The sequence below is a fragment of the Lagenorhynchus albirostris genome, chromosome 15 (assembly GCF_949774975.1).
Source record: "Lagenorhynchus albirostris chromosome 15, mLagAlb1.1, whole genome shotgun sequence".
NCBI lineage: Eukaryota > Metazoa > Chordata > Mammalia > Artiodactyla > Delphinidae > Lagenorhynchus > Lagenorhynchus albirostris.
In genome coordinates, this window is record NC_083109.1 from 37,584,264 (window position 1) to 37,872,621 (window position 288,358).

The window sequence follows — 288,358 nt, forward strand, 5'->3', positions numbered from 1 at the left end:
GTCTGAGATGAGTCTGAGATACCGGCAGTGGCCAGGAGATTGGTTTTCAAGGCCAGAGTATTTCAAACTTCATTGTGCATTGGAATCACGTGGAGGGCTTGTTAAACGCAGCCCCACCCTCAGATCCTGATTTTGTAAGTCTAGTGTGGACCTGAAATCCTGCACATTCCTCCCAGGTGATGCTGCTGATGCAGGGCCACACTTTACGTTTAAAAAATCAATTAAATAAAACAGACATGTTATTCTTTTGAATTTGTTGTTAACGTCTGAATATTTTCAAATTGAAGTAAGCTTCTAGATATACTGTTGAATAAAAATCTCCCTGTGAGCTTTATGTGCTAAATTTCTATCACTCAGTTGAAATTTGTATTTATTACTGAAAGAATAAAATGCTATTATAATTAACCATTGTGGTGTTAATTTTATGTAAAATAGTAATGATTAAAAACTTTCCAATAGTTAAATCATTAAAGAAAAAAATCAGCTTAATAGGAATATTAAGCAAGAATGCCTCTGCTAGATAACTTTAGGAAGAACACATTATCCTTCTTGAGCCAATAAATATTTGTACAATTTTAAATAAGAATGGAAAGCAGAATAATAGAGACTATATATAAATCATATTTGTAGTCTTTGCATAATTATTAGGTTATTATCATTCATGGCATTAAACAAAATACCCTTCAAAACCTATATTTATTTTTATTTTGCTATTTAATTCCATTTAGGCTTCGAGTTTTTAAAGAAAACAACCTGCCATAGAACTTCATCGTAAGTTGACAATATTTGGCGTCAGCCTATTATTTATTTTAACACTAGGCCATTTGGCATTCAGCCAAATTGAGGGTTTGGTACACTTCCAACATGAATCTTAGGAGCTGAATCAAGGGAGCTCCCAAGATCCTGGATCAGACACTGTCCAGAGGGCTTCTATTCCTGATGAACTGGATCATCTCACATCTCCCCACGCAGCTCCCCTTGCTGAGAATCTTGTGGAAAGTCAAAGCCAGTCCATTGATCTCCCTTCTTTCAAAGATTAGGTGAGGTTAGGGTTGCAAGATTATATTCAGGATGCCCAGTTAAATTTGAATTTCTGATAAATTTTTTAGTGGAAGATGTCCAATGCAATGTTTGAGACATTCTTGTATTGTTTTTTGCTATGTCTCACATCATTAGGTAAGATCCCAGCTGCAAGAAACTTGTCCTAAGAGAGTGTCTCTGAAACTCATTACTTCTTCCCTTTTAACATCAAATGAGAGCCATCTAGAGGTGAATGATAGTTTCCTTAAATTTATGTGGTATGGCATAAAAGTAATCTGGGAAAGGCTCCATTTTCTAGTGGAAATGTTACTAGCCATTAAAACATTACTTTAAATCTGAGGAAACCTTAGTTCCAATCCCAGTCCCACCATGGATGGGGTGTGAGATTCTGAGCTAATCATTTATCTTATTTCGTAGCTCTATGATACAAATGCTTGTAAAATACACCAATAAAAAATGACATCAGGAAAGAAAAAATGCTGCCAATTAAACTACGATGCAATGTGAAAACACCACTGATTATAAGACACATCTTTGTTTCAGAAATATTAAAATGTGGGGGAAAATGAGTATCTTAGAATTGATAAAATATGATATTTTGACTTACCTCATTTATATAATAAGAATAATTATCATTTTTCCTACTGAATAAACATAAAGATCAGACCGAGAGATTCATAATCAGCTCTTATTTCTCAATCTAGTTTTGAACTGCGCAGCAGGAAACTTTAGCTTCCAAGGTATTGATAGAATGTTTTCCAATGACTGCTCCTTTCAAAGTAGCATAAGAGGAGGTTTAAATTTCTCATGGTCTTTTTAGGACAAATACTGTATAATTCCACTCATATGAATTATCTAAATTAGTCAAAATTATAGAAACAGAAAGTACAAAGGTGACCTGGTAGAGGGAGGGAGGTGGGGTAATTACTATTTAGTGGGTATAGAGTTTGAGTGTTACAAGATGAAAATGTTTTAGAGATCTATTGCTCAGAAAACTGAATATCTTTAACACTACTTAACCACTTACAAATGGTTAAGATGGTAAATTTAATGTGTATGTTTTAGTACACTGAAAAAATTCATATAGTCTTTTTTAAAAGGTTCTTTCCTGTGTAGGTCAAAACTAAGTCAGTTTTTGAGCCCCTAGGTGAAGAATTATCTTTATGGTTATAACGCGTCAGAATCCAATGTCATTTAAACAGAAGGTATCTAGATCCATGAGTCTGTATCACCTATGCACTCATCCATCCTTTGATCCGTTCATCCATCCATCCATCCATCCACTCATCTAATAATCCACCTGACATTTATTGAATTTCTGTTCTATGCCAGGTACTGGGATAACCTATGAAGGAAACAGATATGGAAAATGTCCTTGTGTTCAAGGAAAGGCCCGAAAATGTACTGCAATGCCCTACTTATTAAGAGATACTCATACTTTTTGCATCTCAAATCTCTGGAAAATAGTTCATGTCTTCTTTCACATGGAATTCTCAAATCTCTCGAAAATGGTTCATGTCTTCTTTCACATGGAATTCTCATCCTTTCTCCTTACTGCCTATTTAAATCCCACCCATTTCTTCAAAGGCATCTCAAATCCTCCTATTCTATGAAGTCTTTCCTGGCTATTACAAATCTCAGCTTTTCTCAGACTCCTAAGTTGATTAAAGTACTTAACTTGGCTGCTAATTGGGCATTGCATGAGTAAAATATATAGTGTGTTAGACAGTTCTATGAGCTAAGAAGAAAAATCAAGTGGGAAGGGGGGATATGAATATCTGGGGAGGAGTTGGGCTGAAATATTAAATAAAATGGCCAGTGAAAGTCTTACACAAAAGCAGAATTCTGAGTAGTGACCTGAATGAAGTGAGGGGTGAGCCATGTGGGTATTTGGGAGAATATCACTCCAAGCAAAGAGAATAATTAGTGCAACTGCCCTGAGGTGGGAGTGTGCCTAGTATGTTGGAGGAACAAGAAGGAGACCATTGTGGTTGCAATGAGGTCGAGAAGGGGGTGAGATTGGGAAATGAAGTCAGAGAGGACATGGAACCAGGTTATGCAGGGCCTGTAGGTTTTGCTAAGAACTTTGGCTTTTACTCTGACTGGGATGGGGTGCCATTGGAGGGCATGAGATGAGAAGTGACATGATCTAACTTATTTACTTTTTCTTAAGTTTTTTTTTTTTTTTTTTTTTTTTTTGCTGTACGCGGGCCTCTCACTCTTGTGGCCTCTCCCATTGCGGAGCACAGGCTCTGGACGTGCAGGCTTAGCGGCCATGGCTCATGGGCCCAGCCGCTCCGCGGCATGTGGGATCTTCCCGGACCGGGGCACGAACCCGCGTCCCCTGCATCGGCAGGCAGACTCTCAACCACTGCACCACCAGGGAAGCCCTCTTAACTTATTTTTAACAGAATCTCTTTACCCTCTGAGTTGAGAATAGAATGTGAAGGTGGGAGGGGAAGAGTAGATGCAAGGAGACCAATTAGGAGGCTATTGTAATAATTTAATCAAGAAATAATTATGGTAGGACCCAGTGGTGGCAGCGAGGTAGAGAAAAGTAGTTGAATTTGGAATATAGCTAGAAAGAGCTGTTAGGATTTGCTGATGGATCAGATGTGGGATGTGAAAGAAAGAGAATAAAGGATCACACTTGGGCAACTAGAAGGTGAAGCTGCCATTAACTGAGATTGGGAAGATTGTGGGAGGTGCAGGATTTGGGGACAATATTGTGAACTCAGTTTTGTACATGTTAAATTTGAGAAGAGGATTAGACATGTAAATGGAGATGTTGACTGGGAAATTGAATGTAGAAACCTGAGGTTCAGAGGAGACATCCAGTTTGGAGTATATTGATGGTATTTAAAGTCATGCTACTGGATGAAAACAACTAAGGAGAGAATGTAAGTAGAAAAGAGAAAAGATCCAGGGGCTGAGCTCTGGAGATGTTGCTATAATTATCTCCATCAGAGCAGAACACTCTGACCTATCAGAAAGGAGTGCTGCCCAAGCCTTCATGATCCTTAAATCTTAAGACAGTATAGGAAATCCTCTGGAGTGGAAATTACAAAGGTTCACTGGGTATCTTTGGCATTAAGGAGAAAACGGAAAAGAGTGAACTTTGGAGATAAAAATAGAGAGCTCTGTGCGCATTCTGTGATACCTGTAAGCTATCTACAGTATTTGGAGTAGGTACCACATGTATTAAATTCCCCCTTAAGATAAGTGAGAATAAGACAAATATAAAAAACAATTTGGTAACTGAAGAAGAATCAATGTCACAAGGTATGTCTGTCTGACACCAATTCTGTGACACCAACTGGGTGTCCAACAATTAAATTCTGATACTAGCTACCCAGCATTAGTGCAGACCCCACAGAATAGTCCTCTACAAGACTGACCCCGCTTCAGACACCAGCCACAAGTGGGGTACCTCGGACATCTGCACTTCTAAACAGTTGGTTACAAATTCAGGAGTCCCGTGAACCTCTCAGGTTTTATAATTTGCAGAACTCAGGAAAGTACTATACTTAATAATCACAGTTGTCTATTAAGAGTACAGATCTGGGGCTTCCCTGGTGGCGCAGTGGTTGAGAGTCCGCCTGCCGATGCAGGGGACACGGGTTCGTGCCCCGGTCCGGGAAGATCCCACATGCCGTGGAGCGGCTGGGCCTGTGAGCCCTGGCCGCTGAGCCTGCATGTCTAGAGCCTGTGCTCCGCAACGGGAGAGGCCACAACAGTGAGAGGCCCGCATACAGCAAAAAAAAAAAAAAAAAAAAGAGTACAGATCTGACAAATGGAGAGAGGCATAGGGCAAGCTCAGAAGATAAGGCAGAATTTATTGCCATCTCCTCATGGAATTCAGGCATGTCACCCTCCCAGCACATCAATGTAACTCACTCACCAACTGGGAAGCTCCAGTGAGCCTCTATGCAATAGTTAATTTTATGTGTCAACTTGACTAGGCCACTAGCTGTCTAGAAATTTGGATAAACGTTATTTCTGGGTGTGTGTGTGTGAGGTGTTTCTGAATGAGATTAACATTTGAATCAGTAGACTGAGTAAAGCAGATTATCCCCGCACCAGTGTGGTGGGCCTCACCTAATCCATTGAAGGCCTGAAAAAGGCTGCATAAGAAAGAATTCCTTTTCTCTGCCTGACTGTCTTTGAGCTGGAGCATTGGTCTTCTCCTTCCCTTGGACTAGGGTTCGGACTGGAGCTATATTATTGACTCTCCCAGGTCCCCAGCTTGCCAACTGCAGATCTTGGACTTCTCAGCCTCCATAATAATGTGAGCCAATTCCTCATAGAAAAATCTATGTATATATAGAAACAGGAGATCTCTCTCTCTGTGTCTCTCTCCCTCTCTCACTCTCAGTTGACCCTTGAACAACATGGGTTTGAACTGTACAGTCCACTTACATGTGGATTTTTTCAGTAAATACTACAATACTACACGATCTGCAGTTGGTTGAATCTGCAGATGCAAAACAGCGGATATGATGGATTGACTATACAGTTATACACAGATTTTCTACCGCACAGTGGGTCAGCACCCCTAACTCCCACGTTGTTCAAGGGTCAACTGTATATCCTGTTAGTTCTGGAGGACCCAGACTAATACGCTCAGTGTCCAGAGTTTTCGTGGTTTCACTACTTGAGCATGATTAAATTATTGGCATGTGATTGAACTCAATCTCCAGCCCCTTCTCCTTCCAGAAGGTTAGGCTGGTGCAAGGTTCCAACTTTCAAATCATGTGGTTGGTCTTTCTGGTGACCAGCCTCCATCCTAAAGCTAAGTAGGGTCTCACTAAAAGTCACCTCATTGGCATAACAAAGACATTCTTATTATAGGAAATTCTAAGGGTTTTTGAGGCTCTGTGTGAGGAACTGAGGAAAAGATGAGGTATATTCTCCATTATACCACAGTGTGGACCATTGTATTTTCCAAAATGGCTGCAATGCTATCTCCCATCTCACACGCTCTTCTTACTCTCCTCCCAATGGGACATGAAAACTATTTTCCCTCCCTGTGAGGGAAACACATGTGAGGGAGACATGTGAGTAAGGAAGAGTTCAAGAGGACTCTGGCCCTAGCTGCCATCTGCCTGCAACTGCATGAGAGACTCCTGACTGAGAACTGTGTGGCTGCACCCAGTGAACCCCCAAACCACAAGAAATAATAACAACAATAAAAAATGACTGTTGCTGTTTTACACCACAAGTATGTGGTGGTTGGTCTTGTAGCAATAGGTGATTGATACACAGAGATTTCCCATGAATGAAATTTTGCTGCCTGATATCAGCAATTCGCTATTTTTTTGTCTTTGGAATAAAACCTAGATAAAGGTACGCAACAAAATGAACATGTCAAAGGAGAATTGCAGGCCTGGACGCCATTTCTAATGGAGCTCTCTCATTAGCTCCCTGCAGGACCTTGGACAAGCCCCGACATGTCTTTGGCCTCTGGTTTTTCATCTGTTAAAGCATGGGGCTGATGTGGACAACTAGAGGGTACTGTCCAGCCAAGTTTCTTGGTCTCTCTTTTCTCATATATTAAACTTCCATGGTTATATTCCGCTTCCACAATAGATAACAATGAGAGATTTGTTCATTTTGACATTTTATACTGCAGTTATAGGAAGAAAAAGGTCTCAGCCCACAGGGTGATTAATCATTATACATTTTGATAAGAAAGTACAAATTCTCAGCAATTAAATTCCAAGCTAAGATTTAAGCAAATTGGTTTGAAATATTCTAAACTGATCAGGAAGCACCTTTCACTCAGAAAGCGCGTTGTCAATCCTTTTTTAAATGTTCTGCTTTGGACAATTACCTGTCACTAACAATTTCCCCTCTACCTTTCTGAGGCTGAGGATGATTTAAATCAAGCTCTGTAGTTTCTAAGCCTAAGCTTTCAAAGTTACGAAGCTAAATAAATTTCTGTACTTTTGGCTTTTTATACTCCTCTATATGTAATTTGACCCCTACACACCTTACACAAAAATCAGTTCCAAACGGACTGTAGATCTAAGTATGAAAAGTAAATTAATAAAGCTCTAAAAAAAACATAGAACATCTTCATGACTTTGGGTAGGCAAATTAAAAAAAAAAATAAAAGACAACAGAATACAAAATACCATAATGGAAAGAAGTGATTAAATTGGACTATATTAAAATCACAAACTTCTGTTCATCAAAAGCCACCAAAAAGGGAATTAAAACACAACTCACAGAAAGAACATTTGCAATACATATATCCAACAAAAGACTTTTATCCAGAATATGTAAAGAACTCCTACAAATCAACAAGAAAAAGAACGGCAATGTGATAGAAATAGGCAAAAGACTTGAACAGATATCTTACAAAAGAGAATATCTAAAGGGCCAATACACATTTGAAAAGGTGCTCAACTTTATTATTCATTAGTGAAATGCAAATTAAAACCACACACAAATTAAAATCCACCAGAATAGCTAATTAAAAAGCAGAAAATATCAAATGTTGGGTAGGATGTGGAATAAAACTGGAACTTTCACATGGTTAGTTGTGAGTCGCCCTGGCTTTATCTGCTAATGCTGACTATGAGCATACATGTTTCAGCAGTTCCACTCCTAGGTATATACCCCAAGGAAATTCATACATATGTTCACCAAATGACATGTACAAGAATGTTCTTAGCAGCACTATTCATAACAGCCAAAACCTGGAAACAACTCAAATGTCCATCAACAGACGAATGGATAATAAATAAATTGTGATCTATGTAGACAACGCAATACAAAAATAGCGACAAAAATGAAATATCTATAAATTCACAAAACAACATGGATGAATCTCACAAACACAATGGTGGGTGAAAGAGGATAGGCATGAATACTGCTTACTGACAGTATGCTGTCCATTGAAGCAAATTTAGAGATAACCACTAAGGTATTTACCTATTACCCATGAAGGGAATCAGAACATGCCAACCCAAAATATACCGCTATGGCATACTGATTATTTTGAGCTAAAGGCATCTGAGAAACAGGTGCAGGAAGGGCTCTCTGAATTCTCTTTCTACTTAAACACGCTTCATAACATTTCCCACGAGAAAGGTTCCCTCCCTGTACCAGGAAGAGAAGAACATTCTTATCACTGGAGACAGATTTGATGCCAAAATGGATCTGTATAAGACAACCCTACTAAAATAACCCTTATCTCCCATTAGTTTCCCCCATATATTTCCTTGCTTTCCATCCTGGGATACTCAGGCAAATCACTTATCCTCTGTGCTTCAGTTTTCTTATCCATATTATTATTTGGGGGGAGTGGGAGCGTGGAACGCAGCCTGTGGGATCTCGGTTCCCTTACCGGTGATTGAACCCTGGGCCACGGCAGTGAAAGCCTGGAATTCTAACCATTAGGCACCCAGGGAACTTCCCCCCATATATTTCCTAGTCCCTTTCCCATAATTTACTGCCCCAGCCCAACCCCCTTTGTCTTGTTACTTCTCCAAAAATTTATCATTTCTTTGTTTTAAAAAAGTATTTAAGCTCTTGGTCCTAACTGCTTCTTTGTGTCTTCATTCTTCTTCTGACGATTCCTGTGTGCACATTAAATTATTAAATGAAATTTGTACGCTTTTCTCCTATTAAAAAAGTATGATCCCTGGGGGCTTCCCTGGTGGCGCAGTGGTTAAGAATCCGCCTGCCAATGTAAGGGACATGGTGTTCGTGCCCTGGCCTGGGAAGATCCCACGTGCTGTGGAGCAACTAAGCCCGTGCACCACAACTACTGAGCCTGAGCTCTAGAGCCCGCAAGCCACAACTACTGAAGCCTGCGCGCCTAGAGCCCGTGCTCTGCAACAAGAGAAGCCAAGACAATGAGAAGCCCGCGCACCGCCATGAAGAGTAGACCCTGCTCACCGCAACTAGAGAAAGCCCGCGCACAGCAAAGAAGACCCAACAAAACCAAAAATAAATAAATAATAAAATAAATAAATTTATTAAAAAAAAAAGTATGATCCCGTTTATGTAAAGTACAAACAACAGGTGAAACTAGTCTATGTGTTAGAAGTCAGGATAGTGGTTTCTCTTGGGAGGAGGTAGTGACTGAAGGGGACGTAAAGGAGGAGTGTCCTGTTTCTTGATCTGGGTGCTGGTGACATATGGATGTTCAGCTTGCGAATGCTCATCATTCCACCCCTCCTACCTGTCTTGTTGTGGCTCCTTCTTTATATCTTTGGTTGTAGAAGACCTTTTCTGCTGGTTTTCAGGTCATTCTCATCAGTAGTTGCTCTGTAAATAGTTGTAATTTTGGCGTGTCCATGGGAAGAGGTGAGCTCGGGGTCTTTCTTCTCTGCCATCTTGGCCACTCGCCCTAATATTTGTCATTATCTATAGAGTGGGCATGTGAAAATCATCATAGTTTTATTCATTTTGATATTAAATGTCTATAAAAGTTACGCAGTTGGGGGCTTCCCTGGTGGCACAGTGGTTGAAAGTCTGCCTGTCGATGCAGGGCACACGGGTTCTTGCCCCGGTCCGGGAAGATCCCACATGCTGCGGAGCGGCTGGGCCCGTGAGCCATGGCCACTCGGCCTGCGCGTCCGGAGCCTGTGCTCCGCAACGGGAGAGGCCGCAGCAGTGGGAGGCCCGTGTACCGCAAAAAAAAAAAAAAAGAATTACGGAGTTTTGCAGACATGTCTGACAATGCTAGGTCAATCAGCTGTTTTGCAGATTAATAATGATTTATATGCTCTTCATTGATCAGCCTGGTTGACTATATCCTGAATTCATAGCTGCACAATGGCTGTTTAATGTACCTTATGTAGATTTATTTTTGTAGCAACTGGAAATACAAAAGAAAGACAAAGGCAGTGCTTTCCACTTCACTGTAAATAAAAGCAATATTTATTTTAAGAATAGTGCTCATTAAACTTTACATTATTCTATTTAGATGGCAAGCTGTTGTTAACAGGAAGCAAAATGCTCTTCACAACACATGCTACAGGGTCATCATTAACTGTGCAAGACTATCATTTTTGTAGCCTTTTAGACATACATACACTTTAGTTTGGCTTGGCTGTCCCTATTGTTTTCTATATTTTCTTGATATATTTTAGGATGTAGATCTCCAACAGGAAAACCAAAAAGATCTTGTTTGGAATTTCCGTGTCCATGTTATTTCAATAGATTTTTTGAAAATCAATTTAAACAGTAAAACTTAATCTTTTGAGATAGAATAATAATGATGATAAAGCCTATAAATTAAATTATTTTTATATATTACTCATTTTCAATGTTAATTCAAGCATTTGGGGACTATGTTGAATGATATAACCTTCCCTGTTTCAGTATCCCAAAAGATATATTTCTCATTGACTAGGGAAGGGTATAAACTTGTAAAACTTGGAACATCACAAAAGAAAAGTTCTTTAACTTTAAAAAGTTCTAACTATCCCTCTTACTATTCAAATAGTACTGACAGTCCAAGCCAATGCAATGAGACCAGAAAGGAAAAAAAAAGGGATAAAACTGTTATTGTTTGCTGGTAATATAACTGTTTATCTCCAAAGACCAAGAGGGTCAACTAACTTTTTAGAACTGGTAAGGAAGTTCAGTAAGGAAATTGAGTTAAAGTGTAACATACAAAAACCAATGCCCTTCCTGCAGGTTTGTTTTAACCAATTGAGAAATGTGACGTACAGATTTCATTCCCTGTAATAAAAAACTTATAAAATATCTAAGAAAAATGAAAGACATATAATGAAACAAAAAACTATAAAAGTATGAAAGAACTAAATCAAAGTTAAGTTGGGAGATATACCATTTTTCAGGATAACCAAACTAAATATTACATAGGTGTCAATTACATGCAAATAATGAAATCCCAGTTAAAATCCCAAAGAATTGTCATGGGCCTTGTCAAGCTGATTCTAGAATTTATCTGAATCCCCAGAATCTAGAACAGTACCTGGCATATAGTGGTAGTGTGACAAATGTGTGGTGATTGAATAATCAGTGAATGAACAGCTTTTATAACTACCTATATGCAAATTACTCACATATTTAGATTTCTACCCCAGATTCATCCTCTGAGCTTCAGACTTGTACATCTGCCTTTTAAATCTCTTCACTTGATTAGCAAGAAAGCAATTTAGCCTCATTATGTTCAAAACAAAACTACTGTCTCTTGCAAACCCTCTCTTATACCAGTCATCAAGATGAGTAAACTAAAAGCAGGGAGTTATATTTAACCATCCAAGTTTCCGTTTGTGATTATCCAAATCATCACAATTCTGTTGAGTTTATGTGCTGAATATTTCTTGAATCCTTCTGTGTCTCTCACCTATACTGCCACCATCACCTGCCATAATTTCTTCCCTATTCTAGTGAATGACTTCCTAACTAATTTCCCCTCCTTGAACTCACTACTTCTCCCTCCCACCTCAACTTAAAGCAGTGTCAGAAGTTGCATTGCTTTTAGGATTAATTCCAAACTCTTTGTAATGACTTAAAAAGTTTGGCCTGGTCCAGCCTCCACCTATGTCTTCTGAGTCATCTTCCATGACATTTGCCCTCACTCTATAAGCTTTGGTCACGATGACCTTTCAATTCTTCAAATATGTTTTGTTCCCTCCTGCCACAGGGCCTTTGTTTATGTTAGTCTTTCCGCCTGGAATCATCTCATTCTTCCTTATCCAAATTAACTTTAATCCTCCTTCAAATCTCATTTCAATCATCTTGTCCTTAGGTAAGAACCTCCGAATTCCCACTATACTCTCTTATATCTCCCTTCTTCAGAGGCAAATTAAGTTTACTCTTATGTGAATGATTTTCAGACTTTAAGCTTAATCAGAACAGAGACAATGTCTTTTCATATTTATTATGGTATCCCTAGCTATGGTGCTAGGTAATGAATAAATGGGTGGAAAAATGAAGCTAGATAGGAAAAACGTGTGACTTGATATGGTCAGACAATCAGTAGGTCTTCATTGAATAAATGAAGAGAAACTTAATTTGGTTTTAAGAAAGTAAGAATCATGGGTCAAAAAACAAACTGCAAATGCTCTATATTTAATTTCATATTTTGAAGTTGTTCCCACAGCAGAGTCCCAATATTTACATCAATTCATTCATTAAGATGAAAATAAAACCAGAAAGGACCCAAATATGAGAGGAGAGATTCATCCATGCAGATAATCAGGATTTAATTTATGATAGAAAATGATGACAATATTTCTTGTAATCTCAATAAAAAAAGGAAAAATTGTATTTAAACAAGAACTCGAAATCATCTGTTTTTGGGGGGTTATTTTTGTTTTGTTTTGTTTTTGTTTTGTGGTACGTGGGCCTCCCACTGTTGTGGCCTCTCCCGTTGCGGAGCACAGGCTCTGGACGCGCAGGCTCAGCGGCCGTGGCTCAGGGGCCCAGCCGCTCCATGGCATGTGGGATCTTCCTGGACTGGGGTACGAACCCGTGTCCCCTGAATCGTCAGGCAGACTCTCAACCACTGCGCCACCAGGGAAGCCCTCATCTGTGTTTTAAAGACCTTGGTTCCATGTGCCATAAAGATAAAAATTTCTGTTATACTTCATCAAGTGTAACCTAATATGATAAAATATTCATGTATAGGAAATTCATAAGTGAAATAAATAAGAATAGTTGATACTTTCCCTTGAGAAGTTGATAAAAATTTCTGTTTTAGTTTTAATAGTTCCTTTAATTTTCATGAGTAATCTAAGAATTTTCAAGTTGCTTATATAATTGTAAAATAGATTCAAACATACTTCATATATATTTATTCATTTCTTACAGTCAAAACGTATATAAATAAAAGTAAAGAGATGCAGAATAGTAGTTTTGAAAATATCTTAAGCACCATTGATAACAAATGTTAGTAATTTGTTGACAAAAATTCAATCCATTTTTCTTAAACTCAGGGAATATTAAATTCTTTTGCAATAAAACCACCTAGTCAATATTCATAGATGTGTCTGAGGTACTGATAAAAATAATATGTAGCACATTTATCTATGTTTTTAGTGAACCAAGACTGTCAGAGTGATTTAATAAATATGCCCATTGTGTGTAGTCCCTGACATAACCTAAGAGAATTAAAAATTATACAAAGTTACTAAGTCTACAGGAGTACTTGAAAATTAAGCAGATGATTGAATAGCCTTGTGACCACTTCACCAAACTTTATAAATTTGTAGTTTTGCTTTATCACAATTAAATTAAAAAATTTTTTTTCGAGCTTTTAAAATAATGTGGAATTATCAGCCTGTTGGAATCTATTGGAAGATTTTTCCTAGCTCCTGTTTTTTTGGTTTGTTTGTTTTCTGGTTTTTTTTTGTGGTACACAGGCCTCTCACTGTTGTGGCCTCTCCCGTTGCGGAGCACAGGCTCCTGACGCGCAGGTTTAGCGGCCACGGCTCACGGGCGCAGCCGCTCCGCGGCATGTGGGATCTTCCCAGACCGGGGCATGAACCCGTGTCCCCTGCATTGGCAGACAGACTCTCAACCACTGCGCCACCAGGGAAGCCTGCTCCTGTTTATTGAGTGCTGCTTATATGCCAGTTTCTGTGCTCTTAATTATTTAATTTACTCTTCACAACAATCACATAAGGTTAAAAAGCTCACAAAAAGTAAGAATTTACTCAAGTATTTAAGCCAATGTCTCCCTTTCAAAACACCAGAATTCTCAAAAGCCTATGCCATGCCTCCTTCCATCTATACAGATTGCATAGATATATTTATTTCCTCAAATACGTGAAAGTCTATAAAGCACATCATCAACTTAATAGTAACTATTTTGTGGGGGGGAAAAAGACACCCAAATAATGTATACTTTGATTTTAAGACACATTCCAATTTTAGAAAAGTTATATGTGAAAAAGAAAAAACCATAGATCGAAAAAGTATCTATGATTTATTAGCAGTGAACAGTATTCATGGTATTCCAAAAATACAGAAATAAAATATTGGGCATTTAGTAATGGAAAATCATTCTATTCAAACTAGCAACAGAACAGTGAAATACTTAAAAATCCATATAAATCCCATCCCCCGACCTCCAAGGAGAGCAAAAGAGCTGGAGGTCCAATCAGTTGCCAATGGCCAATGATTTAATCAATCATGCCGATGTAGCAAAGCCTCCATAAAAACCCAAATGGCCAGGATTCTAAGAGCTTCCTGGTTGGTGAACATGTGGCATTTGGGGAGAATAGCCCTCTCCGAGAGAGCATGAAACCCCTGTGTCCTGTCCCCATGACTTGTCATATGTATCTCTTCCGTCTGGCTGTTGCGGAGTTACATGCTTTTGTAATAAACTGGTGATTTAGTAAGCAACATGTTTCACTGAGTTCTGTGAGTCACACTAGCAAATTAATCAAACCCAGGGATGGGGTCGTTGGGACCTCCAATCTATAGGATTTATAGCCAGTTGGTCAAAAGTACAGGTGATATCCTGGGCTTGTGATAGGCGTCTGAAGTTATTTTATTTTAAAGTTTGATTACTAGTGAATTTGAGCATTTAAAATATATATTGTGCGGCTTCCCTGGTGGCACAGTGGTTGAGAGTCCGTCTGCCGATGCAGGGGACACGGGTTCGTGCCCCGGTCCAGGAAGATCCCACATGCCGCGGAGCGGCTGGGCCCGTGAGCCATGGCCGCTGAGCCTGCGTGTCAGGAGCCTGTGCTCCGCAACGGGAGAGGCCACAACAGTGAGAGGCCCGCGTACCCACCCCCCCCAAAAAAAAAAAAAAAAATATATATATAGTGACTTCTAGTTTCTCATCCAGTATGTAAGGAACTTAGGAGTCACCGCTACATCCAAACAAGTAAAAAGCTGAACAAACTCCTCTTAGATCTGTGATAGGTCACTCTGATCACCAAATTTGTGTGAGCGTGTGTGTGTGTGTGTGTGTGTGTGTGTATGTGTGTGTGTGTGTGTGTTGGGGGTGGGAGAGGTAGCTTTCCCCACACCCACAAGCAGTTCTCCACATATCAGCAGGGTCCTACGATTCAACTCAATTCTTACACTTTTTACCTGGAGAGACAGCGTCTGATTCCACAGGTTCAAGGCTTAATCCTACAAGGTTGCTTCTCGTTCTAGCCGTCGTTTCACCTAAGGGGAGAAAACCCTGAGAAGCACTGGTGAAGTTCACAGTCCAGGAGCAGAGGCTCACCAAAAGACCAAGACCTAATCATAGGACTATAAAATGCCACCTTTCTCCCCAGAACTTACCACTGCATCACTAAAGACCTATTTATCACGGTCCCTTTTACACAGTACATCATGCCAACCTTTCGACACCTGATGGGTAGTTTATCTGTGACACCTGGGGCAGGAGAGGAAGCATGATGATGGAGCAGATAGAGAAGGGGGGTAACAGAGAATGTCAGGTGTAGGGTGATTTAAGGGGACAAAGGGGGACAAGGAAATAGTACCCTACAAAAAAGATGATTGTTAATTAAAGGACAATAGTAAAAGGAGAAACGATTTGAAATGCTTGGTGGTAAAACCTGGCATTGATGCTCTCTGTCCAAGGTGGACAGACTTCACTCTCTGTGCCGCTGTAGCCCTGGGGAAGAAGGATTTACATCTTGGCATCTTTTTACTGTCTGTAGTGAGTTGTATGGTGTACCCCCCAAAGCATATGTCTAAGTCCTCTGCCCCATCCTGTGAATACGATCTTATTTGGAAATAGGGTCTTGGCAGATGTAATTAAGGATGTTGAGATGAGATCATCCTGAATTTAGGGTGGGCCCTGAATCCAAAGACTGGTGTCCTTATGAGAGAAAGCAGAGGGAGATTTGAGAGACAGAGGTGGGAAGGCCCTGTGAAGATAGAGGCAGAGATGGGAATGATGTGTCTACAAGCCAAGGAATGCCAAGGATTGCTGACAGCTACCAGAAACTAGGAGAGCAAGGAATGACTGTTCCCTAGAGCCTCTGTAGGCAGTATAGCCCTGCCAGCACCTTGATTTCAGACTTCTAGCTTCCAAAACTGTGAGAAAATAAATTTCTGTGAAGCCACCAAGTTTGCGGTATTTGTTATGACAGCCCTAGGAAACTACTACACCATCCCATTTCATAGATGTTCAAAGAGTTAGATGATAGTAAAAAGTCAGAGGCTACTATTTAAAATTCATCATACTACATAGATGTTTAGTGGCTGCTTGTAAGTGACAAATCAAAAGAAATGTACAAAGCTGGGCCATTAAGAAATCACCATGTTTAGCTTGGGCAAGTGAAACTGTTTAGAAAATTGAGACCCTAAGAGAGGCTATGCATTTGCTTTAAAATTTTCTCTCTCTACTACATAGATATCTTTAATAATCCATATGAGAAAACAAATATAAAAATAAAAATGTGTAAGAGAAAGGTAAACTTACTGATAGAAAGTAAGGCTTGGAAGGCCTGTTTTAACATTTGACTAAAAAAAGGAAGACATGGCCAATGATGTATGAAACAGTATCTTCCTTATTAATAATTTTGAAAATGCAGATTAAAAAAAGGATTTTATTTTCAGCTATTAGATTGGCAAAGATAATAACTAGTGTTGACCAAAGTTCAGAAAAATGAGAGCTTTCACACAGTGTAGTTGAAGTTTATTGATGCTACATTTCTAGAAGACAATTAGACAATATGTATTAATAGCCTTTCCATTTCAAATACAGCTGGACCCAGGAATCTTAATTCTATTTATTCACTCTGAGAAAATAATCAGGGATCTGGGAAAAGGATATATGCAAGATGTTTGCTGCGTTGTCGCTTATATTAACACAAAAATTGAAAACAGTCTAAAGGTATATTAATAAAAGCTCATTGACTGAATTATGATACACAGGTATGGTATACCTCAAATATAGTGAGGGTTTGATTCCAGACCACCACAATAAAACAAGAACTGCAATAAAGTAAATTACAGTTTTTTTTGGTTTCCCAGTATGTATGAAAATTATGTTTACAGTATACTGTAGTCTATTAAGGGTGCAATAGCATTATGTCTAAAGAAACATTGCATATACCTTAATTAAAAAATACTTTATTGCTAAAATATGCCAGCCATTATCTAAGCCTTCAGTGAGTTGTAATCTTTATGCAATAGTGACATCAAAGATCACTGATCACAGATCAACACAGCAAATATAATAATAATGAAAAAGCTAGAAATACTGCGAGAATTACCAAAATGTGACACATACAAAGTGAGCAGATGTGGTTGGAAAAGTGGGGCCAATAGAATTGCTCGATACAGAGTTGCCACAAACTTTCAATTTATGAAAAAACATAATATCTGTGAAGTGCACTAAAGTGAAGGACAATCAAACAAGGCATGCCTGTAATCTCTACAACTGAAATTTCTTCAGGTATTAAAACTGATGTAGTAGAAGAATGTGTAATTATTATACATGATTATGATGTTCATGACATATTAAGTAAAAAGAATAGATTATAAAACAACATCCTATATGATCACATTTTTGGAAAACTGTACACAGAGGACAAACCAAAAAGATGCACATAAAATGTAAACAGTGGTCATCTCTGGGTAGTAGGACTACTCTTGACTTTGTTTTTGTTTTGTGTGTGTATGTCAGATTCATATTTTCCAAAATTTCTACTGTTACAAAATGTTATGAAAGAAGAAAGGAAAATAATACTTAAAAAATATGTCTTGCCGGCCAGATGATCAACTCCTTGAAGTCAGGGATTGTGAACAAATCTTTTTTTTTAAATCTTCAACATCATTGACTTTTGTGTCTGGCAAACAGAAAGAAATCAATTGACATTTCTCAAAATGAAGTCACAATGCTTCAAACAAAAGCTACAGGGCTAAATAAAATAGGATGTTTATTATAAAGGTTTCCCCAATGTGAATTCTTAATAGAACATTGTCAGGTTGCTTCATTTCCCTCTTAAGTCACAATTTATTACAGATAATGGTATTCTACTGCTTTTAATACATCTAGTCTATTAATTCTCTCTCCAACAAACGGGTTGATCTACATATACAAATAGTTTTCAGAGATTGCATTCTCTTTTATATGAGTATTACTATATTCTTAATAAAGAAACATATAAATCTACTTGTAATCCAAAAATACAGGCTAACATTGTATTTTGTAGGTGAATGGCAAACATTTCCAAGGATTATGGGACACTATAGTTACTAAGTGGAAACACTTAACTAATGAAAAAAAATTATAAAGGTATCAGATGTTCAAACTTGCCTTTTCCTTCAGATTAAGAGATAGATTTATTTATACAATACAGCTGAAACAGGGACCTATAAGACATGTTTAGTCTCCTTGACTATTCCCCAAAGATCACCAGAAATGAATAACCTAATTGGATGTTTTGACAGGCCCTGCATTGATTATGAGAGTGATTTTTATACATGATACTCTTAAATAGTAACCTATATAATTTATATGATTATAAACAATATTGTTTTATTTTAAAGTTATCCAAAAAACTGTTCAACAATGTAAGAATACAGAATATGATGGGTCTTATGAGGGTACTTAAAAGTCCTCTTCTATCACGTGAATGCCCCCAAAGTTTTGATTATACAAACTGGGTTCAAGAATATCTATGATAATAAAAAAGAACTAATAATAATAATTTAAATATCCTGTGGAAAATACTCCACTCTAACAGTTGATTTAAATGTCTAACATATAAAGATTCTCTGATACAAGTATAAATGGAAGAATTAAGGAATTGGGTATTTATAAGATTAAATGAGTATTTTGACTTAAAATGTCTTTTAATTTGTGTTAGTTCTCCAATTTTTTTTCTATGCTGCCAAAATCCTAACCTCTTTTGATTAAAAAGATGCTAATCCTATGGTTCAAAAAACTTTACTAATTAATAATAATAAAACATGAGACGTGTCCTCTGAGTCCCACAAAAGTATCGAGCAGTGCTGACTTCATTCTTTTCTGCATGATTCTCCTTTTCCTTTTTTTGCAGCTATCAGGGCTTCCTGTTCTGTTGCCCGAGGAAACATAATGCAATATTCAGACTTCAATCTTACTTTGTCAGCAAACAATGCCCAAGGCTTAACTTAGCTGCTAGTTTGTTGTTGTTGATTTCTGTCAAAATGAGCTCCTCTGAAATTATTTTCATCAAGAATTTTCATCTCGTATTTTACCATCTGAGTTTGAATGATGATTTTCTTGAACTATTAAGACAGTTTTTTTTTTTAATTTCCAGTGTTTTCTACTAAGGATTGTATACAATTTCAGGAAACATGAATTTATAAAAATATTTCAACAAATTTATGACATACTCAAAATGAGAGCACTGGTATTTCACCAAGGAATATAATTGAATTTTAAGGCAAAGTTAAAAATGACAGAGCTAAAAATGGCTATCCTGAGAACCCAGGATAATTCCCATATTTCTATGTGACACCCTTTCTTAAGTGAATATAAAAACCCCATTGTAAACATGTGTGATGAACCCTGCCTTTATGTTTGGAGTGATGGTGAAAATGCAAAGGCATGGCATCAAGAATGCTTTTTTCCACTTGTGTGATCAAATTTTCAGTATGTAATTATAAATAAGCTTTACTCTTGCCTTTATTAGGTGTTAATTGCTGCATAACAAATAACACCCCAAACTTGACTTAAAGTTTATTATCTCACAGATTTCGTGGGTCAGGAAATCAATCAAGGAGTGGTTTATCTAGATCCACTGTTTTAGGGTGTCTCATGAGGCTGCAATGATATAGAGGCTAAACTCATCTTGATGCCCATTAGGGAGGAACTGCTTCCTAATTCACTCTTGTGTTTGTTGGTAGGATTCAGTTCCTTGTGGGCTGGGGGCTGGAGCCTCCCTCAGTCCCTTGCCACGTGGGCCTCTCCTGAGGGTAGCTCCCAACCTGGCAGCTTGTTTCCGTCACAGTGAGCGAGTGACAGATAAGGAGAGAAGCCTGTTTTGACAACCCACTATTGGAAGTGACAGCCCATCACTTCTGCTGTATTCTACTCATTAAGAGCTAGTCATTTGGTCCCAGCCACACCCGAAGTGTGTACGCCAAGAGGCAGGACCATCTTGGAGGCTGCCCATCCCATGCAAGATACATTCACACCCTTCCCAGATCCCCCAAATTCTCATGGCGTTACAACATCAGCTCAAAGTCCAGAGTCTCATTACTGAAGTCAGGTCAGGGTGGGTGAGGCTCCCTCTGTGTGATTCTTTAGGTGCAGCTCCTGGAGCACAGTTCCTCTCCACCTGTAGACCCACAAAGACAAGTTATGTCCCAATATACAGTGATAGATCAGGCACAGGATTAACTGCCCTAAGACACTCCTGTTCACCAACTGAGAACTGGAAAACTCAAAGGAGTCACTACATCCAGCCCACACTCAACGGAGGGGATTAGACAAGGGCCTGAAAACTAGGAGGCAGTGGGTAACTGGGGGCCATCTCAGAGGCTGCCTACCACTCTGCCAGACTGACCCTAATAATAAGACATGAAATTTTAGAGAAATATTTTATGAAGCTTGTAGTGTAGCTGATTTTTCAATATATATTGCACTGCTGTGTTTGTACTGCAATTTCTTCTTTGGCTCAGGATAAAAATTCTTTTAGATTACAAGAATACTGGAGGAAATTGCTTAAACATTCTATCTCCCTCTATCACGGCTATAGATCTGATCATTGACTCTTAGGTTGTTTAATTTTCCCAAACTGTTCAAGATGTTTTCCTAAAGTTTAATATAACATGTTACAGCTCCATACTGATTCTTCTAGCTACATTCTGTATTTCTTCTTCAATTTATCAATACATCTTGCATTTGCATAAAATTCAAATTATATTCCTTGATATGACATGTCTTTACTTTGAATATGAGAGCTGTGACAGTTTCTTTTTGGCACTCTTGACTAAATTAGAGAAATAGTTATTCCACTTCTTTTCTCTATGCTGCTTAGTTACTATATAAATCTATATTTTTCCTTGATTACACATTTCATCAAAATAACAAAAATGAAGAACCGTGATACAAACTAGCAATTGTAGGTAGACCAGCTCCTACATCAATTACCCAACCAGTGAATGATATAGTCTCAGTTGAAGAACCCAGAAATTTTACTGAATGCGTAGTTTGAATACTTCTTTTGAATGAGCAGTATGTACTAGATGCTTTGTGATACTTTGGAATCTAGTTTTAAACATATGTAATTACTACGAACTAAAAAATATCTGTAATAAGTATATCCGAACAAGAACATAGGATTTAAAAAAGAATTCTGTTATGCTCTCAGAATGACGTCAAAATAATGAGAACAGAAATTTAGAACAATGTACAGTGGTATCTGTGGAAACTGCTAGATAAATTACCATATCTTTAACAATGCTTCATATTTTTATTATTCTGTGGTATAATAATGTGGTATTCAAGAATCAATTCTTTTTTTCTTAAATAAGTGAATCTATAAATTTATGAATCATCAATCCCAATATGCAGAACAGGTCTTTGAGAGACAACACATGCACTCAATATTTTTCCTTATTGACATGTCACTAGTTTTTCTTTTTGTAATATAAACATGCTATTCTCTTACATCAGTTTTTATCTTCAATGACATATGAAAGATCCAAAATCAAATTGGCAGTCTCCACAGCCACCTGCAGGCCACTAAGCTTTGCAGTAAAACAGTCCAAGGTCAGGTTGCCAGCTGAGTCCGTGGCTTCACACGGAAGGCAGGTTTGAGGCACAAAAGGAAGACGAGCACTCCTTAAGAAGGACCAGCTAAGTTCTTCCTGGCTGCTGTAGAGTCCACAGCCACATCTTGAAAGCAAATCTGGCCAGTTCACAACAGAGGGAGAATCAGCCTGAACTGACCAAAAGTGTCCATACTTCCCGTCAGTGAGAATTTCACCTCCGTCGTGTTCTAAAGAGCCAGCGAGAGATTCGAGTGCGCTGCAGAATGCTTCAGCGATCAGCTGGAGTTCTGTCTGGGTACATCCGTCATCTCTAAGAATGCCTTCTGGCTTGCTACGCGTCTAAAGAGCAACAAAACCATTGAAAACACAGAACAGAGCAATTAATATGCAAAAATGTTTCTGAAAAATACTTGATCAGACCCTTATTCATAGGGGTTTGGCACAAGGCTAAAGGGCATGGATGGGCCAGCTGGTCAGGCTAATCCCTTAACCTGGTTGTTGTAGTAAAAATGCTCGCTACCAGTCATGTTATCAGAATGAATGACTCAGAATAAACCCCACCATCAACTTATTCTGAAGGACTGCCCAGTACTGCCTCCTTAATACATGAAGGACAAGGTGTAATATGTGAATCACAGGCTTCTGTACATCCGGGAGGAACTTCTGGAAGACTAATGTCCCAGATGAAGTACTTATTTATGCTTGGCAAATGTTTGAGATTTGTTTAAAATGCGAATATATGTATTATTATTAAGACAAAAACCATTTAAGCACGTGTCATTTTCACATTAATGTTTAAAAAATAACTATTCTTCTTTTTAAATTAATGACAAGGTTATACAACTTTGCTTCTTTTCCACCATTCTAAAAAGTTTATCCTAGAAATTTCATGATAGAAAAAGTAATACATTAGCAAACTCATACTTGAATGATAGTTAAAAACCCATATCCTAACTACTTAAAAACAGTGACCACTTTTTTCTTTTTCCCAGGAGGTTGGAACCAGATGAGATCATCTCTATGGCATATTCTTTCCCCATATTTTCAGTGCTATACTGTTTCTTTAAAATCCTACTCAAAACACCTTCCTTCTCCAAAAGACTTATTCTAGTTTACTCAGTCCCATTTGCAGACCATGTTATTGCCCATTCAGCATCAATAGATTGGCAATGGTTTTGTTTTTCATAATGTAAATTCTAATAACTTTTCATGAATGGGCTTTATCCTCAAACAGATTTTAAATTATTTGGGGAAGCAGGGCAAGGCATGTCTATGAAAAGCGTTTACACCCAATTCCAGGCATCCCAGGGAGCTCTGCACTCCTGACTAACCAAAGAGCCAACTGCAAATACCTGGAAAACACATACATTTTTGTATCCATTTTCAAATAGAGTAGGTCAGTGTTAATGAAATAATTAATAAGAACTACAATGCACTAAATTTGCTGTCAGGAAATGGAGTTTCATAGATTAATAAAACAATTCTAGTTAATAGAATCAATATATCATAAATGAAAAACAATTTAAAAATTATAATAGAGTCTAATAATTAGCACGCTTTAATAAATGAAATTAAGTTTTTTCTTGAAGATGCAGAAGGTACTGAAGTATTCTATAGAATCTCAACACTTTCATAATGAATATCAATTATTACTGTACCACAGCACTTGAGATCTCTAAGATGACAGCTCCCATTAACAGAATGCTCATTTCAAGAGGCAGTAGAGACAATACTCAAAGAATGCGATCACCTGCTAAAAGGTTGGATTAATAATCATTGTGATAAAGATATTACCTTATATTTGCAAGTGTTATTTTCCTCGAGTGTTTTCAAATACAATATTTGATTTTAAGACTACTGAGAAATTAAGCATTAGAGGCTCCAGAGTGTTAAGATTTAGCTTATTATTTCATAAAATGAATGTTGCTGAGAATTCAGATAATTTAAGAAGGACTATCTAACCTACCTTGTGTCTGATATATGCCGCCAAATGAGTTTCAGTACAGCCACCTCCTAATAAAACGCATGGTTCCTTGATTGTTAACTGCAAAGCATGCAGTGCTGTTTGACACGTGAGCTAAAAAAGAAACGAATCACCAGTATCTGACATTGACATCAGAAACACAAAGAAATATAACCACGTTTTCAAGGCAACTTAGAGAGTGGTCTCAAAGAGCCTGATTTTAATTGCAGAAGAACAAAACTGGTGTCACTAAGGTTGTCATGTGATGAATACATTTTGGAATAATAAAGATGAAATAATAAAGAGATGAAAGAAAATACTTTAGCCAGATGTTTGTTTTCATGGTCTGGATTAATATCCTCTTTCATATATATTTAGCTCTTCAAATTGAGATTCACAAACACAATAACTGGCTCAGCAAGGTATGCAAATATTTCTACCAAAAAATATTTCAGTCTAAATAACTTAGCTGTATAAATGCTACAGAATTTATTTCAAGTTGCTATGGAAATGATCCAACCAAGCAGTAATAAAAACACACAGACCTTGAATATTCACCAAGGATAGATCCTTGAGCATGCATTCTTCAAGTCTGTGACCAATGCCATAGGGCATCGCTTCCATTGTATAAAAGCTGCATGTGTTATTGCTGTTCGTGGACAACATGCTGTTAAGAGGTGGATGATGGGTATAACTGGGGAACCTATTGCTAAGTGAATTATTCATACACATTAGCATCAACAAGTACACAATTCAAGTTAATTTCTTAAGAAAAGTCCCCATCAAGGACTTTCAGATTGCTTGTAAAATACTAGAAATAATAAGAGGCAACATGCCAAGCTTCTGTAGTATCACAGGCAATTCAATCAGTTTACTTGTAATTTTAATTCTCACATTTTTGTTGTTTTTGCTTTCTATACAACCTAGGGAAGTTATGAAGAAAAAAAAAAAGCATAGCTCACCGATGTGAAAAAAAATTATAGCACTTGTCTGAGTGATTATTTAATCCCTGCCTCAGTCCCTAGACGTGGAATTCAGTTTATTACTTACCTTCAGTTCATCCCAGGCTGTGTCATTTCTGTTGCAGAGAAGCAAGCTGCAGACAGTTACTTCATTAGGAATAAGATGAAAAAAATGTTTGAAGCCAAATTTTGCAGTGCACAAATCTTTCACACTTCCATAACTACTGGGAGAGATTGAGTCCAAGGAACCAATAGGCCTTGTTCCTATTTTTTAAAAAAAGTTTAGAAAACACAAAATGGATGAGTGAAGATGGAGCATACAATCATTTACAATATTTATTCCCAGCCAATATAAAAGCCCCACAAGCATATCATTTAGGATATGAAATATAGGATAAAGAAATAAGATGCATCTTCTTAAACCTATGAAATAAGTAGTATTCTGTCATTAAAATCATATGCAAATAAAGCAGAGGTTCTTTTGGTTTACAGACGTCTTTGAACATGTTTAGCTATTTTGTACTCTCCAAAAAAAGACACACACAATTTTGCGTACATTTTCAGGAAGTCCAGGAACCCTGGAAGCCTGTGCAGGGATCAGAGACCCCAAATTAACAACCCCACTAATCTGGAATGAGGATGAAGTGAGGAGACAGGTCATTTTCTAAAGGTGTTATGATTTTTACCTTAGAACACACAAAGTAAGCTATGCAAATAGATGTGTAGTTGAATTCTTTTGGGGCTCCATTTAGTGAACATATAGGAATTTTTTTTTTCTTTTTGCCTAACAATTGTTTGCATGTAAACAACTACCTAAATTATGCCAAAATAAAGTATGTGACATTCTTATTTCATTTTCTTATTCTTTGATTATATTTTGCCCTCCTTCCTGTACAGGTAAAATAGTAAAATTTTACAAAACATAAATTAATAAAAATATGAATGAGAAGTTAGTATGACTTGAAGGTTTCTAAAAATCTCTAAATGTAGTAGTTATGTAAGAAATGGCACAAACCTATAAGGAGTAACAATACTAGTTTAAAGTCTTAAGATTAAAACTGTAACTCTTAGCAATGTACCTTCTTGGGCCAGTTTCCTCTTTGAAACTAATGGGATTAAAATAATTATGTCTAAAAATATGTGCAGCTCCAAAATTTTGTAAAAAACCAGAAAATAATCATGAACAATTTCACTTCTTTGAATACCCTTTCCTCATTACTTCTGAATTCTCAAAGAATAAGGAATACTTGAGGGATCTAAAATTTAAGGAAAAAAAACACAAAACTCTACATCTTGTATAATTTCAAGGGTGGAACCAACAGAGAATTTGTAAGGAGAGGATCCCCTTTCCCGCTGATTATCCTCTGATGTGCAGCAAGTCATTTAACTCTTCTGGGTGGGCTTTCCCAGAATGGGGATAATCACGTCTATTTCACAAATAAATCAAACCAAATGTTAAAAATGCTCTGTAAGCTATGACAAGCTTCATACCCACAAGTCAACCAAGCACAATAACCCCATTACTTAACCTAGATCATCAGTAAAGAGGAATTTTGTTTGAAGGGGGAGAAAGGAGGTAATGTTAACCTAGATACACCAGAGAAGATGCATTAGGTCCCAAACATACTTCACCTGTTATTAGTTTACCGGAACCATCGGCCTGGTATAGTTTTTTCCCCCCGTTTCCCTTGTGTCTCAAAAAGTTTCTGCTCCCGAGATCCAAGACTGCAGCTGTGGCTTTGCATAACATTACACATACATAATTTGGGGAAGCAGGGCAGGGCATGTCTATAAAAAACATTGACACTCTCCCCAGTCTCACTGTCAGCTTTGCGATCTCTTGATAACACTCCTAGATAACATCTGATAACACTCCAAAGAATCAACTGCAAATACTTGGAAAACACATAACTTTTCATATCCATTTTCAAATAAAATAGGTCAGTTCATGTTCTACCATGTTCTAGTTACAAATGGGATAAAATATCAATTGTGGGCTGGTGTGGAAACCCAGTGCCCACTTATATTGTTTCTATGGAAAAATGCTTCAGTTTAAAAACTGACTACATAATCTATAATACTCAATATTCACAACTGGAAATCATCTGACTCATGAAAAGCCAGTAAATATTTAAGGATATGGGTCTGACCCACAATATTACCAATGAGTTCCAAAGAATGATTTTCTGTTATTTCTTAACAATTTCCACTAACGATCATTTGACAGTCTTACAGAGGCAGGGCAATAGCCCAGAGATCTTAGGGATTCAGTACTGGCACTCATCCTTCTCCTTTTCGATGATTTATAATAAGACTAAAAATAGTCAACTTTAACAGTTTTAACAAAATTTATTAGACTTAAACTTTTAAGTCTAATAACTTACGAATTGAAATTGATCTGAATGAAATGATTGTCTTTCTGATGGGTTGTCAATGCAGTTAAAGAGATACTGAAAAGTGACTCAAATCAGGAACTTTTCAGCCTGTCATTTCTCTTTGGCTCTAGCAGGTGACTACCAAACTTCTATTTGCTTCTTTTTGCTGAGTTTGTGAAATACGGTGAATTTCTTGCCTGTTATAATTCTGTATGTTAATAAACATATTATTGTTAATTCAACAAACATTTTAGAACCCCTTCTGTGGACCAGGCTTGTTGTAAGCACTGAAAGTAAAAGATGATCCCAACTCTCAGTCTCAAGGAGCCTAGCTGGAAATATTTGGGATATTGAAAGCTAGCCTGCGGGCACACACACACACACACACACACACACACACACACACACACACCCCTAATTAGGAACCACCATTTAGGCAGAAGTACAGTTGTTTGTTGGAGTTAGATAAAAGTGAATATTCTAGTTGCAAAACTACCTTCTGAATACAATAAGAGCTTTGTAAAACTCAAGTAGAAGAATTTTGTTTCAAGTATGAAAGACTTTATGTGATTATGAAAATGTTAGATTTCTCAATAATCTGTAAAATGTTTGGGGGTTAATAGTTTTAGATTATGACAGACTCTGCAGTACATTTTGGGGCTGGAAAATACCTAGAAAATAGTCCTCATCACTCAATTTTTAATAAGTGAACAATGCAGGATCTTTTCCAGAAACCACCAGAAATGATACATACACACTGTGAGGTTGGCAGCTTCTCAAATTGTTCAAGATGTTAACAGTTGACACACACCAAGACTATCTTTGCTCAAAAGAAGTGTGATTTATTAACCATAAGGGGCAAAAGCTGAGAGTGCTTTTTACCTGTCACTTTACTCAGGGGTTCCATCACAGCCACTCCAACTCTGTCTACAGCAATAACATGATGCGTTCTGAGAAACTGCTTCAAAGATGGGTGTATAACTTTTTGGCACAAGACAAGATCTACGTGATCACTAACTAGCTGCCTTCCTAGGTTAAGCAACTGGTCCAGGACTGCATTTTCAAGAGAAACTCCGTAACTCACCACCACATTTCCTTCTCCAGTATCAGAAAGGTCTCCGGATAAAGACACACAAAAGAGTGCCACCTTGAAGGAATCTGATTTTTTGATAGGTAATATCTTCATCAATTGAACTTCTGATATTTCAATAAGTATTCCAGGTAACACAGTAGAATCTATAACTCTTTGATGTTTTAAAGGGACAATTATACTCTTTCCTAAAATGATGTGGTCTTGGGCATTTTCTGGAATTATAAGCAGAAAGGCTCTCAGAATCAAAGTACTGATATGGTCGACTTCCTTTGTGGTGAGCATACAGGCAGGTTTACTTGTTAATATACTACGCACCAAACAGAGGAGGATCTGAGTGCTACTAAAGTTGACTGGGATTCGACAACCACAGGCCTCAGATTTTAGGTAACTGATGCAGAGGCTCAAAAGCTGCTTATTTAACTTAATGACAGTGGTCGGTGTCAAACCTATTCTCTGAACATTTTCAACTAAGTTGCAGCAAAGAATGGCTGTGAATAAGCCGCCGTCACTGAAGCAGGACACGTGATTCTGCACAGAACTTGTCAGTATCTTTAAAATGGGATGGGTGACTGGCAGGTTGGCGAGGAGGGCTGCCGACTGGGAGGTTGTGCGCACAGAGCCCCCCAGGCCGTTGTGCAGCTGCTTCAGCCTGCCTGCCGGGCCATAGCAGGATGTGACGATGCCTTTCAAGACAGAGAGGGTGGCCTTCACTCGTTCGCTTGTCAGTGGCTCACTTCTACAGAATGAGGGCTTTTTAGCTTCTAAACGAGTCATCTTACTTCAGGTGGTAATTTGTGAAGACAGCTTTTATTTAGTTAACCAGAGTTTTCTATTTATTGTATTGTGGTGGGTTTCAACATTTAACAAGATTATCCTTCAGGAATGAAAGTCCGAATATACAGCGTTGTGGCTATAAAATTAAATACTTAGCTCCATGCTTACGATACTAATCGGCACGTAATGGTGTAATGACATATTAGTAATTCCAAATATTTATTTTAGTTCATTATTCAAACTCTTTTGTTTGAGTTCAGGCTGAGACTTTACAGATTGTTTTGCAGCTCTCTGTATAAAATATGTTCCGAGATGGATGCCTGTGAAGAAAATCCCAGCTACAAGAAGCCAGTTCTTTCTGATCCATTTGCTATTTTTCATTTCTTCTTTCAAACTCAAGCTCAGACTCAAAGCTGCTTCTTTCTATAAGAAATAAAAATAAAACATTTTAGAGAAATAATTCCAAAACATTTAATAGACTGTAGTTTAGTAATTCCTTTTAATGCTCTGCTCCTTCTTTAGAAAAAGGAACTATCCACTGGCACAAACCTCCCAAAATGAGAAATGTAAATCAACTTAGACTGAACATTCATTTCTTTATTCTTCAATGAATCCCTGCATGAAAAAGTATTGATATTTTAATAATTTTGGAATGCACAGTAACACAGCTAGAAAGCTTACAGTACAGTTATTCAAGTATGATATATGCTTCTAGAAGACAAATGCCATGTGAAACGCATAGAGTTTGGTCTCTGGGTCCCAAATGTTTTTATTCTCTTACATCAAGATCTGGTGTTGTTTCTTCTCTAAGTTTCGTTTGCTTGGAAACCTTAGGTGTGAATACAAGTGCATTTATATCAAATCCTGCTTATAAATAATTATGAAAATGAGATAACTGTTGGGATTCCTAATACAGACACTCTCTAATGTTCAGTCGACATCCAGCTAGACAAATCTACACAACACATTTACCAAAGAATAAACCATGTTTTAATTTTAAATATTTGGCTAAATTCAGAGCAGTTTCCTGTAGTTTTACCCGATCAATCAATGATTTTCAGTTTCGATGTCCTATATCTAACCGTCCCCCAAATTTTGGCTAATGACAATAAATACAAAAGCCAGGGAATGTGCTGGATGACAAGGAGAAAAATAGGATCTGATTTGCAATGTGATCTCAAAGAGGGTAAATAATATAAAATGCTATCATTTACCAAGTGTGCTAGCGCTTGTACTAGTTTCCTTAACGAGGTTGGAAGAAGCGTGCCTGAGGCATAAAATACTGATACTATAATAATATGTGGAAAGGATAAAAATCTCAGGTCATAGACCTTATCTGTTGAGGCTTGGTGCTTTGAAGGTAAAGGTTCAGCCAATTATTAGTTATTTTCAGGAATATGCTAACCATTGGACAGTGTTTAGCACAAATAAAACTAATTGAACTACTCAGACTACAGTACTACCCAGAGCTGTCTATGGCACAATATGATACAGACCAAAAAGGTGATTTGAAGATGTGCAAAGAAGATGTGAAGAGAACAAGGTGTATCACTTTGCTATGCAAAGTGTTCTTTTGGTTACCACTCCTCCCAATTTAGTTAAAGGGCTGTAACCATGGCAACTGGGCCCAAATAAAGTGAAAGCAATGATGGCCAGCTTTCTCCCTGCAATGATAAAGCTATAGTCATCTCTTTTTATAGCACGAGGAGGAAAAAAAGTTCCTGTTCATCTTATGCAAGGAACAACAAAGGTACTTAAATATTATTTCAAAGGTTATTTTAGATTTGGCAAAATCTGTGAAATACATTTAAATGAAAGCTTAGTGAAGTGACTTCCATACATAAATTTGCACGTTACAACACACACACACACACAAACCACAAATCATAACAGAGACTGTGATTAATAAAGTGATTTCTCTAGTTACTTTTCAATACATAATAGTGACATACGACTTTTCAAAAGCAGAATGCCAAATTGGCACCTCTAACAGTCTTGTGGTAGTGAGACCAGTAACCACATCTTTTGGCTAATATCTCTATAAAATGAGAAAGGAAGAGAGTGTTGGTGACTCCCAAATCATTTTTAGGATGTCAAAACTTGCTGACTTCTGGTCCTATGTCTAGATCTAGACAAAATAAGGTACAATTGAAAAAAAAAAGAAACGAAACACAGGGCTGGCTTATAGCATAGGTTTGGAAGTGTCAGTTCAGCTATTTCTTTCTTCCTAACAATGTGACCCATTATTCCAAAAGTTACCATCACATGAATGGCCCTGACTATTCCTGGATGCACTGGCCTGGCAGATGGGCTTTTTGCAGTGATGGATAACAATTAAATAATACTAAAACCTACATGACTATATTCTAAATTCAGAGCTTTAAAATATGATTTAAAGAAACATAAACACGTAAAATATTTTCCTAAAAGGAATCAGGGCTCTTTGGAGAAGTGGCTGATTCTAGGTCTGAGGCAAGAAATAAACTAGATGAGCTGGGGACATTTTTCTGCCAAAAAGTAATAATGTTATTAAAGATCACTTGGATCATATCAAAGGGCACAGGAAAAGAAAAAAAAAAAACGACACAGGAGTCAACTTGGAGGGAATCTAAGATGGGACAATTTAAGCATTAAAAAGAATACTGACAGTAATAGACTGAGATAATTCAAATTTATTATAAAAACTGATAAAGGGAAATAAACCATATATCTTGCTTTTCCTGTATATATGCATTTTGAGGGGTAACTGAATAGTTGAGGCAAAGTTGGTCCAGCTACTAAACAGAGAAGAAACAATAGCATTTCAGCAGCATAATTTTGCAACACCTAATGAAGTAATGGACTACACCATCATAGTGGTTGGCAAATTATAGCCCATGGACCATATCCAGCCCACTGCCTATTTTGTAAATAGTTTATTGGCTCACCCTCATGTACTGTGTATGAATGCTTTTGTGCTAGAACTTAAAGTTAAATAGTAAGAGTTACCATTAACTTTTTCAGTGTGATAATATACTTGTGGTTGTATGTGTTTATCCTCACCGTTAAAGATACATACCAAAACCTGAGACTTGCTTAAAAGTATTCCAGCAATAAAAAAAAAAGGGAGGGGATAGATAAAAAGAGATTGGTAAAATGTTGATAATTGTTAAAGTTGGGGGATGGATACTAGAGAGTTGAATATACTATTCCTCTCTATTTGGGGTTTGTTTGCAACTTTCCATAATAAAAGTAAAAATTTTTTTAAATAACAGGCAGATACAGCACATTCTTTTGACGTACTTCAACCGCTAGGACATTATTACTCACCTGAAGGTCAAAATCGTATATTAAAATAGAAAATGTTCCACAATTATAGGGTTACAGTTCTCCATCTGGGGCCAAATGAGTTTCATAATTCATTATTTCTTGGATTTTAGAAATACAATATAGTGTATAACACCCATAATCAAAATAATATGGTGTTTAACACCCAGAATCAATATAATCATAATACAGTATAACACTCATGATCAAATACAATATTTCTGCAGTGAAACTAAATATTCATATTAAGTGGAATAAAGATTAAATTGCCTCATGTCAGTTAAGATCAACTAGCTACGGAGTTATGACAAAACCTTTTAGATTTTAGAACTTTCTGGATTTGGGAATTATTGATAGGGGTCTATAGACCTGAATTATATTACTATATGCTCTTATTTCAGTGACTCTGAAAAGTAACAAATTACTTTGAAGCTAAAATATTAGTCATTCTTTGGTAGCCATGGGGGATTCGTTACAGGACCCCCCCACTCAGATACCAAAATCTGCAGATGCTCAAGTCCCTTATATAAAATGGGGAAGTATTTGCATATAACATAGGCATATCCTCCCAGATACTTTAAATCATCTCTAAATTACTTATAATACCAATACAATGGAAATGCTATGTAAGTAGTTGCTTTTTGGAACTTTCTGGAATTATTTTTAAAAATATTTTTGGTCCGTGGTTCACTGAATCTGTGGATTTGGAACCTATGGGTACGGAGGGCTGACTGTAGATATTAAGGAATCAATACAATTAGTTTTATTTATCTTGGAAAAATCAGAGAACAGTAATAAAGAAAAGAACCTTTTGCAAGTTACAGATCTGTGTGACATGGATTTATGGCAAGGGAAAAACTGCTCCTTTGGATACAATTATGATCCTGGTGACACTGCTAGTGAAAAGGGCAGGACAAATAATGGACTGACTGTCCTTTCAGGCAAGTGTCAAAGCTTTCTGTGGAACCAACTTTTCTAGAAGCAACTGTAGGATAATATTTTGCCAGTGGTTCATAATAAAAACAACAGGTTAACTCACCAACTTAGGCTTTTATTGCCAGAGCCCTATACTTTCTTAAAGATTATGTTTCCCATTGTTGGAACATGCCATTTGGTTGACCACATTAAATCAAACTCACCTGAAGCTCTCAAGTCTACTATTTCCCTGGGAGGTGGTTCTTCTCAGGACTTGTGACTGCCACTCTGCCTGGCTCAGGAAGGTCATCCTTATTAGGAATTTGAAAGACAGGGCTGCTTTTGATCCTGTGCCACCCCAAATGTATGAGCCCAACTAGAGGTACCATAACAATCAGAACTTTGTAGTCTCTCCAGAATTTCTGAAAGCTCATAGTGCTTCAGCATTAGTGCACCTAAGAAAAGGCCAACAGTTAAAAGAAACAAAATAAAAAAAATCCCTCAAATTACATCTATATATACCACCACAAGCAGAATATTGCACTCTAATAAAAGCTGCCTGTTAAAAGTTTTTGGTTACAATACATTGCAATGTTAATTAACAAAAAGAGACGTTGTAGACTTAAAGGGATGGCAGGAAATCAGGCTTGGTAAGCTTATAGAGTAATACTAAACGTTTAGCCAGAAACTGTAAAGGAGCAATATTACCTGCTCGGAAAGCCACTGGAATCTTTGGAAACACTCATGCATCAAAATCGTTTTCTGGGCTTCCCTGGTGGCGCAGTGGTTGAGAGTCCGCCTGCCGATGCAGGGGACACGGGTCCGTGCCCCGGTCTGGGAAGATCCCACATGCCGCGGAGCGGCTAGGCCCGTGAGCCATGGCCGCTGGGCCTGCGCGTCCGGAGCCTGTGCTCCGCAACGGGAGAGGCCATAGCAGTGAGAGGCCCGCGTACCGCCAAAAAAAAAAAAAAAAAATCGTTTTCTTCATTGGTCCCCACCTTTTTGGCACCAGGGACCGGTTTCATGGAAGACAATTTTTCCACGGACAGGGGTGGGGGGTGTGGGGTAGATGGTTCAGGAGGTAGTGCGAGCGGTGGGGAGCGGCAGATAAAGCTTTGCTGGCTGGCCACCGCTCACCTCCTGCTGTGCGGTCCGGTTCCTAATAGGCCTGGACCAGTACTGGTCCACGGCCTGGGGGGTGGGGATCCTTGGTTTTCTTTATATAATTAAGTATACTTTCTCTGAGCCATAATGAAGTTAGATTTTTTAAAAAAATATATTTAGTCACAATTTTCACAGAAGAATCAAATGGCAATCTTAAATATGCAGTAAGAATTCAGATTCTGCATTCTGACAGGATGTGAGTGATGATGCTTCAACTGAGATTGAGTCATGCATGCATTCCAACTGTAGCAAAAGACTTTTGGTTTGGACTCTATGAATTAATGCCATTTCCACATTTATGTGCTGAACCACTGGATTTTAGAGTGTTTACCCTTATCTCTAATAACTATACCCTGCAGGGGTTACTGTCAATCCAGTTTACATGAAGAAATTGGGGCCAGTAACTTGCCTGGAGTTTCAAAGCTCAGTAGTATTGAGAACAGTCTTTCTGCTCTATCTTTGATTTGGAAGGCATGGAGTGTAGCCCAGGAAGTCTGTTTCTGATGATCCGCTGGGTTTGGGAACTTGAGTCCGTACAACTGGACTCCTTATACTTTTTCACTTAAGGGCACTCACTAGGCTTTAGTGATTAGCTTATAGACTTGTGATGCTATGAATGGACCTGCTCTCCAAGTTCCTTTCTGGGCACAGGACAGTAAGGACTGCTTCTTCATCTACAGGATAAACTAAGAATTAGGTTCAATTGCATGTATATGAGTTTCAGTATCGTAAAATTTCTTACAGTAATTTTGTGTGAATGCCTTTAGAAAAATGCCTGAACAGAATTTTCACTTATTCCTTCCCTTTTAAATCAAGATTAATATACAGGACTAGTGAGCTAAATACCTAAATTGTCTCTGTGTTCCGTATATACATATTAGAAAAAACAGAAGGCTTAGAGTTATGCCTATGTACATATATTACTCCCAGCATTAGAAACCATTTCTCGTTGAGGTCCAAATTCACATTTAATAAGGACTTTGTTGCTAAGCTTAAACAAGTTAATAGATGGAAAAAACATGGCCTACTTTGTAACTCCAAGTATTTTATGCCTTTTTCTTTTCTAAAGTGCTTTGGCATCCTATACACTTCTTGCAGCCTTTAGAGACCACACCTTTTATTGACATGCTCATGTTCTATCTTTGGAAAAAGTCAATCACAAATAACTGTATCATGATTACATTTCCTTGCAAAGTCCACTGTGCAAAAGCCTTTGGGACATTTGAGATTTGAGGAAACAATAAAACCACTGGGGGAGGCACCGGGTGACTCGGAGTAAGTAATGAGGGAAGAACTACAGTAAGGGTTACTTCCTAGATGGAAGGAGGGACTGAGGGTGCACCAAAGTCAACCGGCTTGTGTTGACTGATAGGTGGTATTTTTGTCCACAAAATACCTTGAATTAAAGGGTTAGAAGATACTGTCCTTCACATCCAGTCTCAGTACCTAAGGTGACTTTAACACCTCCAACTCTGTCCCTCTCAACACGAGCTTATCAAGTCACAGTACTTTTCATAGATGGCATCTCTGCTCTTCACTGTTTACTTCTCATGATCACTAACATAACTAACATATGATATGTTAGTTTTGTTTTGTTTGTTTGTTACTTTTTCCTGAGTTGCAAACTTTTAGGAAAACAGCTTACAGCAAAGAGTCATTTGGATAAAAGGATATAATAATAAAGTTGACATAAATAACTCAATAATTAAAATTCAGAACAAATTAAAGTACAAGCTATAACAGCAATCTCTGGAAAGTGTGGTACTATTCTCTCCATGTAGGTCACAGGATGAAATGTGATGTATTGAGAATTAGGATCAGATTAGGATCAAGTTAGCTCCCTGTACTCAATACATCTTTGGGTCATCACTGTGTTAAGGACAAAGGAGGGTGCTCCATTTTATTTATGTTGTGCTTAACTACTATTTTTTTTTTTTTTTTTTTTTTTTTGTGGTACGCGGGCCTCTCACTGTTGTGGCCTCTCCTGTTGCGGAGCACAGGCTCCGGACGCGCAGGCTCAGCGGCCATGGCTCACGGGCCCAGCCGCTCCGCAGCATGTGGGATCTTCCCGGACCAGGGCACGAACCCGTGTCCCCTGCATCGGCAGGTGGACTCTCAACCACTGCGCCACCAGGGAAGCCCCAGACTACTATTCTTTTCCACTAGAATAACTTAAGGATCTATGCATCTTTTTGTAGATATAGGTTTAGTTAAACCTGGGAATTAGTACCTATTCAGGCTGAAAACTCTTATTTGCCAAATTACCACTGAGGCCCAGTAACAGCACTTCCTGGTTAGTAACTGATGTGGACTGATTTAATGATTAATTGCTGTAATATTTGCTCAACACCTACATGTCCCCATTTCCTCAAATTCTCCATATCTCACACATTGATTTGGCTAATGGGGGTGAGAGAGCAGGTAACTATTTTCTGATGATTATCCTGTTGTCCTTTGAGAGGCTTGGAAAATTATTAGGATCAGGATGACAGGGCTTTTTACTTTACAAAGTACTTTCACAGTCTTCACATTTAAATCCACATAAAAACACTTGAGTATCACACCATCTGCATGATAGTCCATCTCCACCAAGCAAAATGGACTATTTTTAAATGGCACAGTAACCTTCACCTACTTCATTTCGCTTAATAGCTTTCCAGCATTTTACATGTATTCTGTTGCTTAAATAACCCATATTCTACAGCCAGACAAGTTAGACTTCACTAAATAAGGCTCATTGTTAGTTGTAAGAAGAAGACAACAAACTAGTCAGTGAAATGATGCATTCCTTATTTTCTTCATATCTTCTTGTGGAGCTTTTAAATACAGTCCATATATTTTGGGGATAAAATTTTGATTTAACCCATTTTTTTCTCCTAAAGTCTTTTCGTGGGTTTTTTTTTCCAAAATGAAAATCAGCATTACTGTCGTTTTCTAAAAAATATAAAATTCTCTTACTTTTTTAAGTTAGAAAATACAGATGTAAGAAAAAGAAAGCTAAAATATCTGTAGTCATTTTGGTTTTCACAAAAATGTGATTAGAATATACATGCTGTTTTGTAATCGTTTCTTCCCCCAAGAATACAAATCTTCATTATGATTTTCAGTGGCTGTATAGCTTTTGATTTATGGCAATGCCCTAATTTGACAGATCGCTGATTGATAGAAATTTGAGATTTTTTTCAGTGCTTTATTGCTAAATATGCTAAGAATAATAAGTATTTTTGTAAATTCTCCAGAGCCCATGCTCATAGCTGCTACATGCTGCTTCTCAGGATGATACAAAGTCTTACTAGAATACCTAACAATTAACTCATTTTTCTTTTTTTTTTTTTTGCGGTACGCGGGCCTCTCACTGTTGTGGCCTCTCCCGTTGCGGACCACATGCTCCGGACGCGCAGGCTCAGCGGCCATGGCTCACGGGCCCAGCTGCTCCGCGGCATGTGGGATCTTCCCAGACCGGGGCACGAACCCGTGTCCCCTGCATCGGCAGTCGGACTCTCAACCACTGCGCCACCAGGGAAACCCTAACTCATTTTTCAAATGAACTTACGAGATGGTTTTTAAAACCGTGACTTTTACAAAGGTTCTCGGTGCTGGGCAGCAGGGAGACAGGGAGCTCCAACTTGGGGGATGAAAAATGAAGCTAGATACAGCTTATCTTAAAATGGTCCTTCCCCCCAAACATTTGGCAACAAGTTATTCCAGGTGGTATGGAACTATTTTATGGACTCGAGAGATTCCTGCGTCTGAAACAAAAATTTCTCAAGAATATGCTCAACATGATCAGATTTGTTGGGCAATAAGAGGATGGTTTCTAAAATAAGTTAGTGCTTGCTGTTCATTCACTGAGCCTTTCAAGTTTGCTTGGAGTAAAGCAGCAACAGAAATAACAGCAGGAAGACTTCTTTCCTCTCCTTACCCTCCTTTAGTCTACCTGCCACTGCCCTTATCTTTCCTGAATCTTATTTAAACACACTCCTAAAAAAAAACCAAATAAACAAAACCAGAAGGTATGGAACGCTTTTGTTGGAGGAAACCAAGAGAAAGGAAATGAGATTAGTAAATTTTACATTAAGTAAAACAGAAAGTAGATGTTTATGGCTTTATCCATTGAAATGCCTTTTGTTTAGAAAATGTTTAGAGGCCATCAACACAGATTATGCTTTCTTATACTCTTCTTTCAAAAATGTATACTTTGCATTATTCAACAGGTTTCATATTTTTTCTCATTTTGTTTTCATAGCAATTTTATGAGACCACTTTATACATGAGGAAATTCTAAATGATTGATTCCAAAATTACTGTCAGCTAATTGTGGCACTCATCTTAGATTCTGGAGTCCTAAAAGTCTTGGTTGGTATTCTTAACAGCAATTTTCAAAAGTCAAGAATTAGTATCCCAGCTTTGGCAATAAGAGTCAATCAGAATTTCCGGTGCATGACGACGGACGAGAACATTCTGGGTGCATGGTGCACACTTGTGAGGGTCACTGAAGAAGGCAAGTATCCTGGTGCATTACACCTGGCATGTTTTTCTTCTCATGTCAGGTACACTGGAAGTTAACAAGTCTTGTGCCACTTGGTCCAAAATGAGAGGGTAAAAAAGCCCATCTCCTCCAAAAACACACCCATGATCTACTAATGGTTGAGATCAGTGGGGCTAATTTTAGTTCAGTTTTTTTAGCTTAGTTCTTAGTATGGAATGAATAGAGAGAAATTAATGAACAGAATGGAGAAAAGCTTGCTGTATCTCTGCCTCATTAAAATATCGTCATCTTTTTGAGTGCATATAAAGGCCAAGAAAGGAAAACACTGAGAGATATGCTTCAGACCACAAATACTCTTTACATTTAAGGCACTAATGTGTCTAGAACAGCAACTTTCCCTCCCCTCAATTTGTATTACAGAGATTACCAGCTCTTCAATTTCTACCATTAAGGCCTCTGACAGGCTTACTGAAACTTGTTACATTCCAAGCCAAAGGAGGGTTTCTTGGTGCTAGAACTGGTCAGTAAGGTGAGGGGCAGAGAAGGGCAAAAAAAGCAGTTAAGCTCCCTAGGAAATCCTAAACAACCTGGCTCTGGCTATCAGATTACTCTTTCTATGGAGCATCAGGTCAATTAAAACCACCACGCTTAGCTACTGATTGGCCTACAACAACCTGGATGCAGGAAATACTCTGTGGAAGGTTCTCATTTTGCCTACTGGGCTTGCTGGACGCCACCTGCTGGTCTTTTGGACACAGTGTAAGGTAAATTCTTTATGTCTTCATTGCTGCTCTGCTTAAAGTATTTGGGAAAAAACAGTAATGTTTAACAATTTTTAAAAAACTACTGAATGTAACTTAAACATGGAGAACGCTAAACAGAATGTTGAACAATTAATTAACCCAGCTCTTGTGACTGCAATATTCGATGAAGTTTATTGGAATTGTACAATGCCTTTTCTTTTAGCATGGCAATGTTGGTTTTTAAGGATCTGTGAATTCTTCATTCCTGAGTTCCAATGACTAACCCTGAAAATAGTTCTTTTTATCCTCAATTGTTAATACAGCAGTTCACATTTTGGCAGTTTTTGTGTACACATTAGAAAGGACTGCGTGTTGTCTTCAGGCCTATTCAACTGACTGGCGTGCTAAAGAGAACAATAGCTTCCTTTTTTCTTTTTCTTTTCTAACTACATCACCTAAAATAACAGCTTTGCTGAGCTTTTCCAGTCTTGGAAAAACACAGGTACCAAAAACGTTACTGTCAATTCTCGATGAACGGAATGGACTACACCTGAGTTCTAAAGTTTCCATTCTGCAAAATCCTACCCCTACCTTGACCTACAGGCAGTAGCTGGGCTGCTGACAGCACAGCCTCATCAGGAGCGGGTCAGGAGTACGCACAGAGTACGGTGAAGGTCAAGTTATGTGTAAGCATTTCATGATCTCGGTTATCCCCCACTGTTACAGTGAATTCAATGTATTTATAAATAAATAATATACTGAAAGCATCACAAATTTTATAGGGGAGATTTACTAACTGTCAACAGCCTAAGATGTGACAAGTGAGTGACTGATTAGCGACTAATGAGGAAGAGACAGTCTTACTGGCAGGCTGTGGTTTATCAGAAAGGTTTGGAGCGTTGTTATAAAGTTTACAGAGTTGTCTGAGAATCTTTCCATCCCCTTTCACTGTCTTTACATCTGGCTGCCATCTGATGCCCAGATTGGTGGAGGAAGGGGACTGGGTACCATGCAGACAGCAGACTGTTCCAGATTAAGTGTGCAGCTGATTGGGTCCTTAGTACTGCAGCAATGACTTTATGTTCCCCTGGTCAGCTCTGAATCCCAAATGGGTTGGTTTCTGTCTTCATCATTTCTGAGACTTCTATTTTACTCTCTACCTTCGTTTCTGCAGGTAACCTACTGGCCAGAGGAAACCGTGGCTACTGGGTAGGAGCCCCTCCACTTCCTGCTCCCACATGCCCACCTCAGCTCCCATCTTCACCTCCTTCCTCAGTGTCTCAGAGGAAGGCCTGGCACTTCTGTTATCTGTGCTCCAGCCGGTCCCACGTGCTGCTTTGTCTTCACGGTTCCACCTCCATTAACCCCCCTCTTCTACCTTCCACCTCCCACTTGGAATTGGTCTTCCTCCTATGCAAAACCTGACCATTTTTCTCCATTGAAAAGAACTAAAAACAAATTCCCCAATGTAGCTGCCCTTTACCAGCCTTCCTTCCAGTACTACACTCTGATTCCTTTCAAATAACGCATGTTTCTAGAGCCACTGCCCACTTCCATCTTCAAACCCAAGTAATTTGCTTTTGCCCCACTCTCCATGGAAACTGCCCTGACTATAAAGATCGCCCATCTCTCCCTTTCTCCGTGATCTCTCTGCACCACTTCTGATGAGTTCTTAAAACTCTTTACGTACCTGAGACTAGTCTGATCCTTCTCAGTCTCCTTTAATGACCCCTTGGTTTCCATCCACCTACTCCCCCTTCTCAAAGCTCTGTCTTGGGCCGTCTTCCCCCCATGTTCGTTTCCTGGGTGGCCTCATGCACATCCAAAGCTGTTTTAACACATCCACCAATGACTCCCACATCTACATCTTCAGCTTAAACCCACTTATCCCACTGTTATTCCCCACAAGTGTCTAAACTCATCTCATATAACGACGAATCCTCTTTCCTTCCCAAACTGCTGTTCCTCCTCTGCTTCCTGTTTTGTTTCTTAAAAAAAGGCATTATCAAAAAAATAATAATAAATAAAAATAAAAAAGGCATTATCTACCATGCCATTCAGTTAGAAAATCTGGATATAGTGGACTCTGCCCTGTTCCTTATATTCCTCATCAAGTCAGTCACTCAATCCTCCATTTGACATGACATTTCTTTTATGTAATTTCTCCCCACAGCTACAGTCCAGACCCTCATTACCTCATGATCTCCTCGCTTCTAGTCCAATGGTTCTCAAAGTGTGGTCCCCTCACCACAGGCAGTAGCATCATCTGGGAATTTATCAGAAATGCAAAATCTTGGGCTGCTCCTGACCTACTGAATCAGAACCCTAGGTTGGGATCCAGCTATCTGTGTTTTAACAAATTCTTTAGGTAATTCTGAAGCTTAAGTCTGAGAACCACTGTTCGAGTCTATTGCCCACTAATCCATTCTCTACCCTCTTAACAGCCATCTTGGGGAAAACAACAACAAATACATTCATGTTTCTGCTTTGCTTAGAAGCCTTCAGTGACATTTTTGACTAGAAGGTGAAACCTACATTTCTCAGTACAGAACAAAAAGCCCACCAGGATCTAGTTCCAGAAGGGAAAGCACAGCAAATTATTTTAGTAAGGATGTATTGTTGTGTAGTGATTAAGGGGATGAGTTGTGGAATCCTACTGCCTGGGCTTTCCATCTCTGCCTTACCACTTTGCAACTGGCTGTGACCTTGGATGAGTCACTTAACCTCACAATGCCTCAGTCCCATCACCCATAAAATGAGAATAATATTGACATCCATCACAAGGCTGTTGTGCAGTTATCACAATACCTGGTACTCAGACTGGACCCTGTGACTGTTAGCTATTATTTTGATTATTTCAAAAGGTAAAAAAAAAACATTACTGGTGTCAACCTTGAGTGTAGAAAGAGAGGTCTGGAATGACTAAGGCAAGTGGGTCCATAAACTATAGGCAGTTTCAGTTAGTCCAGATGTGAATACAACCCCCAGATTCTCAAGAAAGAGGTTCTGACGTCTTCGGGGCTATTTTGATTACAGTAGGGTAGATCTGTAATCAGATTCCAGGATGTTATAGAAAAGATAACACTCAGGCTCCTAAAGTGAGGGCCAGGAAAGCTAATCATGAAGGAAACCGGAAAACTCAAGGACAGAGCAAAATAGCAAAGACAGGGTGAGAGTTTCATATTTATTTCTCTGATAACAGTTAATGAAGTTAAAGTTGCCAGTGATTAAACATGAGAGTCCTAGTGTGATGAAGCTCTGAGTAACGATGGAAATCAAATTCTAACCTCCCGCACAAGTTACGATCTTAGGCAAATTACTTCTTTCCTGCCTCAATTTCATAGTCTGTAACATGGGGCTATATAATGAGGATTCCTAAGTATATATCTATGTATTTATTGCTTAGTTCAGTGTCTAATACGTGAGAAGTATTCAAGGCATGGTAGTGATTATTATTACTGTATGTACAGTATCTTCAATACACATCATATATAAAGACAGGCACTTCTGGAGATTCCTGTTTGACTAAAGCTCCTGGTAGTGCTGAGACAGGACTGACTGGATGAAGAGAGTTGAAGTTATGCTCTCCTTCCAGGGCAATGGGTATCCAATGACTGGTCACTGCAGTGGTACAAAGGCCTGGCGGTTCACCCAACTTGGGCCAACTATGAAGGCCCAACCCAGCACCGGATTTCCTGTGAGACTGGTGGAGACCCTCCTTGGGACTACACTACAGCTCAACTTTTTCTATCCACCCAATCCTGCTTCCTTTCTTCCTTGGTAAGATCCAAAAAGTCCTCCCTAATAAATGTCCTGCCCACAAATCTCCTTAGAGTCTGCTCCCCAGGGAACCCAATCTAGGACAATCTGGAAACATCTTGTTCATTTATCAATGTGCTTGTTTATTGTTTCCCCTTCCATCATTGAATATAAGCTCCATGTGATCAGGGACCATGCCTGTCTTGGTCACTGCTGTATCTGCTAACTCAGCACAGTGTGACAAATACGAATATAAACTGATGACGTTAATGAAGGAAAAACTGCAGGTACAGAGAGCCTCTGAAACAGCAACAGGATTTGTGGATGGTCCAATTTGGGAGGAAGATGTATATGACTTCAGGAGTTCTCCCTCTCAAAAAGATTTCAAAGCCCCGAATCCTGCTTCTGCTTTCAGAGTTGGTACTACCACGCTGTACAGAGTTCTGACATCCAGTTCCACGTCAGAGGGTGGCTCTCACCTCCCAGACAGACACAGGTGGCAGCGCAGGCGCAACTGGTGCTTTCACTGGGACACCTTTTCCTTCTACTTTACGGTGCCGCGCAGATGGGAGAGGAAGAAGGGTCTATACCTGGAACTCTACCTACACCACTGGAACACCTCCTCGCCATCTACATTCCTTCCTGCAGCAAGGATTCACTGCCAACAGCTGTTTTAAAGGTAGATATTCAGCTTTCTAAGGAACCAGCCTCCTCCTATTCCCCGCCCCCAAATATCCTTCAGTGACACTAGTGACCTTTCCGAGCGGGGAGGAGGCGCCCACAAGCCCCCCACCCCTCTCTTCGGCCGGGTAGAGTGCCGGCTTTTCCACCTGCGACCCCGTCACTCTCACCTGCGCACCCGCCGCTGCGCCGCCCCGTCAGCCGCCGCCCGCAGGCCCCTGAAACCGAGCACCACGCAGCCGCAGCCACCAGTCCTGGCAACTCGCGCCCCGAGCTTGGAGACGGAGCACGCGCAGCTCTGTGTTTGGCGCCGGTCCCACTCGGATTCCTCTTCTCCGAGTTTTCGTGATGTTCTCAGCCGAGAACGCGGTGGCTGAGACCGGAAAGAACAGGGGGGTGGAGCTTATTCAGTGTCAATCTCAGCAAGTTATTGAAACTGGAAAACTTAAATAACAGATCAAATGGACTTGTTAAGGCACAGTATCTTCCTTCTGGCGCGCACCTGAGAGGCACTTATTGAACGAAAAAGTGATCAACCGTTCTTGGCGGCTCTCGGGCCTCCTTCATTTGACCAATCACAGAGCGCCGGATTCCGTTGTTCATCGCCAACTCCCCGCCCTCCTTTATGGCTGCCTGGAAAACCTGGAGAAAAGGATTCAACAGCGACCATTTCTGTGGGTCGTGTTGGAGAGCGGTCATGCGCAGTGCGAGCTGGTGGCGCTCAATTAACAGCTTTTGCCCTTAGTCCGCCGTCTGGGGGCCTACGGGGAGTTCAGAAGTTCTCTGTTTCTGTGCCCTTCACCAATTAGATAATTTGCGCACTACGTCCCCATCCTGCTTTTTCGTTCGAGGACAAAAATTGTATTCCCCTGTACTATTCAAAAGAATTGTGGGAGAAATTATGTTCCTGGCTATTTTAAAATTTATCCGGCATTGTGAAAGTCACCTTTACTTTCTAACCTGTGTTTTCTATAATCTTCCTGTTCAAAGATTGGGGAGACTTTTTCCATCCTTGTGCTAGTAATTTTACGGGGTCAAGAAGCACTCTGTGAATGGACTTGAGAACACGGGGAGGGGGAAGGGTAAGCTGGGGCGAAGTGAGAGAGTGGCGTGGACTTATATATACTACCAAATGTAAAATAGATAGCTAGTGGGAAGCAGCCGCATAGCACAGGGAGATCAGCTTGGTGCTTTGTGACCACCTAGAGGGGTGGGATAGGGAGGGTAGGAGGGAGACGCAAGACGGAGGAGATAAGGGGATATATGTATAACTGATTCACTTTGTTATAAAGCAGAAACTAACACACCATTGTAAAACAATTATACTCCAATAAAGATGTTTAAAAAAAAAAAGAAGCACTCTGTACGACAGGAACACTGCGTTTTATTTTTCTCTCGATCACCCCCGCTGTCTAGCACAGTGGGTAACTGATTCTTCACGGACCAATCATGTTCACCTCGTTCTCGGCCCCTACGTAGTCGTCTTTTGCCGCCATTTTTGTTTTGGGCTCTCGTTGAAAACCGCGAGATCCTGCTCGGAGGCCATTTTTCTTTTGGGCAGATTTCACGCGCTTCCCGGGCCGCTCGCTTAGTATTTCGCCGCCATCTTCAATCCTGGTTGTGGCTTCAAATCCATAGTGAAGCAGCTCAGGTCATCTTGTGTTTGGGCGGTGGCAGAGTTCCTCTACGCGCCGGGAGCCCGGGGAAGCGGGAAGTAAGCAGGAAACGCGAATTCCCAAGCTTCTAAAGGTTGGCTTGAGAGCCTGCCGCACAGCCAGGTACTACTTCACCAGTTACTCTGGACAGTAACAAAACAAATAAAAGCCCGAACCCAAACCCTCTCACCATCATAGGTAAGAACTTGAAAATGCTGACAGCCTAATATATTCCTTCCCTTGAACTAAACTGTGTGCCCATCTCCTCTCCCACTCTGTTTTTTTCCTTTGATTAGTGAACCTTTTCTGAATCCTTCTCCCTGTGCTTCCACCTCTCTCCATTGTTTTAAACATAAGGGTAATTAAATAAATAAATTTTAAAACAAAACATTAGGGTGCGGGAAGCCTGGGCTTGACAGTGGAAGTGTTGGTTTGGAAAATTCTTTTTTTTTGGAGGGGGGGACAAAATGGAGTACAGTGAGTGGGCCAGGTATTTGTATTAAACACCCATATGTACTGATAGATTCCCCTTCCCAGACATTTTTTGGGTTGTGACATAAATATAGATTGTGTTTGTATATACTTATTCATTCATTTATTCAATACATTTGTTGAGTACCTAGTGTGTACTAGGCCGTGATGATTTTGTGTAAATTAAAATAAAACCCCTTTATCTCACGGGGCTTACATTCTGTCACCTTGACAGCTACTGGGTCGGGGCAAGTAACAGTATTCTATGGTTCTTAGTCCTGCTACGCTATACAAACAAATAACAAGTATTCGCTTGCTCCTTCCTCTATTCCCCTCCTCCTTTTATTTTCCCCCGGACTAGGAATAAGTCGTAATGACAGTTATTTCTTGGATCCTAGATATAACTACATTTGTAGGCCAACTGCCTTATTTTACAGCCAATATTCAAGTTACTTAAGGCCTTGTTGCTCCAGGTGTGGTCTATCTATCAGCCGCATCCGCATCACCTGGCAGCTTGTTAGAAACACATTCTGACTCCATCCCCAGGCCCACTGAGTCAGAATCTTCCCTACAAAGTGCACCTTAAGTTCAGAGACCATTGATTCCTGCATGGACTAAAGACAAAGACTCTTTTCAACTTGTGCTTCTGAAACAATATATGGTCAGTTTATTCCATGCTTTAAATGCAGTGGACATATGGCACGTTTTTTCTGTGCTTTTATCCATCAGCTTGATGTCAAGATGCCAATTTAGCATTCTAAAAGGTTGAGAATGTCAGTCCCATGTATTGTTATGTAACTTTTGCTGTGATAATATCTCATGTACTTTGTGCATATTTTTAATTTATTTAAAGTTGAACTCAAAATCCTACAGCTATTCAGTAGTTCAATATCAACTTGGAAAACTTTGGGCCGTAGTTTACCAAAGCTGCTTTGGCCTCTTGCTTTCATCTGTCTTTTTAAAATGAGAACTCTAAATCTAATATGTCTTGGGGTTTCTCAACTTTGGCCGCTCATGAAAATCATGTGGGGCGCTTTAAAAAAAGACTCCAGGCCAGTATCAGTCAGAGGTTGTGATCCTGTGGATGGAATTCAGAAACTAGTAAGGTATTTGAGAAATAGCAAATGACTTTTACATTTTCCACGTTGCTGTATGTTCAGTTTTTATCCTTTACAGATTTACTTAAAATAATTAGGAATCTGAAGACAGTGAAGAGAGTTGGACTGGGAATGTGGTAAACCAACTTCCTAGTTGGTTTGACCAACCAATCAACTTGCCATTTATTCTGTGTCCTAAGCAAGTTGTCCAGCTTTTCTGTCTCTCCTTCCTCCATCTATTAATTGGGAAAAGAAGAATGAAGGTCCTGTTGTGTTTTATTTAGTCTTGTGTATGCTACAAAATGTAGTGGATATTTATATTCTGTGAATGTGAGGAAGAAAAGTATTTTGCAAGTGCAATATTCATTGCTTCTGATTTTCCTATACTGTTTCTTATATTGTATATGCCAGTAAGCACAGTGGGTACAGAAAAGAACTCTAGAGCCAGACTCTCTGGGTTCAAATCCTAGTTCCTCCAGCTACCAGCTGTGTGACCTTGAGCTGATTACTTAACCCTTCTGTGCCTCAGTTTCCTCATCTCTAAAATAGTGCTGGTATGAAGGTCAGATAAGTTAATGTAAGAAAAGTGCTTAAAATAGTGCGTGGCACATAGTCACAGCTATGTAAATATTAATTAGCTATTGTTATATTTAAGTCTTTGGATTATTAAGGTTTTGTTCATGCATGCAGATCACTTAAGGGGAAAGGTATTGTAGTTTCATGACTTTTCAGGACATATACCTGTTTGGAAAAGAGGGTGGTTTAAAGACAATATACCAAGCCAGGAAGATGTGTTAGTTTTTCTTTAAAATGGTCTTTTTCCCTTTTTCAAACAGCTTTATTGAGGTATGGTTGTCATACAGTAAATTGCACATGTTTAAAGTGTATAATTTGGTGTGTTTTACGTGTATACAGCCATGAAACCAACACGCCAGTCAAGATAATGAACATACCCATCATGCCCAGAAATTTCCTCTTGCCCTTTTGTAATCCCTCTGGCCTCTTTCTTCCAGGCAACCACCTATCTGTTTTCTGTCACTCTAGATAAGTTTGCATTTCCTAGGACTTTATCTAAATGGAATCTTAGCGTATGTGCTATCTTGGGGGGTGGGGTAGTGTCTGGATTCTTTCACTCGTCAGAATGGAGAGTCATCTTCGTTGTTGTAGGTGTCAGTGGTTCATTCGTTTGTAGTTGCTGAGTAGTATTCCATTGCATGGATAGACTAATTTGTTTGCACATTTGCCAACTGAAGGGCATTTGGGTGGTTTTTATTTTCATGGTGCTCGTTTTCACATTGGAAAAAAAAGTCTAATCGTTTGGTGGCCAGGCCTTCCACATACAGAGAAAGCAAGAGGTGCCAGTGGTAAAACGTGTTTGTTTGGGACTTTGTCTTTGCCATTGTAGAGTTTATGAATTCATGTTTTCTGAATGAAACATGTAATAGCTTCTTAAAGATGCAGAACACATGCATTGAGTTTTTAGTGGATTGCATCTCTTTTTTATTGAGATATAATTTATATATAACATTATATTAGTTTCAGATGTACAACATAATCGTTGGATATATGTATATATAGTTAGACAACTTGGGCATTAGGGGTGCCGACCCTTTGTGCCGTTGAAAATCTGCATATAACTTTACAGTGCACCCTCCCCTTCCCATATCTGAGGTTCCACATCCTTGGATTCAACCAACTGTGGATCTGTAATACTGTAGTATGTATTTATTGGGAAAAAAATCCAAGTGAAGTGGACTCTCACAGTTCAAACCCATGTTGTTCAAGGGTCATCTGTATACAATACTGTATATTATTGTTAGTGGTCACCATACAGTACATTACGTTCCCAGGACTTATTTATTTCATAACTGGAAGTTTATACCTTTTGACTCCCTTCACCCATTTCACCACCCCCTACCCCCTAACAATCACCAGTATGTTCTCTGCATTTGAGTTTGGTGTTTTGTTTTGTTTTGTTTTAGATTTCACATATAAGTGAGATCATATAGTATTTGTCTTTCTCTGTCTTAATGCCCATTCATGTTGTCGCAAATGGCAGGGTTTCCTTCTTTTTTCATTACTGAATAATATTCCATTTTGTGTGTGTGTGTGTGTGTGTGTGTGTGTGTGTGTGTATGTGTATGTGTGTACACACACACCACATTTTCTTTACCCATTCATCTATCATGGACACTTAGGATGTTTCCCTGTCTTGGTTATTGTAATTAATGCTGCAGTGAACATGGAGGTGCAGATACCTTTTCAAGTTAGTGTTTTCCTTTTTTTCAGATAAATACCCAGAAGTGGAATTGCTGGATCATATGATAGTTGTACTTTTAATTTTTTGAGGAACCTCCATACTGTTTTCCACAATGGCTGCACCAGTTTACACTCCCATCTACAGTGCACGAGGACTCCCTCTTCCCCACATCCTCACCAACACTTGTCTTTTTGATGATAGCCATTCTGACAAGTGTGAGATGACATCTTGCTGTGGTTTTGATTTTCGTTTCTCTGATGATCAGTGATTAGTCCATTTCATACATAAGGGAACCTGACATTTAGAGGTGCTGAGTACGCTGTCTGAAGTCACATGAAAAGGTAGGCTTTGAATGCATGTCTGTTTTACTAGAACCTGAGACCATGACTGCCTCATGGGTCAGTGCCTATGTCTGTTTCTGACAAAGTATTAAATAAAAATTAGATGTTGTTTATTAGTGAAGCATCCCACACAGGGCCAGGTGGGGATTTTCTGTGGGCCCAGCAGGAATGGGAGGCCCAGATCTTGGGTCAACTGACCAGGTTAAGGATATAGAGTGACTAAAAGGTAGGACTGTTCTGTGGACTTAATCTTTTTGTTTTTGAGCCCATTTTGGCATTCAAAGTTACCATATGAATAATAGGAAAAGATGATTCTTTTTTTTTTTTTTTAACACTGCAGTTACCTTTTCAAATTTTATCTAAGTTGTTGCCAGCAACAACTTTGCTCATTTGTCATTTTTCCTTGGTATTTTGTTAAAGTTTGTGATTCCTTCCTTGATACTGTCCTTTTGCATGTGTGTGATAAAATTAGATTGGGGGAGTAGGGGCAGCAGGTTATGAAATGATTTCTCATTCTTGAATTACAGTTTTTCCTTCAGAAGTTCTAGGGCCTTTGTTGTTTCTGCTCCCATAGGTAATGAAAGTTTTTTAAGACGATAGAAGGAAGTATAATAATTTTCTTGATAAAAATTGAAATCTGAAGATTAGGAGCCTAAAGTTAATTTCTGATCTTTTTAATCTGGAGTAGTTGCTTTGGCTTGTGACACAGACCAGCAATGCTAGAAGGAAGACAAATGTGAATTTCAGAGTGCCTTGGATTTTCCCACAGAATAATCTAGAAGGTCACTGACTTTCTTTATTAGAGTTTATCTCTGCTTTGTATTTAAATGACAGGACAATCATGTGATATTGTTTAATCTACTTCCATTCCCTCCCAAAATTAATTTTCTTAAGGATTTTAGGATCTTTCCTCTTCAGTAAAGACACACGTGCACACTTATTTTTGGTGGGGTCAGACGCTATCAACGTCTCCTCTTTGTGAAAGAATGCCTGTTTTCAGGTCAGAAAGTGGGCTCAAGAATGCAGGATATAGGATGAGATGTTATTTGTAAGACCTACATACTTCAGCTTCTCAGTATGCTTATGTAAATTATATGCTTTTAGATATTTGGAAACTTGATCTTTTTGGAGATTGTCCTGAACGTCTTAAAAACAGGGTATAAAGTAAAAATTCCACTGAATGTAGACTCAAATTGGCAGCTCTGATAGGAAGGCTTTTTAACATTTATGCTTTAAACGCCAGGCACTGAGCTTGCTGTTCCCTCCTGAACGTAACTCTAAGAGCCTAGGAAAGTAATTTTTTAAGGTGCGTGTTTGCTTTCTAAATGTGTGTGTGCACATCTATCTTTTAATGATCAGAGAACAAGTCCAGAAAAACCTGAAGATGTTTCCAGGGTAAAACTTAATGAATACAGAGGCTAATAATATCTTTTCCATTCAAATGAATGTTAGGATGTCAGTATTTTAAAGACAAAAACAAAAAGCACTGAAAACCTCACATTTATGGCCTTCAACCATGTGTCTGTTGCCTATTATATTCAATGTAAAACGCTTCCATCTTCTGTTTACGTTTATACGCATATAAGGTCTCTCAACTTTGGCTGCATGGTATGTGTAACTTAAGTGTTATTTATGTATTGAAATAGGACCAGAGTGCTTTGACCTCCTTTTTAGAGGGCTTAATGTGGAATTTGGGATTTGGAGACAGTAAAGATGCATTAGATTATTAGGTATAAATATAAAAAAATAATAACACAGTCCGTAGCCACTGATTTAAGTAACATCAACAGACTCAAGTTAGCAAACTTGATGGATACCTGTGCCGTGCTCCAGGTATCAGAGAGAATGAGAATGGATCCTGTCCTCAGGAAGCTTACGGTCAGACTGAGGTGAGAGAGAGGCTGAGGACCAGACTTAGGTGTGAGAGGAGAGGGGGTGTAAGAACACTGCATGTTCAAGGGCACGTGCTGGCGTTGGCCGTGTGGAGGCCTTGAAGCTGTGAAGGTGCCTGAGCTGAGAGGTGGAGGTGTGGGCAGGTGTGGTGCTGTGGGAGACCTTGGTGAAGAGCTTTGAAGAGGGGACACCTGCTCAGATACCTCTAGTGATGGTTCGGGGAATGGAGAGCTGCAGGGATGGAGACAGCAGGTACTTGAAGAGGCTCTGGTTGCGGGGAACCTTCAGGATAACCAGCTCTTTGGGATCTGGGACTTCCTGGCATCAGCAAGTCATGATTTTTTCTTCCTGTGAGAGGCAGACAGGACCATCTGTGACTGTCATCTGTGCTGTCCCAGACAACAGGCACTGAGAGAAGAGAGCAGTGTGTGCTGTCCCCAGATTCCCTGGCAAATGGTCTTTCTGTATTTAGACTTTAGCTTTCTCAAGTTTTATAAAAGGATAGTGAAGGACATGGCCCTCACCTCCCCAGGGTGGTTGTCAAGGCAGAGATAATACAAGGGATCAGGAGACTCCCACCTCCACCCCCACCGCCTTGCCAGACCTGTGGAGACTTGGCTGGGAGACAGGGGAGAGACAGGGGAGCCTAGCTCTGGGCACCTCCTTTGCCCATTTTTCTATTGGATTGTTTTATTTTGACTACTCATCTTTTGCTTGTTATACGTCTTGCAAATATATTCTAGTTTGTGACTCTGCCGCATACCCCACCCCCATTTCTTTGTGATGTTTTTTTTTTTAATAAATAAATTTATTTATTTATGGCTGGGTTGGGTCTTCGTTGCTGCACGTGAGCTTTCTTTAGTTGCGGTGAGCAGGGGCTACTCTTTGTTGTGGTGCGTGGGCTTCTCATTGTGGTGGCTTCTCTTATTGCAGAGCATGTCCTCTGAATCCTCACCAACATTTGGTATTATCCCTATTTTTTTTTAGCCATTCTGGTAAGTATGTAGTGTTGTGTCATTGTGGTTTATTTTGTATTTCCCTGTTGGCTAATGATATTGAATATCTTATTTTAATTGAAATATAGTTGGTATACAATGTTATGTTAGTTTCAGGTTAGTTTCATAATTGTTCGACAGTTGCATACAGTATGAAATAATTTGAATATCTTTTCACATGCTTATTTACTATCTGTTTCTGCTCTTTGGTGAGACACCTGTTCATGTTTTTTGCCCACTTTTCGACTGGATTGTTTTATATTTTACCATTGAGTTTTGAGAGTTCTTTATATGTTCTAGTTTATAAGACATTTACTGGATGTGTGGATCACAAATATTTTATTCCAGTCTGCAGAGAAGTTTTAATATTAATATGGTCAAATCTACCATTCTTTTTCTTTATGTATTGTAATTTTTGTGTCTAGTTTAAGAACTCCTTCCTTCCTCTGAGTTCATGAAAACATTTTCTAAAAGATTCTAATTTTATTTCAAGTATAAATTTTATTTTTTTAATTAATTTTTACTGGAGTATGGTTGCTTTATACATTTGAGCTTTTAGCTCATCTGTAATTGATTTTCAGGTGTTGTGTGAAGTATCTGTCCAGTTTTTTTTTTTTCCAAATAGATAAACAGTTGTTGGACCACAATTTATTGAATGAATAGTCTTCTTTATTTCCCACCGATCTGCAGTGCTTCTTCCATCATTCATTTGCATGAACCTGTGGGTTTGTTTCTGGTCTGTGAAGTCTGTTTCTTTGGCCTGTTTGTTTACCCCTTTGCCAGCACATTATTTGATTTACTATAGCATGGTGGTAGTTCTGCTAGAACTGGTAATACAAACTCCCTCCTTTGTTTTCCTGTCGTCTTTTTTTCTCTCTCTCATGTATCTTAGTCCTTTTTGCACTTCCTCAGATTCCCTGTTCAAGATTGTGACTGGGATTGCATTAAGTTTGAAGATCAATGTGGCAGGGTCTGGCACATGCCTTACTAAGTTCATTCCTAGGTATTTTATATTTGTGGAATGCTAGTTTAAATGATATTTTCAGAAATCTACATTTTCTGCTTGTTTCAAAGAAATTGCTTTTAAGATTCATCAGTAAGCACGTTTGCTACATTTTTTTGTAGATGCTTTTTTCACGTTAAGAAATTTCTATTCTTAGATTTCTAATGTTTTTCTTTATTTTTTTCTATTTTCATTAAAATGATCACGTGCCTTTATTCTACTTCAGTTTTTAAGTATGGTAATTTTTCTAGTATTAAACCAACCTTTCACTCTTCAGAGACACCTCACTTGGTTCTGGAGTATTTTTATATATTGCTTGCTTCAGATTGCTTCTGTTGGTTTAGGATTCTCGCTTCTCTGTTCAGGTATAGAATTGGCTGTGATTTCCCTTCCTTTTTTTTGTTTTTGTATTTGCGGTACACGGGCCTCTCACTGTTGTGGCCTCTCCCGTTGCGGAGCAACAGGCTCCAGACGCGCAGGCTCAGCGGCCATGGCTCACGGGCCCAGCCGCTCCGCGGCATGTGGGATCTTCCCAGACCAGGGCACGACCCCATGTCCCCTGCATCGGCAGGCGGACTCTCAACCACTGCGCCACCAGGGAAGCCCTGATTTCCTTTTCTTAATCTGCCCTTGTCTGGTTTCGCTCTCAGGGCTTCATAAAATGAGTTGTGTGGTGGGAGGGGGCTCCCTCTCACGCTCTTCTCCGGAATCATTTGTACATTGGCATTATTTGTTCCTGGAACAGCTGTTGGATTTTGGATCACAGAGGTTTAGAAATGGAAGAGACCGTAGAGGTCAGCCTGTCCAACAGCATTGTTCTACTGAGGCAGAAAGAATTAAATGCTGAGGCTCAAGTCCAGAAGTCATGGTCCACTGTAGAAAACCTAATCCTGAAGTAAAGGTAACAGCCATTTTATTACCTAAGACAGAGGGCTTGAAGCCTTCACACCAAAGTCCATGCAAGTCCGTGGAGAGACTTGGAAAATGTCCCACCACCCTGACAAACTGGTCCCCGAGGTTTCTGGGGTCACTGGATTAAGCTGAAGAACCCAGAGGGGAAAGGGAGCCTTGGGAGGCAGGCCCTCTGACAGCTCATGGAAAGCCGTGGCAAACAGGCAGAGGCCTCCCTGGCTCCACCGTGAGCAGCTCTGTGTAGGCACAGCTCAGCAGGGCATTAACATATATATCGCCCATTGTGACGACAGGTGAAAATTTTCATCTGGAATATCAAAGGAATATTCATTATGTGGTATTTTTTATGAAAGTTGGGAAAGATTCAGTACATTTTTTGGAAAATTTCCCTATAAACAGCCGAAATAAAATAGTCTCAGTTCCTGTTATCTGGAATATTTCTTCATCCAACAGACTTTCTTGATCACCTTCTATTGTTAAGCAGTGCTCTGAGGGCTGGTCACCTTTGATAACTTGCTCCTTCCAGGATGGGTAAGCCTGCTTTTACCATATTTGGAAATTAGCAAATTGGTTTGGTTCATTTCAGATTTCAGTTCGTCATGTAGTTCATTTCCAGCACCTGTGCCCAGTGCTGTAATGAAGCCAAGGAAGTATGCCTTCTTTATCTAATATGACTTTAGCAAGTATGCAGGCTCAAGGTCTATGCAACTGCTGTCCAGATGTGTTATGGGCTTTATCTCAGTAGGCTTTATTTTTTATTTATGAAGAAGTGTGCCATGTCACATAGCATAATAGCGAATTAAATGAATTCCAACCATTTACCTTAGCTGTGGAGCCCCTCCCTCCCTCTTTTCCTTCCTCCCCCCTCCCAGCCTTTCTGTCTCTGTCTTTTCCTCTCTTTCTTTCTTTGGTTAGCAGGAGAGACCCACCACTCACTTAGCTTTATTCGAAGTCGTGCCCTATGTTAGGAACATGTGACTTGGCCAGGGGCTCTGGGAGGGAGGGCACACCTACCTTGACAGCCCAGTTAGCGTTTGACCTTAGCAGTTGTACAGGAGACAGATGGTGCTGGTTTGCCTTCAGAGAGCTGACCCGACTCTTCTCCTGCCCTTGGCCTTCAGCTGTGAGACCCTGGCCTGGTCCCCCAAGTTCTTGTTAGGGAAATAGATCTCAGGCCTGGGAATAGATGGTCTGTAGGGTGCCTTTTATCATAAAACTGTTACTTTTTTGAGACTGCAAACACTGTAGGAACAAGTGAAAAAATTTTACATTGAGAGGCAGAATGCCACATGGTATTAAAAATGGGTTAAAAGTATGCAAAATGTATTTTACAGTTCCTTTTTTCATGCAGCCTGTTTTACACTAGAGACCATTTTATTTCATCTAAAAATATGCTATTTAGTTCTAGATTCTTACAGATCATATTTTTGAGACTGGGCTTTGATGATACTTTTTGAAGAATCCAGTCCTTAAAAACAAAATGTAGGGACTTCCCTGCAGTGGTTAAGAATCCGCCTGCCAATGCAGGGGACACGGGTTCAAGCCCTGGTCCAGGAAGATCCCACATGCCACGGAGCAACTAAGCCTGTGCGCCACAACTACTGAAGCCCGCGTGCCTAGAGCCCGTGCTCCACAACAAGAGAAGCCACTGCAATGAGAAGCCCGTGCACCTCAATGAAGAGTAGCCCTTGCTTGCCGCAACTAGAGGAAGCCCGTGCGCAGCAACGAAGACCCAATGCAGCCAAAAATAAAATAAATAAATTTATAAAAACAAAATAAAACGAAATGCAGCTGCTCTTGCTTTACTGATTAAAGAAAAAAAATGAGCATTTTAGAAGAGTCAACTGGGGCTTCCCTGGTGACGCAGTGGTTGAGAGTCTGCCTGCCGATGCAGGGGACACGGGTTCGTGCCCTGGTCCGGGAAGATCCCACATGCCATGGAGCGGTTGGGCCCGTGAGCCATGGCCGCTGGGCCTGCGCGTCCGGAGCCTGTGCTCCGCGGCGGGAGAGGCCACAGCGGTGAGAGGCCCGCGTACCAAAAACAAACAAACAAACGAAGAGTCAACTGCAACCTTACTGTGAGTTGAAAATATAACCTTCACTGTAATATGGCTCATAATCTATCTAACAGCAGATATGGTCCTAAAGCCTCACCACAGCCTTCTGTGTGGTCCGCCTGTCCTTTGGGAAAGGAAGGACATATGAGAAGACCAGTGTATGATTAAAAATAATTAGATCACACATGCTTCAGCTTTGGTTGGGTACTTGCTGGAAAACTCTCTCCCCTGTTTTTCTATCTACCTGAACCACTTAGTACCCTCTAAGTGTCCCCAGAGAGGGACTCTCTAATTCTTAGCAGAGTTAGTCAAGCCTGATTTAATATATTTAAGGGGACCGACTGTTTATCAGGTTCAAATAATATAATTTTTAAGATCTAGCTAAAGTTTTCAGAACAAACTTTATGAATGTTGTTTTCAAGTACACATTCTTGACTTTCTAGAAACTTGTTTATTCCATTTACACCTCTGTCTAAATGGGCCTGCTAAGATGAACATCATTAAAAATGTTCTAGGGCTTCCCTGGTGGCGCAGTGGTTGAGAGTGCGCCTGCCGATGCAGGGGACACGGGTTCGTGCCCCGGTCCGGGAAGATCCCACATGCCGCGGAGCGCCTGGGCCCGTGAGCCATGGCCGCTGAGCCTGCGCGTCCGGAGCCTGTGCTCCGCAATGGGAGAGGCCACAGCAGTGAGAGGCCCGCATACCAAAAAAAAAAAAAAAAAAAAAGTTCTAAATCATGTGCATTACATTGTTAAGAGAATAGAGATGAATAAATTAAAATTAAGTTAAAATGACAGGGTTTGGATAAAGATATTTTTGTCTATTAGAAAAATAGAATCAAAGGTTATCAAATTTCTTTAAAAAATCGTCTTTGACTAAGTAATAATAACTCTTAACACTCATCCAGGGCCTACTTTTTATAAATGATGATACTGAAGGTTTTCACATGCTTAGTCCTTTGAATAATTTTGAGTTAGGTGTTACTGTCCCTGTTTTATAAATAAGGAATCTGGGGTTCAGAAATAAGTGCTTTTCTTTTTTTTCTTTTCCATTATGGTTTATTACAGGATATTTAATATAGTTCTCTGTGCTATACGGTAGGATCTTGTTGTTTCTCCATTCTATGTATACCAGTTTGCATCTGCTAATCCCAAACTCCCAATCCATCCCTCCTCTACTCTCTCCTGCTTGGCAACCACAGGTCTGTTCTCTATGTCTGTGAGTCTGTTTCTGTTTTGTAGATAAGTTCATTTGTGTCATATTTTAGATTCCATATATAAGTGATATATATATATATATATATACCACATCTTCTTTAATCATTCATCTGTCAGTGGACATTTAGGTTGCTTCCGTGTCTTGGCTATAGTAAATAGTGCTGCTGTGAACATAGAGGTGCATGTGTCTTTTTGAATTATAGTCCAGATATATACCCAGAAGTGGGATTGCTGGATCATATGGTAGTTCTATTTTTAAATTTTTGAGGAGCCTCCATACTGTTTTCCATAGTGGCTGCACTGATTTACATTCCCACCAGTAGAGTAGGAGGGTTCCCTTCTTTCCACACCCTCTCCAGCTTTGTTACTTGTAGACTTTTTAATGATGGCCGTTCTGACCGGTGTGAGGTGGTACCTCATTGTAGTTTTGATTTGCATTTCTCTAGTAATTAGCGATGTTGAGCATCTTTTCATGTGCCTGTTGGCCATCTGTATGTCTTCTTTGGAGAAATGTCTGTTTAGGTCTTCTGCCCATTTTTTGTTTGGGTTGTTTGTTTTTTTGATATTGAGCTGCATGAGCTGTTTGTATAATAAGTGCTTTTCTTATAATAAAACTAAAATCCCTTAAACTGCACTGTCCGTTACGGTTGCCACTAACTGCAAGTGACTGTTGAGCACTTGGCATGTGGCCAGTCCAAATTGAGGTGCTAGAAACATAAAATACATACCTGACTTGAAAACTTAGGTAAAACACCAAGAGTGTAAATATTTTTATATTGATTGCATGCTGAAATGATAACATGATGGATTTATTGGGTTAAATAAGACATATTAGTAAAATTAATTTCACCTGTTTCTGTTTACCTTTTTATTAGATGCAGCTACTAGAAATTTTAAAATTACATATGTGCTTTGCATTGTATTTCTGTTGGACCGTGCTGCTCTAAAAGTGTCCGTACGCATGATCTAAACGGCAGATAGTTCCACGCACGAGGCTTGAGAGTTATGGCATCCTTCCCATCCTATTCCTTCCTCAACAGCAGCTCTCTCCAGCTTGCTCTTCAGGTTGGAGCAGAGTTTAGCACTTAAGAATTGGGTCCTTATCAATGGAGAACAGACTTGTGGTTGCCAAAGGGAGGTGGGAGGTGGGGAAGGGATGGAGGGGGAATTTGGGGTTAGCATATGCAAACTATTACATATAGAATGGATAAATAAAAAGGTCCTACTATATAGCACAGGGAACTATGTTCAATACCCTGTGATGAACCATAATGGAAAAGGATATGAAAAAGAATGTATATATATGTATAACTGAATCACTTTGCTGTCCCGCAGAAATTAACACAACATTGTAAATCAACTACAATTAAAAAAAAAAAAGAATTGGGTCCTTATCACTAAATTTCTTGCTATATTTCTGCTTTTTTATTAGTTGTGGTTGTGTAGGTTGTTGTTGTTGTTATTATTGGTTTTAGGCTTTGCTTCTAAAACATTCAGTTAGCATTAAAGGGAGCTCCCTTTAACCCCTTTGTCCCTACTACATACATACACACACATTTCCCATCCTCTTAATATTGTTGAAAACACAATATTGTTTAGGTCAATATTTAGTGTTTGTTATCATGACTATAAACGCTGAGCTGTCTATGAAATACTTTTTAATTTTTATTTTCTGCATAATTTTTGTTTATCCTGGAATCAGTAATTGCCTTGTATTATTCAGTTGCTTAGCTTTCCGCGCAGCTGTCCTAATTCAATCTCATATTCTGCACTGGTTGTCTAAAATTCATCTGCATGCATGTAGGCACTTCCAGAAGAGGCCTCTCCTGGAGCCTCACAACCGGCTCTGTCCTGGACTGATGGTACTCTGCTTGTCTAGCCCATGAGTCTCATGCAGGGATCTGCTTTCACCAGATCCTGGGGTTTCCTTTGCCTTTTGCCTATCTCAGCCTTCCTTTTTCCTATATCTTCCCTTTTTTTGGGTCAATTTCCTCCTTTTGGTGAAGCACATCTTTAGTAGCTTCCTGAGAAAGAATGCACAGGACAGACATTTTTAAAGACCTTGCATGCCTAAAAATGCTTTTACCCCTGCCTCGTGTTTAAATGCATTTGGTGTTTGAAAATAATTTTCTTCAGGTTTTTTAGGCTGTTTTTCCATTGCCTTTTAGATTCCAGAGTTGTTTTGGGTAGTTTGGAGCCAGATATTCTCTTACCACCGATTCTTTTTGTCATCAGTGCCTGAAATGTTACTGTGATATACACCCTTATATGGATCTGCTTCTATCCTGATTTTTACATGTTGGTTCTCCTATACTGGTCCTTCAATTTTTAATTTATTCTCTCTTATTTTTCATCCTCTTTATTTTTGCTGAAGTTTCTGGATGACTTACTCAATATGATCCTCTGGACCTTCTATTTAGTTTTTTAATTTTAGCTATCATAGCTTTAATTTGTTGTTTTCTACAAGTTTCTTTTTTTAAAAAAATTATTGCCTTATAGATGTAGTATCTCCTATCCCACTGATATTAGTGATAGTTTCTTTAAAAATATTTCTTTCTCCTTGCATAGTCTAGGTTTCAGCCAAGTAGTTTTTTTTCTGTTTGTTTTGTTTCCTTTCATGATAGAGTCTTTCCTTACATGCTAGGTGATTCCTGATTGCTTAAGTGTATTTGAGAGTGGAACACTAAAGAGATGGGAGTTAGTTCTCCACACAGATGTGGGGCTTGTGGGTGTGGCCTTCACTTTAGAGCCATCTGTCTTGGCTGTTTGCCTGGGGAACCCCTGATGTCAGTACTTTTAGATCCAGTTCCCTGCATGAGGAGGTTTCAGTCTCCTATTTGGAGACTAAGGCAGGATAGAGGGGTGTGTTAGTCAAGCTTCTCCAGAGAAACAGAAACGATAGAAGATACACACACACACACACACACACACGTATATGTGTATATATATGTGTATTTATGAAAAGAGTTGGCTCATGAGATTTTGGAGGCCTTGAAGTCCCATGATATACTGTTTGCAAGCTGGAGACCCAGAAAAACCAGTGGTGTGATTCAGTCCAAGTCCAGGAGTGCCAGTATCCAAGGGCAGGAAAGAAGATGGATGTCCCAAATCAGAGAGATCTTGGATTCACCCTTCCTCTACCTTTTTGTTCTATTTGGGCCCTCAGTGGATTGAATGATGCTCACCCATTATTGGGGAGGGCCATCTGCTTTACTCAGTTCACGAATTCAAATGCTAATCTCTTCCAGAAGCATCCTCACAAACGCACCTGAAATAATGTTTACTAATTATCTGGGCATCCCTTAGCCCAGACAAGTCAACACATAAAATTAACCATCACAGGGGGCATGTGGGATGCCCCTTAATTTCTCTTTTTTTCAGTAGGGTACCCCCCACTTTATGCTGCCTGGTGTTCTCCAGACCAGAGATCCTCTGTTTTACCCTCTCCAGAACATAGTTCTCTAGGCTCTGCAAGGTGGGAGAGGGCAGTTGCCTGGCGGAGCTCAGTAAAAGGGAGTAGAAGAACTTGATTCCTTTTTATTGCCAAATAGTATTCCATTGTGTGTATATATCACATTTTGTTAAGTATATAGTGATACAAGCTTACCTCAGGAAACAAGAAAAATCTCAAATATCACATTTTGTTTACCCATTCATCATTTGATGGACATTTGGGTTGTCTCCACTTTTTTGGTTATTATGTATAATGCTGCTATGAAGATTCCTGTATAAATGTTTGTGTGAACATATGTTTTTATTTTCCTTGGGTACATACCTAGGAGTGGAAATGCTGAATCATATGGCAACTCTGTGTTTACCTTTTTGAAGAGCTGCTACACTGTTTTCCAAAGTGGCTGCAACATTTTATATTCTCACCAACCGTGTATGAGAGTTCTCATCTATCCATATCTTTGTCAACACTTGTTATTGTTTGTCTTTTGTATTTTGCCATCCTAGTGGGTGTAAAGTGGTATATCATTGTGGTTTTGATTTGTATTTCCTTGATGACTAGTAATTTTGAGCATCTCTTTATGTGCTTATTAGCCATTTGTATGTCTTCTTTGGAGAAATGTCTATTCAAATCCTTTGTTCATTTTTAAATTGGGTTATTCATCTTTTTATTGTTGTTTTAAGGTGTTCTTTATGTTTTCTGGACATGAGTCCCTTATTTGTTGTATGATTTGCAGATATTTTCTCCCATTCTGTGGGTTGTCTTTCAGGTTCTTGATAGTGTCCTTTAAAGCACTGAAGTTTTAAATTTTGATGAAATCTGATTTACCAATTTTTTCTTTTGTGACTTGTGCCTTTGGTATTGTGTCTAAGAAATTATTGCCTTATGCAAGGTCACAAAAATTTATGCCTATGGTTTCTTCTAAGAGTTTATAGTTTTAGCTCTTACATTTAGGTCTTTGATCCATTTTGAGTTAATTTTTGTATATAATGTGATGTAGTGTTCTAGCTTTATTCTTTTGAGTGTGGATACCCAGTTGTAACAGCACCATTTGTAGAAAGGACTGTTTCCCAATTAAATTGTCACAGCACATTGGTTAAAAATCAATTGAACATAACTGTAAGGGTCTGTTTTGGGACTCTCAGTTTTATCCCATTGATCTATGTGTCTGTCTTTTATGCCAGTACCACACTGTCTTGATTACTCTAACTTTGTAGTAAGTGTTCAAATGGGGAAGTATGAACTCTTCAATTTTGTTCTCCTTTTTCAAGATTATTTCGGCTACTATAGATGTATTTTCATATGCATTTTAGGATAAGATTGTTAATTTCTATAAAGTCAGCTGGGGTTTTGATAGAGATTGTGTTATAGATCAATTTGGGGAGTATGGCTATCCTAACAAAATTAAGTGTTAATTTAATCCATGAATATGGGATAACTGTCCATTTACTTAAGTTTTTAATTTCTTTCAATAATAATGTATGGTTTTTGGTGTATAAATCTTGTGGGGTTTTTAAAAAAAAAATTTCCTAAGTATTCTTTCTGATGTTCTTGTAAACAGAATTGTTTTCTTAAATTCATTTCAGGATTACTCATTGCCAGAATGTAGAAATATAATTGACTTTTTAATATATTTACATCTTACAACCTTACTTCGTATACTTTGTAATTCTATTAGTTTTTTTTTTTTTTTTTAACTCTTCAGGATTTTCTGCATATAAGAACATGTTATTTGTGATAGGGACAGTTTTATCGCTTCCTTCCCAATCTGGATGCCATTTATTTCTTTTTCTTGCCTAATTGCCCTGGCTAGCACCTCAGTGCAGCACATACAGTGCTGTGTGGAGGTGACAGAGCAGATATCTCTGTTTTTTCCTCTTTGAGGAGGAGGCATTCAGTCGTTCACCATTTAGTATGGTTTTAGCTGTGGGTTTTTCTTAGTGGATTTTATTTTGGTTTTTTTTGGCTGCGTTGTGCGGCTTGTGGGATCTTAGTTCCCCGACCAGGGATTGAACCCAGGCCCTTGGCAGTGAAAGTGCCGAGTCCTTACCACTGAACTGCCAGGGAATTCCCTAGCTGTGGGTTCTTCACAGATGCTCTTTATCAGGTTGAGGATGCTTCCTTCTATTCCTAGTGTGTTGGATTTTTTTTTTTAATTAAAAAAAGTGTTGGATTTTGTCAATTTTTTTCTAAATTTGAGATAATCATGTGTTTTCTCTTTTATTCTATTAATATAGTGTATTATACTGATTTTCAGATGTTAAACCAATCTTATATTCCTGAGATAAATCTAATGTCATGGTGTATAATCCTTTTTATATGTTGCTAGCTTTGGTTTGTAGTATTTTGTTGAATACTAGTGTGTAGTTTTCCTTTCTTGTGATGTTTCTGTTTGGTATTGGTATCAGGATGTAACTGGCCTCTTAGAATGATTTGAGTTTTTCTTATGCTTCTTTTAAAGAGTCTGTGAAAGATTGGTATTAATTGTTCTTTAAACATTTGGTAGAATACATCTGGGCCTGTGCTTTTCTTTGTGGGCAGTTCGTAAACTGTTAATTCAATATAATATTTCTGTTAAGACCAGTTATAAGTGAACATTCATCTTGTAAGAATACCTGTTGATATTTGATTATTCAGCCAACCTTTCTCTTATATAATATACAAATCGAAAGAAATTTTGATATACCTACTTTTTAACTTTCTTTTTTCTTCTGTTAAAGGTCTGTAATTACTCTGGAATCAGTAAGCCATGGCGTCAAAGAAATTTGCTGTTAAGGTAAGTAATGCTTAATAGCTTTCTTTAAAATGATTAATCACTTTCTAATATAACTGAGTCCTGTGTTAATTGAAAACAGTAGCCCTGAACTTTCCTTCTACTCTTCAGATTTGGGACACTACTGAAAATTTGAAGTAGGTGATTGAAAATTTGCATGTTAAGAATGAGATGGGGGAGAAAATGAATAGTTCATATGGTCATGGGAGTTTCTTGCTTAAAGTCTTTTGTAAGATGCCTTTGGGACATAACTTGGTCCTTAATGTTAAAAAGTATTATTCACATTGTGTGTCCATGGCGTCATTTTTGATTATGACAAAGCATGTAAAAGTAAAGAAGCAGGCAGCAAATGCTGCGCCTGGGTGAATGCCAGGAGTGAGTTCTCCTGCCTGGCTGCCCTCTTTTGCTTTTCTCTTGTAAGCATCTCTTCTCTATCCCTTGATGGCTGGGTCCCAGACCTTCTCAGTTGTGGAGGAATGGGAGGGTCACCTGTGAGGGGTGGTGGGGAAGGAGAGGGGAAGAATTGGTAGTGAGTACAGTCGACCCTTCAGGTTCTGCATCCAAGAGTCCTGCATCCAACTAGCTGCAGATCCAGTCTCGAGAGGAACCATTGTATGAAGGATGCTTCACATATGCCTGTTCTTTAGGGCATTTTCCCTGCGCTAGTGTTTAATTAAGCAGAAATTCAAAACACCGAAACAGAGAAATCATAGTGGTTAACCAGATCAGATACTGTTTAGTGTTGTAGTCGTATCTTATCTTTACCAAGTCAGTGCTTTAGATTTACAACATATTTATAAATTTCATTATTCACAGTTATTTCTAGTATCTGTATATTCTATATGTAGTATTCCTCTCTGTGAGAGATTATAAGTGGTGAATTTTCACAATCTGTCTGTCTAAAAATGTCTTTTGGTTTTCCTCTAGAAAGTAAAGTTTGTTTTAGAATTTTAGGTTGCACATCAGTTCCTCTCAGCACTTTAAAGGTATTTTTCCATTGTCTTTTGAAATCTCTTATTGCAACTGAGAAATGTTTTAATTATCAGTTGATGCTTTAAAACCACCTTAAAACGTAGTGACTTAAAACAGAAGCCATTTTATTCTCTCTCAGGATTCTGTAGGTCGCCTGGTATCAGTTGGGCGGTTTCTTCTCTTGATGTTGGCTGGGGCTGCAGTCATCTGGGGACTGAGTTCAGCCTGCACATCAAAGCTGGCCGCGCATGTGGCTGGCCGTTGATCCTGGCTGTGCTTGGAATCTCACCTGGGGCTGTTAATTGTTGTCCTCAGTTCTCATTCAGGTGGCTACTCTGTGTGACTTGGGCTCCTCTCCTGGCTTGGTGGCTGAGTTTTGAGGGATGGTGTCCCAGAGCAAAAGTTGCGAGAAGAAAAAAATGTAATTTGTCCGTGCCTTGAAGGCCTGAGCTCAGAATCCCACGTGCGTTTCCTCTGCATTCTGTTGGTCAGAGCACTCAGAGGGTCAGCTCCAGGGAAGCTGCAACTCTCCGTGGGAGAAGCAGCTTGTGCTTACAGGGAGGGGGAGAATCTGGGGTGCATCTGTGGAGACTAGTCAGCAAAGAAGTCTACTGTCAGCCCATCGTGATTTCTTTCTTTGTTATCTTGCTTATCAAGATATCTTGGTTCTCTTTGGTTGCTCTTAAGATTTTGTGTCTTTGATATTCTGTAGTTTCACTGTGAAATCTTGAGATACAGACTTTTTATTTATCTGGCTTGGGATGCAATGTACATCTTCATTTGGAAGAGTCAAGTCTTTCATCAATTTTGGAAAATTTCGACCTTTTTCTCTTCAAGTACTGCTCCTCTCTGTTCTCTCTGATCTCTTCTTCTGGAACTCTTATACGAAGTTTGTTGAATAGTCCCACGTAACTGTTTATTATGTGCTAGAGGGTGATGTTAACTCATCCAGGACTGAGCGCCTGCAGGCTGTCTGCTCAGAAAAGGACTGGGCCTCTAGCAAAACTTCGCCCAAACTGGCTGTGGTCCATTCGGATAGACAATCCTCGTCAGCCGCAAAGCTTAGACCCTAGGCCCCTAATTATGCCAGAGCTGGGTCAATTGATTTCCAAGACATACATACTGATGTGGTAAATTCTGCTACGAGATTGCCTGATCTCACAGCTGCACCAGCAAGACTTGGAACCTAACTCCCAGGTCATGCCAGGTGGGGGAGTGACCCCAACCATGGGTGTCAAGCCAGCAGGTTAGGGATAGTCAGAGTTCTGACACATTATATGGAAGATTCTACACATCATGTTGTGTTGGTGTCCCTGCTTCTGTCTGATCACACAGGCAAGGAACAAGTGCTTTCCTAATCATGCAGTTTAAAAGGCCCACAACCCAAGCAGTGGGATCCCATTCTGAAGGTCTGACATCCCGCCCAGCCAGATTGCTGTGCACTGCCCTAGGGTGTCATGGGCAACAGGGGACATGCACACCTGCTCTTGCTGCAGTCACCGCGTGCCCGCTCTGATGAACTCTGCTTGGCCATTTTCCGTTTCCTTTTTCTCTTCTCTTTATGTCTGTATGTTGCATTCAGAGTGCTTTTTATCAGATATCTTCCAGTTTACTAAAAACTTGTCATCAGTATTTATTCTCCTTTTTAATCTGTATTTATTCTATTCTTTGTTTATTTTTAGTGACTGTATTTTTCATTTGAGAATTTATGTTTGTTTTATTTTAATTCAAATTCTACCAGTTCTTTTTTTATATATATACTTGTCCCTTTTTCAATATGTTTCCATATCCTTCTTTTATCTCCTTTATAATCTTAAAGTAGTTTATTTTATAGCCTCTTTTAGATTGTTCTGTTATTTCCACTGTTATTTACTAAGTGTGAAATACACGGGTGGAAAGACCTATGAGCTCAGCCCTGCAGAGCAGTGGAGCGGTTTCAAGTTTACTTCTGCTGGAGCCATTGGCATTTTGGTGGTTTTGGACCAGGTTTATATTCATTTCAGGGCTTGGGATTCCACCACCTTGTGGGTAGTCTGACTTTGCAACCCACAACTGAGTATGGCACAAGCTTAGTGTTTTTAGTATTTTCCAGTATTTTCCTTGCTGTTCTCCCTCCCCTGCCCCCCACCCCCTGCCCCTGCCAAAGCCCTGGGTGGATGGCAGGCTTCCATGCTGCTTCCCTTGGTCAGCGAGCAGAGATTTTTTTTGCATTTTCATGAAACCCACAGTTTCTCAAGAGGATGAAGGAAAAGCTCTCTTGAATAGCTCCTGTTCCAAGAGATTGTGGACAAACTTACCCATACAAACCCAAAGAGTATTATATGAGGATATCTACAAATTGAGTACTTATTTCTGTGTCAAGCTTTGTCTTATGTGCTAAGCTGATACAAAGAACTGAAAGTTGAAGTTCTTCACAACTCCGGACTTAACTGGAATGAGTTTATTCCCAACTCCTCTCTCTCTCCTACCCTTTTTAGGCATTAGGATGCCATCTCTCAGCTATCCTGGCTTCCAAATATTCTGACAACTAGGCTTGAACCTTCCAAATGGGTGATTATATTTTTTCCAGCTTGATTGAAATATCATTGACATATAACATTGTGTAAGTCTAAGGTGTACAATATGTTGATTTGATAAATGTATAAATTGCAAAATGTTTACCACAGTAATTTTAGTTAACACGTCCTTCACTTCACATAATTACCATTTTGTTGTTGTCATGGTGAAAACATTAGAGCTTTACTCCCAAGTATACAGTATAGTGTTGCTAACTCTAGTCACCATGCTGTACATTACATCCCCGGAACTTACTCATCTTATAACTAAAAGTTTGTACCCTTCAACCAACATCACCCCATTTACCCCATCCCTCAGCCCCTGGCAACTACCATTCTACTCTGTTTCTATGAATTTGATGTTTTAAGATTCCACATATAAGTGAAATCATACAGTATTTATTTGTCTTTCTCTGTCTGAGTTACTACACTTAGTATAATGTCCTCAAGGTCTATCTGTGTTGCTGCAAATGGCAGAATTTCCTTTTTATGGCTGAATAATATTCCATTGCATGTGTATACCATATTTTCTTTATTCATTCATCTGTCAGTAGACACTTAGGTTGTTTCCATGTCTTGGCTATTGTGAATAATGCTGCAGTGAACACGGAGTGCAGATATCTCTTCAAGATAGTGATTTCATATCCTTCAGATATATACCCAGAAGTGGGATTGCTGGATCATGTGGCAGTTCTACTTTAAAATTTTTGATTAACCTCCATAATGTTTTCTATAGTGGCTGCACCAATTTACATTCCCACCAACCATGCACCAGAGTTCCCTTTTCTCTACAGTCTCACCAGTATTTATCTCTTGTCTTTTTCATAATAGCTATTCTAACAGGTGTGAGGTGATATCTCATTGTGGTTTTGATTTGCCTTTCCAAAGGAATGATATTGATTAGTGCTGATAGGGATTTGTTATTTTTAGTAGTCTTTTCAGAGAACCAAATTCAGGTTTCATTTTATTTTCCTGTAGCATACTTGTTTTCTATTTTATTGATTTCTTTATTATTTCCTTCCTTCTACATTCTTTGAGCAAATTTGTCCTTTTTTCAGCTTCTTAAGGGGGAAGGTTAAATCATTGATTTTGGAACCGTTCTTCTTTTCTAGTATATGCACTTAAAGCTATGAATTTCTCTCTAAGTACCTACTTGACTTGTATCCTCTTGTTTTGATAGAGATGCTGTTAAAGTGGGAATTTTGCTTCCATTCAAATCAAAATATTTTCTAATTTTCATTGTGTTTCATTTTTGTTTATGGCTTATTCAGATGTATATTGTATAGTTTCTAAGTTTTTGGAAATTTTCTAATAATCATTTTGTTATTAGCATAATCATTTTGTTTAGCGTAATTCCTCTATTGATATTTTGGTTAATGTTCTATAAACACTTGAAAAAAGTGTTGCTTGTCAGGTGCATTGAACTGTGTATCCGACTCAAGTCAGGTTTGTTGATTCTGTTGTAAAAAATCTGCTTTGTGTTTGCTCATATTTTGTCCACTTGTTTGATCAGTTGAGAGAGGCGTGTTAAAAATCTCCAACTATGGTTTTAGATTTGTATATTTGTCCTTTTATTGATCTTGGCTTTGTATATCTTAAGGCTATATTAGCACATATATACAAATTTATGATTGTTCTTTCTGTTGAATAGAATCTTTAATTATTATGAAATATCTCTTTTTATTTCTAGTCATACTTAACCTAAAGTCTACTTGTCTGATATAAGTAGGGCCTGCATCTGGCATCCCCCAACCAGATATCTAAGTCCCCCACTGGATTCCTGAAGCCCAGCAGTCAGTAAGTTCCACCCATGTACAGAAACTTTCCAGTCAGAGATTTATTGTCTGTTCTTAATTATGAATGGACAAAAGATACCACCAGAGATTTAAGGAAAACTTGAGAAACAGAAAACCAGAGAACTGAAAAAGAGAGAGAAAAGCAAATGAGCAAAACTGGAGGATCAGAGAGATTCTAGTAAGCAAGAAAAGACTTTTAAAAACATTATAATGAGTATCCTCAAAGCAAAAAAGGAAACTATTATAACCATGTGACACGTTCAGGATTTTATGAATAAGGGAAATTCCTGAAAATAGGTAAGAGCTCTTGTAAATTAAAAATATGATAGAAATAAAAATTTAGTAAAGTATGGGAAGATGGATAAGGAATACTGCCCAGAAAGTAGAGCAAAAAGATAATAGTTAAAAAAGTGGGAAGATAATACAAGAAAATTTGAGGTGTACAGTATTGATATGAAAAATTGATTTTGAAAAACAAATTGATATGAAATTGATATGAAAAAGTTCTAGAAAGGAAAACAAAGAAGATGGTGGAGAGGAAAATTATGAAAGAAGTAATACGATAAAATTACTAGAAATGATGGCACAAAGTTACTATTTGAAAGTTTCTGTGAGAGTGCACCTAAAAAAGGCAAGGAAAATAAGTTGTACTAAGGTGCATCATCCTAAAATTTCATAACACCGGAAATTCAGAGAAGATCCTAGAAGAAAATCAGATCACATACAGAGGATCAGATTCAGAACCGCCTTTTCAGCAGCTATAGTTGTGGACAGGGGAACAATTCCTTAGATATTCTGAGGATAATAGTTTCTGATCTTGGGTGGCCTCGGCCTGCAGCAGCTTGAAGCAGGGTTTTGGTTCCCCGGCCAGAGATTGAGGTCGGGTTGCGGCAGTGAAGCACAGAAACCTAGCCACTAGACCAGTGGTCAGTGACAAGGCCCTGGCCCTTTGGCTTTGCAGAAGAGTTCCCACAAAGACGGAAAGTAGTGAAACAAGTAAAGTGTTTATTAGGAGACAAAAAAAAGGAGTAGAGGATGTGTGGATAGACACACGGGCGGACTCAGAGAGAGTCGCGCCCTCGTGGTAGTTTGAATCACTTTTATGGGGCATTTCTTCCGGGTTTCCTTTGGTCTATCACTTTGCTTTGCCTGGTTCTGAGTCCGTATTTGGAACATCTCAGGATCCTCCCATGTGTGCGCGCGCATCTCTCAGCCAAGATGGATTCCACCGAAGAGGCCTATGGGTAGTTGGCCTCTTACTGTGGGGTGGCTCCCCCCTCCTTTTTTGACCTCCAAGGAGCTTTCTAGTCGAGCAAGTTTCCTTGACTTGGAGAATGAGAAATATGTGGTCTCTTATCTTCTATCTGGGCAGGGCCCAGCCTCTTCTCTCAATTGTCCTGCTATTCTCATCTTGGAGTATCGGTTCACAGGGAACAAATCTCCAATTGCTTACCCTGGGGGGCGGGGGGAGGGGCTTGTGGCCCATCTACCTCCTGCCTCAGTTTCCAGCCCTGAATGCTTTTCACAGCTCAACTTTCAATCACATGTTAAGGTGGAATAGAGGCATTTTCAGACTTGCAAAGGCTAAAAGAAATTTTCTTCTAATGTACCCTATTTTAGGAAGGATATGATTTTTCCCAGATGGGACGGTGAGCAGAGGAAGGGTGAGATTGGGATCCAGGAAATAGGGAATCCAGCAGGTGAGGGCCTAAGCAAATCCCATGATGATCAGTTGTGTATAATGCTTAGAGAGTAACCAGTCCAATTGGAACAGGACAGATGGTTCTATGAAAGATGTCTCCAACAAAAAAGGAAATGAATAAAATACCACATGTACTTAAATGTATTGAGAGGAGTTTCTGTAGGTCAGAGTGTGGGAATGATTTAGTGGTAGGAATATGGGAAACTATTCCTTAATTCTAAGCAAACAAAAGATTATGCAAGATAGAAAAGTAAGCATGGTATAACTACATGGCTCAGCTTTGAACACTTCATATGTTGAGATCTTCAAATTTTGGAAGCCTGGGGAAGGAGATGTGTGAGCGGGTGGGTTGCAAACATTATGTTTTCATTTTCCATGGATAGTGTTTAAATCTGAAATAAAAGATTACAGTATAAACAAAATATTTAGAACGATTTAGTAAATACCAGATGACATAGATGAAGTTCTGTGTGGTGTCTCCTGGTGAGTGAAAGTTGGGTTGAGGGTGGAACCAGGATGGGGAAGAAGAGGACTGTTTTTGATAGGTCATTTTAATCTGTGTATATGGATTACTATGATAAAAAAAATCACATGAATAAAAGTTAAAAGGAATTAACTGCAAATTTTCATATAGATGCATTTACTTTTGACCATCTGGGTTGAAAAATACTTGGATAGAGCACGGTTTCCAAGCTAACAGAAAAGCAGGTGAATACCAACAATTTGCCACTTGCATCTCAGTTGTTTATTCTGAGACTTTCCTTGGAATGGTATTAATTATCCCTGCAAACAAGTTATTCTTATTCAAATGAAGAAAGGTCTTCTGACCTTCCTGCATAGAAGAGGGCTTTTTAAAAACAAAGCGAAACAAAACAAAACAAAACAAAACACTGCTGTGACCCTGGCCTTCACCTCTTTCTTATAACTGCCTCCTAGGCCAGAATTTCAGGAAATGGTAGTGGTGTATGAGATAAGTCCTTGGAACCCCAGCTTTCAGGGTCTCTTGACTTCTGGGCCACTGCAGCCCAGGGCAGGAGGATGTGTCCTAAACTCCAGTGAAGGCTTTCTCAGCTTAAAGTAGTAGTGGCAGCAGGCTCCTCCGTGATCCTAATTCTAGCTCTGCACCCACCCCAGTGTTTTAGAACTTCCATAATTATAAGTTCTTTAGGGAACAAGGGGTCAGAAAGTTACACCCCACAGATGAGCTGCTTGTTTCTGTAAATAAAGTTTTATTGGAACACAGACACTCCCATTTGTTTATATATTGTGCCTGGCTGCTTTTACGCTACAATGGCAGAGTTGAATAGTTGCAACAAAGACCTTATTGTGTGCAAAGTCTGAAATATTTATATATTACATAAGCAGATTTAAGTATATAAATATATCTCTTAAAGCACATCTCAATTCCTACTGGCCATGTTTCAACTGCTTAGAGGCACACATAGGTAGTAGTAGTAGTAGCAGCTGAATTGGACAGCATGGGTCTGAATCAGTGCATCCTTCTGTACTCTTGCTTCCTTGCACCTTGTCAGAGTAAGCTTTCAATGAAGTTTACCTTGGGTTAAACCGGCTGCAAGGGCACGGTAAATTAGGAAGGTCAAGGCAACTCCATTTCCTTTGCAAGTAGAAGCAAGAAATAGACATGGATATATAATGTATTAAAGTTTAGTAAGAAGAAAATAAATTTAAATAATAAATTATTGTTGAAGCTATCAAATCAGTATTCATGGTATCTACTTCTGAAAAGTTTATGGATCCATTCCCCGCTTCACAGGTGTTTTAAAAGTGTTGCCAGGTCTCACTCCCATGCAATTATAGTTACAATCTTATGATTTAAAATTTTCGACTTGGGTTCCAGCAGAGCAGTACTGTGTTCCTACTTCATTGTCTGTCTTTGTTTGTAGATCATTTCCTCTGCTTCCTGCATCTGTTTTCTTGGATTAGTTAGGTATTACATCAAAGTCTAGAATTCTTTTGGCTACAAAGCTTGCTCTGCTGCTTTCCCTTCCCACAGCCCACTTTATTGTGGGTGGGAAAATTTTTGTTGGGAGGGCTTGATTAATTAGAAGGGATTCATGGCTTCCCTAGCAGGAAGATTACAGAGCCTGGCTTAGTGACAGGCCAATCGGTACTTAAGGAAAAACTCAGACCAGCCAGATTTCCCTGGAATGTGGATCTGGCTTTGTCTTCTTCCACAGGGAGTGTGTAATGACCTTCTCCTCCTCCTTCCCACCCACTCCAGGAGACTTGAAGCTTTTACTTTAGCTGTTGATAGTTGTCCACTTTTTATTCTGGGGTTGGGGGGAGTGTGGTGTGCTGGACTTTTGGGGTATGATGACTGAGTTATTCCCTAAATCTGAAGTAACAGATTTAAGATTTTATTAATGTTAACAAAGAGAGGAGAGATTTTACATTAAAAAAAAATCTCCCCGCATCTCTACTATCTGTTTTTCGTTCCATTCCTTTGTAGCAATTATAGTTTTATCTTCTCTGAATTTCAGTTAACCTTAGTCTCAGCATTCCTTAGAACAACCGCAAAAAGAAATATGCCCAAGAATTGACAGTAATTTCCCCTTTATAAAAAGTGAAGAGCAACTCTTTGAACTTCTAGAGAGAGAAAGTTGAATAGCAAATGGGCTTTTGTCTTGCTGGTTTGCCTCAGTGAATAACTTAAATTCTGTGCCCTAGGTTTTTCATTTACCTAAAGGGGAATGTAGCAGTTTGTCATCAGCACTCATTTGGAAATAGATGCACTGATTTTGTGTATTGAAAAAAAGATTTATGCAAATATTTTCATATCAGTCGAGTTCTAGTTAATGACTCTATTAAATTTTGAGAAAGACTAAAACTGAAGTGTCCTAACGCAATAAATCACAAAAGTTTTAAATGGTTACATTCTTTAGTAGAAATAAATCTGAAGGACGGGTGTGCAACCTTTAACCCTGAGAATGTTTTTACAAAGGCATTTGTCTTTGTGAAACTTTCCACGGTGAAAGAAGTAGCTCTGTATTTCTTCCCCCAGAACTTAAACTCTTCATCTTCCAGTTGCTTCTTAATTTTGTCTATTTGTTGGGCGAGCTTGAAGTTTTAAAATCACACAGGATCCCTACGAGTTTTCCCAGTGGTGATGACACGCACACCAACTACAGTCGGCTGCTCTTCCTTCCCTACTGCACAGTATCTGTTCTGTTACGTTGCTCACGCTGGGAACTCTTCAACTAAATGTGTATTGAGTACTTGATAGATTTGGAATACAATTCATAAAAGTGTACCGGCCGTCACCCAATTAAATGCTGCATCAGGCTTAAAGTTTTCAGGGACCTTCTCACTCCAGTGAGAGCATTTGTTCTGAGTGTTGATGACTTTGAAACAACGTTCTTGTTGGACTTGAAATGAAACTTCCTTTTCCAAGTGTTCTCTCTGCTTCCCTGGCCAGACACCCAGTTTTCTGGGCTTCTTCCCCAGTCCTTCCCCATGTGTATTAGCACATCTATTCTTTTTGGGAACGATTAGAAAGTGTTTAAATACAGCCCTGGCTTCTCACCCTCTTTTCAGTTTCAACTCTCCACCTGCCTCCCTGAAGTCTCTGCCTAAACTGATCCCTAAAACTTTGCACTAAGAATTCAGTTTATCACATTTTCTTCTAAATTGGCTTTTGCTTTGAATGTCCCTGGCTCTACCCTCACATCCTGGGCTCGCCAAATTATGCTGTTTCCCTGTCTTTCCTGCATCCATTCTCAACACAGTGTACTGGACTTGCATCTTCTCTCTCCTTTTCTTATAAATTCAAGCCTTTATTATCCTTGTCGTTAACGTTTCTGCACTGATCTCTGGATGATCTCTATGCCTTTCTTGTCCTGCCATTCCAGTGCATCCAGACAAGTGCCAGGATAATGTTTTCTTAACACCGTTTGCACCCTGTCACTTCCTTGCTTAAGCGATCAGAGTAATTCCTTTTGTTTAATCAGACCTAATCTAAACTCTCCAGCTCAATTCAAGGCACTCTGATAACTATTCTCCCCCTTCCTCTTTAACTTTGACCCATATTTTCATCTTGGAACTTGGGAACATGGCCCACCTATTCCTATGAAACCGATGCATTTGCATTTTCTGCAGTGATCTGGCCTGTGGTTTTCTTTCTTCCTTTTCCCTCTCACCTTTTCTTCTGTAGTCTATGCTCATCAGCTTTTTCCAGGCTTGATCAAAGGCGCTCTTTTATTTTCACACAACATCTAAACTTTTCCTGCATCGATACCCTCTCACTTTGTTCCTTTGACTGCTATGCACAGCTTCTGTTGTCCGTGTTATATATATTCTCCAATTATTTATATCTATATCTACCCATGCTCTTACAACATACTGTTCCCAGCCACATTTCCCAAGAAGAAGGACCTGTGGTCTGCTTGTTATGTATCTACCTTGAGTAATCCGGAGTATTTCCGAGGTGCCTGGTATCCCTCACTTTCCCTATTAGAAAGATGAGAAATGTCTTTCCTCGTGGCTTATGGGAAACAGGAAAGTCACTCAAGCTTAGAGTTATTTCTTACTGGTCTTTTTTCAGTCCCAGACAGAGAATGTTGTAATCTTCAATTTGTGGTTTATTTCTTTTGTTAAAAAAAAATTGCATCTCAACCTGTTTCTCCTTTAAGGAGTCCACAGTTTCGCTTTGAAAATATTTTAAGTAATTCTTTTGAAAATTGCCAAAATGACAATGTATAGAGTTTGCTTCTATTTGGCCTTCAGGAAAGTAAATTATTCCAGTACAATGATGTTAATTCTTTGGACATCATCATATTTTAAGTAACACCTTAGTGTTAGACCATGATATGCTAATTTTTTCCAACATACATACAAAGCACATGTGTATGTTATTAACTTCTGGTGTCAAAAATAATTCTTCGTAGGAAAGTAGATTCAGGCTTTTTCACAGATACAAGAACTCAGTACGTTCCTTGGATTCTCTTTGAGGGCTGTAGAGGGCATAATTGTTCTGTGTTTTGTAAAGTACCTCTCTGCAGATGTCGTGATCCAAGGAAGCACAGCAGCCAGAGTGCTTTTAAAATCGCTGGCTCATTCCTAGGTCATCGTGACGTGCTAAATGCCGGTGTTTGCTTGCCTGGGAGTTGTGTGTATGCCCTCACCCATAGCCTGTTAGCCTGTGGATGTTTAGATTGCTCTGCCTTATAGTTCTCCTCGCCGGGAAACACCACCGTTAACCACAGCGGTAGAAAACAGAACAGCCCAAACTATCCGCAGTGGCCTCAGAGAAAGCATTGTCAGTGACACAAGATTGCCTCTGGCGTGCTTCACTTCCAGATTCCAGAAGCGGAAGCGAGGGGCTGAGAGTGAGGGTCCCTTTGGTCCTTGCACGGCTTTGGGGCCCCAGCCCAGCCATGGTCCTAGCAGTAAAGGCTGGAGGGTTCGACTGGGACAAAGTCCTTGAAGTCACAGTGTTTTTAACGGTTACTGTACTTCCTACTCACCTTTCCTAACTGTTATTGTTACTGTGAGTTTTGGGGATATGCGGTTGAGGAAGTGAGATGTAGGGTGGTGATTAACAGAGGGTCCTTGCATCCCAGAATCCCTGGGAATGGAAATGATATTTCACTGAACAGCCCACACGTGCAACAGTCCAGTCATTAGCCAAATGTTGTAAGGATGCACAGTGTTCATTTATTCTTTTTTTTTTGTTTTTTGCGGTACACGGGCCTCTCACTGTTGCAGCCTCTCCCATTGCGGAGCACAGGCTCCGGACGCGCAGGCCCAGCGGCCATGGCTCACGGGCCCGGCCGCTCCGCGGCACGTGGGATCTTCCCGGACCGGGGCACGAACCTGTGTCCCCTGCATCGGCAGGCGGACTCTCAACCACTGCGCCACCAGGAAAGCCCAGTGTTCATTTATTCTTGTTGGCCTTTTCGATGTGTCTCTGGTAGTAACCTCTTGTAATACCCAGGATTAAGTAATATAGGAAACAAGGCCATTGCATAGGTCACTTTGATGCATGTGCGTAGCATGTGACAATAACATTCTGATTTTAAGACTACCAGAAACACCAAGTAAAGAATGAGTTTGCAGTAGTGACCATACACAGCAGACAGGCACATGCTGTGTTTTGCAAGTGTGAGCTGAGATGAGGAAGAATGTTATGCTGTTTGTTTCACAAAGATGTAGCGTCGTATAGATTCTGGCAAGGCATGCGCCAGGTCTGGCATCCCACTTTTCATGACCTGAAAAATTCACTGTCTCTTATGGATCAGTACTGAGATCATGTCTTATCCTAAGTTTCTGTGATTCTCGATATTCTATTCATATGACTCTAGGTTCTTTTATAGTACTTCTTGAAATTTAGATCCTCAGGTTTTTGAGGAAGGGATTGTAGAAGATGAAATTAGCATCAGACTTTTGATCAGCGTTCCTGATACCATGTTGTGGCTTCACTTGTGAAATGTGGATGACTGGGTGAATTGTGTTACCCCTCTGAGCATCCATTTCTTCAGCTGTGGGGTAGTGCTATTATTCCTATCTGTTTGACAGAGTTTCTTGTGGGTATCAGAGTAATAATAAAAGACAGTGCTGTCAAAGTGTTTGGGAAAAGACCACTTTATGCATGTCATGGGCCGTCAGTAATTATTTAATATTTTACAGTGACATTCTGTATAGTGTTAGAGGGACTTGGCCTGAGTGTCTTGTTTGTTCTTTGTCTCATAATTCTTTGGCATGAGGACTAGTCTAATTCTTTTCATATGTGAGGTGTCAGCAAATCTTCGTTTATCCCTGGCGTGCAAGGCCCTGGGTTAGGCACTAGAGACACAGACAAGGGTGATGATTGCCTGTCTCTATCCTCAGGGGGTTTGTAATGAGAAATTAATGTGTCAAAATGTAAGCAGCCATAGGTGAGGGGAACACAGACGGTCCTGCAGAGCTGAGGTGTGAACAAATGAGTACAGTCATTTTGTTCAGATCTGTTTCTTTATGGGATATTGTGGCAAAGCCCAAAGGTCACTCGGTCTTTGGGGTGCTCCGTTCGTGTGTCAGTTTACCTGGTGGGCTACAGTGGCAGGTGGCCAGGGCTAGAATTCCGGGGGCTTAGATTTCAGTCCTTAGTATTGATTCTTGACTATGGGCAGGTCAGTTAACCTCATGTTTCAGTTAGCTATGTAACCAGCAGTTAGCTGTGTAACCAGCTAGCCCGAAACTTTTCATAATTCCATGGGTCAGAAAATCTTAGTGGCAGTTTTTCTGCTTTACATGGCGTTGACTGGGTCACTCATTTGGATGCATTCAGATACCCACTGGGCTGGTAAGCTCAAGAGGGTTTCACTCCCATCCATGTTCAGTCCTCCTCCACGATGCATCTCTCTCTTCACAAGGCATCTTTCATTTAGTTGTCTAGCTTGAGCTCCCTTACAGCATGGTGCTGGCTTCCCAGAGAGCATGACACTGGAAGATGCTAGGCTTCCTAAGGGCTGAATCTGGAGCTGGCAGACTCCGACACCATATTCTATTGGTCAGCAAATCACAAGGTCAGGAGAGAAGAAATAGATTCCTCTTCTTTCTTTCTTTTTTTTAAAAAATAAATTTATTTATTTATTTTTTGGCCGCGTTGGGTCTTCACTGCTGCATGCGGGCTTCCTCTAGTTGCGGTGAGCAGGGGTTACTTTTCGTTGCAGTGCACGGCCTTCTCATTGTGGTGGCTTCTCTTGTTGCAGAGCACGGACTCTAGGCGCACGGGCTTCAGTAGTTGCAGCTCACGGGCTCTAGAGCGCAGGCTCTGTAGTTGTGGCGCATGGGCTTAGTTACTCCGCAGTATGTGAGGTCTTCCCGGACCAGGGCTTGAACCCGTGCCCCTGCATTGGCAGGCAGGTTTTTAACCACTGCGCCACCAGGGAAGCCCAGCTCCTCATCTTGATGGGATGAGCAGTGTGCTTATGTGAAGGAGGGGAGGAATTGTTGGTGGCCATCTCTGGGGATTGTTTACCACATATGTTCCTATCTCTTAAATCTTATCTATTAGTATCTATTAAATGAGGTGTTGAATTAGCACATCTCTAATGAACTGTCTAGTCCTACATTTTGATAATTCCCTAAACATTTATTGGAGGAATTTTTTGTGTATGATATAGTGGAAAGAATTTGGGCGTTGGAGGCAGAAAGGCCTGTGTTTGAACCAGGGCATCACCATTGACCTGCACTCTGGAAAGTGATTTAAGTACCCACTTGTTAAATAGGAAATAGGGTTAATTAAGTGGTGTTAATATAAACTCCTTTCTGGGATAATCGTCCGTCTCAGCAGAGTCACCACTTAGAAAGTGTTAGCATTTTTCCCTTTTCACTGCCTTGTTACCTGATATGGGCCTTTTCAAAGCCAGTAGTAGTTGAAGACATTAATTGCCATTCATTTTGCTTAATTCTGATAAGGTTGATGAAGTATTTAATCACGTTTTGCCAGTGCAAGGATATTTTTCTAGTTCAAATAAGACTGTTCATTTTGTTTATCCATTTTGGTATTATAAATTATTCCTAGAACATTGTTGCTCCTTAAAAATAAGTATTTTGAAAATGTATTTTGGTCTGTGAACAGCTGACTTATTTGGCATTTCTGGTATCTTTTGTTTGGAAGAAAGAAAAAGCCATGTGGGGTGGCCAGCATTCAGTCTGGCTGTTTGGACTGTGGTGGTGCCTGGCCTGTGGACCAGCACACTGGTGTGTGAGACTGGGACACGTGCTTCTACTACTGTCCTACCTGGGTCCAAGATGAAGCTCAGAGACAAAGGGGAGGAAGAGAAAAGACAGACCCTGTAGTCTGTAAAGCACTGGCTCTCAAAGTGTGTTCTCTGGACCAGCAGCATAAGCATAGCCTGTGCTAATTGCACTATTTTTATATTAGTGTTATTGTGAGGGTTAAATGCATATTAAGTGCTTAACAAAGGTAGCCATTTTAATAAACATTAGGCATTATCTCAATCATCATCATCATAACAAATATTAATTATTGTGATTAACTTTTTTTTTAACTTTTTTCCTCCAGCGTATTTCATGAAGTAGCTTATTTTGCAATTTTTTTTTAAAGCTACTAGAGTTCTTATTTCATCCTTGTAAAAATTTTGTGAATGATCTGTTGGTCTAACAACACTTCGTGTCGTCAAGTAAATGAAGACTTGTTTAAGCAATGTCTGAAGGTACTTCATAATTCTGAAGAAGATAGTCTTCAGTCTAAAGGGATGTTGAGAGATCATGTGTTTGTGGGAGTCATTAATGCCACTGAATGAGTTCCCGGGCAATGTCTCAACTCTGGAATTTGCTTTTAAAAGCTGTTCTCTCTCTAGACCCCCTTTCTTTCTTCATTTAGGTATGTGTCCTTAAAAGTCTCTATGTGGAGTTTTTTTCCTTTTCTTTTTTTTTTTTCTTTCATTTGTGGTCAGATAAGGATCATGGTTAACCCCAAACGGAAGGCCAACAGGACCGAGTGGGTCCTGGGTTGAGGGGTCTTGAGTGGTGGAGACCCTGATCCTCTACAGCTCAGCCTGCTGCCTTGGTCACTTCCTCTTTCTCCCCTTAATCACTGTGTATAAGCCAGATCCCAAAGTGAAAAGCAGTTTATTGGTCTTTGCAGCCTGCTGATTAGAGGCATGGGTGCTCTCTGGGGTGTCACTGTCTGACCACTGAGCTGTGGACTGCAGCTTACCTCAGCCTCCCTCTGGCACCTGCATCCAGGAGTTTGCTCTCCCAGAGGAAGCCTTGGGTTCAGGTCATGGCCATTGCTCGACGGCTGGTCTTGCCCGCGCTTCCTGGTCTCGGCTTAAGTGTCGGTCCTCACCCTCTCGTCTCTCTCCTCCTTTGGGCCAGCATGTGGGGCGGCTCATGTGAAGCTGCTCTTCCCTGGAGGATGAGATCCCAGGCAGAGCCAGGGGCCCCAGAGAACATTGCGCTCAGGGTTTCCGACAGTGTTCCTGGGAGCGCTGCCTTCCACGGGGCCTGAGCCAGATTCCTGTCCCTCCTCCAGCCCGAGTGGCTCAGCTGCCATGGGTCTGATGTATTGGGTCCTGCATAGAATTTAACTGGGGGCGGGGGGGAAGGAGGGGGAGATGACATAAAACACATTGAAAAACACAGATGTAGTCCAGCTCCTTCATAGACAAGATGAGAATCCTTGGGGGGCACAAGGTGAGGATCTGAAAAATTGCCCAAGAGAACTTAGTGCCTTATTTAGAGAGTAAGGACTGTATCAGGCTGGTGGTAATCAAGGCTCTTTGGAGGAAGAAACAGACCTGTGGAAACTATGGGAACTGAAAAGGGTACCTCATGATAGGGGAGCAGAGTGTCTCAGAGAACCCCGGCTTCGGACTTTGTGGCTGAGCTTTGGGAAGGTCTGGAGACGGCTTCAGACCACCCAGGGCAGCTCCCTGTGGGCCTCTCTCTGAGAAGTGGGACCTTGTTCTCTGCTTCTCCTTGTTACTCTCCCTCTGCTCTCCTGTGCATGTTACAGATCATGATGGTGCCTCACCTGCCAAGTGACATCTTTTATAAGACTCCTGTGCATTCCACCCCAGTAAGCAACCTTCTGGAGCTGAATTTGCGTAGGCATCCACCTTTGCTCCAATGACTGTGGCGCAGGGGCAGGGTCACTTAGTGCATGCATGGCTGTCCGTGCTCCTGCCTATTCTTGGGCGTGGCAGTTGTCAGGATTAAAGGCACAGACTACCCCCAAAGTTATATGGCAGCATTTTAAGGTTTAGAGACTTTACTATAAAGTTTCTCCTTGCACTTCCATAGAAGGCCTTCTTACAGAACATAATGAGTACTCAAAGTGTGTAGAGAGGTCTCTGGGGCATTCAGGAGGTAGCTGGAATAATCTGACCCTTGAGAAGTTTCTCTTGGTTACCGGGGATGAGGACGATCATAATTACTGCTTTACTTCATTTTGCAACTTGCTTTATTGCTGGTGCGCGTGTTGAGGCATTTTGAGGTCGTTCACATCCTCAGTGTACATTATGACAATTAAATAGAAATATTGCAACAATCAAGAAAAGTATCAAAGAGGATATCATTCTGCTAAAATTTTTGCATATCTACTCTACAGATGACATTCTGAGTCGGGACCCTCAGTAGTATGCATCTGGCCTTAAATCTTGAGTTCTGAAGCTCTGAAGCACTGAATGCATTCCACGGAACCCCTAGTCAGCTATGAGTCTGTACATTTGCTTCTGACTCAGCATTCCATTGTACTTCCCCCAGTGTGCAAGACTACAGAAACTGCATTGTAGCTTTAGTTTTTTTTTGTTTTTTTTTTTTTTGCAGTACGCGGGCCTTTCACTGTTGTGGCCTCTGCCACTGCGGAGTACAGGCTCCGGACGTGCAGGCTCAGCGGCCATGGCTCACGGGCCCAGCCGCTCCGCGGCATGTGGGATCTTCCCGGACAGGGGCACGAACCCGTGTCCCCTGCATCGGCAGGCGGACTCCCAACCACTGCACCACCAGGGAAGCCCTAGCTTTAGTATTTTTAATTGTCACCAAGTAGTGCTGCTACCACTGTGCAGTCTCCCAACAGCTGATGAAATGCTTCCTGTTTTAAAGACGGCCTGGTGGAATCAAATGGCGCTGCATCAGTTCCAGTGCTTCTTGGGTCTGTTTCACTTCCCACAATGACTGATCCCCCATCTGCCATGACAGTGCATTCCTGGGCTGCTGCCCCCTTACTGGGTTGGTGATTAGACTGTTTATTTTTAGAAAAAGTTAAAATTATCCAGAGAAGGGTATCTTCTGTAAGATTTACATGAATCAGCCTCTCCCTGCAGGGATTTTGGGAGGGGTGTGTATATCTCTAGACTCTAAAAACTTCTTCTGGAAAATTTTAAAACTATTAAAAGGGAAGGAGTATAATGAACATTGAACCCATCTTCAACATCGCAGACCGTTTTAAATTAAGTAATATTTAAGCTGAAGGCTGATTTAAGAAAAGCAAGTGGTACCATGTGACTCCAACACTCATGTGTTTAAGCTGAATTTTCCAAATTTCAGCACTGTTAGTAATTCTCCTCCGCAAAACCAAAAGAGCATTAGCTCTACCTTCAGTCTTCTGTTTAAATGCTAAGAAATAGTATGAGAAGTATAATAAGAGATCTTACTGGGGCATTAGCATGGGTTTTCCCATGACCAAAGCAGCCACCAAAACTGCTGATTTCAGTGACCTCAGTTCTGAAGATACCAGTATTCCTTAGATTTCTGAGTTTACTGTGAAGGGAATTCTTGTTGGGGTGTCATTGCACAATAGTCAGATGGACCCCACTGCTTTTCCTACCAGTGGGATCCTGATTCTTCCTGTCCAGTGTGGGAATAATAAACGTCAGCCTTCATAGCGTTGTCACAGAGAAAGTGTCTGATCCAGTGCCTGGCAATTAGTAAACATTCACTAAATTTAGCTCTTAGCAATCAGATTAAAGATGCCAGCTGGGAAGCAGACCAGTTGAAAGATTATGTAGGCTCCCCCTTATCCTCTTCAAGTATTTCATTTCAAGCCACTTAGGATGTACAGTTCAAGTGGGTTGTGGTGTTTCTTGTAACAGGCTCTCTCTGGAAGACTTTTGTGACAGCAAAGGAAGGGAGCTAACATTTACAGACAGCCTACTGAACAGGGTATTTTTCACATATTATCCTATTTAATGCTCACAACACCATCAATGACACCTTACTGTTGACGGGTCACAGATGTGAGGGAAGCGAGGTCGAGTAATTTGCACAGGTCAGAGCTGGAAAATGGTCAAGGTAGGTTTCAAGCTTGGGGTCGCTTAGTGGAAGTCATATGCTTTGAAGAAGAAGGTGGAAACTGTTAGCTACAGTCTTGTAAAAACTTTGGCTTAGACTCCCCCTTGTCTGGTAATAATACAACTACCTACGTTATAGTGGTTTATAATTTTTAAAGTTTTCTTAAGACATTACTTTTACTAACCATATTAAAATACGTTGTCTTGGGAAGTCGGCAGGGCAGGTGTAATTATTAAATAGGGGACCTTGGAGCCCCCGATTCTGTTTCTTTATTGCTTCTCCCTCTCAAAAAAAAAGTCTTTTAGGGAAAAAGATGCGTTGAAGACTGTTGGTCAAAGGTCAGTTTTGGGCCCTTTTCTCATTTGTAGACCTTAATAAATCAGGCCACCTTTGCCAAGCCCTCCTGGGGGTAGGTGGCCCTCTCATGGGAGAGAATCTTGAACCCCTTTGGCTTACGAAGTAGGTGGAGTGAGAGAGTGTTCAAAGTGGAAAAGAGAGAAGGAGAGGGCCAGACCTCAAGAAAAAGGCATGTTACCTCCATGGTCAAGTAGAAGCAAGAGAAAACTGCCCAAAAGCTGGAATTCAGGGACAGGTTGGCCAGTCCTCCCCCGACTAAGGCCTCTGCCCAGGTCGTGGCCTGGTTTTGGGGAAGAAGTTAGGGAGACCTTGAGAAGTGGGTGGGATCATTGGTTTCCATCTGGAGGCCAGCAGTGACTGTGGCTACATCCCAGATGGCGAACCTGCCTCTAGGAAAGTTGAAGACAATCTGGGTAGTTAGTGTATATAGCTGCAGAATGAGGATCGATGCCATATAACTTCTAGACTCTTTGTATACTTCTTCTTTTCCTTTGAGAAATTAAAAAAAAATCTGAAATGTATGAAGAGGAAAAATTTCCATATTCCTGCCACTCAAATTCCATGTTTCTATTGCTGTTAACATCTTGCAGTATTAGCTCCTAGGCTCTTATTTAAAAACAGGCAAATAGACTTGTAGAAAAACTTGTTCTATTAAAAATGATCTATTTGCATTCTGAAGAATTCAAAGGTAGAAAAAAATCACTCTAAATCTCTTATGAAAACACCTCTTGTTAGCATTTAGGTGAACATCATTCCAGATGGACACCGTGGGATATATATGTACAGATAGAATGATTACAGCAAAAGATAGAAGCACTTTTGTTAAATATTGGATATTATAGCTGTTATTTTCATTAAAAACATAAAATGTAATTTTACTTTAGTAATAGAAAAGGAATCTGAATTGAAACTTAAGGAATTGTTGAACCTCAGTTCTTTTTCCTTATGTAGATTTTATTTCCTGAAAGATTTAAGAATAAAATAGCTTCAAAATGAAAGAGGTTGAAGTAAGGGTTTTTTGTTTTTGGTTTGTTTCAGTTTTAGACAGAATTGATTGACCCCTGGCTGTGAGAGAGGGGACAGCAGCTCCTCCTTCTTCCTCTCTCCTGTCTTCTCACCTCCCAAGTTTTGTTGTGTTGTTAATGTGTGTTCCCATTTTATATTATTCACATTCTTGTCCTGTGCAGTTCATGTTCAGTATGGGGACCACTAGCTGCATGTGGCTATTTAAACTTACAGAAAATTAAAAATTTCATTTTTCAGTCTCAATAGCTACATTTTCAGTGCTCAGTAACCAGAGGTGGCTAGGGGGATAGTGCAGGTACCACAGAAGGTTCTATTGGACAAGACTGACTTTCAAGAAGCAGTTATTGGTGTTTTACTTCCTGGATTCTTTCACGTTTGAGAATGTCTCTTCTTTGCCTTTGTATTTGAGTGATAGCTTGGCTTATACTTTCCCTCAGCATTTTGTAACAAAAATTTCACCAGTGTCTTCTGACGTTCAATATTGCTTTCGAGAAATGTAAAGCCAGCCCAGCATTTCCCCTGCTATGTAGATGACTTGGTTTTTGTTCTTGGGTACCTGAAAGATTTTATAAATCTCTCTCAGTGTGGAGTATTCTTGCAGCATTTTTTTTTTCTTTTTCTGGAACATGTGCTTTTTTGATTTGCAAAGTTTGTTCATTCTTCATTCCAGAGAGATCCTTACATTGTCTCATATCTTGTGATCCCTCATCTATTCCAGTTCTTAAGTTGTCTTCTTCAAGGATATGTCTTCCTATTAAGTTATTTTTATTTGCTTTCCATTTTTATTAGCTTTTCTCTAATTGTTTTAATTTCCTTGTTTCTTTTATTTTTCATTCTGACTATCCAAACCGTGTCACCATAAACAACAAGGTCTTAACTGTATAGCACAGGGAACTATATTCAATGTCTTGTAATAAGCTGTAATGGAAAGGAATGTGAAAAATAATATATATATTTAGCTGAATCACTTTGCCGTATACTGGAAACTAACACAACATTGTAAATTAACTACACTTAAATAAAAAAATAATAATAACAAACCATATCACCATGATTATCCAAACCTTTTTACTGTCAGTAAATCAATTTTCAGGGTTGTCAATTTCTTGATGATATTACTTTTACTTATTTATTAATTCCATAATGATACTGATTTTTATTCTCAATTTGTTTTCTTACTTTCCCCATGTTAATTATCTATTAATGTTCACCAAATTACCCCCAAATTTAGAGATTAAAACAACAGCAAACATTTGCTGGCTCATGGTTTCTGTGGAACAGGAATATAGGCATAGCTTAGCTGGGTGACTCTTCCTCAGGATCTCTCACAAGGATTCAGTCAAGATGTCAGCTGGGGCAACAGTGTTCTCAAGGCTCAATTGGTGGAGGATTTACTTCTAGGTTCCCTCATGTGATATTGGCAGGGGGTCTCTGGTACTTACTGGCTGTTGATTAGAGACATCTGTTTCTCAACACATGGGCTTCTCCATAAGGCCACTCACAACATGGCAGCTGGCTTTCCTCAGAGAGAGCAAGAGAGGGTGCCCAAGATGGAAGCCACAGACTTTGAGACCTTACCTCAAAGTGACATCACATCATCACCTCTGCCACATTCTGTTTGCTAGAAGCAAATCGTTAAGCCTAGCCCACACTCCAGGGGAGGGGATCATATTGTACAGGAGCATGAAAACCAAGAGGTGAGGATCATAGGAGGTCATCTTAGATGCGGCCTACCATACCCTCTTTTTCATTTTTTATTATATTGTATCTGTCTTTGGGCTCTTGAGTTAATGAGTTTAACTCCTAACTCCTATTTCTCACATTGTGGTTTTTTTTTTTCAATTTTTATTGGAGTATAATTGATTTACAATATTGTGTTAGTTTCAGGTATACAGCAAAGTGATTCAATTATATACATATATCCATTGTTTTTTAGATTCTTTGCTTTTTTTTTTTTTACATCTTTATTGGAGTATAATTGCTTTACAATGGTGTGTTAGTTTCTGCTCCATAACAAAGCGAATCAGCCATACATATACACATGTTCCCATATCTCTTCCCTCTTGCGTCTCCCTCCCTCCCACCCTCCCTATCCCACCCCTCCAGGCTGTCACAAAGCACTGAGCTGATCTCCCTGTGCTATGCGGCTGCTTCCCACTAGCTATCTACCTTACGTTTGGTAGTGTATATATGTCCATGCCTCTCTCTCCCTTTGTCACAGCTTACCCTTCCCCCTCCGCATATCCTCAAGTCCATTCTCTCTTTGCTCTTAGTCATTATAGAGTATTGAGTAGAGTTCCCTGTGCTATACAGTAGGTCCTTATTAGTTATCTGTTTTATATATAGTAGTGTGTATATGTCAATCCCAATCTCCCAGTTTATCCCTCCCTCCCTCTTTTCCCCCTGGTAACCATGAGATTGTTTTCTACATCTGTGACTCTATTTCTGTTTTGTAGATAAGTTCGTTTGTACCATTTTTTTAGATTCCACATATAAGTGATATCATACGATATTTGTCGTTCTCTTTCTGACTTACTTCACCCAGTATGACAATCTCTAGGTCCCTCCATGTTGCTGCAATCACATTGTGTTTTCTTTTAGGTTGGCCATGTACCTTTTGTTCTCCTTTTATATTGTGTTTTTGATGGAAACACACTTAAAGCCATGCCATTTATTTCAACCTTGGACTTGGGTGGCTGTGCTCAGACATTCTGTTTGCTTCATTGTGGTGTGAGTGACTATTTTGTATTCTCCCCTTTGTAACTGAAGCCACTTTGATTTCCCTTCAAGCTATAGTTTGAGAACTAGGTATTTTGGCCAGTCTGCTTTCATGTAGCTCATAAGAATGGTCTCCGGAGGAAGGAAACAGTTGAGGTGAGGAGTTTAAACACCAGAATACCTGGATTCCTACTCTTTTCTGAGGTTGTGTTAATGATCCTGTGTTAGAGTTCACCCTTGGATGGGGAGGGGTTGGGCAGGGCTGGATCCTCGTCTCCTGGGATGTCCTGTTAACTTTTGCTTCCCAAATGGTCATTTCCCATACTTCATAGAAGGAAAGAAAAGTATATTTGCTGGAGTAAGTAAATGAGCTGGGGAACTTTGGCAGGGTGATAGAATTACTCTAAATTATGATGACAGTTGCACAACTCTATAAATTCAGTGAAACTCATCAAAGGGGAAACTTAAAACAGGTAAATTTTAAGATATGCAAATTAAACATGCTATTGCTACTATTGATTGGATGATATGTAAATGAAGAAGTCCTACCTGAAAATGCAAATTAGATTTTAATTGCTTTCTGACTGTGAAAGAAACCACTAGGGAAAAGGAAAAAAGAAAAGTAATGCTTTCCTAAAAGGATTCTGAGATGAGATAGCCTTTTATTTATTTAATTCTAATAGTAAAACATAGAGTCTAGTAGAGCCAAATCTTTTTTTTTTTATTTTTTGCGGTACACGGGCCTCTCACTGTTGTGGCCTCTCCTGTTGCGGAGCACGGGCTCCGCATGCACAGGCTCAGCAGCCATGGCTCACGGGCCTAGCCGCTCCGCGGCATGTGGGATCCTCCCGGACCGGGGCACGAACCCGCATCCCCTGCATCGGCAGGCGGACTCTCAACTACTGCGCCACCAGGGAAGCCCTAGAGCCAAATCTTGATGGTCTTTAGATTACAAAGATAGATATAGTGTGGCTGAAGGAATTAAAAGATAACCCCCACTTCCTTCAGCAGGAGCATCATTAACATAGCTAAGGAGTATTTACTGGGGGCTCCTTACTCTGGTGATCAATTAGGAAGATACACAAGGAAATATGGCAAGCTTCCCATCAGTCAGCCTTCCAGTAAACAGATGGGCAAAGACTCCTGTGTGCGTGTTACTTTGAGATGTACTGAAATTGTGAGTTTCTTAGGGGAAGGGCTGTGTCTTACGAATTCCTTTTTATATCTGCGACTCTTTGTATATTACAGGTGCTCCGTGAATATTGAATGCATTAGTAAATGAAAGAGTAACTAGGATGTAGTCCTTATCCTCCAGAAAAGTATATTCTAGTTAGGAGACTAAGCCAAGCACGTATGAAACGGCCCCATATCATTCCCAAGTATCCACATAGGGCCTGAGGAAGAGGAGGATGATGGTAGGACTGCTCAGAAAAGCCTGTGCAGTTAGTGGTACCCAGGTGTGTACACCTGACAAAGAATATATTTGAATGCTGCACACAGACAGGCTCCAGGGTAGAAATGAAGATGACTTTTGTGGGAGACCTTGAAAAGAAAGAATTGACTCTGGTTGTAGAGGGAAGAACTGGAAAATTGAGTTGGATGGACAGAGTGGCTGTGACTGCCCAGGGGCTTTAAAACCCTGAAGAGAGATTGGGTTTGTTTTGTTGGGCGTAAGGGAATTGCTGGGTTCTTAAGCCAAGAAGTGTTTAGATTAAAACTTAGAAACTCACTGTTAACAGTTATTGATTGACCAACCGGGTAATTTGGCTGGTTTTAATATCTCTTATATGCAACATGCTTATATATTTAAGAAGGTTTGTGTACTTGGTTGTTGCATTTTCTTCCCCCCCCCCCCCCCCCCCGCCGCAGCTTGAGCAAAATAATCAACTCTTCACTTTTGTTTTTTTAATTTTATCAGATAGGAATTCTAACACTGTCTTGCAAATAAGAATAAAAATGTCTTATCTGAAACATTTCGGCAGAAATTCACTGAGGGTGTGCCATATGCAGGACGCCAGGTGCTCCGTGGAGGGTTCACATGGAGTGATTGCATGCACAGGTGGTTTAGCCCATTAGAAAGGCAGCAGTGTGGTGCTGCTGGGGTTGGAGAGGGGGCGGGTGCTGCTTTCTGCTTGGGAGCCAGGAAGGAGAGAGGTGTGGCCCTTGTGTGAGCCAGATGCCTTCCCAAGTCTTCTTTTAATCCTTACAACGTCCTGGTAACATTTTTGATCCCTACATGCAGAGGAGAAATGAGACCGAGGGCTGATGTTTATGGACATGAGCATTTCAGGTATAGACTTGGATGAATTTGCTGATAGAATGTTGGTAGGAAAGGGCAATCAGGTGTTATAAAATAACTCAGTATTGTAACATCTTTCCTGGGGTAAATGATCAGGCAGACAATGTAACCAGGGCAGCTCTATGTCCCTATTTACAAAATGTTAAACTCTAACATAATAGTCCTTTAAGTATTGCTTAGAATCAAGTTAGTTACACTAAGCATTCAAACCTAGCATTTCTTGGAAGGTTTAAAAATTGCCCTTTGAAAAGATCCTAGTCTGAAAAATATTTCTCCTATTGGAACAAAGTAATGCCTGAATCTCTATACTCAAACCTTGTTTCTTTTGAATTATCAAATGAAGGGTACAATTAAGTGTTGATTTAGTTCACTTGATCATTGATTTTGATCCACTTAGCCTGGGCCTTAGTTCCTACTTAGTAAACAGAATTTTTAGATTAGAGCAGTGCCCTTCCAGCTCTGGGACTCTCTGTCCTGTACTGTAGAAAACTATTTATTCCTCAAGGCAGTAGCTCTTTGTGGGTTAAAAACAGAAACAACAGCAAGAAGGAAACCCGGCATCCAGTCTAATCCTGCTCTGCTCTTATTTACTCAGACATTTTTGGGAACTGTAATAACTTGTTAGATCTTGTGCAGTAAAACATAATTCCAAATTTTCCAAGGCCAGCTGTAGATCAGGATTCTAAAGGCCTTAATGGAGAAGGGCGGGTGTGTGTTTGTCAGGAGACCACTTAGGGAAATCAGTTCCATGCAATTTTTAATACAGTTCTTTGGATAGACTTTTTTATGACTCAGTGTTACAGATGTCATTAATTTATAATGGAAAATAGTGAGACAATATGACAGTTATCTTCAGACTCAAGAATACTTAGGCAGCAGGGTGAGTGATGATTGAATAGTTTGAACAGAGGCTGCTATGAAATGCCACCACCAGGCACCAGGCTGAAGGGTGAGCCTGGCCTCCTGGCCTCTGACCCTACTGGGTTAGCCAGTCACTCATCACTGGATAACTTGGGTGGCAGAAAGAAACTGAGTCCTATTGGAAATCCAAGGCTCTCAAGGTTTCTTCTCACCAAAGGAGGTCTACACGACTTTCCTGCTCTGGGCAGGCTGAGATGTGTGAGAAGGGTGGTCTTGGACAAAATGGGAGAGTGGATTTAGCTTGTCTTCTTGCGTAGGCATGTTGTACACACTCATCTCCTCTGAGCAGAAGACATTTTAGAGATGAGAGCCAGCCAGCTGCAGAAATATTTCAGGCATCTTTGTGAGGGAGGAAGTTAAAATATATGGTGAACATTGAGTGACCAAATGGGAAGATGTTTTCTCTTTGCTGGTTTTGAAGGTTTCATAGGGTTTTGCAAAATATCAGCATATTGTGGGTGACCCTGTAAGTAGCGCCTGTCATCTTTGGACCCCACAGCCTGTGCTAGTAGCAGAGAGAATCTTGTGAATAAGGAAGTAAGAAAGGCTGCTGGCCTGGAATTGGAAGACTGGGGTTCAGCTCAACTTGTGAGCTGAGTTCCCTCTTAGTCCTTGTTATGAGTTGAATTGTGTCCCCCCCAAAAAAGATATGTTGAAGTTTTAAGCCCTGGAAACAGGGTCAGTAAAGAGGTAATCAAGTTTAAATGATGTCAGGAGGGTGGGCCCTAATCCTGTATATTACTGGTGCTTTTATAAGAAGGGGAAATTTGGACGCAGTCACATGCAGAGGGAAGGCCATGTGAAGACACTGGGAGAACACCGTCTGCAAGCCCAGGAAAGCCTGCAGCCACCAGAAGCCTGGAGTGAGGCCTGGAACAGCTTCTCATCACAGCCCCCACAGAGGAACCCACCCTACGACACCTTCATTTCAGACTTCTAGGCCAAGAACTGTGAGACAATACTTTCCTGTTGTTTTAAGCCACCCAGTTTTTGGTGCTTTGCTACGGCAGCCCCAGGAAACGAATACAGCCCTGATCCCCTAGAAGGCACAGAACTGTGAGTAAGCCTCTCAATGTCCTGGACTTCTGCTTCCTCATTTATGAAATAACAGCCCAGGAGTACATGATCTCAGGACCTTCCTGCTCTGACACTTGGTGATTAGTTCTTCAAAAAGTGCACTCAATTTCTGTTGTTGTGTTTCCTAATGTAGCTAAAATATGCAAAGAATATGTAGTTTTTTCAGTTCCCAGTTTTGTTCTTTTCATTCAGGAGTCATTGGTGATACTTCCCTTTAAGCGAGATATTGGGTAAGGCTGTCCCTTCCAAGTTAACACGCTAGACAAATGACAGCATGTCTAGTCTGTATAGAATATATAACCAAAGAACATACCACTTAAAAGCATTTAACTATTGTTGACTGGCTGGGGGTTAGCATATGTTGAATGTCAGTTCATTAACTTTTCTTCCTTAGATTTGAGGATTGACTTCTTTTAGACACCCACAGGCTTATTCTAGTTTTCCCAAAGGAACCTACCACATAGATGCTGGCCACTCCTTTATTTGCTAAATGCCTCACCTCAGTAAACAGTAGTGCAAGCAGTACCGTCTGCACTGCGGGGTGTTCTTCACACCAAACTTTGCTGTAAGTGAAGGTCTTCTTTCTTGACTTGTCAATAGGTTGCAGTTGGGTCCACTGATGCAGCAAAATCAAGACATTGTATTTGGTGCTGTCCTAGAGGGAAACTGTGAGGAAACAGTCACCCGCCTCTTCACCAATAAATATCTTTCCTGATATAGTCGGCAGCCAAAACCTACAAGATATGTTTGAAATAATGTTAGCTTTGGACCTTCTCCTTAGATTTTTTTTTTCTCTTTCTTTTCCTTAGTCCCTATATTACAGTGGATAATTTTTTAAAAATGTACCTTAAACTTTTTAAGGAAAGATAAGTAATATAAAATTATCTTCCTATTCTAAAAAAAAAAAAAGATCATTGTGTATTAGGTTCAAAGTATAGAAAGGACACGATAAATGAAATAAATGGTTGATACCACTTGCCCTCCTGTCTGAGGCTCTCTCATGGTCTTCCTATTTTCCTCAGAACCCTTTTATATCTTCTTCCTCTGCTAGAATATTCCCTGTCCTCAGTCTGCCGGGACAGAAAGACCAAGGGGTCAGGTTAGGCCTAGGGAGAGAGTTTTAAAAGAGAATGGGAGTAGTCCTGGTGAGGTATGGCTGGATGGGCCTTGATGGCTCTATTTTCTTTGTACTCCTTAGTGAAAGGGATAGAGACGTGGTTAATAAGGACAGTTTCACTATATTCAGCAAATTAAAGGTAATGATTTTATTCACATGTTTAATGAAGCTTATCTGGTTCTTCAAGAATTACTGTGCTGTCTTCTGAAGTATTTTAACACATGCATGCAGTGTTTTTCATGCATTATGTCTCACTCTTGGAAATCCAGTCTGATTTAAATTTTCTTCTTCATTTAATTCTACTCCACCTATTTATCTTTCATAGGTTAAAACACAGGGAAGGGCCTAAAAATGTCCTTAGTGTTAGTATATATTCTAAAGAGGCTCCAATGAATCACCTGTATGGGTTATAAAGAATGACACACCTTAGAAAAATATTATCACCTGAGAGGCCTCAGGAAACAACTCTGCCATGTGAACCTAAAAACTTGTGTTTTAAAATGAGTTATTTTTAATATTTAAAGTAATGAAACTTTCTTTTTTAAAAGATTAAAACTATTTGTAAAGTTCTATGCACAAATTATTTATGACTATTTATAATTTCATTTTGATACTGAATAAAATATAATAATTAAAATATTCCACTTCTGAATCTGTGCCTGACTCTCTCTTCAGCTTTCTCTTCATGCTGATTCTAAGCCTCTGCTCTGGCTTCAACAGAGCAGTGGTAGCAAAGGAGATGTTCAGCTAAGTTGTCCATGTGGTTTCCTGTAACATTTTCTTCTTATGGTGTCAAATGTGGATTAAAAATAAATAAACCTGCCGTTTTTAGGTTAAGATTCACATTCTCAAAGATTCTTCTGACATCACATTGTTGTGACCAGTCACTCATTTTGTGAATTTTTCAGCTCTTTATTTCCAGTGCCTTTTTTCCTGGCAACCTAGTGTTTTGGCATTTTATTTCTTCCTTTGTGCCTTTTCCAAAGGACCCAGAAAAAAAGAAAGGACTTGAGACCCCAACCGATCAGTGTTGCTACTAGTTAACGGAGGTTGAAAAGATTTGATGGGTTTTCTGCAGTTTAACATTATTGACCAAGTAGTGACTTAGATTATTTTTTTTCATTGCTGTTCGGTCGTTTATTTTAAAGTGTCTCTGTCAATTTCCCTTCTCCCTGTGAACATAGCTTCTCCTGGTAAGAGTCCAGTTTGCATTCATTATTTGATTTGAATGCTCTGATTCAGTGGTTCTCAACTTGTTGCTTTCTGCTGCCACACAGATGGCTTTCACATGCCTCACACACTCAGAGGGGTGTACCCAGGGTTGTGCAGAATTCCAAGCAAGCTACTTGTAATTCCACCCCTCTCTTTCCCATGCAGGATGGTGCAGTGGGAAGCGAGTGAAAGAGAACGGTTTCGTCACATGGCTCTCAGTTGGCTCCACTTCTTAATAAAGCAAACTGTTACAAACTCTGGTACTTGATTACTGTCTTCTTGCCTTAGTCATTTGTAGATTTAATGGCTTCTTAAAAACAGTTTATTTGTATTTGAAACATTTAATAAAATGAACAATGACAGAAGGGACACCTTTGTCCTCATTCTCCAATTCAAATATTTCATAACATTTTGCCAAACATAGACAGTATCTGCCACCTTCTTTTTCAGATAATGAAGGAATTAATACTTTTTCATTTCCCCCTATTTCTCCCTCAGCTTCCCTATTTTTATATTATTACTTTATGCAGCTAAGATTGTTCATGTTTATCCCCGTAATCCTTACGACATTGTTCTTGGTGCTTTGTGTAAAGGGGTTTCATGCTTAACACTAGTGCCTTCTCCTCAGTTTACCTCGCAGTGGGCTAGGGTTCTTAATGCTAAAGAGTCTTCAAGTAGGGTTCCTGGACACTGTCTTCCCCGAGGGTTTTTGTTTTTTTTCTTTTTGACATATGCCTTCCTGTTGGGTGCATTCTGGCCCAGCGACTTAGATGGGTGTATGTTCTTGTGTTTAACTTTCTTTCCCTCAGAGCTTTTGGACTTCGTACCATTGTCTTCTCCAATAACTGATGATGTGGAGAAACCCTTGGGACTGAATTTTTCTGAGTGTACCGCTGAAGAATTCCTGAGTTCTGTAACCTAAACAGCTTTTAAGCAGTGATGCTGTATCAGTTTTCCCCAAAACTTGATGTATCTTTTAGATCTGAAGGTTTATTTTTTTCTCAGTTTCATTCATAGGTAGTTTCTTCTATTGAATCTTTAAACTTTTGTATTATGTGATCATTTGATACACACAAAAGAATACAGCCATACTTTATTTTATTGCACTTTGCAGATACTACGTTTTTTACAAATTGAAGGTTTGTGGCAATCATGTGTTGGGCAAGTCTGTAGGTGCCCTTTTTCTAACAGCGTTTGCTCACTTCATATTTCTGTGTCACATTTTGGTAATTTTCACAGTATTTCAAACTTTTCATTATTATTATATTTGTTATGGTGATCAGTGATCTTTGATGCTACTGCTGCAAAAAGATTACAACTTACTGAAGACTCGGATGATGGTTAGTGTTTTTCAATTAAGGTATGTACATTGTTTTTTAGACAATGCTATTGCACACTTTATTGACTACAGTATAGTGTAAACATACCTTTTACATGCTCTGGGAAACCAAAAAATTCATGTGACTCATTTTATTGAGGTCGTCTGGAACCAAACCCACAAGATCTCCAAGGTATGCCTGTATGTGTAAATGATGAAGCACTAATTTAACAAAAATCCGTAAACTTGTCATCCAGTGTAATAGCTAGTACAGTGTGAGTATCATCAGGTAAAAAATAACTTAGACACTTTTGAATCCCCCTGTGTACCTCTTCTTAACCTGTAACTTTTCACTCACACAGAAATAATAACATTCTGGAATTGGTATTTATTTCTATATATGTTTTTATGCCTTTTTTACAAGTGAATGTGTCCATAAACAACATATAGTATGATGGATTTGCACGTTTTCAGACTTAATATCAATGGTGTCCTGCTGTGTGTAGCTTCATGCAGTTGGTTCTACCATTCGTTCTTATTTTGGTGATCCAGCCATGTTGGGACATGACCTGTAGCGTTGGATCTACTCTGTATTTTTCTGTTTCTTAACTATATGCCATTTACTTACTCATTTCTCCATTGAACATTTCAGTTTTTCCCAATTTTGTGCTATTCCTAAGAGTTTGCGATAAACATCCTTGTGTGTTTGGTGGGGATGGGGGGACTGTACACAGGTGCTAATTGCTCTAAGAAGTGCACCCAGGGGCGGAATTGCTGGGCTGCAGAGGAATGCTCATCCTTCACTAGACTCTGCAAATTGCTCTCCACACCCAAGTGTGAGTTTTCCCTCCCATCAGCAGTGGGATTCTTGGTATTTCCAGAAATTTTACTTTTACGAATCTTACGGGTGTGAAGTAATATCTCACGGTTTGTTTTTATTTCTTGTGTAGATAGCTAGTTTATATCCTTTACTCATTTTTCTGCAGGATTGTTTGTATTTATCTTTTAATATAATCTTTATATACTGATCTTTTGTCATTTATATGTGTTATAGATACTAATCTGTGACTTGGCTTTTTGTCTCTGGTGTCTGGTTGAACAGACCTTTTTAATTCTAATACAGCCAGATTTATGGTTTGTGCAATTGTTTGGTTTGTGCAATTTTTTAGACTGATTTTTCTTTTTATGGTTTTCTTTTTCTTTTTATGGTTTGTGCAAATTTTTAGACTGATTTTTCCACCCCTGGGTGCATTTCTTAGAGCAATATCTTTCTTTCCAACTGTTGGCCTGCAAGGCCTGTACTTACCCAGCTTCAAGACCAAAGAAAGAGCCCAGAGGCAGCAACAGAGACATCAGTGGTTTAATGGATAGGGGGGAGCTTACGTGTCTGAAGCAGAGTCCTAGAGTGACACCCCACCGTGTGCGTGCAGATGGTTGACAGGACATGGTGGCAGTCTTCATGGGTGTGTGGCGGGATGTTGGATCACCAGGGAAACTAGCAGAGGGGCTCACCCGTCACGGCCCCTTTGATAAGAACGCTCACTAGTTGGGGCCTGGGGCAAGTATGTAGGAAGGTTAGTATAGTGAGCAGGGTTTAGGTGTAGCTGGCACTGGTTGAGCAGGGGGGCTGTACAGAGAGCAAGGGAACAGCCACTTAGAGTCGCCTGACCAGACACCAACCCAAATGTGTTTTTCAAAAATTTCAGGGTTTTGGTTTTTGTATTTATGTCTTTAATCCACCTGGTATTTAGTGGCATCTGGTAGGTATCTACTTTTATATTATTCCTAGTGGATAACCAGTCATCCCAGACCAACTTATCCTTTTCTCACAAATCTGTAATGCTCTTTTGTCATATAGTATGATTCCAAATAAACACAGATGTATTTTTGACCTATGTCTTTATCGTTTGTCTCTTCCTTTGCCAATGCCAACTGTTTTGATTGCTGTAGTATTGTAAGTCTTCTGGCAGAACACATCCTTCTACCTTTTTCATTTTCAAAATTGTCTTGGCTACTCTGGGACCTTTGATCTTCCTTAAAATTTTGGGATTTTGATTCAAGTGATGTTGAGTTTATAAATCAGTTGGAGAGCAGTTATGAGTTATCTTTATAATTCTCAGTCTTTGAACAAAGCCCTTAAAGGCCTTAAGCAGGATCTTTATTAGGTTTATTTCTAGGCATTTTGTTTTTGTTGCTACTGTAAATAGAATCTTTTATTCTCTTATGTTTTGAAATAGATTATCACAGGGTTTAGGAGAATTATTTACTTTTATAGATTGATGTTGAAACCACCAAATGTACTGAACTCTCTTATTTTAGTAGTTTAAGATAGTTTTATATTTAATAGTGTCTGTAAGATTCTTGTAATATTTTCATGTAAACAGTCATTATCCACAAATAAGGTCAGTTTTGTCTTTTTTTTTTTTTTTTTTTCGGTATGTGGGCCACTCACTGTTGTGGCCTCTCCCGTTGCGGACCACAGGCTCCAGACGCGCAGGCCCAGCAGCCATGGCTCACGGGCCCAGCCGCTCCGCGGCATGTGGGATCCTCCTGGACCGGGGCACGAACCCGCGTCCCCTGCACCGGCAGGCAGACTCCCAACCACTGCGCCACCAGGGAAGCCCTCATTCACTTCTTATATGTCCCTTTTCTATTTCTTAAATCATTGCATTGGGTAGGGCCCCGAGTACAGTGAAAATGTAGTGTATACTTGTCTTGTGCCTGATTTTAATGGAAAGAATTTTAAAGTCTCACTATTAAGAACAGTGCTTGCTTTAGGCTTAGATAGATACTGCTTTTCTTATAAAACAAGTTTCCTACGGGTTTGGTTTGTGACCACATTGTGTCAGGAATCAGTGTTAGAATTTTATTGAACATTTTAAAAAAAGCATTTATTGAATATTTTTTCCTTGAATCTTTTTATATGGTATATTATATTAGTATATGTATATAGGTATATAGTATACAGTATAGTATATGTATATAGCATATATGTTCTGATTTTGTCAATATTATTATTCCTGGGACAAACTCTGGTTTGATTTGCCAGTATTATACTTTAGGATCACTGAAACTATTTTAATAAATGAGCTTTATCTTTAATTTTCTTTTTCTTTTTTTTGACTTTTTTTTTACTAATCTCACTAAGTGAATTGAGTAGATCACGTTTTAGAAAAATATTTATTATAATTTGCATAAAATTGAGATTATCTATTTCTTGAAGACTTGGTAAAACTCTCTTCTGAAACTGCCTGGACCTGAGTTTTTGGGGTGGAGAATGGGAATATAGCCTTTTTATAATTGGTTCATTTTCTTTAATACTTACTGATTTGTACACATTTTAATATTTCTTTTAGGTTTGTTTTAGTAATTAATATTTGTTAGAGAAACAGCCATTTCATCCATGTTTTCAGATATATTGATACAGAGCTGTTATAGTTTTCTCTTTTTATTTTTTAAAAAACCCTACTCTTAAGATTATGTCATCCTTTTTATCCAATATTATTTATTTGTGCAAGAAGTTTGCCTGCTTAGTTTTACTAGTGAACCAGAATTTGGTTTTGTTAATATTTGCTATTTTTTATTTAATTATTTTTTCTTTTAAATTTATTTGTTTATTTTTTGGCTGCATTGGGTCTTTGTTGCTGTGCGCGGGCTTTCTCTAATTGCGGCGAGCAGGGCTACTCTTCATTGTTGTGCGTGGCCTTCTCATTGCGGTGGCTGCTCTTGTTGCAGAGCATGGGCTCTAGGCGCACGGGCTTCAGTAGTTGCAGCATGCGGGCTCAGTGGTTGTGGCTCACGGGTTATAGAGCGCAGGCTCAATAGTTGTGGTGCATGGGCTTAGTTGCTCCGTGGCATGTGTATCTTCCCAGACCAGGGCTCAAACCCCTGTCCCCTGCATTGTCAGGTGGATTCTCAACCACTGCGCCACCAGGGAAGCCACTTCTGTTTAATTTCTACTTTATCTCTTTCTCACTTTTTCCCCCATCTCCTGTTGCCCCCTTTCTTAGGTTTGTTCTGTTTTAAATTGAATTTAATTCCTTCTTGTGTTTTAGAAAATTCAAAAACGGCTGTAAAATTACATCTCTGTATCACTTTAACTGCCTGTTATACATTTTGATATGTAGTACTTTCATTGTTGTTAATTTCTAAATATTTTGTGATTTTCATTGTTATTTCTTTTTAAATTCCTGGTTTATTTAGGATTACATCTTAAATTTTGCAAATAACTACTTTTAAAGAACATTTTCTGTTGTCATTTTCTAATTTGCCTACATTATGGGTTAGAGGATATAGTCTGAACGATAGAAATTTGTTGGAAATTTGAGATTTCCTTTTTGACCTGGCACTTGGTCAGTTTTTGTAAATGTTCCATGTGTAATTGAAAAGAATTCACATTCTGCATTTATTAAATGCAGGATTCTATTTAAACAGCAGATCAAGTTTATTAATTTTATTGCTCAAGTATTCTGCCTGATTCCTCAGCTTCTGATAGTATCTCTCACTGTGGTTAATAGACTTGTCATTTTCTCCTTATAATTTTGTCAATTTTTGTTTTATACATTTTGAAACTGTGCTGTTAAGTATAAACAAATTCATGATTTTCTATTATCCTCACATATTTTTTCAGTTTTTATTATCAAGTATTCATCTTTAGTGATATTGATGGTTTTTTCCTAAGATAATATTTTATTTGGTATTTTTTTTTAACCAGTTTTTATTTGGGTTAAATGCCAGACATTTGCTTTTCCAGCTCTTTCTTTGCATCTTCTTTTTTGTAAGCATCAATGTCTGGTTGGTTTGTTTTGTTTGCTCAGTGTAATAATCTGTACCTCTGCATTGGTTACATTTATTGAAAATATTGATATATTTAGATGTATTTCAACTACAGTATATTTTGCTTACCATTTATTTTCTGTGTATCTTCCCCTTTCCTGCCTTCTGCTGAATTAATCAAAACTTTTTATGTTTCCTTCCCACTTGAAGTCTCTCTTGTGGTTTGGAATAAATATACAGTAATTCCGTTCTTATAGAACTTATTCTAAATTCTTTTCATTATCTAGTTAAAATAATATCCAGCTACAAGTAAGAGAAAATCAATTATATAAGCACAAACAAGCAGGCGTTATTTTTCTTACACAGCGAACAACTTGGAGGTGGACTTGCCATCAGGGACCCAGCTCTGGTCCATCATCCATAACTCTGGTCTATCATCATCAGCACATCCCACTCATGGGCTTTTCCTCATTCTTGCTGCTTCATGGCTGTGAGCTGCCTGCTGCACTTTGGGCATCAGCCTCTGGTGTGCCATGAGCCTCCCATAACTGGAAGGAGGCTAGAGAGAAACTGAGAATGGGGTTTGAGGTCAGACCATCTATAGTGTCTTCCACACATATTTCATTCTCAAATTTTCTAACAAATTCTATGGTCATTCAATATTTCTGTCCTTTCTGCATATTCCACCATAACTTAGTACATTTTATTGAAACATTGAGGAACTTCCACAATGTTTTCTTAATACAAAATAAATTGGTTATCGATATTTATTTTTTTCAATCAGAGGTTAAGTTTTTGTGGAAATGTATGTGGGTGTTTCCTTTATAAAAATCAGTATCTAGGGGCTTCCCTGGTGGCGCAGTGGTTGAGAGTCTGCCTGCCGATGCAGGGGACACGGGTTCGTGCCCTGGTCCAGGAAGATCCCACATGCCGCGGAGCGGCTGGGCCCGTGAGCCATGGCCGCTGAGCCTGCGCGTCTGGAGCCTGTGCTCTGCAACGGGAGAGGCCACAACAGTGAGAGGGCCCCCGCATACCGCAAAAAAAAAAAAAAAAAATCAGTTATCTAGACTGATTGATTATTGCTTCCGGTATCCCATGCCTTTCCTTAAGTTGATGGACATCCTTTTATGAGAGATTGTGGGGGTCTGTGGGCGATACATTGTGTTAGTTGTTTGATGTCAAAAATGTCTTTACTTTGCATTGAATCTTGGATGGTAGTTTACATGGGTGTAAATTTTTAGGTCAACAGTGTTTTTCCCTGAGCATTTTGAAGGTATTACTCTTCCGTTGCCTGCTGATTAGAAATCTTCTGTAAGACTTTATGGTAACTTTTAAGCTTCACAACTTTCTTTTACTCTCTAGTGTTTGTGATTTCACTATAGTGTGTCTAGGTGTGGACTCATTTTTTGCTTTGTGCCCAAAGGTGTTTTCATCTGAGGAATCACATCCTCAATTGTGGAACATTCTTCACCATACTCTCTTTAAATATTGTTTTTCACCATTACCTCCACTTTCCTTGCCTGGAACCCTTATTCTAGCCTTAGTGCAGACTTTCAATTTGTCTTTCGTGACATGTGTGTTCTCTCATATACATGTATTCCTCTGTTTCTCTTTCTCTTTGTTCTAGGGAAGTTCCCCACCACTATTTACCAGCTTACTAAAAAAAAAAATTTTTCTCAACTTACTTTAGTCTAGACTTGATGCTGTCTAAAAATTTTTCAAAAGATGTTCCAGAATTTCTTACTTGTTCTTTTGGTATTTTTCATATCAGTTTTCCTTTTTTTTTTGTCTCTTTCTGTATTATAATTTGTTCATAGTTTTTTTTAAATTTGTTCATATTTTAAATGAAAACTATTTTCCTGTATCTCTTTAAAGCTCTCAAACATACATATTTCTAAGTCTACTAGAATTTTCCAGAAAATTATTTTACTTATTGATTTTGTTGCTCACCTTTCTAAACATTAAAATTCTGTATATATTTTGGGATTTTTGATTTGTAGGCTCACTTTTTTTTTTTTTTTTTTTTTTTGCGCTACATGGGCCTCTTACTGTTGTGGCCTGTTCCGTTGCGGAGCACAGGCTCCGGACGCGCAGGCTCAGCGGCCATGGCTCACGGGCCTAGCCGCTCCGTGGCATGTGGGATCCTCCCAGACCGGGGCACGAACCCGCGTCCCCTGCATCGGCAGGCAGACTCTCAACCACTGCGCCACCAGGGAAGCCCTGTAGGCTCACTTTGAGTAGGCGGTGGCAATGGCTGCTGCTACTGCTGTTTCCTCTCTTCCCCCTCTTCCCCCTCCCCCTCCTCCTCTTTCTTCATTGTTTTATTTTCCTCTGTTGCCCTTTGTATGAAACCCTTATACCTAACCTTGCATTTTCTAAAAAGTTGTCTCTTCTCACTGAGGACCAGCCCTCTCTTCTTGGCTCCTCCAGCATGAGGTCTAGAACCCAGTCATAGAGTATATTTCATTAGTTTCAAAGCTTACATTGTTTTCACGTTTTAAAATCTTTCAGATTGGGATGCATCTATAATTCATGGTGAATCATGATTTAGTTGGCAGCATTTTTTTCTTAGTAGTATGTAAAATAATATTATGCCTTACAATTGATGTCATCGTAGATTTGAAGAAATAGGTAATATAACTTCAGATCATCTGTCCTGCAGTGGAATAGATGTTAAGCTGAGCCAGTGGGTAGCTCTGTTGAGCTGCCAAGGCTGTGTTTGTTTTCTCCTGCCTCCCTGTCATGGCAGCATCCAGTTATGCTGTTGTCTTAGGTCATCCGTTAGCAGTTTTCTTCTGGGTAGTCCTTCCTCAAGCCACAGTTCCAGCCTCGGGGGTTCTCTTTCCCATTACTCTGCAGGAGTGAAACTCCCCTTGCTTCTGCCTCAGGTCTCTGGCTTCTACCCTGCCCCTAGCTTATTTCACAGTCATTTCTTTCTTTTTTTTTATTTATTTTTTTAATTGAAGTATAGTTGACTTACAATGTTGTGTTAGTTTCAGGTGTACAGCAGAATGATTCAGTTATACATATATATATTCTTTTGCAGATTCTTTCCCCATATAGGTTATTACAAAATATTGAGTATAGTTCTCTGTGCTATACAGTAGGTCCTTGTTTATCTATTTTATATATAATAGTCTGTATCTTTTAACCCCAAATTGCTAATTTATCACTCCACCCTTCCCCTTTGGTAACCATAATTTTGTTTTCTATGTCTGTGAGTCTGTTTCTGTTTTGTAAATAAGTTCATTTGTATCATTTTTATAGATTTCATATGTAAGTGATATCATATGATATTTGGCTTTCTGTGTTTGATTTACTTCACTTAGTATGATAATCTCTAGGTCCATCCATGTTGCTGCCAATGGCATTATTTCATTCTTTTTTATGACTAAGTAATATTCCATTGTATATATATATATATATATATACACACACATATGCATATACATATGCATATACATATGCATATACATATATATACACACCACATCTTCTTTATCCATTCATCTTCATGGTCATTTCTTGCCCGTGACATGGTTATCTGAGTTTTGAACTTGGCTTTCTATCTATCATTTTGATAGTTTGTGGATGGTTTAAAAAAATTGATCATTGCCACAGGGATGCCTCAAGGTGAGAACTTACTGTGTAGTCTTGATAAGAGGTTCTTTGGAACTTGTAGCAATTTTTTTTAATTTTTTTTTATTTTGGACAGATTCACAATTGGATCTCACACCTTGGTGTGATTGAGTTTTGGCCCTTATTCTCAGGATTTACATTTTTAAATATCCATATTAAAATTCCTTTTAAAAATCATCTAACTTTTAAAACTTCCTGCAAATTTATTTTGTGATCATATCATTCTACCCTTAAATAGGTTACAATGATTATAGCAATTATAGTCTATGATAATAGATTATAACAATGACAATTCTTATTAGCCTCTTTTCCTCTAAGTAGGAAAAAAGAACTTAAATTGGACAGTATTGCTGAGGGTTTAACTGGATCTAAGAGTAAATATAGCTAATTGTGATGATGACTGCTATCAAAGATACAGATAAGCTCAGTAACTGAATCGAAGGAAATGGTACATGTCAAAGATGAAAAAAGAAAAGCTGTGGTTATTGTATGATTCTTAGGTGATTAATTTAAGAAACATGCACCCCTTCCTTGTTCAGGAGACCAGAAGATTATTTATAAATCCTGTCCCTATATTAGATATTATTATCTGAGCTCTGGGGATAGGAGAGGGTCTTACATTTATGATATTCTGTGTCAAGATTCTACATGTGTTTTTTTTCATGTGGAGGAAAAGGTAGACTTTTCTGAGGGTCTGCCATTATATTCCTTGCCCCTCCCTATGCCCTAGGTACTCATTTTGGGATTCTGTTTTGTAGCCAACTTTGGTTTATGGGGTAATGTTCTTGGTAAAGATGCTTCCAAACCCAGGCATCAGATTCAGGATATGTGGTGTGAACACAGGTTAATGCCATGTCTGTGGGGGGACAGTGCATCAGAGCTCTCTAGAGCCAGTTAGTCTTTTCATGAGTTTATTTGGCCTGTGCTTCCTTCTCCACTGGCCTGATGATGTTTGATGAGATCAGTTGGTGGTTTTCCTTGTATGAATTATGCCTGTGTAAATCAAGAACGTTCCCATAGGAAGTACTAATTTAGCCGTGTGTACTTGCATTGATGGTGGCTAAAATAGGTGAAACTATTGCAGTTACTATGTAGTAGAAACACTACTGCTGGTGGCAGTAGGCATAATGGTAATGGTAACTAGCATGTATATATATATGAGCCCTTTCAATTATCATCCTCCAGTGAGCGAATTAGCATTTTACAGGGAGTATCTTATGTAAGAGCCACAACCAGAGCTGTCTTGTGACCTTTCACTTTTTTTTTTTCTCAGATGAGAAACTGGGAGTGATAGTTCATTTTCTGTGTCATCTTGGCTAGCCCATAGTACCCAGTTTCTGGTCAAACACCAGTCTAACTGTTGCTGTGAAGGTATTTTTTTTTTAAGATGAGATCAACATGTAAATCTATAGATTTTGAGTAATGTGATTATCCTCCATAATGTGGGTGGGTTGCATCCAGTCAGTTGAAGGCTTACAGAAAAGACTGAGGTTCCCTGAGGAAGAAAGAATTCTACTTCCGGACTGCCTTGCAGATTCAAGTTTGCCACACAAACTCCTCCCTGGGTCTCCAGACTGCCGGCCACCCCAATCACATCTTTATTGAAGTATAATTGCTTTACAATTGTGTGTTAGTTTCTGCTTTATAACATAGTGAATGAGCTATACATATACATATATCCCCATATCTCCTCCCTCTTTCGTCTCCCTCCCATCCTCCCTATCCCACCCCTCTAGGTGGTTAGAAAGCACCAAGCTGATCTCCCTGTGCTATGCAGCTGCTTCCCACTAGGTATCTGTTTTACATTTGGTAGTGTATATAAGTCCATGCCACTCTCTCACTTCGTCCCAGCTTACCCTTCTCCCTCCCCGTGTCCTCAAGTCCATTCTCTATGTCTGCGTCTTTAATCCTGTCCTGCCCTTATGTTCTTCAGAACCTTTTTGTATGTTTGTTTTAGATTCCATATATATGTGTTAGCATATGGTATTTGTTTTTCTCTTTCTGACTTACTTCACTCTGAATGACAGACTCTAGGCCCAACCCCCTCACTACAAATAACTCAGTTTTGTTTCTTGTTGTGGCTGAGTAATATTCCATTGTATATATGTGCCACATCTTCTTTATCCATTCATCCGATGATGGACACTTAGGTTGCTTCCAGGTCCTGTCTACTGTAAATAGAGCTACAGTGAACGTTGTGGTACATGACTCTTTTTGAATTATGGTTTTCTCAGGGTATATGCCCAGTAGTGGGATTGCTGGGTCATAGGGTAGTTCTATTTTTAGTTTTTTAAGGAACCTCCATACTGTTCTTCATAGTGGCTGTATCAATTTACATTCCCACCAGCAGCGCAAGAGTGTTCCCTTTTCTCCACACCCTCTCCAGCATTTATTGTTTGTAGATTTTTTGATGATGGCCATTCTGACTGGTGTGAAGTGATACCTCATTGTAGTTTTGTTTTGCATTTCTCTAATGATTAGTGATGTTGAGCATCCTTTCATGTGTTTGTTGGCAATCTGTATATCTTCTTTGGAGAAATGTCTATTTAGGTCTTCTGCCCATTTTTGGATTGGGTTGTTTGTTTTTTGATATTGAGCTGCATGAGCTGCTTATAAATTTTGGAGATTAATCCTTTGTCCGTTGCTTCATTTGCAAATATTTTCTCCCATTCTGAGGGTTGTCTTTTCGTCTTGTTTATGGTTCCCTTTGCTGTGCAAAAGCTTTGAAGTTTCATTAGGTCCCATTTGTTTATTTTTGTTTTTATTTACATTTCTCTAGGAGGTGAGTGAAAAAGGATCTTGCTGTGATTTATGTCATAGAGTGTTCTGCCTATGTTTTCCTCTAAGAGTTTGATAGTGTCTGGCCTTACATTTAGGTCTTTAATCCATTTTGAGTTTATTTTTGTGTATGGTGTTAGGGAGTGTTCTAATTTCATTCTTTTACATGTAGCTGTCCAGTTTTCCCAGCACCACTTATTGAAGAGGCTGTCTTTTCTCCATTGTATATTCTTGCCTCCTTTATCAAAAATAAGGTGACCATGTGTGCGTGGGTTTATCTCTGGGCTTTCTATCGTGTTCCATTGATCTATATTTCTGTTTTTGTGCCAGTACCATACTGTCTTGATTACTGTAGCTTTGTAGTATAGTCTGAAGTCAGGAAGCCTAATTCCTCCAGCTCCGTTTTTCTTTCTCAAGATTGCTTTGACTATTCGGGGTCTTTTGTGTTTCCATACAAATTGTGAAATTTTTTGTTCTAGTTCTGTGAAAAATGCCATTGGTAGTTTGATAGGGATTGCATTGAATCTGTAGATTGCTTTGGGTAGTATATTCATTTTCACAGTGTTGATTCTTCCAATCCAAGAACATGGTATATCTCTCCATCTGTTTGTATCATCTTTAATTTCTTTCATCAGTGTCTTATAGTTTTTTGCATACAGGTCTTTTGTCCCCTTAGGTAGGTTTATTCCTAGATATGTTATTCTTTTTGTTGTAGTGGTAAATGGGAGTGTTTCCTTAATTTCTCTTTCAGATTTTTCATCATTAGTGTATAGGAATGCAAGAGATATCTGTGCATTAATTTTGTATCCTGCTACTTTACCAAATTCACTGATTAGCTCTAGTAGTTTTCTGGTAGCATCTTCAGGATTCTCTGTGTATAGTATCATGTCATCTGCAAACAGTGACAGCTTTACTTCTTTTCTGATTTGGATTCCTTTTATTTCTTTTTCTTCTTTGATTTCTGTGTGAGCCAATTTCTTAAAATAAATCTATCCATCCATCCATCTCTGTCTCTCTCTCTCTCTCTTCCCCTCCCCTACACACACACACACACACACACACACACACACACACACACACACACACACACACACACACACACACACACACACACACACACACATTGTTTCTGTTTCTCTGAAGAACCCTAACTAACATACCGAGACAGCTCCTTTGACATCCCAAGTTGTCTAACTCCAGAACCTGTGCTCTGAGCCAGTACAGAAAAATTTCCAGCATACGCTAATGACTCAATTTAAATTTGAATTTTATTTATTCCCCTCTCCCCCATCATTTATCCTCTCAAAAAAGATGCTAATAAGTAGAAGGGACTTGGCCTTAAAAAGAGAGCTGTCTTCATCCATAAATCAAGTCCACCTTCAGTGAAGAGTTACGTTCACTGACTGCTGTTGCCAGAAGGCTGGTAGACCCTCTCTGGGGTCCTGGAGATGATGTGCTTGTGTACACAGCAGATACCCTTCCTTCAGGGGGGTCACTCTAATGATAAATGCTGCTCCCTCCACAGAAGGCTCCTTGCTTTACCACCTTTCCGCTGTTACCAATCCACTTGGTCCTTGAGTCTCGTGGGCAGGGTTGCCAAAGACCTCCCCTGTCAGAGAGCTCTAGACTTATCGCATAGCCGCAAAGAGATGGCAGTCGTGCCAGGTGGCAAGTTATACTTGCTTCCACTTACCCAGGCAGACAGAGTTAAGAAGGTCTGTTGATAAAATGAGAATTTTTGTCACCATCAAGAAAAATTGATGTCTTAATGTATTAATTACCTCTCATTTTCTTCTGAGACACAGACAATTTATACAACACTTTAACAGTGTTTTGTTACTTTAGAAAATGTACTTCTGCTTTGGAATGTTTTAACTGCCCATTACATTTTATAAAATGTGCTTACAGAGTTATGATGAATAGGGTAGACCATTTCTCCTTAAATAAATATAGATGTGATCTCTGATTTGCATGTAATTTCGCTTAGCAAAGAATGGGCAGGTTTTTCACTGGGTGGAGCTGAGATGACAGCTTACTATTTTTCCTTTAGGGTAGATACTCTAAGGGGAGTTAACCGCTGCACCACATTGGCCGGGGTTTATAAGCCTCAGTGCTAGCACAGGTGTGGCAGTTATGGCAGGAGCCTCCTCCCTGCCCCCGCGCCCCAGCCTGCCCTCCATGGAGCAGCCTGGGTGATCTGGTTAAAGCAGCAGTCAGATTGTGTCAGAGTCGAAGCCCTCTATGACCAGGCTGTTCTCTGCATGCACGGCCACGTGTCCGCTTGGCTCTCACTGACAGGCAGCCTTATTCTTTGAAGGCTCTTGCCCTCATGGCCTTCGCTCTGCTATCCCCCTACCTACAATGCTCTGCCCCCAGTTATCACCTTCTCTTTGAGCTCTTTCTTGATCACCCCATTTAATCTGATAATCAGCCCCATCCCCACATTTCCTGTTCTCGTCTCTGCTTTATCCTTCTCTGCTACTCAAATCGTTAATGCTGTATACTTTACTTTTTTTTTTTTTTTAATTTTTGGCCACACCATTTAGCATGTGGGATCCTAGTTTCCCAATTAGGGATTGAACCCGTGCCCCCTACATTGGGAGCACAGTCTCAACCACTGGACTACCAAGGAAGTCCTTCACTGCTGTATTCTTAACACCTAAAATAATGCCTGGTCTACAGTAGGTGCTCAGTAAATATTTGGTGAATTTGTAGTACTGCTGTACTAGTCGCCCTTCAGAACGTACCTCTACATCTTTAGACTTGATGGTTAGTACTACCTTTCTTGCTATTTGACCTTGGCATTAGTGGCCATCAGTCTGGTTCTCCTTCTATCTAGTTATAGTGCCTTGGGCTGCTGTAGGCACCCTTCCAGCATTGATACAACCAGGGGCCGTCACCGTTATGGCCTCCCCTACTATCTTTCCCCCACATTCCCTTAACTCATTTATTTAATCCATATCCCCTTAATCCATTCCCTCTGGGTATGAACGGGCCCCTCCATGTGCCAAGGTTTAGGTGGGACCTAAGGCTACCTATGTTGCAGGCCTCTTGGCAGCTCCTAGGTCTGCAGGCCCACTGTCTTCAGAGCTCCGCAGGGGTGAAGTGGCTACTGAGTCTCCTGAACAGCTGGCAGGTGACTGATGGGTGGAAGTATAGGTGGCCTAGAGGCATGGCTGGGATGGATGGACCATGGAAACAACCTAGAAAGTGTAGAGCCAAACATTGCCAGATGCTGAGCTGCTCCCTGAAACATAGCCATTCATGCAGTTTTGTATAAAACGACACTTTAGGCCACCTTGCTGCCACCGTGCCGCAGGAGGGGCTGATGTGTACGCCCTGTGCTTTCACATGCAGCTTTGCTTTCATCTGAAGGACAGTTGCATACACAAATGCCAGACGACTTTTTTTAGCTCAAGACAAATTGCTCTTTGTATTAGTTTCCTTGGGGCTGCTATAACAAAGCACCACAAACTCGGTGGCTTAAAAACAACAATTTATTGTCTTGCAGTTCTAGAGGCTTGAAGTCCAAAATCAAAGCGTTGGCAGGGCCATGCTGTCTCTCTGAAGGCTCTGGGGAGGATCCTTCTTGCCTCTTCTAGTTTCTGGTGTTTGCTGGCAGTCCTTGGAGCTCCTTCCCTCTAATCTTTCCCTCTATCATCACATAGCGGCCTTCTCACTCTGTGTTTCTATCTTTTCTTGTTCTTATAAGGACCTACTAACCTCATCTTAACTTGATTACATCTGCAAAGACCCTATTTCCAAATATGGTCACATTCACAGGTACAGGGAATTAGGACTTTAATATATCTTTTTTTTTTTTTTTTTTGGTGGGGAGGGACACAGTTCAACCGGCAACACTCTTTCTGAGGCAGAAGCAGCAACCAGGGAGAAAGCCTGGACATTTTCTAAGGATAGAGAGCAGAGTTGACTTCTTCTGGACAGCCTCGAGATTCCCTAAATTTTTTGTCTTTATTGATTGGTTTATCCTAGGACCTTGGTCTTTCCTTTTCAGACCCTGGAGTGTGTGTGCTTCAGTTAAGTGAGTCCCATGTACCTTCTTTCTTTCTCTGGAGTCCAGGAGCCTTGGGAGAACAGATGAATTGTGAATGGCAAATTCACCATCCTCCTGCAGGTGTAGGCTGGTCCCCTGTGGGGGCTTTCGGACCTCCAGTGGGGCAGTTGTGGAAGGCTGCAGCAGGATGGCGGGGTGGTGGAAAAGTGGTTGGAGCTTCTTTCATGTAAAGAGCCCCCTTCTCAAGGGCTCTCCCATACCCTTTATCCTCCAAAGGTATCCTTAGGGCTCCTTCTCTTCATCGTTGCTCGTTGCTCTGTGTCGTTGTTGTGTGCCAAGTGAGAGGTGCCACAGATGCTTGGCAGAGTTGGAGAGGCAGACATCATCATGCTCCTCTCATCTGAGGCTCTGCATTTGGAGAAGTAGAACACTGGACTCATATTCCTCTCCTGGTAGTGCAGGAACTCAGTACTGACCAGATCTGTGTGGAGGAGGCCCAGCAGTCAGAGAGGGACCTCTGAGAGGCTTGTGGGATTTTCCTGGCCAGAAAGGTGGTGGCCACAATGGAGGGAGGCCAGTTAAATGGTCGTGATCCTCTGTCTGCGGGGAGGAGTGTGCAACATCACACACCCAGCAGGGCTTAGGTAGCCAGAAACGTGGCAGCTCCATACCCCCAAAGTGAATTTTAAAGTTGACTTATTTACACCATTGTCATAGCAACAGGAAAACTTTTCTGACCTATAGCCGTGGAATACTCCGTAAAAGAAACCATAGAAGGAAAAAAAATAATGCCAGGAAAAAAAAAAACAACCCTGTAATAACGTACCATTCCTTCACTTATTCAGTCAACTGAGAATAACAGTTTGTGCATTTGGCAGTGAAATGGGAAACGGCATTGCATGTTATAACATGAACCTGCTTATACTAAGTGATTTTTGTTTGTTTGTTTAGACACAGTGTACAAGAATCTTCAAGTGGAAAGCTGTAAAAAATGTGAGAACCGGCAGTGCTCACTAACCTACAGGAATGATAAATTCAAACAGCCCAGAATCCAGAAACCGTCTTGAGCATCTAAACTCTAGACTCTGGGAATGAGTGTGTGTCTTCAGTCCATCAGCTGTAGGTCATTTTTCTTTCTGTGAGGTCTTTTTTCACTTATATATTGTCTGGACAGGGTGGAGCCCCTGCTTAAAGTCTATTTCTAGCTTGCCGAAAGACTGAATTATTGTAGACCAAAGCCAGTACTACTTGGAAAATAGGATAGGCGGAGGAGATGGGGCATGTTCTTCTCATCTGGCCGGGCCGGGCCATGAACTTGGCTGGGACCCCTCCTTGGGTGGGTGTTCCTGGGAGGTTGCACAAGGCCTGGGTGAAGCTCCTGGGCCAAGCCTATTAACGCCTGTCATCTTGTGTGAAGGCCGGTGCTTGGGAACTCTTTCTTAAACCTTTCTGCCACTTGACTCTGGGCTCAGCATATTTGTATGTGATCTTGACTAGAAATCTGTAGGCCAAAGACCTTGTGTGCTGTTTCTGTCCTCTCTCTCGCCTGTTCTTTCTTTCTCTCTTTCTATTTAATATATGTATTTTCTATATTATATGTGTGCACAGATAACACAGTTATATCAAATTATTCTTTATCTTCAAAACTATATTAAAATGAGGTTTTTAAAGCCCCCCCCCTTCCCCGCCCCTTTTAACCAGCCCATTTCTCCCTTAGTCCTTGCATGGTAACATCTCAATTCCCAGTTTGGCGGGAGAACCACATCCACTAGTCGGTTGCATGCTGCTCCACTCTGTATTCGTGGTTATGATATTGAAACTTCAGGACCACACACAGATAGCAAAGTCTCTGGCCACTTAAGCATGTAAACAGTCTGGCTTTTTATAAAGTGGAAAAATATTTCTTGTGCACTATTTTAACATGATCAGCATGTTGAAACTTGGTGAGCAACTGTGTCAACATTTCTTTGGCTGGAAAGAGCAAACCTGGAGAGCCTTGTGGTAACATATAAAAAGCGAAGTTGCTTTGTGTACTACTGGGATTTAGGCAGCAATTACAGCCTGCAGTTGACTTTCAAACTTAGGACACAGAACGAGTGAAATCATTATTTTTGCATGATGATTAGGCTAGTTGAAATAATGATTCCTTTTCAGGCGGCTAAGATTCTTTCAGGGAATCGGAGGAAAATGAGTAGCTGAATTCCCATGAAGTCCTTTTATAGAAAAACTCACATCAGACCCAGCCTGCCAGTGTCTTCTTTGGTTTCAAATATTTACCGAACACCTCAAACGTGTCAGGTTCTCTTTTACGCACTGGACATGTGGATTAAGCAGGATAGATAGGCTGTTGGCTTGTGGTGCTTGCTCTGGCTGTCTCAGGGGAAACAGTAAATAAGAAATCAGGTAAACAAGAAAGACGATATTTGTGATTGCTCTGAAATGGGTTTGCTCAGCGTCAGATGTTTACTGAGGGCACTTTTGAGACTCTTAGGATACATGAGCATGATCCTGGAAAGCCTCACCGAGAAGGCTTGAAGAGGTGAGGGGGTCAGCTCAGCAGTGTCTGGGGGAAGAATGTTCTAGGCCTGTGGGGACCAGAGTGTTTGGGAACAACAGGGGGCAAGCGTGGCTGGAGTGGAGTGAGTAGGGGGGCGGGGGAAGGACATCCAGATACCGAGGGTGTAAGTGTGAGAGCAGGGTGCGCAGCTGACGGAGTGGTGGGGCTGCTCTTTTAGACATGAGAGGTCAGGGAAGGCCTTTGGATGAGGTTTTGAGGCTTGAGTCGAAACCTGAAGGATTTGATGAGCCTGTCATGCACGGGAAGAGTTAGGCGAGAATGGTCCAGGCATGGGAATGGGGGAACGGCAAGGACCAAGGGCCCAAGACAGGAAAGAGCCTCCATCCCCCCGACCCCTTGCCCCTGCTGTCCTGTGAAAGTGGGGAAGGGGAAGATGGGAGAGGAGGGAGGAGATGGCTCAGTATGCACTGTGTGGTCGGGGTGAGGGGTACGGGTTTTACTCTGAGTGAAACGAGAGGTAGAATGAGGTGAGATGCTCCCTTCTACTTCTAAGGTTTGAGAGAAGGAAGGAGAAGGTGGCATAAACCACGTGCAAGGAGGGAAAGCTGCATGAGGGCCGGACTTGATCCTCTTCCTTCATCGCCGGCCCTCGAAGCGCAGCCCGTGCCTGGCAGGTTAATGAGGCGCACAAAGCAGGACATGTTTGAATGGATGGACACATGGATGAAGGATTTAGTGACATACCTCCTGGGGGGACAGAGGCCTGTTGTCTTTTATGTTTTGAGTTATTTGGAGAACACAGACACAAAAATCCTAGAATAATACACCAGCCACCCAGAATTTATAGCACTTAACATTTTGGCATATTTGCTTCCAGCCTTTGTAAAATGAGTGAGTGTGTGTGTGTGTGTGTGTGTGTGTGTGTGTGTGTTTAAGTTCCTTTCAATTCCCATCCTCAGTGGCTTTCCCCACCCTATAGGCAGCCATGTCATGAGTTGGCTTAATAGTTTTTTCAGCAGATCCTCTGTTTCTGGTTTGCATCTGGGGAAAAGGAAGGCAGAGAGGAGAGCCGGTGTTTCCGAAGAGGCTGTGTGGCAGGTCTTGTGGTCCAGCATTCCCCTGGCTGGAGTTGGGGGAGTGTCTGTGCACAGACCATGCTCTTGGGTATCAGGCCTGCTCAGTGAGCTTCCCACAGTGCTGGGCACCATGCCAATGTGGGCAGAGCCTCTGACAGCCCAGCCCTGAAAACCCCTCCCTTGTCGCTGGCATCCCTTTAGCATGATGTGTCCCGGATCAGCTTGTCCCGGCTCCTGACACCGTCAGCACATGCGGCGCTCAGTGTGGGCAACTTTTCCAGATAGCCAAAGCTTATCCCTTTTTTCTTTGAGACATGGTGGAAATGAGCCTAAAATGTCTTGCAGATTTAGATTTTCTGAGCTTCTTAAATGAGGTCTGTTGATCTTTAGTGTGAATTGATCAGGGTCATTCTTTTGAGCATCAGTCGCTATATCCACTGGTGCTCCCGGGGCCATGCGCAGCTTCCTGCAACAGTGCATGACCCAAAACTGCTCTGCTAAAGCTCTGCTGCCTGCTTTCGCTAACTTGCAGCCCTCCCTCTTGCTGTTGTCAATCGGCCTGCCTCCAACTCTCCCCAAGTCCCACTTCTCACTCCTTACCCAGGAGTTCCTGTCTGCTTTGGCCTGAGAAGCAGATAGTCAAAGGAAGAAAATTCCAGGTAAAGCCAAAGAAGGCTCCAAGTGAGTGCTCTCCACCGAGGCTTCTCTAAGTCAGGGTGTCCGTTAGACTGCGCAGCCTGCCATCATGAGACTGGCCAGCAGACATGGTTGGACACATGGTCTCTTCCAGATGCCCAATACTGAGAGCAGTGCCGCCATCTGAGGCCCAGTGGCTCCATTTCTCCCTTACATGACAAGCCAGGGTCTCACTCACTTCGCCTTCCCTGAGATTCTTCCCTACCTTCCCTGACCAAGAGCTCGGGGCCCAGGGCCTCTCACGAGCTGCCGTGGTGGCTGCCCTCAAGCTGTAATTTAGCATTAGAGAAATCTGACTGTAAAATTGTTGAGGAAAGTCACTGCTGGGTCTGTAAAGCTTCTTTTTTCTAGAACCAGTTGTTCAGTTATAAAGGCAGCAGGGAACATTGAGATCATCTCATTCTAGCTCCTAGTTTTACAGCTGAAGAAAGCAAAGCCCCATATGAAAAATGACATGATGGAGACCACTAAGTCCCTAGTTGCTAACTGAGCAGCGCTTCCATCTTGGAACAGTCTGGCCACCGTGGTCAGAGGTGCCCTGCTGTTGGATGTCAGGAATCTGAGCACAGAGGCTGGTAAGTGCTTTGACAGGGGGGGAAGTGCCTCATTCCCGAGCTTGGTGGGATGTCATCTCAGTGCAGACCAGATTTTCTAGTGGTTAAAAAAAGTGGTTGAGAACTTACTTACTGTGTGGACAAAGGCTTATCCAGAAAGATGTTCATTGCAACATTATTTGCAGTAGTGAAAAATTGGAGACAGCTGGTCCACCATGGGGCTGATGAATAAATTTTGAAATAGCTACGTAGTTGAATATTATGCAGTTATTAAAACTACATGTACAGAGTTATTAATAATAAGGGTATTGACAAAGTCACTGGTTGTTTTTGAGCGTACTAAGTCAAACAGGCAAAATTAAGTAATAAGGAAAATAGTATAAAAATTATGTACCGTATCGCCTTAACTGTATAAAAACTTTAAAGAGAAAAAAGACTGGTGAGGAAATATTCCAAAATGAGACTGCCTTTTTTTGTGAAAGTCTTTTTTCTTTAATTATTTTTTTCCTGTACTTTACAGAGTTTCTAGAATACCCGTCTACTATTTTTATAAATTAAAAATATTCCTTAATGATGTAATGTGCAGAGTGGGGTACAGAAACAGCTCTGGTTAGGGAGACAAGGTGAGAAACCATATTTAAACATCCCTGGACACAGTAGGAGAAGCTGCATGGCCCACCTTCGTGGCATCGCACCTCGCCACGCCGAGTGTGGTGCCACCAAACAGTTACACGGGGCGGACTTTTCTTGCCGTGTCATCCCTAAATGTAATTGTCTGGTACTTAACCAGAGAAACAGAGAGTTGTCCCAACACTGGAGGGGAGAAAGGAAAAACTGGGCACATTGGACTGATTTATACACAGATAGTCCCACACAGTGTTTTATTTATTTTTGTGTTTAAGATGTTTTCAGGAGTAATTTTTAATACAGTCATTTCTTGGTGAATTTTAGAACCCAGTTGTCATATAAGCTCTGATTCCACTCTGTGTGCCTGATAACAGATGTCATTGTTAGTGATGTGCCCCGTAAGCCTGTGAGGCCTTGCCACACGGTCTCTGACCTTGTGTGTTGTGTTGATCAACCTCTGAACTGGGACCTGAGAAGGAAAGAGAAAAGGAGTGACAGGGTGGAGAGGCAGGGGGAGGAGAGCGGTGTTACCTGTGTGCCCCTCATCCTGCCAGGCCAGCCCACCTCCTCAGTATTGGCTGGAGAGGGAGGAAATAAAGAGAGCTAATGTTTATTCACTAGCTGCCATGTGGTAGACGGAAAGTACCAGATTCTAGCAGATGCAACCTTTTGAGATAAGAATCATCACCCCTATTTTTCAGATAAGGCAACTGAGACTCAGCTAGCACTTGGTAGAGTCGGAATTTGTACCCAGGTCTGCAGAGGTCAAAGCCCAGATCGTTCCTCTGCCTACAGCACATTCACGCAGCTCTCGCTCCAGGAAAGTCAGGAGAGAGCCCCTGGCCGAGGACCGTGCCAAGGTGGCCGTTTGTCGCCATGACTGACGTCAGTGTGGCCATAGGAGCTGCCAGGTTCATTGTGACCCACCCTGCTGTCCTCACTGCCCTTGTTGTCTGCCTGGGAAGGCAGACGTGGAACTGGGCTTCAAAAATCTCCAACAGGGGCTTCCCTGGTGGCGCAGTGGTTGAGAATCCGCCTGCCAATGTAGGGGACATGGGTTCGATCCCTGGTCTGGGAAGATCCCACAAGCTGTGGAGCAACTAAGCCCGGGCGCCACAACTACTGAGCCTGCACTCTAGAGCCCGCGAGCCACAGCCACTGAAGTCCGTGAGCCACAACTACTGAGCCTGCGCTCTAGAGCCCACGAGCCACAGCCAATGAAGTCCGTGAGCCACAACTACTGAGCCTGCGCCCTAGAGCCCACGAGCCACAGCCAATGAAGTCCGTGAGCCACAACTACCAAGCCTGCGCTCGAGAGCCCGCGAGCCACAGCCACTGAAGTCTGTGAGCCACAACTACTGAGCCTGCACGCCAAAACTACTGAAGCCCGTGCGCCTAGAGCCCGTGCTCCACGACAAGAGAAGCTACCGCGACAAGAAGCCCACATGCGGCAACGAAGACCTAACACAGCCAAAAATAAATAAATAAAATAAATGAATTAAAAAAAAAACAAACTCCAATAGACGTTCAAACCCTGATCCTTTCCTCTTGCCCATTTTCTGGAAATATCTGCAAAGAACAAGGCCACAGGTCTCTGAGGGGTCAGGACAGCTCTCAAGGTGGCAGTGGGTGGATGGGCGGGGCATAGAGGTGGAGAGGAGGCAGCTGAAGCTTCAGCAGCTAGTAAGTTGCTTTTGCTTCCTTAGGGTTGAATGTCTTCCTCTTTCCACCCAATCAAAGACCAACCTGCAAAGCACCATGTCCTTTCAGGCTGGCTCTCTAGCCCACTTGCTGAAGTAGGGGAGCACGCGCCTGAGGTCATGGAGGAGACCCGGTGCCAGGTCCTCCCGGCCCGCTCAGCCCTCCACTCTCCTCCTGCCCCCACCCTCACCCCCTTTCCTTCTTCCTCGAGACTTCTTGGCCCCCTGGCCAGCTCTCACTGTGTCCCCCTGCTTTTCCGGCCTGGGCTCTGGCACCACATCCCCTGAGGCTGGTGAGCACCTCATCCTCGTGCAGACATGCCACTGCCAGTGCCATCCCCAGTGTTTCTCCTGCCCTGATGTCTCCACACCTGCTCTCCAGGCAGCCTTGAGGTGGGGAAACGGCCTGGAGTTAGTACTGTCAGCTGGTCCTGGTGTGATCTTCAACTTGAGCCCTCTGGGTTCACTTGCCACGTTGAGGAAACTCATCCACACCCAGCAGGGTTGGCGTGAGGATGGCGTGAAGAGCTAACATGTGAGAAAGGACCTCGCCGTCCTCCTTCCCTCTGTCCCCACTTCATTTTCCTCCCACCCAGTCTGCGGATCCTTGCTCTGAAAAGCTGTTTAATTGACAAAAGGGCTTTGGATTGGCAGACTGAAGTCTTCTTTAGCTGTGGGATATTGGCCAAGTCACTTGCCTTTTTGAGCCTGTTTCCTCATCTGCAAGAATGAGTGTAGAACTACCCACCATACTATTTTCTTCATGTGGATGTGCTTTATAAACTGTAAAGTACCATGTGAAGGAGGGGCATTTGTTACGCATTCCATGCCTCTCCGACCTGAGAGGACTTGAGATGGATGGCACCGAAGATTCAACCACCTTATGAAAAGGCATTTCATGCTAATAATTCATGAGGCAAACGTGGACTGTGTGTGTTCCAGTAGTATGCTTGCCTTCATCCATTTATCCACCCCCGGACGCAGTGGCCTTATTCTCAGTGTCTCACCTGTAATGTCCTATAGCACACCCATGCTTTCCCCTCCTCCTTCGTCTCCTCTATACTTTTTAAACTCTTGATTTGTATTCAGGTTATGAACGAATGACCCTTAAGCCCCTAGGGCGTTAAGGAGTGCTTGAGTCTGTGCTCTGTGGCCATACTTGCGTCCTGGGTAATGGGCACCTGGGGCTGCAGACCCATTATGCAATCGGCTGTCCTCTCAGGTGCCGTGATCAGTGGGTCAGGGCTTGTCCACTAAAGATAAGGTGGCTACAGTGAGAGGGAGCCTGGGCTTAGCCTCAGGCACCTGGCAAATGAATTGGGCACAGTGCCTTTGCAGGAAGATCCTGCCAGCCAAAACCACTGGGTCTGTTGTTGGGGACCGGCCACTTCCTGGGTTAATCCATCAGCTTCGTGCGTTCATTGGTGCCCTGGTCTTGCCCCTCCATTCACCTTTCTGGCAAAATGGAGCCAGCTTGTTTTCTTATCCGGTTTTGAGTCCTTTAAAACTTAAAAGTTTGCGATACACTGTCCTCATAATCCGCCGACATCTACTTAACCTTTGGTGTGTCATACTTCCCTATCAAGAAGATGATATGTACTCGTTTTTTCAGGGATGATATGTACTCGTTTTTTCAGGGACACATAAAACTTTCTTAAACATAATCACAGAGGAAAAAAAAACATTGAAGTCATTCAGTACAAATCATCACCCTTCTGCAGTCCCCACTGCATCCGCCCTGCCGCCTCCTGGGGCAGTGTCAGGGGTTTTGAACATCTGTGAATGGTCTGTTCATCTGACTGTCCGCAGGCAGTAAGGTGATAGTCTCTCCTTGTGTTGAGCTGAAATCTGCCTACTTGAAACTCAGTATAACAATTATTGTTATAATTTGGTCAACAGAATATGTCTACCAGCCTTTCAACAATAATAACAATAATACAAACGATTAATTTAATAAAAGCAACAACAGCAATGGCACTTTCCATTCCACTTGATGGTCACCATCTTTCTGTGAGGAAGGTATTGTTACTGCCCCAGCTTCACAGATGAGGCTCAGAGAAGGTGAGGACCCCAGGTAGGACGCCACTCAGGAACAGAGCACTGAGTGCCCACAGCACTCTGGCTCCACCTTGCCTGTGTGCCAAGACCAGGTCCTATCCTTCCCATCCCAGATCTTTTCTTCTTCTTCCATATTAAGTAGTTGATGCTTTTTGAGCATATAGAATGATGTTCTCAGACCTGACATATAGAATGAGGTTCTCAGACCTGACACCCAGATATTCCTACTTCTTTTTATCCTTTCTAGTTTGACAGAATCCTCTGAAAATTTGGTGCCCATCAGGAAGCTGTACTTTGATAAATTTTAGTTTCATTTGAAATCTAGAATTGCCATGAACTTAACTCTGCCATCGTTGACAAAAGCAGACAAAGGCAATGTGTAAACAAAGGAGCACGGCTGTGTTCTAGTAAAACTTTATTTACAGGAACAGGCAGCAGCTGGCTTTGGACTTTGGCTTAGTCTGCATTAACGGGATTTTCCTTGATGGTGAGGAAGGGTTTACAAGTGGGTGTGAAGTAGGACAGTCATAGTTATTTTGCACTAATTATTAATAGCACCCCCTTTTAGTTTCAAAAGTATCTTGATCGATAAATAATATACTGTCACCCTAGTATTATGTCACTTTAAGGGTATTAATGAGACTACAATGAAGTAGAAACTCTGCTTTCTGTGCTCACTAGTCAGGACCTTTCTGTATCAGGTGACCTTTCCGTAGATTCCTATGCTTTTCCAGTCCAAGAAGAGGGCCTGGCGATGGAGGGAAGCACTTGGAGGGAGGGATACAGAGACTTTCCAGAGGAGTAGCCATAGCTCAGCTTTGTGCAGAACTTCCTGTGTGCAGGGCATGGTACTAAGGGCTTCATGTGGACGGTGTCAGGAAATACACACTAATCCCATGAGTTAAGTATGATTATTACCCCCATTTTACTGATGAGGAAACTGAGGCACAGAAGGTTAAGAACTTTGCCCAGGTTCACAGAGCTAGTGGTTGGATTTGGATTCGAACCTGGACTATCTGACCTCAGAACCCAAGCTCTAAGGCTGAGCAAGCACAGAATAATTAAATCAAATAAATCAGTCAGATGGAAGCAGGACAAGATTGGGATGAGGTGGAACCATGCTCTTTTCCCAGGTAGAAGAGGTGGCAGTTGTCACCTCCCACCTTACCCATCTTAGGTATAAACATCACCGAGGTCAGCGAGTGTTAGGTGGGACCTTTCACGGGGAGTAAAGGAAGTACAGAATCCTTAGGGCTTCTGGTTGGAAGAAGCCTCAAGCGCACTGGAGGGCCTTGAGGTCAGAAGCTGCCCCATGGCCTGAGGGCATCCTTGGATTTCGAGGGAGAGGACTTGAGGAGGGCCTGGGGGCTGCTTTTTGCATCAGAGCTGCCTCTGGCCTACTCAGGGCTTTGTCTGGCTGGGCCCAAGGGCAAGAGGGATGGGGGAGTCCTGGCTGTGCTTCTCACCGCTCACTGCCCTGAGCAGAGTGAAAAGTCCTCGTGCAGCACAGCACCTGCCTGGCATTCCGATGTGCATCTCCCTGGGATGCATGTGGCTTCTAGCTGGGACAGTGGAGAGAGCATGGCCCCCACCCGTTTCTGGACTCTTACAGGTTAGACCCCTGTATTTCTAGCTCAGTGACTTAAAGGGAGCATCAAGTTGAATATAATTTTCAAGGGGAGTTGCCTTCTTTAGATAAACCTGTGCCAAAAGGAAATCTTTAAAAATAATTCCTATCAATTCTTACAATTTCTGGGTGGTATTTTTTGGTACCAAGTTTCCAAAGCAGTGACCCTAACCACAATGAGGACAGTCCTTTGGAGCTTTTCCAAACTACTCAGAGAAAAGCGCAAAACAGGGTGCCTGTAAGTTTGGTTAGAAACCTCCTCTCAGGGGTGGGAGGTGAGAGGAGAACAAGGGGTTCTGCCTCCTGGCCCCCGCTTTTCAGCGTGTATTCTTTGAGGTGTACTATACTTGGTGTACTTCCCCAGACGTTCAGTGTTGCCCCAGGAAAATTGTCTAAGTTCATTTTGGCATCAGGACAAATAAGAGGATGTTTCCTGTTTGCCTGACTCTTGCCCCAACTTCCTTCTCTGTTCTGTTAAGCTGTTGGCTAAGTCCTTTCCTCTTGTATTCCACATTTTAACTGATGTTAGGGCACCAAGCACAAAAATCTGAAAACAGTTAGCTTTCAAGTTTGAGCATTCTGGTTGGAGTATACCAAAGTTAAAGTTCACATAGCACGGAAAGATCACCCTCTGTATAATGCATTAAACATTTAATAACTGTACAATAATCCCGGACACTTAATGGGCCACATGGGAGCCTTAATGTGGTAAAAATGTATTTCTTCACTGTCAAGTTAACTTGCATCAAGTTGAGAGAAATTCTTCGAAGCAACTTTGAGCCTAGAAACAAATAGCATGTTCTGAAAGTAATTTTTATGTAAAAAGAGATAATAGAAATAGAGTATTAGCCCAGAGCTTTGTGCATTTCTTTGCAGTTCAGTACTTTTTAGGTTGGAGAGAAGTGTCCCTCCGCGATGGTGCAGAGAGATGATGAATAGGGATGACAGCTAGACCAGCATTGGAACACAGGTCTCTCTGGCCCCAAGACCTTGCTCTTCGATTGGGAATGTGGACTGTTTGAATTTGGCCCCTCTTGATGTATTTTTTAAAATACTACACTTTTGGAGGAAAAAAGTCAAAGGTCAATGTGTGTTGTTATTAAATTGAATTCCTATTTATTTCTAAGTTGAAGCGTTTTTTAAGAAATTTTTCTCTGGTGAAACAGGTGTGCATTTGAAATGATACAGTTTTCAGAGGCTCAGAAAGGACTGACTGAAACAAGGATCAAGTCCAATAATGTAATTACCAGTTTTCCTTTGTTTTGGTATATTTAACATAGTCTTGGCTCCTTACTCCAAATGAAATCCAGTCAAAACACTTACAATTATAATGTGCATAAATTAAGGACTTAGGAAACTGATATTTCTCAGCTATTTGGGAGGAAATGATGTCTTCTGAATAAAATTCATGACATAAGCCTAGCTCATCGCTTCATTTGCCTGAATACTATACTTGAATGCTATTTTTTTTTTTTAATTTGAAAACTTTGTTGCCTTTTGGTTGAAAATGTAAGATGTTGGCATATGTTACTGTCATTTTAGGTCTATTTGTATGGTTGGTATCAGAATATCAATTAGTTCGTTCTTTAAAGCCGATGCTATTTTAAGAGCAGTAATATCTTTATACCTGATTTTGCTGTGTAGTTACCTGCAGTCTCTCTCTTGCTTCTTGAGGCTATTTTTATCCACACCGTGGTACCTGGCCTAGTGCCTTCTCTTCCATGGTTAGTACACACGCACGTGCGTGCGCGCACACACACACACACACACACACACACACACACACACACACACACACACACACACACACACACACACACACACACACACACACACACACACACACACACACACAATGTAGATCCTGGCAAGTCTTTAATCCTTGAGGGGAGATTTCGATTTTCAATTCAGAGAAAATGACAGGCTCTTGACTGTAAGTAGATAAGGTGGTTATTGAGCAAACCTGAGGTATGGCCGTGAGGCTTGCAAATTGACTTGGGGGACTGTTTCAGAAGAAAACTTCCCGGTGTTGGCAGCGCTCAGGAATGAACATTATGCTTCTAGGATGTGTGTTTGTTTGCATGTGTCAGTACTGGGATGTTTTATAACAAGTCAGATTCTTGCTTAATGGCCCTTCTCCATCAAGATGGGTCTAACAAGGAGAAACTCCCAAGCTCACCCCACAAAAGACAGCCATGAAACAAACATCAAGTAGTAAGTCGGCTGCTGTGTTTTTAAGAAGGAATTTGCTGGCATTAGCCAAGAAAACCCCAAAGTGGCTCAGGTCGTCTCCATTGGCTTTTAGTCGTCTTCCCTTTTAACAGAGTGAAGAATGTCTGGGCAGTTACAGCTTTGTTCTAAAGTGGCCCATAATTTTGTCTATGGTTTACATCCCAGTGGATTCCTAAGACCAAATATGGTATTGCTTCTCAGAGAGGTCTCCTATTCTTTCTCTTCAATCTATACAATATTTAATAGATTTATTTTGAGGTCAAGATTATCTTTTAGGTAAGCCTGCAACTTAAAACCTGATAGACTAAAGTGGTTAGTAACACAGTAACTCAGAGCGACCACTGGAGGAACTGTGTGTGTCCATTCTGATCACTTTAAATCAAAAGCCATCACGTTTGAGAAAGCATTTGTAAGAACGTATGAAATTGTTCAAACCAGTCTTTTCTCTCCACTACATGCCATCAGCTCTTACTGGTTTTTTGTTTCTGTATATACCACACACAAAAAGACTGTGCTTCAGGGCTTCCCTGGTGGCGCAGTGGTTGAGAGTCCGCCTGCCGATGCAGGGGACACGGGTTCGTGCCCCGGTCCAGGAAGATCCCACATGGCGCGGAGCGGCTAGGCCCGTGAGCCATGGCCGCTGGGCCTGCGCGTCCAGAGCCTGTGCTCCGCAGCGGGAGAGGCCACGACAGTGAGAGGCCCGCGTGCCACAAAAAAAAAGAAACAAAAAAAAACAAACAAGGAATTCCCTGGCAGTCTAGTGGTTAGGACTCAGCACTTCCACTGCAGGGGGCCTGGGTTCAATCCCTGGTCGGAGAACTAAGATCTCTGTGTGGTGTACCCAAAACAAACAAACAAACAAAAATCCCACAAACAAAAACAAACGAAAAAATGAATTCCAGGATGGCAGTTCATACACATAAAACATTACAGAAAATATAATCAAGTGCTTGATCTAATTCTCCTTTACTTTTATTAAAGTGGTTCAATGTTTCTCTACCATTAGCTACTCCAAAATAACACTAGAAAAGCATCTACCATTAGCTACTCCAAAATAACACAAGAGGGGGCTTCCCTGGTGGCGCAGCGGTTGAGAGTCCGCCTGCCGACGCAGGGGACACGGGTTCGTTTCCCGGTCCGGGAAGATCCCACATGCCGCGGAGCGGCTGGGCCCGTGAGCCATGGCCGCTGAGCCTGCGCGTCTGGAGCCTGTGCTCCGCAACAGGAGAGGCCACAACAGTGAGAGGCCTGCGTACCGCAAAAAAAAAAAAAAAAAAAAAAAAGACTGTGCTTCTGTTATATCCACCGTCATGTGGTCGATGCCACGCTGGGTTTTGTTGCACTGCGGAAGGTCAGGGGTACTGCCATGCCCCTGAGTCTGGCTTGACAAGGGGCAAACCAAAGAGGAGAGAGGGAGGGAGGGACTAGATTTGAGGCAAAAGATAGACATAGGCCAGAACTCTGTGTGAGGTAGAGATAAACAGTGTTCTGACAGCAATGATGTCAGTGAGTATCTTCCCACATATAGGAAATGAAAAATGCTAACATTTATGAAAAGAAATGAACATGGTAAAATGTGTACTTTAGGGAAGTGGGCATATCTTATTGGCTAGAAGTTCAGGTTCTGGGGACATAACGGCCGATGTGGGACTCCCGGCTCTGTTCTTACAGCTCCGTGACTGTAGTTTTCGGACTAAGCGCTTGGTGCCTAATTTCTCATCAGTAAACTGGGGGGTGGCAGAGGGTCCCCGCCTCACAGGGTCAATCTGAGGAGTGAGTGAGGAGAGCATTCATTCCCCGTGCTAGCTCGGCGTCTGGCACTCAGCAAGCCCTGCGTGCCCGCTGACCTGGGACCGCTATCCCTGGGGTGCTGGGAAGTGACCTGTGCTGGGGCCCATCCACAGGGAGGCTGGGTGCAGCTGTGTCAGTTCACAACCCTGTGATCCTGAGCAAATTTTTTAACTTCTCTAGGCCTCAGTCCATTGCCAGGTCTGCAAATAAGGGATTCGCTCTCTAACATACTTCCAGAATGAAAATTTTTTTTTTTTTAAACTGAGAATAAATAGTACTTTAATATTTAAGAGTTCTGTTTTTAAAAAAACAAATAGTTCTGCTAGGAAGGCACACTCGCTAACTTCAGGAAAATGTTGATTAAAACGACATTGTTGCTTTCCTGCTGGGAATTGAATCTTGTCACTCTGACAGATGGCCGCTCTCCGAGCAGCACTACAGACCTTTCTAAGGAAGCCAGAGCAGAGGAGGGTTAATGCTGGCCATAGAAAGGTAGTAATGAGTTTGATATTTTTTCCTGCTCGGGGTTCTGAAAGTAACATTTGTATAAATTCACTGTACTAAAGCCATTGCATTAGACACATTTTTTTAAAGTCCACTTTTTTGAGATATAATTTATGTGCAATAAAATGTACCCATTAATGTGTACAGTTGGATGAGTTTTGACAAATGTTTACATCTGTGTAATAACCACTGTCCTATAGACATTTAAAAACAGCTTTATTGAGATATAACTCACATACCCTAAAACTCCCTCATGAGAAGGGTATTTTAAACCCAGTGGGTTTTAGTATATTCACAGAGCTGTGCAGCCTTACCACACTCTAATTTTAGAGCATTGTCATCCCACTAAAAAGAAACGCCATACCATTAGCAGTCACTGCCAGTTCCCCCCCCCATTCCCCAGTCCTAGCCCTAGGCAACTGTCAGTCTACTTCCTATCTTTATAAATTTGCCTGTTTTGGACATTTCAAGTAAGTAGAACTATTCATACAATATGTGGTCTTTTGTGACTGGCTGTTTTCCCTTTGCAAATTGTTTTCAAGGTTCATCCATGTTGTAGCATATACCAGTACTTCATTCCTTTTTATGATGAATACTCCATTGTATTAATATACTGTCTTTTGTTTATTTATCAGTTAATGAATATCTGGGTTGTTTCCACTTTTTGGGTATTATGAAGAATGCTGTTATAAACATTTATATAGAAGTTTTTGTGTACGCTTGTATGTTTTCATTTCTCTTGAGTATACACCTAGGAGTGGAATTGCTAAATCGTATGGTAACTGTTATGTTTAACTTTTTGAGGAACTGTTTTCCAGAGTGGCTCTATCATTTTACAATGTCACCAGCAATGTAGAAGGGTTCCAACTTACCCCACATCCTCATTAACACTTGCTGTTGTCTGTCTTCTTGACTGTAGCCATCCTAGTGGTGTGAAGTGGCATCTCACTGTGATTTTAATTTGCAATTTCTTGATGGCTAATGATGTTGAATGTCTTCTCATGTGCTTATTGGACATTTGTTTATCTTCTTTGGAGAAATGTCTATTGAAATCTTGTGCGTTTTTAAGTTTGGTCATGTGTCTTTTTGTTATTGTAAGAATTCTTTATATATTCCGATCAGATATATGATTTGCAAATATTATCTCCCATTTTGGGAATTGTCTCTTTGCTTTCTTGATGGTGTACTTTGAAGCACAAGTTTTAATTTTGGTAAAGACTACCTTATTTTTTCTTTTGTCGCTTGTGTTTTTCATATCATGTCTAAGAAATCTTTGCCAAACCAAGGTCATGGAGGTTTATACCTATGTTTTCTTCTAAGAGTTTCATAGTTTTAGCTCTAACATTTGGGTCTGTGATCCATTTTGAGGTAATTTCGGATATGGTTTGAGGAATAGATCCAACTTTATTCTTTCGCATGTGGTATCCAATTGTCCCAACACCATCTGTGTTACATGTGTGAACGTGTATTTTCTTTTCTTTCCTTTTTTAATTCTTTCCCCTGTTTAATTATCTTGGCATCACATTATAGACTTTGAAAGAAAAGCAATAGTTCCCTGCTATACCCCCCTCCATCCTCTGTTCTCACTCCTCAGAAGTGATCACTCTAAATGCTTTTAGCTGTTTTTTTCTGATTTTTACCTCCATATTTCTAAATACCATGCTTACATGGCAATTTCTTGAGTATTATGATAAAACTCAATATATTTAAATTTGAACCATTTTGACATAAATCCATCTTGTGTTTCATTATTATGATGATATTTTATATTATTATGACAGTGTTTACTGCTGAGCCAAGTAGTGTACTCTGAGTACATTTCTTTTTTTTTCTGTATTATCTTTGTTTTCCTTTGCGTTAATTCCCCACCTCCCCCCACTCCAACCCCCATTTTGTTTGCATTTGCTTGCTGTCTCCTGCAGTCTGGCGATCTGTCCCCCCCCACCCCCCAGCAGGTCTTTAAATAAAGTGCCTGCCAGTCCAGTTCTCCACATGATCAGACCCCAGGGGTAATCTTTCTATTCTGTTTCTCGCCTTTGTCTTTCTGTCTTCTTTGTTCTGGGGTTCATCCTTCCTGGAGTCATCTCTTGCTTTGTTCATTCCAAGCTGGCTGTTCTGTGGATTGCTATCTTCCAGAGACTCCTATTGCTCTTCTTTTAGGAGTTCCCTTCACTTCTCCTCTATTCTCTGCCTGGGATCCCTGCTTCCTGGATTAGCCAGGGATCCTTTACATACAACTGAGGAACCTGATGTCCAGATTAATGAAATTCCTTACTAATATCCTGTTTCTTTTACTGCTCATGGCTACTGAAAATGAATTAAAAGCAGTTAAGAATCCTGAGTCAAGAACACCTTCCTTACCCAGAACAAAAGTCTTATCCATCAGAACCATAATTCTAGGAACCAGGAGGTTACCTGGATATACAGAAGTGGTGCTGCTTCCCCAGACATGGCCACTGAAGTCACTTTCCTCACCATGCCTGTCCTCATCGAATCTGCTTCTCTTTTATATACAGTTCTGAGGTGCTTGGCTGTTCGGCTTTCTAGGGCACATCAGAGAAGAAGTTGAAAAAACTTTCAATTAGGAGCAAAGGGAAGGCTAGAAACAGGCACACAGTGAGCTGTAAGAAGTGCCAGTTAGCTAAGGGACGGAAGGCGGAATTGCTTTTAAAATCAGCATATAATTGGTAGAGACCTGAATTATACATCATTTAATACATAATTTAATGTTATTACAGAAAGTCCTGTAAGAGTCAGGCTCACATAGAGGCGTTGCTTCATTATGGCGCTCCTCAGTGGCTGGCCTCCTCCCTCCCCAGCCCCCTCCCTCCCCCTTTTCTTTAAAGGAATACGTTTTAATTTTCTGGAAAGTAATTTTATGTAGAACAATCCATTTGTCACAATTACAAATAAAAAATTATTACCGTATATCCTTATGAGAATAGAGTACCTGCTTGGACTTAACTCCCTTTCTCTGCTTTTAAAAGCACAGCCTAATGACTGTCCTTATAAATGGCATTTCTATCACTAAAACTATTTGTGTTCAATCAGTTAAAAAGAAGTATGTTTGTACATATATGTGTATATATCAGTGATATTTAAAAAAATCTCATCTCTCTCTCCCTTCCCCCCTCTCCTTTTCTCCTTGTATCTTATTGTAACATCATCTTACTTAACCAGGAAATCTATCATTAGAGCATGTCAAGATTCTAAAAAAGAAAGTTTTGCACAACATGTTGAAATAAAAGCATACTGAATGTGTCCTTTGGGGTACTATCTTTAAGTCTGGCCACTTCTTAGAACCAAAAGTCTGGAAGTGGTTTTAGCCAGTAGCAGGACCGACCCCTTCGATTGTCCAAAGGTGGAGATTGAGGTTAAGATTTTTCGAGAGAATACAGGATGGAAGTGGAACCAGAACCTCCCTGACTAGCCAGCTCTCTGTGACATCAAGAGGGCGCAGCCTCCTTCTGGGGGCTGATCAAGTCCCTGAAAAGTAAATGGAACTGATTAGCGCTTCCATTAGCCACATTCACAAACATGGAGAAGCCACTGTGGCAAGTGACAGAGATCGTGAGGTAGAGTGAGCAGCAGCCACAGGCTTGGGAGAGGTGTGCTTGTACTGCAGAGACGCGGAGTAGCTGTTTGATTCAGTGTGTGGTGACTTGCAAGCCTTAGAAATGATTATTAGTAAGAAAAAAAAACTGGAAAATGTTTTGATCTTTTGCTGAATAGAAAATGCAGGTTGTGTTGCAGTCAATGGGAAAGGATTATTACCTCTCCCTTAGTGTTGCATTTCTCTTGGCATCTTAGATCTTTTGTAAAGGCTTATTAAAGCCCCCTCCCCCAAAGCTCAGTGATCCAAATTGATGTTTTTCATACCTCTTCTCTGTGTCCCCGCCCCCCAGTAGAGTGGAGGTGCCCTGTGGGTGGGAGCTTGTCCTCTCTTCCCTGCCCTCCCCCAGGCACCTCAACAGGGGGCAAAGGGGAGTATGAAGGAGGGAGGGAGGGACAAGGCTCCTGGCCTCCTGGGCCTGTGGGTGAAACCACATGATAGTGTGTGAAACTAAAACCTGGATTTTGCTGATCCATTGGTCCTCACCCACATGCCTCCCCCCATTAAAATGTCCTTCCCTCACCCGCTCCGGGTGTTCCAGGGGAGGCAGGGTCGTCTCACATGTGCTGTGTATCAGCCCAGGCGGCTGTTACTGATCTTCCCCATAGAGCATCCTCCTTGTTCTTGTTCGCTGCCACTGATGCTCTTAACCCACCTGTGCCACCTCAGCCCAGGTGCAGTGATGCAGGGAGCATCTCTCCTGCTCCGTGGCCCCACCCGTTGGTGGGGAACAGGTCCCACAGCAGGGTTGCTTGGGTCTTTTGTGAACACAGTTTGCTAGAATGGCAGGTCCCAGCCACCAGACTGAGCACATAACCCGCTTCCCTTCCGCTGCAAACTCTCACCCAGCCCTGCAGTCTTTCTTTACCATTTGGCCTCTAAGTCTACAGCCCTCTGTCCCTCCCTAATTTTTCTAGAAGTTCCTGTGTGTGTTTAAACCCCAAGTGCAAGCACAGCTCAGATCTTTCCTCTGCATCAGACCTCTCGGCAGGACCTCTTGGGATAGTCAGTGGGTACAAGCATATGGAGAAGGTGGCAGTCATTGCCTTCCTGGCCAGGTGGATCTCAGCTCAGTTCTACCTGGAAGGGACACTGCCACAAGATGCTGTGAGAGTCACTGAGAGGTGGAAATGGTTGGTAGCTTTCTCCTCATGGTAGCAGTTTATATTAGATTTGTTTCTAATGATGAAGTTGAACTTAAGCCAGTTTATGGGGAAGTTGAATTCATTCAAGTCACGTTTAACTGGTTTTTATGATACTTGTTAGATTATCTTTTAACCCCCTCTTTTAACTGACCTCTGTATGTGGACATGGTGAAATGCTTTTGTATTTATCTCTCCAAACCTATAGAGGTATGGTTATGTGGAGAGAGATTAATTAATTGTAGGATAAATAAAGTAATAGCCCCTTCACCTTTTTAAATGTTACATTAAACTCTAAAAACTGTTCCTAAAATTTGACTCTAAGCATCAGGGAAGTCGGGGACCACAACTGCCTATCCCGTCATCCTCCCCAGCACCTGGCACGATGCCTGGCACCATGCCTGGCACCAAGGACCCAGTGCTGCCTTAGCGAACGAATGAAGAATTTACTGCAGGAGATGCTACATTGGAGCCGTCTGCTAGAGGATGTATTTTGTGAGAAGCTCATGTGAAGCTTTAAAGTCATGAGCAGATTAAGTAGGTGAAGTATTTTTTAAAAAGTGAATCAGTAGGAGGAGGCTGTGATGTTGGGTGGTTTGTTTCTGTTCCTGCCTGACACAGGCCCAGGAGGGCCGGCTGGCTGGTCTAAGGTAGAGACCCAGCAGGCGCACAACCCACAGCAGGCCCATGGGTTGGGAGGTCGGAGGAAGCCCAGTGGCAGCAGGCCGAGGCTAGTCCCAGGGCTGTGCGAGGGAAGAGGGCTGCAGGCCTTGTGGGTGTGGTAAAGTGGACTGGCCAAGTCCATTTGGCATTGATTACACAGTTACAGGGCTGGTTCACAGAACTCTGGGCGGGGGGTGGAGGGACCCTCTGCATCATTTCTCATGTCTGCTTCTCTGTGGGCATCAGCTTGGTCCTTCCCAGACTCTGATGCAGCCCCAACGGTTCCCAGGTTTACATGTTACAGGCGTGGCCATGGTGGGAGATGCTCTTGACCACCCTCCTTGCCCTAGTTCCACGTTGCTGAGCAACATGAAATGATTGTTCCATCCGCTACGGCCAGGCCTGGGGCTGAAGTCAAAAACACACAGGGCTCCCAGGGGCCCACTCAGTGGTGATGAGTAAATAGTCATAGGGAAGAGATTTAATTGGAAATTCAGTTAACTATATACATACAAATGTCTTTGATGTCTAAAATAATATTTTTGCGAGTTGCTTTCAAGTTTTTATTTGACCCATGGAGGCACAGGATGGTAGTGGAGCTACAAAAGTGTTAGGAAAGATACGTACGCTCAGAAGGCAACAAAACACAGTGTCAAGAAGGAAAAGTGGAGATCCACCAATTACTCACCATTTGATCTTTTCAAAGCCTCCGTATTGTAAGATTCTGGTGAAGATTAAGTGGACGTTTTGCCTCAAACTCTCATCGTCTCTCATTCTGTATCCTGTCCCTAGATGTCTTATGTTACTAGCTTCTGTCATTACCTACACACGGATGACCTCAAGTGAGTTCATCAAGCCTAAATTCTCAGGTGAAACCTTTCCATCAAACATCTGAAGCTCAGTGTGTCGAGAAATCTGATCTCCTGCCTTGTTGCACTTGCTTGTTTCTTGGACATTTCTCCCTTCCCCTCTCTTTATTTCTGCTATCATTGTCTTAGTTCAGGCCATCATCTTCTGTTTCCAGTCTCTTATAGCCACTTAACTAGTTTCATGCCTTCAGTTTCTCCCTTTGGCACCAATTCTCACCTTTGGAGTCAGGGTGATCTTTGTTATTTATCTGTGTGTGTGTGCACGTTTATCCTGTGTGATAAAAAGTCCTTAGCACGTTATTTAAAATAAAAGGAAAGAAAGAAAATGAGAAAATCTTTACAGTCTTGTCCACTCTACCTTGTTTTTTTTCTTTCAAATGTGGTTTCTTTATTGTTGATATTTTTATCATTTCATATATGTATATAGTTTCAAATATCAAATAGCAGTACTACGATTTTATTGAAAAGTAGCAGGTCCCTGTTCCCCCATTTCTATCCATCCCCAAATCCTGTACCCCAGAAGATACTTCTTTTTGGTTGTTTATATTGTAATTTCTTGATTTTCAAGATTTTGACATTATCTATTCACCTCTGTAGATGGGAATTAGAACTGTTATACCTCTCGCTTCCCACTTACCCACATGGAAACTTCCCCTCTTGGTGTCCTCCATAGTTGTATCAAAATGTTTAGTTAAATCTGTCTTTAATGTTTATATTATTATAACTATACAAGTATTTTCATTGCTGTGCTAAACTGTGTTCCATGAATATTTTCTTATTGTTACAATGTTTTGTTTTTCCTGGAGTTTAGAGTTGCTTCTTTTTTTTTGGTTGTTGTTGGTATAGTTTTCTTTGTCTCTATCACTGTTTATATCCACAGTTATCCAAACGAACTATAAAGTCCTTCCAAAGAGTATTTTCCCACAGTCCACTGGGCCAGGTAGTGTGTCAGGGCATTTCTTTGTCTGTTCCTGTGGTTGTCACTCTGCTGCTTTCTCTGGACTGGTGGCATGTAAGGCTCAACACACAGGCATCATCCTCGATTTATCTTTACCCCTCTCCTATGTTAGATTCTCTCTTTCTTACATTACTCTTTTCCACTTTCTTGGTTTATTGTTTGTTTGATGCAACACATTTCTAATAACTTCCTGAGGAAGAACTGTGGATGTAGGGGTTAAGGACTCAGGGGTCTTGTGGTAAATGCCTCACTGCCAGGATTCCTGGAGCTGAGCATCCAAAGGGTCTCACTGTTCACTGAAGTCCTCTCCCTGACTCTTTGCCAGACCCACTGGCTTGTCCTGTTTGTTCTTGCTTACATTTAGAGCCTCATCTTTCCCACCGTACCTTCCTGCATGGTTCCACATCACTGTGTACATTCACACCTTTGCATTTGTTGGTGCTATTCCCTTAGCCTGGAGGGCTCTTCTCCAATTTTCTACCTGGTAAAAAAGTATAGTCATCAAACCAGCTATCTATTCAGATGATATCGATAAAATTGTAGTTAAGAAAGAACATTTCTACTTCTGTTTGGCAAAGCATGAAACGACAGGTTTATAGCAAGTGCATGGCAATTGTTGGGTTTGGGTTTATCAACTACCTTGATCCTTTTTGGAATGAACTAGGGTATAATTCACTAACAAACACAGTTAATAATGTTTCCTCAAATAAGATAATTTCAATGTAGCAGGTAAGTTCGGAGACAGTAAGCAGCAGACTAACAAATGCTGACTGTTTGTCTGAAATGTATCTTCAAGATTGCTATTCAGGGGTTGTTTCCATCAAATTATTTTTGATCTTCTGAGATGTTTTTAGTAGACCTCTGTTTATTCTCTCTCAGTTCTGGAAGCCAAAAGTCTGAAATCAAGCCTGAAGTTGGTAGGGCCATGCTCCCTCTGGAGGCTTTGAGGGAGAATCCTTCCTTTGCCTCTACCAGCTTCTGGTGGGGGCCAGCTTCCTTGTCTTGTGGCCACATCTTTCTGCTTTGTCTCTTTGTCACCTTCTCATCTGTGTGTCTGTATACTCTTCTATGTTTCTTCTTTTTTTTTTTTTTTGCGCTTTGTGGGCCTCTCACTGTTGTGGCCTCTCCCGCTGCGGAGCACAGGCTCCAGACGCGCAGGCCCAGCGGCCATGGCTTACGGGCCCAGCCTCTCCGCGGCATGTGGGATCCTCCCGGACCGGGGCACGAACCCGCATCCCCTGCATCGGCAGGCGGACTCTCAACCACTGCGCCGCCAGGGAAGGCCTAAAAGGACACTTATGTTTGGATTAGGGCCTGTTTGGATAATGCAGGATGATCTCGTCATCTCAAGATCCTCGACTTACTAACATCTGCAGAGACCGTTTTTCTAAAATAGGGTAACGGTCACAGGTTCTGGCAATTAGTCCGTGCACAAGGGGGGGCCACCATTCAACCCACGATAGCCTCTGAGGCGAGGTGCCCTTTGAGATATGTGGTGTCCTACGATAATCAAAAGATACATTGTTCTTTGGTCATAATGACCACACCTCAATCAAAATGTTGCAGATTCATTAACAGATAAACAGTACCACGAACCAGGCCCTATGCCAGGTCCTGGCTTTATAAACACCAACACAGACAGAACCCTGCCCTTCGATGGCACACAGTGTTGTGGGAAAGGACAGCTTTCCCCAAGGATCCTCGTCTATTATTTGGATACATTTCTGAATAATAAGAGAAATAAGGAGTTAGAAATACAAAGAGAAACTCTGGCAAGTATATTATTTATTTATTTATTTAATAAATGTATTTGTTTGTTTGTTTATGGCTGCTTTGGGTCTTTGTTGCTGCACGCGGGCTTTCTCTAGTCACGGCGAGCGGGGGCTACTCTTTGTCGCGGTGCGCAGGCTTCTCATTGCAGTGGCTTCTCTTGTTGTGGAGCACGGGCTCTAGGCACGTGGGTTTCAGTAGTTGTGGCTCGCGGGCTCTAGAGCGCAGGCTCAGTAGTTGTGGCGCACAGGCTTAGTTGCTTCTCTGCATGCAGGGATCGAACCTGTGTCCCCTGCATTGGCAGGCAGATTCTTAACCACTGCACCACCAGGGAAGTCCTCTGGCAAGTATTTTAGACACATGGAGAAGGTGCAAGAGGGGACTAGTCAAAGGACTAATTTCATGCTTTACCAACCACAGATTTCCTGAGCAGAACTCTAGTGTGCAAAGTGGCTTTGTGATAGAAACACAAACCCTTTGGTAAACCCAGATGATGAACTCTCTATAGAATCCTCTCAGTTTATTTAACATGAGCCCCTTGACTTCTTGCCCTTAAATTTTACTCCATTCTGTTCCCAAGGAAGATGTTTTTATAAGGTGCAAAGGAAATGGAAGTTAGTCTTCAGCCTTTGGAAATGCTTTATTGCTTTCATTTGTTTTAGGATACTTGATTGCACTCAAAGTGATTTCTTTCAGTGATTCTTATAACGCTCTCTCGGACTCAGGTAATAAGGAAGAATAACTTACAAATCCAAAATTATCACTTCTATTAGAGGTTCTAATCCAAGGTTTCTTTACAGTGCAATGTGTTTTAGACAAGTTGTTATCACAAATAAAGGACCTAAGTTTTTCAGTGATTTCTTTACTAGGGAAAAAAAGATTGATACACATTTAAGGTTATCCATTAATATAATTACTTATTTTCATTTACTCTCCATCCTGCATTTCATTTGGGAAAGAAAAGGGTGGAGGGACAGCTGGTGCCTCTGTAATTGAACATAACCCCCAGCCTGCCTATCTGTGCACTCCCGGGAGTAGGGGTCACAAATGTCACCCTCTGCCTTGCATGTTCCAATAAAACAAAAAGGCTGACAGACCTGGTGGTTCTACCTTCCCTGAGTAATTGATCATTATGGGTTCTGTAGCCATTTATCAGGTAAGAGTAGAACTGATTTTATATTTACCTTTTGAAGCTAATTAAAAACTAGTGTTGGGCTTCCCTGGTGGCGCAGTGGTTGAGAATCTGCCTGCTAATGCAGGGTACACGGGTTCAAGCCCTGGTCTGGGAGGATCCCACATGTCGCGGAGCAACTAGGCCCGTGAGCCACAACTACTGAGCCTGCGCGTCTGGAGCCTGTGCTCCGCAACAAGAGAGGCCGCGTTAGTGAGAGGCCTGCGCACCGCGATGAAGAGTGGCCCCCGCTTGCCACAACTAGAGAAAGCCCTCGCACAGAAACGAAGACCCAACACAGCAAATATAAATAAATAAATAAATAAACTCCTACCACCAACATCTTCTTTAAAAAATATATATATATAGTGTTAAGTTCTTAGAAGATAATTTTAAATGTGCTATTAGGAAATTTTCCAACTTTGTACTGTTCTCACAACTTTTCTAAAATTTGAAATGATTTCAAAACAAAAGCGCATCAAAGCAATTTGTAGAATCTTTGTGCATATTGCAAGAGCTGGACCCTTCATGGTTATATGACATTAGTCTCATAAACATCATCATTTTTGAAATGGAATTGATTTTCATGGTGAGAGTCATTCAAGTATGATTTGTACCTTCCATTGTCACTCATCCTCTTGCCCCTCTTCTTCCCTCTCCTTCATCTGATACTCATGAGTAATAACAAAAGCACCAATTACATTTAGGAAGTGGGAAATAATTTTACTAGGTCACCTGGGAGGGTTAAGAGGCTTGTGGACTTAAGCCTCATTGGCCTTGCTCTATTTGTGGATTTTTCTTTTCTTTTTTTTTTTTAAACTCCTGGGAACTTGCATTATTGTACCAGACTAGGTCTTTAGAGTGAGCCCTCCTTACATCTCAGAACAAAGGAGTAGGGCCCAGACTCCTCAGCCTCAGTCTGAAGACCCAGAAGAGAGAACCCTTGAATCCAGGTTATGACCCACACCGGCTATAGTGGCTGGCCAGTATTTGCCCTACTGGTCCTGTTGCCCTGGCCTGGACATGTTTGCCTGGTCATGTTAGATGTTCTTGCAATTTGGGATTTTCCTTTTTTTTTTTTTTTTTTTTTTTTTTGGCTGTACGCGGGCCTCTCACTGTTGTGGCCTCTCCCGTTGCGGAGCACAGGCTCAGCGGCCGTGGCTCATGGGCCCAGCCGCTCCATGGCATGTGGGATCTTCCCGGACCGGGGCACGTACCCGTGTCCCCTGCATCGGCAGGCAGACTCTCAACCACTGCGCCACCAGGGAAGCCCGGGGTTTTCCTTTTAAACATAGATGTAAACATCTCGATACCCTTAAACTATGTGGCCAAATGCAGCCCAGCTCAAAGTTGAAGCTGCTGGAGATGCCTGGAGCTTTCTGTTATGTTGTGTGACTTACAAACATGGTGCTCTTTATTATTTCCTTTTGAGCTGTGCAAAGAAGATACCTGGTGATACATTTGTGATTTGCTTGGATGGATTTCTGAGTCTCTTTGCTTTGAAGTAATAAGTTTAGGATGGTGTCTAACCAAAAGTAGATTCAGATTTTGTTCACTGCTTTAACTTTATTAAAAAAGTACAGCTTTGGGAGGAGTAGGTGAATCTAATTTTCCTATCATGCTAATAAGAGATATTTAATTTTTATGTTTAGATCATATATTTTGCTCTTTAGCCTTGTGGAAGAAGAAGATAAAATAAATGGCTCGTTGTTGAAAAGTGATCCCGATTGTTTTTTTTTAATCCTAGCTTTGTTAGAATTCCATATCACTATGAAAGGAGGAACCAAAGCCTTTGAAAATTCAAAGACCCTTTCCCACAATTGCCGTCATGTAAAATGTTCTTTTCAGTTCTAGTCCACCGGGATATAAATTAACTTAAGCCAGCATTAGCAATATTCTTGATGCCAGGAGAATTTCATGAGTTCGGGAAGCCTTTTTGAGTCTCTGCCCTCGGAACAGCCTCATTTTGGCAGGTGTTTTATTTCTCCACTCATGGAAAGCCCAAGACCGCGTGAAGTCCACAGAGCTTTCACCTATGGGACGGGAGTTGGGAGTCAACCAGCAGAGCAGGCGTGTGAAGATGCTGCGTCTCTCTGTCACAGTTTCGGCTGCCTTGGCAGTGCTCAGCCACAGAGCATGGTGGTTCTCAGAAGTTTTGGGAATCCCTACTGGGGATCCAGTTATGAACAGGCTGACCCTCTTGTCTACTTAATATTTAATTTAAGTGAAGCCACTTTGTAAAGACCAAAAAAAAAAGGGGGGGAGGAGTCAAGAAGCTTTGCAGGGGGGTGAATAAAGACTGTTTTTGGAAACAAAAATAACATAGAAAGACTTTCCTGTGTTACCTGCCCCAGAGTAAGGCAACGAATACAGTCCTGGAGGTACGACTTTGGAGATTTGAAGCACAATACTCCACTGGTTGGTACTTCGTTTTATTATGTCTTTATGTTTCTGGTATGAGTTTGTGTGTTTAGATGATTCAGTGAATCTTTGAGCTTTTTTCTTCGTGAGGTCTGTTTAAACATTTGGAACTATCAGTGAACATAGTACCCTTGGTGTTTTGTGGCTTTGAGCGTTTGATTTTTTTTCTGAGGCTGCCGCCATGACGTTAACCTTTGATGAAGTCAAGAGCATCAGAGGGTAGAAGAAAATGATTACCAGTGGTTAATAACATCCCGGGGTTTTAGGAGTTTGGGAAGAGTGCCCATTTCCATGAAGGAATCTGAGAGCTCACATGGTGAGAAGCTCCCTGACCACATGTAAATTGAGAAATAGATTTCAAAATCAGTTTTGATTAAAATGGGAATTTGAGCCTGCCGCTGAGAAGCAACCCTCTTGCTATAAATTATTTATGGCATGAGCATAAGGGTTTGGTATAGAGGCTGTAAGCCTTTTTTCCATCTTGCTTCAGAAACTGGTTTGATTATAAAAAGAAAATAATTAATTTTGGTATTGAAACAAATTTTTTAAAGGGGGATTCTGTTCCTACAGTGACTCTAAGGTCAAAAAATAAAGAACAATTACTAATACTTTTCAAAAGAACCAGTGTTGGCAGCTGCCTTCTACCTGAAAATGTAAATGGCAGGGTCCTGATTAACACAGTTTACCATGTTAGATACTTGATGAGATGTTTCTTAAAGTGGGCACACCAGTGGCTTAAGGAGCATATGTTTGCAGAGTCCTCGGCTTTAAACACATCTTTAGGTTGATTCCTGGCTAACTAGGTTCTAGCATGTCTGTCTCCCTGTTTAGACTGTATGTGGAGAGTCTGCTGAGCAACATGACACTAGGGTGGAGGGGCCTAGTAGACGGGTATCGGGCAGCGGCCCAGCCTTTGGCATTGACCCCCTTTCTGGGATCAGACCCCCCACCTCTGGCTGCTGTATCTTGCTATGAGATCAGACCCTCGCCCTCACCTCCTGCCTACAGGGAAGTTCAGATATTTTTTGAAAACTGGAAACTGACAGATCCAGAGACCATTTCGTGAATGTTTCAAAAGATGATGTATTCTCTGCTTTCATTGTGTAGGGTTTGATAGATATATATATATCAGATATGTGTGTGTGTGTGTGTATATATATATATATATATATATATATATATATTTCAGATCAACATTATGTTTATAAGTCCTTTTTGGTCGTATTTATGTTTGCTTCCTTGATCCGGTGTGGGCTGAAAGAAGTGGATTCAATCTCTTACAACTCTGGGGTTTCTCTTGTTTTTAAACATTTTATTTATTCATTAAATATTTATCGCTTGCCTCTCATGTACCAGGAATGGTTCTCAGCCGTGGGGACACAGTTTTGAGTAAGACCGACAAGGTCCCTGGTCTCATGGAGGTGACCTTGCAGTCGGGGGAAGACAGACGCCACACAAGGAAAGAAGCAAGATAATTTCAGATACTGAGAAGAGTGATGAAGTTTGGTAGTTTGGTGGCAAGGGACTAGAGGTGGTTCCAGTTTAAGTAGGCAGGTCAGAGAGCCTCTCCCAGGGAGTAGCATTTGAGTAGAAGTCTGAGTAGAAAGAGGGAGGCACCTCCCCAGGGAGTTGTAGCCAAGAGACCTGAGGTGCAAAGGTATCAAGACAGAAGCAAACGTGGCGTTTTAGATGAGCAGGTTTTGTGGGGGTTTCCATCTGCATTTGTGTGCTGTGTGTGACACTGGATTCTCAGGAGAGCTTTCATTTCCTTGTAGCCTTTATCCACTGTCAGTGTCCTCCCCGGGCTCATTTCATCCTCCTGCTACGATTTAGCGGTTGCACAGGCATTGCTGGGTTTGCCCCTGCCGGCGGGGCTGTGCCCGTACTGACTCCCCGGGCCCCTCCGAGTCATCCAGTTGTTTCTCCAGTTGACTGCAGCGGTCTCCAGAGTTACGTGTGCGCGCGCCAAGGTGGGACACGGAGGGAGGTAAATGGTCCACCTTGCTATAGGGAAAATATTAGAACTCTTCTCTACATTTAGCATGATAAAAAATTAATCAAAAGATTACCACGAGCACCCTCACTAGGCGGGTGCAGCCGAGGCTCCTCTGTCTGGGAAGGTGGTGTGACGGAGGAAGGGGGCCCCTGTGGAGGGTGTGCCTGCGGGGCCCTCACCTGCTGTCACTCTCCTGGCTGGACACCGTGCGGCATGGGCTTCGGGTGCTGTCGGTGTGGTTGTTTCATAAAACACAACCAGTCCCCTCCTCACCCCACCTGCCTTGGTGGGATATTGTGGTGAAAATAACCAGTATGTTGCTTTCGCTTTGAATAGAGCTTCACACTGTTTAAGTGACACCCCCTCCCCCGCCCTCCCCTGCAGATGGGTGGGTGTACCAAGCTGAAATTTGCACTCAGATTTTAATCTATAATGGGTAGAAATGGAAGGAAAAAAATGGACTTTTATAAGCCACAAGCAATGTCTTTCTGTCAAGAGAGGGAAACTTCAATATTTCTCTTTGTGAAAACTGCTCAGATGAGCCTCATATTTGTGCAAATAAAGCAGAGATCTACTTTGAAATGGAGAGAAGTTTGAGATCACTCTGGTAGGGAGAAGAACACTGTTCGGTGCATGAAGCTTGTGACTCGTGGCTTCTGGATGGATTGATCGTTGTAAATGAAACATCTCTCAGTTTCTTTGAATGATTTTCGCCTTTAATGCTACCTTGTCTGATTTTCATCTTGCTGTCCCTTTTTCCTTTGGCTACTGTTTGCCAGGCAGCCCTCTGCTGGGCATGAGAGTCTGTGCAGAGCACAGAGTGCATCTCAGCTGAGGAGGGGTGACGGTGATGGAGGGGGTGGGGGGCTTCTGCTCCCTTCCCCCACCCCCAAATAGATGCAGACTTCATCATCTCTTGGAAGAATCTGGCAGTCAGATGAATCACACAGAAGCAGGAAAAATTGCAGCCTTGGACCATTGTTTCAAATAGAGGCAAGGTGAAGGGTGGGATGCCCTGGGCCTCAGAAGGTTTCCGCGACGAAGAGGCTGAAGGACACCCCTGTGTGAGCCCAGGGGCAGGTGGGTGCAGGCTGGCTGGGGCCGAGGTCCTGCCTCTTCTGTTCCCTGCCCTGTGTTCAGCTCCTGGCACAGGGCTGGCGTCTGGTGTACGATCAACAAATAAGAATTAGTGAATAAACGAAGGCCAGCAGGGAGTGCAGGGGGCAGTGGAGTGACATGGGGCTGGAGACACTGGCAGGGGCCAGGCCTCACAGAGGCTTGTTGCTAAAGAGATCATCTGGGTTGCTGTGAAAATTGGGACAGCTTTTAGATGAAAAGAGGGTACTATTACTAATTATGTTTGAACAGTAGGACGTAAAATGAGACTGACCTGGGAAAACTAGGATGTGTGGTCAGCCTCTTACAGGCCACCATAGGGAGTTCAGTCTTCTTTCAGAGAACAGTGAAAGGCCTCTTGAAGGGGTTTTAGCTTGGGTGCAAGTGTGGAGAAAAGGCAAGACTCGATCGCTCTGGCCACGGGCTGTAGGGCTCTAACAGATGGAAAGTGACTAGACTTAGGAGATCATGGGACTGTTGCATTTAAGGGCCAGGCAGGGGAGGGTGGTGGCCTGGACTGGAGGCCGGGATGGCGAGGAGGATGGACCACAGGACGTGGTGATGGGTTGCCCATGGCTGCTGAGCAAAGAGCGGTGTCAAGGTTTCAGAACTGGACAGGTTTTGGTGCCTCTGGTGGAGCTAGAACAGGGAGGAGGAACAGGTCTGGGGAGAATGTGTAGTTTGGGACAGGTGGGGAAGTCAAAGTATGAACTTGAGGTTTCATCCTTAGGCTTGTGAATTCCCAAACGAGGAGAAAATAACCTAACTCCACACGTGCTGCTGGTCTCATGTCCCACCTCTGTTAAAACTACCGCAGCCCCCCCTACCCATCCACTACTCGCTTATGCCTAAAATTTTATTAACCAAAAACAAATCCTTTGCTTCATAAAAAGCAAATATTGAGTAAGCCCGCACAACAGAGTGAATAGTTTATCAGGGAGAGGAGGTTGGAGAATGCTCTTTCCTGAAAAGATAAAAGACGCTGAGCTGGAAAAGCACCGTTTCGGAAGATGAACTCGGAAACATGGTGAGGGAAAGCAGGTAGCAGAACTGAGAGTCCAGCAAAGAGGGTCTAAAAAGCCAGGGTACTGCAAGTAAATTAGAGTCTGTATTTAGAACGGCTCTTATGGTCTCTCTAATTTACAGACTTCTAATGTATTATTTACATAATATTCATCTTCATTCAAAGATCTTTAAAGCACCCTCTTGTTTTTAGAATGTGAAGTTTTATGGTTGGTATGACCAGAAAGAGATGGTAACTTTAAAATGCTTTGGTTGGGTTGCAGTGAACGGTACTTCCGCATCATCAGTTGGAAATACTGGAATGGTTTGGTCTTGCAGCTGCCTGTTAATTCATCCCAGGAAAAGGAAAGGCAACAAGCCTGAATCTTTGCACGCGTGATACGTAGAAGCCTGTGCTTCTGCAGGCTGTTTCCTGAGGTCTGATTCCCTTGGCTAGTTATTACCTTGACTGCAGGTAACTGCCAGGGCTTTGTGTAATGCCAGCTGGGCCGCCATTGCCCTCTTCTGGTAAGGGGCTAACGCTACAAATGTCCTGAGTTTTACAAGGAGGGAGAACTCAAGCTCATTTTTCACTTTTGGTCAACTACACTTTGCCAGCTGGCAGGAATCCCTATAATGAAATGAATGTTTGGTTTAAAATGTTGTAACATATACTCAGACCATGGAACCATGCGAGGGTCTAACCTTATTTACAGTTTTGGCTTGCGGGGTCTACCTTAGACATCCATATCATTTTCCACAGTTGGGCCACTTTCTATTTGGCAAAAAAAGAATTCTTTCAGCCTTTTCTCTGCCTGTGAAACCCTGTCTGACTGCTTCATTAGCTCACACACGTGTGAATTAGGATACTGATAATGGCAGCAAATGCAAGGAATATGGTTTTAATAAAATTTTAGTATCTAATATCTCTGGAGCATTAGGGCACAGAACATTATAGGCCTGGGATAAACAATTCATATGCAGTAGGGGCATTTTAGCATTTCTTGGTGACATATTTACACAGTTTATAATTTAGAGATGAGTTTAAGTTACATGGGAAAACTTAAGAATATATTAAAATAACTAACTCTATTGGGAAGGGGCAATGAGAATATGGGGTTACCGTGTATGGTGGTTTAGGTCGTAACTAAAAGACAGTTCCTGTTGTCCTACTGGTGCTTGTTCTTTTCTGATCAATCTTTGATTGGCAACCTGTCTTTCCCTCCCCAACTGGGAAGGAGGTAAGCCCTTGAGTGAGCCACGTGGGCTTTGCTGTTTAAAGGAACTCTGTCATGAGTACCTGGAATGGAAATACTATTTTGTGAGGCATTTAAGTACTTCCTTACTATAACACCATTTAATAGATTTTTAAATGACCCATTAAGTAGCTATTTGCCATTTAAAACCTGAAGAGTGTTCCAAATCAAATCTAGCTACCATACTTGTTTTGGTTGTTGACCAGTGTAATTTTTCTAGGAAGTTAATGGTGACAGGACATACATCTAATAGTCATGATCTCAGTATGATATTAATGATGCATGAGAAAACTCCTTCACCGTTACCCCATCTACCCCTATGCTGAGACCCTCTGTAAATTGCCCCAAATAAAAATGTCTCTCCAGAGAATGGGCAGTACTGCCATTTAGATTTTTACAAAAGTAGTGATATAGTCGATTTCTAAAATGATACCTGTTCAGAATTCCTGCATTTTTTCATTCATTCATTCCTTAGTTTAGGCCTTTTTCAAAGTTAGGAATGATACAGAATGCTGTATAGAGTGGAGGTAGTCTGTCAGTTGGCCATATGATGAATCACAGAACAGAATTGTTACCAAACTAAATCTTTAACCTCATTGAAAAAAGCCCTCATTGACCACGTCTGGCAAGGTCAAGGCTGAGAAGACCATTTCTGTGTTGTTCTGGGCAGTTGGGAGGATGAGCAGTGGCTCCAACCCTCTCCTCGACTGGGCATTTTGTAGGACTTCTTCAGCTCTGGACCCTCAGGCCCTCTCTCTGTTCCTCCTCCCGGCTGGCCTGAGATCCCTGCCAGTTCTCCAGTGGCTGAGAAGTCAGCTGACTTCACGTAGCGGTTTCCAGAGCAGGGTTTCTCTACTTAGGCACTAATGACAGCATGAACCAGATGATTCTTTGTTGTGGGCTCTCCTGCATATTGTAGAATGTTTAGCAGCTTTCCTGGACTCTACCCCACTAGATGCCAGTCGTGACAACCCTAAATGTTTCCAGACGTTGCACGTTGAGGGGGTGGAGGGGAAGACGGGGGTGGTTTGGCCTCAGAACCACAGTTCTAGATTATGAATTGTATATTCCTTCATCTTTAGCTTTATTACTTGGAGGTAAATTGCACTTCTACACTTTCTCAGTAGGTGCTGATGTATGGCACATGTTATTTTAGCCTGAAGATTCATTAATTGGAATTCAGGATGGGGAATAGGTTTTCTGTTGCGTACTAATGCTCAAGGCAGAGTTAATCAGGGGGTACATACCAAAAATAATTCAATTTAGCTTTGTTATTCTCACCAAAAAAAAATATTTAGTTCCCCAGTTTGTTAAAGGAGGAACAGGCATCATAAAACATTATTTCACAGGAATAACTAACTGTAAACTTCATCCTTGCCATATTAAGCCAGAGATGAGGAGGGAAGGGTAGAAGCAGCCAGATGATACGTAGAGATGAGGAAAGAGGAGAATCTGATTTGGAAAGAAGGGAAAGGAATTCGAAGAGAATAGAAAAGAGATTTGAGGAAGAAATGTTACATGATTTTGAATGTCTTAAAAATCATTACCTGGGCTTCCCTGGTGGTGCAGTGGTTGAGAGTCCACCTGCCGATGCAGGGGACACAGGTTCGTGCCCCGGTCTGGGAAGATCCCACGTGCCGCAGAGCGGCTGGGCCTGTGAGCCATGGCTGCTGAGCCTGCGGGTCCGGAGCCTGTGCTCCGCAACGGGAGAGGCCACAACGTGAGAGGCCCGTGTACTACAAAATAAATAAATAAATAAATAAAAATCATTACCTGCTGCTCATCTAGCTGTAGGGTTCTTATTTCAAAATTTATTACTTGTTACCTACTCTGTTTTCAAATGATTAGTAGATTTATCAGTGTTCATAGATCTTCAGTTGCTCTCATTAGTAAATCTTCAGAGAATTCTTGGAGAGAGAGAGAGAGAGAGTGTGTGTGTGTGTGTTTTGCTAGTACCATGAAGATCATTATATTTTGGTTTGTAGAAAAAAAATAAATGAACAGTGAAATATCACCTCCAAGAGTTGGTGGGATCAAGCAGATGCCAAGATCTGCCTCCCTGTCTCTAGTTTGTAAGGGTGGATGTAGTCTCCAAATTTAAATGGTTTGAGGTTGATCTTTTCTGCATTGGTTCTCAACCCAGCCAGCATTATTACAATCAGGTAGGGAGATTTTAAAAGAATACTGATATCTAGACCCCATCCCGCTCTCTCCCGGGTCTGATTTAATTGGTCTGGGGTAGAATTAGAACATAGGCTTTCAATATTCTCCAGGTGATTCTGATGTGCTGCCAGGGTTGCAAACCCCTATTCTTAGGCTGATGGTCCTCAAAGTGTGATCTCCAGCAGCAGAAGCAGCAGCAGCATCACCTGGCAGTGGTAGAAATGCACATTCTCTGCCCCACCTCCAGCCTGTGAAATAAGAAACTCTGGGGCTGAGCCTTGGCCATCTGCATCTGTAACCTGCTCCCCTGGGGAATCTGATGCACGCTCAAGTTCGAGAAACACTGTTTCAGGCAGTGGGTGGTGGTGCTTGGAAGACATTGAATCCTGAGAATCAAGGATATGGAATAGTGGCTGGTGGAGATACTACCCTACAGTCGATGAGACCATCTTCAGAGTTCAGTCACCTAAGGAGACTCTTCACTTATCCAAGGAGGACCACCTGGAAGCTGTAACTTTCCACCGAGCCTTCATAAGGCTTAATTGCTAACGTGTAGGTAGCAGCTGATACCGAGTTCTCCCCGTCCCCGCACCTCATTTCTGCGAAGTTTTCAACCTTGCTCTCAATATTCTTATTAAATGATCTTTAGTTTCTGAAGCCATTTCATCAGTGGTCTCCTGTCCCAGCACGTTGCCTTTTGAGCAGTCCTTGAAGACTGTGTTATTCCCGGCAGTCAATTAGAAAAAGAAAGTCGAGGTGGCTCTGAACAAGTCCTGTGACCAATTAACTGCCTCCCTTCATTGCCCTTTGTAGTTCTCGAAAAACGGATCGGGAAAGAAAAACTCGGGCTCCCCCCAGCAGACCTCGCCTGTGTTTGTCTAACATCCTTCTGTCCCATTTGCTGTTTCAATTTCCTGCCTTAGCCATGAATTGGTTGAAAATTCCCTTTGAACTCGTGTTCATTTTGTAGAAACCTGATGAAGCAGTGATGAAAGTAGTTAGAGGATTGTTTCCTGAGTCCTGAGATGCAGGGCAGAGTTGGAAGGGAAATTCAAGCACCAAATTTTAAGGTTCATTCTCAGTGAAAGCCAAGGGATTAGGAGCGATTATAGTGGCTGCAATAATAACTTTAAGAATTCTCCTTGAATTTTGTTTTCTGATTTGATAAAGCAGGGTCACGGTGAAAGGGGTGAAAGGTGAAGGGAAACTTAAACTTCTTAATCCTCTAATTGGCAGTAACAGCTTTTATGGCTTCATTTTCTCTTTACAAGGAAAACACCTTGAACTAAAACAGTTCTATTGGATCAGTACCGTCCTTGGTAAAGTTCAGAGAAATTTCCCAGGTTAGTCCCTGTCATACCCTCACATGCCATCCTGAGGAGCCTTCTGGAGTTCCCTGTGGGATGGGAATCCCCTCGCATCACCGGGCACTTCCTATTATGGGTTTCCTGATGTTGTTTGCTCTTTAAAATTATAGAACCAGGACTTCCCTGGTGGTCCAGTGGTTAAGACTCTGTGCTTCCACTGCTGGGGGCACAGGTTCGATCCCTGGTCAGGGAAGTTCCACAGGCCACGGGGTGTGGCCAAAAAAAAAAAAATTATAGAACCAGGATTTCTGAACCAGGAGTCACTTTAGGGAAGTATCTACACTGTTCAGTAGAGTAGCCACTAGCTACATGTAGCAATTCAAGTTAATTAATAAATTAATTGCTAATAAACCAACTTAATTAGAATTAAATCAAACTCCAAAGTCACACAAGCCTCAATGCAGGTGCTCAGTAGCCACACGTGGCTTGTGGCCAAGGTGTTGGACAGCGAAGATAGAGAACATTTCCATCATCACAGGAAGATATCAGGCAGCACTGGTCAATCTCATCACCCCCATTATAGTTGGAGTACTGGGACTGCAAATGATGTCATTATTTGTTAACTACTCCCAATTTGTTAGTTAACTACTCTTTGTTAACTACTATTGTACTCTATTTTTCCTCTTTGAATTTAATCCTAAGGACATCTAAGGACATAAGGCCCGAGGCCTTATGGCCAGTAAAAGGTACAGCCAGTGATTGGACGCACACCTGCTTGATTCCAAAAGCCCATGCTTTGTATGTTAAATTGTTTCCGAAGGTAACTTCTCAGATTCTTGAGGTCAGTAAGCCCACATCCTTAGGGATAAACTAAAAAACCAAAAAACAGTAACGAGTGTTGCACTGTATGATTGCAGTGGCCAATTAATAAAATGCAGCAAGTCAGTAGCATACCCTTTCCTGTGTCATTTTCATAACTCCTCACAACTAGACCAGTGCCCTGTGATAAGAAGGCAATATTTATACCGTTGTCCATTTTCATGTGTTTTATGTCAATACAGTGTGATCTCCTGGCTTGGCTGGTGAACATACCACCTCCCATGGCAGATCATTTCCTGGTTGGAAAGCCTGCCGGCCAGGAAGTCTTCCTTATGTGGAGGCAATACCTGTCTCCTTGGGGTTTCTCTGCTCTGTATCCCTTAAGGCCCTGAAGAACTGAAAAGGATCATTCTTCCACCTTTAAATGTCCTGGTAACATTATTTTATCCTGGTGGTTTTCTTTTTTAGGTAAATCATTCCACTTTTTTCACCTGATCCTCATTACATGATTTGAAGTGTTGGTCTTACCCTGGTTACTCGTATTCTAATACACACTTGTTTGTCTCTGTTTGTATGTTGAGACTAATTGAGTACTAAATGCCTAAAGAGCATAGCCAGCATAATGCTTATTCTGGCTGCTGCTGCTGAGGCAGCCTAAAATGACGTTGCCATCATCCACCACAGCATTTCGCTGCCCACTCACAGAGCTTTCTCTTGACCAAGACAACCTCTGTGCTCAGGCTGTTAGTTGTTTTGGAGTCAGATGTTGACCTTTACATATATTCTTATTAAATTCCATCTTCTTAGGTTGATCTCATCTTTCTGAGTCACAGAGATCCAGATTTTTTGTTTGTTTCCTGTATTTGTGCCAGATTCTGTTTTTGCTATTCCAGATATTCACTCTCCCCTCCTGTGCAACTTCATCCATCTATTTTGTGGCATGACCTTCATCATGTCACTGCTAAGAGTGTGGACCAAGATCAGGGTCAAGGGAAGAGCTCTTCACCATCTCCCTCCATGCTGTGGTTTGGCCGTGAATGACTCTGGGGGTTGTGGTTGTTGAACTAGTTATGAATCCATCTGATTGTCATTTTCACCCATGATGAAATTTTTCTGTTTGTTTTATGATGATACTTTTCTGTTTTTTTCTTTACTGGGATTCATTTGTGCATTCATAGATCCATCCAGTTAATATTTACTGAGCTCCTGCTGTGTACCAGGCGGGCTGTCTTGAAGGTAGAACTGTTAGGGTTTGTTAACAGAAAAGCTGTAGAATATGAGAGAAGGAGAGGCATCGAAGGCGACTCCAAGGTTTTGACCTGAACAGCTGGAAGAGTGTGGAGTTGTCATTTACCAAGCCAGTTCATCTAAACCTGCTGGGAGCACATTTGAGGGTAAAACAGTAGTAGTTTGGGTTTTGAACTTGTGAAATCGTAAATGTCTATTTCACATCTACGTGGAGATGTAGAGTAGGCAGTTGGATATGCGCATCTGGAGCTGGGAGGAGGTCCAGGCTGGAGCAGAAACACTGGGCACGATCAGGATCTGAAACCTTGAGACTAACGGGAGTGTAGGTGGAGACGAAGAGGTCAAGGCTTGAGCTCCGTTTGGATGTTGGTGCAGTGGGGACGAGCCTGCACAGGAGACTGAGGAAGAGTGGCCAGTGAGGAGGGAGGAGAACCAGGAAAGCACAGTGGCCCAGAAGCGAGGGTTTCAGGGATCAAGTGAATGAACCACTTTGTTAAGATGGTGCCGAGAGGTCATGTCATGTGAGGACTGAGACCTGTTCATTGGATTGGCTACATGAAGGTCATAGGTAACCTTGACAAAAGCTGCTGTGGTGCAGTGGTTTGGACAAAAGGTTGTCATGGGAGAGTCTGCCTGATTCCTGGCTGAGGTTCATGTCTTCTTTGTCAATCACATTTCACCAATTGTCACAGTCAGGAACCTCAGCAAAGAAGAAAATGAGATTAGTTTTTCATAATTTTAGTTTTTTTCTGGATCTTATCTAATAATCTATCAGGGATTAAATTGACCGTTGCAAACTCTATCTTCCTCCCCCTTTTGCAAAGAGCAATGTCGTCTGCCCCTCTCAAGGATCTCATTGCAACTCATCATCCCCGTGGCCAAGCCACGTGCAGAGCCCATCCTCTTTATGCTTTGGGGTGGGTTCCCCTGAGCCCAGTGATCTGAGCTCATTTCAAGGACTTAAGTGCAGTTGTGTGACCTCCCTGTCTGTTTTGGGCTTACAACTTCTTTCCTTTCCATTTCCTCCTAAGGCTCTACCTTGATCCAGTAGGTAGATTTCCTTTTCCCTTTGGATTGCCATCATCCTAATCCAGAGGGCAGTTTTTAAGATGCTTAGGGAGGCATTATTATATCTGTGGTTCTCAACCCTGGCTGCACATCACATTTACCTTTGGAGAGTGTAGGTTTTTTCTTTTTAAAGAAAATCATACTTTGAGTTTCTTACAACTCTAAGAGAATTATTTTCTTATCATCATGGTAAAATTGTGATGTGTTTTCCTAATGGGTTTTAGAATTGTAATATATTTTGGTGAGCTGTCGCCTTCTCTTGTGGTATATTATGAAACCTAATCAGATTTTCCCCCCTTCCTTTTCTAAAATTTCCTGTATTGTACGGAGCATGCCAGAGGAGTCCTCAAAGAGATATAGTAGCCTACAGCAGTGGTTCTTAGACTTGAACCCGCACCAAAATCATCTGGAGGGCTTGTTAAAACACAGGATACCAAACTCCACACCTAAAATTTCTGATTGGGTAGGTCTGAATTTGCATATCAAACAAGCTCCAGGAGATACTGATGCTGCCGATACTTTAAGAGCTAGATCTCCAGGCTCTAGTGGACAAATATCCTTAAGGTTGTACACACAGAGAGCTTTCCTGAACTGGCAGAACCAGGATGATAACCACGGCCAAGCGCAGAGAGAGGGCTGGTACTTGACTTGGTTGGGCCTCTCTGAGACGTTGGTAACCCTGAGCCCTGCAGAAGTGGAAACTCTTCAGGTGCAGTAGGCCTCAGGAGGTCCTCACTCTGAGGTGACGTTTTGGTTGCAGCCATATACTTGGATTCTCTTTGCCTTCCTGAAAAAGGTTACATGTAGCCTTGTCTTTGGCCTGTCAAAGTTGGCTTGGAAAACACTACTCTTACACGGTTTAGAAGAGCAAATGTAAACCCCCTTTATCAATAGTACCTACACAATATCAGTACTCCAGAGAAAATTAAATGACAACTGGATTGAACAGAGGGTGTCTGTCACAGCTCTGTTGGGCAAGCCCTTTGTTATACTTGAACATAGACGGGAGGATTCCAGAGGAAAAAATACTGATCGTGGGGGATTTCCTTAAATTATTTTACATTAACCATACGAACAGAATTCCTCTAAGTCATCCAGAATCTCCAAAGTACTCATCAAAGATTCTTTGGTTCCCTACCCCCTGCTCCCCAGAGAGGTAGGAAAATTGTGCCCCCTGTCTTTTATCTCCCTTCCTCTTTCAAGAAATCTCCCTCCAGGACCCACCACCCTTTAGAATGATCCACAGATTCTAAGCATTGATCACTAAGGGAATATTTACAGGGTTTTTGTTTTTATTTGTGTTTGATTTATTTATAATTTGTCATAAATTTCTTTAACTCATAGGCTGCACTGCTTTTCTTTTGTTCTTGACCGTGAAGAATGTCAAGATTCTTTGGGAATATAAAAGAAGATTTTTTTTCAACGTGTTAATTTTTACAATTTAAATTGAAACCCACATTCCAAAGCTTCTTGATGACACATGCTGGGTAAAATTGTGAGCAGAATTTGTAGGGACCAACACCCCTGGTGTCCACCAGATTCCATTTTCAGATTCCTAGATGGTTGGCCGTAATTGTTCCTTAACTTGCTCCTGAGCAGCCGAAATGTTTCTAAACTGTGAATGTTGCTTGTTTTTCTAGCCACTTAAGACCCTCTCAAGACAAGTTCCCTATAGACAAGTACAGAATAATTTCTGTCAGATTATCTTTTCCTTTCATGTTCTCTGTTGCAGAAATGTGTGGCAGGAGGGCTCCTTGTAATCTGGTGTGATTACAAGCCATCTGCTGTTCTTCTGAGAAGCAGCGTGTGGCCAGAGTAAAACAGCGGAAAAGAATTAGGAGGCATTTATTAGCTCTTAGGAGAAACAAGGGGAAACCTGCGCCCGACCTATTTGTCAACCTTAATGGAACTGACAGTTCAGAGTTCATTGAAAATTCTCTGGAATTTGAAACAAATTCTACCTTTGGAGAGAAACAAAACAAAACGACCCATATTTCTTTCTTAAGCCCTGTCGGATGTGCTGAAGTTTTGTACCTGAATTCTCTCATGTAATCCTCAAAACGACTCCGTGAAGCATCTTGCATTATTGTCCCATTTTGCACTGCGGGGACTTACCCAGGGCCTGAGGGTCTGAGGCGCAGGGAGGGGGCTGCGCCAGGTCTGTCCTGCCCCCTCGTCATCCCCACTCCTCGCTGCTCACATGCTCTGGACGTGCCACAGGCCAGTCTCCTAGGGATAGTGGCCTGGGGGTTACATTTAAAAGGACAATTTTTGGAAAAATCACTGGGGTTAGTATCTAAAGAAATGAAGGCCGTTCTTATCTTTCAAAGGGAGTGACTGAGAGTCTGTTCCTAACTGCACTCTTCATGCAGTGATGGATTGTAGAGGCTGTGGTTTGGCCTCGAATACGACTTAAAGGTTCCAGGGGGCATGTGGGAAACTTAAGCGTCGCTTTGTAATACCGCTTTGTTGGCCTTCGCTTCATTCCCAGCAGCACTTTGCTTCCCTTCTCAGATCCTATCCATAGCTTATGTGAAGCACTGTGTGAGCATTTTAGGCAAAAAAAAAACAAACCCAGAACTCTTTCTGAGCAGGAGACCAGAGACAGCTTACTGAAGGACACCAGCCCTTGTGACTCTATTTGTTTCTCCTTTTAGAAGTTGTCATCACACTCAGCAATTCTGCTTGTCTGACATCTTTTTCTCTCATTCCTTTGCTCCCTGCCCGTGTAGAACCTTTTCCCAACCATAGCAATAAATCTGTTAAGAAAAACAAACAAATGACTGAAAAGGTGTACATCCCTGACCTGTAGTCAAATGTCCCAGAGCAGAAACCAAACAGAGAGAAACTCCCTCCCCTCCTGATTCCTTTCCACTTGAGAAAAGTCACACCCTTTCCTGCTTCCCTTTCAACCAGAAAAACTTGACCTCAAAGCACTAGCCATCCATTTGCAACCAAGGAAGCCCTATGTAGGTTCCTTCTAATGGGTCTGGATTCATATAGTCAGCCAGGGTTTGACTGCAAGATCAGACGCTAACCATCTAGCGTGCAGCAGTGGCCACCTCTGCCCGTTTTCCCGGGTGATAGTGTTCTGTGCATGTATGAGGCAACCTTAGTTGTAAACCATGAGCTTGATTCTATTCTGAGGACAAGGTGCAGGTGAGAGGGTGGTAATCCCTCCTAGAGAGAGAACAGGGCTGACACTTAAGTAATTTTCATCACTGATGTATTATTTTCATTTATTGAACAAACACTCTTCCCGGCCATCTCTGTGCCAGGCCCAGTACTAGGCATTGATAAGCCAAAGGTAACGGAAAGCAGCCCCTTCTCGCAAGCAGCCCTCGGGAGCCAGGAAGCATGCAGTCCTGTGCGGACAGCCTATAAGGGAGTCCCACAACAGGAGCGTAAATAAAATGCTGTGGCGGCAGAGAAGAGCGCAGTCTCGCCTGCATCTGGTCGGAGAGTGCTCTGGGGGGAAGAGCTCGTTGGTTGCTAAGATTTTTCCCTCAGCCAACTCCACTGAGCTTCTCCATTTCCTGTGGTTTATACCGTGATTTCTAGCCATGAGACTGGTATTTTCTGTCATTGGTTGCCAAGACTAAATCCTGCCCACAGAGGTCAGCCCAGCAGGACATGTGCTCTCCTGTTGTCTATTCCAAAACGACGGTGGACTTGCCTGCTGTGCTTGCAGGGCCCATTGTGAACCAATGGAGGATGGTACCAGGTGCCAGACTCAGGGTGGCTCTTTCAGAAGCTTTACAGGAGGGCAGACGTGACATTGGCCAATGGAGTCCAGGCAAATGGTTGCAAATCAAAACCCTAAGAGATGGGATCTTAGAGCATAAGGCACCTTGAAGGAGACCTAGTTGTGTCATTTTACAAAGAGGGAGACTGACACCCAGAGAGGGGAGGTGGGAAACCCCTCCTAAACTGGGGTGTCACCGGAAGAGATCACGGCCTTGGACTCCCTTTGCTAGGCCATTCTCCTGTTGGTCAGCAGAAGGCTTTCTCCAGGCCCTCTCTGTGTGCTGTGCTCTCGACTTCAGGCTGTGTCCCGTTCTGTGACTAAGAATATAGAGTGTTCCTCCTACCTGTTCTGACGAGTATTGCCAGGTTGGCAGGCACCACTCCAAACAAAACCCAGCCATGATCACCAGGGATCTTTGATGAGAGAGAGGGAGAGCTCTTGGGCTTCTCAGTGTCTCCAGATGCTGAGTGGTAATTGTTTCTGCCTCTCCGGGGCACAATAAATACAGTAATGCACTGAGAGGGCTTGATGCAGGGCCTGGCACACAGTAAGTGCTCAGCAAATCTTAACTGTTGTGATCGCCAACTTATTTCCCCTTTGGAAGTTTTTGCAATTAGATGAAGGGTGTCGTGTATTCCGATAGTACAACTAACTGTTTATTCTCCTGTCCCCTGACCCAACTGTCTGCGTGTTTATGGCATATGCCACCCTGAAGGTATGCTGGTTTCTTTTCTCGAATGTAAACTCCAAGCTTGGATTTCTTGGGCAAGTATTTTAAGGAAGAACAGGGGTGAAATTGACAAACTATTTGCGTTGACTTTTCTTCAGCCTGAGCTCCCTGGATGGGGCTGTTCATGTCAGGAGACCTCTTTTCCTGCCCTGCCACCCGACCCCACCTTTGGCGTGACGTGTCACCCTTCTCCTCCTTCCTTCTCCCCACAGCCCTCTCGCCCCACTCTCTCTGCAGTGGGGCTTTCACCTCCATGCTGCACTCTTCTCCAGCAGCGTACCTACCCCAGTGGCAGCTTTAGGATCTGAGCCCTCAGGGCCTCGCTTCAGCCCAGGGAAGGGAGCTGCGGGACCCCGTTCAGAATCCTTGGTTCCATCACCAGGCACCGATGGGGTGGGCCCGCGCAGCTGCCATCACTCACCTTAGAGGGGACAGGAGGCCAGTTCCCAAGTAGAGTGGAGGGGGTTCCAGGCCAGGCAGCCTTAAACGTGCCTCCACGTGGGGTCAGGAAATGAGTCCCGAGGGGCCTTCCACGGGGGTGGATATCTCTTCCAAGTAGTGCACACAAGTCGGCTTTGAGGGGTAAAAGATTAGGATTTGATTCCTGGGTTTGTCCTTCACTGCCTGTGTAATCTTGGACTTGGCCTTTACCGTCTCTGACTCCATTTCCTTACCTATAAAATGCGAGTAATAGTCGTGCTCCTTCACAGCTTAGTGACGAGGATTAAATTGAATACTGTCAGTATTTTAAACTGTGCTCTTTCTTGCAAAATCATGGGACTTTTAAATTTTGTGCTATAACCTATATGCGGTTCGTTTGGATATGAAAATATTTAATATTTTGCTAGAGGCTTTGAGTCAAGTTGATGCTCCAGGAGGATAATTGCCATGTTTTTTCATGAAGATATTCAGGAGAAATGTCTTTCTAGATTGAGTATCGGGATTGATTGAATTATCCTCAGCACCGATTTGTTCTCATCTGACGGCCTCTGGCCTCTTGTTTTTCACGTTGGTAACTAGCAAACTGAGAGCAGACTGTTGCAGAGACTTAGGACATGGTGGGGCTTTTGTGCAAACCTATGAGACCTAGCACTGGCTTCATTTTATCTTTTTACCCTTGTTTTTCTTACTTATTCCCCCATTTTAAATCTTTGCCTTGTTAATCCAGGCTGCCTTAAATCTTTAATAATAGGTGGGTGTACAATGCCAGTGACAATGCGACAGACCCATATGGGGGAAACTGCCTGTGGGCAGCCCCGGGGCATGGGGGAAACTGCCCGTGGGCCCTGGGGTCACCCTTGCCCCTCCCCCTCTGCACCCAACCACATGCTCTTGACTCTGTCTTCTGAGTATCCCTCAAATCTGCTCCTTCCCCCCACCTCAGGATCACCTTCTACTACCTCGTTTGGGCTCTTGTGGTGGCTTTAAACCTGGATGCCTGGCTCAGGTCATTCCACCCTCCAGCCTGCAGTCTTCTTGGCCCCTCAGCCCGTCCGGGGCTCCTCTGTGCTCTGAGCCCTCCTGCCCTGTTTCCATGTCGTCAGACTCCACCATCCTCAGAGCATATACCGAGCTCCTTCCTTGGGCCTCTCTCTCGACCACTTGTCACCCTGTTCCTCAGGACTCAGCTGCAACATCACACCCTCCTCCCTGGCCTCCCTCAGGGGGAGTTGACACTCAGCTCCCTTAGGTGTGCACTGTAGTCACACTGCCTGCAGTGCTCTGATACGCCTCCCCCCCCCCGCACCAGCTCTGCCCCAGGGCTCCTGTGAAACTCAGTGGGGAATGAATAAATGAATGAACGAACGAATGAGAGAATGTGGAGAACCTTCCACATAACTCAGAGTTTTGAACCTGCATCTGAGAGAGCTACACGTATGAGAAATAGTAGCAGTTTCACCTTTATTTTACACTTAATGTACAATTAGAGGACAAGATCTCCCACCCCTGAAGACTTGGTAACAGTTAAGTTTCGACTTTGGAATTCTTAGGAAAGAAATAGGAAAAATCACCAACATGCTTGGTTGGCAGTGAGTTTGGGGTGAGGTAATCCTAGGATCCTTGAATTCCCTTTTTCCAAAATATGGAAAATGAGTGGTTGTCACTGGTGATGGCATAGTTGTCGCCGCTCCAGAATAAGGAGGGAGAAAGTTGTTCTATGACACATCAGTGTCCTGGGCTCAGTCAGAGTGACCTTGTCCCCAGAGTGGTGTCAGAGCCCCCAGTTTGCAGATAAGGCTGTGATTGCCCCCCCACTTCCTTCCTTCCTTCCTTCCTTCCTTCCCTCCTTCCTTCCTTCCTTCCTTCCTTCCTCCCTCCCTCCCTCCCTCCCTCCCTCCCTCCCTCCCTCCCTTCGTCCCTCCCTTCCTTCCACTAAATATTAAGCATTTACTGTGAGCTGGCACTGTGCTGATCCCTGGGATGCAGCGGGACTGAGGTGTGGACCCTGTCTCCACTGAGGAGCTGACAGTCTGGCAGGGGAGGCCCCTACATGGACCAGCCACTGAATGCAGAAATAAGCACGGGAAGCATTGCTGATCCGGAGGAGGGAGTGGCAAACTGTTCAGAAAAGCTCCATGGGGATGGCCGCACTCCTGCGAGGGTTTGAGGATGTGTGAGAGCCCACTGAGCACGGGAGCATCGAGGTGCTCTGGAAGCAAAGGGCAGAGAGCATGTGCCCAGGAGCAGTGGGAGACAGTGGGAAGCGGGCCTCATCAGAGCCTTGGAGCCTCGGCATCCCCTCTGCGGCAGGCGTGGCTCTGGTGGAGGCTGGGGAGTTCATCCAGGACTCCGAGAAGTGGCCCTGATGTTCCAAGTGGGAGATGACGTGAGCTGGAGAGCCAGAGAGGAGGGGTGTGTTTAGCTCTTGAAGAAGCCAAATCTACCAGGCGTGGTGACTGAGGGTGAGGGAAGGGAGGAGTTAGGGGTGACTCCCAGGTTTTTGGCCGAAACCTCTGGGTGGAGGGGGAGGAAGCCGGACTGGCCCCCAGCCGGTTGGTTCCCAGCCCAAGCGTGGGATGCAGAGCTTCCTCTCGTAGCTGCTGGGCTGTGAGGGAGGTAACGCGGCCTGTGTAGCATGAGCAGCTCTGGCCTGAGAGCCCAGTGATGCTGACTGTGCTGCTCTGCCTGGAAGAGTAGAGAAGAAATGGCCCCTAATTAAGGGGCAGGAGGGGCGGGGGCTGTGCTGCCAGCAGCAGTCAGGGGTGGTGTTCTTTTTCTTTCTTTCTTTTTTTTTTTTTTTTTACTTCTGTTTACTCATGGGAGAAAAGAAGCAAAGCTTTGAGAGCAGGGAACTTCAGAAAGGCAAAATATCTCTTATTACTGTGGGAGCTGGAGAGAGCTCTTGCTGGAAAACTCAGAAGGCTGGCTGCAGAGGGAGAGCCCCACTGGGGAGTGGGGATTCTGGCAGGAAGCCCGGGAAGGTTTGAGCACCAGAGTGAGATTCAATGATTTATTTAAAAAAAGACATTTTAATCAGTCTTCTTATAATCAAACAGACTAGCTTCTTTGTGATCAGAGCTAAAATGATGAAAAAATACCAAATTGGACCTTATCATTCAATTTTTTAGGATACTATTACATAGTATCAGTTCAGGTTGTTCAAACGTCACTATTTTTTTTTTAATTTAAAAAATCATCTTTGCTAATGACAAAGGGGTAGCAGAGAACTTGGTTTGACTGAACAGTCAGGGTGGAACACCCACAGGAAACCCAGTAGAATGTGTATGAGGCATGTCTCACCTCTTTGGAGGGGCTCTTGTTCTAGGATCCCTGGAGCCTCAACAGGCCTGTGAGAGAATTCAGAGGGTCAGTGAACTTGGATGGGAAAAAAGTTGCATCTTTACTTTGACCAAGTTCTAATAAATTTTGTTTTTATTATGAATGAAATATTCAGAACACAATAGTATTAGCAATGTTTGTTACCATTAGAAATCACAGCTCTTTTTATATTGCATTATAATTGTGGCAGACATCTGAAAATGTCATTTATGCTTATCACTACTTTGGATTTATAGTAGTTTTTAGATCCACCACTGTGTGACAAGATCCAATGCCTTATTGAACAAGTACATCCATTACTATATTACAATATTTTTTTAATATGGGTAACTGTACTTCAGTATAATTGGCTTTCTTTTTACTCCTATGCATTGTGTCTCCATGCATTTAAAAACATTATTATACACAGGTTTCATCAGCTTCACAACTGATGCACAGGTTTCATCAGCTTCACAACAAAGAGATCCGTGGCACATGAAAGGTTAATAATCCCTGGCTAAGATCCTGTAGTTGTGACATGAGACCTCCACCTGGTGGCAGCATACTCCTTAAAGGTTAAATCGATAATCAACATGGAAGAAACTTTTAAAATAACAGTGTATTTGAATATGGTTTTCAAACATTTTTGACCACAACCCACAGTGAGAAATAGGCTTTATATCATAACTCAGTACACTCATACCTAAGTTTCACAAAACAAGACTTAACTTTACCGTGTGACACATTGATTTTTTTTTTAATCCCATTTCTCTTTCATTAAAATAAAATGCTGGTTGCAGCTCACTAAACTGTAGTTCTGTGGGTGACATTGCACTGTTGGACATTGTAGGAGACCCTTTTTCATTATACTTTATGATTTATTACCCAGGGAAGTTCACTTTGTTCTCCCCCAAAATACCCACACATTTTCAAGGACATAATACTTACATTTTAAATATATGTCAACAAATATGAGTATATTTTTACACAGTACTTTAAAAATCATTTATTATTGATATGTAACATATATACAGGGAAACGAACTGATCTTAATTGTATAACAAGACATAGAACATTCCCCAGTCAATTTCTCCCTGAGCAATCACTGTGCTGATTTCTTTGACCATAGATTTAATTTTGCTTTTCTAGAACTTTATATAAATGGAATCATGCAGTATGTATTTTAGCCTGGCTTTGCTCAGTGCAATGATATTGATATTAGTCCGTGTTGAGCGGATCAGTAGTTTGGTGAGGAGGGTTCCATTGCATGAATATACCACAATTTGTTTGTTCTCCTGGTGAGAGACTTTCGGGTTGTCTTCCATTTCGATTCTTGCAAATAAAACATCCACACACATTTGTGTACATTTCTTTGTGTGCACATATGTTTCATCTCTCGCAGGTAAATACCTGAGGTGGAATTGCTGGCTCAGATGGTAAAATAAATATGTGTTTAACTGTAGGAAACTGACAAACATTTGCCAGGGTGGTTGAACCATTTTCCATTGCCACGAGCAGTGTGTGAGTTTGGGTCACTCCCCATCCTTACCAACATTTGGTGTGCATCAGTCTTTTTCACTGCAGTCATTGTGGTAGGTGTGTAGTTGTATCTCTTGGCAGTGTTAATTTGTATTTGCTTGATAAGCGATGATGTTGTACACTTTTTTTTTATGTGCCTATTCACCAGTTGTTTTTCTTAATTGTGAAGTGTCTGTTCAAGCTTGTGTTTTGTTTTCTTAACGTCAATTTGTAGAAGTATTTTTTACATATTTTGGACACCAGTCCTTTTGTCCGACACGTGCATTTATGAATATTTTCTCCCAGTCTATGGCATTTAAAATATCCATTTTATTAATGGTGTCTTTTGATGAGCAGAAGTTTTAAATTTTGATCAAGTCCAGCGTGCTGATATTTTCTTTTATAATTAGTGCTTTCTGGATCCTGTCTAAGAAATCTTTTTCTACCCCAAGTTTGGGAAGATAGATTTGATTTTTTACATTTAGTTCTGTGATTCATCTCAAATCAGTTTCTGTGTATGGTGTGAGGTAGGTGTCGAGTTTCATTTTGTTTCCATATTATATCTGGTATTCTCACACCGTTTGTTGAAAAAAAAATTTTTTTTCACCACTGAATTATAGCACAGAATTTAAAAAAAAAAAATGTTTAGCCAAAGAGGTACAAAAATGACTTTCCCTGCTGGCCATAAAGCAACCCACGGTGCTTTTCTAAGTTAGTTCATCCACAGTTATCTTGAGATTCTCAGATTACTTTACTCATACGGTATGAGGGTTTATGAAGCTACACATTTTTACAAGGTCTGTAGCCATGCCGCAGAGCTTCTAGCTACATGTGGCTGTTTAAATTAGCTTGAAATTAAATAAAATTAAAAGTTCAGCTTCTCAGTCACAATAGCCACATTTCAAGTGCACAGTAACCACATAAGGCTATTGGCTTCCCTATTGAACAGTGCAGATAGAGAAGATTTCCATTTTTTCCAAAATGCTAGACAGCACTAGCTTATCAAATAAGAAAGGAGACAGGCTTTGTAGCATATTTTAATAAAACTCATGTAGTTTTCATAACTGTCATTCAGCATCTGCCTTCTGCTCTTTGGTTCTTTTTCGTTTGTCCGTGCTTCTAGTTCTAGTCCAAGATGTACGGTTCCAGCCAATCCTTTTGTCTGTCTAAAAATGCAGTAACTTCTGTCTGTTCTCGCCTATCTGGAAGAAAGAATTCCCCTGGCCGTCCACGACTCATTCTTTTCTGGAGCCTACCTCGTACTGACCTATTTAACTTTTCTCGGTGTTTAATAGCCTTCCAACTGCTGCCAGATTTCTGGGCATCCTCCTTGAAGGTGCGGCCCAGAGATAGATATTTTGTCTTTCCTATCCTGATTGAAATTAAATCTCTCCCTAGCATTTCTAGCATAAATTATAAACTTGCAAAAAACATCGGGTTATGAGTTTTACCCCGCCCCATATTAACGTTTCTGTCCAGTAGTGAACTTTGTTGCCGTTTCATCATGAGCAACCACATAGGAATTTGTGAGATTTTCTCTCATTGTTTGCTGGGCGTAAGCTAACTCTGCCATTAATGTCTTTCAGTGTGGGAATTTTGCTGTCCTGGTGGATCTTCATATATCTCCGCAAGGTTCAAACAAAGATACCAGCTGGTTTTCTGAACAGAAGAAAGAGGTACCAGAAAACTTTTCACTATTTTTTAAAATTGAAGTATAGTTGATTTACGGTGTTTCAGTTGTACAGCAAAGTGATTCAGTTATACATACAAACACACACACACACACACGTATTCTTTTTCAGATTCTTTTCCGTTATAGGTTATTACGTGATATTTTTTAAATAAATTCTTTCAGGAGTTGTTTATTTCATTAGTAGTGGAATTAGTTCTTTTTTTTTTTTTTCTTTTTGGCTGCATTGGGTCTTTGTTGCTGTGTGCAGGCTTTCTCTAGTTGCGGCAAGCGGGGGCTACTCTTCATTGCGGTGCATGGGCTTCTCATTGCAGTGGCTTCTCTTGTTGCAGAGCACAGGCTCTAGGAGCATGGGCTTCAGTAGTTGTGGCACTCGGGCTTCAGTAGTTGCAGCACGCGGGCTCTAAAGCGCAGGCTCAGTAGTTGTGGTGCACGGGCTTGGCTGCTCCGCGGCATGTGGGATCTTCTTGGACCAGGGATCGAACCCATGTCCCCTGCTTGGCAGGCGGAGTCTTAACCACTGCTCCACCAGGGAAGTCCTATTACATGATACTGAATATAGTTCCCTGTGCTCTCCTTAAAACTTTTCACTATTTTAAATGCAAGGAGCTTTTAAAAGAATATTAGCTCTTCTTCCAGCTTTCATTTTCATTAGTGGACAATAAATCTTGAGTGCTATTTAATCCTTGAAAAACAGTTGTGTTCCCCACAACAGACATACACCTGCTTTTTTGTTGTTGCTGTTTCTTTGGAAACTGACACATCTATTTCCTTTGCTATTCTAGTATTTAAACCAGAAATTTCCTACCTCTTTGTTTGGGGGAAAGGGTTCTTTGTATTAAAAAAAGAAGAGGTTGGGGCTTCCCTGGTGGTGCAGTGGTTGAGAGTCTGCCTGCCGATGCAGGGGACACGGGTTCGTGCCCCGGTCCAGGAAGATCCCACATGCCGCAGAGTGGCTGGGCCCGTAAGCCATGGCCACTGAGCCTGCGCGTCCGGAGCCTGTGCTCCGCAGCGGGAGAGGCCACAACAGTGAGAGGCCCGCGTACCGCAAAAGAAAAAAAATAATAAAAAAAAAAGAAGTTAAAGTGACTTTTCCAGGTAAGCAGGGACTGTAATCCTGACTGGCCGTAAAGGATGGACTGAGCACCTGGAGCAGGTGTGGTGTTGACACAAAGCTGGTCTTTCTCACTGGTCTGAAATCCTCTTCTGCACCGTGTGATCCTTTGACAAAGTGTAGAGATCGTTCATCACGGCCCGCCTCTCGCCGTGGCCAGTCACTAAGCTGATGCTCAGTCAGTAAAGGAAGTGGTCATGTGACAGGGTGGTGATGTTGGAACTCCTGGGGCCCCAGCCTCCTCCTCTGCAGATGAAGGGGTTCTCCCAGACCCTGGCTGAGTCACTCCCAGCTCTCAGTTTCCGAGGTCCCACCCAAGTGCCGCTGTGGCAGAGGCACATGCTTGGCTCCCTTCTCCAGATCCCTGCTTACAGGAGAGCAGGACAGCGAGCCTGTGGCTTTCACATAACTTTCCAAATGTTAGAGCCCTTGGTGTCTTCCATGATATTTGTTGGTCACAATAGCTTTTTAGAGCTAGAAATAAAAATACATTTTATTAAAAGGTAGTATATGGAGAAGAAACTAGTGATAGTGGTACTTTTTTATACCACTTTTTTACGCCTTTACTGTGATAACTGTTTTCAGTCAGCTTTTGGAGATAACTAGAAAAGAAAACACCCAAAAGAAAATTTATAAGTGATACATTTTCGGTCAGGAGATAATAGTATTATCAGGACTCTGTTGTCCTCATTTTGCGAAGGATACCCAATGGCCTGAAGCTGGAGCGAGAAGGCGCAAGATTCTGTATGATGGGATCTTCGTTCAGGTAAATAGCCGTGAACCCTACTCTTCAGGGCTTAACGTTTGACGGGCCAGCATCTCCTTCTACAACTCACCTTCATGTCATTCCAAGATTTGGCTTCTCAACACCTGTCCCTATGATTCAAAACAGTTAATTCGTTTCCCCAAAGTGACTAATATGCACCCCAGGGGACCCCACCCAAAAAGTTTGACTTACATAAACAGCATCCTAGAATCCACCATTCCATTTTCCTCTATTCTCTCCCAGCTCTGCCACCGCGGCCTTAGACACTTTTTGTTGATATTTAGTCAATTTTGCCAAGATTCAGTTGATTTGGAAGGCTTTACAATAAATCTGTGGGTATGTGACTCACTTCCTAGCCAAAGCATAAGGCTAGAATTTTCCAGGGTGCCACAAGCAACTGTGCTGCTCCACCTCGTACCTATGTCCGGGCAGCAGGGCGTGACTTAGCAAGATGCTCAGAGCACGATTAGACCTGCAGAGCTCCGATGCAGTGCCAGCAAGCTGAGTTTTCCTCTCAAAGCAAAGTAGATAGTTTGTGGCTTTTACTGAAGTTATTCCTTCGAAGTGTGTTCACTGACATTAAAATCGCTCTGGGATAATTTGTGTGTGTGTGTGTGTATGAGAAAGGAGAAAAGCTAGTTGAGGATATGACTTTAGCCTATGTTCAGTGTCCCAGTGCTTTCATCTTTTCTTAATCATTAGATTATCTCAAGACTGGGATTTCATGAGCTATCAGTTTGATTGCATTTTAACAGTCGCTTTGCGTAGTGAAAGTCTTAAGAATATCCAGTTCCTTTTCAGGAAAAGGAACTAATTACATGTATTAAACATGTGTTTATTTTGAGTCCAGCATGAGTAGTCTTTGTACCCAAACAGTTGAACTCAAACTGTTCCGTTTGTAAACCTGGGGAAGCACACATGAACCCCTGTTAGCCTGGAGATGTTGGGCGCATCTCTCTCTTGCTCCTTGACTGGGACTTGGTCTGGGAATTTGTTTTTTAGCTGGGAATTTGTCTTTTCTTGCCTTGCTCTGGTTCTGAAGAGAACACTTCGCCAAGTGCAGTGTGGTCACTTACTAGGGTATCTCGACCACAGCACACACTATCTACCTTCCATTTGTCAAACCTGACTCATGGAAGGAAAGCCCCGTAACTCTAGGGAGAGAGTTTGTGTGTATGGGCCTTGGCTTTATTTTTGTCATACTATTTTTAGTTCTGGCCTTATAGGGCATTTATGGCCAAATTTTAACAATCCTTGTTTCCATGTATGTCTTTCACATATTTTCTAGCTCAGTCATCGTTGAACCCTGCATGTGAAGCAAAATTCTTTAATTGTTAAAACAACAGTATGAGACAAGGCTGCCTTTCTGTTGCGTGAACAATGCCAAAACCCTAACTGTAAACGAATACGGCTGTATTCCACAAGGCACTGCATCTCTGGGCTGCAAAATGAGAGCAGGAGAGAGGAGACCAGTGTTTGTATTTTATCAAGAAACTCATGTTTGTCAATTAAGTCAAGGGTTCTCTGTACTGTTTGAGGAGTACACGTATCTGCAACAAAAGAAAAGTTTGGCTCTCGTTGCCCTTTGAAGCAGCTTACAACTCTGTCCTCATTTTAATTTATGAAGATTCTAAGAGATCAACCTGAGATGGCATTGCCAGAAACCAGTGAAACAGGTTTGAGGTGACCTGGAAACTCTGAGCCTTCTGCAGAGTCCTTGGGAACTGAACCAGAATTACCCATCCTTACGCATCAGTTCTTAATCTCAGTTAAGACATTTAGATTTGTGGGCAATTTTTTCCTTTCCCTACATCAGGTAACATTTTTCTGGTAGTGTAGCTGGAATGGGCAGTGTCATCCCATTATGTGGTTGGACTTTTAAAGTTTTGTTTTTCTTTTTATCAATAACACCGATACGTAAAATGGTAGCTCCAGAAATTTGCTAGTCATATGGGATGCCCTGTGTTTCTGTTGCCTAATAAATATTAGTCTACTTTTGAGCAATATAAGAAGTTAAATTATTTTTACCATGAATAGGTGAACAAAGTACAGTTTTCACAAAAGCATATACAGTATCATCAACAAGTATGAGAAGAAAATCAGACTCCTGATTTCCAGTTCGCTATTCAACCCACCACTCGGTGCTATTCCTTTTTAGTAGATTTGTAAATCCCAGAAACTAATGAATTATGGTGGTTAGGTATTAAAAGTTTTTTGAACCAAGTTTGAAAAGTGGGAAATTTTTGTATAAAAATCACTGTCTCTAGTTTCTCTTAAACAAATTGGAAGATCTGGTATCACTGTGCCTTGTGTCCCCATATGAAAGCACGAGGGGCTGCCCCCTGTTGACTGCTTAGGGGTCAGGGTTCCCTCTGACTGTGCCTTGGCTCCCAGCTTCTCCCGGTCCACAGTCCCCACCCAGTGGGCCTGGCTCTGGGGCTACCATCTCCAGCCAGAGTTGGCTCTGTTTGACTTCTCTCTTCTGTTTGTCACAATCCCACGGGTTGATATTTATACGAAAACAGTCTTTACCTCTCTGATTTTGTCACCTGATCGCCCTGATTTTTACATTGAAGTGTTTTTATCTTCCTTTTAGAAATGTGAAACTGAGGCAGAGAGAAATGAAATGTATTTCTTATATCACAGAGTAAGCCAACATCATGGTTTCAAGCAAAGCTCAGTGGCAAATTTAAATCTGCAGCATTATCCATGAGCACATATAAGATTCCTTTATTCATTCATAGCTAATTTAAAGAGCAAACAAAATGAAATGTTCGATTTTGGTGTTTAAATATGCATGATATTGACTTTTTTTGCATTGCATTAAATTAAGTTATATCTAATTTTCTGATTTACTTTAGAAAGTCTGTTTACTGTTAAAAGAAACCATTGATTCAAGAGTGAAGGAATACTTAGGAGTTCGTAAACAGCACAGGCCGTCAAATACAGAATTCACAAGATCCAATCCCTTGTCCTTAAAAGGTAGGAATGGAGTACTTTGATTTTGGATAAAATTTCTGCTTTGTAGAGATGGCAGTTATGTTTGACTCTGACTGTCACATTAGTACAGTGATACATTTTTAAAAAATATGTTCTATTGAAGATGTATTCATTAGGTAAAGCAAATTTAACCAGAAAGCCCTGAAGGGCTTTTAATGGTAGGCAAAGTACATAAAAATAGAAAATAAACATTCCTAAGTAAGCTATAAATTCTTTAAAGGATTTTTTTTTTTTTTTGACAAGTCTTACAGCTGGGTTTACGTTAACACTGACTTGATTTGGGGCTTTATGCTTTTCTAAGTGCTTTCATTTATGTCACCCTATTTCAGAAGTTCTCACCTGGGGGTGCTTTTGCCACAGGGGACATTTGGAAATGTCTGTGACAGTCTGGGTTGTCATAGCCATGGAGGGGAGCTACTGGCATCTGGTGGGTAGAGGCCAGGGACGCCACTAAATATCCTACAGTGGCCAGGGCAGCTCCCCACAGCAAGACACTATCCCCCCAAATGTCAAGGGCACTGAGGTTGAAATATCCCACCCTGTTATCCTAATAACACTTGGAGAATGGTCATATCCTTGAGTTATGGGTGAAGAAGCTGAGGTTGCGAGATTAAGGGGGTTGCCCAAATAAAAGATCATCTTCTCGAGGACAAAGATTATGTCGTGTATCTGGCATCTTCCCTTCTCCTCTCCCTGCCCCCAGCACTTAGCTCAGTGCCTGATGCACAGATTCATATTCAGCATATTCGGGGATACGTTGAATATGGAGGAGGACTTGGGTCACAAGCAGCAGAACCTGACCCCCCAGACCAGTGTTCTCTCCACTCTGTCATTGTGGTGTTTTTAATTTTAAGTTAGCATTTCATGGCACTCTTTGTAGTACACTTAACAGTCAGCCCATGTTAATCCTCAGAGGACAGCACTGTAGTGCTGTGAACTAGATTATGCTAATACAGCACCGCTTTAGGGAAAGAATGGTGTCACGTCCTCCCCTTTGAAGGCATACTTAATCTGCACTGTTTACTTGGGCATGACTGATAAGTGGGCAGATAGGTTAAATTTATTCAAACCGAAAGCCTCAGACAAATAGAATTTTCAGTCCAAACAATATTGTATTAGATGACGCTTGCCGGCATTTTGCTTAGTAATACTGTAAGTCTTCTTGAGAAAAGCCGTAGGAGCTTGCATCCTTTGTACTCCAGCAGACCTGGCTAGTGTCACTTTCTAACTGGTACGGAAGGAAAAGGAGCAGAGAAAGTTCCAAGACCTCTGTCTCCACTGTGGTAGTGGCTTAGTCAGTCCCCATCCTCAACTGGCCCCTCCCCTGGCCTCCACTCCTACTGAGGGAAGAGCTAAATACTCACTTTCCCAGCCTCTCTCACAGGCAGGGAACACATGGTATTCTGGTCCCAAGATGAAACCCAAAGCCTTTCTTGGGCTCATGTGAGCAAGAAGTTTGTTTTTAAACAGAAAAGTGATCTTACTGTACATACAATTTTGTAATCTATTTTCTTCCCACCTAACATAATATAAAAGTCCTTTGAAACACATACATCACCATTTTTAAAATTTAATAGATGTGAAGTGGTATCACATTGTGGTTTGGGTTTGCATTTCTTTAATGATTAGTGATGTTGACCATCTTTTCATGTGCTTATTAACTATTTGTGTATCTTTGGAGAAATGTCTGTTTATGTTCTTGGCCCATTTTTTAATTAGGTTGTTTATTTGTTTGAGTTGTAGGAATTCTTTATATATTCTGGATATTAATCTTTTATCAGATATGATTTGCAGATATTTTCTCCCTCCTGAGAGAAATGGAGAAAACAAAGCCTTTGACAATGTCCTTTGACCCAAACGTTTTTAATTTTGATGTAGCCAGTTGATGTCATATCCAACAAATCATTGCTGGATTCAGTGTCACAAAGCTTTTCCCTATTTTTTTCTTCTAAGAGTTTTATAGACATTTAGGTCTTTGATTCATTTTGAGTTAATCTTTTATATGGTTTAAGTTAAGGGTCCAACTTTGTTCTTTCACATGTGGATATCCAGTTTTCCCAGTGCTATTTGTTGAAAAGCCTGTCCTTTGACCCATTGAGTGGCCTTGGCACCATTATAAAAAATCATTTGACCATAAATATGAGAGTTTATTTCTGGGCTCTCTCTTCTATTCTATTGGTCTATATGTCTGTCTTTATGCCAATACCACACTGTATTGATTACCATAGCTTTGTAGTAGGTTTTGAAATTAGGAAGTGTGACTCTTCCAACTTTGTTCTTGTTTTTCAAGATTGTTTTGGCCATTCGGGGTCCACATCACTGTTTTTAATGACTGCATAGAATTCCATTGTGTCCATAGTTTGATTTATCAGTGGGACATTTAGGTCGCATCTAATATTTTCACTGTTGTAAACAGTGGTATGGTGGACACCTTGATGATCTAGATATTTGCACACTTCAATTTCTTTATAATATTTCTCTCTATTGTTCATACATTGTAAGAGCTCCTTAAGGATATTCAAGCTCTGTGTGTTATGTATGTTGCAAGAGATTTTTCTCAGTTTGTCATTTGCCTCTGACTTGGTTTATTTAACATACAACCACAAACAAGAAGCCTTTTTTGCCCCTGGAGCCTCCAATGCCCCCTAGTGGGGGCAAAAGCCGGGCTTCTCTGTCAGAGATAAGCAGCGCGGTTGATTGCCCAAGAAAGCAGGAGGGTGCTGATGCAACGGTGTGCCGCTCACTCCTCTCCCTCTTCGAAAGCCAGCTCGGTGTGAAAGCAGCATCTCCCTTCTTTCTGCTTCTGAGAACAGTTAACCTTTGACTGAGCATGTCTTTCGATGTCCCCACCTGAGCTAGTCCTCTGCTGCCACCAAGCAGTCCAGGGTCCCGCCTCAGCTGGACACTCGAACACCTGCAGCAGCACGTTCGCTGGCGCCCTTGCGCTCACTCTGGCTGATGCCCCACCTGTTGTCAACACTTGAGTTAGTGTAATCCCTTCACGTCACAGGTCTGATCTTTGTGCAGAAAGCCCTTCAGGATTTCCCCAGGGCTCCTGGGTGAAGGCCAAGATCTCTGGGGTAGCTGCCTCTCCAGCCTCATCTTGTGGCCCTTGTTCCTTCTTTCATGCTTAAGCCACAGCAGCTTCAGTTCCTCTCTTTCAAAGCCCCATTCTTCCACTCATCCTGGGGCTTCTGCCCGTGTTGGAGCGCTGGTCCTCCCCTGCCCCTCTTCCACTTTCAGCCCTCCGCTCAAAGTCCACACCCCAGGGAAGCGTATCCTGTCCACAGGTCCCCTGTTTCCAGGCCCAGGAGCATCCTGCACTTTGGTTCACACCATTTGATTAATGTTGATCTCTCCACAAGTGTGCCGGTCGCCTGAAGACAGGTTCTGCTTCTTTTATGATCCATGGTATCCCCGGCATGGAGCATATTTTCCGGTTTGCAGTAAGTTCTTAATAAATGTTTGTACAAGTGATTAATTACACACATGGATACATCTTTCCTCTTCCTAGTAAGGTCAAGGCCTGCTGTAACTTACCTTGCCTGCCTTGTCCCTTCCTGCTACTCACTTTTCTATTTCCTGCAAACCTGCATTCTTTATACCTCTGTGTTTTTACGTTTTCAGGTTTCTCTTTTGTCTGGAAATCTCCTAATATTCAGCTTTTAAGACCTAACTCACATATTACTTCTACAAAGTCTTCCTCAATTTCCTGTCTTCCTTGCTCATAGCACTTTTATAACATTGGTCACATTGTATTATAATTGTTTTATAATCAGTTTACCTGCCTTTCTCTCTTTCTTTGTTGGTAAAGATTGAGGGGTTGCCACCCCAGAGCCTCTTTTTTTTTTTTTTTTTTTTCCTCCAAATGACCGAGCTGCTTAATTCAAGAGCAGAAACCGGTAACTCTGCTTCACCTCATACTAAACTGTTAATTTCCTAAAGGTCAGAGCGCTGTTCACCCATCTCTACCCCAGGGCTGCCTTCCATAGAGGGCCGAGATGCATCATCTTCTAGGACATGCACACCCGCAGGGATGAAGCAGACATACATAGTGATGCCGCCCATCCCAGACTGTTTATTATCAGCATCACTAAAAATGGAAACTGCCTCTTCTCGGCTGCTCCCATAGTCTTACTTTAAATGCCTTTTTCTTCAAAAGGAATTTCAGAGCCATGAACTGTAAGGAAGGCCTTGCCTATTTCCTCCTCACTGTTTAGTTCTGTGTCTCATGTTCCCTGAAAATAGAGTTGCTCTTACTGTCTTGGTGACTAGGGTGAATGTGTATGGTTTTCGCTTTTGTGTAAATTGGGTATCTTCCTTATTTGTGTGAGTTTCTTACCTTTCCCGTTTCCAGATCTGAGTAACGATAACGTACTTCATCATGGGATAGACACTTAACACACGATGCTTGGTGAGCTGAAGTCACCAGGCTGGTAACTTTGCTGATTGCTTTAATAAAATTAATATATTTCATCCTCTGAGTTATCTTTATTAAAAAAAATAACATAAATGGCTTTTAAGCCATTTCCTTAATCATGTAATATTGAGGAATACAAAGAGTACTGGCAAAAACTCCGTCAGCGAACAGCATAGCACAGACATTTGCCAGTAGCCTCAGCCTTCTTAAGTCACCTGGAATTGTTATTTCAATGGATTTAGTAAAAATTAATGTTGTAAGAAAGTTTCTATTTTAAAGACTTAGCTCAGATTCTGTCAACTCTACCTCATTAATATTTTTCCCCTTAGCCTTGCCAATATTGAGTGTTACTGGTATTTTTAATTTTTGCCAGTCTGACAGGCCAAAAATCAAAAAAGGAGATGTCATGCCCTTTGATTTTTATCTTTCTGTTTTTATGTGTTTATTGACTGAACTGCATATTTACAACTATTGCTTACCTTTGTATTGGGTCGTTTGCCTTTTTCGTCTTAAATTTTTGTTTTTCCCTGTGTCACTCGCTTGGTCAGGACCCTTCTTATTAATCAGCTCTTGAATCACTGCCACGGCCTCCTGATATCCCTTCCAATTCATCCATGCCTCTGCTGCCAGAGTGGCCTTTTGAAAACAAAAATGTGATCATCTCCAGCTTAAAACCTTTTGTGGTCAGGAACCTTAGTTACCTAATATCCTTTGTTTAATTTCATTTCTGCTTGAGACTAGCTGGAATTGGTCTGGCTCTGCAGCAGAGAAGAAGTTGATTAAAGATATTAGGTAGTTCAACAGAATCTACCTGTAGGAGGGCCAGGCAGTCCGATTCTAAGTCTACACAGACAGCACAGCCTCAGCCTCAAGACGGGGGGACGGCTTTGGTTCATGAGCCCTTTCAGCTGCCGTCTGCAAAGCCCAGCACTGAGCCTACAGGAGCCTGACGGCCTGGCCTGTGGCCATGGCGCCGTGCTCCTCCCATGGAGAGGATCCCGTGGCTGTATCCTGGTTGCAGGTGAGCCAGGGAGTGCAAAATGTTTGGCTTTTACCTTGGGAAAGTGGGACTTAAAAAATGTGGGAAGTTACCAAAACGCAGGGAGGATGGGCAGAAGTTTTGGGTGGGTGGATACGAGTTACAAATATCCACTGAAATTTTCCTGTTGGCTTCCTTCTTCCATAAACTTCCAAACAATAACAACAAACTTTTGCCTGACAATACAACTCTCCCAAATACAGACAAAATATGCTCAGCACCTCCTCCAAGAGAGAGAACCCCAAGTCTCACATCCCAGCTCCAAGCCCGAGATTTCTGAGCGATGTGTATTCCTCCTTTGGTTTATTCACAGCCCATATTGTTTTCCTTATTGACTAAATGACGAAGCTAACTATTGCCAACATACCCTGAATAAAAAAACAAAAAACTTAGTTAATATATAAATACATATGTGGTACAGCAAGGAAGACAATTTAGGAAGATGCTATCATTCTAACTTCTGTAGTCGGTTACATGAAATAAATAGTTGGTGTTTGTATATTCCCTCCTCTAATATTTATTTCATATTCCCTTTGTCTTTAGCCAGTAACTCAGCTGATCAGGTTTCTTGACCTGGCGAGGTGACCAAACTTTCCTTCCTAAGGGATTTGAGCCCTCAGTGGTCCTGCCTTTCTGAGGTTGCCATAGTTTGCGTTAAGTTTTAGCACTGGATGTGCTCTGCTAGGTCGAACGCATTATATTCCTTCTGTGTTACCCGTCTACCTTGTTGCTCTTCTTGTACCATCGTGAGCCAACATTTCAACCGCCCTTTGGTCTATTTGTCTAGCGGCGTGAAGAGCCGGAAACAGTTACACGGTGCTTTGAACTTTCAGCCTGACTCATGTTTTCCTCTCTGTTCTAGTCTTTTTTTTTTTTTTTTTTTTTTTTTTTTTGCGGTACACGGGCCTCTCACTGCCGTGGCCTCTCGCATTGCGGAGCACAGGCTCTGGACACGCAGGCCTAGCGGCCATGGCTCACAGGCCCAGCCGCTCCGCGGCATGTGGGATCTTCCCGGACCGGGGCACGAACCCGTGTCCCCTGCATCAGCAGGCGGACTCCCAACCACTGCACCACCAGGGAAGCCCCTCTAGTCTTTTCTTGAGTACTAAAGCAGCAGAGTCATGGGGATGGAAGGCAAACTGTTTGCTGAGGTGGTCACTTCCCACTTCCACTCCACATATTCTGGCCAAGGGGATGCGTTGTTCTGCTGGTCAGAGCACATATACATCTTTCGGGCTTCACCCCAGCTCCACAAGCCCTTCTGCCTTGCAGTTTGTGTCATAGCTGAATTTTCAGTAGACCTCTTCACCATTGTCTAAGGCCAGCTGCATTTGAGCCTGGCTTGACTGCTTGGTAAGACCACTGAATTTTATGCACCCACTGTCTTATTTTGAAAAATGAGTTTTCTTGGTCAGAATCACTGCACTGGTGATGGTGAATGAGGCCTTCAGGAAGTGCATGGGTGATGTGGCTGGCGGAAACATGGCAGACATAGAGGGTACATCCAAATCCTGAATAAGGGTCTATTCCAATGGAGGTAAGCTGTCGCCGCCTCTGTGATGAAAGAGGTCTAATATAATCCACCCTCCACGGCTAGCCCGTCTCCCTGCGATATGAGAGTTGGTGGGGAGGCTCAGATTAATTGGGCATTTGGCAGGGCTCAGCCTTGATGCGGTTAAGTCTGTGTTGTTGAGCCCAAGCACAATGTTCATCCTTGCCCCCGTGGCCACATCACTCCTGAGTCCTTGAGCAGGTACTTGGGCAACTGGGGAAAGAGGCTGGCCAGCACGCATGGGGGCAGGTCATCTGGTCCAGCTTATTGTAAGCACCTCTTAATGGGGCCTTTCAGAGAACATTCATATCAGATGCAGATATTCTCACACTCCATAACTTTTCCCCAAATGTCCTTGTCCCAGTCCTTCTGTCATTTGCCGAGTAAATCTATTTCAGTCATATACTCAACAGCTGAGAAGACAACTACAGATTTTCACAGACCTGCTGGGCCCTTTGTCAGATGAATTGAAGCCAGGTTTCTATTTATCCCCCTCTGGTGGGTCACAGTGGCAACCAGAAACCCCAAGGCATAGCACAGTCTGAGAGCTAGCATCCAGTCATCCTCAAAAGTTCTGGGTATTTCCCTTTTCTCACTGTGCAGGCACCCTAGTAAACAATTGCAGATCCCAAGGGGAAAATTTAGAGAATGTACTTGTAATATTTTTGAGGGGGCCTTGCTTGGGTGCCTGGCTCTCTGAGAAGCTGTGGCTGTCTTTCAAGGTAGCCCAAGTCAGACCCCTATTTACCAGACCTAGATTCTTTTCTATTATACAGTGTACTAGCTTGCTAGGGCTGTCATAACAAAATAACACAGACTGCTAAACAACAGAAATTTATTTTCTCACACTTCTGGGGGTTGGAAGTTCGAGATCAAGGTGTCAGCAGGGTTGGTTCTGAGGCCTCTCTCCTCGGCTCGCAGATGGCCTTTTTCTCCATGTCTTCACGTGGTTTTCCCTGTACATGTCTGTGTCCTAAATTCCCCCTCGTATAAAGTCCACCTCTTATACAGTCATATTGGATTAGGGCCCACCCTAATGACCTCATTTTAATGATCTCTTTAAAGATGCTATTTCCAAATATAGTCACATTTTGAGTACCTCTAGGGTGAGGACTTCAACATAAGAATTTTGGAGAGACACGATTCAGCCCATAACATACAGTTTAAGTAGGGCCCAAGTATGTTCTCCATTTTATTTGGAGTCATGTACGTATCAGTTAACCAATAAGCCAAAGATGTCTGTCGGTCAAGCCACTGACAGCGTTCCTACCAAGGCTACCACTGGCTCATGGCCCTCTAGTGGACCAAGTGACTCACCCAGCCACAGGCTTTAGTGGACGACAAATTTCTGGCCACCTCATCACCAGGTGACCCATCCACTCTCTTCGACTGTGGTGGTCTACAGATGCCATGTCTCTCCTGGTCATTAGTCCTCCCAGCAACTAGCTCTCAGTCCCTGAAGGGTGTCCCTCAACCCCAGGGTCCACGAGCCGTGGTGGCAGTGTCCTTTCCATGTTGGGCCCCCACCTGTGCAGAGGGTTCTAGGGAATGCAGGGCATCACTTGGCACAGGCTGACAGTCTCACACAGGATCCTCTGCTCTCTTGCCGTTCTGTAGCTGTGTGTGCTTCGCTGGGGTACAGCTTTATGTACCTTGTAACTGCATTCCAGCAGAGGGACCCCAGTTCTCCCATGATCAACCTTTTTATTAAGCAAGCATGAAAATGACCTTGTGGGGGTGGCGGGGAGAGGGGCGGGACATTTTAGTCCCAGTTTCAGGCACTGAGCAGTCAGGCTGTTCAGGAGAACGCTGGGTAAGCCAACCGCCCGGTACCCAGAGACTTGGGCGGCCCTTCATCCAGACCTGTGGGAAGCTGGGTTCCGGAGGAGCCTCTCTCCTCTAGGGGCAGGGGAGTCATTGGTCCCAGATGGCTTTGGCCAGGGGGGGATAAATGATAAACCCTCATTTATCAGCTTGGCACCATAGCCTAACTGACAGGCCCCCAGAACATCATGTTTTCTCGCCTCTGGGCCTTTGCACATGCTGCTTCCTCTCCCCACAACTCTCTTCTCCTTGTTCGCCGCTGGGCCAGCTCTGCATCACCCTGCAGGCCTGTGCTCCCGCGTCATTTCCCTTAAGGAACCTTATCATTTCCCTTAAGGAACCTTATCTGTTGCGTCTTCCCCCTCAGGGAGCTGCTCCTCCCTTTTCCAGCGGCCTGGACAGTGGCACAGTCATCGTTTCCTCCTCCTGGAGGGCAAGGGTCCTGTCCTGGGCAGCACCCAGTGCAGAGCCTGTCACTCAGGAGGAGCACACGCATTGGAAGAAGTAAAGGAACGAACTGTAGCTGTGCCCACTGGTCACATTTTGTTTGCCTAGGCTTTGTGGCTCTGCTTCCATCGTAGCATCTCTTTCCCCTTTAACAAAAGGCAGAGGCAAAAGTGGTCTGTGAGTTACAAATTATTAGATAGTTTTCCTCATCTGGTTTTGAGAAAGTCAAAACCACATCCTACCCCAGTGTAAGGTGAGCTGCAGTATTTTCTGCCTCTTCTGCAGATGCCTGCCCTCCAGCCCCGCCCATCACAAGTGCCCTCCAGTCCCACCACCACCATAAGTGCCCTCCAACGTTACCACTCCTACTAGTTACCGTTACCAAGATTCAGCCTGATGGGTGCCAGCACTGTGCTGGGGCTTCCGTGTACCCACGGTGGATCCTTGGGGCAGCCCTTTCTAGCAGCATCCTTAACCCCGGTTTTAAGGATGAGAACCAAGCTCAGAGTTCAGGCAACTTGCCCGAGGTCACATAACTGGGAAGTGTCAGAGGCATCATGAAAACATGGCTGTCAGGATGCCTGGCTTCTCTTCACTGCTTTAGCCTCCCTATTAAGGGGGGAGAGAGAGAGAGAGAGAGAGGGAGGGAGAGAGAGTGGGGGAGAGAGTGTGTGTGTGTGATTTCTTTTTTAATAAAATTTCCCTCTAATCATGAAAACAGAGCTCATCTTCCAGCTCCAAGCACTTCCCACAATACACTGTCTAAATATTAGGGCTTTAAGACATCTTTGTGTTTGTAGAGCAGTAATCTTTCTTTTTTCCTTTTTTTTTTTTTTTTTTTTACTGCCCATTATTCCATTCTGTGTAACCTTTTTCTTGCAGTTAACATGTAAGAAACCCAGTCCTTTGGAAAATGCCGTAAAATAGATTAAATTTTCCTGGGCACTGTGGTTTCTGTCTGCCTTGGCTTTCTATTTGGCTTTTCTTCTAAGCCGAACGCTCCTATAAAATCTTAGCTTAAATCTCCAGCCAGCGTGCAGCTCGTTCTCTTGTGGCATCTGAGGCATCTTCTGTGAATGTTCGGGGCCAGATGAACAGACCTCCTATCTGTCCATCGACACCCACTCAGCATCCTGGGGAGGGCGGGGGGCACTTTACCACCATGTTAGGAAATCAGCGGGTGTGCACACAACAGGAGGAGCACAAGAAAAAGATGAGAATTGCCAAAACAAGCAAGTTCTTCCTATTCTTCCCTCCGTCTGAGAAACGTTCCTCTCCTTTCCCCATCGCCCGATGCGCCATACCTGCCAAAAAAAGCTTTCTCTCTGCTCTCCAGACACAGGCCCGATTGTGAGCCCTGCTCCCCAGGGGCCCCAGGAGCGCACATTCGCATATTGTGCTGTTTGTTTTGCTTTGTATTTATTTTCCCAGCCGACTGAAAAAAGGGCCTTTTCCTATTTAAAAGAAATTTTGGAAGTGAAAACCTTTTCCGTTTGAGCCCAGCCCTTCCTCCATGTAAACCATCGGGCGTTTGCAGAGAGAACAGTGAAAGCTTGCTCCGAAACACCGTCCTTACGCAGTCACGTGACCATCCTTTCCTTAGACATTAGGGACAATGAAAGTTACCGTCTCTCCAACAGCTGTCAGCCCTGATGAAACATAGGCCCTTGGCAGAGAGTCCCAGCTTCGGAGTCACCTTGGCTGTGTGTCAGCACCCGCCCCTGCCCTCCCCGGCCGTTGAGGTGGAGCCGTGGGCAGCCGCCGACGCTGCCATGGAAGGGCTTCTCGGCCTGAAACGGGAGGAGCTGGGAGCTCCTGCACTTTGATACACAGTAAAAAGCACAGCACATTTAAAACAATCTGCCATGCTGCTAAATATTCTTAATATGGAGACATTGTTTTTTTCTATTCACAGCCCTTTACAAAGAGAAATGGATTTCCCTAGATGTGTCCTAGGGCACCATGGAAACATGTGTTTTCTCTTTACACATGTGTTTAAATAGCTTTGGTTATTATTTACATTTCTTCCCATAATGTACTCCATCAAAACATTTGCTCGGCTTTCATCCGCACGAGAAGCTTACAAGGGCAATAATGGAAGCAAGTGCCCACAAGGCCTCTGGTGAACGTGCCGCAATTTCAGCAAAGATGATTTTTCCAGGAATTGGAAATTTGTAAAACTTTAAGTTTTATACTTTTTACCGTAACTGTGCTAAAGCAGCAATGACAACACGAGAGACTTTGCATCCTCAGAAACTGGGGAGACTTGTCTAATCATTTATTGCAATAAATGGAAAGAAAAGCAAAAACTGTAAACTTTTATGCATCATGTTTCCACTTGTTATAGTTACCTGTTATGGACATTGCTGAAGTGGCAATAACTGATCTTTTGTTTATTTTTTTAATTTTATAAGGAATTAAAACACACAAAAAAACCTGATTGCAAAGCTTCAAAAAAAAGGTTAGGATTCTTTTCACCACACCAAGAGGTTGTCGAGCGCCAGTTTGAACCACCTAAGGCCTTTTCGTTGTTAGTATAAACCTTATTAAATCGACCCTGCTGGCTGGTGAGTCAGCTGCTTCCTCTCCCACCCTGGCCTTCTCCCGAAAGCCCCTGCCCGGCACATAACAAACAATGATTTTTCCTCATAAAACGAAGTCTGCGTTGCCATTGCTGAGGTTCAAATTACAATGCCAATTCTCTTGGGGCTTTTATGGTGATGCAACTCCATTTATACTTTAGAGTCGGCTTGGGCTGGTTCACATTTACATCCAGACTCTCTGCTCCCAAATTTCTGCATATTCAGGAACTGGGAAGTTCAAAACAACTTTACCAAATCCCCTGGGACTCTTGGATTCTAGAAAGGTCTTTGTCATCAGATGGTGGTTGCAAGACTTTTCTAAAAGGAGTTGTCCCAATTGGCTGAGAGCCCTGCCCATTTACCAGCTCTGTGAAGACTGACTGTTTATTACTAGATCTTCCAAAGACAAGTCCTGCTTGGTGGCAGGTGGGACTGGCTGGCACTCCTGCCCTGCTGGCAGAGAAAGTCACTGCCTTACATTGATAATCAGCGTGAGATAACACCATTCTGTTAGTGATCTGTGTGTTTTGTCACAGTGTTTCTAATGGTGACAACTGGATGGGGGACCTATAATTCTCATGGTTTACCCAGTGAAAACAGTGGCTTATTCTAGCATGTAGGGAATGTGGCCCTTGGGACACTGGCCTTAATATTGTTCAAATGGTTTGGCTGCCACATAGCGTGTGTGTGTGTGTGTGTGTGTGTGTGTGTGTGTGTGTGTGTGTGTGTGTGTGTGTTGGGAGGGGTGGGGGGCAGAAGGAGATAGTGAGACCCTCCCCCCACCCCGACAAAGCTGTACTTTCCTTTGGCAAATCCCAGATGAAGTCTTAAAGAGTGGCACCTCTCCTGTGTTTGACAGATACTAACGAGGAAAGCAAACACACACATATCCCCTACCTCCCCCCACCCCCGTTTCTCAGAAAGCAGTGGCCTTTTCTCACAGGAGTTGCATATAATTTTTTAATGTGTGAGATGACAAGGTATAGTGGAAACTATTTACCTTGGCGTGTACTGTACATTTCTTGGGAGTTTTATGTCCGTTGCCCTATAGTAATAGCCTTTCCTATGTATGGGAAGCGCTTATGGCTTTTACCAGCCTGTCTGTCCCCTTTAAATTCTTTTCCTTTGGCCAGGCCCTCTGATCACAATGCCAAGATTTAAAAATTCATAGTAATTGAGTTTCACATCACTAACATTATAGCCATTGGGAAGCTCGAGAGAGAAAATAGATAGTAGTTATCTCACTGATTAAATGTCTAAGAATTCTTTGACTTTGAAGGGTACGGAGGACGTGTGAAGAGGCTCTGTCTAGTGGAGGGTAACATGCTGAGGTTTAATGCTTTGGGACTGGGATTTGCTAATTAGGTATTTTGGGAATTTGGGGACCAGTAGCCTAAGTGATGATTAAAAACCGGAGCTCTTTCGTTTTCAAATTCCCTAACATGACACCCTTTTATTTAGAATAAAAGTGGAGAATCTAAAATTACGGTTGTTGTAGTTAGTATTTTCAGCTTACCACTGCAATTGTCTATAATGAAAACAATTTTATATTCACTGTAATAACGTCTATAAACTGGGCAGGGACTACCTGCTCCCTTTGCTACAGTGGCCATTTATATCACCTCTAAATGAATCCACCACCGTTTTCTGAAGGAGGTGTGCATTTGTGAAGCATTGCAAACCCCTGGGCTATTTCCAGGGAGTTGAGAAGAGGCGTGTTTAATACCTGCTCATCTGCACTTAATTGTGGAGCTGGTTTGTATTTGTTGTTGTAGCACAGTGCCGTTACTACTTAGAGCCTCAACTCCAGTCAGCTTCAAATGGGTCTCAGATATTTGATCATGAACTATTTCACTAATGGGAAACTTGGCTTAACCTATTGTGTGGAATGTCTTGAGAAAATCATCCATGTCTACGTTAAGCAAAACCCAGACTAGGTCCACACGATCTCAAACCTAAAAAAAATGAATGCCTGGGAAGAGATGCTAGTTTTAACTTTGAGGCCAAGATCGAATCGCAATTCTGGGGTCATAGGTTGGTGCATATGTGCCTGTAATTGTGTATGTTTGTGTGTTTCTGAGTGTCTTTAATGAATAATATAGATACATAAGTTGCTGCTAAGAAAAATTAAAAAAGTTACAAGGCCAGAAAGGAGACACCAAAAATATGATTTCCTTCCAAATATTTGCAGGAATTTTACTTAATTGCAACCAGAAGTCTGACCTGGAAGTGTAGTGTTTTGACCTCCTAGCTGTCTGGTTTCCTATTTGCGGTGTTTTGCTCTCCCCCAACTGTGAGAAAATCTATTTTACACGGTTTTAACCCTGTGTATTCTTAGAAACACTGAAGTAGGAATTATTCCCCTGGGGGAAAAGAAATGCTCATTATTTACAAGAATGACTCGTAAAGGTTTCTTTTAAATAGAAAACATTTTTGAAACACTTAACAAATCTTTCTGTATAAGATATGTTTGAAAATAAAACAGCTTCTAGATTTCCTTTCAAGGTAATGTGAAGTTTTGGAAGACTGTAAGGTTGTTGCATTGTGTAAGTTTATCCTTATTTTAGTAAAACACTAGTTAATAACAAAAGTGTACACTTTAGAAGTAGTCCTCTTGTGAAGAGGCTTTTTCATACTTTTTTTTTTCCTTTTTCCAGCTCTAACTTATTAAATCTTTATTCTCTAGCCTTTTAGAAAAGTGAAAATTAGGCTGAATAAACTTTGGGGGCCTGTAGTAATATATGGTACTCTGATGGGCCAGAATACACCAATGACATTTAATTAGGATAACTGTAGGTCTAGGAGGCCTACTGTTGAAAAACTATAGAATTCACACATCCGATGCTTATCGATGCATTCGCTGAATCTAGTAAAATGATGGACTATTGTTTCTGTGTAGCCTTTTAGAATTGGCCATCATGTCAGCCAGTCATTATTTCCCATTTGGAAAGTCTCAGACATTTTCAGCCAGAGGAAAGCATCATTCTTCCTACTTGATTTAGGGATTTAAGAATGAGAAACACTGACAGTTCCCATCCATTTAGCTGAAGAACATTTCATCCCGTTCTCCATTTTTTTTTTTAATAATAACTTTCTTGAGATGTAATTCACATACCATATGATTCACTCATTTAACACATACGATTCAGTGGTTTTTATATATTCACAAAGCTGTGCAACCATCACCAGAATAAATTTGAGAACATTTTTTTCACTCTATAAAGAAGCCCTGTACCCACTAGCCTTTAAAATACCTACAAGGTATTGGGGGAACCACTTTCCCCCAATACCTTTCTTACCCTCAGCCTAGGGAACCACCAATTTATGTGTTGTTTCTATCAGTTTGCCTATTCTGGACATTTCACATAAACTGAGTCACACAATATGTTGTTTTTGTAACTTTAAATTTAGCATAATGTTTTCAAGGTTCATCCATGTTGTAGCATTTAACAGTAGTGTTTTGTTTCTTATTTACTGTCAAATAATACTCTGTTGTATGGATATGTCACATTTCATTTATCCATTCATCAGTTGATAGACATTTGGACTGTTTCCCCTATGTGGCTATTATGAATAATGCTGCTATGAACATTTGTATAGGTTTTTGAGTGGATATTTATTTAAATTTCTTATGAGTATATACCTAAGAAAGGAGTTTCTGGATAATTTTATACCTCTATGTTTAGTATATTGAGGAACTTGCAGCCTGTTTTCCAAAGTGGCTGCACATTTTGTATTCCCACCAGAAGTGTATGAGGGTTCCTTTTTCTCCACATCCTGTCAACACTTGTTATTATCTGTCATTTTGATTATAGCCATCCTGCTGAGTATGAAGTGATATCTCATTGTGGTTTTGATTTTTCCATTTCCCTGATGGCTAATGATGTTTTCCATCTATTCAAATACTTATTAGCCATTTGTGTATCTTCTCTGGAGAAATGTCTTCAAATCCTTTGTCCATTTTTTAAATTGAGTTGCCTTTTTATTAGTGAGTTGTTGTAAGAGTTCCTTACATATTTCAGATACTAATCCCTTATCAGATACATGGTTTGCAAACTTTTTCTTCTCTTCTAAGGATTGTCTTTTCACTTTCTTAATGGTGTCCTTTGAAACACTAAAGTTTTAAATTTTGATGATGTCCAATTTATCTATTTTTTTTTCTTTTCATTGCTTGTGCCTTTGGTGTCACATCTAAGAAATAATTACATAATCAAAATCCACAAAGATTTACAAATATCTGTGTTTTTTTCTAAGACTTTCATAGTTTTAGCTTTTACATTTAGGTCATTGATCCATTTTGAATTAATTTTGTATCTGATGTGAGGTAAGGGTTCAGCTTCTTCTTTTACATGTGGATATCCAGTTATCCCAGTACCATTTGTCAAAAAGACTATTCTATCCCTATTTAATTGTCTTGGCACCCTTGGCGGAGGGTTCATTTCTAGACTCTCAATTCTATTTCTACACGTCTGTCCTTATGCCAGTGTCACACTATTTTAATTACTGTAGCTTTGTAGTAAATTTTAAATCATCATCCCATTCTTTTAACAGAACTGTTTTCTCATTTTCCCAGCAGGGTTAATGCTGGCATTTACTAGTCAGGATCAAGAGTCTGTTTTATACCAACTTGGCTGGTATAAACTTCACTTTAAATTGTTATAAACACCTGCCTTTTAATGAATTAATTAAATACTATTGAATCTGCCAAAGGATTTCTAGGGTTTTAGATTAAATCTTTTACAGATGTATCAACTCTAATTATTCCATTTTAACTAAATCGATGTAGAGAAAAATGATTCTTGTCATAGTCAAGTCTTCATATTAATGGAAAAGCCTTAGTGAGTTCACAGTATTTGTAAGATATGACTGGGGACACTCATGGGTCTCAATAACTCATTAAAATCTTTTACTTTAGGTTGTAAAGTTGACTGTGGGTTAAAGTCTGACCTTTGCTTATCCGTCCAACCTCATCCTTCATCTCTCCCTTTCCTTCTGTGCATTCTGAACCCTGAGTCTCTAGAGGTCTACTCTACCGGGGTTCCCAGGAGCCAACAGGAGTCGCCTGTGGTTTTACACGAACATGGGTGTGATGCCCTCCCATTCTCAATCCTCTTAGCAGAATCCTCCTGACGCTTCCAGACTCTGCTTGGATATTTATTTCCCTTCCTTGGGAATCTCTCTCCTCCCAGTTGAGTTTGTTACTCTCCCTTGTTTAATTAGACACACCCTTTCTTGGCATCCCCAGTTCCTGCACATGTCTTTGTTGTAGCACTTGCATTGTACCTGTCCTCCTTTAACTCTTCTGTCTCTTCTCTGTCATAGGTGCACGAGCAGCATGAGTTGGATGCCTCTGGTTTGGCTATTACTATTAGAGGAACATCCAGCTTTTGACAGAATGAAAGAATGTATATTTTCTGTTCACACTGGTCCCTATAACTCCTCTCCTGAGATCATTTTCAGGGTCAGAAAGAGTAAGATCACACTCAGTAGAATGCCTCACTAATATGGGAAAACTCCAGTGTGCTGCCAGCCTGCCCACTCTGTGACAGCTCATCATCAGTGTGACATGTACTGTCATGTTTAACTTCTGTTATATAACTAACATAGAATTCCCAAGCTTGTTTAACCCTGTTGGCCTTACTGCCATTTCTAAGGAATTTTTTATTTTTCCTGAGCTCAGTAAAGTTTTTTGTTTTTGTTTTTTAAGAAAAGCTGTGTTTTGAGAAGAGAGCAGAGAAAAAAATTGTCTTGCTCCTATGCCCTGGGAAGGGGTTTTAATGATGGAAATGAGCAGAGTGGAGGGTGCAGACACAGGTGGATAGGGAAGAGCTGGCCCTCAGAGCATAAGCTTGGAACCGCAGGGCAAGACCAGGGGTGAGGGGTGATGACAACAGGCATGGGTGGGGCTGGCATGTCAAGGAAAACCCTGAGCGGGGCTAGAGCTTCTTGAAGAACCTGGGCGCTGTAGAGCTGGTGGGAGAGGTGTGCCACTGAGAAAGGACGAAGACAACGTAGTAAACCAGCGAGAAGCGCAAGGCCAGGGAGGGGCATGGGAGGGACGGCGCATGGCTTGAGGCAGAAGGAAACACATGTGTTCATGCCCTTGCTTGGGTGGCCATTGCTTTGAGACTCACACCTACCCCAGGATACCGCTGGGATCCCCAGGACTCCCTGTCTGAGACTCCAAAGCCCTGCAGAGTGTCTAGTACCTTCAAATACCAGGGGGGAAGGCCTCTTATCATGTATACCTTCTAATAAAACCAATTAAAGGTAGAGAGAAAGTTGCTATGAAAAGAGCTGAGAACTGTGTCTGGAAACATCTCAGATCTCAGTCAAGTGAGTGCAAGCGTGACCTTGAAAATGTGTGCATTTGGAAGGTGGCGATAGAGAAAGGGCAGGGCAGGAAAGTGGTTCTGTGGGAGGGTTAGGCAGGAAGCTGGGAGGTTTGGGATAATGAAATGTTATGGGAGGCTTTGTGGAGCCTCAGGGGATGGTAAGTTCTCAGCATTCAACAAAAGAAAAATATACAAGTCAGGCGAGAGTGGGGTTTTCATGGAATGATGGAGCAGTGTCTCCTCCCAGGGCTGGGTGGCGACCGGGATATGGCCAGGGTACAGCTTTAGTCCTCGCCTGGGTTCGTCTGACCTTCTCCAGAGGCCCTTAGGGTGTCTGCCCATTGGTTTTCTACTCTTGCCTTCTCCATTCCTGGTATTTCCTTGATATTTCCATTTTTCTCGAGCTCAGCTATGTATCAATATTTAAACACGTTTTTTTCTTTTACCTGGATTCTATGTTTTTAGTGGGAAGGTCTCCTTTATCTCAGACTGCCAGATTCCTCAGATTCAGTTTTTAGCAATGTGCTCTTTTTACTGCAAAGCTGTATTTTTTAATACTGGTGCACTTTTTACTCCATACTTAACAGGTTGGTAATGTGGCTTGAGTTTGCAAAAGGTATGTATCTGTGTCTATAGCTATCCCTGTAACTATATCTGTAATCAGTTATGTTTTCAACTTGGACTGCTAATTCTTAAAGAATCTTGAGGTGAAGTTACGATTCCTGTTGTAAGTATAGTAGTGTGCTTATTGAGGCTTCAGGAAGATAAGAGCTTTACAATCACCTGTTGGACCATTTTTGCTTAGGTTGCCTTGTAATCGTTATCTCCTCAGAAAAGATGATTCTAAAGATTATGACTAAATTTCACAACATAATAAAGAATACTTTTGCATTCTTTATAAAATCTTATTTCCAAAGTTAGCAAATTACCTAGAAAATCAAGCTTTAATCAAGATTTATATTCTGGAGACTTTGGAAGAAGGACTTTCTTTTAAACACAAATATTTAAAAGAAGAAAAGTGCATCCTTTTTTAAGATTCTTGAATATTTTCATCAAATGATGGTGTTTTCTTTTTAAAAATTAAGCCTTCTTTAAAAGAATCTTCACTTTCATTTTGTAACTTAGAAATTTCAAATAAGCACAACAATAGAATCATACAACGAACCCCCACTTATCCATCAGCCAGTATCACATTTTTAACATATAGCCAATGTTATTTCATTTATGCTTTTTCCTGCCCCCTCCCCCCGATTTTTTTAAAGTAAATGCTGAATATCGTATTATTTTACACACAAATGATTCAATATACACAGCTCTAAAAGATGAGGTTATTTGTTTGTTTGTTTTTGTGTTTATTTTTTTAATTAATTTATTTTTGGCTGCGTTGGGTCTTCGTTGCTGTGCGTGGGGTTTCTTTTTAGTTGAGGTGAGCAGGGTCTACTCTTTATTGCTGTGCATGGGCCTCTCATTGCGGTGGCCTCTCTTGTCTTGGAGCACCAGCTCTAGGTGCTCGGGCTCTAGAGCGCAGGCTCAGTAGTTGTGGCGTGCGGCCCAGCTGCTCTGCAGCATGTGGGATCCTCCTGAACCAGGGCTCGAACCCGTGTCCCCTGCATTGGCAGGCAGATTCCTAACCACTGCGCCACCAGGGAAGCCCCTGTTTGCTTTCTGAAATGATCAAAGTGCCGTTAAGGAAAAAAAAAATTCTTGATGCCATCAGATATATAGTCTGTCTTCAGAGTTCTCTGAATATCTCTTCAATTCTTTTATAGTTGGATTGTTCAAATCAGGGTCCAGACAAGGTTGGTCCACACCCTGATTGCATTTGGATGATTCTCTTTACCTTAGATAAATATCTCTTTGAACCTATGGGAAAACCTCTCCCAGTTTTTTTTTTTTTTCTTGCTGTTTACTTGTTGAAGAAACTGGGTCAAGTGTCCTCTGGAATTTCCCACAGTTTGGGTTTGGCTGTATCTGCATGGTGGTGTTAACATGCTCTTCCAGCCCTGTATTTCCTGTAACCTGGTAGTGAGGGCTTGATGAGGTCTGGTCCCCTGTTGTTTCTTGTGCAAGAATCCTTTGTGGTGGAGGGGGTGTACTTCCCACTGCATTTCACTGGGCAGCACGTGATGCCTGGTTTTATCTCTCATAATCTCATGTTAACAATGTTTATATGGTGAAAATGGAGTTTCTTATATTTTTATCAATCAGTATTTTTGATTGGTTTATTTGATATTTATATTATCAGTAAATATTGTGTCAGCAAAACAAAATTTAAAAGACCCCTTTACATATTCTTCCGGACTTTGCCGATAGCATCCGTAGCTTGTTCTTTTTTTAACCTGAGCCTATATGAGATCTGATTTAATGTCTTAATTAAGATCATAAGTCATTGCATACCTATCACTTTAATTTTTTACACATCAAAATGATGTACATTTTATGTGAACTCTAAGGACTTGTGGAAGATAAGAAAAGGAAAAGCATGTGGTGTTTTTTTGTTTTTCTGTGAAAAAGTTTATCAGCAGGCAGTTAAAAAAGAGAGAGAAGAAAACAAAGAAGGCATGAGAGCTGTTCTTTGAAATCCTCCAGAGGTGCGATAATAATAGAGCTAATATGCATTGGCTTCTCATCAATTGCCTTGGTAGTTTGAGCCTTGAGTGCCTTAGAAATTAGCTTTCTCCCCATGCCTCTTCACTGTTGCTATAGTATTCTTGCCAAAGGCCTATCTGTTTGTGTTTAAGGAACTCGTGTAATTTCTCTCTTACATTCACTTACAGAACTCGAATTTTGTTTTTGTCTTCCAACAACTCTGTAAAGTACCACCATTACTCTAGCGAGACTCTTGCTACTAATTTCATTATAACAGCCCAGTAAATCAACAAAATAAGATTTAGAGCAGTGACTTCCAAACCTCAGCTGTGCATTAGAATCCCCTGGAGCATTTTTAAAAGAATACAGTTCTCTGGCACCCACCTCAGATCTACATCGGGCTCTCGGATGCGGGGGATACAGGAATCCTATGCATTTGTAAAAGACCCTAGCGGTGGAGATTCAAATTCCTCGAGTGATTTAGATATGGGCAGGGAGCTCATGCTTGGGAGTTGGAAAGACTCTAGACCAGTAGGTGGTCACTTGAACTTCACAGTGGTTTATTTAATAACTGGAAGAAACAGTAGGATTGATGATAAACTTTGGGCATATTTGGTGTTTTCATCCATGGCTTGAGTGAATGCATCAAAAATGGCAAAAGGACCTAGCACCTTGTAAAATGGGATACAAATCCCAAATGACGGTGACAATCCTGAGAGGAATGTTTGTTACAGACAAATGATGACTAGCAAACATAGAACAGAAAACAGACTACGTCAACACAGAGGAGAAAGCAGTGACCGCATGTCACGAAGGACAGAGCCACGGTAAGGTCCTAACAGAACTCAGTGAGACAGTGTCTGTCGAGAAAGCCAGCACGAGCCTGGGGAACGGGAACAGGAGTGTGGTCCCAGAGGGACAAACGACGGTTTGCCTTTACTTCAGTAGTTTCCCCTGACACTCCTGTGCTGCCTCCTGTTTGCAGAGTTCCTGGAGCAGATGTTTGTCTCTTTGTGCCCTCTTTCTCACCCTCATTTACTCTTCTACCGTGAAGCCACCTCAGAAGTGCTGTCGACCACCTCTTAATTGTCAACTCCTAGTGTTTTCTACTTCTACCTTTACTAATGCATTTGACCTTGAAACTCTCTTTATCCTTAACTTCCAAAACCTCACTCCCATGGTTATCCCTTTTCCCGTCTGACCACTCCTGTGGGTGCCTCTTTCTCTGCTGACCCTCATCCTCTTCATTTCTCGGTTGGCATGCTCCACCATGGACCTCTTTTCCCTTTGGTCAGAGTTGCCTCAGTATATATCTCCAGACATCACTTCTGCTCTGAAGTCCACACCTTATTTCCATTTGCTTCCCAGACAGCCGTTCCCAGACATCTCATAGGTCCTTCTGTCTAAAGCTTGGTTCATTGTCTTACCAATTCTCCCCACCCTCCCTGTTCCTTAGCAAGCCCCCATTCACCAAGTCAACAAAGCTGGAAACACTGTCATTGGAATTCACCCTCTCTGCGCATGTTGTTTGTGGACCACCAAACCTGTCTCTGCTTCTGTCTCTGAAGTGTCCCTTGAATGTGTCCCTTTCTCATTAGTTCTATCACGACCGATAATCCTCACCTTCCCCCACTTGGCTTGCTGTGGCTTCTACCAATTTTAGACACTCTGTGCCATTGTGGAAATGTAGGCCCATGTGCTACATATTCTGATTTTTCAAGTGAAGCTGAAAATACATATTTTCATGTAAACTTGCCCAATCCTTAAAATGTTTGTAACTAATTAAAAAACTTTTATAACACCACGTGCACCTTCGTAGGCCACTAGTTTGTGATTTTTTTTTTTTTTTTTTTTTTTTTTTTGCGGTACACGGGCCTCTCGCTGTTGTGGCCTCTCCCATTGCGGAGCACAGGCTCCGGACGCACAGGCTCAGTGGCCATGGCTCACGGGCCCAGCCGCTCCGCGGCATGTGGGATCTTCCCGGACCGGGGCACGAACCCGTGTACCCTGCATCGGCAGGTGGACTCTCAACCACTGCACCACCAGGGAAGCCCTAGTTTGTGATTTTTGACTTAAACATAAGATAAAAATATTATAAGAAAATGATAATGTAAGTGATTTAGTTGTCTTTTGGCATGGGCAAAAGCTTTATGTCAGAATTTCAAAACAATATATGTGTTTTACTAAATAAAAGTGGAAAATACTTTGGCAAAATAAAAAACACTATAAACAAAGTTAAAATATAAATGATAATATGGGAAGAAAACATTTTCAGATAAAAGATTAATGTAATTACTGTAAAATTATGCTTACAAATCAGTGAAAAAAAAAACTAAAAAAAGCTCTGCACCCTAATAGAAATGAACAAAGGACATGTAGAAATACAAATGTATCTGAAATAAAGTTTGTCCTTACTTGCAGTTAAAGAACTGGAAATTAAAAAGCCATGAGCCGTGAGCATTAACCTATTAGGCAGGTAAAGGCTGATTGCTCAATGTTGGTATGAATATGGGGAAATGGACATGATGTTATACTCTTGGTGGGAATGTGAATTAGAATTTTTTTTTTCTGGAATGGAATGTGGCAGTATCACATCAGTCAGAGTTTCAGCAGGATCCCGGCAAATTAGGAAAAGAGAAAATGGATTCATCATAAGAAAAATCAAAGTTCCAGGAGAACAGTGAAAAAGGCATTGGAGGCGGGAATTAAAGTGAAAAAGACTGACAAATTTCTAAAAGGAGTGAAGGATGTATTCTCTGATTTAAGAAATCTCAGCAGATCCCAGCAGGATAAATTTTTCAAAAGATCTTAGATATATTGCAGTAAATTCCCAAATGCCAAAGACTTAAAAGAGGTCTTAAAAGCTGCCAGAAGGAAAAGACAGATCATATTTTTAAAATCAATCAGTTAACAGCAAAAATATAATCCAAGGTACTGGAATGATTTTTTTCAGAGTTCTGAGAAAAAAATAATTGTCGACCTAGGATTCTTTATTCTGTGAAGTTGTTTTTCAAGACTGAAGGTGAAATAAAGGCATTTCAAACATAGAGACAACTGAAAAAGCTTGCTATTCACAAAATGTCATTATAAGGACTTCCAAAGGCTCTTCTTTAGGAAGCAAGGCATGATCCCAGGAAAGAGGCCGGAGGAGCAGTCAGATGTGAACAAAGAAAATGATAACTATGTGGGTGCAGCGAAGCAACAGAAGTGAATAATTTATAGGATTTATAAAAATCAAGATAAAGCTAAAATCCTGGAAAGCATTGGCAGATACGTAGTGGAAGAGGGGCATGGGTGATTAGTAGGTCTTGACTTTTTGGAGTGGGGTAAAAAGGTAGACTAGCTTTAGCCCTGTTAGGTTAAATATTCATTTGAAAAATTAATAGTGTGACACTGCAAGAAGGAAGAAGGGAAATGGAAAGAAGGGAGGAAAACAAATAAATCAATCCAAGATGGCAATGAAAGAGCTTTAAAAGCAAACAGAAAAAGTGAAGCAAATAAAAAAACAATAGCTATTAATCCATGTCTATTGATAATTGTGGTCAAATATTTTAAAGACTAGATTGTTAAAGATTTTATTCATGTGCTATTTATAAGAGATATTCCTAAAACATAAGACTTCAGAAAAGTCAAAAGTAAGAGGAAGGAAAAGGGTATACTAGACAAATACCACTGAAAAGCAAGCTGGAGCAGGTATATTAGTATCAAATCAAAAATGTTTAAGGCAGAGAACATTACTAAAGTTAAAGAAGACCACTGATTATTGAGTAAAGGTTCAGTTTATGTTGAACGTATAAAAATTCTAAACCTCTGTGTACATAATACAGTTCCCAAAAATATCATGCAAAATGGACAGAACTGAAAAGAAATTGATAAATCCACCATCATAAAGAGAGATCTTAACCCACCATTTTCATTAATAAATTGATCAAAAGGATGAAAAGATAAGAAGGATAGGAAAGATTTGACCAAAACAAATAACAAGCTTGAACCAGCAGACATATTTTGTAGCCAGAGAATGCTCATATTTATCAAAACATACAGAGAACATTTACGAAACTAGATCACATTAGATTGTTAAGCAAGCCTCAAAATATTTCACAGAATATGATCATGCAAGATAAATCACATTCTGGGGACTTCCCTGCTGGCACAGTGACTTAAGAATCTGCCTGCTAATGCAGGGGACACGGGTTCGTGCCCTGGTCTGGGAAAATCCCACATGCCACAGAGCAACTAAGCCTGTGTGCCACAACTACTGAGCCTGTGCTCTAGAGCCCGCATGCCACGACTACTGAAACGCACGCACCTAGAGCCTGTGCTCCACAACAAGAGAAGCCACCACAATGAGAAGCCCGTGCACCGCAACGAAGAGTAGCCCCCGCTCACCACAACTAGGGATAGCCCACATGCAGCAACGAAGACTCAATGCAGCCAAAAATAAATAAATAAAAATTTTAAAAAAAGATAAATCACATTCTCTAATTTAGAAATTAGTAACAAAGAGATACTTTTGGAAATTAAAAAGCATAGTTGTACATAATATGTGGGACAGAAAGGAAATCTGAATTGAAATCAGAAAATATTTAAAGTGTGATAATTAAAAGACTACTTTCCAGAAGTTGTAGGGCACACCTACATAGAGCAATTTGTAGCTTATATTAGAAAAGGAGAAAGGCTGAAAATGAATAAGTTAAGCATCTAGCTTAAGAAGTTAGTTAAAGAACAAATTAATAAACTCAAGGAAAATAGAGGAGAGAAATAAAAGAATATAAAGAAATTATACAGGAAATGTATAATAGAAAGGATTTTTAAAATAGCTCAAATTAAGTATTTTTAAATAAATTTTCAAGAATAAAAGTGGTCAAAATCAAGGGCGAAAAAGGCAAAGAGAATTCCTAGAAGTAGAAATAGTAGTAATGAAAAAAGATGTAATTAGATGTCAGTGGAAATTAAAAGACTAATTAAAGACTATTAAGAACAACTTCATGCTAATAAATTTGAAAACTTAGATGAAAGGAAAAAAAATCATAGAAAAAAATGAACTGCAAAGTTGAGCTAAGAAGAAAGAGAAAACCTGAATAGATTCAATTAAACAATTTAGACCACTACTTCAGAAAGTACCAGGTCCGGATATTTTACCAAGGAATTCCCTCAAAATTTAAGAAATAGGTAATTCCAGTTTTATATAATCGAATAAGAGTTAACATTTCCAACTCATTTTATGAGGTTAGTATGATTTGACACTAAAACCAGATAAGGACAATAAAAGAGAGGAAAATTACAAGTCAATTTCATTCAAATGTAAAAGCAGAAATCCTAAACTAAATGTCAGCAAACCAAATTTGTCAATGTAGAAAAAAATCATGACATCATGCCAAGTTGGTTCATCATTAGAAAGCCTGTTAGTAGTTGTACAATGTTAATACATTAGAGGAGAACAATGCATATGATAACTAGATGCAGGAAAAGCAGCTGTCATTCATGATAAAAACTCTTGGAAAGATTAGGATTGTGTCTATAAAAAGTCTACAGCAAATATTGTTCTCAGTGGTGAAACATTAAAAGCATTCCTTTTATAACTGAGAGCACCACAAAGATGCTTACTACAATATTCAATAATTACTGGAGGTTCCAGCCCTAGCAATAAGACACGGAAGATAATATAGATGAAATATTGGAAATAAAGAACAAAAGGGTCATTTTGGGGGTAAATGAATACATAGAAAAGTCTAAAGGATATATGCAGACTAATTATTAGAATTAATAAGAGAATTTCATAGGTTTTTCAGCTGCAGGTCCATACACAGAAATCAATTACAATTGCAGACAGTTGGAAAATATTATTTTTAGGAGCTAACATGTACAATGGCAACATAAAAAAAATAGGAAGTACCTCATAATAAACCTAGCAAAGTATGCAGTAAATTTATATAGAAAAATGTTAAACTTTATTGAAAGACATTTTGAGAGTCCTTAAAAATAATTGGGAGATTTACCGTGTTAAATGCATAGGAAGTCTCATTATCATCAAGATGTTAGTTTTCTTCACCTTGATCTGTAGATTCAAGGCCTTTCTAATCAGACTCCCAACAGGGTTTTTTTATGCAGCTTGACAAGCGAATAATACTAAAAGTTGTATGAACAGCATGGAGGGCCAAGAATAACTCCACGTAATCCTGATGAAGACTAGAAACAGTGTTGGGGATCAGGAGAGGAACGTGCACTCCTGGATATTAAGATTTATTATAAATAAAGCTCAGGTAATTAATACAGTGTGCATTGACTGATAAGTCAATGGAGTAAAATAACTCAGACAGGTCTATGTATGACAGAGCTGGCATTTCAGATCAGTGGGGACTTTCTGTTGACTATTCTATTGGTTATGCATTGGGGTAAGAATGAAAGTGGATTCCTCACAGATACCATACACAAAGTCAATGCACACAACACTGAGATTTTTTTAAAAATCAGATTATAAAGCAGCATTAAAAAATCATGTCTCCATCTTTGTAAAAAGAGAGAAGAATATATGTGTGATTATATATCTTGAGAAAAATCTGGAGGGTATCAAAGTCAAGGTGACAGGGGCTTCCCTGGTGGCGCAGTGGTTGAGAGTCCACCTGCTGATGCAGGGGACACGGGTTCGTGCCCCGGTCTGGGAAGATCCCACATGCCGCGGAGCGGCTGGGCCCATGAGCCATGGCCGCTGAGCCTGCGCGTCCGGAGCCTGTGCTCCGCAACGGGAGAGGCCACAACACTGAGAGGCACACGTACCGCAAAAAAAAAAAGTCAAGGTGACAAAGTGACTATCTCTGGGTGGTTGGATTGTTGATGATTTAACCTTCTCTTTATGCCTCCTTTTTGTTTCTGTTCAGTTTTGGGGTTTTTTTAATACATTAAGTATACATTACCTTTAATTTGAAAAAAAATTTTCATTTTCAGTTTGTTCCCCTATTTTTACTAGTTTAGTCTTCTTTTAGATTATTTTTTAGAATTCTTTTTGGCAACTTCCAAACTGCCTCTTCCCTTCACACACAAAAATAACATTTTCATTGTGAGTTTGGTTGGAATTGTCTGGTGCATAATAGGCACTCAGTATGTTTGTTAAATAAATAAATACGGGAACAATTCACATCTTTATACCGGTTAGCCCTTCCAACCAAGAACATGGTATGTTACTCAGATCTTTTCAAGTCCTTTTTTTTTTTTCTTTTAATTAATATAAGCTTTGTGATTTTTTGAAATACAGATCTCACACATTCATACAATTATCGTTTTCTAAAATAGTATAGTCTTTCAGTTTTTCCCCCACCTTGAGTCAAATCCTTAACTGTATATCTTTACCATCAGGACTTAGAAGCGTCAGAAAGATGATTTAAACGTAGATAAATACATCCTGTGTAGTGAGATTAAGGACCAGGGTTTATTTAGCTTAGAATAAATGACTGTATTGCAACTGAATACCTATCTCCAAGCACGTGGTAGTGGCCAGCTTTCCTTCAGCTCTGCCAAAGACAGGACACAAAATGAACTTCAACTGAAGTGTGAGCAGTTCAGATTAGAGATTGCAAACTGGCAGTGCGAAGCTGAAGTGGCCCTCAGAAACATTATTTTGGACTGCACGGCATAGTTTAAAATTTTGAATTCATTGCTAATTTAAAATTTGGGACATCTCACATAAAAATTTAGATTTCCAGGTTTTCTGGCAAGGCTTAAAATCTGGTACGCTGCACCCGAGTTTCCAGCAGCAGCTGACGGCTGGAGTTCAGTAGCAGCTGCCCCCTTTAAACCAGGTGTGTACTTTCTCCAGTTCACCTCTGTCAGAACCCAGCCCTTTCCTGTTACCTGTCTTGCCCCTTAAGCATTTAAGTGTGCAACCTCAATTCAAGTGGTAAAGGAAGAACTGAGTTGTACACGTATAGGCATGGCATTTTTCATTCAGCCTTTCAGTATTGTTTTTTAAATATGGTTTAAACGAAATTGAGTTATTTGTAGCGAGGTGGATGGACCTATAGTCTGTCATACAGAGTGAAGTAAGTCAGAAAGAGAAAAACAAACACCATATGCTAACACATATATATGGAATCTAAAAAAAAAAAAAAGGTTCTGATGAACCTAGGGGCAGGACAGAAATAGACACAGATGTAGAGAATGGACTTCAGGACACGGGGAGGGAGAAGGGTAAGCTGGGACGAAGTGAGAGAGGCATGGACATATATACACTACCAAATGTAAAATAGATAGCTAGTGGGAAGCAGCTGCATAGCACAGGGAGATCAGCTCTGTGCTTTGTGACCACCTAGAGGGATGGGATAGGGAGGGTGGGAGGGAGACGCAAGAAGGAGGGGATATGGGGATATATGTATACATATAGCTGATTCACTTTGTTATACAGCAGAAACTAACACAACATTGTAAAGCAATCATACTCCAATAAAGATGTTAAATAAATAAATATGGTCCTAATAAGCAGGAAGTAGAGTAGGTGACTTCTCAAAGATCTTTCTTGTCCTGTGAGTCTGCGATCCTGTTGGAATAAATCCCATGGTTCAAGAACACTTTTTCTCAATGTACATGGTTGTCGAAGCTGCAGTGGGCCCTGTGCAAGACAAGGAGCCCACAGAGGTCGTGCTTCATCTGGCATCCTCGTCTTGGGCACAGGAAGTTTGACAGCTATTGCAGAGGGACCTGCTTCAACAACCAGCAGTTCAAACAACTAGCTACCTCATTTAGAAGGTTTCTTAAAATTCTGTGTTGCTTTTTATGCCTAGTTATATAAATGTGAGTGAAGGATTTTATAGGTAACTTTGAGTTTTATAAGTACTCAGTATCACATCATTCCCATGAGTACCATGGAGACCATCGTTTTGAATATCATTTCATCTGTGCTTGAATGTTATCTAATCACGGTTTTCATATTTAACGTTAAGGGCATATTTTTATAAACAAAATAGTGGGAAAGTGGTATGCGAACGAAATCTAAAGTGATAGTTTCTCAGTATGTTTTATTCTAATTTTTGTCTGCCCTGAGAAGCTTTCTCATTCAGTGTTAACAATCTCTGATAGATCCTGTAGATAATAAAATTAATAGCACATGTGGCCCGTGGTATTACATACAAAGTCAGTGAGGTTACAGGTAGAAAATTTGTTTTTTTCCAAGTAAATTTGGCCTCAAGTAATTATTTTGTTCACAGGTTTTGTTTGTTTTTTTTTTTTTAATGGAACTAACCAGTTTGCCCATTTGTTTTGGCATCAAATAGACATAGCTTCATTGTGACTCAGAGTCCAGTTCTGTCCTTATTTAAAGACATGAAATGTTATCTCAAGGGAACTTTTTTGGAGTCTCTAAATGTCTTGGGTAATAAGTGAAACTTTTAGCCCAGAATCAAATATTCCACTTACCCACCCAAATTGTTTCCCAGTTGTGGTCTTAGACTAGGATCCTGTGTGTGTCTTCTTAAACTTAGGACAGGACACTTGTTTTTTGGTTCCCACAGAACAGTTTTTTTCTACAACCCCACCGACATCAGCAATGGTGAAGGTCGCACTTAGACCTACAAAATGTTTCAAAGGGCTCCATAAAGGCTTTTCAAAGATGGTGTCTCATACTTAGTTTTTCCTTTATGTTTCAAGAGATGGCCTCAAGCTTATGATTTCTCTACGGTTGACGGTCTGATAAGGACTGGTATGACTTTCTGAATAGGCACAGTTTCAGAAGTCATGAGTTATAACTTCATTTCTCCTGAACTAAATAGCTTTAAAACACACACGTTACCCATCTTTTAAATTTATTATGTGTTCCTGGCCTAGTCTAGCACCAAGACATTGTCAGTACTTGATAGGTATGAGACCCTTCCTTCCTACTGTCTTATTAAATCTCACCCAAGTCTTCAGCTAGTGAATGAGCACTGACTCAAGACCTCAGACTGGAAAGAGTCACAAGTCTGAACTGGTGCACAGTATGGAGCTGCTTCTAGTTCAGCCCACAGTCATCTGATTGCCACCAAGTCCCCTTTCTTAAAACAAATGTAGACCAATATGAGACCACTATCACACCTGCTTAGGTAAGCTTACTTTTGCTGAAAATTGAAGTATCTATAAATTTAAGATTTGGTTTCTTCAAAATCAACTTTAGGACTGAATCTTCAAGTCGTGTGTGTTTCAGACTTGGAATTGTAATTATAGCTTTAGTCTGAACCTGCAATTTCCTGCAGCAGCTAAAGAAACCATCAAAATTAATAAATGACTGGCATTCTAAAATAGCATGCAGGGGCTTCCCTGGTGGCGCAGTGGTTGAGAGTCCACCTGCCAATGCAGGGGACACGGGTTTGTGCCCGGGTCCGGGAGGATCCCACATGCCTTGGAGCGGCTGGGCCCGTGGGCCATGGCCGCTGGGCCTGTGCGTCCGGAGCCTGTGCTCCGCAACGGGAGGGGCCGCGGTGGTGAGAGGCCCGCATACCGCAAAATAAATAAATAAATAAATAAAATAGCATGCAGTTTGAAAATTTGTATTTAGGCAACTGAGATTTTTTCTTTAAAGTTCAAATCCTGAATGGGGGTCATTCTCCAGAAAAACTAGCCTGATCTCTTTAAAAGGTCGGAGTTATGGAAAAATGGAAGAGGTTATTTTATTATTCTAGGTGTACGAAACATAACCAGATGCAATGCATGACCTTTGGTTGGATTCTAGTTCAGGAGGAAAGTCAGTGATATACATTTTGGGGGCATTTTGAGAATTTGAACATGGACTGTCTATTTGAGCAATAATGTCATGTCAGTTCTGATCATAGTATTTTGTGATATAGGAGAATGTCATTGTCTGGGAGTCTGTGCTTGCATATTTAGGAGTAAAACGTCATGATGTCTACTCTGAAATGGTATAGCAAGTGGGTATATGAAATATGATACCATATTAACCATTACTGAGTATAGATGGCGGGCTTTTGGGTGTTCATGGCACTGTTTTTCCTCTTTTCTGGGTGTTGGAAATTTTTCATGCTTGTGCGTGAGGATACTAAGGAAGCCGTCACCTCTGGGAGAGAAGTGTTGTGGGACACAGTATGTCTTGCTGAGGCTGCCCTGTGGTTTGGGAGAAGGCTTCGCTGGAGGGGAGCCATGAAGTGGTGGGCGGAGCCCACTGTGAAGGGTGCTTACCTGCCCGGCTGTCCAGGGGCTCAGCAGGCTGACCCAAGGCAGTTTCCCAGGCTCCCCATGAATTGGTCTCCTAGTCGCTGTGGGAGAGGGCTTCCCACCATGGTGCACTGGACCACAGCTTCCCCTTGGCAGTCTTGGGGAAGCTCAAGTCATGTTGGCCAGGAATCCCCTGGAAAACAAGAGAAGCTGGATAGTTTTACAGTAAAAACTCCATGTTGGATATTTGCTCTTAGTGTCTTGGGACTATGAAATGTAGCAACCCAAATAAACGACCACTCCCTTCAAAAGTATTACTCATTGGAGCACAGTACTACTTAAAACTAATCTATTGCCTGGCTAAGCCAGGATGGAATTTGTTCAACTCATACTTGCTTTTTTTTTTTTCCCTTTCTATTCATGAAATCTCTGAATTTCTAATAAAGCCATTTGGAACAGTTTATTTTAGGCAGAATGTTAAATGAAATAGTAGCAGAACTCTGTCCTTAAAACATGGACCACCTTTCTTTCTCTCACAAATATTACTGACCCCTGCCTCCTTTTTTTCTTGGATACTTAATGTTCTTTGGTGAAGAACAGAAGGAAGTACATGTGGTAATAAGTCATCATCTGGGGCTTCATTGCAAGGTTGTCTGTAGAAAGGTAGCCGGAAGTGCAGCAGCTCTTTATAAAGTACGGAGTGCGGGAGGCACAGGGATGGGAGACTTTTGGGGCTGCTTGGGGGCCATGGGAGACGATGGCCTCCTGCTGGTACTGGATGTCTCATGACATTAAGCAACGCAGAAATATATTATTTCTAGAAGTAGACATACCTGAAGACTCCTGGTGGAAAGGTGCTTCCACTACAAAGCAGTCCTCTCTCTAACCCCAATCTCTTTCTGTGGCTACAGACAGTTTTTTCAAATTAAGGAGGCCCACAGTAAGTAGCTCAAAGAAAACAGGCATCCTTAAGTGTGATTTATAAGTGCCTCTGGATCTTGGAATACCATTGTCATGTAGTTTTCAGATTAATATCACTTTATGATTTCCATTTTGCTTCTTCCCCCGCTGGCCCTGACCCTGGTTCCGGGCATTTAGAACATCAGCGTTGCAAGCTGGTGCCCAAGAAGGGGAAACAGAAGGCCTCCTGGATTCTTTGCCAAGCTGCTATTTAGCTTTCGAGAGTAGTGGAGCTTTACATTAACCCTGGATAATACAGTATCTCAGTAGCCTGCTCAAGTCTGTGAAGCCAGTTTCATTAAAGAGCAAAGATAATGTACTCTTTATCACTGCCTATTATCTATGGATAAATGAAGTACAGCTCCCTAAGCATTTCAGTTCAGTATATTTCAACAGCAGTGAGTTTCTTCGTTTACATATCAAAATTAGTTTGCCGTAAGAACTGACACAAATACTTCTTGTGTTTTCTCTCTCTTCAAGTTTCTCTTTAAACAATAAGGTTTCCTACAGCCAGTAGAATTTGAACTAAGCAGGTGCAAATCTCTTTTCCATGGTAAACTTACCATTTCTCTTATAGGTGCCATTCGACAGGGTTTTCCACTAAAACCATAACAAGACGCCAGCTGAGGAATGATTGCCTTTAACATAATCCTGTCCAGGAGGGTGGGGGACAGAAGAGGAAGGATTTCAATAAACTCATTTCTCCTAGTAATGTCAGTAGTAAAACAGTCAGAATTTGACTTACACTGCTTTATTTTTCTATAGGGGAAGGTGTCCTACTGAGACAGCTGACCAAGCAGGATTTAGTTATTACTCAAGTGGTATCTCCAGATACCAGGCTTCCTGAGCTCAAGCTTTCCTAGTCAACTTCAGATTTAGTGCCTTCCTACTAATAACACTTTATCGCTGGAGATTTTGTACAGGGAAAAGAGTTTTGAAAATTAGAGCGTGCCATCTGACTCTTGATCACCTGGAACTATAAGCATTAAGTGTGATCCACCAGCAAAGGCAGAATGACTTCGATATTGCATTTTTGTTGTTGTTGTCAGTCCTTTGGAAGACTCACATGATAAATCATTACTTTGAAAATCACCTTTCTTTGTGTGTTTGTAAATCCCAAATTGTTAAGGACTCCTCTCTTACCATTCCCCTCCCCCAGCAGTAGGACAAATAAACAGATGTGGATGTCACTTCCACTCTCTCGGTGACCTAAGGGCTGAAGTATTTGTTTTAAAGCACTCAGAATAATGCCAGTGGTGTGCATATTTTGTTTGACACTTTAAGCAGAAGAAAGCCACATGACCAAAGTGCAATCCACTTCAAGTATGTTAGGAAAAAATATATTTCATCTCAGTAAATCTGGAGATTATCCCATCATAGATGTCACTGTTATTTCAAAATCCCCGTGACTGAAGCAGTTGTGCTGTCAGAGCCATAGCTTGTGTAGACAGAACATCAAGTCTGTGGTCACTGATGTTCTGGATCTTTCTACGAGGGTGACAGAAGGATACTTGAATGTAAAACTGGAAACTTTAATTGTGTTCTTTATGTACAAGTTATGTCAAAACAATCATAATGATAGTCTTTGGAGAATCCAGTGGGCCTGGAGACCACCTCTTTTTAACTCCTGGACCTTCCAATTTCATAAATAAAATACTGTCTTTAAGAGTTAGCAATTTTCTGAGGTTGTTTTAGAACCTGGGAACCCTCACCAATCTTTGGTGGGCCTTTCACTTCTGATTCTTCCACCAAGTACTGGACTGTGTTAACCGGACGTTTTTACTTGATTTCAGGAGAGTCATCAAGAGAGTAGTCTATACCTGGAGGGGGGCTGGAAGGAAGGAAGGAACTATGCTGGTACTTCCCGTGAGCCACCTGCAATTCCATTGCCACCCTGTAAGGTGAATGGTAATGTCTCCATCATCACAGATGGAATGCACTCCTTTGGACCAGGCTTCTTTCATTTAACATCATGTTTGATATTGCCTCTAGTTGTAGCTTATTCACTTTTAGGGGCAGAGTAGGATTGCACTGTGTGACTATTACCTCCTCCCTTTTTTTCAATTAAAAATTCTACTTTTGGGCTTCCCTGGTGGCGCAGTGGTTGAGAGTCCGCCTGCCGATGCAGGGGACACGGGTTTGTGCCCCGGACTGGGAGGATCCCACATGCCGCGGAGCGGCTGGGCCCGTGAGCCATGGCCGCTGGGCCTGTGCTCCACAGCGGGAGAGGACACACCAGTGAGAGGCCCGCGTACCTCAAAAAAAAAAAAAATTCTACTTTTGATGGGTATTTGCATTGCTTCCAGTTTGGGACTATTGTGAAAAGTACTATTAACATTCTGTGTGTTTATGCTTAAGTTCAACTTTAGATGCTGAAAGAAGCTGTACCATTTCATACTTCCACCAGCAGTGCATGAGAATTCCCATTTGCCCACTTTATTGCCAACACTTGGCGCTCTTGGCCTTTTTCAGTTTGGCCATTCTGGTGGATTGGAGAGTTTTCTTTCTGCCTCTTCTCTTTTCGTGGGTTGGGGGGGAGGTTCATGTCATATTTCTTTTCATCTCATCCTATATAAAGGCTTTACTGTACTTGAATTAGAATAACTTATTTACAGGCGAAATACACCCTTCTTCAAATAGGTATTAAACTCTTCTTTCTGTGAGCTGATAAGTAATGAGCATCAGAAGGTGGCCAAGATTGGTGCACCAGCTCAGCCTGAATTAATCCTCCAACCTGGAGGGACTGGTTGTTAGGCCTGTTTGGTCAGACCTCATTTATTCCAATTTACAGATAAAATAACTGAGCTGCTTCAGGGACTGGAGGCTATTCCAGGTGCCGTGGCCGGGCCTCCTGGAAGAGCTAAGCGTACACTGTTCACCCCTTCCTCTAAGCGAGGCCCTCTACGGATTCTCTTCATCTTTTGCTCACTAGGTAATCACTGAATGCTCACTGGATGGCAGGCACTGGGCTAGGCCCGTGGGATTCAGTCACAAACAAGCTTATTATCTAATGCTGTCTTCTTTCACTTTACAGGTTTTTGTTTGTTTGTTTGTTTTAATGGGGTATACTTGATTTACAAAGTTGTTTTAGTTTCAGGTGTACAGCAAAGTGATTCAGTTACACATATACACATATTCATTCTTTTTCAAATTCTTTCCCCATACAGGTCATTAAAGAGTATTGAGTAGAGTTCCCTGTGCTGTATAGTAGGTCCTTGTTGGTTATCTATTTTATGTATAGTAGTGTGTGTATGTTAATCCCAAGCTCCTAATTTATCCCTCCCCCTCCACATTTCCCCTTTGGTAACCATGGGTTTGTTTTAGAAATCTGTGAGTCTGTTTCTGTTTTGTAAATACGTTCATTTGTATCATTTTTTAAATTAGATTCCACATATGAGTGATATCATATGATATTCACTTTACAGGTTATGGCTTTCAAATCACAGCCTATTTCCTCAAGAGAGGGATACGTCTCCGCTGCCTCGGGGGCTCACAGAATGCAGGTGAGAAGCCAATTTCTTGGGTCGTCAGGCATTGTGCACAATTAACGTGTCCTTAGAGAAGGGGTGAAAACTAAGGAATGAAGATTCCTAGTTGCCTCATAGCCTTCATGAAACTTAGTATTTGCAAGCACTTGTGATTATTTATGTTTCATCTTGCACTGTTTACTGCCTGCCTGAGCGCAGTGAGTGGTGCCACACTCTACTTTCCTTTCCTGCTGCATCTCAGCACTTTCCTTGAGCTTCCAGAGTGACTGGACAGGCAGTTAAACTGTGACTCACTTCACCATTGTCCGTGCACACCAAGGCCCAGGAGTACAGAGCAAGCACGTGCACAAGAAAATGCTTTCCTAGGTGTGTGATGAGGCCTGCTTTCCCCCCACCCTGGCCCCCATTTCCCCAAGTCAAGACGTCCACTGAGGAAATGATTTCAGACGTGTCCAGCCAACAACAACAGAGTCAGATGTTAACGACCGGAAAGAAAATCTAGCTCAGCTTCCTTGGATGATTTTAGTACATAAGACATGAAACAGGGACTTTAAAAAGTAACTGTGTGGAGGTTTGCTCTTGGAATCTGCAGTTACGGGCACTTTCTTTTTTTTTTTTAAATGCATCTTTATTGGAGTATAATTGCTTCACAGCACTGTGTTAGTTTCTTTTGTACAACAAAGTGAATCAGCCATATGCGTACATATGTCCCCATATTCCCTCGTTCTTGAGCCTCCCTCCCACCCTCCCTATCCCACCCCTCTAGGTCATCGCAAAGCACTGAGCTGATCTCCCTGTGCTGTGCTGCTGCTTCCCACTAGCTGACTATTTTACATTTGGTAGTGTATATATGTCGATGTTACTCTCGCTTTGCCCCAGCTTCCCCCTCTACCCATCCCCCTCCATGTCCTCAGGTCCATTCTCCATGTCTGCATCATCTTTATTCCTGCCCTGCCACTAGCTTCATCAGTGCCTTTTTTTTTTTTTTTTAGATCCCATATATATGCGTTAGCATACAGTATTTGTTTTTCTCTTTCTGACTTAACTTCACTCCGTATGACAGACTGTAGGTCCATCCACCTCACTACAAATAACTCAATTTCATTTCTTTTTAATGGTAATATTCCATTGTATATATGTGCCACATCTTCTTTATCCATTCATCTGTCGATGGACATTTAGGTTGCTTCCATGTCCTGGCTATTGTAAGTAGTGCTGCAGTGACCACTGTGGTACATGTCTCTTTTTTTGAATTATGGTTTTCTCAGGGTATATGCCCAGTAGTGGGATTCCTGGGTCATATGATAGTTCTATTTTTAGTTTTTTAAGGAACCTCCATACTGTTCTCCATAGTGGTTGTATCAATTTACATTTCCACCAACAGTGCAGGAGGGTTCACTTTTCACCTCAAACTGTACTACAAAGCTACAGTAATCAAGACAGTATGGTACTGGCACAAAAATAGAAATATAGATCAATGGTACAGGATAGAAAGCCCAGAGATAAACCCACGCACCCATGCACATATCATCACCTAATTTACGACAAAGGAAGCAAGAATATACAATGGAGAAAAGTCAGCCTCTTCAATAAGTGGTGCTGGGAAAACTGGACAGGTACATGTAAAAGAATGAAATTAGGACACTGCATAACACCATACACAAAAATAAACTCCAAGTGGATTAAAGACCTAAATGTAAGACCAGACACTATAAAACTCTTAGGAGAAAACATAGGAAAAACACTCTTTGACATAAACCACAGCAAGATCTTTTTTGACCCACCTCCTAGAGTAATGAAAATGAAAACAAAAATAAACAAATGGGACCTACTGAAACTTCAAAGCTTTTGCACAGCAAAGGAAACCATAAACAAGACAAAAAGACAACCCTCAGAATGGGAGAAAATATTTGCAAACAAAACAACAGACAATGGATTAATCTCCAAAAAAATGCAAACAGCTCATGGAGCTCAATATCAAAAAAACAAACAATGCAATTAAAAAATGGGATGAAGACCTAAATAGACATTTCACCAAAGAAGACATACAGATGGCCAAGAGGCACATGAAAAGATGTTCAACATCACTAATTATTAGAGAAATGCAAATCAAAACTACAATAAGGTATCACCTCACACCAGTCAGAATGGCCATTATCAAAAAATCTAGAAATAGTAAATTCTGGAAAGGGTATGGTGAAAAGGGAACCCTCCTGCACTTTCTTAACTTTAAGTGTCAGTTGACTATGTTACTCTCACAGTGGGGCCTTCCACTCTGTTCAGTTCTCTTAGTAAAATAAACCAGTTAACTTTGTATCTGTTAAAATACAGCCTAGCTACCCTTCCTGGTAGGGACTGCCATTGCTTAAATCTTTACTTTATTTAAATATTGACATAATATAAATCTCAGTTATAACCTAAGCAGAGTGAAAGGGTACATAAGTGGCCTTCTATTTATATAATACCTGGCACCAAATTGTTTAAAATCTGCCATTCTAGCATTCTTCTTTTCTTTTCTTTTTTTAAAATTTATTTATTTTTGGCTGCATTGGGTCTTTGTTGCTGTGCGTGGGCTTTCTCTAGTTGTGGCGAGTGGGGTCTACTCTTCATTGTGGTGCGCCGGCTTCTCATTGCAGTGGTCTCTCTTGTTGCAGAGCACGGGCTCTAGGAGCACGGGCTTCAGTGGCTGTGGCTCATGGGCTCTAGAGTGCAGTCTCAGTAGTTGTGGCTCACGGGCTTAGTTGCTCCTCAGCATGTGGGATCTTCCCGGGCCGGGGCTCGAACCCGTGTCCCCTGCATTGGCAGGCGGATTCTTAACCACTGCGCCACCAGGGAAGCCCTAGCGTTCTTATTTTCGAGAGGAATCATTTGATAGAACTGATCATTTTGAATTCTAGTTCAGATCCACTAATGAACTATGTTTCAAGATTGTGATATTGGGGGGCAGGGGTGCAAATAATGAATTCTGAGTCTCAGTTTCCCCTCATAAAGCAGGAAGTGGACTGTTTACCTTTTATCTCAATAAGATATTGGAAGAATTAGTGAATAAATACTAACTGCTATGTTAACTTTGTTTTTCTGCCTTTTCAATGTCCACCCTAGCCACCTAGCCAGATATAGCACCCATGTGGGTCAAAGTTTAAACACACTGGACCCCCTGAAATGTGGGTTTCTGCATGAGAAGGACCAGAGGGAGTCAGATCAGAATAGCAGGTTAGGCCCCAGTCGAGGAGACTGAATGTTTGCAGGTCGCATGGTGAGGAGCCAGGGTGGGGTTCTGAGCAGGGTAAGCGGAGCTCTTGTTGGAACTGCTACCCCACTTGCCCTGAGTAGAATGAATTGGAATAGAGAAGAGTGACCCCCACAAGGAGACAACAGAGGTCCCGGTGAGCAGAGAGCAGATCCCGGAACATCAGTTCGCTAGGCCTTTTGGTATCATTTAACCTTCCCGAGTGGTGTGAGGCGTTAACTGTACAGAAGTTGTGTGTCTGTGTAACTGACACCTTCATGCTTGGCTTGCGTCACTACCTCAGTGCTCTCCGTTGCCATCCGTTGTTGGAAATGTGCAATGTATGTAAAAGGCTTCACTTTCATGACTCATAATAAAAATTGGTCACATCTAAGAGGAAGGTTTTCTCTTTTAGAAAAAGATGGCTTTATTTCTGTTATAAATATGATACGTATTATAAAAAATATTCAGGCAATACAACCAAGTAAAAGAAGGGGAGAGAAGACCCTCCCACCCCCACCCCCCAGAATGTACACTGTTAACATCAGCTAAGCATCCCTCCAAAGATAGGTGGAGGCTGCATGAATGAATGGAGAGACGGATAGACAGATGGAGAAGGAGGCACACAGGTAGTAGCATTTACCACTTTATAGTCCTTTCGTTGAGTGTTGAGAAGTCTGGTTCTGTGATTCGTTCAGTCTTCCCCACCCAGAAGTCAGTGGTTTTGCTTTAAGAAGTTGTAATAATAGATCACTGCAACTGTGGTATTGTTGTATCAACTCTACTGTTGCACATTTAACCATTTCCTTAAGTTTGATCATTAATTCCTGATCAGTGACACTGCTGTTTTCATAGCCTGGTTCAGATCAGTTGTAGGAGAACCTCTCCAAGACCAGGTGACCGAGGAGAGGATAAGTAAACTAGTAAGAACATTGTCGAGTCACGTTTTCAGATTTTTGTCATCTTCCCGTGTACGTCAGAACACTCATTAGTTAATGTTGACCCTATTTCCTAAATGTGAGTTCTGAACAGAAAACAGCAAACTGACACAGAGGGAAAGCTGCAAAGGCCCTGCCTGGGGGTTTCATGTGATATGATGGCCCAGGGGCTCAGGTGGACCAATCTGCAGCCTCCTTGGCCATCCCTAGAACTTTGTGCTTGTCCCGCGGTATTGATGACAAACACTGAAATGAGGGGAGGGGAGAAGACACGTGTCTGATACATACACGCTTATTGCTGTAACTCAGAAGTCTGGGACCAAGCATTTCTGTGTTTAGTCTTTTGATACCTTCAGTAATGTGATTTCCTTCATTTTGTACAGAACTCCGGGTATTTCCCGACAGATTTGTGGTCTGCGTAAGTCAGCTTGCATTCAGTCACGATCTTTTGGCAAGTCAGAGTGAAGAGTTGGTACGTATGAAAAAAATTCTGTAAGCAAATAAATCTGCTTAAATGATGAGTTATTATGAAAAATAGAAAAGAGATTGTCGTCTATTCTCATTCAGCTCTTGAGCCCTCAGTGCATGTTTTAAGGGACCAAAAAGTCTTACCTGCTTTGCATGATAATATTGATTAATTGATGTGCTGCTTCTTTTCTTGAAGACGCCTTGAAAATTTAGCATGATCAGTAGTATCTCTTCCTTAGCAATACAAAAATGAGAAAACATATCACAAAAACTGTGAAAATGCTTATGATAGTATTTAAATGAAATATAAAGCATTCTTTAAATGAAATGAAGCAAAATCCACGTTTCCACTAGAAGCTTTCATTGGGGTCAGTGGCTTTTGAATTTTATTCCATGGTGAATCACTGACATTTTCATGAGAACCAGTACTTTTCCCCAGTGTGTTATTTCTTAGCTGATAGGGTTTGTTTTCTCTCTCTTTTCTCGTGCTAAGTTTTGAGCTCCATCAGTCCTATTTCTGTTTCGCTGGAGTTCTCTATGCAGACAAATGGATACTGAAAATTCACTCCTAATGTTATAGTTTACAGCTTTGTCTTTTAAGCTTAGCATATACGTTTGAGAGTCTCCTTGGTGTGTGTGTGCATGCGTGTGTGTGTGTGCGTGTGTGTATCTTGCTGCAGTCACAGCTCAATCTATCAGAACTTACCTCTGTACCAATTTTTTTTTCATATTTTTGGACTTGGACTTGTGACTTGAAACTTTAACAAAGAGGGAAAAAAATCTAGTAGACGTTAAACGTGGGCATGAAGTATGACATGATTATTATGCTTCTAAAATAATTTATAGGGATATTAGATTATCCCTTATGTTTATTATTTTTTAATCCATTTGAAATTTGGCCCACATGGTCTAAAACCAGCTTCTTATCTTATCTTAAATAAATACATAGGAAAAGTGTTTTAGAGACTAAAAGGGTGAACAGAGACCCAGCAAAAGTAAAGAGCAGAGAATGCAGATTTAAATTTAGATACCTTCATCTGTAGCAGATGAGCCCTTCAGAAAAGCCAGTGGGACCCGTATTTCATCTATCAATTAAACGCTAAGTATACACATTAAGTGAAATAAATGGGGCAAATCTGGTGAAAAGTATTGAAAGTTTATTTGTGAAGTATTTGTAGGATGTTGAGTTATCTTAGTAAATTAATAAATACTAAAGTCGTAATGCTGTTAGCAAACAGCTATAATGTAATATAGCTTAACTGATTCTCAGACCAATGAAGAAATTGATTTGTGGTTTGAGAAAACAACAATTAATTGTACCACAAAGTACTACTGTTTTCACATGGAATACAGAAGAAATTAGATATTGTATGGTATGTTATATTAATATGTAATATTTTAAATTATTAAGGGTAAGTTAAAATATCTCCATACAAATGAAATATTATCCTCCTTAGGGGCACTGGTATTTATACAGATGTAAGTTTCCTATAGCTGCTGTCATATAAATCTTATAATCTGGAGGACATCCTAAATATTAAGAATTGTCATTCTGAAAAGTTGACTGGTCTGAGCCTTTTGCGTGAGCCAGTTCCGTGTTCTCATATTCAAAATGTTCTGATATCCAGGAATAACAGTGTCAGACTTAACCACGTTAGCTTATGAGAAAAGTGCCATTTACATCATGAGGATCTTTCACTGTTTGGAGTGCTTCTCTTTAGATGTAGTCAGTCTCTGTCTCTTGAGCTTCCTTTTTCCCCACCTCTGACCATCCTTCACATACACGCTTTCCCAGCCACACGTATACAAGTCAGCTAACGCCTGGCACTGCCAGATGGCTCCATCCCAGGCACAGGCTCCATGCACCCCTCTGCGTGGCCAGCCTGCCTGTACAGCGCCCCTCCTCACAGGCCTGTCCACCGCTTCCTCAAGCTCCTTCCCCCAGAACCGATAACATACCCAGGTCAAGCAGAGGGCCCTCTCTCCCACAAATGGCCCATCCAGCCAAGGCCACAGTCCTTCCATTACAAGTGCCTTGGACTCTGTCCTCATTGATATTTGATGTCTGCAGATCCCTTCAGTCTCAGCTACTTAAGGATCAATAAACAATCCTTCCCTCCCAGAATTGCCTTCTGCCAAAGAGAAGGCAAAGTTACTCCCGTTATTCTTACTCTCTCTCAGATGCTCAAAGCCAGTGAGGTCTGGCTCTCCTCTGAGTATCCCTTGAACTTCCTTACATTTCTTAAAGCTTCGAATTCTTTTATCAGTTTACACTGATACTCACCACAGGGCCGGATCCGTCTCATTTTCTCTTGGTAGTTACTCTCCAGGAATGTCTGACTGAGCGAGGCCTGGGGAATGGGCTTCCTGAGCAGCTGTATCAGAGGTACTTCTTTGGTATAAATGTCAATTATTTTTCCTATAACTGTTTACTGAACTCCCTCTTCCCCAGCCACGGAAGTGATGGCGGTGAGTCAGTACCTGGGCAGCAGCCAGGGCGCCTTTAACTCGTGCTGTTGCCTTGAGTAGAGATGCCTTTTCTCCTGCCTTTTTCCCTTTCCTTTCCTTTCCTTTCCTTTCCTCGATCCTCAGTGTCTAAATAATAGTCAGGTAGGAAATCTGCGAGTGCCTCTTCAGAGCTGCTCCTCCTGGACACAGGGAAGCCAGATGCACTCAGCTCCCAGGTTCCTAAAGGTGGCAGCACAAAAGAACCACTGTTCCTGATCAGGCGGCCCAGAGGGAGTAATCCCCCTCCTTTGGGGGCAGAACGAGTGCAGTCAGTGCTGCCCCCCAGCACCACGGAGGTCTGTCACACGCACACGCCCGTGCACGAGGGACTCCCCGCATGGAGTCCCTCGTGCACGGAGGTCTGTCACACGCACACCCCCGTGCACGAGGGACTCCATGTGGGGAGGTGCTCCGTGTTGTTGCAATAGCTCTGCCCTGAGTGCCCACGTGCCAGGGATGTGGGAATCATGATGTGTACTTTGGGAAGAAAGGGCATTATTACGAGATGAGTCATTGTATTTTTCTTACTACAGTTTCTCATAAGAAATCTTGAAGCCCTTATAGCCTAAGTTTGGGACCTATTGCTAGAAATGGAGCTGGGAAACCTTTTTGCAAGATTTTACCTTTAGTTTCATAGTTTTGTTTTTCCCTTCACCTTCTTTTCCCTAGAAATACTAAGAGCAGAAAGTAAATTTGTATGGTGCTCAGTGTATCCCATTCCAGCAAATGTTTTCTTTCGTGTTTACAAACCCAGGTCCCCATGTAAAGACTGCTTTCTTCTTTAGATGTAAAGCCCAGGGGGGCTTTGGGAAATTTAAAATTGTTTATCATTTTATCATTCCTTTATTAAAGAAATAACGAACATAACCAAAGTCATAGCTTTACTTTCCAAAGTAATAACTTTATTGTGTAAATAATCACAGAACTCTGTATATATCTGGGACATTTCAGAGTCAGCACAAAGCTGCTGTTTCATAGAACACTGGTTACAGCGGCTCCTAGTCTCTGGAGACCTTCCCATCTGCTCTCACCATCACATTTTAACATAGTTTCCTGAGTACTGGCTGTGTGCCAGGAGCTCTGGTAGGCACTGGGGAAACAAAGAAAAAGAAAAACAGTGCTCTTGCCCTCAAGGAGCTTACAGTCTGGCAGATCAAGGGTACTGAAGGTGACCCAGGTGACCTAAAAGTTGTAATTCTAATAGAGCCTCCTTTTTTCTTAAAGACGTACCCGTTCTGCACTTTAATGGTTCAGTCAGCTGCTCTCTACAGTTCGGGAAGGGAAGTCCAAAATTCTAAGTTACTTTCTTTTAAACCTAAGCTGTAAAAGTCTGTGATTGTTTGGGAAATTAAAAATGGCATTTAGCACTAGAGCTGCAGAAAAGTGGATGTGTACGTTAAGATATTCAGAAGCTCTGCCTCACCTTCATTTGATTTGTGGCCAAGCTGTGAAAACAGCTGTTAAGATTCTTCAGAAAGCGCCAGGCCCTCGCCTAGAGTGGAAGGATTGCTGGCACGCCCTGACAAGAGACAATATTTCAGCACTAAACTGAACACTTCTCTTAAGTCAAGCTACTGTTTAATGTTAGAGAATCCTCCTTCTAGTTTATGAGTATAAAACTGAAATGCAAATGAGTCTAAAGAAGCAATAAACTGCCCTAGCCTCGGTTATTTTTAGCTCGGCTGTCATATTTCTCAGCTGTGCGTAACTGAACCTCTGTGGGCCTTATTAGCCCTCCTCTCAGTCAAGGGGGAGGGTATCAGATTATCTCAAAAATACTTTCTCACACTGAATTTCTATCAGAGAAAGCAGATGAAAATATAGCTAAATAAAAACCACAAAATGATTTTGCACAAAAGAGCATTTTACTCACAGCTTTAAAAATTGTGATTGAAAAAAAAAATTTCAGGGGAGAGTTATAGTTTAATCTTAGGAAAGATAAATAGAAATTATAAGGAAACATTTCAGTCCTTAAGTTTTTAGACTAGAAGAAATAAACAACAATTTGACTGTGCACTAACTTCTGTACCCTGATGACAGAATTATTTAGCTTCCTTGAGGAAACTTCTGTGTAAGTTTAAAACAGATCATTCAAGAGAGGAACTCTTTTTTTTGTACCAAAAAAATTAAATAAGTAGTGGATGATTTTTCTAGGTTTTTCTTACTGTATCGTAGACTTTAAGAATCCATTCTTCTTATCTTATTGTATTTCCTAAACAATGCTAGTGATAAATTACATGGAAGCCATTAACAAGAGATTCCTGTAGCACTAGGCAAATTTCCTTGAGTGGGAAGAGGTCATTTCCATATTTTGCATTTCCCACAGTGTTCTGAACTTAGTTTTTTACTTAATAACTGCTTACCAAAATTGTACATGTTCATTGTAGAAAAGATTTTAGAAACTAAAAATTACCCACAACTCCCAACCCAAAGATAACCTCTGTTAATGATCTAGTCTGTACTCCTCTGTAGTTCATACTTGATAACTAAGTTTGGTCTGTATTTATTTTAACTAGGACCCACTCATTTGTGAATTGTCTGTTTATGTCAGTTTTTTTATTGGTATTTTTGTATTTCACAAACTCCTTACTATATAAAAACTTCTTACGTAGTAAGGAAAATAACTTTCAGTGAGTTTATCATTTACTTTTCAATTATGTGACGTTTTTGCTGTGTGGTAGGTGTCTGTGTCCTCAGCCAGGCCTGTAGTTGGGCTGGATAAGGATGGGAACTATAGCGGCATCCATCACCTGCCTGCCCTTCCCTTGTGTGGACTGGCAGGTGGATGATGCTAACGAAAATACTTCAGGGCAGGAGCCTCGGGCGATGAAGATGCTCTTGGTTGGTCTGGCCTGTCTAGAATAGTTTTTCTAGACAATGACAGAGATCATAAGAAAATTTTTTCTCAGGGGCAATCATTTTCTTTTAAGATCAACTATCCTTTGCTTGTATGTTACAGTAAACTGAGGTTTTGTTCTCCCTTCCTAATAATAAAATTCTCCCAAACGATTAGCCAGCAGTACTTGTGAACAAGATGTCTCCTGGCCCCCATCTCCAGCCCTCCAAAGGAACCTGCCCTTTGCTGAGTTAGAACAGGTAGAATAGATAAGTTAGGGTAGGGCGTATCTCAGTTAGAATAGTTAGATAGGGTAAGTTAGAATAGGATGTATCTGGGGCCTCTAATCCTTTGTGCCTTTTCCCCATAATGTACCTTTCCTGTGAGAGGCCTATAATCTCCCTTTGATGACTACTTAGATAATTGATTGAATTAAGCAAAACATGGCAGGGAATAGAAAAGTGAAAAAGGAATCAAGTGAAATTATAAGACTTGACTTTGACCACTTTCTCTCCCCTCACTCACTTGATGACCTTGGACAAGTCATTTGGCTTCTTGGAGCATCCATCCCCAGACTTATTAAGCAGAAGTAAAAGTGATGCCTGCCATGCAAGCCTTCCCAAGGATCAAGTGAGATGATCAATACAAAAATGTAAACTCTAAAGGGCCAATGCAATATTAATTGTTATTATCACCATCATTCCCATTCTTCCCCAAAGAGGAGTTAATTTAAATGCCATTAACACCAGAGTAGCAGATAGCTAAACACCTTACCCCCGTGCCAGAAATGAGAAAAATACTTGCACATGTGATTTTCTCAAGAAGCTCAGCACTCTCATTTTTCATCTCCATTTGCCAACCCAGCTTCATTTTGCAACTATGAAAACTGAAGTACCAAAGAGTTAAGTGACAAAGCCCCATTTTGGCAGCAAGTCGGTGACGGACAAAGGGGTACAACAAGAGCGTAAACTCAAGACCTCCTGCGGGAGCTCTGTTAACCACCATCCAGGGGAGGAGGAGGTAGAGTAGAGACCACCGGTTAAAACGCCTTTCATTTCCAGTAGCTGCCGGTATACTCCCAGTGAGACATTGCTTTGGAGGAAGGACCCAGTCACTGCTCTGAGGTACAGAGGAGCTGGGAACCAGCAGATCTCTCAGGCCAACTTCCTAAAAGCCACACGGCCATGAGAACACCCACGGCGATAGCACAGACGGAGTCGACGTGCAAGGGGATTATGTTGGGAAAGTTCACTAGTACACAGATGATTTAGAATTCGGTGCTCATTTTCCCAAGGAAGCAATGCCATAAATGGGGCGAGGTTCCCAGACGAGTCCACAGAAGTCTGTCACTATCATGAGATTGGAGACTTGGAAAGGGGGTCTCCCTGTCTGTGTCTGAGGGAGATGGGAAGAGCTGTTCCTTCTGCATCCCTGGGCAGAGGGCCAGTTCTGAGCAGAATTGTGAAATCAGACAGTCATCTGTGGTGTCTTTGCTCTGACTCTCACGCCTCTTCCCACCGGCAACCAGGGCCACAGTGGGCCCTCCCTGGCCAGTCCTGCCACCTGCCTGGCTGCCCTGCACATTTACCCACCTCTCTCCTCTCCCATCCTGTCCAGACCCACAAGCTCGGCCATGGGAGATGTCAGGGAAAAGATCACCACCACGAACGATGGGCTGGCAACCTTCCTGTGGGTGTTGGCGTTTTTCAACCACAGGCCTCTGAGGGAAGGTATTTTTGAATAAGGAGACCTCCAAGGGTTGGGGTAGTTCTGCCTGGGGTAATTGCCATTAAGTTTCTCTCTCTTTTTCACAGCTATTTCCCTTCAACTTTTAAACTGGGCATTATTAACCTATGATTCATGAATTATCTGAAATTTTTTTAAAGAGTGGTATGTATTTTTATGTTTTTCTGGCCAGAGTGAATTAGCTCTCTTCAATTCTCAGAGTGGTCAGTGAGTGCTCTCCCTTCTTAAGAAGCACTGGTCCCAAACCTACAAATTCTTTCAAGCACCCAAGTTTTCTCACAGTTGTGTGGCACCAGCGACTCAACTGTGGGGCCCAAGGCTGTTTAGGATTTATTTTTAGGTTCTCGAGGGTTAGGTAAGTGTACACTGGAAAATCCCTATGAAATGTGTACTTCCTGCAAGATCACTTCCTTGATTTTTTTTTTTTCACTGATTTCATTTTCAGGTTAACATTCTTTTCAACTATTTTATTGGTACTTCCCTAGATCTGCACAAGATAGTTTCACAGTCATCAATTCAGAAGGAATGAAAACTTAAAAAAAAATTATTTTTAAAAAACACACTAGGGGGGCTTCCGTGGTGGCGCAGTGGTTGAGAGTCCGCCTGCCGATGCAGGGAACACGGGTGAGTGTCCCGGTCCAGGAAGATCCCACATGCCGCGGAGCGTCTGGGCCCGTGGGCCATGGCCACTGAGCCTGCACGTCCGGAGCCTGTGCTCCGCAATGGGAGAGGCCACAACAGTGAGAGGCCCGCATACCACAAAAAACCAAAACAAAACACTAGGGTATCTTAGGGTATCTGCTGCTAACCCAAGTGGCAGCATCATCAGCAAGGCTGTGCTCCTCTTCCCCTTAGAGACTTGTCCTTTCGTGGGAGGGCAGGGAGATGGAGGGCCTGTGGGCCAGAGGACCCTAGTGAAGCGCAAAGCTTGTCCCTTGGGAATTGGGCAGATGGCATGGCCTCTTGGGTGTCACTTTCCTCATCTCTGTGATAGGGGAGGTCATGTCTGCCTGGTGGGTGTCTCATGAGGACTGGTCCCTATACCGAGTGCTTTGTCTGCGGCATCTCAGTACAGACGTCCTCCATCGTTATCACCTGCAGAGAAAACGCCTTCAGGCCACGGTGGGATTCTTGAGATACCACTTTCCTTTTCATGTACCTCTTTTTGCTTTGGTTCCTTTGAGCCAATGCACACATGTATGTTGCTATACTTTCTTTTAATTGTTCGTGACTACTCTGACCCATCTGTTTTGTCCTTTTCACTTCCTTCACTTATTAAATATCAAATAATTTAAGAAAATCTTAAAAGTCAAATTTGGGAAAGAGAGACCTCTTCATTTTAAGACGTGTGGTTTCTGCATGACCAGGTTGCGTCACCATCTAAGACTGTAGTCACTGTCGTATTTCAGGCTCTACTTGGGCTGCTTTTCTGTGAGCAGCTCCTTTTGTGTCAGGTCACATTTCACCATGCTGACACTCCTGGAAGTCATCAGGCATCACACTGAACTAGGAGGAAAACTTTTCTTTCTGCCTTATTATTACAAGGTCATGAAGAACTGAAAGTAGTTCCAGTTTTTTACTTTAATATTAGTATTTGCCCCTCCCCCAAATAAGCTGATAATATATTACCTTTGTGCTGCTTTTATTGTTTGCAAAAGGCTTTTAGTTTTACCGAGTGTTGTCACATACAATAACTTGTTAAGTGCAACAAACCTGAGAAGAGATGGTGTCAGTCTTGAACCTTTTAGTTTTCAAGGGACAGGAAGGCCAGCTCTAAATGGCTTAGGAAGAAAAGGGAGGTTTTTGGCTCATGTGCCTCAAAAGCCCAGAGATCAGAGGACAGAGACTTCCATCAGGACTGTTTCTCACCATCTGTTGGCATTGCCTTCCACTGTTTGGCTTCATGGTCAGCCTCCATGTGGTGGTTGGTCCTGGTGGCTGCAGGTTCATGGGAAAAGAGAGCAGGCCCCTTCCTGGGCCACTGTAGCCCATGCATCTCTATGAGACTCATGAATTCTGAACTCCGATTCGCCTGGCCTGGGTCACAGGCCCACTTCTGGAGTCAGGCTTGGAGATGAGTCCTCCTGAAAGGCATGGACTTTGGATGTACAGTGGGGACATGACTCCCTAAAAGAAAATCTGTGTATTGTTTCCAGGAGATGGGTGAGGGCCCACTATATAGCTATTATCACCTCCCCCCCTGTTTTTAAAAATAGATGAGGAAACTGATGTTCAGAGAAGATAAAGGGCTTGTCTAGATGCCACAGTGAGATAATGACCTAGGGAAGCTGGACCCACGGACTTTGGGCTCAGTGTTCTGTACTCTTCCTCCATCTCCATCTCTAACCAAGATGGCAAATTGACCCCCTGGGCACAGTGGAGAGAGTGCTGCACCAGGACCAGGCCTTCTCGACTCAATCCTGCCCCCAGCTAAATGTGTGGCCTTAGACACTTAATCTCCTGGGTCTCATTCTGTCAAATAGGGACACTACCTGTCTGCCAAATACTCAGTGCGGCCCCAGTGAGATGTGGGGAAAGAATTTAATCATGTAAGTTTCCTACAGATGCAAAGCATCCTTAACCTTCTTATAAACCCATGTGGTCTGCGCAGGTGTCAGATTTTCTTTCACAACCATGTCAAGAAAACGTGCTCAATGCTTTCCAGTTTCCAAAGTGTGTTTCATACCTCTTGCTGCATTTAACTTCCCCAAACAATCATGAACCAACTATGAGGGGCTTAAGGAACTGGCTCTGGGACAAGCCACCAAGTGGTGCTATTCCTTGGCCTCTGTCCCCTCACCTCTGTGCTCCACCTTGCATCCCAGGAGCGCTAACCTGATGTGATCAGTTCTGGGTGTGTCGTTCTGAGCAGATGTGATCACAAGGAATTCAGATACAGTCACATTATGAATGTGATTTAACGGCTATGTATTCTAATATTCTATGGATTACTTTTAAAATATCCTAGTTGGGTTATTAGCTGTTTTCATTTGGAGTAAACAAAACAGAATCAGAAGAAACTCATGTATATAACCATGAGAAAATAGATCCAACTCTCAAAAGATAAAGACTGAGAGTACCATGTTACTGCATTAAGTGCTTCTGTGAGAAAAATCTTAACAGCACTGAGGATCTTTTTTTTTCCCCTTCTCCCGTTACTGCCTTCATATCTGGCAGAATGTTCTACAATCCTGGAAACAAGAGTTTGGCGGGATAACTTCTGCCATACCTTCCACCCAGGGCTGTAAGGGGGGCCAGTGCACCAGGCTGCGGCAGGCAGTAGCTGGCCTGAGCTGTGACACTGGTGCCCACACAGGGTCAGCTGACATCATGGCCCCCAGGATCTATCCACCCTGGACTGATACTGATATCCTGGGGGCCTGCAGCCAGGTGCCAGGGGACTGGCAGCAACATGTTCCCAAGAAGCCATGCTGTCCGATGAGCAGTGGGATTGCATTCGTGCTGCTTGTCCACGAATGCGGTGCGGTAATAAGAAAACTCCCTGCCTCCCCAAGTTGTTTTGAGGGTGTCATTGGTGAATACATGCAAAGCTTCTGAAACAGTGCCTGGAACTCAGTTGCAGGTTGACACATGGTGGCTGATCACATCCCACCAAATATGCCTGTTGCAGAGTCATCCCAGACTCACCCTCCATTACCCACCATGCCCAGTCCAGCTACCACCCAGTTTCTCTGCTCCCCCTTTACTGCAGAACTCTCCAAAAGCATTGTCCTCACCCATGCTGGCCAGTACTGTGGCCACTGGCCACATCTAGTTATTAAGCATTTGAAGTGTGGCCGGTCAGAAATGATATACTAGAAGTGTAGAATCCACCCCAGACTTCAAAGGTAGTACGAAAATATAAACTCTCTCAATAATTGTATATGGATCACACGTTGTAAAGGTAACATTTGGAGTTGAATAATGCATTATTGAAGTCTAATGTCACCAGTTCCCTATTACTTTTTCATGGGTCCCTGGAAGATTTAAGTCACCTGTACAGCACAGGTCATATCTCCACTGGAGAGTGCTGGTCTCCACTCTGCCTCCACTTCACTCTTGGACACATTCCAGGTATGCTTGGGTCCCAGCGCTTCACCAAAAATAGCTTTCGTCAAGTCACCTTCCACTGGTCAGTTTTCACGCCTGAAGGCTCAGCAGCTTTTGACACGGTTGTCACTTTTAACGAAGCCATTTCTCCTCTTGCCTCCAGGGACACCATGTTATGTTGACTCTTCTCTTTCCTCATTAACGATTCCCTTTTAGTCTTCCTTCCTGAATCCTCGTCTTCTCAACTTCTTTTTTCTCATCCAAACGCACTCCCACTGGAGCTCGTCCAGACAGATGCCTTTAAATACCGTCTCTGTGGACTTCCCAGCTTTGTGTCTGCAGACAGAACTCTTCCTAGAAGCTGTAGCTTAGCCACCTGCTCAGCATCTCCATTCTTCATCCAGGACAGCTCTTAAAGCTTACATACCTAAAATGCATTTCTCGGTTTAACTTCCCCAAGGCCGCCCCCCCCAGTACTTCCTGTATTGGTAAAGGGTGACTTCCTTCGTCCAGTTGTTTAAAGCACGGATCATGGAGTTATCCTCGACTTTTTTCTTCCGCTCACTCTCTATATCCAAGCCATCAGCTTATTCTGTTGGGTCTCCCTTCAAATTGTATTTCCAGTCAAACTACTTCTCACCACCACCTGCCTCCTCCAAGACCCACCATCCTTGAATGAACCATTGCAGTATCCTCATCACTGGTCTCCCTGCTTCCACCCTTGTCCCTCTGTTATACCCAAGGTGATCCATTTAAAATACCAAGTCACTTTTCTTCTTGGAACCTTCCAATGGCCTTACCATCATCAACACACACACACACACACACACACACACACACACGCACCTCTTACCTGCTCCCTGACCCCTCCCCAGGTTTGAAATGCTCTTCTCAGGTGCTTGTGCGGCCCATCCTCCACTCAGGTCTGTGGGGAGAGCTTACCTTGTTACCTCCCATAGCCTTCCCTGACCACTGTATGTAAAACTGCACCCCAGCAACCCTTTAGAGGTTCATTTCTCCTCATAACATCATCACCACCTGACATTGTATGGTTTTTTGTTTGCTGTCTTCCCCACTGGGATGGAGACTCCATGAGAGGAAGAACATTTTCTGAGGGTCCATGTCCGTCTCTGCAAGGACCTCAGACAATGCTTGGTGCAGAGTTCAGTGGTGCCTGATTGGATGACTCTGCTTGGTTTTCAATTCCATGCCCCTAAGAACAGAAGTTTATTAACTCTGCCAGGTATCAGAATCACTGGGGAACTTGCTAAAATGTGCGTGCCCTGATCCCGCCACCCTCTCAGCCCCGAAACCCAAATGCAGTAGATTCTGGGGTAGAATCCTGGACATTTTTGAACAAGCTCCCCAGGTGATTTTTTTTTTCTTTTTTCTTTTTTTTGCGGTACGCAGGCCTCTCTCACTGTTGTGGCCTCTCCCATCGCGGAGCACAGGCTCCGGACGCGCAGGCCCAGTGGCCATGGCTCACGGGCCCAGCCGCTCCGCGGCATGTGGGATCTTCCCGGACCGGGGCACGAACCCGCGTCCCCTGCATCGGCAGGCGGACTCTCAACCGCTGCGCCACCAGGGAAGCCCTGCCCAGGTGATTGTGATGCTGCATACCTGGGCCGCTCTCTGCCCGGTGCTGCCTTGGCGTGCCAGTTTACATCTGCGTGCCTGCTGCTCTGCTCTCTTGAGCTTTGTTTCATGCTCATCAGTAGTCCTTGAATCACCTGGGAGCCTAAATGTAGATCTCCTAGCCCCACCCCAGATCTTGTGACTCAGAACTTCCAGGGATGGGTCCCAAGAATCAATATTTTTGAAAAGCTCCCTCTGTGCCTCTGATAACAGCTAATCTTCCCCCTAGCCTTTGGGAGGCCTGGGTATGTTTTATGGACTCCTTGAGGAGGATAGAAACTTAAGAGCGGGTATTTTTAATGTCTTTTTTAGGCCACCTTCACTCCCCATCCCTCATTAATCCAACAGTGTTCTGTTCAGAAGTAGTACTCAGTAAGTCACTGTGGAGTGAATGAATCCTTGATTTATCCACAATTGCAACTTCCTTTGTAACTTGAACATCCACTAGTATTTCTAACTACATTTCAACCCAGCTCATTCTGGTGGGTATTCTCTTTGTAGTCCTTTCTGTCCAGGAATTTAAAATATGTTTCCCAGGTCAGACCAGACAGCATTGGGGGTAATACCCACCCCCATCACACTTAGACACTCACCTGCTCTGCCTCCCCATTGGACCTGTGCTGGGGCGCATGGGCTTTGGCCGTCCTTGACGTACGGTGCATCCACTGGTTTCCAGAGCATCCCCAGGAATGGAGGCGGGCCTGACCCTTTGCTCTGGGTGCCTGCCTGGGCTGCTCAAGCTGCTGAGGAGGGTATGTCCCTAATTAGACTTCTGGGGCCGGTGGCTTTGCTCCACTTCGGTTTGGTTGCTCCCTGGAACCGTATATAGACACACCTTTACAGGTGGACGTTTTTATTTTATTTTATTTTTAATTTATTTATTTCATTTATTTATTTTTTGCTGTGTTGGGTCTTCGTTGCTGCATGCAGGCTTTCTCTAGTTGCGGCGAGCGGAGGCTACGCTTCGTTGTGGTGCGCGGACTTCTCATTGCAGTGGCTTCTCTTGTGGAGCACGGGCTCTAGGCGTGCGGGCTTCAGTATTTGTGGCTCACGGGCTCTAGAGCGCAGGCTCAGTAGTTGTGGTGCCCGGGCTTAGTTGCTTCACGGCATGTGGGATCTTCCCGGGTCAGGGATCAAACCCGTGTCCCCTACATTGGCAGGTGGATTCTTAACCACTGTGCCACCAGGGAAGTCCCTACAGGTGGCCATTTTTAAAACCAAAATCCTCAAAGTATTACCAAAGGTAAATAAATAAATGGGGGGAGAGGTGGCCAGGGAAAGATAGTTGCAGCATTTTCTTCCTTAGCTAGACTCAGAGCTAGCGTCCAGGTTGTGAAGAATCATTGATGACTGATGCTGACCCATAGCAATCCTCTTGGTTAACCTGTTTCTTAAATCCTGAGTCCCCGTGCAGTGCTCACTCTGGACTTTGGATGGCCTGCCCGTAGCCTTCTTGAATATGTTGAGTTTGTCTGTACTCTTTGCAGAAGATGTCAGGGTCGTTAGTCACACAGAATCTGAAAAGCAGCAGTGTCATCCGGGTAAGCCCTGGAGGCACTTGCCACCTCAGCCTTAAGACTTTTGCTTCTGTATAAGCCACGGTTGCATTTTGATGCCAGATGTGAGAAGCCATTAGTAATCAGGACAAGTCCCTTGGGAAGTCCTGCTCCGAGGTGGTAGCTGCTTCCTCTGGAATCCTTGTTTGGGGGGCACCGGAGGCTGCGGTTTAGTGACAGAGGGGAGTGAATTAACCCTAAAATGTAAGAGTGAGAGATTTCTAATGAGATCTGACAGTTCAAGGGCTGAAGGAGTCTAATCTCTTTTCTCCCCTGCCCACCCAGTCTTCATACAAATGTAAATATGCCTCCTTCAACAAATTGCCAAATGTGGTTTTAATTTGGAAGCGGGAGACCCTGCCTCACCTTTTTCTTTGTTCTTTTTCTTTTCTTTCCTTCTTTCTTTTTTTTTTTTAAACACGAAGTCACAGGTTTTGTACGTTTTGAGCTGGACATTTCCTTCTGTCACACTGTCACTCTTTCTGTTGTTGTGTTCTTCCAAGGACATTTCCCCCATTGTTTGTTGTCAGAGGACTTCGGGAGGAGAGTCGATTGTCCTGTGTTTTTTAGAGATGTTTTTTGAAGTTCCCATAGGAAATGCAGAGTGCTCTCTAAGCTTAAAAAATATATAAATAAATAAATAAAGGCAGCGGTTGAATCGAATATGAGATGCAAAGAGTGTCACTATCACAGCATCATATGTTATGTGGTCTGTGCAGTATCCATTGTTGTTATTTATGACCCTGTCTGCCTCCATTGTGGACTTCTTCCAGCCTTGGGGAATTTACATCATTCCTAATAGCAAAAGGCTTTCTGGTTCCCACAGAGTTGTTCAAAGCCTGACTCATGCTCCTTATGTTAATTGTTCAGCTCTGAAAATACAGCACTTACAGGGTGTGGTTGTAAGGGGGAGATCTACTGTACTTATAGGGCATGTTTAGAAGTGTTTCACACATAAATCTCAATCTCTCTCTCTGTCATTTAACTTTTAAACTAGTCCTTTTTAGTCATCTAGTAAGTCTTAGGGAAAAGAAAAGGGACAAGCATCAAAATGCAGTATAATCCAATAAAACCTATTGTATTCTATTCACTGACTCTTCAAACTGACTTGGGTCATAACTGGACATGACTCTGAGTGACATTGGTCCAGGTCTGAACCATAGGCAGAGTTAGTGAGAGCTAAAGGCTGGTACTTAGTGGCGCAGGGCAGTGATTGTACGAAGCTCATGGCATCGCTCTGTGGGACACCCGGGCATCACACAGCTGGCTGCCGCCTACCAGGCTCTCTGGGGCTGTCATTCTTAATTCCAGTGTAGGTCTAAAGCTAGGACCTACTGGTACCTTACCAACACCATTCCTTGTAGCAGCAACATTTTACTGTGGAATTGGCTGGAGAAGGTACTTAGAAATGTACCAGAAAATAAAAGAAGTTAACACCTTTTCTGAATGATCTACATGCTAACAAAAAGGAAACAACTTTCCAAAAGTAAGAAATGGGTCAATGTTGGTGATGGTTGGGAGGTTTTTACGTTTTATAATTGCTTCCTTATGAAGCTTCCATGGGAATATATAAGGATAGATAGATAGATTACCTAAGAATTATCTAAAACCATGTTAGTGCTGTCAGTTTAAGGAAAAAAAAAACCTCCCAGTTTTTTAGTAACCAAGATTACAAACTCCAGTTTTCAAAGTACCCGTATTGAAAGGCTTAACTCTTGACACTGTCTTGAGTATTGCAAAAGCCATATTTTGCATTTTTGTCAATAGAGAAAATGTAAGAATTCTGAGGCTAGTCAGGGTACAGACCACTGTGCCACCAGGTCTCTCCGGAAGGTCAGGCCCACAGTCACACGGCTGCCTGGCTACTGACCCTGGGGCGTCGTCACAGGGCCACAGAGATATCAGATAGTGGACGAGAGTTCCCAGATGTCTTGGAATCACCATCTTGCACGTTTGTGGTGCACGTTCATGTATGAAACATGTGCTGGGAAGCCAAGGGAAGTGACAATTTACCCAAAATTTCTAAACTAAATACATTAGAAAAGCTTAACATGACGTAGTTACATCCAGTCCTCACCAAATGAAATCTGCTCACCGGGGCATTTGGAGTGGAACTGTTTTTCCTCCTGTTCAGCTAATAGATTTCTGGTTGAACTTTTGTTATCTTTTGGAATAGCCGGGAAGAGCTCTCCAAGGAGCGTCGGAGGATCGTGCTGCATGCATGGAGAGGCCGCTTCTTCCTGGCACAGAGCTCAGGAGAAACGCTCTGCAAGACCTGTAGGTCCCATGAGTTTCCTTTTCCTCCCTCTGGACTGTCTGTATGGGTTGGCACATAACACGAGGTCTAGAATTCAGCAGGAGTGCTCGGACCCTAATCACAGAAGCCCCTCTGGCGCTGACCCTACTCTAAGTCACAGACTGGCTTTTCCTCCTTCCAAACTCTTTTTCTCTCACTTTCTGGACAGTGGGGAGCAAGGCCTTGCTTCACAGGTGTGTTGCAGAGTAATTAATGACAAGCGCCTTGAAGATGAAAAGCACCTGTTGAGGGTATTTCGTACAACTTTCCGAGCAACCCCAGACAGATCTAAAAAAATACACTCCTTTCCTAAGGTGCCTGTTCTGACCCTCGTGTCACTGTGATAATCCTCGGGCCCCTCAAAGCAACAGTAAGAACACAGACATACGTATTGGTTCCCAGACTAAAGCTTAGGCTAAAGAAATATTTTAGTCTCAATATTTCGGGTTTGGTGGTTTAAGAAACTCCTTGCCATTCACAAGGCTCCAGTCTCTGAATTCTCCCTGGGCAGCTTCTATCCTGCTCCTCCAAGTGAATTTCACACTTACTTAGAGTGCAGTTTACATTATCAGTTGTATGTGTGTTGTAGAAAGGGAGTTTGTGTATGTACAAGCATGTTCTTACTCACACACACACACACACACACACACACACAGAGCCTGTGCTTGGATGTATTTGAGCATTTACTTCTGGGAAAAAATCAATGTATTAAATGTAGGCAATATTGACCTTTAACATATGAAATGAATGCCTCTCAGCCTTAGTTAAAATATGAACTCCATCATAACTCCATTGATAACCCAGTGATCAATAAATAAAGTGTGTCCTCGTGTACTGGAAAATGTGATGGCTCTTGCTTGATCTGGTCTGCATGTAAATATACACTTGGGGATTTTCCTAGATTGGCCGAGGGGTGAGGAGAAGGGAGAGTAGCACATGCGTCGTGCTTCAAGTGTAAGAAGTGTGACAAGGGGGACCTGGAGGAAACCTGGCCATTACAGCTTTACAAAACAAAAAAATCTTTCTTTGTTTTAGTGTGAACAGAACTGAAACAAAAAGGAGCATCGTGAGCAAATCACGGAGCAGCAGGAACAGTGTGGGAACATCCAGTGACTCAGTGATTGCGGAGGTAGCACGGAAGAGGGGGGACAGCCAGGCCCCATCCGGTCCCCCGTCCAAGGGACAGGCGAAGGCTTACATAAAGGCAGCTGAGAGCCACCGGGGGCTTCCTGTTCCAAAGCTGGAGAAAGTTCATCAGCCCCCGCCAGAAGGCACCAGCAGCCAGCAGAAACCTCATCCTGGGACGCGGTTAGAGACGGGGCTTCTTCGCGGGAGCCCTGTCTGTAGCTGTGAGTCAGCATTCCCGGGTCCAAAACAAAGTCCACGAGGGGCCAGAGCACAACAGAAACGCAGGAACCGCGGCTCTGTAGAAGACGCCGACCACCGCAAGAGAGCTTCTCTTGGAAGTGATCGATTAGTCCCGAGGGAAATAATAGTGGAAAAAAAGCAAAGCTGTCAAGGTTTTGCCAACTTCAGAGCTGTCAGATCCGGGGTTACTTTTGAAACGAGATTTGGCAGAAACCGCATCTAATGAAGAGTTGCATGCTTTGGAAAATCTCTCCTCTAGACATCTTATGAAAAATAAGCCAGGGCAGGCACGGCAAACTGGCTCAGCCACAAACACTGAAAGATTAGCTACGACTCAGGGCAGCCCAAGCAAGAAAAGAAAGAAGTACGAAAGAGGCCACTAACTTACGGAAGAAGATTGCAAACTCGTAGTTGAGGATGTAGTGGCCAAGCCTGTGACAAACGAGCAGTGTGTCTCGATGCCGTGATTTTAAAGGAATTCGAATGATTGTTTCAAATACAAAATATATACCTGCGTTGGGGTCAGCTTTCAAAGCAGCGGCCTCCAGGAGCCTACGTGCTTTTTCTGACAGCATTGCTACTTTCTCATTCACACTTTATAACCGTCTTCAGAAATTTACTTTAACGATAAATAGCCACTCGCTTTGTTGGCAGTGACAGTGTCCATGAAGGAACCGCATGAAGAAACCAATCTTGTGCTTCCTTGTCACATCCATGTACGGACCACACGACGGGCCACGATGCTGCTGGTCAGTTCTCCTGCCCTTCAGCCTGAGGAGGGCAGCCAGCACTGGAGGAACAGGCTAGCGGTTCACACTGTCTGCCTGTGGCACCAGCATCATGATCTGAATCTGTGGAAGAAATGCAGAGCCTGGGTCCCACCCAGACCTACAGAATGAGAAACTCGGGGGGATTCTGAAACCTGCCCAGGTTCGAGAACCACCGGGCTAATTGGAGACTCCCTAGTGTTGATTCCCTCCAGCCTGGCAATTGTGGCCTCCAGCGCATCGGCAGGGGCCCACGTGTGGACAGGCACCCGTCATGCCCCCTCCAACCTGTAAAGCACCTGGGTTCAGTGTATGAGTCACTTTGTTCCCAGGTTCTTAAGCAGGGCGGCCACAGAGCCCAGGGAGCTGTGACTTTATCCTAAGAGTTGCAGGACATTTACATATAATTCAGCCCAACATTAGGGGAAGATGTGGGAGAAGCTTGTTCTTGCTTGTAGCTCAGGCATGTCCCTGCCCTTGCCGCCACCTCTAAGATTCTGGTTTAAGTTCAGGACGGACAAGAACCCAAGTGGAACTCAGTGGCCAGAGTTTGTGGTTTTCCACTTGGAAGGCTTCACAGGCAGTTTAAATTTCAAACCAGGAGCCTTCCATCTGCAGTATCACCCACTGTTGTCTCCAGTGGGCTTGCTGAAATGTCACATAGTGAATCATAGCAATGACTTATTTTGGATGGACACCTACAGTAGATTTTCTTAACCCAGTTTCATTCTAAAATAAGGAAGAAACCATATGCAGAGGCCACCCATCAAATGTATCTTTTTTCCTGCTCAACATTGGGTGGTCCTTTGAAGTAGTACCTCCCTAGTAACAAGGAAAATCAAGTATATTCCCCAAAGTGTAGGAGTTAGCAAAAAATAACCCAGAAAAAGCCCAACAATATAAAAGAATATGGAAGTAGACACAGTGTAAGTTCATGCTTAAAATTAATTAGTGGTTTCTCCCAGCTCATTGTGTCCTTCCCCACTCTCCTTTCCCCTCTTAGATTGCAGGGCAAGGCTCATTAAGAGGCAACCATATTTCATGGCATCATTTTGTGTCATGAAGCTAAGTCTTGCTTGCCATACCTGGCCGTGGATACAGGTGCTAGCCCTTTGATGTTCCAGACTCTTCTGGTAGCCTGTTCCCTTCCTATGGTCCCAGCCTCACCACCCCCACCAGGAACATGGCCCCGCCCACTGATACCCCTTCCTCTTCCCACTTAGCTTTTTTCCTGCCCCAGGTGATTCCAGTCATAGGATTCTATAGGAAAGGGAGCCCAACAGAATACCAACCACAGTGGAGCAGATTCTGCTCCTCCAGTAGGGGCAGACTACACAGGGTGGAAACCTCCTGAGAAGGTGGTAGAACATGGCCCATCCTGGGCCCCTCTCTCAGAGCGATGCGTATTCTCGGTGTGCTCTTCACTAAAGACAGGACCACAGTGTGTCACTGAATCTTCTTAAACAATTATTGGAACAGTTTAAGCAGAGAGGGCACAAATAATAACCCAGGGAATAGGCCAAGAAACAATGAGCTCCCTGGAAGAGTCTGGAATTAAAAAGAGCCATTCCAATAGCTGCTGCCTACCCCAGAACTAGGAGATATTTGAACTGGAGGCACCAGAGAAAGTTTTTATCGAGTTTTTATTTCATTAGTTAACCTAGGCCTGGTGGTTAAAGCCAATACTTAGACGCTTAGTGATCGTCCTTCAAGAAAAGACTTGTTTTAGAGTTTGGTATATTTGTGGAAATAACAATGACTGTGATCTAGAGGGAAAATAGCACCCTTGGCTGTAGATAGATAGGGTCTTTCTCACAGCCATCATGTACGTGGGATTTTTATCAGGATTAACAGAGGGAACAGCTCTCTGCTTCCGCAATAGGGCATGTGTTTGAGGAATTTTACCTTTAAGCATTTTCCTTCCACATGTCTGAAACACCCCTGGATCTCTTGTTACTTGAGTGGTTCTTTGATTCTTTGGATATTTGGAAGTATGGAGTGGAAAATGGGCTGCCAGGTTTTTTTTGTTGCTTACTAGGTGGGAAATGAAGAGTTGGTTCTCTACTGCCAGAAGTGGGTGTGTTTTGATATTCTTAATAATCTTAATAATTTCCAGCATCTGAAAATCTGAGACCCTGTCAGTATTCTTAGTTAAAAAGAATAAGTTCTTCAACCACTTACTTCATAAAGCAAATTAAATGTATAGTCAAGTTCCCGTAAGTCTAATGCTTGGAATCCAAGTCTGATGCTATGGGTCCAATTTGATTAATGTTATAACTTTGAACTCCCTAACTTTCTTGATGTCATGGCTTCTACGTCACCTCCAAGTGCTTTCAGATGACTTTTTAATAGATTGGTGGTGGGTTTTTTTTTTTTTTTTTTTTTTTAATGTTCGCAAATGTCTGAGAACAGTCAGTGTGACTTTTCTTACACATTTTTCTTTTCTTTGCCTCTGGAGGTTAACTGTCATCCAGATATGCATATAAATTGCTAAATGCAAAGGAGCAAACGTTTGGGGAGAGAGGGGTAAATGCTGCAGCTTTTGTGCTCACTTATTTTAAATGAAAAAAAATAGGAAAAATGTATTTCATTTTATAAAAAGCAAGAGTCCCGAAAACTCTCTATATTTTGATTTTTGGAGACTATAGCTTCTTTCTGAATGAGTATCTCAGGGTATATCTTGGGGACAACAATGGGATCACAGTTAATTTGTTTGCTCTCAGTGTCATGTTTGGACTTTAGCATGAATTGTTGTGCCTATCAGTGGCTTTTGATTTCAGAAAGAGCTCAGAGAGAGCAGAGCACGTAAGGGAAGGAAACCTCTGTACCCAAGAGAGTGGCCTGGGATCACGGTGTCGCCGTTCCCAGTTTCCTTGAATTCCTTCTTGGCAGGACCCACTGTAATATCTCCACGGAATTCTGGTGAGTGGCCTTCCTTTGGCTTTCCTAAGAGCCAGAACCTCTCTTTTCAGTGTGCTGTGCTATGGCTTGAGTATGGAAATCCTTTTAATTTCTTCTTTTATGAGGAAGTTTCCATGCTTGGTTTGTCAAGACAAGAGAGTTCAAACGTTGTTATTGAAACACAAATGAATTGAAACGCGTTGCAACAAGTAAGAAATCAAAGTTAAGCTGATTTCTGTTAAACAGTTTAAAGTCTTCCTTGGTATAAAATAAATTAGGCATTGTAAAATGAAGTTAATTCAGAAAATCACTCAGGGCAGAAGTCTAACCATGTATATCATTGGTGTTACAATTTATGATGTAATTAAATTCTCAGAAATCTGCAGAACTCCCTCTAATTTGGTTTCTGTGTTTACTCAACAAGACAAGGAACAAATACATGTCAACATGTAGCTTAACAGAGGGAACTTGAGTGGATGAAATTATTGCCTTTAATTGTCGGGAACTGCTCAGTACCGGGGTTGGATTTAATCACATAAGTTGTATTATGCAGCATGATATTATCTGATGATTGCTGTTACAGTTACTTATCAAAAATCTTGTTAATTAAACAAAAATCAGTGAAACCATACATTTGGTCCCCAAGCACCTGACCAGGCAACTAAAGGTATGGATTTGACAGATCCCCAGAAGAAACTTTCTTCAGTCAAGGTAGAAAGCCAAACACTGCAGGCATCACCAGGAGAGCTCCCTTCTCCCGTTAGCCTTATCCTCTCATTTGTTTTATTTAAACTGCTAAAATAGTTCAAATAGTTGTGCACGCCTAGGGGATGAAACTAGTATGTAGTGTAAATGAGCCTGTTTTATGAATAAAAAGTAGAATTGTTTTAAAAAAGTAAATTAGCATATGTCACTTTTCTTTAAAACAAGTGAATTAACCCCAAGGAATATACATTCAAAATGCCCTTTTCTGAACATGCTATCTATAACATTATGTTCTATTGGTTGGAGACTTTCTCTGCCTTGAAGCAATTCTGAAGTTTTGAAGACTGTGTTAAAATAATCAAAGGGGCTCTTCATTTGAACCACTGGCCCTAAAGATTTAGGTCTGGAACACCCTGTGCGGGATGTTGTGATTAAATTGTCCCGTAAGACTTGGGGCGGCCTCTACACTGCAGCTATGTTACCACTTCTGCTCCCAGTGTGAGTCAAGATAGACTCCTCTCATGAGGGGTTAAAGGATGTGACCTTGACTCCTTTCCAGAGGATCTTGACATTTCCCAAGTGGATTCATTTCCATTTTCGAAGTGAATTTACTCCTAGTTCAGCACCGAATGAAGCCCTGGGCTGACTCTTTCTCTGCACTGCCTTTTATGACAGGATCCCAGGCCTCTCTGGTTGCTTGTAAATATATTTCCCCTCAGATCCTGTACTTAATTTTTCAGAAGCATTTCAATATCAGGTTGGAATAATACATCTGAATAGCTGTACGTGAAATGCTGAGAACCGCTGCACTCGACAAAGCAAAGCCCGTTTCTTCTGGCCGTTTTGGTCATGGGTGCCATGTGGCCGGCCCAGGAAAGCTGCCCTGGCCTGCCTGGGGCTACTGACAGCCCTGCTGTTTTACCACCAATTGGTTCATGTATTTGGGGACAAGTCACTTAACCTCCCGGGCCTCCGTTTCTTCATCTGTCAAATAATCTCTGATAGTTTAAGTACCACACTTGGCTCCACAGAGCCCCGAGGTAAGCGTACCACTCCGTGTATTAATTTCACCATCCGTTTAAAAGTGGGTTCTTGACACTGAAATTGGAATTACCTGGGTAGCTTCTATTGGCCTAGGCATTGGCAGTTTTAAAAGCTCCTCCAGTGTTCATGAGATGCCACAGTTAAGAACTATTGTTTAAAAGCAGAGGGTAGGGACTTCCCTGGCCATTCAGTGGTTAAGACTCCGCGCTTCCACTGCAGGGGGCACGGGTTGGACCCCTGGTTGGGGAACTAAGATCCCGCAAGCCGTGAGTCGTGGCCAAAAAATAAGTAAAACTGGGGGGTGGAGGTTTGAGTGTGTTTAACTGGATGTTAAAAGAGGCAGGGTCTGCGAAGAGCTGAGTATCCTTTAGAAGAGAGGCTTTCTGCAGATGAGAAATGGGCCACTTTCAAACAAATGGGAAGGGCTTAGGCGACAAGGTATCAATAGGCGTAAGTTTTAATCCGACGAGGGATGTGTTCTCTTTTCTCCCGAAGGCCCCCTACGTTACTTCTGCTGCTTTAGACCCGACACATGAGGCTACCTTCATCTTTGCCAGCACTGAGAAATTGTTACCCTCGTACAGAAGATGAGTTTTTAAAGCACCTAAATAATTGTCTGGGGTTTGCCTTTGATCCATGATCATTAATATCGTTAATAAGCTCTCGAAAAGTGCGTGTGAATCTCAAGTTCACATTTGGCAGGGTAGTGGAAGAAAGAACGCTTTTAAAATAGTTTGGCTCAAAAAAGCGCATCTGAAATAACCCTGTGGGAAAATCAGGAGAATTTCTCATCCTCTAAAGGATTACCTAGGATGAGATGCTGACCTTGTATTTTAAGTTCAGTTATATTTCTTAAAACCTCATTCATTACCCACCCTGATTTATTTTAGGTGGTGAAGCAGGCTGTGGGAGGAGACTCCGGTGATGTACAGTTTTCATGTTTGCTTTCTGTTTTTTCCACAGTTCCCCAAAGATCATAACGTGCATATATTTCTTTAAAAAAAAAAAAAAAAACAGCTTCTTCACGAGATTTACTATAGTTTTTTTCTCTCAGAAATTAGAGCTGAAGAATTCTCTCCTCTGTGGGCTTCCAAGGCAATCCAGCACCAGAAGGCGAGGTGCCCAGGGTGAGCAGAGCCCTGACCTCTGCGGGGGGAGAGGTCAGTTCAGCAAGAAGACTCAAAAGGGAGGAAGAAAAGCAGCTCCTCAGCAGGGAGTTTGACTTGCTTCAGGGCAGAAGAGCTTTTATAAATAAGGGCCCAGTCTCCCACGCCCTCTTGCCTGTTCTTCTGTTACCAGCCCTGTCTCTGCGCTTAGACACACACACATCGACGCACACACTCATGGACACACACAGACACACTTGTGGACACGCCCTCATAGACATACAGACACGGACACATATCGATGCACACACTTGTGGGCACACAGACACACACACTGGTGGACACACACTCATGGACACACACACACTCATGGACACACACACACTCATGGACACAGCCGCAGCCCTCACTTCCCCCACTGCCTCACATCCCTCTCTCCACCTGCCCCTGGATTTGCGGGATGGACAGGCAGACCCTTCTCCAGAGGAGGCAGGTGACAGATTGGCTGGGGGTTTTTCTGGGCCCAGTGGCTCCTAAGGCCTTTTCAGTTCCTCCTTCACATGCTCAGCTGGTGAGAAGAATGTGGAGGGCTCTTTCCCAAACCCACTGTGGGTGCCTGGGATGACCAAGACCAGCTCATGCGTTCCTGTTGTCAGTGGGAGGAGGGGGGATGGTAAATTAGGGCGACCTCCAGCCCTGACGTGACACGCGGGCTGTGCGTTTGGGATGTGTCCCGGTGGGAGGGGCCTGGAAGGCCTTCCCGAAATGATGTCAGCGTGAATGGGGGCTTGTGAAACAGCAACCCTGCTTTGCTTTGTATAATATATTCTCCTTAAAATGCTTGCCTGTGAGCCTTTCCCCAGCGCTTTCTGCTCAGCTCAGCGACCTGTAAAGCAGGGTGGAGCCTACCTGGGCAGAGCCCGGGGCAGCTAGAAAAGCATCCTCAGGTAGCTCTCCAGTGGGAGGAAGTGCTCTCTGTGTCAGAACTGCAGGGGGTGTGCTGTTGGAGTTCTTGTTTTGATGCTAATAAGAACCTCCAGCTGGAAGAACCTTCTGGATCTCACCTGACGTCTCTGTACAGGCTCAAAGAGAAGCAGTCTCAGTCCGTCTGTGAATCTTCTACATCAAATTGGTCTTCCTTTCTCTTGAAGACAGTGTTTCTCGGTACCACTTGATCAAATCGCATGTTCTGGGTCCTGGTTGTAGAAACGGCTGTGGCTGCTGTTCCTCGTGTTCGTAAGGTCTAATTCTAGGTCCTAGTAATATTTTAGAAGAGCGCATCATACTTGAGAGAATCTTCACTTTCTGCCACTGGCTTTGCACGCCCACCCAGGCCAGCGCCCACCGTAAGAGCACAAACTTAGGAGAGAGGAGATGGTGGGAGAGTAAGTTGGGCTCAACATTTAGCCCCTTTCAGTGCAGAGGAGATGGTCACAGCTCAGTGAGGACAGCCAGGGAAGGAATATCCCTATAGGGAAAGGCATTACAAAGTGATTCTGAGACGTCCAGTCCACTGAAAGCATCAGCAAGAAAACAGGCATCAAACATTATCACGTTTCATGAGGAGAGAAAACTGGCCCAAGACTGTGTGTCCTGGAGTCCTCCAAGGCCAGGCACCTGAGCTTACCTTGTTTGGCCTTAATTTTTTAAAACAGTGAAGAGGATGGATATGGAAGAACTATGTTCTATTAGTATTATTTAGAGGCTATAGCGAGTCATCTACATTCTCAGACCACACACTGTTGTAGAATTTAATTGGGCACAAGATTTTTTGTGATCCTGTAGTTCATTCTTGTCTTAAATGAGCTTTTCTATCTGCAGCACTGGTAGCAGGCACTGAATTGATCCAGGAAAAAGTCCACGATTTATATAGTCAGAACCAAATACGGTATAGCACCCACACCAGACACAGCCTGGTGCCACCCCCTTTACAAGAGGCCTGCATTGGTTTGCTATTGCTGCGTAACAAATCACCACAAACTAGCAGCTTCAAACAACACATAGGTATTATCTCGGTTCCTGACACCTTTTAGCTGGGTCCTCCGCTTTGGGTCTCAAAAGGCTGGAATCAAGGTATCAGCTGGGCTGTGTCCTCATCTGGAGGCTCGACTAGTGAAAGGCCCACTTCCAGGCTCCTTTGGGTTGTTGGCAGCTGTGAGACTAAGAGCCCTGGGGTCCTGCTGGTGGTTAGCTGGGAGGGGTTTGCTCAGCATCTCCTGGCTGTTCTCAGGACCTTGCCACATGCCTACCCCTCCATCTCAGTAATGGAGAAACCCCTTGTGCTGAATCTCTTTCATATTTTGAATCTCTCTGACTTCTCCTTCTGTGACCAGCCTGAGAAAACTCCCTGCTTTTAAAGCTCCTGTGATTAGGTCAGCCCCACTGGGATAATCTCCATATTTTAAGGCTAACTGAATTTGGGACTTTAATTAGGTCTGAAAAATCCCTTCACAGTAGGACTTAGATTAGGGTTTGGTCAAAGAACCAGGAACCAGGAGTCTTTGGGAGCCATCTACCATCCAGCAGCCCTTGGCTCTTCTCTGACAGGGGCCCAGTTCAATGGTAAGAGCGGAGGCTGTCACTGAAATCTAGCTGGATTCCTTCATCTTTTAATGGACTCTCTGGTCTCACGGGATGCTAAGAGAAGTACTGAGAGCAGCGTTCTTTCTTCCTGCGGCCCTTTTTCATGAACACTAACAGTGGCACACATTTCTTATCACCATCTCACAGATGGGGAAACTGAGGCACAGGGAATTTTGGAAAGTTTCCCTGAGTTGGTAAGTGGTAGAGCCTAGAATCCAGGCCTGTCCAAACCCAAAGCCCAGAAATTGCTGTTGGGCCGCTCTAGTGTGCGCCTAACACCGCCCAGGCAGAAAATACTAACGCCAGGAGTTGGGATGGAATAGCTGCAAGGGAATCCAGGAAGTGCGGCTTCAGAGTGCAGGCCCCTGACGGCTCAGTGCTCAGCCTGGCCCTGTGCCCGAGAAGGTGAAAGTGGCAGGCCCAGTTGGAGGCAGAGCACCCAGGAGGAGATGTTTGGGCCTATCTATCTATTTAAATTGAACTGTAGTTGACTTATAATATTGTGTTAGTTTCAGGTGTACAACTTCAGATGGTTTTCCATTATAGGTTATTACAAGATATTGAATATAGTTCCCTGTGCTATATGGTAAATCCTTGTTGTTTATCTATTTTATATATAGTGGTATGTTTCTTTTAATCGTATACTCCTAATTTATCCCTCCCTCTTCCCTTTCACCTTTAGTAACCATAAGTTTCTCTTCTATGTCTGTGAGTCTGTTTCTGTTTTGCAAATAAGTTGATTTGTATTATTTTTTTTTAGATTTCACATATAAGTGATATCATATGATATTTGTCTTTGTCTGACTTCACTTAGTATGATAATCTCTAGGTCCATCCGTGTTGCTGCAAATGACAATATTTCATTCTTTTTTGTGGCTGAGTAATATTCCATTGCATATATATACACCACATCTTCTTTATCCATTCATCTGTTGTTGGACACTTAGGTTGCTTCTCTGTCTTGGATGTTGTGAATAGCGCTGCTATGAACATTTGGGTGCATGTATCTTTTCAAATTAGAGTTTTCATCTTTTCCAGATGTACGCCCAGGAGTAAGATTGCTGGATCATATGGTTAGCTCTATTTTTAGTTTTTTAAGGAAACTCCAGACTGTTTTCCATAGTGGCTGCATCAATTTACATTCTGTTCGGGGCCTCTTTTGTTGAGTGTTGGACCGAGAACGCACAGGAAGCAAATGCAGAGATACCGGCCTTGGGTGCTGGGAGAGCAGAGTGGGTGGGGAGGCCTGACTCGCCCCTCCCACTCCCTTTCCTTCACATCTCAGCCACCATGCCCTCAGTTTTGTGCAAAACTGTAGCTGTTTCACATTTGTGCTCTTCCTTTCTGTTTTGTGCCTTGGATTCTTTCAAAAACACTTCCCAAAACCATCCCTGCCAAGCCAGAGAGCCTTGTGAGGGTATCTGATTGTCCGTGTCCTGAACTTGGAGGGTTGACATTTCTGTCCCCAGGATGGAGTTTTCCCAAATCGGTCGGCGCTGGTGCCTCAGCGCATAGGAAACTTTAGCATACTACGCCTAATTCTGGCCTCCCCAACATGACAAACAGGTTAGAGATGTGGGACCCACTCCCATCCCTCCTCAGCGGGTGGGGAGAGCACAGGTGTTGGTGGAAGAGGCAGAGTGGCCCACGGGCGGTTCCAGGAACTCCCAGGTGCGTCTGTGCCAGCCCCGCTGCATCCCGTCATGGCGTGGCTGCACCCTGTCGTGGCGTGGCATCACGTTCAACTGCCTTGGCTTTTCATCTTTTTAGCTGCTCAAGGGCTTTTTGCTCCATAACCTGGACGTAGCCTGCCAGGGAGGCAAGCGTGGTTAAGGGGTGTGAGAGGAGGCCTGTTGTAATTGCAAATCACCTGACACTGGCCGGCACCCTCCCAACTGCCTCAGACACGGAGAGTGTCGTGATCATCCTGAAAACCCCTGTGGAAGGGCGTGCACGTGTGTGCAGCGCAGGGAGGAGTAGGACCTAGGGGGCTGTCACTTGCTTTCCTTTCTGAGCCTCTTTTCCTGCGATTCGTCTTCTAATTCTATGAAGCAGAAACTAAAAAGGACGTGTGAAGCTGCCCAAGAACAAGGAAATCACCTCCAAAGGGATGCGCCTTCATCTGCCTTTGGTTAGGAAAATATCTGTTGCTCACAGATTTATAAAGATGTCACTTTCTAAGCAAAGCCCAGAGGAGGCACAGCTCAGATCAATGCCACTGTCTTTACAGCAGCTTCCTGCGGCCCCCCTTTTTGTTAATTGCTGATCTCCCAATTCTTTACCTTTGAAAATCACATCAAGGGCAGGATCTGGACATAAACCTGGCAAATCCCCGGAAGACGCAGAAAACGCGGCAGCCCAGCTAGCAGGAGCCCCAGGTTCTAGTCTTGGCTGTCGCTAACTCTGTGTGGCCTGGGACAGGTCCCCGATCCTCTCTAGGCCTCAGCTTCCCCTTCTGGGAAAGTAAGGAGGGGTGGATCCTTTCACTGGTAAGGTCACCGATTGCATTAATACCCGGGCGAGTCTCCAATGAAGGCTTTTCAACTGCACATTTCTCAGAAAGGATGAAGTAAAGCAGCTTTTCAGTCTTCAGGTGCAAAACAGAGCCGGGGGCCAACCCGTCTGGGCGCTGAGTAGTCATTAGGAAGCCAGCTGCTAACTTGTGTTCCCCTGGAGATCGTGGAGGAGCCCCACTGTCCCTGCCAGGAGAGCTTCTCTTTGAAACAAAGCTGTTACTTTCGTGTTGCTGGCATCTGCTTTTGCTCTCGGAGTAATTCAACCCTTGGGTGCCCTGATGTGGACAGTTGCAGGGGACGGGGCGGGGCGGCGGGGAGGCCTCCATTCAAGGTTCTCATTGGGTTTAAGAGCCTTTACTCTCCAAGTTAATTTCCCCAACTTTCATATCACAGGTTAATACGGGGCCCATGCATAATGATACAGGATTTAAGACTTGTAAAAGCTGCCTGGGACTTGAAAGAAACACACTGTAAGCCAGGAGGCTGTGCCCGGCATGTGGGAGCAAGTGACACAGGTAGAATTCATGTCCAAAGCCAGGGAGCCGCACCCTCGTGACACGATCTCAGAGGGTGCCATGCAGGTGTGCAGGCCCGTCTGTGCCAGGCAGCGGTACCCACAGCCCTGCGAGCATCACCCCCACTTGCGCTTACTTTTAACCACCATCAGAAGGCAGTTGTTCACAAAGGGAAATTCGTTATTCTTAATAGACCCAGGAATATCTCATGGACTTAAAGTACTTAAAGTGATACAACACGATTGCCCTAATGGTTTCTAAACTTTGTTTTTAAGACTTCTGGGGCCAGAACCCCACAGAACGGCCTTGGGGCACCCTTCTACCTCTGATGACCAAGCTGTCTGTTGGCATAGTTGGAGCCTGACATAGCCCGAGCCGGCATGTTTAGCTGCTTGTGGGATGGAAAAAAAAATGTTAAGAAAAATAATTGTTGTTTTTGCAAACTATCTATTTAAAAACAGAACCTCAGGAAGCAGATTTCTGTTTCAATGCTCAGATGAATCAGAGTTTACAAAGTATAAATACACATTAGCAGGAGGAGACTTCCCATAACCCAGTACTTGTGTGTCTTCCCAGCCCGGGAACCTCTGAACTCCTGTTTCTCATTCCCAGTAGAGGCAAGAAAGAAAGCCGCCGTCGAAGCGGAAATTTTGCTGGAACTTTGCTCAGCCTAAGTCGCAAACCTCTGCAGGCCGGTGGGACATTTTTTTTTTTTTCTTTTAAGGTAACTAACTGGTTTTTAGCCGCACACTTGCTCACTTTGGGGTCGACAGGTGTATGCCGTTCAGAAATGTGGGAAACCCACAATCTGGTCCCTTGGGCTCTTTGCTACCTAAGAAATATTACCAAATAAGTTAACTTTGACTCACTGACCCCCTCAGATCAGCCAATAAAATGAAGCTCTTACACCACAACTTGTTCAAGGGGCGGTGTCGTTAATTTACTTAAAAATGATGTCAGGTGGCAATTGAGCAACAAACCAGCTTCCAGAATACTTAATTCAGTTTAACAAGGAGGAAAAACCTTGTAATTAATGGAAGAGCTTGTACTTTAGTACTTTAGTGAAGCCGTTCTCAAAGTTTGCTGTACCTAAACCAGGGAGGATTGGGGGAGGAGGGGACAGCTTGTTGAAAATACAGGTTCCCAGGCCCCACTTATGAATCATGGGCCAGGCCTGGGACTCTGTATTTAAGAGAAACCCCCTCCCCAGCTTACAAGTTCCGCTTCTGCTCATCACCCAGTCTCACTGGGCTTTTAGTCAAGATATACCCCCTCTTCTAACTCTGCATTACATAAGTCTAGAATCCCAGGACAGTGTCCCATCCTAAAGCACCCAACTGTGAGCTGATGCTTTCCCGGAGTTTCATGGTATATATGTGTTCTAATGCTGGAGTTCTAGTTAGCCATGTTTCTGGACGGAAAATTCTTCCTTTTCCAGGGCCTGCTTACAGAGGGCACAGAACATTCCCAGGGGATAGGGAAGGTTCTAAGTCCCTTCTTTTGCACATTCCTGCCCCCAGGATAACCAGGGCCCGGAGAAAGGGGACCACCTCCCTTAACGACCAAGGTCGTGGCTTTGAGCCCTGTCCAGATGAGACCATCTCATCCTTTCCACTACCCAGCGTGTCCTGCATAGAAGGCTCCTTAAAGTAACAATCACAAGATCACTTCCCTCCTGGAATAAAGAATTGCAGAGGCTCATTAAACTTTTTTCTTGGCACACAAGAAAACTTTGGCAACTACCCAGGGAATTCTGGGTCCTGCAGAATCCAAGTTTACTAACCACCAGGGCAAGGTAGCATTTGAACTCAGACTGTCCTGCTCGTCGGGTCTGTACCGGGAAAGCACTGCTCCCTCCCTCTGACCTGAGCCCCGCAGAGCAGTGATACGGGGCCTGTTCCAGGACTGGGAGACATCGTGGAAACCCAGACCCGTCACGGTCCAGGTCCTTCGCGCTCCCTCCCCGAGCCAAAACTGTCCCGGACTGATTCCCCTGATGGCCTCCACTCGTGCACAAGGAACCAGGGACACTTCAACCCGCCATCCATTCTTAACCAAGATGCCCATCGGGACACACCTCCTAGCCTGGTAGAAAGAGAAGCTTCCCAAGAATGAAGAAAGATAAACATCCCCGTAGCTTTTCCTCTGCTCAGTTTGTCACTCTAGCTGGAGTTCTACTATGAAGACTGGAGGGGGGTGACAGCCTGGGTGTCACAGCTCCGAGGAGGGTAAGCTATAGCTTCCTAACCAGAGGAGGGAACTCCTGGCAACTCCTCAAAGCTGCTGGAAGCTGTCCACATGCCTGTCACTGGTGGTTCATCCCTGGTGCCGAGATGCCAGAGGCAAAGCTTCCCCCACTCTACCCCGCCCCGCCATGTGGGGCAGGCTTGTTGGCCTCTGGCCCCAGCAGCCACGAGCGACAACCACAGCTCACCTGCCCTTCACAGGTAGGAGCAGCCCGGCTCTGGCACCCCAAGGGTGCACGGGAGGCCAGCCACTCGCGCACTCCCTAGGAGCAAGGTGGTGAGGGGCAGAAGGGCCCTCACCCCAGAAGCTTGTAACCACCACCTCCTGCGGAGACCAGCCCAGAGGCACAAGGTGCACGAAAGCCACAAGGGTGTGGTCTGCAGTGATGGCAGGACATCCACATTCATCCAAACAGCCAGGGGAAAATAAAAGAGAAAGCATCCAGTCTCCCTCCTAATCCCCCAGCACCAATTCCAAGCTATTTAAAACCCTTTTACTGCGGTGGGCGTTCCCCCCGCAAGTGCTCAAAACAATTCAGTCCACACTGCAGGCCATTAATCCAGTGGTGTTTATTCAAGCAGTATTCACACTTGCTGTCGAATAACAAGGGCATCTAGGCCCCCAAGACGGGGCTCACAGCTCCAGCTTCACAGCAGCCCCTCGGGGTTTCGAGAATGTTATGGCTGAAAAGGCTTTCCATTCTTGATGGGGGACCCTGTCAAGCACAGCCTACTTCTCACACCCCAGTCACCAGGACAGACCCAGGGCGCTGGCAAAGGCACAAGGCAGAGCCAGGCAGAACTACGTAAGCTCAGAAGAGGCCACACTGGTCCGTGTTTTCGTACAAAAAAATTTAATAAATATGACTTTTCAAAATTTATTGCCAGGAACAACACATCAAAGATGTATGTTTATGTTCGTATAACACTAAGAGGGCAATACAAAGGATCTTCACGGTCTTAACGCTGAACCGACGAAGTCAGTTTTTAATAAGTCTTTTTGATCTTAAATTTCGTCATAGCATTTTGATTTCCTCACTTAAGGCAGGCAGTGGACTCTGGCAAATCTAAACAGTGACCTTTCTGGACATTTTACGGTTCAAGTATTCAACTAGCTTATGAGAATACTCCCTAAATGCAGTAGATAACAACACAAAATCAAATCTACAAGTGGTTCAGTCTTACATTACGAATGATGAAAAGAAATCAGAATTTACAAGATAAGATTGGTGTGCTTCCAACTTCACACAATTAATTTGATATCTTTAATGATCTTCAACCACTCACGTTTTGGCTACGTTTAGTCATAGCTCAGCTTGTTCCCTTAAACTGCTCGGTAGCAGATCACCTGCCTGTCTCTTTCAAGTCTAAAGCAAAACAAAAAAAACGAAAAAAAAAAACACTTGTTCTAGACTAACTCTCAAACTGCCTCAGTCGGGGTTTTAAACATCTGACGTCGTACGAAAAAAAAAAAAAAAAAAAAACAACTCCACCAGTATTCCAGGCACAGAAGGCCATCCTATTGTCTTAAAATAAACTATTTTCAAACACCTTAATTTTGGCTTATAGGCAACACGTAATAAGAAAATAAGGTCAAAAAAATAAAGCCATACGCTTACAACGCTATCAAAAACCTTCAATTCTAAACACGTACATATAAATAAAAAGGAATGATGTCTTAAGGCTCTTGATTATTAAGTTAATAAATCAAATATACACAGTGATTAATAAAAAAGAATTATTTACAGAACTATACAAAATTCTACTTTTGACACATTTTTCCTCTTTAAATTCTTCATTTTACCAGCAACTGCTGACATCAAAGTCCCCCTCCCCCAACAACAACAACAAAATACAATAAAAAAAATAAATAATAAACTCATTTGTGATAGTTGCTGTGGTTCTGAGCTGCAAAGGCACTTTTCAAATACAGAACTACTTGGACGTCATCATAAAACCAATATACAAAAACAACTCAAGAGTCAATAAATATAAATAAAAACTATGATCCTAAGACTGCATCACCATCGGGACATCTGGCAGAAGTGGAGGCTGGAGACCTCGGGGGCCGGGTGTTCTCCTGGGAGCCTGATCCGACAGGGGCGGGGCCCCGGGGCCTGGTGTTTGCATAGCTGTGCGATGCAGTGCTGCCCAGCCAACCACAGAAACTACCATTGCCAGTGTAAGCCAGCTTGTCAGAACTTAAATTAACACAGGGGTTCTACGTCAAGGACAGCCTGGGACCGGAACACGACAGGACAGCTGGAGAAGCTTCAGGAACCCCGGGCGCCCTCAGACTCCGCCCGCCGTCTGCTATACGATGTACTCCATGCGGTTCAGGCTCTGCGCGCTCTCCAGGTCTCTGTTGTCCTGTTTGTTTGTCCAGTTCGGGTGTTTGGCCGGCGTGCCGTGGGGGGGCTTCTCCTCTCTGTCGACCAGCGTGTACGTGGCCTGCCTGGCGAAGCGGGCTTTCTGCTGGTGCTTGTCCATGTCGTCCTCTTCCACCTCCGAGTTGTGTGTCCTTATTTTGGACATTTTGGAGTTCTTGTTCTCGTAGTCCTTGATGGGGACTGTGTTGGCCCCGTGCTTCTCGATGGGGTTCTTGATCTGGTTCAGCTGCTCCCGCACGTTGTTGGTGGTGCTCTCCTCAGAGGCCGAGCGCGCGTGGCTGCCGGGCTTCCGCCGCTTGCGCACGCACCAGTAGAAGGCGGTCACCAGGCAGCAGACCCAGGCCACGGTCAGGACCGAGCTCAGCAGGGGCACCAGGAAATCTGCAAGGCAGGGGCACCCCCGTGAGTCCCGCGCCCACGGCTCCCCTGTCCTTGGTCCCTAAGAAGGGCGCATGGGGACGAGTCCCTTTCCCAACCACACATCGTCACCTCCCAGCATCCCTGAAGAGACCAGGCCGAGCAGCAGCCCGTAGAGGCTCCCGCCTCGGCGCGGAGCAGCATCTGGGCCGGTCACGGGGAGTCTGGCTACTTAGGCAGCTCATTAGAGGAGCCGGTTTTCGGAAGCATCAGCAATAGGGTCCCGGCATGGACAGCTCAAATGCCCCCAGTGGTCCTGCGCCCGGCAAGTCGCTTCACTAGAACGGTGATGCTCGGGGCATCCATGGGGGACTCTGGACATCCTGCGGGGCCATCGAGCCATCTATCAAACCCGTGTCTCAGTGCTTAGGACGGCCTGTCCCCCGATACCGGAGCACAGGACAGGCTCCGCACAGACACACACTCAAGGCACAGCCATGCTCTTCCCGGGACCCAGAGACAATGCGTGCCTGGAAGGGCGCCCGCCTGCCGGAGCACAGCTTGCAGGCAGGGGAACAAGTCAGGGCCGCCTCTGCCCTTTGCCATGTGACCTTGGTCACGTCAGATGGCCTCTGTTTTCTCAGTTAAAAATGGGGGGTCCTTGAGTAGGGAACCGTCAAGTAACTCCCCACCCTGGAGGTTTTACTGGACGCCGGTTGGATTGGTCTTATTTTATTTTTTTTTGCGGTACACGGGCCTCTCACTGTTGTGGCCCCTCCCGCTGCGGAGCAAGAGGCTCCGACGCACAGGCCCAGTGGCCATTTCTCACGGGCGCAGCCGCTCCGCGGCACGTGGGACCCTCCCGGACTGGGGCACGAACCCGTGTCCCCTGCATCGGCAGGCGGACTCTCAACCACTGCGCCACCAGGGAAGCCCTGTATTGGTCTTATCGATGAGATGGACGTGACAGTCCTCACAGAAAGGGACCACTGCCCCCATCCACCTACCTGTTCTGTTCTTCAGAGGACGCCTCTGAACTCTCACTTCCGCAACGGCGGCGATCAGTGAGCTGTTCCCTTCACGTTTACTAACAAGATCTATAATTTTGTCGGTGATTTCCTTGATTGGGTTTCCATCATCCCGGATGTCTTCAGCAGACTGGAAAAGGAAGACTCATCAGACCAGAGGGTCAGGGACACTCCACAGTCACCTTCATTCAAAATTATTTGACCACACGTGTATGTCAAGCTCTCCTTCAATGTATCTGCTCATCTGGACACTGGCTAAGTGAAGTTTCTGAGCTACTTGGCAATCGAACAACTAAGCGTTCATGGGTCTCATACTCACAATGGCCACGTGTATTTCATTGTTTGCAGAAGGGGAAGGCTCGCAAGCTATGTAGATTGAATATTCAGCAGAAACATTCTTCAAAATATTCAAATTCCGCAACTGGCTGCAAATATGCTCTGTGGTGAGACCCTAGAACGAGATTTTTAAATCCACACACACGTAAAAGAGCGGAAGGAAAAAAGGCTGCTGTTTGCTTGAAAGTGAAGCTATATTCAGAAGCTGAGCTCTGGTGTAAGACAAGAATCTAGGCTAAGGAGGAGGAGATCCGAGCTCGTGACACCCCTGCTTTAGGGCAAGCAGACACACCCCACCTCTCCAAAGCCAGCAAGGTGTTCCGTACCGGCGACATCATCTCCTTGTTGAAGGTGAACGTGATGTTGGCACAGTTGTCCTGGTAGTAGGGGTCGGAGGCACACTTGGTCTTCACGGGCTGGAGGCTGGAGGACCGGCACTCACCCACACCAGTGCAGGGGCGCACGAAGCACTGGGCGTCCAGGATGGGGATGCAGCTCTGCCCGCTGGGGCACTCGCTGTGCCCTTTGTGCAGCGAGCAAGGGCGGGGGCCACACCACACCTGCAGAGACAGAGTAGAGCTCAGGAGACGCTCGTTGGCAGTTCCAGAACCAGAACGCCGGTGGCTGGGGCCACGCCTACCTTCGAGCAGGCAATCCTCCCGTCCAGGCACTGGCAGGTGTTGCAGTCATCGTCCCACTTGGCCCCATCAGGTATCACGCTCCCCACGGTGATGCAAGATCTCCCTGAAACTGAGGTGGAGACTCGTGAGTGGGAGGAGTTGCCTTTTCTGGAGACAGTTCTCCTGATTCTTCACTCCCTGCCTGTCGGGAAGTGATTACACCTGTTGCCCCTTGCCCCATGACAACACAGTTGCTCCCACGATGGGCAAGCATCCCTCCCTCCCCGGTGGCCTTTGCACCCGGCCACGTGACCGGCTTTGGTCAGTGCAGTGCGTTGGGATGCGATGTGAGCAGAGTCTCTCCCGGGTGAGCTTGGCCCCTTGAGAGCCTACTGTTTGCCAGGGAAAGGACATGCCCTGGATACAGTGCTGGTCCAAGGAGGATGGGGTGGCACACAGACCTGGGCACCCAAGCCGAGGCATCCATCGCTCTGCTTGTGCCTTTGTGCCCACGAGCAACACCAATACTTGTCGTACACACGGAGATCGGGGATGGTTGTCACACAGCATAGTTGTGGCAACAGCTGGCTAAAACCAACAGCTACGCTGTTTTCACGGGACCGCCCCCCCTCAGGTTTCCCCTTCCCTGTGGTCCCAAGTGGATGTCCCCCCTCCGTGTTCTCTGAGCGTAGTTCCACTCACGAACAGTCAAAACAGTGACTGCAGTGCCCGCTCAGCCCGCAGGACACACGGGCAGCTGGGCCCGGCCCACTTACCTTCCTGGCATTTAGCACCACTGTGCCCTGGGGGGCAGACACACCGGTACCCATTGATCTCATCCACACAGGTTGCCCCGAAGGCACAAGGTGAAGACTGGCATTCGTTGATGTCTAGGAAAAATGGAGTTCGAGCTTAGGCCCCAGTGGGAGGCAGCAACGTTTTTCTAAGTTTTTACTGACAAAACGTACAGATAAGCTTTCTAAGTATAACCTTAATGCATTTTCATCACATGACCAGCACCCAAATAAAGAAACAGATCATCAGTACTCCCAGAGTCTCCAGTCACTGCCCCGCAAGGACCACCACTAGCCTGATTTCTAACAGCTGAGAATCATGTGGGGAAGCAGCAATTTTTAACTGAGGTTCCTTTTTCCCTGATAGTACGATTTAGAACAAGGGCCGGCAAAGATCTTGAAAAGGGTCAGCTAGTAAGTATTTTAGGCTTTGCAGGCCATGTAGTCTCCGTCATGTCATGACTGCTCAACTCTGTTGCAGCATGAAAGCAGCCCTAGACAGTACATCAACAAGGGTGTGGCTGTGTGTCAATAAAACTTTATTTTGGCCCCCAGGCCATAATTTGCTGACGCCCGATTCAGAAACATGAAACAGATACACAGTTCCCCCATCTAGTAGTTCTTGAAGTCCCAGACCTGGGGACCTCAAGGACCAGTAAAACTTTAAATACTTTAGGGACAAGGACACAAAAGTAGTACAACTAATCTATCACCTTTTTTGGCAAAAGAAAGGGCATGTAAAAAAAAAAAAGTAGGGAAAAGGCTCAAAATAAAGAATAAACTGTGAACTTCCTGAAAAACTGCATTGCCTGCCTCCATTTTGTTTAATCATTTCACCGGGGCCTGATCAAGCCCTGGAAACTGCAGCCCCAGTCCCTTCTGTGGCCTTAGCTCTGTCCCCTACCAGCATGGATGTGGCAACGTCCGCTTGCCCATAATTTCATGTTAGTCACGGGGACAGGCACACTCTTTCCTTAGGACCTCAGAGTAGATTAATCACCAAATTCTGTGGCTGACGCTCTCTCCCCTAGAGCAAGGAGGGCTGTGTCCCCCAGGGAGGGGCCGGCCAGAGCCGTCTTAATCCCAGCTGGAGGCAGGAGATTACTCGTCAAGGCTACTTAGAACCATGGCCATAATTATTTTAAAGACGAAAACTCTCAGGCTGAGGGTTTGGAGTGGGAAGACCCAGTCGGAGGTGGTCCTTACTTATCCTGCAGTCGGGCCCAGCGAAGCCGGGGGCGCACTCACAGCGGTACCAGTTCTCTCCATCCACGCATGTGCCACTGTTGTAACTATGAAAGCAAAGACCCCTCGGTCACCACCAGTCCACCACTTCCCCTGCCAGTTCAAAGGTAGCCATGCCAGTTACGATCAGCGGCTCTCACCCCTGCTCACACGCACCACCGCCTGGGAGCTTTAAAAACACTGATGCCTGGGTCCCACCCCCAGAGAGTCTAACATCACAGGTCTCGGTTGCAGCCCAGGGACTGGAACTTATAAATGCTCCCCGGGTAATTCTCGCGTGCAGCCAAGGTTGAGAATCACTGCTCTAAATGAGAACACAACCTGACTAAAGTGTGGTCCGCGGACCAGCAGGATCGGCATGGCCTGGGAGCCTGTCAGAGAGGAGGAATGTGCAGCAGCTCCCAGACCTCCTGCATCCGAACCTGCACTTTAAACAAGATCCCCAGGAGACGCCCACACGTGTCACAGCCAACAATAAAGCACCGGCTTAAAAGGTGGCCATGCTTACCAGGGATGAGGACTGCAGTCATTGGTATCTGCAAAGTAAAAAAAGACAACTTAACGGCGAGGCCTTCTTAGCCCTAAGTCAAAACACCAGTGATTTCCACAATACCCAGATGATAAAGCTGTCGTTAACACCGGCAGAAGGAGCTTAAGACCTCTGCTCAATTGGAACCAGGCCCACACCACACTTGGTCCCATTCACCGTGGGACACATGTACACAGGAAGAGGCCCTGGGTGGGGTGGGCAGGGGGTGTGAGAATGGATGGAGACAGGCTGCTGGTCAGACCGGAGCTGGGAACCACGACGCCATCTGTCTCCACTTATCTCCTCGGCGACTTTCTCATGCCCAGGTCAGGGCTGCATCCCATCAAGTCATTAGAACAGACCCAGGTGATGCAGAAGCAGACATCAAACAGCTCTGCTTCTGGTTTCCATTGCCAGTCCCTGGGGGTGTCAGGATGGACTCCTGCAGCCCTCAGAGAGTTCAAGGTGGCAAGCGGGGGGAGGGGAAACACTCACTCTGTGTACAGATGGGCCCCTCCCAGCCTTCTTTGCAGACACACGTGAAGGACTCGCCGTTGACCACACAGGTGCCCCCATTGTGGCAGGGGTTAGGCAGGCAGCTACTGTTTCGGGCTATGAGACAAGAGCAGACAAGGCCACCCTCCCTGAGGATCCAGTGACAGTCTGGAGGGGCAGAAACCAGGTCCCAGGAAACAGTCATAGGCTCACAGGCCCACAGCCCCTGTGAGGCCCAGGGAGGGCGGAAAGGTACCTATGTTACAGGTCGTTCCTTCCCAGCCTCCGGGACACATGCACTTGAAAGCGTCCCCCTCGTCATAGCAGGTGCCACCATTGTTGCACGTAGCCTCATCACACTGGCTGTCACCTGGAGGAGAAGATCCCGGCGTGAGCCCCTGGCCGGCCCTGCTCACGGAAGACAGGGCAGGATCCCAGCCGGCCACCACTTACGTGAGTGGCAGGTCTTGCCTTTCCACCCGTTTTTACAGTCGCAGTAAAAGTCGTTGACCAGGTCGCGACACGAGCCCCCGTTGTGGCAGGGGTTCTGGCTGCAGTCGTTAATATCTGCAATCAGAGGAGACAGCCGGCTGAAGACGCTCCCAAGCCCATCCACGCCCCGCGACGCCTAAGGACCGCATCTCTCCGCCCCCAGCCCCTGCTTTCCACGCCCACTTCAAAACCAGCAGACACCCGGGGACTTAAACACGGTCACCCTTTCCCAGGAATAAAGGAGCCCCCGACAGGCCATGGAGGTTAAAGTCAAGATGGGCAGAAAGGACAACCCAAACAGCAAGATGATCACTTTTCCTGCAAGTGGGGATATCTATCATCCTAATTACAGGGTCTAATTCTATAAGCTCCTCCGCGGAAGTTCCTTCCCGCTGGCTGGCGTCAGCATCAACACATGCAAATAGGACACAGGCCATGCCGTCCCAGGGCAGGAACTGTCGGGGTCCAACTCCCAGATATTTCCACGAAGAAGAAAGGCTTCCCATGTGGATTCTGTCCTGCCCACACCCCCCAGAGCTGTCTGTCCCCAGAGGACCCCTGAACTCACTGGTCTCACAGTAGGCGCCCTCCCAGCCACCACTGCAGATACACTTGTAGGAGTTGACACCATCGATGCAGGTACCACCATTTTTACAGGGGTTGCTCTCACAGTCATTAATATCTGTGAAAGGAAAGCAAACAGAAACACAGGTAAGCGAACGAAGGAAAGTAATGCCACCGCCAAGCACTGTTCTGCGGGCTTCCCTGCCTCTCCTGAGAAAATACACTGGGCACCTCAACATTTAACTCCGTCAGGACTGTTTCTGAATCCGGCGGGCAGTTTTATCAAGCAGGGGCCTCCAGAGAGCACCCCGTCCCTTTTATTTAATGTCTTCACACTAAGCTACTTGGAGAGAGTGGGGAGGAAACTCCTAGGCAAAGCGGACCACCCGATCTAGTAAGGTTCCAGAACATTCTAAAATAAACGTGCTGAAGACTTAAGAGGCGTCAGTGATCTCGTAAGTTAAACATGACCTCAGTCTTAGATTGTAGGTGGTAAAGCTGGACTGATCTCTCCTGAAATGATTCCAGATGCCCCCCAGCTGGGCCGGGGCAGGGTTTGGGGGACCTCGGCCCATTCCCCGAGGATGCGGGGTCTTACTTTCATGGCAGTACGTTCCAGTGAAGCCTTTGTTACAGTCACAGGTGAATTTGCCTCCCGACTGACTCTTGCACTTCCCGTGGGGACCGCAGACATTGGAGGAAATATAGCGCACCCCTTCAGGCGTGTCATTGGAGGCCATGGCTACCGTGCAGCTGTCAATCACTGCGAGACAGACTTGGGGTCAGATCCCCGCCAGGGACCCGAAGACCCGGTGTTCCTGAGCCCAGGACCCACGCCACGCCTGCTCTCCTGGAGCCAGGCACCTTAGCCAGGCTAATGAGGGTAAGAAGCCAGCACCTCGGTGGCCAAGACTGGCAACATGCCGTGTCACGCTGTGACAGGCAAAGCCGAGACCCCAGGCGGAGGGAGTTTTTTTTTTTTTTTTTTTAGGCGTTTTCTCCCCATGGAGCCAGGAGCCCACGTGTCTGCGGGCCCTGTTCATCCTCCCTCTACTGATACATCTACCAAATTTGCTGGAAGCTGGCTAAGGAGGAGGAACAGCCTTTCCCTCGATGTAAGGGCACTTACGGCTGCAGGAACCTGGAAGCCTGAGCCAGCTCACACAGCGGCCACAGGCGGCCGTTTAAATTTAAGTGAATGAAAAGTAAGTAAATCAGGGCTTTTAGTTGCCCTGGTCACACAGTAAACGTTCCGGGCCACACGTGTCCCGAGGCTACTGTACCTGACGGTGCAGATATCACCGTGGCAGAAAGTTCTACTGGCAGAGGTGCCCTGAGGAATCCACCTCGGCCTTGCACATCAGCGTCCCCCAGAACGGGGATGCTAAATGAATTCCCTTCTCTGCCCTGGGCTACTTGCAGGTATGGTCCCCCCGAACTGGTGGGCCTGAATAGGTTGTTTCCACGTGTTCTGGCTTCCCTCCGGGTGTCACGGGGCAGTGACGAACGGGCAGAGGACAGCAGCCTTGAAGACAAGCCAGAACCCTGGCGGGGAGGGAGGTACCTTCACAGGGGGTGGTGCGGCAGTGGTCTTTAAGGTGGGAGCAGTTCTTGCCTTCATAGTCCTCGGGACACTTGCAGAAATAGTCGCTGGCGCGGTTGTAGCACTGGGCACCGTTCTGGCAGGGGTTGGGCTCGCAATAATCGATGTCCAGCTGCGAGGGCCAGGGGCAGGGGAGGGGGGACACAAAGTAAAACAAAGCCGTCATTATGACTCCTCTGGGGCAGCGGCCACTGGAACTTGACCCTTCCGTCTGCTTCTGTTAGGAGAACACCCAGCATGATTTACAGTTGTGTCCTAGCGACTGTCCAGGTACGCATTTGAGACAACAGGGCAGAATGAGAGAGTGCTGGGTCTGGGATGAAACGGACAAAGAGAAATCGACAGGCTGCCGGACAACGGGAAGAAAGTCACTCATCACCCTCCTTCCACGGCGCGTGTCTAGCAGAGATCCCTAGTCAACAGGAGGCTCCAGACAGTGTTGGGAATGGGAAGGTGAGGGTGAGGAGACTGCCTGTGAAAACTGGGCCATCGGGCGCTCCAGCCCGGCTCACCTGACAGAGGTTTCCAGAGAAACCAGTGGGACAGAGACACTGGAATCTGTTGATTTCGTTCTGACAGTGACCCCCGTTGAGACAGGGGTTGCTGGCACACTCATCGATGTCTGTCTCACAGTGATCGCCTGCATAGCCAGGTGGACAGATACAGCGATAACCGTTAACCAAATCCTGGAGGGAGGAGAAGGAGGGTGAGAAACACATGCTTTTTTTCTAGGTGCTCCACAAACACAGGGCTTCAGTGGTTCAGCGTGACTGTTGCGCTTCAGCTGATTCACTGAAAGAGATGCCAAACCTCTCCAAATGTGAGAGAGGAATTTCTATGTGCATGCCTCCAAGATGACTCCCGGGAGGCTGGGGTAACATGAGCCCGAGTGAAACTTCCAGAGACTCACTTTTCACCTGCATTTTTAAATCTCCCAGGGACAGAGCTTTCCCAGGGTCACATAAATCTTAAGGCTTGTTGTCAATCACTAAGGTTTTGATATAAGCAAAGATTTACATACCCGACAGGAGGCGTCATTCTGACATTGGCCGAGGCAGTCATTAATATCTAAAAAATAAACAAGTCACCGTATTGGAGGGGCAATTTACATTGAAGCTGGGCTTCACTGAAAAGCCTTCTCTGCTCAGGAAGATAAAAACCTCCAATCAGATTTCTTGCGTGCTTCCCGTGAAATAAGGTTATTGGTGGGAACACTCCCTAGTTCTTCCAGACTGAGGTACTGAAACTTCACATCATTGTTTTAGCCACCTTATCAGAGTACGGCCGTTTTTTACCAGCTAATGAGCCTGATAACGTGTAATGTTTTCATTTCTGTGCCCATCACTCCCTCTCCAAAAACATTCCCTCGATAAGGTTCTCCTTCCACTACTCAAGTCTTAGACCTGGAGCCTGAATACGGCTGGCAAATGCCTTCAACACCCCAGTCTCATGAAAATCAAAATTGAAACAGTCTCACTCACTTATGTCACAATTCTGACCCATCCAGCCCGGGAGGCAATCACAGTAGTAGCTGGCAATCAGATTCTTACAGGATTTGGCATTTACACAAGGTTTGGCCTCGCATTCATTTGCATCTGAAAAACAGAGAGGATGAACAGTGAGAAATGGGGTTCTACCCCACCTCCCCCCTCAAAAAAAACACCATACAAATAGTTTGTCTGAAACGAGACATTTTAATAAGCTAGCTAAATAAGAGATGCTACTTTGAACATCTGAACCCTCTCCCCTAGCTATGCTCCAATAAGGAATGCTAATTGATAACGTTCCAGCTGCTGTTGACAACTAGCCCCCGACAGGACAGCAGAAAGCCACTAGGCACTTCTGTGCAAAACCCAGCGCAGCCTAGTTGCTGGGATTTAATAGTGGCAAAAAAGAATGCAGACAGCTCATTCCTCATGAGATCATCCCCGTTTGGAACCCAGCTGAACACTCCTCGGACAGACGATTGACATGGTTCAAGGAATCCCACGACTTTCCCACAGGGCCTCAAAGAGCCAGGCCATTTGCATGCGAGTTATTCCTTCCAGGCCTGCTGGCTGGACCCTAGATAATAAATGACTTCTTGGTACGATGGCACGCAAGCTTGCACCGCTGGCCACATGTACAGCTCCCTTAACCGCTCGGATCGAGCCAGCCCCGGTGCAGGAATTCTCTTACCTAACTGGCACGTTTTGCCCGTCCACTGGGGCGGGCACACGCACTTAAATCCGTTAACCAAGTCCTGGCAGGTGCCCCCGTGGGAACAGTTATTTGGAGAACAGTCATCAATGTCTGTTTGACAAAAAGAGGAGAGGGTTGGCAATTTAATCTCAATCCATTTGACAATTAGATAATTTAATACCACCCCTCACATGAGGGGCCTTCACTTAAGAGCCAGACACCTGCTGCAAGTGACTGCTACGATGACGATAGGGCCTGATTTTAGCTTTAAATCCCCCACTGGCCCAGTTCATTTAATCCGCAACCTGAGCGGGTGGGAGAGCCAGCTGGATCCCCGGAGCATCAGCCCTGGGTAACTCAGGACATCTCTCACTGCCTACCCTTTATTTTTAAAGAAAAGTTCCATCACGGCACAGAGGTAACTAAGGAGAGGTAAGGAAAAATAACTTCTTTGCTGGTGAAAAAAAAAAATCATATTCTTGTTTACTCACAGACTTTTCCCAAAAGCACATGCCTGGGGTGCCCAACCTCCCCCTTCTGCACTAGACTCCTGAGGCCTCTTAGCGATTCACCTCCTGCCCGGGTAGGAGGTGCCAGGCTCTCCTCATGAATCTGCTCACCAAGCCGTCACACCCCCAGGAGATGGGACTTGCTACTCTCCCGTTTAAACAGGGCACAGGTTGGCAGTGACTACAGTCCCACCATGGTGACGGGTGGCAGGGCCATGGCGCCAGCCCAGGTGATCCAACCCCGGAACCCAGCTCCTTAACCGTGTTGCATGCTGTTCTCAGGGGGCCGATGACCGTGGACCTCGGGCCTGGCTGCACCTCTGAAATCCAGGAGCTTGTGTGTGTTTTGTTTTTTGTTTTTGCCGCGCTGCATGGCATGTGGAATCCTAGTTCCCCGACCAGGGATCGAACCTGCGTCCCCTGCACTGGAAGCTCGGAGTCCTAACTGTTGCACCACCAGGGAAGTCCCCAGGAGCCTGTGGAAGGTACGAACTCCCCAATTCCAAAGGGAAACCGTAGCACCCAGAGACCTGTACTGGGAAGCACTGGGGTAGTCCTGGTGTGCGGCCAAGTCCCGCAGCCACTGTCACTCTGTAGCCCTGGTCCCTCTTTCAAAATTTGTCCCCACCATGAAATTCAGTCATGACCACCTCCCCCGCAGGCATCCTCTGTACAGCTTCGAGGAGAATAACCGTAATTCAGTTCAGAGGAGGCACAAGTCCAGGGAAAAGGACGCAGCTACCCCACGAGCGAGTTTCTTCCAGTCAGAGATGCGTGTGCTAACTTAGCAGGGTGCCTTAGGATGGGGGTGCCAGGAGACTTCCAAGGGCAGAGCCCGGAAGCTCAGGCCAGCCTCACCACCAGACCCCCTCCCACCGAGACAGACCCATCACTAAGACCGACGTGGGACCCACAACCCTGTACCTTGACACAATACCCCCCTCCCCCCCCGCCAAGAAAGGGCACAAGCCAAAACGCAGACTTACTTGTGGAGCACGTGGGGCCGGTCCAGCCCGGAGAACACTCACACTCAAACCCCAGGGAGGTCTCCTTGCAGCTGCCTCTGTTGTGGCAGGGATCAGAGAGGCAGGCGTGTTCCGCTGTGGACACCAGCACAGCAGTCAGCAAGGGGCGCCCACCGAGAGGGGCTACCTAACACTCCTCCCGGCAACCAAATCGCACGCCTGGGCCACCAGCTCGAGCTCGTTTCAAGAAATCAAAGCAGGTGTGGGACGTAACCCCGCTGTGTCTGCGGCGGAAAGGAAGTCATCTCTCTTGCTAAGCTCTCCGGCCCCATTTCTCCAAGCTTTTGACCTGGGAGCTGGGTCACTGCCCTGTACACGCCGCCCCCGATGCGATCAGCAGCCCCCAAACCACCTGAGCAACTGGACAGAGGTTTCAAAGACCCACGGAACGGCTGGGAGGACAGGTCTTAACGTTGGAGGCTATTTTCATCTTTTTATGAGTCCCTAAGTGTATTTAAGCTGAGTGTACAGAAAAATTAGACAAAGGGATCTCACTGCGCCTGGACCACTTACCAATTTCACAGTTGGGTCCCGAGTACCCCTCAGGGCATGAACACTGATATTTGTCAGGCCCTGTGTTGCTACAGGTTCCCCCATTGAGACACGGCTGGTGGGTCCCGCAGTAGTTGAGATCTGCCAAAAAGACCCCAAAGAAGTCACTCAGAGACCAGAAACACTGTGTTCCTAGACCCATTCCTCTTTAAAAACTAAAACCGAGGGAAACAGACCCAGATTCACAGGGTTAAAGGCAAATTCAAACAGATTTAGAATAAAAGCCCCTGCAAATAAAAATAAATGAAAGTACAAACCAAATCACCCACACCCCACCCCCGACCTCCAGCCCCACCCAGGCCCTCCCCAGACATACCTTTGTCGCAGAGCTGGCCACCCCAGTTGGTCTCACAGAGGCACTGCCAGGGCTCGTTACAGGTGCCGTGGACGCACCCTGGGTGTGGGATGCACTTGTCACAGTACAGGCCCTGCCAGCCATACTGGCACCTGGGGACACACAGCAAACCCTGCTTTACCCTTTAGAACTTGCAGGGAGATCGGAGCCAGGAAAACACAAGGATGCAAAGCCCAGGCTTCTGGCCACAGGATGGTAGACTGTCAAGGTCTGTCCGGGGGTTCCCTCTAAGCAAACATTTTCCCAGTTGGACTGAGGTCCCCTCCCAGGCGACTCCCAACAAAAGGAGGGCTGTCTGGGGAGAGGCCAGCACTGGGCTGCCCTCCACAAAGCCCCTCTCTCTTCTCAGGCTCCCCCATGAGCCCAGGGCGGAGGCTTGGAATAAATGAACCCCTGGGGGGAAGGCAAGGGCTCTCCCTGCAGTGACAACAATAGCCATGCGAAAGCCTCTGCAGACGCAGCCCTTTGGGCAAGTTTTACACAGCAACTCGGCTGGGCTGTGTCCCAGCAGCAAGTCACGACCCCAGCACACAAAAATGCACCAAGACACCGAGTGCGGCAGGAAACTGCCTCCCAAGGAGGCTCCCTGAAGTCAGACGAGGAGGGAGAGGGGCTCCCTTCCTTGGAGAGATGGGGTAGGATCTCTGGACCCATTTCTGGAGGGAGGACGAGGAAAGCAACAGCGCTTGGAACCGTTTCCGTACATGATTTATGACCTGCCCCCCTCGTGGCTACTTAGGCTAATTTATTTTATAGTTATTTCTCACTTTGCACACACACACAAAGTCAACTTGGTTTATCTCGTATTGGGGAAGGGAGTCGAGTTTCCTTTATAAGCGCCTCATTAATCGGACTCTCTGGAGGCCAAATGGTGCCTTTGATCCCCAAACAAAAACACAAACATACACCTTCACCTGGGGCAGGGGCTCCGCTACTCTCCCCTCAAGTTTCAAGCCCTCTGAAACTCTAACTGCCTTCTCAGAAATCAAGCTCTAGCAAACAGGAGCTGGCAGGGGGGGCAGCCCACAGTGGAGTGAAGGTGGGGTGAGCCAGAAACAGCGACCAGCAAATATTTCCATGACGGGACCCGGGAAAGCCATGGTCAGAATCGCCTCCCCCGCAAAGAAGGCAAGGCGTTCTGCGTCCAGAGAGCTGGAGGTGGGCTAAAAATCCTTGTCATGGGAAAATTACAGGGAACCAGCTAATCGCTAATCATCCACGGCCGAGAGTCAACTCACCCCTGAGAATTCTGACTCACCACTTCCTAACTCCTAAAAGCAAGCCATCCACGCCCCAGCACACAGAACCACCAGGCTGTGCGGCTAAAAATCAGAGGATTCTGGTTCATCTAAAACGAAACTCTGGTCTAAATGGCAAGGCACTATTAAAGGAGTCAAATAAGAACAAAGTAAATCTTCCGGTAGAAATGTTTTTTCAAAGTGGACACTCAAGGTAGTGGGAGATCACGGGGACGCTTGTGTAAAGACTGACAGTCTTAGTCTGAAAGGTAGATATTAAGAAGGAACTGATAGGGAAATAGCATTATTCTTACAGTCTTTCCCTCGTTGCCTTCCAGATGAAGGATCACTACACCTCTTCCATTTGCTTAATACAAGGAGTAAGAGGCAGCTGAGGACCCGCCTCGGCTCTTAATCAGTGAGAGCTGGATACCCAAGCATAAGAAAGGAACCACAAGAGGCCCTGGATGACTTCAAAAGAAAACAAATAAAAATACTGACCCTAAAAGAGGCATCCACAAGGTTATCCCAGTGTAATAATATATGATTAAGGTTCTCATGAGAAATTGAAGTGACTTTCCTCATAGGATGATTCATAATTGAGTCTGATATTATTGGCAGGCTCGCAATAAATCAAGACTGTGCACCCAGAAAAAGGGATTCCAGGTCGACCTGGGAGCAAGAGAAGCAGTAAAGTGTTCTCATGCGGGGGAAAAAACAAGACAAAACACACCTCTGTAATACATGATCCGAAGGACAACTTACAGGTAACTTGCCATCAGCTATTTCTGGAGCAGGATGCAACCAGAACTTCCTTGGCGAGAAGGTTCTGTTTTGATTTTTCAAGGGAAGGAGAAGGAGATGGCCTGGGAGACCATGCAAATGATGTGTGGGAAAGTCACACCTTAAGTAAATAAGGGCCTGCGAGTCCAGGCAGGGAGTGGGAGGGAGACTTCGAAAGAGAAAGGCCTAAATTCTGGAAACAAAGCCTGCTGTTCTGGCTGGGAGGGCCCTCCCCAGGCAGCAGTGTGTTTATTCTGATGACAGGAGCAGAAATCGAGGTCGCCCTTGACTGATACTCATCTGAGCTGAGCACCCGCGTGCTGAGCACGAAGCGGGCGCAGCAGAGTCCCTGAGAGCACGGCTGATCTGACTTTCCGCAACAATCTTCACGAAGAAGAGCCTGCCCCCAAGCTTGACAGTAACGCTGTTAAATACCACAGTCGGCTGCCACCAGCGATGGGGGTTCGCAGGCGAAGCCCTTCAGTCTTCCAGAAAGTAAACTTATCTTTCTGAAGTGCAGGAAGAGACAATTTCAGGCCAGCCTGGTTTTGTTTTCCTTCCAGCTGCCCTGATTCCCACTTCAGCTTCAAGCCCCAGAGCTCAGAGCTCCCCGCTGCACGGGAGGGGAGCTGCGGCAGTGGGTGCACAAAGGTATGGAGGACCACAGGGGTCTTCAGGATTTTCGGAGCGGCAAAATCCTGTGGCTGTGCTCAGCCTGTCGAAATGCAGATTTCTGGGCCCAACCTAGGGACTGGGGTTCCGTGGGTGTGGGGTGGCACCCAGCAACCTGCATTTCCACACGTCCCTGGTTAACTCAGGGAATGACACTCTGAGTACTGAGGTTTGGGGGCAGTGAATCCCAAAGTACGGTCCCCGCGCCCCCAGCAAGAACAGCACTGCTGGGGGCTTGTTAGAAATGCAGAGACTTGAGTCCACCCCAAGCTATGGAATCAGGATCTGCGTCATCACAAGAGTCCCAGGTAATGTCAGTTTGAGATGCACTGGTTTAGACTAAGGATTCATAAGCTTCCCTGGGCTCAAACTGGGGTAGCTTTGGGGGAAAACATGACAGGCCCAAAGGAACCATTGAGTGTCACATTAAATCTGCTAATCCTTCAGATTTGGGAGGAGAGTAAAGTGGGCGATCATGTCAAAATGCCACAGACACCAACAGTATTTCCTGAAACAAGCCTTTCCCAGATTGGCATGATGTACATTTCAAGAAGTTCCAAAAACTGTAATCGGGAAGCCGTGGGGGAGGTCTCCATTTGGCTTCTTGCATTGTCCGGGACCATAAAAGAACAGACTTCAAAGGCCAGCAGCAAAAGTCTACATTCATCAGGCTCAACTGACAAGATTCCAGCGCAGCCATTAACCTCTCAGCACCGGCCAGGCTCCCGCCTGCAAAGGGGCCAGGAGATTGTCCTAATCCCATTCTAAAGAATGCTCCACTTTCCCCTATTGATGGGAAAAGTGGGGGAGGGCTGGGAGACAGAAAACCAGGCGGGGGCTGGAGGGTGGAGGAGGAGAGAGACCGCCGCAAAAACCAAACCCACAGCCCTCCATCTAGTCCATTAGCACTTTAAGGGGAAGATTATAAAAACGAGTTATCAATTTACAGAACCGTTAATACATGAAGTCACCGACTATGCCCAGAAGAGTTTTTTTTTTTCCCCCGAGAGAGAAGCGTGTGCATTTCACTGGACAGCTGGTATAATTTAATAAGCTTCGGATGTGCCTACTTGAAAAAAAAAATTTTTTTTTTTTTTGGTAATGCTTTCTTGTCCTCCAAAGTAAAAGAGGCGTATTCACAATAAAGTCAGTCCTCCTCTTGTATTAAAGGGATCATTATTAGGAAAAAAAAAAGAGTTTAGTTGTTTACCTGCAGTCACCTGGGAGTTTGCAAGACCCATGCTTGGGGCTGCAGCCCTGCCGGCAAATAGCTGTAAAAAAAACAAAAAACAAAAAACACAGAAGGATGTGTCAGCACACTGCCAGTTTCTTGCACTGTCACCATCATGAGAATGACCTCGTCCATTAAGCCAACAAAATCCACTATTTTAAGAGATCTCGTATCAAGCCCACTGTAAGGAGAGGAAGACGGGAGGTGCCCCAAGAACAAACCCAGCTTTAAACTTCAAGGCCATGCTAGCAGATCCTCAAACGTGATAGCATTTGGGGACAAATGCAGGCAAGCAGGTGGGGGAAGGGGAGCTTTACGGAGTCTCCGAACAATAGCTATGCTGCTCCCGGTCAATTCCCACCCTCGCCGAAAGCAAAAAGGAGGTCTAATCCTTCCTCAACTCTGTCATCTTTCCCACTCTGTACCCCAGCCTCTTCAGAACCCTCTGACCAAATAAATGCCTGGTGTCTCAAAAATCCCATGGGACTCAAAGCCAACCAGGCCGGCTTCACTTGCCAGGCTAATCCACGGGCCAGATCTGGTGGTCCTTTTTTTTTTTTTTTTTTTTTGCAAAGTATCCACAACAAAACCATTCTGCTTCCTTTATTGAAAAAAGTTTTTGAACAGACATTAAAAAATAGTAGAACTTTTTAAGTAATTGTTACTGATTTTTAGGACACCAACTATTTAAAATATGTTTTATCAATCCTTTCATTTGGATCCCAGGAAGGCCATCCTTTTCACTCTTGTGTCTAATTATTTAAGAAAGCAATATTGCCCAGGAGACCTGCAAATTCCTCTTTGCCCTTCCCTTCAGTCACAGTTCAAAAATTCGTTTTTCAACTTGAGTTTATCTTACAGGAATTTACCAAATTATGTGAACTAAGCAGAGTGCGTTAATGTTGGTGAGGGCCTATTACGTGGTTGACTAGAATTATACACCAATTTGCTATGAATTAGAAGCTTTGTAAAGGTAAAGACCACAGATAATTCTGTGAATGTCTGTGAATGTGTGATAACTCCCTGTATTCTAATAGACAGGGCTGGGACAGCAGACAGGAGGTCTGGAAGTTTATCCCACTGTGGAGGCCTTCAGTTCACCACTCGCCCCCTCCCCTCAATACCACGGCCCCCAGAGATGCCCAGTGAAAGCTGCCGTAAGGCCACCCTGAGCCCAAGGGCTGTCATTTTTCACAAGCTGTTCAGACATTGGCTGGGCTAACCCAGTCCCACCTGGCATCTGTTTTGCATCCGATGCCTTAAAAAGCAGAGCCTGAGAAGGGGGTTCGGGTACAGAGAAAGAGGTAGAGGGCAGATGGGCAGGGGAAGAAGCTGAGCAAGAATGTGGTCTCAGCGGGAGCTTGGCCTCAGCCTGATCCCAGGGGAAACTCTGGAGTGTGAACTGTAGCCCAGAGTTAACGCAAAGGGGGCTGTGGCCTTCTTACGCCCACGTCAGCCATTCACAGACTGTGAGCTGGAGGGACGGGGCGTGGAGTGCCACCTGTTTGGCCAAGGACAACGTCCAGAGAAGGAGACGTTAGCAGCCAATGCTCAGAGCGTCTGGGGGATGGGGTACCAACGGCATCTTCGTGCTTCAGGCCTAGAAAGCAGCCCAAATCTCACCATACCCAAGAAAGCCACCTGATGGCAGGGGCGTGAGAACATGACACCCAAAGGGACAGCCACCAGGAGCTGGTTAACCCACCAGGCACGCCCACACACACCTTTGTTACATTCAGGGCCCATCCAGCCTTCCATGCACGTTTTGTTGCCATTCTGGTCGCAGGCGTAGTGGCCAAAGAAGTCGTCTCTGGGTCGGCAGAACTTATTGCAGCCGAAGCCATAGTAATAGTCATCACAGGTCACGCGGATCTGATACTCAAAGTGGGCAACCCCCGTGTTCTGCTTCAGCGTCTGCCACTGCCGGCTGGGGTTGATCATGCCCGAGTGAGAAGCCTTTTCAATAATGCTGTCGGGTTCTAGAGGCAAAAAAAAAGGATTAATCACACCAACATTTACATCAGATATCAGAGCTTCTCCCCCAACCATTGTGATGACTTTTAATAACAACAAATGCACACGGCACAAAATTCAAACAACACAAAAGGGCAAAAAATGAGCCATTCGTCTCCCTCCCCATCATACATTTACCCTTTTTACTGGGCATGTAGTATTTCTTCATCTGGAAATAAAGTGAAATCATTTACCTAGTTCCCAATATGTGCACTGAGGTTGTTTTGGCCTTTGGCTATTAAGCAAAGCCACAGGGAACATCCTTGAACATATTTGCCTGTATGTGGTTCTAGAAAAAAGAAATATCCCAGAAATGGAAGTGCTGGATCGAAGAAGACACACACAACCAACACGCTTCCGCCCAGAAAACCCAAACCACCAGGAACAAAAGCCCCATCTGTCTGCCCTCCCACCAGCAAAGGAAACTGTTTCCCAACAGCAGTGCCAACACTGCGTTATCAGACTTTCTGATTTAATGGGTATTTAATTAAGTGATGGTGAGCACCCTTTTGACAAAACCACGTGTATCAGCTCCTCTGAACTTCAATCTGTTTCTCTCCTTTGCCAACTTTTCTATTGCGCTGTTTGGTCATACTGGTTTGCAAAAGCTCTTTACATGTGATAGAAAGTGGCCCCTTATGGAAGGCTATTCTTGAAGAAATTTCATTATTCCAGGTAAAGGTTAGCAATCTTTATTTTCTGGCTTTAGAGTTTTGTGTCTTGCTTTAGAAAGGCTGTGTCTATTTCCAAACTCTTCACTGGAAGCCAAAGAGTAATTTTTTTTTAATTATAAACTTTGTCACCTCTTAAGCTGGCATTTAAGTAACAATACCATGAACTTGATGCATTTCACCTTTCACCTTTGCCCAGAAGGCAGATGGGAAAAGCATTCATCCCAGTTTACAGACAGGTAGACTGAGGGTCAGGCTCCTTAAAGAGCGCCTACTGAGGAAAAGAGACATGCCTGGGGCCCAGACAGGTCCAGGAGGAAGAAGTGGTCCCTGCCCTGGGGTCACCTATCACTTAGTATGAGAAGAGACAGGTACAAAAATAGCTCCAAACTCCAGGTGCCAGGAGTTCAGGGGAGGGGCGTGAAAAGGAAGCAAGGCCCCGAGTCAGCACCCACCCTGGTCCTGTGTTTGTTTTCTTAAACCTGCCAGCACCAACCCTTGACGCCTTGTCAAATTCAAGGCCACCTTGGGGAGACCGTTAGGACCTGCTTGCAGTGTCTGTGTGATTCTTATCCACATACACCCGTTTTTCTAGGCCTGTGCTCATCTGCAAGGCTAGGCAAACCCCCCAGGCGACCAGGAGACGGGCACTCCTGGGCAGCTTCGACCACACTCCACTTCCAACAGCGCCCCAGCCCTCACCCTCTGGGCTCTTTACCTGTGGGCAAGACGGGCCTTGAACAAGCCTGCATACCTGCAGACCTACACCCCGGCACGCATGAAGCGCTTGCAGAGGACGCTCTCCTAACCTGAGTTTTGCAAATAAACACGGGCCAAAGAATGACAAAAATGTCCCTGCATTAACTGTGTGCTTCCTCTGCTGGTTCAATGAAGAAGTGTAGTGAGCTATTACCATGTGATGATGAGATCTTAATAAAGGGATTACTTAAACACACTAGCCTTCTCAGGCAGGCTGCAACAACAAACAATTCAGACAAGAGTCCGGGGTTATCCTAAAGGCACAGGCTGACATGTCAGTCAGTGGTTTGGTATGCTCTCTATTTCCGAGAAATGCTGTGAAGACATCATTTCAGAATCCTCAATGGGGCTAACAGGTCTGTATAACTAACTTCACACCTGCGTGACAGATTTTTCCTAAGGGCCCAGAGGGAGTTGAATGTGTCTGTGACACACTTTCTGGCATCTGGATTACAGAGATGCTTCTTCTAAGCTGCTGTTGCCTGAATCACACTTCCTATCAGCTCAGGGCATTACCAGTGTTTTTGGGGTAGTTCAGTTGATAGCCCAGCTTTAAGATTGGAAGGGGATACTACCAGGCCTTCCTACAACCTTGAACTGCATGAAGATGGAGCACGAAGAACCCACAACAGCCTTGCAGGCCAAGGAGGAGGGGATGAGAGGCGAGTCTGAGCAGAATCCTGCAACCACGCCAACCACAAATCTTAACCCAGAAGGCTTAACCAAGAAGGCTACAGTATAAGGGAAACCTGGTCCTAAGTATGCCAACCTGTGTTTACATATCTATTGATCAGAACGAGAAACTGAAATCATTTGCTCTGGGGGAGAGAGTAAGATCTGCACCCTTATATAGTGCAGTGCTGAAATGCAATAGCAACGACCTTGGAGGGCTGGCCTCAGAAATACTTTCTAACATGTGTACATCACCTGGGTTTCACTTGGGCCAGGCTCTGCTCCCAAGGGTTCATTGCAGAGCGGACGTGAGAAGGAATTCTCTGTTCCCAAGCTCAGGGCTCTGCCTCTAATCTGAAGCCTTGTTTGGTCCCCAAAGAGCAGCCAACCCCAGTTGGGTTGCTACACAACCTCAGCGTCTGCCCTCATGGAGGACAGTGCCTTGGGAGGGACAGAGGGTGAAGGGAGTAAAAGCAAAACATTCCAGGCAGTGTGAACAGCACGTGCAAAGGCCCTGAGGCAGGAGAGAATGTGATGCATTTGAGGACAGAAAGTTGACTGGTGGGGTTTGAGAGAATACAGGTATGACAGATGACAACGTGGCATGTGAGATGGAGCTGGCAGGGAGACAAGACTGGGCCATGCAAGGGGCTTTGGGGCCACACAAAGATCTGTCCCGAGGGCAACAGGAAGTTACCAAGTGGCTCTCAGTAAAGGTGACACTCCAATGTTATGCTCTGAAAAGATCAAGATGGCAGGAGAATGGAGAAAGCGCTGGAGGTGGACCAGAGTAGATAGGGGTGCATTAATTCAGCCGCTACTGTAAGAATTCAGGCGTAAGCAGATGGTGACATGGACCAGGGTAGCAGCAGGGGAGGTGGAGGGAGGCAAACCCTGTCAGGATTGGGTGTGGAGCACTGGACATAAGATTTTCAGAACTTGGAGGTGGATTAGATACTGATGCTAAGAGAGGGTGGTACACAGGAGGTGCTGTCCAGATTTCTGGCTTATGGTAATGGGCGTTCAAATGCTGGTGCCAGTCGTCCGTAAAGGGCCCTAGGCGGGCTCTGCTTCTGGGGAGGGAAGATGACACATTTGGTTCTGAATATGCTGGAATCCGAGATACCTTGGAAGCATCACAAAAGGGAGGCTGCACAAGCAGGTGGATAAGCCACTCCCAGCAAACCCCCATCCCTCCTCACCAGGGTCACAAAAGTGAGGCTCGGGCTTCCCTGGTGGCGCAGAGGTTGAGAGTCCGCCTGCCGATGCAGGGGACACGGGTTCGTGCCCCGGTCCGGGAAGATCCCACATGCCGCGGAGAGGCTAGGCCCGTGAGCCATGGCCGCTGAGCCTGCGCGTCCGGAGCCTGTGCTCCGCAGCGGGAGAGGCCACAACAGTGAGAGGCCCACGTACCGCAAAAAAAAAAAAAAAAAAAGTGAGGCTCAATGCCCCGCAGTGGGCATTCCGTGACTTTGAGGCAACCCCTCTCCTTCAAGAGTAGAGGCCTGAACGCCCTTTATCTCTACCCCACGTCTTCCTGTGTCCTTGCAGTGATTTTACCTCTTAGCAAGAGAGGAGAGGCTCCAGAGCCCCAAAATGGGGCAGACAACCGTGGGCAGCTCTGGAGGGGCACCAGCTTCTGGAGGAACAGCTACCTGACCCGTGGGCTGGTGGAAGGCCCAGGAAGGGCCCTGCAAACACTAGGGGCCCCTTGTACACCCTGACAGGTGTCCTAACCCAGCTCTTACCAGGAGCCAGGGTCAACCTCAAGGATGCTCACGCCACCGGCCAGCCTGTGTTAACATCTGCACCAGGACATCTGAAGAGCCTGTATCCCCCTCCCCCTCCCCCATCTTCCCAATGTACAGTTACCATTGTAAGCAGGTCAGCGACATAACGCTCACCCAGCCCACAACGCATGTGGCAGGGGAGGGAACAGAGAACAAACAGGTGCCCAGGACCCGGACTGGCATCAGCCACAGCCCAGGCAGGTCACTGCCTCCCCTCCCTCCACCAACAGCAGGACGGGGGTATCACTCGGGGAGGAAGGTCCACGGATCTGGACTTCAGATGCCAAAGCACAAGGAGTGACCCAAACGGCCTGAAGCTTCTGGCAACCGGGGCTCAGCAGTGATCGAGCGGCTCAAGGTGGGCCAGCGAGACAGGTGGGCAGTGGCTTGGATTCTAAGCCCTCACTGTGCCCTCTCTGGTTATTCACCAGTCCCAGAGTCAGGAAGAAAAAAGCAAGGCGAGAAGAGGGGGAAATGTTCTTAGCAGCAAACACACCAAGGGTCAGAGAGGATGAGACACGCAGAGGGATGGGATCGGGGGGCACACAGAGACACCAGGCCAGTCAACCCCTCCTCTTGCGCAGACTCAGGTTTCAGCGTGAATCAAGTTTTCCCATGACAACCACCCAGATCCTGCTGGCAAAAAGGGAACTGGCTGGCAGTCTCAGCGAGGGAGGGGAAACGTATTTTGAAGCTACAATCCAAGAGCAAAGACTCCGTTCTAAGCCAGACAGATGCTGCCGTTTCTACTGGCATCCTCTAGGGCTTCCCCCGACCCCAGCACCCACCCACTCCCAGCAGCCCTGAAAAGCAGCCTGCGCTGAGGACAGAGCCACCTTTCAGAAGGGGACAAGGCCAGTGTGATGGCCGTGAGGCACTGGAACACCTGTCATGCACAGTGTGGGAAACCCTGACCGGCTGGGGGCTCACCTGCCCAACAAGTGAAATTCAAGGTCGGTCTTTAGAGCCCAAAGCCACCTCTTCAGGCTTTATCTTTCAGATGAGAGATTAAATGCTCACTTAAACTTTAAATGGACTTTTAAAAAGTCACTACTTTGATCCTTTCGCAAGTCTACAAGGTTTTAGAGTTGTAAAACCATTAAGATCTCTATCCCAAAGATAATCTAGGGGCCGTATTCAGGGACTGAGTTAACTGGCGATCTGTCCTGGCCACTTAATGTTCCAAGCGAAAATTCTAGGGGAATTGATGGAAAAAGACTCCACGGGGGGGGGGGGGGGGCGGCGGAGAGGCAGGGGCAGTGGCAGAAGAGCTCTGAAGCAGCCTGGGGACAGCTCTGTCCAGCTCTGACATGGGTGCCAAGCTCTGTGCTTCCAGACTCACGCGCTCAGCCCATGGCTGTGATACTTACGGACAGTGTCATTGCTGGAATCCCACGCCTCCACAAGCAAAGTGTAGGACCTCTGTAACACAGATAAACAACAGCTCAGTATTCAGAAACGGGGGTCAGCTCGCAAAGGTCAGGCCTTCTCGGCCTCCCTGCCAAACAAAACCATGCAGCCAAAATGGAAACTGTATTTGCTGTCGAAGTGAGGTCTTGGGTGTTTAGGTCCAGACCGGCTCCCCACCCCTCCCCCTAGCACCCACCCCAGGGTGGCAAAAGACACCGGGCCCACCGTGGTCCTCATGCAGGCAGCCTAAGGTCCCGACCAAGAAATGCCATCTCCCTAGACTTGTGAACACTTTGCGTATGCTTTTCCTAAACTTTCCAGACTCTAACCCTCGTGCTTGAGAAAACCACACAAAGAATTGATTCTAAGCTAACCAAACCAGGTGTTTGTACCTGGGAGTGGAGGCGCTCACCCAGTGAGGAGGGCTGGGGATTGCTGTTACACTCTGGGCCCTGGTGGGGAGGTCCCCGGGGAGGCCCCTTTTCCTTTGCAGAACCCCTTTGAAAGCCCTGTCTGTGTGAGACCATCTCGGCTCCCACAAGTATCAGGTGACTCCAGGAAGCAGGAGGGGTGGGTAGGTGCAAATAGACTCTGAAGACAAAGGCGGTAACCTAACTTGGGGGTGCAGGGGGGGCGGACTCTAGGGACCAAAGTATAAAAGGAAGAAAGCGCTGCACCCCATGGGTTGTATTTATTGATAAACTTATCTGTCAATAAGATCTAACATTCCAGGAATAATCAGAGTCCACTAACTAAACAAATTCCCTGGACACTGGCGGGATGCCAGCCATTCTACTGAAGGTACCTTTTATCTTCCAGGCTTATCTCAGAATTCCACCTCCTCCCCGTGCCCCCCACCACTGCCAAATCCAAGCCATTAGCAAATTCCCACTTTTACTCAAATCTTCATTTGTAATTTAGAATGAGGTCGGTCTCACAAAACACCAGGGTTTCAAGAAAACTTCTGCTATCTTGGTGCTGGGGAAATGTATCCAAAGGGGTAGAGAGTAGGGAGGAAAGGCACATGAACCCTTTTATGTATCCCCGCCTTGTCAACGGCAGGTACCAGTACGTCGGAAATAGTAGCGTATATTGATCAAATAATACAGTGCCACCTACGAGGTGAAGGCAAAAACAGAGGGGGGGAGAAAAAAAAGAAAAAGGAACTTCATTCATAACTCAAAGCAAGCTTACTGCTCACACAGCGACCCAGCAGGTCTCTGAACATAAAAATATCTTGTGATAGACCCCGCCTTGGAATTCAGCCGAAATATGTTTCATACTCAAAGCAGAGGAGGATTCCATTTCGCTCACTGATAACTGTGGGAAAATGCTCAGAAAAGCAAGCAAAACTGGGCAAGCCGGGGCACATACCCAGCCCTCTCCTGCAAGTGGCCAGAGGTCCAAATTCATTGCTGTCGTCACTGGTGTTTTATTAGTGGAAGTTACACCTTATTTACTGCCTCAGTGTTTCTTAGGACTTCCTACAAATTACCAGGCTCTTCCCTGAGAGCACCAAGAAATTAGAGGTTTCTCTACTGATTTGACATGACAGCCAAGTCCAAATGAGGCCAGATGTGGGTCTGATTCTGGATAATGAAGCCCTTCATTTGCTGGTCACGTCGAGACCCACGTTCTCCACTTCCACATATTGTTGTCATTAATCCTCTGATTAAATGCACTGGTGCCCGGGAGTTTGTTCAGCCTTGTACAGGCACTGAACACATACTATGCCCACAACCCCACGGAAAGGGAAGGCATCCCGGGACCGAGCTGGTGTGACAGTAGTAACTCTGCTTAAAGCTCAAGGGAGAGGGCATCCTTGGTTCTTGCACAAGATCCTAGAAGGCCAGGCTCTCTCCCGGACTCATCCTTCCAGAACTGGGAGACCTCAGAAGTTGCTGACCAACATGCCCCACCTTGAGGGGAAAGAGGAGTACAGAGCCCTTGACACCAGCTGGCCTCATGATTTCCCCATGAACGGCCTTCTAGGAGGTGAAGGTGGGGCAGGGGCTGGGGGCTGCAGCACTGACAACGAGGCGTTGGTAGAAAATTCAAGCAGCAGCCCTCGACCGTCTCTCTCCCTTGTTTCAGAGAAGGGCCTGTGGTTCTAGGACTCGCCTCCTGGGGCAGAAGGATTCCTCCCACCCAGCCTTCAGAGAAAAGGATTCTCTCCAAGGCTCCTATTAGGAGGCACTCTTAAGCTCCCACTCCAGCCCCACACAATCGAGATAATTTGGCAATGATTATTGGTTGCTAGGGAACTTTAAGTTTTCCCAGGCCCACGCTTGACCTCTGTACATCCCAGAATGTACATCCCGACTCCGGGATCCAGATCCTGTGCACCTTATGCCATCAAGGCCAGGTACCAGGCCCCAAACTGGCATTCCACTACAATCACGTCACACCCAAGTGGCCACTGCAAACCTAACCCTAGAGAGGCCAAGTCCCAGGGCCCTTCTCACAGCTTGGGAAGGGGTGCAGGCGAGATGACGGGCAGGTGTTTCAACTTATTAACAAGTTCATACAAAAAAAAAGAAAACCCGCAAAAAACATAAAAGACAGCAAACACCTGGATTTTTCTTGGTTTCAAACTAGGAGAACAGGATTCTTATAAAAAGCTACCTGGCACTCATCTATTTTTCCTTACATTTTTTCCAGAAAAATGGCCTGGAGGTAAAGCAGGAGGGATGGGCAGCCAGCAGATCTTCAGTCTGGCTTCACAGTGTGAATCGCTTCTGTCCTTCCCAGCTCCGGGGAAACCTGGCAACACGGCAGCTGGTTCTCACTCTCGTGCAGCAGGAAGGAGCAATGGTCAGCTTTCAGGAGGACCTCTGGGGAGGATGCCTATGGAACTCTACCTCCAGGAGGGTCCTGGCATTGAAGGGCCCCCGGCGCCTCCTCCCGCCCTTGGCACTGGGGCTGCGGGAGGCCTGTGTTCCGCGCCCATCCAGCCCCATGGTGGTTACCTTGGCACCGGGCGGAGTGGTAAGCACTTAATTGCCGTATTAAGAAGGGGGGATGTGAGAAACAAAGGTAATTGTGCTGGCAGCTGAGAGCGTCCTCTTCCTGGCAACAGTGGCAGCCAAACCGAGCCCTGAGAAGCTGCTGCTTCCCCTCCTGCCAAGCTGATGGACACAAACAGCCCACCATGCAAACGGCACACGTGCGGCATCCAAAAGCCCGGGCTGCAGGGCAGGCGGCAGGGAGCGCGCCCTGGGAGCGCCCACAGGGCCATTGTACAGAGGCATCGGCCCCAGGTCGGTCTGGGGCCCTGTGCTCTGCTGACTCAACTGTCGCTTCCTGTGGCTGGCCCTGTATCTGCATTATTTGTGCAGCGGCTGCATTATTCCCCGTAATCCTCATTTCAGTCAATTTGGCCACACTATTGTCCTGCCTGCGTCTGGGTGGCCGGAGTATAAAACATTCCGAGCACAAACGTATTCAATAAAGGCTCCAGAGATGTCATGAGTGGGTACATGCACGCTCGCTCCAACGATTCATGTGTGGCAGGGTTTGGGCAAGGTGAGGCACGGAGGGAGGACAGCCACCCCATGGCATCCCGGCTGAGACCTCAGTCACAGAAAGCAATTTAGTCTGCAGGGCTTGACATTTCAATAGAGTCTGATCTGGTTACAAAGGGTGATTTTCTCATGAAAGCCCACCTCAAAGACTCACCAAGCAGGGCCCCGAAGCTCATATCCAGATTTGAGACTCTCAATGAGAGGCCCCCCACCCCCTTTCCCATCATTACCCCTACCTGTTTGAAAAGCATCCCACTGATAATTAAATGCACCAGTTACAAAAGGGTGGCGAGGTTAATAGATAGAATACCGAGAAACCAGCCAAGCACAACCGTCCGGTTCACACAGAGCAAGCCTGAACAAGATGCCTTTCTACTCGTTTACCAGAAGCGCATAAAGACAGGGCTGAACTGATGGAGGGCCCTGAACGTTTGACTATTTATGTGCCACTTTTAACCACTGCGAGCCACGCTGTTGTGTCCTCCCAGCACACGCAGTGCACCAGAGACAAATGTCACTGGTGCCACAGAAACAAGGGCCACAGGGCAGGGTAGTGCACGCGGTGATCAGAAACCAGCAAGAAGTCACAACACAGCCACTCACCCCCGCCCCATGCCAAGCTAGAGGCGGGATATTTCTGAACCCAGAACCCTACCCCTCCGCCTCTACCATTCTAGAGAACACAAGAATCATCACTTCCCATGCATACCAAAACAAACATCTTCCTAAAGTTGAAAACTAGGTTAGGTTTGTTTAGGGCTAATTTTTTTTTTAAATGTATTTAAAAGCTGGGGCAGCTTGGAACCTCACCCTGGGGGTTGAAGGGGCAGAGCGTAGGAACATGCCTCTGAACGCTTACCAAGGGGGAGTTCTCAGGAATATTTGCCTTTATGGATTACCATGCTGATTGTATGCATATCCAGAGATTACGCATTCTTACACTGTAACTAATCTCGAAAGCCTGGCATTGGAACCAGGTTCTGGCCCTCCTACAATGGGCCAGTGGCTGCTACGAATCCGGCCAAGACCTCTGTTTGCATTCCTGTTTTCAGATCAGGACGTGAAGACTCCCTGTTGCCTTGGCTTCGTTTTTTCATGAATAACATTTTTCCTCTATGCTAAACTTTCCACATACCTTCCATCCAAAAGGTCCCTTACAACTATTTGCTGTAAAGATTTTAGGCAGCATTCAGATTGCTGGCTTTCTGGGAGGCTACATGCTTTGTAAGTGGCTGCTGCCTCTCCTCCTTAACCATCCAACTCCCCCAAACAGCCTCCATGCCAAAAGCTTCACCATTCTTGAAAAATGCTTGAAGTCCCTGTAGAATTATGGGTGTGGAGCTGGTGGGTTGTAAACTCCTATAAGTACTGGAGGTTTGAATAAGTTGCTAAGAAACAAGACAACAAGGAGGAAGAACACACAGAGGTTACACCTGGAAGAGGAAAGAACGATCAGAAACCAAGTACCTTGAATAGGGATTCCATGGGGGGAGTAGCCATTCTGCAGACACTCAGGACAAAGCAGGCATAGCTCAACTTTCTCTCCAGCCTGGTTTTGCAATGCAGACATATCATTTCATCACTTTAGTTCGAGGTAGGTATCTTAGGGCAAAGGGTGTTTTCCCCATACACAGAAAGTCGCTTGCTCTGAGCACGTACACACGTGTGCTATTTGTATGCACGCATGCTGACCACGTGGGTGGCACAGTCTGACTGCAGAGAGGAGCCAGTTCAAATGAGAATCCCATCCCTCCACGTGGCTACCCATCTGCGGAGGCCTAGGGACCCGAAAGCACAGAGGAAGGCATAAAGGCAAGGGCATGTCAGTTACGGTCTGCAACTAACCTTATAGCATCCGATTTACCCAAACCCCTGGCCGTTGGTCATTCAGGCCTCAAGTGTGATGCCAAAGCTGGCATCCCTCTGGTATGCAAGAATCACACTTCACTGGGTTTTCCTAAAAGATGGAAGTTGATCCCAGCATGCCTTTTGTCAATGTCAATGGCATTTAAATATGAGGCCAAGAGACCAGGTACCTGAACTGCTTCCCCCCAAATTTCTCCAGGTTCACTTCACTCCAGGGCCAGCAAAGCATCAGTACAGCTAACTGGGGCTCTGGAGTTCCTAAAAAGCTTTGGGGACTGGGTAGTGGTAATTACACTAATGTACTTTTAATTATCAGGCACTCCTGGGATTTAGTACTAATTTTGGGAAGTGCAACGTAACCATTTCAGTGATTTCTAAATGGTTATTCCCCAATCATTTCCCGTTGAGCCTAATTACCTCGGATAATGCATGGTCTTATCACTGGGTCCCCTGATTGGAGGATCATAAATCAGGCTAGTTGCTTCAAGTCAAGCCCCTCTGAGCAGCACTGCTATGCTTATTAGAAGCCACGAAAGAAAACCATCACCAGGCTGCGGCTCGGGCAGTGGACCCCAAGTGGGACACAATCAGATACTGTCTGGAGGGCAGGCCCACACCACAGAGCTTCTCACAAGGACACTGGCCTGTGGATTACACTTCAGATCTGACCAAATCGTTTTCTCCTCTTCCTCTTCAGAACACAAGCAGTTGTTTGATTGGGGCCATAATTCCAGACAAAACACATAATTACACCACCTTCTAAAGTGACCTTCTTTTGTGCACCCTGAACCACCTCTCTGCCACTGTCAGCAAACTTGGGAGGAAGCACACGGACACTAATTGTGGCTGCCTAAGGGTTAGAAGCTTAGGGGCCAAGAAGTCCAAGGTAGTTTAGATTTTTTTTTTTAAACCCTGTATCCTCCTTGTTCCATCTTGAATTCTATACCAAGTTCAGCTATTACCTATTTAAGATATCAGCTTTAAATAGACACGCTAATATTTAATTGCCAAACTGCGTGAAGCTGTGCGATCTACTTCGGTACTAATCCAGCTACCTAAGTGCTTTCACTTCAGTTAACACTCACACTGGAATCATTCTTGAAAGTTACAGACAGTGGTGTTTCTCCAACCGTGCTGGGGAAAATAACACGGCACACCCCACCTCCACTCTCTCTTGGGAAGTCAAGCTTACGCTGCACAGCAGGCCTTTTTGGGGCGGTGGGGTGGGGACTTGTTTAGGAGGGAAGCAGGCATTTGGCCCAGCTTCAAAAGAACCACACTCTCAGTGTGAGCTCCAGCCGTCTCCCCCATTCTAGAAAAGCCGAGAGTCTATTTCATGGTTGGTGACCCGCGGGGCCTGAAACCACAGACGAGCACCAGCAAATCAATCGTCTCCCTGCCCTCACACACCACTGCCACTCTTCCCCATCTCGGCTCTCTGCCAAGTGTCAAAAGGAGGCAGACACACCTTCTGGGTCACTTTCCCCAGCCAGCCAGGGGAGCAAGGCTCCCTGTGTTCATCCCAGCCGTTTCTCTGACCCTCCTCTCCAAGAGGAACCTCAGCCAGCCCTGCAGCTTTTCCACATCAGTAATAAGATTCCTTTTATGGTCTTGTGAAAAGCGAGGGGCTCCGGACTGATCCTCCAGGCGGGTGTAACCACCTGCAGGCCCCTTCCCCCTACCTCCAAACACACGGACAAGGGCAAGGGCGGTCAGTCGTCACAGTCAACTTGGGCCCAGCCAGATTAAAAAGCGGCCAACCTCTTTAGCTTAAAGTTCTCCCTAAAGGGGATTAACAAACAAGATAAACACTCTTTGTAAAAATGAGATCCCACAACAGACTCAGTCCTCCATTCTCAGAGAATTCCACAAACCACAGGTTTTTATAAGCTCCTTTTAATGGCATGTTCTGATAAATGTCTCATCCCACCCAGGCAGAGGGCACTTTATAACGCCAGCCCCAGTCAACGTGGGCCTTGAGAGGCACCCCGAGCTTCTCACATACTCCAAGGCTGACTCTCTCCCCTCCCTTCTCACAGTTGCGATTGCAGCCCTAGCCCGCGATAGGAGGCAGCAGAGTGCGCCCCATCAGAGCACGTGGCGAAGAGTATTCCCCAGGGCACCGACCTCCCCCTCTCACCACCCACCCGCCCAGCACAGGCCGGGCCAAGCCCCAGTCCTGGTACTGAGTCACGCCTCCTGGACGGCAGGAGCGGGGCAGAGGGCACCAACATTTTCCCCTTTCCTCCCCTTCTGCAATCACACTCATCTTCCTTCCACCCATTTCGAGACGTTGCCAGGGCCTCGCTGCAGGATCGGCCAGCGGGGCCCGAGCCTCGAGCGGCTCCGGAGTCGTGGGTCTGTGCACTTGCACCCGCAGGGGCTGCCTCGCTCGGGCCGCCCCTTCCAGGCCTCGGCACGCCCCCCGACGCTCGCGGGGCCCGCGCGCCCACCGGACGAGGGCGCACCCCCGCCCTTCCCGGGGAAGTTTGCAAACACAGCTGTTCCAGAGCCCGGGAACCGCTGTTAGTGAGGCCACAAGGGCTACGCCGCGCGGGGGCGAGGGCAGGAAGGGGCCGACAGGGGGCGGGTGGCTCCCGTGCCCACAGCTCTGGGGAAAGCCCGGCCGCCCCCCCGGCGGCGGCCGCCCCCTGGCCTTACACTCAGCCCAGAGCGCGCCCCCGCACGCACCGAAATCTCCCGGGGAGCAGCGGGAAGTGGGCTCCCCACACCCTCCAGGAAGGACACACCCGCCCTCCCGGCTGCTCACGGGAAACGCGAGGGTGCCAATTTGGACGGCGTTCGGAGGCCAGAACTGTGCCGAGCCGCCTTCCCCGGCGCATCAGGTTTAATAAGGCTGAGCAAAGATCATCTATAATGACCTCCTGGCTCGGGCGGTTACTCTCGGGCCTTCACGTTGTAAGTTTCAACCGGCCTTCCTAGGAGCCTTGCCCCACCATCCGCTCTGGGGTCCCACTTTCGTGCGCTTAGCAAAAAGCACTGGGGCTGGGGCCTGCCGAGATCTAGCTACAGAGCCTCGGCTCCCTAACCCCGCCACCACAGAGACATCCCGGGTTAGCGCCGAGCTTCCAGCCAAGGCCCTTTAAATCCCTCTCCTCTCGCAAGAGAAAGCAGAGCTCGGCCCACGGGTGCAAACCACTGTCCGTCCGCCCCCCGGCCGTCACTCACCGGCCAGGCAAAACTGAAAGGTAGCACGATGCGGTTGCGTTCGTTGCCACGACTGGCCTTGAGGTTGAAGGTGTTGCCCCCAATGACAGGCGTGGACCCTGAGCCAAAGCTGCAGGGCCCCCCGGCCGTGACGCGCGACTGGTACTCCTTGAGGCACACTTTGAAGTACGTGTCACACTCGTCGCGGGAGCACTTGCGGTCCCCCGGGTTCCGGGCGCCGCCGCAGCAGTTCCCGTTTTGCAGCTCCCCGTTCACGTTCTGCATGGAAAGGATCTCCAACTCGAACTGGCCGGAGGCCCCGCACACCTGCCGGCGAGAAAGGGAGGGAGGGAGGTCAGCGCAGGGGAAAGTTGTTTTCTTCGGGAGTGGAAGTGGCGACTCCGTCCCCGCCCGCCCCGACGAGCCCTTGGCGCCAAGTGAAAATAATTTTACAAAACTGGGTGCAAGGACTCAACGTGATTCCCGGGCTTGAGAGGCTAGAGTGGGAGCAAACCGATACGACTGCCCCCCCCACCCCGGGAGCAAGAGCGGAGCGAACGCGCGCTCTGCCCAGCCTGGAGTGTACATTTAGGAGCCAGGGGGCTCCCCCAGCCCAAGTGCAGCTTCTTGGGCGCAGGGGCCGGGGCGGGAGCCGGCGCCCCAGGGCTACCGAGCCCGCTCCAGAGGCTCAACCGCAGGCGTCCGGGGAAAGAAGAGGACGGGTCGGGAGAGTGGCCCGGCGGGCTCTTACCTTGGCTCGCAGGGCGCAGAGCAGGGCGAGCAGGAGGCTCAGGGGGCGCCCGGGCCGGCCGCGCGTCCGTGGGGACCGCATCGCTGCACCGCGCGCCGCGGGCACTCGGGACGCCGCCGCCGCCGCCGCTGCTGCTCGCGCTGGTGCTGCCGCTGGTGCTGCCGCCGGTGCTGCCGTCGCCGCTGGCCCTGCGGCCGCCGCGTCCCGGCTCTAATATACTCCGCCGATTGGAGCATGCACGACTGGAAAACAACACCACTTTTCAAAAGCCCTTTCAAGAGCGGCCCGTTCCAGAAGGCAAAGAGCCCGGCCTCCTTTTATTATTCTGATCGCTTCTTTGAGGCGCTCCCCCTCCTCTTCCACCTCCCGGCTTTCTTTCCTTCTCTCGAGCTCCCCTTCTTTTATTATTATGATTATGCGCAGCCTTTTATTCCCTTTCAGATCAGCTGCTTAGAGAGGAGGGAGGGAGGGGAGGAAAAAAAAAAAACAACCCGAACCCAGCTCGCGGGCCAGTCGCAGGTAACACAATGACGCGTGCCCGCCCGGCTCTCGGAGAGGGACTCAGAGAGCCCGTCTGGGAGCCGCGGCCGGGGCTAGCCACCTCTACCCAGCGCGCCTGGCAGGCGCATGCGCGCTTATTAATATTCATGAGGGGCGTGTCCACAATCGACACGCCCCTTCCCTCCCGTTGGATGGGGTGGGGGAGTACAGGGAGGAACTTGGAAGGGGCAGGGGGCTGAGGGACGCGCAGGGACGCGTAGACGTCTGGGGGCCCAGCGCAGACCCCCGCCCTCGGGCGCTTTGGGCCAGGCGGGAGGCGGGTAGGGGGTAGGGCGCGGGGAGGAACGGAAGGTCTCCGTTGCTCTGGGACGCGCTAAGCCACTTAGACGCCCGGGGCCCCCCGCGCGGACCGCCCCCTCGGGCACCTCGGGCCGGGCGCCTCTGGCCGCCAGTCGGGGCCCCAGGTGTAGGCCCTGCGGCGCTGCCTGAGCAGTCGGAGCGGGGCAGCTTCCGCCTTCCGAGCCGCCTGCGTCAGCTGCGGCTTTCGCCCCGGGAGGAGGGCCTGCCCGCCGGGAGCCGGGCCGGCTTCCCGCGAGCAAGCTAGCGAGCGAGAGAGTCGCCCAGAGCGCGCGGCTGGCGGCGGCGGCGAGGCTGGCGCGCTGGCCGCCGTCTGCTCGCCCCGAGGAGGCGACCTGGGCAGGCGCTGCTGGGAACTTTGAAAAACTTTCCCGGAGCCAGGCTGGCCGCAGATTCGAGGGGAAGCCTCGGCCGCGCCCTACCCTCTTCCAAACCCGAGTCTGCGGAGCCTCGGAGGGCTCCCAGCTTCCTTTCCAAACCGCGCCGGGGCAGAGGAGGGGAAGCCGGGGGCAGAGGGCGGCTGGCACGAGGGGCGGGAGGGGGGGAGGGCCCTGCGCAGGCTTTGCAAGAGGCAGGCAGCGATGCAGATGGGCTGGGGCTCGCACCCTCCCCGTCCCGCTGCCCAGGCCGCAGTGCCAGGATTGCACCTGTAGGCGGCCTCCGAGCAGCTCTGGGTGGCCGGAGACTAGCCTGGAAGACTGTCTCACCGCCGTCGCCCGGCAGCAGAACTTGGCTTCTCTGGGGTGGCAGTGGAAACCGATGCTATTTTCTACCTTGAGGCGAGCCTCGCAATTAACAGCGACGCTCTAGGTCACAACCAAGGTCGAAGGAAACCTGCGGGCTGGCAGACGCCTCTGCCAACCCCTCTGCGGGCGGACCTAATGCTGTGTTGGAGGAGATCTCTTTAGGGAAAAGACTGATTTCCCCTGAAAGGTGGACAAAGTTTTGGCCTCTATATTGGGTACGTCCTGAGGAAAAGGGGCCGGATCGTGGCTCAAACCCTCCGAAACTGTGGGGCATGATGGGCTGCAAGGGTGAAAGGAAAATATTTTCCAACATACTGAGTTATGAGAAAATAAAACGGTGGCTAATTTGTGGTTATTTATTTACTGCATTTAATGGGTGGATCGACATGGACAATGTTTTCAGTATTAGATCTCATCATGCTAGGGAATAAAAGAAAGCAGCTAACTGACCTTGTGACATTGGTTCAAAGTCACCAAGGATGGTTTAGGAATTTTGGCATTTTAACAGCCTAAGAAAGGCACCTTCTCTCTTCGTTGTTATTTATTTATTTATTGACCATTCCACGTGGCTTGCAGGATCTTAGTTCCCCGACCAGGGATTGAACCCCGGCGACCGCAGTGAAAGCATCAAGGCCTAACTGCTGGGCTGCCAGGGAATTCCCAGAAAGGCACCTTCTTAATGGTGATGTGTCCCATCTTGATGATCATTGATGAGAGAATTAGTTCATATTTTGGAAGGGACGTATCCAAGATCAGAACCATAAGCAGTAGCAACCTGGGTGTTTTGTCTTAATGTACCGCAGTCCCCACTCTTCCCAATTATACTAAATGCAAGACATCCAGTTGTCATATGTAATCCCATCTAGACTTTTCTCACCAACGTTTGCATACAAACCAATCTCCCCTACCTCCTATCTGCCCCTTCTCACCTCTACCCCCAAATTTTCCCTGATTAGGGTACTAAGGAATGGTTTAAAAGCAAAATGCTGGTACTGGGAAAAAAAAATTCACGAAGGGCTGGTAAGGTCTTCAAATGTGCATTCCTTGGAGTTCCCCATATTTGAACCTGTTTTGATTCTGTGCCCCTGTGGCCTGTTTTCCACACACCCCTCAGAAAGGAGCCAGGCCGTTAGCTGAAGAGTTTAGATGCAGCCACCTGACTTAACTCGAGAGGGCTACCTGAGATGGCAGATGCTTCCAGGTGGGGATCTGGTGTGCATGTAAACCGAGGTCAGCTCCAGGCCAGAGGTGAGTTTAGCCCCCTTGAATAATAAGAGAACATAGGTTTCTGAGGGATGGAAACTATCTGATTAACCCTAACCGAAATGTCAAATCACTAATAAACATGAAATTCTCATGCCAAAGAGCATGGTGCCCCTCACCCTTCCTGAGCTTGGGAACCTACTTTTGGAGAAGACAGTTGTGGGCTAGAGGGGATTCTTTGGAAATTTTTCAGTTGAGACTCTTGCAACTAGTTGGTACTCCCCCAAAAAGCCAGTCAACAGACATCAAGTGGACGCTCTACCCTCTACTTCCTCCCATCCAGTTCTCAGCCTCCCTCCCTGGAGAATGGGGAACTACTGCAGAAAAAACTCAAATGTGCAGACTCCTCCTTGGCCACTTTGCATCCTGCCTTTGGGTGTAGCCTATAGTAAGTGACCATTCCAGAAAAATGTTCCTGTGAAAACTGCTACGTTTAGCCATCACACTTACACCTGCAAGAAGGGCAGAGGCTGGTGGCCAGTTCCTGTCTAGCCTGTCTCATGTGTTCAAACTGTAAGTGTCTTTGGGTATCTTCCTTCTTTAATTTTAAAAAGATGATGCCTCATTTTTCTTTTTCTACAAAACTTGCCCTACCTTTGCTGAATCATCAACACACAGCAGTGCTGAACACCCCCCCAACCAAGGCATAATAAAAGACATTCAACTATACTAACTGTATTTAAATATATTTAGTTGACCTAAATCTCTGGTTAATAAAATCTGTGACAAAAATCAGCAAATCAATATTTATTGAGAACTTTGTGACATGCAACAACATGGATGATCTCAAAAATATCATGCTGAGTGAAAGAGGCCAGACACAAAAGACTACATCCTGTCTGAATCCATTTCTATGAAGTTCTAGAACAGGCAAAACTAATCTATGGTCAAAAAAATATTGAAAGACTGATTGCTTGGGGAGATGGGAGGGTGGAGGGGAGATGGGAGGGTGGAGAAGAGCTGGGATGGGCTTGAGGCCTCTTCTTGGGGGTGGATAAGGTTCTGTCTCTTGATAAGGCTTTGGGCTACACAGGTGTCTGCACTTGTCAGAATTCATTAAACAGCACACTTAAGATTGGTGCATTTCATTGCATGTTCAAAAAAGAAAAAAATGTAATACTTGAGTTTGTAGTTACATGAGTGCTGAAGTATTCAGAGGGAAGAGAAGTGATATTTTCAACTTGGAAATGCATAAAAAATTAGAGGGACTGATGGATGGATAAAGGATGGCTGGATCAATAGGTATATGCAGAAGCAAAATAGTAAAGTGTTAGTGATAGGTTCTAGGTGGTGGGCATACTGGTGTTCATGTAAAATTCTTTCAAACTTCTCTATGTTTAAAATTTTTCACTATAAAATGTTGAGGAAAATAGTTACTGATGTGCCAGGTATTGTGTAGGGTGCAAATAATATAGCGGATAACACAAAATAATGGGCTTAATAAAGTAGAGGGCATGCTTGTAAGGGATGATGATAGTTTAGATTGTAGTAGTGAACCCAAGAAAGGTAGTTCCATTCCCCCACACCTTTTCTCCCTAATTTCTTTCTTCTTTCCAATAAGTAAGAGAGAAAGGTCCAAATATAGAGAAGGGACATGTAAAATATTCTTCAATATCTTCCTTTTTCTTCGAGGATGAAGTTAGTGCAAGTTCACGAGCCCTCTTCCACGGAAAAGCAGATGTGATAGCTTTCTGTCCCTTTCCAGCAGGACCAAAGGACACTTTTTTTTCTTATTTATTTATTTTCTATACAGCAGGTTCTTATTAGTTACCTATTTTATACATATTAGTGTATATATATATCCAAAGGACACTTCTGTGTCCTACAATCTCTCTACCATATTACTATGTGAGAAAATGTAAGCCTCTGTAAACTCTGTCTAGCCAACTCCCCCAGAGAAGCTCAGCATCTGAATATACAGCCATTTCCGTGGATTATTCTTATTCTTCCACATCACAAGAAGTCATGAAAAAGAAAAAACAAGAACCACCTATGGGCAACAAATTAGACATTAAAAAATCAGGATAAAGTTACAGCTCCCACAGCCACCATAACCAGGCCACAGGTTTATACGTCCAAGTATGAATTGAGTAGATCCAACCATTTTTTTCAAAGCTCCATTTTACATACAAAAGAGATGTGAATTAATTTTCTTTGGAAACTAGAACTATGAATTTCTTGCATCTTCAACAGTAATTTTGTATGAGTTTTTAAACATTGTTCTGTTTTTGCCTTGAGTTCAGGTATTTATAATTTTGACTGTCTTGCCCCAACCCTGTTTCACAGTTATTATCTGGAAATCTATCAGGACAAATAGAGTTACATGTCCATGTCCCCTTTAACAAGCCAATCACAGAAAGTCACAAAAAACCCAAGATGCAAAATCCAGGAACTGTGGGACTAATTTCCTCATTTTACTCCTTGAATTAAAACCAAAGATTTTTTAAATGACCTTTCATAGTTTTATATAGTGTTATAGTTTCATAATTTACTGGGGAGAAAAGAGTACTTATAAAATGTCCTCTTTTCTTACAGTGGAGAGTCTTCTCTGAAAATAAAAATCTTGGGTGTAAATTGCTGGTAAATTGGCATTCTCAGACAACTGTAAATGATTCATCTACCCTCCTTTTTGTGGTGATGATGTAGTGAGTTTTCTGTTCTATGAATGACACCTGAATGACTTGACCCGCAGATATTCTGGGATCATATTTTTGAAACCAAATTGGCCCATTTGTACAGTTGACTGATCTAAATGAAACTAACAATTTTCTATAATTTGAAAGTGTGACTGAACTCTTACAAACCTTTTCATCTCCTAAAAGGCTCTGGAAATTACACTTCCAGAAGGAGGTAGCATTTGGAAAGTACCACAATACAATTCACTCTTGAGCAACGTTTCATCTTGTTTGCACTCAGATTTCCAAACCCGTGCAAACCCAAATCTGCCTCCAGATCTCAAAAAAAGAAAAAAAAAAAATCAAAGTAGTTGTTGAAACTCAAGAAAAGGAGAGCTAAATATATCCAGTTATCTGAGAAAATTTCAAAACATACATAAGTGTGAGAGTCAAAGACAGGTGATTACCCTACCAACAGCACGAAAGCCACAGGGCTTCTAATCCCAGTATTTCATGTTTGGGTTAATGGGTCTCAATAAATTACAAGATTGTGTCTGTGTTTGACACTTTTGTTCTCAAGCCAGTGATTTCTTTCCCGATGGCTTTCTCGAAATTAGAAGTTACTAAGGACATAAAATGTGGATGATTGCAATGCTTAAGCTTCTTTTTTTTATGTGGAAGGTAAATAGTTGTTTTTCATATTGTTTTTATGCCAAGAGCAGTCAACAATGGCTAAAGAAACGTTAGCTTGAGCACAGAAACACTGGCACAAGGACTACCTATAAATTTCTAAATCCTTAGATACTGATCATGATAGGTTACTGATAGACAGATTTTCATAAGCATCATTCAGAAACGATTTCAGAACCTATCAAAGATGACTTTTTCTTTTGGAAATAAAACTAGGACATAGAAAACTTCAAATGATTATAAAGGTGAAAGTTTACTTACAAAAGATGCATCCAGTGAAGTGGTAATTTTTTTCAAAGCAGGTAAAAGCTAGGGAAGCCAATTACATTATTTTAGGATAATTTGGCAGTAATTCATGTGCAGAGGAGGTGGGGATTTTAATAGACCACACCTGTGACATGCCTAATTCTATAATCAGGCTACTAAGAAGGGTAGGGCCACAGTATGAGGCTGAATTACTAGAAATGCAGGGGGTTAGCGATCATGGAGAAATCATAGCCTCAGCAGATTCTGCACTAGCGTTAACACGACTGAAGGGTTCTGACCAGCTCTGGGCACCGTCTTTTAAAAACTGCGGTAAAATACACATAACCTAAAATCTGCCATCTTAAACATTTTTAAGTGTACAGTTCAAAGGTGTTAATTACCTTCACACTGTTGTGAAACCAATCTTCAGAACATTTTCATCTTCTCAAACTGAAACTCTGTACCCATTAAAAAATTCCCCATTTCTCCCTCCCCCAGCCCTGTCAATCACCGCTCTACTTTCGGTCAACAAATTTGACTGCCCTAGGTACTTCATGTAAGTGGAATCATACAGCATTTGTCTTTTTGTGACTGTCTTATTTCATTTAGCATAATGTCCTCAAGGTTCTTCCATGTTGTAGCATGTGTCCGAATTTCCTTCTTCGTAAGGCTGAATAGTGGCCCATTGTATGTGAATGCTACATTTTATTTATCCATTCATCCACTGATGGACACTTGGGTCATTTTGGCTATCGTGGATGATGCTGCTATGAACATGGGTCTACAAATATCTCTTCAAGACCCTGCTTTCAAATCTGTTGGGTATATACTGGGAACCATTTTAAGAGGTATATTAACCAATTGGGTCATACCCAGAAGGCGGTGAAAGGCCAAAAAATGCAGATCTTTAAGCAGAGCAATTGAAGGACTGGGGGGTGGTGTCTAGCTGTAGAAGAGGGAATAGGAGGCATAGCAGCTGTCTGCAATATTGGAAAGGCTGACTTGAGTCAGAGGGAGCAGACTTGGGATGCTGCAAATGGCAGAGTCAGCTTAGTGGGTGGAGGTTACAAGGAAGTTGGTTTTGACTCAGCAGAAAGACAGACTTTGTTTCCATGAAAGCTATTCCGCAATGTAACAAGCTGCCTTGGAAGTAGTGAGTCCCTACTATTGAAGGTAATTAAACAGAGGCTGCTGGGACCACGTGTCAGCAGCAGGAGAGAGGGGGATTCCCCATCCTGGAAGGGACATTGAACTAGGTGGTTTCCTAGGAACCTCATCTCTAGGAGGCAACGACAAAATAAACAGGGTGGGAATTCAGGTCTCTACCTGAGAATCTAGGAGCCGGTTTTTGATACCACTGATTGGGGATCAGCAGAGACTGGTGTGCAAGGGTGAGAACGGCGTGGACCCATCTGCTTTCCTGAACTGACTTTTTGAGGCGCAATCACACCCATATTTACATAATGGCTGCAGCAAAGAAGTCAGCTGTGTCACAGAGTTGGTCATCTTAGCCCTGGCCCATGACTGTACTCTCTCCCTTGCTACTCGGAAAGCCGTCTGAGGCCAGCAGCACTGGCTTCACCTGGGAGCTTGAGAGAAAGTTGAACTCTCAGGCCCCTGCCCCAGACCTTCCGAATCAGCATCTGCAATTTCACAAGATCCCCAGGTAATTCGTCTGCACATTAAGGTCTAACCCACACTGAAACCGAAAGTCTACACATTAGTTAAGCAGAAGTTATCAGATGTTCTTTCCACTGAATGGTGGCAATACTGTGTCGTTGGGTGGAAGTGTTGGTTAGTCAAATGGACATTTTGGTGGTCCCATCATGAGCTCAGAGTCATAATGGGAATTTCTCTCACTTATTTAACCAAGTCTGTATACAACAGCCTAGTCTTAAAAAAAGACTTCAGGTGACTTTCAGGTAAAATATATAATAGTATCAGGACCTGGTAATAAATATCAGGACCAAGGAAAATGGAGCTGAAGGTAGGAGACCAAGATCGGGAAGGAAAAATAATAAATGAAGACAGGTGGGTCAAGCACAACTACCTGAGTTGAGCTGAGAATTGGATGATGAGCTTGCCAACAGCCAAAGTGATCAAGAAAACAGAGCCGGCTACAAGAGTAACCTCAGAGTGCCAACAAGCTGGTCCCTCAGATGGAGCAAAGCTTTTCCTGGCATTTTGTGATGAAAGATATCCCCATAGGTGGAAGTGTATGATTACGAATATCTAGGGGGGCTTGGGTCTTGCATTGATGGAGCTCTGAAAAATTAGACTGTTTCTCAGAACGAAGCACCTGAAAATTGAGGACCTGACACCAAAGCACTGCTCAGAGAAAATGGTATGGGGGTGGGGCCGGGGAGGAAGATGACATGCTTCCAAGTGTACAGCTTTCTGAGAGTTTTGCTTAATCTAAAGATGATCCCCAACTATCTAGTGCGGTGGCTTTTTGGTTTGTTTTTGTTTTTTCATAGCTGCTCAGCAACGATTATTGAATCACTGAATAAACTCTCATGTGTGGAAATGATTACAGATTAAATTCCTAGCAATTTAATTGTTCTCGTTCAAGAAAACGTTCACAAAACGCCCTGCCTAAAGATTGACCCAATGTAGGCTCTAACAACACAGCTTTCTGAGATCTCTGATCTTCCAGTTTACATGGCTGTAATTACCCAGGTCAGTAGCACGGTGGATTTCATTTTTTTTTTCAATGGAGTTCTCCTCTCATGTAAATGTACTGATTTTGATGAACTCAGTAAACTTTTTCTGGGAAGTAAAACTAATGGGATATAAGCACCTTTTTTTGTGAAGGATGCTACTTATAAAAAGTCTTTTTAAAAAAATAAGTAGTGAAATAAGCCATTCAGCTTTCTCAAAATGTAAGTTTTATGAGAAGAAATGATACGACTAATCTTCTATCAAAAGATACTAGACTTAATGTTTTTTAAATATCTTGATTTCCTCCGCCTGTCCCTACCCTGGATCTCCACTCCGCAGATAATCGTAATAAGGTTATAAGCTTAGACCCAGGGAGTTTAAATTTACTTCTCTAACGCATGTGTGTGGAATCTAGAAAAATGGTACAGATGAACCTACTTGAAGGGCAGGAATAGAGAGGCAGATATAAAGAACAGAAGTGTGGACATGGGGCGGGGAGGCGGTGGTGGGATGAATTGGGAGATTGGGGTTGACATATATACACTACCATGTATAAAATAGATAGCTAGTGGGAACCTGGTGTATAGCGCAGGGAGCTCAGCCTGGTGCTCTGTAATGACCTAGATGGGTAGGATGTGGGGGGGTGGGGTGGGTGGGATGGAGACCCAAGAGGGAGGGGATATATGTATACATATAGCTGATTCACTTTGTTGTACAGCAGAAACTAACACAACATTGTAAAGCAACTATACACCAATAAAAAGAAAAAAAAATTTACTTCTCAAGCTTTCTTCATCTAGCCTTTCCTGCTCTCAAAATTGCATTTACACTTCACCTGGCACAAATCCAACATTATATATTATGTCCAGTTCTGTTTTTCTTTTTTTAAATCCTCTTCATATTAGCCCACAATTAAAGCAGTACTCTTTAGTAGCGACATGAGAATAAACTGGACATCAAAATCACACGAGTAACACCTAGAGTAAGGTGGTCATACAAACAATCCAGTATATTCTTATGCAAACATTTGATATATATTCATTAAAGTAAAGACTCTATGTAGACCTGTTTAGCAAAGGTGTTGCAATTAGAAAATTACTCAATTACCTCTAAGATATTTTTTTAAATTACAAATTAACCTATGAGTGGTGAATTGCAAAAAATCGCCCCAACTCTTTACCACCACCCCCTGTCCCAGCCTCATATCTCTACCCCTTTGGGATGTGAGTTTAAAGTCCTTCCTACCTTGTGAATCTGTATTGGCCTCATGGTTTGCTGTGGCCACGAATCAGTGCAGAAGTGACAGTGGGCCAGCTCGGAGCCCAGACCCAGAGAACTTGCTTCCCTCTTGCTTCAAGACTCTGCCATGGTCATGGGACAAGCTGGGCTAACCAGCAGGAGGATGAGACATTATGGGCGGGAAAACTGAGTAGTCCCAACCAAGATCTTCCTTGACCAGTCTCACTGGACCCGCCAGTTGACTCCAGACACACCAGGAAGCCCAACTGACCTCAGCCGAATTGGCCCAGATCAGCAGAACCTCCCAGCCAACTCACAGACTTGTGAGAAGTAACAACTGCTTCCTTTAAGTCAACTTGTCTGGAGCCGATTTGTTATACAGCACTATTGTGGCGGTAGATGATAATCTGGCCTCCATGGGTGAAATGTTTGAAAAATTTTTATTCAGTTTATTTAAACCAAAAAAAAAAAAAAAAGAGTTCACCCATTTCTTACCTCCACCACACTCCTCCTCTTGCGATCACCAGTCTATTCTCTGTATCTAAGAGCCTTTTTTTAAGATTCCATATATAAGAGAGATTATGTGGTATTTGTCTTTGTCTGATTTATTTCACTTAGCATAATACCCTTGATGTCCACCCATGTTGCCACAAATGGCAAGATTTTATTCTTTTTTATGGCTGAATGATATTCCATTATATATATATTTATATATATTTATACACACACACACATATACATATCACTATTTCTTTAGCCATTCACCCATTCATGGACACTTAGGTTGTCTTCATATCTTAGCTGTTGTAAATAATGCTGCAGTGATCCTGGAGGGTGCAAACATCTTTCTGAATTAGTGTTTTTGTTTTCTTTGGACAAATACCCAGGAATGGAATTGCTGGATCATACAGCAGTTCTATTTTTAGTTTTTTGAGGAACCTCCACACAGTTTTTCATAGTGGCTGCACCAATTTACATTCTCACCAACAGTGCACGTGTCCCCTTTTCTCCATATCCTTGACACTTGTTCTTTCTTTCTGATGTCTCTGATTAATAGCCACTCTAATAGGTGTGAGGTGATATCTCATTGCGGTTTTGATTTGCATTTCCCTGATGATTAATGAGCACGTTTTCATGTAGCTGTCTGCCTTCTGTATGTCTTCTTTGGAAAAATGTCTATTCAGAGCTTCAGACCATTTTTTAATTGGATTTTTTTTTTTTTTTGGGATTGAGTTGTCTTGAGTTATTTTAGGTATTAGCCCCTTAGCAAATATATGATTTGCAATTATTTTCTCCCATTCAGTAGGTTATCCTTTCATTTTATTGATGGTTTCCCTTGCTGTGCAGAAGCTTTTTAGTTTGATGTAGTCTCACTTGTTTATTTTTGCTTTTGTTGCCATGGATGAAATTTTAAAGAAAACAGAAACGCAAAAATTGCTTGCAAGCATGCAATGAGTGGTAATTGCCACTAGTAAACTTTTGTGAGCTAAGCATAGCCTGGGGTAACCAACCTTAACTCAGCAGCCTCTACTTCAGAAAGCAAGCTGAAATGTGAGCTCAAGTGACATTTATTGTACAAAAATTCTTGCATCTGTTCACGTTATCTCAAAAAATAAATTATTTTTGGGCTCCCCTAAAAA

General features: G+C 43.3%; 4 protein-coding genes across 9 annotated transcripts; 1 reads left to right on the plus strand and 3 right to left on the minus strand.

Annotated features, from left to right (window-relative positions):
- Positions 1–16,539: 16,539 nt before the first annotated feature.
- On the minus strand, positions 16,540–28,886 carry MKKS (MKKS centrosomal shuttling protein). 3 transcript variants are annotated; one of them, XM_060123608.1, is made up of 5 exons: positions 27,900–28,886; positions 24,731–24,906; positions 23,684–23,794; positions 21,615–22,056; positions 16,540–17,798 (listed from the first exon to the last, which is right to left on the minus strand). In XM_060123608.1, exons 1-4 carry the CDS (start codon positions 28,882–28,884, stop codon positions 21,616–21,618), a joined length of 1,713 nt encoding a protein of 570 aa, XP_059979591.1. In that variant the 5' UTR covers positions 28,885–28,886; the 3' UTR covers positions 16,540–17,798; position 21,615. The 3 variants fall into 3 exon arrangements, with proteins under 3 accessions (XP_059979591.1, XP_059979592.1, XP_059979590.1); XM_060123609.1 differs by lacking the exon at positions 16,540–17,798 and adding an exon at positions 18,162–19,224; XM_060123607.1 differs by lacking the exon at positions 16,540–17,798 and adding an exon at positions 19,243–20,279.
- Positions 28,887–29,086: 200 nt separating this feature from the next.
- On the minus strand, positions 29,087–44,375 carry LOC132505523 (uncharacterized). Of its 2 annotated transcripts, none has more exons than XM_060123611.1 (2): positions 44,112–44,375; positions 29,087–29,307 (listed from the first exon to the last, which is right to left on the minus strand). In XM_060123611.1, the coding sequence occupies exon 2, from the start codon at positions 29,263–29,265 to the stop codon at positions 29,104–29,106; it is 162 nt and encodes a 53-aa protein (XP_059979594.1). In that variant the 5' UTR covers positions 29,266–29,307; positions 44,112–44,375; the 3' UTR covers positions 29,087–29,103. The 2 variants fall into 2 exon arrangements, with proteins under 2 accessions (XP_059979594.1, XP_059979593.1); XM_060123610.1 differs by lacking the exon at positions 44,112–44,375 and adding an exon at positions 33,330–33,469.
- A 1,271-nt stretch (positions 44,376–45,646) lies between these two features.
- SLX4IP (SLX4 interacting protein) lies at positions 45,647–230,962 on the plus strand. The gene is given in 9 exon segments (XM_060123970.1): positions 45,647–45,794; positions 64,013–64,068; positions 162,412–162,501; positions 167,257–167,377; positions 203,702–203,779; positions 208,315–208,403; positions 224,907–225,007; positions 226,062–226,527; positions 226,529–230,962. Coding segments are annotated over 8 exon segments (1,221 nt in total). The 5' UTR covers positions 45,647–45,794; positions 64,013–64,041; the 3' UTR covers positions 226,778–230,962.
- A 10,368-nt stretch (positions 230,963–241,330) lies between these two features.
- JAG1 (jagged canonical Notch ligand 1) lies at positions 241,331–276,985 on the minus strand. Of its 3 annotated transcripts, none has more exons than XM_060124632.1 (26): positions 276,401–276,983; positions 275,671–275,976; positions 267,052–267,103; positions 261,501–261,755; positions 259,756–259,816; positions 255,814–255,944; positions 255,459–255,578; positions 254,907–255,020; positions 253,409–253,522; positions 252,712–252,825; positions 252,252–252,298; positions 251,743–251,916; positions 251,192–251,342; positions 250,226–250,390; positions 249,632–249,745; positions 249,025–249,138; positions 248,828–248,941; positions 248,572–248,688; positions 248,056–248,083; positions 247,509–247,594; positions 246,285–246,398; positions 245,529–245,638; positions 245,215–245,448; positions 244,872–245,003; positions 244,532–244,682; positions 241,331–243,548 (listed from the first exon to the last, which is right to left on the minus strand). In XM_060124632.1, exons 1-26 carry the CDS (start codon positions 276,479–276,481, stop codon positions 243,091–243,093), a joined length of 3,657 nt encoding a protein of 1,218 aa, XP_059980615.1. In that variant the 5' UTR covers positions 276,482–276,983; the 3' UTR covers positions 241,331–243,090. The 3 variants fall into 3 exon arrangements, with proteins under 3 accessions (XP_059980615.1, XP_059980617.1, XP_059980616.1); XM_060124634.1 differs by lacking the exon at positions 276,401–276,983 and adding an exon at positions 272,461–272,572 and having other exon boundaries at positions 275,671–275,805; XM_060124633.1 differs by lacking the exon at positions 244,872–245,003 and having other exon boundaries at positions 276,401–276,985.
- Positions 276,986–288,358: the final 11,373 nt, after the last annotated feature.

Excerpts from the sequence above, each read along its gene's own strand:
- MKKS (XM_060123608.1), bottom strand. The coding sequence starts at position 28,884 with ATGACTCGTTTAGAAGCTAAAAAGCCCTCATTCTGTAGAAGTGAGCCA. Across the intron at positions 24,907-27,899 it reads ACCCCTGAGTAAAGTGACAG|GAACAAGGCCTATTGGTTCC; the intron begins GTAAAAAGCACT and ends TTTAAAAAATAG. Across the intron at positions 23,795-24,730 it reads CAGCCTGGGATGAACTGAAG|CTCACGTGTCAAACAGCACT; the intron begins GTAAGTAATAAA and ends TTTCTTTTTTAG.
- LOC132505523 (XM_060123611.1), bottom strand. The coding sequence starts at position 29,265 with ATGAAAAATAGCAAATGGATCAGAAAGAACTGGCTTCTTGTAGCTGGG.
- JAG1 (XM_060124632.1), bottom strand. The coding sequence starts at position 276,481 with ATGCGGTCCCCACGGACGCGCGGCCGGCCCGGGCGCCCCCTGAGCCTC. Across the intron at positions 248,942-249,024 it reads AGGCAAGACCTGCCACTCAC|GTGACAGCCAGTGTGATGAG; the intron begins GTAAGTGGTGGC and ends CTTCTCCTCCAG. Across the intron at positions 247,595-248,055 it reads GACTGCAGTCCTCATCCCTG|TTACAACAGTGGCACATGCG; the intron begins GTAAGCATGGCC and ends TTGCTTTCATAG.